Consider the following 278886-nt stretch of genomic DNA (forward strand, 5'->3'; position numbering starts at 1 on the left):
CTGGCGTGCACAATCAAGTAAGATCAAATAGAACAAGTTGTCCTACAACTTTAGGCTGTGCACGCCATACGCGCAAGAAGAAGATAGATGCTGCTGCATCCGCTGAGTTTCTCCAGCACTTTGGTCTACCTGTCTAATTGCTTCTTAAACATTGCGCTAGTCTCTGCCTCAACTACCTCCCACGACAGCTCGTTCCATACACACACCACCCTTTGTGTGAAACAAAGAATTTCAGGCTTTGTATTTATTGCAAAAAAAATTGAGTATTATGTCTAAACATCGTGAGGTGTGATGAAATGTAGGATAGTTCAAGAGACCGTATTGAGAAATATTTTTATCATTTGTTTTATATTAGTTATACGGCTCCTCACAATTTGTTTCTGCTATCCTAGTAATGGAACATTCTTTTTATCTGTTGAATGTGGTTAACTGTGAAAAGCTGGTTTATAAGTTACTTGTTATTTGTCTGTAGAAGGGTCTCAACCCAAAACGTCAATCCATGTTCTCCAGAGATGCTACCTGACCTGGCCTTTTGGATGTGTAGGAGCCATTTATATTTAGGCTGGGTACTGTTGGCATATTATATTATTTTTTCTAGATATTTCTAGCAGTATTATTTTGGACACTTGGAGGCGGTCATTTGATGCATTGAGGGGGGGTAACATAGGGGCTTGGGGGACAGGGAGTGATTCAGACCAGGCACAGGAGGCAGAGAGTACACAGTTCTCACCAGATTGGGGAAAACAGAAAGCTCCAACTTGATGAAAATAAGGAGAACCTGGTATGTTCATCTCTTTGTTTGTACAACTACTTCAATAAAGAACCAATTAAACTGGAAATAACGACTGGAAGATCTGGTCTGCGTAAACCAGCAACTGTTGTAATCTCAATAAAAATCTCAATGTTCCCATAAATATGCTCTATGGAATTAAGTCAGTTTCCTTTATGCCTGCAAGGTATCTAACATGAACATCAACCTGTCAATATGGTGTAGAAGTCAAGAAACAAAACGACAAGGAAATTTGCACAGGGAAGTGTTTATTGATCTTTAACACAATCTTCCCAACGCTAGCATTTCCTCTTGTGTAGGAAGGAACTGCAGATGTTGGTATATACCAAAGATAGACACAAAGTGCTGGAGTAACTCAACAGGTCAGGCAGCATCTCTGGAGTAAAAGAATGGGTGATATTTTGGGTCGGAATTTTTCACACCCAGCCCGAAGAAGGGTTCCGACCCGAAACATCACCCATCCTTTTTCTCCAGAGATGCTGCCTGACCCGCCAAGTTACTCCAGCATTTTGTGTCTAGCATTTCCTGTTGTCTAGTTTAGCAACCATGGGCGGCGTGGTTGTGCAGTAGTAGAGTTACTGCATTACAGTGCCAAAGACTAGGTTCAATCCTGACTATGGATGCTTGTCTGTACGGAGTTTGTATGTTCTCCCTGTCACTACATGAGTTTTCTCCGGAATCTCCAGTTCGCTCCCACATTCCAAAGACATACAGGTTTGTAGGTTAATTGATTTGGTATAATGGTAAATTGTCCCTTGTGTGTATAGCATAGTGTTAGTGTGCGTGGATCGCTGGTCAGTGCAGACTCAGTGGACCGAAGGGCCTGTTTCCACGCTGTATATCTCTAAACTAAACTAAACTAAATCCCAACTTAAAGCAACATTTGGAGTTTGTCCAATAATAACTGTATGACTCATTAGTAGGGTGGACTATGAGGTTCTCACCAATCATTCAGCAACTGTCCAACTTGTGTATGGAACAAGCTGCCAGAGGAGCTAGTTCAGACACGGATAATACCAACATTGAAGAACCATTTAGACATGTCATGGATAGGGCAGGTTTGGAAGGATATGGGCCAAATGCAGGCAGGTGGGACTAGTGTAGGTGGGACGGTGTGGGCAAGTTGGGCTGAAGGGCCTGTTTCTCCGCTGTATCACTCTATGACTCTATGGCTCTACCCATCTAAACATTGGTTTGAATGATTATAAAGAAGAAAATAAAGGGGAAGGATCATTCAACCCATTCACAAGCCGTGCTTCCCCGCTTCTATTTATATGCCAGGCTGGCTTGCACAGTTAGCACCCATGGCATGAATACTACAGACATATGTTCAGTGATGAGTTTGTAAACTGGTGGCTGGTTGGCTCTTAGGGCAACCTTAAGAGAGCTGGGATTTCACTTTGGAATCGACCGACATCGAGTAGGTTGGTGATGTCCTTCAGTGCCTTCTCAGTACTTCATTGACATTGATGGGACCAGATATTGGGAGGAGGGTACATTGTGTGGGGGGTTGGGAGGGGGTGATGAGGGGAGTTGAAACCAAAGATTCATTTCATTGAAACAGTTCAAAAGTAAAGTATAATTGATATTGAAACAGTTGAAAGGCATCGCGACATTGCAAGGAAAGGGAAATAGAGACTTTAAAGATTTGGGTCAGGCAGTATAAACTGAGTTGGTCTCGGCATCATGGACCACACAGACATTGTGGGCTGAAGGGCCTTTTCTTATGCTATACTGTTCTAAGTATGTTTTAAGTATTTCTATGGTCCATTTTACACTTGTAATATCAGCATATCAGGCAGCTGAACCACCCTACCAACAACCAGAGAGCAGTCGTGAACTATTATCTACCTCATTGGAGACTCTCAGACAATCTTTGTTTGGACTGGACTTTATCTTGCACCAAACATTACACGCATTATTCCATTTATCATGTACCTGTACAAGGTGGATGGCCCGATTGTAATCATGTATTGTATTTCCGCTGATAGGTGAGTTCGCAACGAAAGCTTTTCACTGTACCTCAGTAAACGTGACAATAGGCTAAACTGAACAAAACTAAACAACTAAACTAAACTAAACTAAACTAAGCCAAACTAAACTAAACTGCTTTATGCAGGAGATAGGGATGAATGGGTGCATACAGGAATATCTTTCTCTATATTGTACTATCCTTCACAAAGTTGGTTTCAATAGGCAAGATCAAGCTGACAATGCCCCTCCACATTGCACACCATCCTGACCCGAAAATATATTGTTAATCCCTCATTGTTGCCTTGGCGAAACACTGGAATTCCCTGCATAACGTGACTGTGGGAATATCTTTACGATAAGGACAGGGAAGCTCACAACTATTCCCTCAATTGCAATTAAGGATGAACAACAAATGCTGGACTTATCAATGATGCCGAGATCCCCCAAAATTAATAAATAAAAATAAGAGCCAGAAGATCCACAAAGAACTGCCAGCAAGCATGTGGGTGCATTAAGCCTATGCAAGGAGGCCTCTGAATATTTTGGAGGTTGGATGAGGGCCCAGAGAGTTAGGGGCATTTGGTAACAGTTGTACTGTGTATGTGGGAAGGAACTGTAGATGCTGATTTACTCCAAAGATAGACACAAAGTGCTGGAGTAACTCAGCGGGTCAGGTTGCATCTCTGGAGAAAAAGGATTGGTGATGTTTTGGGTTGGGACCCTTCTTCAGACCTAGATATGCCAGATCGGCTAACTTCCATTGTAAAGGTAAATGAGAGTTAATAATCTGCTTTTATTTTATTCACACGTTAATTTTGTTTTTAAGCAAACTAATTGTGCTGTTTTATTAGTTCTACGATTTTGAAATTATTTGGATTTTTCAATAGTTTCCACATGTCTAATTATGGCAGATATTTGGAACAGTGAAAAGGCATTTCAGAGAACAAGCTTTCAGAAGGCCCTGAGTTTGGCTCCAGTTTACACAACCTAAGGCCTATTTGCCATTTGCAATCTTTCCTGTTTTGCACAAGGTCCACAGTGGTGTGGCCTTAACGTTGTCGGGTGCATTGTGGCTATAAAACATTGATACTGCTACTGAACTAGCATGAAGAGCACATTACCAGAAGGCCCAGCCAAGGTCCACAACGTCCCATCTTATTGACTTTTTTATAGTTTTAATTTTAGTTTAGAGATACAGTGCAGAAACAGGTCTTCATCCCACCCAGTCCATTACACACGAGGGACAATTTACAATTCTTACCAAAACCAATTAATCCACAAACCTGTATGTCTTTGGAATGTGGGACGAAACTGGAGCAGCTGGAGAAAGCCCAGGCAGTCATGGGGAGAATGTACAAACTTTGCACAGACAACTCCCGTTGTCAGGATGGAACCCGGGTCACTGGTGCTGTAAGGCAGCAACTCTACCGCTGTGCCACTCTGCTAGCCTCAATGGCATATCCAACTATTCAGTTCAATGGCTCCAAACTGCAGAAGGCAGCTACCACACACACACACATTAGTGCATTTAATGGAAGCTGACTTTCTAGCCCCCAACTGTTTCTTCTTCTTTTAAATTAACTTGATGCAAAGCTTTTGCAAAAGCTATTTAAGAAATCTGAGAAGGTGATTGGAAAAATGCTTTCAAAAATGCTGATTCTTTTCCATGCATTTCAGAAACATGTTTGAAAGTGTTCCTCCAACACTTGATGTACACTGGAGTTTTCTCTATTTGGAGTTCAGAGGGAGAAAACACATACAGTCATTGAGCACAGAAGCCCTTTGACCCATGCCGACCAAGTTGCCCCATCTAAGCTAGTCACATTTACCTTGGTTTGGCCCATATCCCTTTAAACGTTTCCTATCCATGTACTTACATAGAAACATAGAAAATAGGTGCAGGAGTAGGCCATTCGGCCCATCGAGCCAGCACCACCATTCAATATGATCATGGCTGATCATCCAAAATCAGTATGTTTAAGAAGGAACTGCAGATGCTGGAAAATCGAAGGTAGACAAAAATGCTGGAGAAACTCAGCGGGTGAGGCAGCATCTATGGAGCGAAGGAAATAGGCAACATTTCGGGTCGAGACCATTCTTCAGACTGAAGACTGATTGTAGGTCTGAAGAAGGGTCTCGACCCGAAACGTTGCCTATTTCCTTCTCTCTATAGATGCTGCCTCACCTGCTGAGTTTCTCCAGCATTTTTGTCTACCATCCAAAATCAGTACCTTGTTCCCGCTTTTTCCCCATATCCCTTGATTCCATTAGCCCTGAGAGGTATATCTAACTCGCTCTTGAAAACTTGTCCGAGTATCTTTTAAGTGCTGTTATAGAACCTGTCCAGTCCATCACAAGCTCAGACCCCCTCTCTAGTCCTGGCAACATCCTCGTAAATCTTCTCCGTACCCTTTCCAGCTTGACAACATCTTTCCGATAACATGGTGAACAAAACTGAACACAATACTCTGAATGCAGTCTCATCAACGTCTTATACAACTGCAACATGACCTCCCAACTTCTGTACTCATCCTCGCCATCACTGCTTCCTCGCCACCAATCCATCCCCTCCAGCAGCCACCTCTCTGCTTCCATGCGCCAACACCATCATGTCCTGTTACCAGAGCCATCCGTGGAACTTTAGGGTGCTTTCAGAAGGCACAAGAGGTGAGTTCACCCGTTGTTCACAGCCGTCATTCCCCTTCACCCTCTTTATAATGAGGCAAGGCATTCACACACTTTTATAAGTTAACTTAACTAAATTTTATAATTTCCTGATCATTTCTAATAGCCATCGCAATCATATTGGCAATGTCTCTCAGTGGAAAAACTACACAGTGATATCATTTAATGCAAATATATTTAAGTTCAAGAAATAAATAAATAAAATAGCGTTCTACTTCCCTGTAAACATACACCACCATATATAAAGGATTATTTCACTAGAGCTATTCCAAATGTTCAAGAAATATATATTTTTAAGATTGCTTATTTATTTGTCAAAATTTATGAATGCAAGTTTTAATAATATTTTCATTTTCATTTTCCAAACAATAATGCTCAATATCATGTCCCGTTTATTGCAGTACAAACCTAGATATCGACAGCTGGATTGGATGTAATATTCTATCTCATTTAAGGTCATATATTTACTTTTCACAAGGGGTTGCAACATTTTTTTTTAGATAAATACAATGTGACTTTCCACTATTCTTTCATGTAGCTACAGCAAACTTTTAACATCAGTATCCACATGGGCCAACTTCCTTCAAATAGGAATGGATGGTTGTTTGTGGAGGGTGCTACTAGGAATTGTCGCTAGATAACCTATATGATGATGACATTGTGTTTTATATTCATTAATTTGAATAGTTCAGGGCACAATACCAAAGGAATGCAAAGAAAAGAATATCTTAGATACACAAAAATGCTGGAGAAACTCAGCGGGTGCAGCTGCATCTATGGAGCGAAGGAAATAGGCAACGTTTCGGGCCGAAACCCTTCTTCAGACTGATGGGGTGGAATATCATAAAGAATATCTTCGCAAGAGAGTGGTGACATTTTTTAGGCCACTCCTTAATCTTTCATTTGCAAAGAGTTGAAATTGCCAATGTCTAGTTCAGTTTAGCATGGAAACAGGCCCTTCGGCCCACCGAGTCCATGCCGACCATCGATTACCCGTTCCATGTTATCCCACTTTTGCACCCACTCCCTACACACAAGGGGTAATTTGCGGAAGCCAATTCACCAAGAAACCCACACATCTTTGGGATGTGGGAGGAAACCAGGGTATCAGGAGGAAACCCATGCAGTCACTGGGAGAATGTGTACACTCTACAAAGGCAGCATCTGAGGTAAGGTATTTTGCACCATGAGGCAGTAGCTCTACCAGCTGCGCCACTATGCAAATGGAAAATTGGAAAAATCCAATTTACAAATGGAAAATTCCAATTTCTATCCATAAACATTTTGGTGACAAAACTGATAATGCTTCACACACAACGGATTACACTTTACCCTTGCACAGAGAGAGAGAAGACAAGCAAGTTAACATATTTCAAACTCAGGAGACTGAATAAATTCATAAATTCGTAAGTCATAGGAGCAGGCGTAGGCCATTCGGCCCATCGAGTCTACTCCACCATTCAATCATGGCTGATCTATCTTTGCCTTTCAACCCCATTCTCCTGCCTTCTCCCCATAACCCTTGACACCTTGACCAATCAAGTATCTGTCAATCTCTGCCTTAAAAATACCCAATGACCTGTCCTCCGCGTCCGTCCCACTGCATATATACAGTTCTTTAATCAAGAGCCACAATTGTTATTTGCTCTTATTTTCAGTAGCTCTGTTCATGCCAACTGAATAATATAGATTATTACTGTGACTGGTCTCAGGGGCCGCCCCTTCCAACATCTGAAGTCTGCCCTTGTGATTTGTCACATGGCACGTACCAAAGGGCAGGGCAAATTCAGGGTGTTGGCCATGTAATTTTAATCAAGATCATTAATGAATTTTTGAATTTTCAGTTTCTACCAATTTAATATGGCACCGCACTTGAATTTCGGAATGTTCTTATCCGTCGAGAACAAAGAGGGACCCGGTATGGGAGGGAAGGACCAAGACCAAAAAGGGACCCGGCTTTGGGGGGTGGAGAGGGTTGCCGAGAGAACAAAGATGGACCATTGGGGACTACAATGAGTACTTTGTAACTTTGTCAGTGCCCTGTACATAGCGACTCTTTGCATACCTTGTGTATGGTACACAAAACAAAGAATTTCACTGTGACATGTCACATGCGGTGATAAAGGACTAATCAATCAATCAATCAATCAATAAACACAAACACCCCCTTCCAGAACAGCAAGATATATTTCTGATGTTCAAGTCAACCAGGAAACATGAAGAGTGTAACAAAGGCCTGTCACTCAAAAAATAGTTCCACTCAAAAAATATTCTCCTAAGACCATCAAACAAATGCAGTTAATATATTTATTCTGCCAATAGACCAGTATGATGAATTAAAAATAACGATAAATGACATTAATTATTTTAGATTAAAAATAATCAAAGTACGGCTCACCATAAATTATAAATCAATAGTTCTTGAAAAACGTGTTGTGCTCGCATAACCTTGCTCAGACCTCGATGCAGACTGTAAACTTAGTTTACTTATTATGAGTGGGTTTATGGCCTTGCTAATCTATTATCCAGCGTACCAGGTTCTTTTTGCGGCATCGCAAATTATATACAGTGCTTCCATGATGTTCTGAGGTAATAAATGGTAATAAGTCGGCAGGTACGAGTATCACATGGACAAGATCATTGGTGTTTAAATGTCAAACATGTAAGTTATTTTTGAGAATAGGCATGTTGCTGTGCTGCCTATTACTTAGAAGGGGATTTCTACCTTATTAAACATTTTTTCACAACATTTTCAGACAACCCACTTACTTTACAATGCAGGAGCCTGTTTTGCGATCCCAATGCTTTTGATTATAAATTTTGCTACTTCATACTTCATCATGTTTTACAAGTTGCTAAGCAAGAAAACGACATGATTGGCAACTGGTAGGTTTGCACATCTCTTGAACCTGCACCTCCTCCAACTTCATCAATTGCATCCGCTGCTCTAGGTGTCAGCTGATCTACATCGGTGAGACCAAGCGTAGGCTTGGCGATCGCTTCGCCAAACACCTCCGCTCGGTCCGCAATAACCAACCTGATCTCACGGTGGCTCAGCACTGCAACTCCCCCTCCCATTCCGAATCCGACCTTTCTGTCCTGGGCCTCCTCCATGGCCAAAGTGAGCACCACCGGAAATTGGAGGAGCAGCACCTCATATTTCACTTGGGCAGTTTATACCCCAGTGGCATGAACTTTGACCTCCAATTTCCGGTAGCCCTTATTGTCTCCTCCCCTTCTCAGCTCTCCCTCAGCCCTCTAACTCCTCCTCGTCCTTTCTTCTCCCACCTCCCCTCCTCCCCCCCAAACATTACATCAGCCAGAAGAAGGGTTTCGGCCCAAAACGTTGACTATTCCCTTCGCTCCATAGATGCTGCCGCACCTGCTGAGTTTCTCCAGCACTTTTGTCTACCTTCGATTTTCCAGCATCTGCAGTTCCTTCTTAAACATTTTGTCTTCTCCTCAAGGTATGCCTAATTTGAGACCCAGACTGATGAGAAGCATCTGAACAATTTAGAATATTCAAGGTAAAGTGACCAAATAATTAAAGAAAGTCCAACGTGTTACAAACAAAATGTGTTTGATTAAAGAGTTCTATATCATTATTTAGTAGCACAATCGGGAACCAACGTGGAAACTGTTGTTAGAAGTCAAACAGCCAGACCTGTATAAAACGAGATTTTAACATCTGTTACCTGCACTTTGAAATCTAACTGATGGATTTTCATTGATAACTGATCTGACACAGTTCAGTTGACAAGTCTAGTGTTATCTCTGAAAACACTAGAAATTGCCGATCTTACCACGTGATGTGCGGCACCGTGGGCAGCGGTAGAGTTGCTGCCTTACAGCACCAGAGATCCAGGTTCAATCCTGACTATGGGTGCTGTCTGTATGGAGTTTGTACATTCTCCCCTTGACCACGTGGGTTTTCTCTGGGTGCTCTGGTTTAATCCCACACTCCAAAGACGTACAGGTTTGTAGGTTAATTGCCTTCAGTCTTCTTCATTCATGTCCATCTTCCATGTTTTAAATGTTGACATCGCTGTCATCGTCCTTCCTGAAAAGAACGCAAGCTTCCGGCGACAATCAGTGGGAGCCATCACTTGTTGCAATAGATGATGGTGGTAGCAGAATTAGTTCAGGATACTTCCAGTTTCCAGCCCTGGATGCTTCTGCTATGGGGCCATTGCCTTCGGAAAGAATTGTAAATTGTCCATGGTGTGCAGGATTGTGTTAGTGAACGGGTTTCACTGGTCCGTGTGGACTCAGTGGGCTGAAGGGAAGGAGTCTGAAGAAGGGTCTCGACCCGAAACGTCACCCATTCCTTCTCTCCAGCGATGCTGCCTGTCCCGCTGAGTTACTCTAGCATTTTGTGTCTGGTTGAAGGGCTTGTTTCACCACTGTATCTCTAACCTAATCTAAAGTAAACATCCTATGGTCAGTTGCAGAGTGAACAAACAAATTGAAATTCTGAAAGGAGAGTTGGGGAGATGGTGTTCCTGATGGTGACATCCTTCTGGAGGATGATCCATCGCACGTGCATGCTGGTGAGATCCTCATAGCTTCTTCTCTTCTCTGAGAGACTCCTTGGAGATCAATGGATGGGCACTTGTAGTGCTGCCAGAAGAAGTAGTTGGGGCCGGTCCTATCGCAACGTTTAAGAAACATTTAGACAGGTCCATGGATAGGATAGGTTTAGAGGTATATAGGGCAAAGGCAGGGTGAGACTAATGTAGATGGGACATGTTGGTTGGTGTGGGCAAGTTGGGCCAAAGGGCATGTTTCCACGCTGTAAGACTCTGAGTCTATCCATGAATCTATCAGACCATAAGCTGTTATCTGGGTGGAAGGTTTGCAACGTGCTCCGGTTTGTTCCCACATCCCAACGATGTGCAGATTTTACGTTAATTGGCTTCTGTAAATTGTCCTGAGTGTCTAAGATAGAACTAGTGTATGGGTGATTGCGGGTCGGTGTGGATGCGGTGGGCTGAAGGGTCTGTTTCCATGCTGTATCAACTAAACTAAACTAAGTGACTCCATCAACTTCGCTATCCTCAATGAAGGTAGAACTGATTTGGGGAACTGAGGCAAGGTGAAAGCTGGGTGTAATAGATTAGTTTAGTTTAGCTTAGAGATACAGCATGGAAACAGGCCCTTTGTCCCACCGAGTTCACGCCGGCCAGCGATCCCCGCACATTCACGCTATGATACACACCAGGGACAATTACACATACACCAAGCCAATTAACCTACAAACCTGTACGTCTTTGGTGTATGGGGGGAAACCGAAGATCTCGGAGAAAACCCATGCGGTCACGGGGAGAACATACAAACTCCGTACAGACAGCACCCTTAGTCGGGATCGAAGCCGGGTCTCCAGCGCTGCAAACACTGTAAGGCAGCAACTCTACCGCTGCGCCACCGTGCCGCCCGGCATAATCTGTGCATAATCCATCCTGACCTATTCTTGAAGTCCCGTCTTGAACCCCTACCAACTGGAATCACTTGGCTCACCCACGCCAACCAATATGTGGAAGTCCACAACCGCCACCTTCATCCATGTCGTAAATTCTATTCCCCATCCACCAACTCCATTGCTTTCCCTTGCAAATTACTGCAACTGAGCAGACTACTTGCAAACAAAAGACGGCAAGCTTGGGGTGTTATGTTTCAAACTTCACATCCTTGCCAAACTGTGCCTGAGCCTCTGCTCGTCTCCACTGAAACCCTCAATGACCTGGTTACCTTTGCCTTGAAATATCCTGCTGGGTTCTCCCTGGTTACTGAGTCCAACCAAAACTCTGCTGCTGATGTCTTGACTCACAACATTCCATTTCGTCATTATCACTGAACTTTGTTGATCTAAATTAGCTCCCATTTAAACAACACCTTGATTTTACAATTCTCATCCATATTTTCGTCCATCCAGTTTTTTGCAAGGCTTGCCTCTCCTATTTTTTTACCGATACAGAACGAAAATAGGCCCTTTGGCCATCGAATCCACACCGACCATCGATCACCCTTTCACACATTAATTCTATGTTATCCCACTTTCTCGTCCACTCCCTACAGACTAGGGACAATTTTACGGAGACCAATTAACACACAAACTGACATGACTTTGGGATGAGGGAAGAAACTGGAGCACCTGCAGAAAACCAATGCAGTCACTGAAAGAACGGGAAAACTCCACACAGGCAGCATCTGAAGTCAGGATTGAACCCGGGTCTCCGGCGCTGTGAGGCAGCAGCTTTACCAGCTGTGCCACTGTGCCACCCACTGTGCCTTCTTATCTTTGTAATTTCCTGTAGTCCAATAACCCTCTAACTACATTCATCCAATTCTTCTTCTTCTTCTTCTTGCGTATGGCATGCTCAGCCTAAAGTTGTTGGTCAAATTGTTCTATTTGATCTTGTTTGTGCACGTCTGGTTGATTGCATTAGTCGAAACAGGGTGGACCACGTGAAGGTTGCAATCTCCCACCCCATATAATGCCTCAATTGTAACTCTTTTCGCCGACTGGTTAGCATGCAACAAAAGCTTTTCACTGTACCTCGATACACGTGACAACAAACTAAATTCAAACTCAAAATCAACCCGGCTGTGGTGTTGAAGATAAGTGGCTGAGACCTAATTACATCCCTACCCAAGATATCCCAGTATAGGTAAAGCACCTGTATCTGCTTAACTATGTTGGCATTTGACAGCCGTGTCCTGTTCAGAATCTGCTGATCAAATTCAACACTACAACCATCGTGTCAATCGACTTTCAATCAATAGCAAAGTGTGATAAGGATTGAAGATTGCTCTGAGCAGTGAAATTAATGAAACAACTCAATGAAACCCATTATCCAGATCAGCAAAGGTAAATCTGCAGAAAATAAATATTGCTTCCCCCCAAAGAACAGTTATTACAGTGGGGTCTGCATCTCCAAAGAAAAGTTTTTTTTAAATGAAATGCAAAAGTCATAAGGGTTGATACTTGTTTCCAATTTCCCCACAAAATCTTTCCATCATTAATATCCAAAATATAATTCCCCTTTCCTGAATGATTTCTTGAGAGAAACCTGTTTAGAAAATACTTAGAATACTTTAGCTAGGTCTACGTTCTCGGTGGTGTTGGGCCTGTTAACTCAAACTCAAAATCAACCCGGGATAAGTGGTCGAGACCTAATTACATCCCTACCCAAGATACCCCAGTATAGGTAAAGCACCTGTATCTGCCTAACTATGTTGACATTTGCCATGTCCTGTTCAGAAACTGCTGATCAAATTCAATACCACAACCACCACATCAATCAATTTTAATCAACAACAAAGTGTGATAAGGATTGAAGTAAAGATCGCTCTGAGCTCTAAGGTTTTGCCTGCATGTTTTGTCCCTTCAGGAAAGAAAGGAGTCAAGGGAAGAGCGTTCACGTTGCGGCCCTGTTTCCACCAATCTTCCCACCACCACGCACAAGAAGCACAAGAAGCAACAAGACAAACAGGTGCAGAGAAGTGTAGCTCTGGCTGAACAACTTCTAATCTTGTGTGTCGACTCGATAAGAAGAAGGATAGAAAAGTAAATCATTGGTCAAAGGTGGCATTTTCAAACTATAAGGAAAGGCCAGTTTCCATTGCCTGTTAATATTTTATCAACACTTGGTTCTCGCATTGTATTCTGTAATGAGGAAGCATAGTTTAATGGAAAAGAAAAATTATCTTAAAGCTATGGCCAAGAAACGTGAAGATAGATCACCTGGTTGGAATGGAAACTTAGGGCTTGGTGATTTATTTGGTTACGGTGCAATTGATGATGTTTATGTTGTTACATGAAGATGCATCAAACTATCTCTCCTGTTTTTATTTCATGAACGAAACAAAATGTTTTTGAACTCCCAGGCTGACAATAATTCTTTGCTTGTTACTTAAACAATCATCATTTTTAATTGCACAAAATTGTTTAATATATCCCAATGCAACCGAATGTCAAATGAAAACTTCAGTGCAATATTTCACCTAGGGAAGCTGACTATTTGAGTCAAGGATTGTAAATTTTGCTTGAGGTTTAGAGATGACATTTATTGATTACATATTTCGGGGGAATGTTGGTTTATTTGGTTAAGGTGCAATTGATGATTTTTATGTCGATACATGAAGATGCATCAATCTCTCCTATTTTTATCTCATGAACGAAACAATATGATTTGAAATTCTTAGCCATTGCATAGAATCAGTTCCCCCTTTGAAAACAATTAAGATTTTTATGAAGTTGGTGTCAATTTTATTGGGGTAAGATACAGCAAACAGTGGATCTGCCTTTCAAAATTCCCTCCACCGATCTTCCTTTTCATTGAAGTCAATGGTGACAGAGGAAATCATACTTTAAAAGGTTTGTTCCCATTAAGAACCTTAGAACATCATACTATGCTGAAATATTCATATACAGGTCCACCACCGATTTTACAGTAACTGGTGGTCCGGCACATTTTTTAATCCGGACAAAATTACAAGAGCGCACTTGAAATCCCCCCCGGAGGTCCCCCCGAAATTGTGCCGCCTAGGCCGGGTGAGGCGGCCGATCTCGACCTCATCGGGACTTCCGCAGCCAGTCAGCGGGTTGAATTTGCCCCCTGTGGCCGAGGCTCTGGAACTCCGGCCCAGCCGAAACCGGCGGATCAGTTCCCATAGCCGACTTCCACGGCCGATCGGCGGGTCGAAACTGCCCCCTGCGGCCGGGGCTCTGGAACTCCAGCCTGGCCGGAGCCCGCCGATGCGTTCCTATAGCCGGCTTCCGAGGCTGACTTTGCCGGCCGCCGGTATCTCGGCCGCTCGGTGGCCTCGGCGGACCATTGCATTCCAGTAACGTTCGACTCCTGTTGGAGGCCGTGGCGTCTCTTGGTCCGGCAAAACAGATAATCCAGAAAGGCTTTGGAACCAAGGATGCCGGAAAACCAGTGGCGGCCTGTAGTTATTTTTGGCTCTGTATTTGAGGTTCTATCCTGAGATCTAATTTTTCTACTTCGAAATATCTAGTTGTGGTGGAAGTCTCAAGCTTCTATATGGATTCCACCCAATTTTCTGAGTGTTTCCAGCAACCCTTGTTTAAGTGCCCAGATTTCATTCCCTGGGATTGATCACAGCAAGTTTAGTGGGGCTGACTCTGTGAATCCCGCCCTCTGTCCAACACTGATCATGGCCAACAGTCTCAGCAAGGTTCCCAGCCGTGCTTTTGGAGTGACGTTTTGCCGAAAATCATAAGGGGCTAAAGACAACAATGTTTTTCATTATATTACAATACATGTGGCAATAATAAACAAAATACCAATACCAATGCCAGTTCTTTGTGACTCTGAAGCCAACTTCTGGCAGGTCTGGAGAAAGCAAACAATAGTTGAATGTTGTTAAACTCACATCATGCTAGTCCAATTGAGATCAGCTTACCTGAAATAATTTTTGTTATGGCTAGTTTGATTCCTGGGAGGTTGAACGGAGGGAGAAAGCATACAGTTAATGGCAAGACCCTTCACAACATTGAAGGGTGGAGGAATCTTCAAATCCAAGTTCATAGCTCACTAAAGGTGGCAGCACAAGTAGTTAGGGTGGTAAAAGTTGGATAGACTTAGATTGTTGTCCATGGAACGCTGAAGGTTGAGGGGAGACTTGATAGATTTATATACAATTCTGAGAGATATAGATAGGGTAGACAGTCAGACCTTGGAAATGTCCAACACTAGAAGGCATGAAGAACACTAAAAAACCAAGATGAGGGGGGAAAGTTTAATGGAGATGTGCCGGGCAAGTTTTTTATATAGAGGGTGGTGGAGGCAGATAAAATGGTGGCATTTAAGAGGTTTTTGGATAGGCATATGCAAGTGCAGAGAATGGCGGGATATGGATTATGTGCAGGCAGACAAGATCAGTTCAGCTAGGCATCATATTCAGCACAAACATTGTGGGGCAAGGGGGGCTATTCCTGTGCTGTGCTGTACTGTTCTGTTTTAAGACTCATTTAACCAGCAAGCAATAGAACTGCTATATATCTTATGATGGCAATTATTTTTTTCACATTTCTATTAATAAATGACTTGGGTGAAAAAAAAACACCCAAATAATGATGGATACATGTAATATTTGAAGGCATTCTGGAACAAACTTTGCAAGTGATGATAGTGTTGCTGGGGGTATTTGATAAGATACTGCTGCAATGCACACCCAAATTACAAGAGATAGAGTTTAGACAGTAAAGTCGCTGCTGAGGGGATAAATAGAAGAGGAGAAGGTGGTGAATCTAGAATTCATTGCCACAGACAGACGTGGAGGCCAAGTCAATGGATATTTTTAAGGTGCGGATTGACAGATTATTGATTAGTACGGGTATCAGGGGTTATGGGGAGAAGGCAGGAGAATGGGGTTGAGAGGGAAAGATAGATCAGCCATGATTGAATGATGGAGTAGATTTGATGGGCCGAATGGGCTAATTCTGTTCCCATAACTTAAGGACATGAACGTATTATTTATATTAGTTAACTAGGAAAGAATCATATGTCACTTAGATTGTAATATTTTGTTGCTTCACATTGAAGATTGCATAGGAGTACGTAAAATAATAACATCTACTTGTGTATGTGAATCTGCTCTGAAACTGCCCATTGCCTCCATGTATTTTGGCAGCTCAGTGTCAAAAATGGCATCTCATTGCTATTCATGGGATTTTACAACACATAAAAAATATTGCCACACTTGCCTACAAATACCAAATATCATTTCAGTTCAAGTAATTTTAGCTTGTGTAAATGTTCTGAAGTATTCAGTTGAGACTGCGCTGTACCATAGCAAGTTTTAAAAGAAAATCTCTTTAACAATAGAATCCCAATGTAACTGGACCAAGGGGTCCAGAAGGGAGATTATAAAGAGGGATGGCTCCTCCATTGGAAAAGGGATTTACTACAGTAAAATGTGAAGACCGTGGAATCCTGTATATTAAACTATGCACTGGAATTCTATTGGGAACACCGTCTGTGTGGAGATAGCACGTTCTCCCTGTGACCGCGTGGGATTTCTCCGGGTGCTCCAGTTTCCTCCCTAATTCCAAAGACATGCAGGTTTGTAGGTTAATTGGTTTCTGTAAATTATCCTTGGTGTGTATAAAATAGAACTAGTGTACAGATGATCGCTGGCCAGCACGGACTCGGTGGGCCAAAGGGCCTGTTTCCAAGCTGTGCCTCTAAACTTTAAACTAAACTGGTCATTGTGGTATTTCTCCTCAAATCTGTATGTAGGATTTACAAATATTTAGTTTATACTTGTAAAGAAATTATCCCCCGAAGTGTGAAAAGCAGCATTCAGCAATAAAGGCAGAGATGTATACTATGATGAGTCTGAAGAAAGGTCCCAAGCCAGAATATCACTTGTCCATGTTCTCCAGATATGCTGCCTGACACGCTGAGGTACATAGAAAGATAGAAAATAGGTGCAGGAGTAGGCCATTCAGCCCTTCGAGCCAGCACCACCATTCAATATGATCGTGGCTGATCATCCAAAATCAGTACCCCGTTCCTGCTTTTACCCCATATCCCTTGACTCAGTTAGCCATAACAGCTATATCTAACTCTCTCTTGAAGACATCTAGTGAGTTGCCCTCCACTGCCTTCTGGTGACAGAGAGTTCCGCAGATGCACAACTCTCTGGATGAAAGTTTTTCCTCAAGTCAGACCTTCATGGCTGCCTCGCCAACAGTCCGTCTCATCTTTTTCCTTCTTTGCTGTTTTAGTGTAATGTATGTTTTAGTGTTCTTTAGCTTGTTTTATGTGGGGGGAACTTTTTTAAATCCTTTACCTCAACGGAGATGCAATTTTTTCCGTATCGTATCTCCGTCCGCACTGCGTGGCGTTGGCAGCCTCTGCTGGGGACCAACTTTGGGAGCTCCAACCATGGGAGCCTGCGGACTTGACATCATGGAGCTAGCGATCCCTGGTTGGAGACTTACTTTAGGAGCCCCAAGCCTCAGGAACTTTGACTGCCCCAACGCGGGTGCTTCAATCACCCCAACGTGGGGGCTTCGATCACCGCTTGCGGGAGCTTCGATCGCCCCGACTGCGAATGGTTCGACCACCCCGACCGCGGGAGAATAAAGAGGAAAGAAGATTAGACTTTATTGCCTTCCATCACAGTGAGGAATGTGGGGAATCCACAGTGGTGGATGTTTATGTAAACTACTTTTATGTAGTTGTGAATCTTGTTGCTTTTTTTAGTATGGCTGTATGGTAAATCGAATATCGCCGTACCTTAATTACCTTAATAAAAAACCTTTGAACCTAAAATGGCCCACCCCTTATTCTTAAACTGTGACTGCTGGTTTTGGACTCCTCCAACATATGCTAAAAGTCTGTGTAAATGTTCTCCGGTTTGTTTTATGTGGGGGGAGGGGGAGGGGGACACACGTTTTTTCAGTTTCTTACCTTGCCGAAGATGCTATTATTTTCTGGATCGCATCTCCGGTCGCTCTGCAGCCTACCATCGATGGAGCTGGAGGCCTCCTCGGACTGATTTGAACCCCACCACGGGGTGTGGACTTAATATCGGAGTCGATCCCTTGCCTGGGATCATTCCAACAGCGGTTTGTGGACATACCATCAAGAGTTCTCAGTCTCGGGAGAGGTTAGTCGGGAGCTCCAACGACGCAGAGGTTCAACCAGCCCCAATGCAGTCAGGGGCCTCGATCCCGCCGTTGACGGGACGATCTTCACTCCCGTAGCCGGCGGCGTTTGGACCCTCCGCATCAGGGTGATCAGCTCCTGCATCGCCCGGTGCGGGGGAGCTGACATTCCCCCCGATGCAGGAGCTGATTGCCCCGATGCGGAGGGCCCAAACGCTGTCAGCTACGGGAGTCAAGATCGTCCCGTCAACGGAGGGCTCGAGGCCCCTGACTGCAGGGGAACAAAGAAGGGAAGAGATTTTAACTTTTTTTTCGCCTTCCAACACAGTGAGGAATGTGGAGGAGTCACTGTGGTGGATGATTATGTTTAAATATTTTTTTTGTGTTCCAATGCTTTTTATTTGTATGACTGACTGAAATTAAATTCCTCGTATGTTGCGAACCTTACTTGGCTAATAAAGTATTATTGTGATTGTGATTTTTCCTGCATCTAGCCTGTCCAATCCCTTATATGTTTCTATAAGATACCCTCTCATCCTTCTAAATTCCAGTGAGTATAAGCCCAGTCGATCTATTCTTTGTCTACTCCAGCACTTTGTGTCTGTCTTTGTAAACCAGCATCTGCCGGTCCTTGTTTCCACAGAGATCTATCTATACGCCTGGTTGGCAGGCACAGGCTTGGCTCTGTCATTTTGGTGGGGTGCAAACAGGGTACAAAGCGTTCCCACCAAAAGTAGCCTGAAACTATTGGCTGAGTCAGGTCCAGCAGTTCATAACTTGTCCCTCACCTGCAGAATGATGAATAGTATTGGACAGTTTCCATCAAAATAGAAGAAAAAAACAGAAACGCAAGGAACCGCAGATGCTGGAATCTTGAGCAAACCACAAAGTACTGGAGGAACTCAGTGGGTCAGGCAGCATCCGTGGAGGGAATGCACAGGCAACGATTTTGGGTTGGGACCCTTCTCCAGCCGCCTTTGCCCGTCCATTCACTCAACAGATGCTGCCTGACCCGCTGAGATCTTCTAGTACTTTGTGCTTTGCCCAAGAAAAAAATGCTGAAGCTTTTTTGGTGTTAGAAAGGAAAGTGCTTCACAATAGAAAATGCCCATTGCTGGATAATCCATGTACTACTGCAGACCTTGCACTTAACACTCCAATAGCACAATGATGTGTTCAGCAGTGGCGAGCCACTATATAGCATAAGGACACGAAAGAAGAAGAACACAAAAATCTGGGACATGATAGATAAAGTGTCCTGTTTCATTGGGACAAGGAGAAGATTAAATATATGAATTGAAACCAACAGCGTTTTCTTCTGGGGGAGGAATCTGACGCTGCGGAAATTCATCCACAATTTGTGGCAGAGGCTGAAACAATGACAACACTCAGCATTAGACATGGCAGCAATCTGCTAACAGGACAGGAAAACATGATAAAAGTCACAAACAATCTAATGGAGGAGTAGATCAGTGGGCTGTGCAACATCCATGGGTGGAAAGGAACATTCAATGTTTTGGGTCGAATCCCCACATCAGGAGTTATTTGAGCTATTCCCACTCAGGGAGGACATGTGCTATTAGGTTCTAATGACTGAATGGCCTGGGCTCTTGTTCATAAATACATGTTATACAAGCAGAATACAGCCATTCGACCCATCAAGTCTCCACCATTCAATCATGGCTGTTCTAGCTTTCCCTCTCAACCCCATTCTCCGCCTGCTCACCATAACCCCCAAACATCTGTATTAATCAAGAATCTGTGAATCTCTGCCTTAAAAATATCCATTGACATGGCCTACACTGCCTTCAGCGGCAATGAATTACAAAGATTCACCACCATCTGACTAAAGAAAATCTCCTTGTTCGTCCTTTTATTCTGAGGATATGGCCTCAGATTCTCGACTCTCACATTCTCGACCCTCCAGAATCCACTCTATCCAGACATTTCACTATTCAGTAAGTTTCAACAAGGTTCCCCATCATCTTGTGATAATATCAATATATTCTCTTCAGTCTCCATTAATCTTTACCATTTGTTTTCCTCATATTTAACTCATATTCTGCAGGTAACTTCAATCTTCTATGTTACACGGTTGATTTTTACATCACGTTAGTAATTCGAATCCTTTGTTACTTGTACTTACTTGTCACTCGACTTAATTCATGAGGGTGTTAATGCCCAGTTTTTAATAACTGATGGTGTTATTGGTGTGATACATATACATTTGCACTGTCGGTGGTTTATAAGATATGAATCTGAGGGCTGTACAGTGGAAACTCTTTTGGTAAAATATGAAACCAAAACTTAATTTGATCTGTTTGGTGGTTGCAAACATTGGCATACAATTATTTTGGTACATTTCACAGGAATGATAAAGTTACATGTAAGTTATTTAGTTTAGGTTAGTTTATTTTCACGTGTAACGAGGTACAGTGAAAAGCTTTTTGTTGCGTACGAACCAGTCAGGGGAAAGACTGTACAAGATTACAATCGAGCCATCCACAGTCTACAGGTACTGTACATGACGACTGAAGAGAGTATAAGAGAGTATATTTAATTGTCATTTGGACCCCTGGAGGTCCAAATGAAATGCCGTTTCTGCAGCCATACATTATACACAAATAGACCCCAGACACAACATAATTACATTTTACATAAACATCCATCACATAGCTGTGATGGAAGGCCAAATAAACTTATCTCTCCACTGCACTCTCTCCCCCCCGATGTCAGAGTCAAAGTCAAAGCCCCCGGCTGGCGATGGCGATTGTCCCGCGGCCATTAAAGCCACGCCGGGTGGTGCGAGGTCGCACACCGGGTCTTGATGTTGGAGGCCCCGGCATGCGCTCGCAAAGTCCCGCATTCCAAGCCGCGCGGGGCAGTGGTGCTAAGCCCCACTCCAGGAGCTCTTCGACCCCGCAACTCGGGCGGGAGAAGTCGCCGTTGCAGGAGCCCCGAAAAGCGGTCTCCCCCCAGGGATCCGCGGGCTCCCGGTGCCGCCGTCCACAGACCCGCAGCAGCAGCCTCCAACTCAGCAGCAGCAGCGGCGGCAGCAGCAGCAGCAGCAGCGGCAGCGGCAACGCTCCTCCACCCGCTCCGGTCTCGGCCAGCTCCGCGACGGTGAGGTGAGTCGGCACCTGAGTCCCCGGCTTCTTCCTGTTGGAGGCCGCTCCTCGTTGCGGCCCCAACGACAGCTGAGACCCGACGAGAAAAGGTCGGGTCTCCAGTGCAGGGAGAGATTCAAAAGTTTCCCCCCCCCTCCCACCCCACCCCCACCCCCCCCACACACACACCCCAACATAAAATAACAAAAACTACATGAAAACACAGACAAAAAATAATAAAAACGCGAACATGCTGCAGAGGCCGCTGCTGACCAGAGTCGCGCCGCCTACCGGAGGGTCTCGACATGAAGAAGGGTCTCGACATGAAACGTCGCCCATTCCTTTTCTCCAGAGATGCTGCCTCACCCACTGAGTTACTCCAGCATTTTGTGTCAACGTTCGCTTGGTGTATCCTTTTTAGAGATACAGGGCAAATCAGGCACTTTGGCCCACCGAGTCCACGCCGACCAACGATCCCCGTAAACTAGCAATATCCTACACACACTATGAAACAATTTTCAATTTTGCCAAGCCAATTAGTCTACAAACCTGTACATCTTTGGAGTGTGGGAGAAAACCAGAACACCCGGAGTAAACCCATGCAGGTCACGGGGAGAACGTACAAAACTCAGCATAGACAGCACCTGTAGTCAGGATCGAACCCGGGTCTCTGGCACTGTAAGGCAGCCACTCTACCACTGCGCCACCGTGCCGCCCCTAGAACTTTCCTTGCAGAAAAATGACAGCAGAGTAAAATGTGTTGACTCCTATGACATAGCAGCCAAACAAGGTGATGACGGAATCAATGATCATGATGAGTTTAAAAGAAAAATGCTTCTTAAATAGTTGAATATTGAAAATATTGAAATGTCCTTTTAAATCAATAGGATTAAACCAACAAATAATATGTAAAGACACAAGGTTAATAAAAGAGAAAAAGTAGCTGGTGTATCGGCCCTTGCACCTGCACGGAGCCATCTTTTGTCTCAATGCCTCCCCACCATACTTCATTTAGCCTGGGTCCTTTCAGCTTTCAAAATGTTTGGAATCACAACCTTGACTTACGCAGCAATGAAATATCCATAATCCTCAGTCTTGACAGAGAATGTCAAGATTAAAAACTCTGTGAGTTAAATCATTTCTCTTCTCAGTCCTAAATTGCCAACCATGCATCGTGATACTATTAGCCCAAGCCCTCGACACAGGAGCAGTTGAAACAACCTCTCTGTACCTGCCCTGTCAAGTCTTCTGTGGAGGTAATTAAAAGGACAACGAGGTTAGTGATGTGTTTATTGGGGAGAGAGGTGTTAGCTATTTTAAAATGGTCTACATTATCCAAAGATATAGGGCTATTTACTAGGCCAATGTACAAGGCAACAACGAGCAGCCAGCAACTTCTTTCTCATTCATTTTAGTTTTTGTTTTAGAGATACACCGTAGAAAGAGGTCTTCGGCCCTGATCGTCGATCACCCATTCACACAAGCTCTATGTTATCCCACTTTCTCATCAACTCCCAATGCACGGGCAATTTACAGAAGCCAATTAATCTACAAACCGACACGTCTTTGGGATGTGGGAGGAAACGCACACGGTCATAGGCAAGATATGCAAACTGTACAGAACAGCACCCAAGGTCAGGATCGAACCTGGAACTCTGGCCACCAACTGTGCCACTGAACCGCCCGCTTTCTTTCTCATTCTCATCACTTTCACAAAGCTTTTAACCGATCATCAAGTGGGTGCTACATTTTAGACAGCATCTGTGTCACGATTTATATTGTAGTCCGATCTAGCAATTGTTACAAAAGTTTGAGTTTTAAAAATGTGTAAAATATTTGTCAACCCTCAGAGGGTTTTCACTCAGGGTACACAAAAATGCTGGAGAAACTCAGCGGGTGCAGCAGCATCTATGGAACGAAGGAAATAGGCAACGTTACGGGCCGAAATCCTTCTTCAGACTCAGAGGGTGGTGGGTATATGGAACAAGCTGCCAGAGCAGAAGTAGCTGAAATAGGTACCATAACAGCTTTTAAAAGATACTTGGACAAGTACATGGATAGGAAAGATTTTGACGAGGATGGGTCGAATGTGGACAAATGGGACTAGCTTAGATGGGGCATCTTGGTTGTCATTGACAAGTTGTGCCAAAGAGCCTGGTTCCGTGCTCTATGACTCTCCGCCACCAGGAATTGGACAGTATCTAGTGGTGCCACCAGGTGGAGCTGATACTAACTATATCAATGGGAGGATTCAGACGGTTGATATTTTGTCCATCTGAGCCTCTGCAGCTCGTTCTCTCAGACCATCATTGCTTTGCACTCAGGTATTCAGAACTCCATCACACACATGTATCTAAGTGCTTATGTATAGTGATACTTGTACTGAACTGTATACAAAAATGAAAGTCACTGTACCTCGGTACATGTTACACAGAGTACCATACCATACAATGATATCTTCTGGAAATATATTATGCTCACTGGTCATCAATGTGCATTTTCCTCATTTCAAGGTTGCATCTATTTGTTACACTATCGTGACATTATCTTGGATGCCACAGCACCAGTTATTAGGACTAGGCAGCCCACTATCAGAATCCTTCTCCGTAAGGCAGCTTTCCTCTGCATCACCAACCCAGCTTACAATCCTCCTTCACGTTTCAATATCCTTCACTGGACTGTAGACTGACTTCTGACCAAAGTATTGCAACAGTTCATAGTTTGCAACAAATCACAGAAAAATGAGAAGTGATCTCATTGCAATGTACAAAGTGGTGCAGATCAACGGATGAGGTTCAGAGCGTAGATTTCATTGCTTTACCTTTTGATAATGATACCAGAGTGCAAAAACCTTTGGATTGAAAGATAGACCATGGAAACAGACACTTCAGTCCATGCTGACCAACGATCACTTGTTCACACTAGATCTATGTTATCTTACTTTTGCATCCATTCCCTGCACACTATGGGCAATTTTGAGAAGGCCAATTAAGCGACAAACTCACACGTCTATAAGAAGTGAGAGGAAACGGGGCACTTGGAAGAAACTCACACGATCATAAGGAAAATGTGCAAATTTCACACAGATAGCACCCGAGGTCAGGATCAAACCCACGTCTGGTGCTGTGAGGCAACATTCTACCAGTTGCATTACTGTGCCACCCGACGTGTATTTTTGAGGACTACAGATTTTCAGATGAACCAGGGGGTATTGACAACACCTACAGTATATTACTACACGAGCACCGTTTTTGAAACCTAATATAGAAACATAGAAACATAGAAAATAGGTGCAGGAGTAGGCCATTCGGCCCTTCGAGCGTGCACCGCCATTCAATATGATCATGGCTGATCATCCAACTCAGGATCCCGTACCTGCCTTCTCTCCATACCCCCTGATCCCTTTAGCCACAAGGGCCACATCTAACTCCCTCTTAAATATAGCCAATGAACTGGCCTCACCACTCTCTGTGTAAAAAATGATTTTCTCATCTCGGTCCTAAAAGACTTCCCTCTTATCCTTAAACTGTGACCCCTAGTTCTGGACTTCCCCAACATCGGGAATAATCTTCCTGCATATAGCCTGTCCAACCCATTAAGAATTTTGTAAGTTTCTATAAGATCCCCCGTCAATCTTCTAGATATTCAACAACTGCAAATGTATTCACTCGTTAAATGTGCAGTTAGATGTCACAATACTCAAAGGTTTGCAATGACTGCTGTCCAATGAAACAATATGAGAATTAGAAGCAAGATAGTTCCTTTTGACCCGAAGTGCTTTATTCATTGTTCATCAAAACCATGCATGCTCAATGTTACTTCTCCTCTATTCCCTTAATAATCAGGAAATGTGCATTTGTAGATGCTTTGTGGAAGATATCCAAGCCTTCATGGAACACAAGAGGATTGACACTTCACAGAGTGGTGCAGCGGTAGAGTTGCTGCCTTACAGCGCCATAGACCCGGGTTCGATCCTGACTATGGGTGCTGTCGGCACGGAGTTAGTACGTTCTCCTTGCGACCATGTGTTCCGGTTTCCTCCCACATTCCAAAGACATACAGGGTACAAGTCTGTAAGTTTGATCGTCTTTGGTGGGGTCAAGGGAAGAGCGTTCACGTCGCGGCCCTGTTTCCACCAATCTTTCCATCACCATGCACAAGAAGCACAAGAAGCGACAAGATAGACACCATTGTATGCAGGTGCTGAGAAGTGTGTTCAGCTCTGGCTGAACAACTAATCTTGTATGTGGACTCGATAAGAAGAAGATTGGCTTTGGTAAAATTATTTCCTAGTTTGTGTAGGATAGTTCAAGTGTGCAGGGATCACTGGTTGACGTGGACTTGGTGGACCAAAGGGCTTGTTTCCACGTTATATCTCTAAACTAAATAAACTAAACTAAATTTCAATTGTGGTCATTTTTTTTCATGCTTGAGTGTGATTAGCAAGAACAATCACAGGATGTATTTTTGCAGTCTCAGGTGAATTGATCAATCTGGATTTGCAATCTGTTCTCCTTAGCAAATGCTATGGCTCCAATCAGATACGATGGCAGAATACAGCATCTTAAAGATAGACACAAATTGCTGGAGTAACTCAGCGGGACAGGCAGCATCTCAGGAGAGAAGGAATAGGTGACGTTTTGGGTCGAGACCCATCTTCAGACTGAGAGTCAGGGTACAGGGAAACAATAGGTATATAAAGGTTCAGAACACAGCAGAGAGGGCACCAATGTCCCAAGGAAGGTGGAGCCCACAATGATCCTTTGTTGGCTGTGGAAGACGTGATAATGAAGGGATACAAACAGTGAAACTAGCAAGACGACTAGGGTAGCGGAGGGATCCATTGTTGGCTGTGAAAGAGATGATAATGAAGGGATTCAAACAGTGACCCGGCAACTTAACCCAGGTCGTAGAGTCATAGAGCGATGCAATGTGGAAGCAGGCCCTTCAGCCCATCTTGCCCACACCGGCCAACATGTCCCAGCCACACTAGTCCCACCTGTCAGCGTTTGGCCCGTATCCCTCCATACCTGTCCTGTCCATGAACTTGTCTAATTGTTTCTTAAATGTCGGGATAGTCCCTGCCTCAACTACATCCTCTGGCAGCTTGTTCCATACACCCACCACCCTTTGTTTGAAAAGGTTACCCCTCTGATTCCTATTAAATCTCTTCCCCTTCACCTTAAACCTATTTCCTCTGGTCCTCTATTCCCCTACTCCGGGCAAGAGACTCTGCAGCTACCCGATCTGTTCCTCTCATGATTCCGATCTATTCCTCTCAGGTTACCTGGTTGTGCTATTTTGTCAACATTGCAGCTTGCTTTTGGTTCCTTAAAACTGCACAAGGGTTAAAAAATAACTTCATGGAAATAATTCTCCTTCAGCACAAATTCAGTTGGTCTCCAGACCGTTTGCTTGAGAGAGGAGCCAATTCATTTAGTTCAAAGATAGCCAGATTATCTTCCTGTTGGTAAATATTTATAATTCAAAGTTCATTTCATTTTCATTCTTGCAGCTTGATATATTTTTTTCAATATATTTTTTCTCAGCCTGGACTTTTGAAATAAGAAGATTTCACGTGGAATCTCCACACAATAGCAGACTTTTAGTTTAGTGAGGAAACAGGCCCTTCGGCCCATCAAGTCTTCGTCGACCTGCAATCACCCCGCACACTGGCGCCATCCCACTCATTAGGAACAATTTACAATCCTTACCAAAGCCAATGAACCTACAAACCTGTATGTCTTTGGAGTGTGGGAGGAAACCGGAGCACCCTGGGAAAGCCCACGTGATCATGGGGAGAATGTACACACTCCGTACAGACAAAACTCATAGTCAGAATCAAACCCGGGTGTCTGGAACTGTAAGGAAACGACTCTACTGCTGCACTTCCCTGCTGCCCTTAAAGTAAGTGAGAGGTAACATCCATAGTTAGTAATATGGAGATTACACAACCTTTTGCATTAAAATTACACATAATTCATTGCTACCATTCACAGCTATGAACACTTCTACATCCATTAATCAGACATCTCTCTGCTACCATTTTTGATCAATCACAAGCCACACTTCACTTGTCCCGTCTTGTTCACTTACATTCCCTAATCTTTTTCTAACCCTCTTCACACTGCTCTTGTTCTAAAATACAGCTTCAAGTCTCCAAGGGTAGTTTTGCTGCTGAACCACACGTCCTCTTCCACTGCTGATGGTGTCTTCCACAGTTGGTCAAAATGGTTGAGGCTCAACTACTTTTTGAAGTATCCTAGTGCTTTGACAGCTAAAAATAGCATCCCCTTCACCAGTACTGAGGTCAGGGCTGCCATGGCTTTCTCATGAAACTCAAGGATCTGTATTGTCCAGAAAATAGAGTCATGGAAACATCGTCTATCCATTCCTTCCGCAGATGCTGCCTGACCTGCTGAGTTCCTCTAGCACTTGGTGTTTTTCTCAAGTTTAGAATATCTGCAGTTCCTTGAGTCTCTCTCGGTCATTCCCCAGCTCTGGTGCCATACACTCGACTGAGCTCAATAGAATGCACATATATAACGTGCAGTTTCTTGTTAAAGAACATATTTTAATTTATTTTTCTAGCCCGTTGAATTTGTTTGCCCTTCTCACTGAGTTCTTGCTGAGGTGTAGTCCCATGGCCTGTCTTTGGCACCATGGCATTTGTTCAATTACCCATTTTTCCTTTGTACGAGTAGGCAGTTAATGTCTGCAGTATTTCACTGGGCAAGCAATGACTGTCAAGTCCAATTGTTTTCTCATCCAGTTTACACACAGGCATTCATGATCCAGCAAAGTCCATTGGAATCAGTGAAAAACAGTCAGGGACAAGAACAGGGAGTCGTTTATCTTTGGCCTTTCTTCACCAGGCAATCTATCGCGCTCCGGCTAGATCAAGTTATTCAGCATTTGATAAAGGTTAGACCTGCGGCAAACATAGCTCAGTTGTTAAGTTCACATCCATTAGACTGGCCTCATGTTTAGTTTACAATTTCTGGTAGCTAGTTAGTTAAATACGAAAATGGGGTTTATCAACACAGGCGTCTAACCCATTGTAGCCACTGACTTTAACTCACCATTACCTTCAACCTTTATTCAGGGTCTCCCACCACTTCCACAACCACATTTCAATGCATGTTTTCTCCGAGAATATGCTGCTAAGTACATTAGTACGTGGTTCCTGCTCACACTGGGCTACCAAAGACAACTGCACCTTCTGCCACTTGCCCAAGTTCCAGGACGTTCATCCCCCGACCTTGTCACCTACCTGTGTTTAAGAAGGAACTGCAGATGCTGGAAAATCGAAGGTACTCAAAAATGCTGGAGAAACTCAAGCGGGTGCAGCAGCATCTATGGAACGAAGGAAATAGGCAACGTTTCGGGCCGAAACGTTGCCTATTTCCTTCGCTCCATGGATGCTGCTGCACCCGCTGAGTTTCTCCAGCATTTTTGTGTACCTTGTCACCTACCTATCTGACTCCCAAGGTCTTCCTTAGACTACACACACACCTTCATTGTGCTCTAGTGCACCTTTTATCCCATACAGACATCCATGTAGACAGACACAAACTACACTCCAACCTTTTCCTTCTTAACCTCATTCTTGCATATTCAGATGTCTCTCCATGCCTGAAGGAAATGATGTTAGGTTGATGTTAGGTTAGCCTTGTTAGCATGCAGGAATAGAAGACGAGTCGATTGTATTTTTAAGGTTTCCAGTTTAGCCAGCCTTGCTCCTCCATCTCCAGTTTCACTTTGATTTGAAAGGGTAGCGTGGGGTATATATTTGAGAAGGTACACAATTTTATAGGATATGGAGAAGGATAATGATGCATTCAAGCCCTGATTTCCAAAGGCTCCACAGAGGGGCACTGCTGCACTGTGGATGATCAAGTTGGATAAGGAAGCTTGCACATTGTGAGCAAAGACACAAAGCATTCCATAACAAAGTGGTTTATGTAAGTTTAAGATTGCAGAGGGTGCAAACTGGGAGCCGAGAGGCTGACCTGAAAATCATTGGAATAGTCGAGCTTGAGGTAACAAAATTAGGGTATCAGCTGCAGATAGCTACAAATAACTTGTGCCTGGGGTGGAATAAGGCAATGTTGTGATGTTGAAAGCCTTTGGAGAGGATATGAGTTCAGATGCTTCGCACAGGGGCAAAAATCAGGATCAAGGCTACGAACATCGGAATCAGCCAGGGAGAAATCTGGAGTTTGTGATAGTGATCTAAGAAAAGGACTTGGCTTCCCAATATTTGTCTACTTTCATGCATGTAACATCAATGATACAATGATGATCCAATAACAGCTTATTGTCACATGTACAGTGACATTATTTGTTTTGCATATAATTCAGTAAAATCATACAGCAGACCTCAGATAGGCAGTACACAAAGAGTCTCCATGTTACTGTACGCAGTGGTAGAGTTGGTGCCTTACAGAACTAAAGACCTGGATTTGATCCTGACCACGGGCGCCGTCTGTACGGAGTTTGTACTTTCTCCTCGTGACTGCGTGGGTTTTCCCCGTGTGCATCGGTTTCCTCCCACACTCCAAAAACGCACAGGTTTGTAGGTTAATTGACTTCGGTAAAAATTGCAAATTCTCCCTAGTGTGTAGGATAGTGCTGGTGTATGGGCATCGCTGGTCAGTGCCGACTGGGTGAGCCAAAGGGCCTATTTCTGCGCTGTATCTCTAAACTAAATTAAAATAAACTCTCTAGCTTTAACAAAGGCATCAATTTTCTCCTGAAACCGTTACACACCATTTCCATCCTCCCTCAGGTCCAAATAGATTTTCTTTCTTCACAAAGATGCATTAATTCTTCTGGAGCTTGACATTATTCCCATGAAGTTTCCTGGATGTCTTTTCAATTATTCAGATATTGTACTCCTCGGTAGCAGTTGCGATTAAAAACGTCGTCCTAGTTCCATAGGCACTGTTGAATTTATTTTAGCAACTTGTTAATTATGACCTGAACTCCTTCATACCATGAGGCAACATGGTAAATATATAAAGCTCTTACTGACAGGTCATTGTCAGATACTGTTGGTTCTATTTTTCCACATTTAATTATGTATAAGCATTGGACAGATCCAACTTGATGAAGTCTTTGACCCCTGTCTGCGCAGCACACATATCCTGTGACAAGAACAATAGATTTTGTTCATCGTTCACAGCTCAGCTGTGAGTTATTCTGTGATCCTCACAAAGCTATACAATTTTGTCTGCTTCAAGGATTTTAAAGCCCACTCATTCTGTGTAGCTTTGACCAACACTCCATGGAGTTCATGTTTGTTTAACTCTTCCTCCGCTAAAGCCTCTCTGGGCTTGTACTAGATTGCCTTGGTGTCAGGCTTAATGTGTATATTGGCCTTGTGTCCCTTAATTCATGCATATGAGTCTTTGAACAGCTCTGTATACCTGCTGTAGAAGCTTACAATACAATATAATAATACTTTATTAGCCAAGTATGTTTTGCAACATACGAGGAATTTAATTTGCCAAGTCAGTCATACAAATAAAAAGCAACAGAACACACAAAATACAGTTTAACATAAACATCCACCACAGTGACTCCTCCACATTCCTCACTGTGATGGAAGGCAAAATAAAGTTCAATCTCTTCCCTTCTTTGTTTTCCCGCGGTCGGAGACCTCGAGCCTTCCGTTGACGGGACGATCTTGACTCCCATAGCTGATGGTTGGGCCCTCTGCATCGGGGGGATCTCAGCTTCCCCGCGCCGGCGATCGGACCCCGGGTCAGGGCTGGTCAAACCTTTTGCGTGGACAATATTGTGAAGCTCAAGCACTTAATACATTCTTCCGATCAATCTTTTCCCAATATTGTCAGTCTGTTTGCATAGTCAGGTACAATGACGTTTGGACTCTTATGAGAAACTGCACCTCACATTTGCCTTGGAGTTTTCAATGGCATTTAGGAGTATGTCTTCAAACTTGCATCCTTTTTCCCAATGATGTGTTTTATTTACTGTACATTTCATATTTTTAATTGGATGTAAATTCCATCACCCTGTTAGTGTGAGATTTAATTTCTATTCCTGAATTGTCAGTCCAGGTGTCAATCACTTGTCCAACCAACACATACTTAAAAATATAACATCCTCATTGTCTTGACCAGGCCTTTAACCCACCAACAATGGAGCACAGCATCCAGGAAGTCACCGAGAACCAAGTCATAGGGTCATCTAGTCATACAGTGTGGAAACAGGACCTTCAGCCCAACATGCCCACACTGACCAACATGTCCCATCTACACTAGTCCCACTTGCCAGCGTTTGGCCCATATCCCTCTTAAACTGTCCTATCCATGTACCTGTCTAATTGCATCTTAAACATCCTTGCCTCAAGCACCTCATCCTCCCATACACCCACAATCTTTATGTGAAAAAGTTACCCCTTAGATTCCTATTACTCTCCCCCCCCCCCCCCCCCCCCCCCCCCCCCCCCCCACACCTTACACCTTAAACCTTTGCCCTCTGGTTCTTGATTCTCCTACTCTGGGCAAGAGACTCTGTGCGTCTAACTATTCTACTCCTTGGTCTTTCTTTGTGTCAGGAATGTACGGAAACCAGTGAAAACACCAGAGTGCAGTAGTGTCTCTTGCATCATTGCCCATGCCCAGTCAAACAACTCCTGTCCAGTGTCAGAACCCCACATAAGGCTCACCATTCGTCTCAGAACCAGTGGAAGTATATCATTTTTGATGCTGAGAGACAGTCTCAAGATTTTCAGAACTTTTGTGTTACTTTGGCTTCTGTACGTTTTCACGTTGACGATGCCTTCGACCATTGACTTTGGTGTACTAGCTAAATATCGTAACATTTTTTAACATCATTAAAGTTCTGAAGAGAGCACATTTTAGCTGAAAATCACAGTCAATCTGGTCTTGTCATCCCACAAATAAATGGATTAATAGCTAGGAATGATCTGTGTGGTCTCTTTCACCTGTCCTGTTTACCCAAGTGAGAAACATTTTTCAGTTGTCTTCTTTAGTTTCTCCCAGTATTTGCTCAGTAGTTTATTTGCTTGCACTGGGGAATGTAGGAACAAAGTATCCAGCTATAAATTTCAGGCTGCATCATAGTTTGAAGGACCACCTTATCGTTGCCTGCTTATCCATCTTTGCATGTTAATGTGTCGTTCAATGCCAAACTGGAACAAAGAAGAAATGGTTCGACATCACTCTGACTCGCAGCAGCAGTTGTCAGATATTCAGAGGCTGTGTGTATACTTGTGGATTGATGAAGGCACCTATCCAAATTTAACGTTCAATGCTCTTACCGCTTTGATCCAAAGGAAAGTTGGTTCAAATAGAAATCAGTGACAAAATTAACATTAAAGCCAAAGTAGGCATTATTTATTCAAGTGAATGAAGCAAATGTTATTTTACTTGTCTCAATTTTACACTAATCATGTTCAGATGAATGTTGAGAAGAAGTTAACTGTAGACACAAAGAAATGCACAGCTTTATCCAGGTTTGTATGGGGAATACATCTTCATTAATCCAGCTTTCCTGATAATATGAAGAAAAGCACATATGAGTTCATGGTTGTGTCTGGTGGTCATAGTTTTCAGCAATCAACAAACAGGTCTTAAGGCTCCAAGACATATGGAGTGGGTTTAACCTGAGTTAACAAAAGACTTTCCTCATATAGACAATAGACAATAGGTGCAGGAGTAGGCCATTCGGCCCTTCGAGCCAGCACCGCCATTTAATATGATCATGGCTGATCATTCCCAATCAGTACTCCGTTCCTGTCTTCTCCCCATATCCCCTGACTCTGCTATTTTTAAGAGCCCTATCTAGCTCTCTCTTGAAAGCATCCAGAGAACCTGCCTCCACTGCCCTCTGAGGCCGAGAATTCGACAGACTCACCACTCTCTGTGAGAAAAAAGTGTTTCCTCGTCTCCGTTCTAAATGGCTTACTCCTTATTCTTAAACTGTGGCCCCTGGTTCTGGACTCCCCCAACATCGGGAACATGTTTCCTGCCTCTAGCGTGTCCAAACCCTTAACAATCTTATATGTTTCAATGAGAACCCCTCTCATCCCTCTAAACTCCAGAGTGTACAAGCCCGGCCGCTCCATTCTCTCAGCATATGACAGTCCCGCCATCCCAGGAATTAACCTCGTAAACCTACGCTGCACTCCTTCAATAGCAAGATTGTCCTTCCTCAAATTAGGGGACCAAAACTGCACACAATACTCCAGGTGTGGTCTCACTAGGGCTCTGTACAACTGCAGAAGGACCTCTTTGCTCTTATATTTGACTCCTCTTGTTATAAAGGCCAACATGCCATTCGCTTTCTTCACTGCCTGCTGTACCTGCATGCTTACTTTCATGGACTGATGAACAAGGACCCCCAAGACTGATGAACAAGGACCTCCTGGCTGTTTGTGACCTGAATGTCCCATTCCTGTTACTGAATGAGATCAATAAATTCACATTTTCATGTATTGTGCGCTGTTATATATTTGCCATAATAAAAAGATGGCCTGAATTTTGCTGAGCTCGACCTACTATCTGCCCAGTGTTGCCCCGTACCCGACCTACTCAAACTGGACTAGTGCCCAGGAGTCAAACATTGGTTTTCCTGTCTTTTAATGCTGACAATGTGTTTAAATATGACCATTCCTATATTTAAAATATTAAAAAATAAATAATATTTAAAGCATTAGACAAAAATATAATTAAAAAAGAAGCTAGTTTACTTCCTTCCTTTATTTCCCACTGTCTTAAGTCCCCAATGGTGCGATGCTACCAATTATGCATATGAATGAACTAGCGTAAATCTCAGCAAATGGAAATCTGCTGCTCGACTCCATGGGCAGCCCAGTGGCAGACAGCATTGAAACACATGCCACAACCTAATAGCAAATATGTTTGGGAGTTCCATGTTCGTGCAAGGAAGTTCTGGACTTGTTGACATTCACTGTAATGACAGGCGAATAATTCTAACATTGCTATGTTATAGCCTTGGTGCAGCTATCAGAACTGTCTGAATTCAATCCTGACCTCCATGTGCTGTCGATGTTTGCATGTTCTTTCCCTGATTGTATGGTTTACCTTCAAATGGTCTAATATTCTATTATATCCCAAAAACATTTGGGCATGTTGGTTAAATGGTCAGGCAGCATCTCTGGAGAAAAGGGATAGGTAGCGTTTCAGGTCAGAACCCTTCTTGAGACTGAAAGTTAGAGAATGCCAGAACAAAACAGGGCTGGTAACAGATGATCTCAGGAAGGGTCATGTCCATAATAGCCCATTGTTGGCTGGGGAAGATGAGCTAACGGAGATACAAGGATCTTTGTACTTGGACAGCTATTCCCTTTCTCCAGAGTCACCTGACCCGCTGAGTTACTCCAGCATTTTATGTCTATCTTCTGCATAAACCAGCATCTGCAGTTCCTTCGCACAGATTAAATGATCACTGTAAATTTCCCCTCGCATACATGATTGGTAGAATCAAGGGGTATCGATGGGAAGAATAAAATGGGAACACGATGTTACTGCAAATGATGCTTGATATTCATGATGACCATTGACAGACAAGCCTGTGCTCGTGATGTGTGGTTCAATAACAAAATTCATTAAAACATTGCTTTTTTTCTAAATTTTTGAAGTGTCAACACTTCGGTAGTCAACAGTAAGTGCAGAGTTTGGCGTTTTGATGACAAAGATTGGCACTCGAACTTCTGCATCTGTGAACATACACTGCACAAAACTCATTTTATCTAGTATGTCAACCATCAGTTTGTAAAATACTGCTAATAAGCTTTTCAAGTCACTAAAATAAGGAAACAGATATTAGGAGGTGCTCAGTCATCAGACTTTCATGGACTTTGTACTGCATTTTGTTAATTTCTTTCCATATAACGTATTTTACACGCATTGAAGAATTTAGGCATAGAATAACAACTGATACAGGTTCAGAAAAGAAATCTAAAATCACCAGCATGATTAACATCATAGAAACATAGAAATTAGGTGCAGAAGTAGGCCATTCGGCCCTTCGAGCCAGCACCACCATTCAATATGATCATGGCTGATCATCCAACTCAGTATCCCGTACCTGCCTTCTCTCCATACCCTCTGATCCCTTTAGCCACAAGGGCCACATCTAACTCCCTCTTAAATATAGCCAATGAACTGGCCTCAACTACCCTCTGTGGCAGAGAGTTCCAGAGATTCACCACTCTCTGTGTGAAAAAAGTTTTTCTCATCTCGGTTTTAAAGGATTTCCCCCTTATCCTTAAGCTGTGACCCCTTGTCCTGGACCTCCCCAACATCGGGAACAATCTTCCTGCATCTAGCCTGTCCAATCCCTTAAGAATTTTGTAAGTTTCTATAAGATCCCCTCTCAATCTCCTAAATTCTAGAGAGTACAAACCAAGTCTATCCAGTCTTTCTTCATAAGACAGTCCTGACATCCCAGGAATCAGTCTGGTGAACCTTCTCTGCACTCCCTCTATGGCAATAATGTCCTTCCTCAGATTTGGTGACCAAAACTGTACGCAATACTCCAGGTGTGGTCTCACCAAGACCCTGTACAACTGCAGTAGAACCTCCCTGCTCCTATACTCAAATCCTTTTGCTATGAAAGCTAACATACCATTTGCTTTCTTCACTGCCTGCTGCACCTGCATGCCTACTTTCAATGACTGGTGTACCATGACACCCAGGTCTCGCTGCATCTCCCCTTTTCCTAATCGGCCACCATTTAGATAATAGTTTGCTTTCCTGCTTTCCTGTTTTTGCCACCAAAATGGATGATCTCACATTTATCCACATTATACTGCAGTCAGCATGTTAGAAACATAGAAACATCGAAAATAGGTGCAAGAGTAGGCCATTCAGCCCTTCGAGCCACCACCGCCATTCAATATGATCATGGCTGATCATCCAAAATCAGTACCCCGTTTCAGCTTTTTCCCCATATACCTTGATTCCTTTAGCCCTAAGAGCTAAATCTAACTCTCTCTTGAAAACATCCAGTGAATTGGCTTCCACTGCCTTCTGTGCAGAGAATTCCACCGATTCACAACTCTCTGGGTGAAAAAGTGTTTCCTCATCCCAGTCCTAAACGGCCTACCCCTTATTCTTAAACTGTGACCCCTTGTTCTGGACTTCCCCAACATCGGGAACATTTTTCATGCATCTACCCTGTCCAATCCTCGAATATTTTTTTATGTTTCTATAAGATCCCCTCCCATCCTTCTAAATTCCAGTGAATACCAGCCCAGTTGACCCATTCTTTCACCACATGTCAGTCCCGCCATTCTGGGAATTAACCTGGTGAACCTACGCTGCACTTCCCCAATAGCAATAATGTCCTTCCTCAAATTAGGAGACCAAAATTGTACACAATATTCTATTATTGATAATGTTCCCATTATTGATAATTCTGATCAATGTTCATCAATAATCTTTTACAATGACTTCATTGATCAGCACAACTTCATACAGTCTAAATCAATGCATCCTTTATTTGACCTTCAATGGAAGAGTGACAATTTTACCTTGTGCCTTTGCAGTGCAGAGAAAAAACTGCAATTTAGCTGGTATCAACAACACTAGAGACGAGAAAGGTTAAATTGGGGCCCTATTGCGCACTGTTCTGTTGCCCATGTACCTATAACCAAAGGTGGATTTTTGATACCTAAGCGCTCAGGGTAGAAGATTGGCAGAGAACATTGTTTTTAATTTAATGTATTTTGCAAGCATGACCTGTTTCACCCATTGAGTCTCATTGTTTCTTTTCCTGTCAAACACACTTAGTTTCTGGTCTGTTTTTGCAATCATATGGTATTTTAAAGGTAGACAAAAATGCTGAAGAAACTCAGCAGGTGAGGCAGCATCTTTGGGGCAAAGGAAATATGCAACATTTCGGGCCGAAACCCTTCTTCAATCTGAAGAAGGGTTTTGGCCCGAAACGTTGCCTATTTCCTTCGCCCCATAGATGCTGCCTCACCCACTGAGTTTCTTCAGCATTTTTGTCTACCTTCAATTTTCCAGCATCTGCAATTCCTTCTTAAACCATGGTATATTAAAATTCAGGTTGCATAATCTCGTCACTTTTCCATCTACTTTGTGTTCTCTCTGCAATAATGTTAGCAATGTAAGGCATGGGTTTTGATGTTTACCTAAACCTTCTGAAATACATTTATCAATGGTCAAATTACACATATCCTCAAAGGGAAACAACTGACAATGTAGTGGGTTAGGGGGAGAATAGGGTTAGGAGAGATAGAACAGCCATGATTGAATGGCGGAGCAGACTTGATGGACTGAATGGCCTAATTCTGCTCCTATCACATGCTTATGACAGAACAATAAATTGGCAAATTTCAGCGACAAATGTACGATCTCCCTTATTACAGATACTAATGTTGGGTAGAGCATCAAAATATTTAGTATTTCATTACCGAATCTCAGATAATAATGGAAAAAATATCAACCTCGAATGGGTAATTTAGATGTTACTCATGTGTGATGAAAAGAAAAAGACTTCTGTACTTACGCCTCGGCTTTGAATATTGCTAGGCGGATTTTATCGTCATCAGCACCTGATGGTTCCTTTGCAAAATCCTTCACTCCAAGAGTTTTCAAAGCTGAAATTAATCAAAACAAAGAGTTAGTGCTGACCATCAAAGTTTAACAGTGCAAATCTGACACACTGGACATGACAACCATACCTTCCGTGTACTGAACCAAAGTGATATGTCCTTTTTTTGTAGTATCCAAAATACCAAACACAGCATCCAAATTGGACTCATCAAATAAACAAGGATAATTTTTTTTAATCGTTTTGGCAACCTTCAATTGCTCCAGCTGTTCAATTAAAAACTCCAAAGGCTTAGCTGCGAAAATAAAATCATATTAAACAAACAGTAAGAAATGCAGTTTAATCAAAGATGTTATTCCATTTCCTCAAATTGATTAAAAAGGATATATATATTAAAAAGTATTTATGAGAACCAGAGTTATTGTGGCCTTGTCAAACATAAGGGTTAGCACTACACGCTACGAATCCCAGTTGTGGAGACACTGGTATCGTTGTCTCGTTGTAGGACATTGATCATTCTTTTAATCTGGGTTTTTAACTTATGTATTGTGTTTTAAAAAATATATAATTTATGATGCTTTTATGTGATATACTAAGATTTTATATGTACTTGATGATATTTTTTTTATGCAATGCATAGTTTAATGTAATGTTGCCTCTTGTCTGGACCTCGAGTCCGTAATAAAGTTTATATTATTATTAGATCACAAATTTTAATGGGGGGGGGGGGGAGAGGTGAAGGGGGGGGGGAGGGGAGGGGGAGGAAGGGGGGGGGGGGGGGGAAGGGGGAGGGGGAGGAAGGGGGAGGAGGGGGGAGGGGGAGGTGGGGGGGGGAGAGGTGAAGGGGAGAGGGGGGGGGGTGGGGGGGGGGGGGGGGAGGGGGGGAGGGGAGGGGGGGTGGGGGGGGGGGAGGGGAGAGGTGAAGGGGGGAGGGGGGAGGAGGGGGGAGAGGGGGGGGGGGGGGGGAGGGGGGGAAGGGGGGTGCTGAGCTGGTTATTGCCGGCACCACTCGGCCCCAGGGGGGTGCTGGCACGTACCGGGCCGGTAGGGTAGAGCAACATGCTGGTGAGGCTGTCGATCAGCTCCAGGATCTGATGCTCCGCCAGGTATTCCAGCGCCTCCTGCTCCTGGGGAGACGCCATGCCGCCGTCGCCTGGCAACCCGCCGGAAGCGGGGGGAAGGACTCAGTGACGCTACTTCCGCTGACTGCGGCGCCTCTCGCGGGAGACTCGGCTCCTCCACTCCACTCGGGGACGCTCGGCTCCACTCGGGGACGCTCGGCTCCACTCGGGGACGCTCGGCTCCACTCGGGGACGCTCGGGGACGGTATTCGGCTCCACTCGGGGACGCTCGGCTCCACTCGGCGACGCTCGGGGACGCTCGGCTCCACTCGGGGACGCTCGGCTCCACTCGGCGCCTCCACTCCACTCGGGGACGCTCGGGGACGCTCGGCTCCACTCGGGGACGCTCGGCTCCACTCGGGGACGCTCGGGGACGCTCGGCTCCACTCGGGGACGCTCGGCTCCGTTCGACTCGGGTCCACTCGGCAGAGGTTGACGCCAGGCGCTTGCTGAGCCCTGGATCAGAACCGGCGGGCGACGCCAGGTACCACGCACGGTCACTGTAATTAATGGTCGCCCGTGGCTAGTGGGTTAATGCCCGTGGCTAGTGCGTTAATGCCCGTGGCTAGTGGGTTAATGCCCGTGGCTAGTGGGTTGATGCCCGTGGCTAGTGGGTTGATGCCCGTGGCTAGTGGGTTGATGCCCGTGGCTAGTGGGTTGATGCCCGTGGCTAGTGGGTTGAGGCCCGTGGCTAGTGGTTAATGCCCGTGGCTAGTGGGTTAATGCCCGTGGCTAGTGGGTTAATGCCCGTGGCTAGTGGGTTAATGCCCGTGGCTAGTGGGTTAATGCCCGTGGCTAGTGGGTTAATGCCCGTGGCTAGTGGGTTAATGCCCGTGGCTAGTGGGTTAATGCCCGTGGCTAGTGGGTTGATGCCCGTGGCTAGTGGGTTGATGCCCGTGGCCATGCCCGTGGCTAGTGGGTTAATGCCCGTGGCTAGTGGGTTGATGCCCGTGGCTAGTGGGTTGATGCCCGTGGCTAGTGGGTTGATGCCCGTGGCTAGTGGGTTAATGCCCGCGGCTAGTGGGTTGATGCCCGTGGCTAGTGGGTTAATGCCCGTGGCTAGTGCGTTGATGCCCGTGGCTAGTGGGTTCATCCCCGCAGCCACTAGGTTAATGCCTGCGTGGTACTAAAGACAACAACACAAAGTGCCGGAGTAACGCCGCAGAGGACATGGACGGGTGACAAATGGTACCAAGGATATTTCCACCACCCGGCCTTCACTGGGATGTTAAATGCTACAAATAATTGGAGGATTAAACCACAGCCGCCTGTCACTGCCTATTTGTGAGCAGTATTCACAATACAAATGTAGCCTTAAGCATCGCGTTTTCGGAAATATTGTAAATGAGCGTTTTTCCCTCTACATCAAAATATTTATCATTAGTTTAAGACTCTTTCTTCATTAACACAAAACATTTCCTGGGAATATTTCAGTTGTGAGCTGTGTGGGAAGGAACTGCAGATGCTGGTTTACACCAAAGATAGACACAAACGCTGGGCTAATTCAGCGGATCAGGCCGCATCTATGGAGAAAATGAGACCCTCGACACGAAACGTTACCTGTTCATTTTCTCCTGAGATGCTCCCTGATCATTCTGATACTTCAGCATTTTGTGTCTTATCTTCAATTTAAGTTGTGTGCGGAGTGCGCCACCCCGTGGCTTAACTCGGGGATCAGTTGCCCAAAGGTCAGCGATGGCTGATGGAATAAACATTTACAGAAAGGGACTTTGGCACTTGAATTTAATAAAAATAGCAGGCAGTGAGAAGGACAGAGTATTTAACAGGAAACAACTGTTAACAAGTATTTAACAAATCAGAAAAAAAAACAAGCTTATTTTTTCATTCCTTTATTCAGTTTGACACATAATAGAACTTTATAGTCATGATGGAACAAGAAACTGTAGATGTCGGTTTATAATAAAGATGCATTACTGGAGTAACTCGTCAGGCAGCAGCTCCGCTGAGTTGCTCCAGAACTTTGTTTTTTTTTAAAGAGTTGTACAGCATAGAAAAAGCTCTTTGTCCCACAGTGTCTGTACTGACCATCATACCTATCTACAGTGCCCTCCATAGATAGTTTGGGCCAAAGACTCATCATTTATATATTTGCCTAAGAATTATGTTTAAGAAAGAACTGCAGATGCTGGTAAAATCATAGGTAGACACAAAATGCCGGAGAAACTCTATGGAAAGAAGGAATTGGCGACGTTTCTCGATCCGAAACGTGGCTAATTCCTTCTCTCCATTGATGCTGCCTCACCCGCTGAGTTTCTCCAGCATTTTGAGTCTACTTACCATTTATTTATTTGCCTCTGTACTCCACAATTTGAGATTTGTAATAGAAAAAAAATCACATGTGGTTAAAGTGCATTGTCAGATTTTATTAATGGGTAGTTTTATACATTTTGGTTCCACCATGTGGAAATTACAGCTGTGTTTATACATAGCCCCTCCCCCACCCCATATAACAGCCTTTATTAAAATCTGACAATGTGCATTTTAACCACATGTGATTTTTTTTCCTATTACATATCTCAAATTATGGAGTACAGAGGCAAATAAATAAATTTGGGGTCTTTGTCCAAAACATGATGGAGGGCACTGTATACTTTCTCACATGCCTGCAATAATTCCTCTATGCATTGTTCATTCAAGTATTTGACAACTTATCCCTTAAAAGTTATTGTTCCAACACTACCACATCCTCTAGCAGCTCATTCCAGACCAACTTGTCTTTGTGTGATAAACTTCTATTACGGATAAATAATTGTATTTCATAGCATTTTCAGAAATATTTGTTTAAAAAAAGGCCTAACAAATGTTAAAAGTTATAATTTTAAAAATTCTCAGGTGAAAGACCATATCATTCAATAAAGTCTGACAAGATAGCTTCAATCAAAAATGGCAGCCTGTGAATTCAGAAACTGCAGCAGTATGATTTATTTAATCATTCTCAATATTGCTTTGATGAGTAATATGTGTACTATGTAACTGTATAACTTGTTGAAATGTCTTATTTTCTGGATGCTGATCGATTCTTGTGGTGATACAGAAACACTATAGAAAATTAACAAACAAAATAAACTATAGATAGAAATAGTTCAACATGCTGGAAATATATACATACCCCTGGGTTTGTTGGGTAGGAAATACAAAATCCTGGAATAGCCAACCTGTCAGCACTTTCACCAGGAGTGGATTAGGAAAAGATGTTTCCACTGGTGGGAGAGTCTGGGACCAGAGGTCATAGCCTCTGAATTAAAGGGTGCTCTTTTAGAAAGGAGGTGAGAAGGAACTTCTTTAGTCAGCGGGTAGTTAATCTGCGGAACTCATTGCTGTGGAGGCCAAGGCAGTGGATGTTTTTAAGGCAGTGATAGACAAATTCTTGATTAGAACTGGTGTTAAGGGTTCCTGGGAGAAGGCAAAATGGGGATAGATAGATAGATAGATAGATAGATAGATAGATAGATAGATAGATAGATAGATAGATAGATAGATAGATAGATAATAGATAGATAGATAGATAGATAGATAGATAGATAGATAGATAATAGATAGATAGATAGATAGATAGATAGATAGATAGATAGATAGATAGATAGATAGATAGATAGATAGATAGATAGATAGATAGATAGATAGATAGATAGATAGATAGATAGATAGATAGATAGATAGCCTTTATTGTCATTCAGACCGAAGTCTGAACGAAATTGCAGCAGTCATACATATAATACAATAAAAACAACAATAAACACATATTAACATCCACCACAGTGAGTCCACCCAGCATCTCCTCACTGTGATGGAGGCAAAAGTCTTATGTCTGCAGTCTCTGATTGAATGGCGGAGTGGACTTGATGGACCGAATGGCCTAATTCTACTCCTATAACTTGGGACAAGGGGTGGATCTCTTTTGCTGTCTCAAGGCCTGATACAAATGAATGTCACATTTCACGGATATAGGAATGATGTAAAAGTAAACCTCTTGGAAAACTGGAAAAACTGTTGAAATATACTCCACTAGATCTTACCTATTAACTGTGGCGGGGGACGGGGGGGTAGGGGGGTACAGTACATGAGTATATAACGCAGTGTAGGATTGAACTGCAAATGCTGGTTTACACCGAAGGAAGACACAAGCTGGAGTAACTCAGTGCGTCAGGCAGCATCTCTGGAGAAAAGGAATAGGTGACGTTTCGTGTCGAGACCCTTCTTCAGACTGAGAGTCAGGGGAAAGGGAAACGAGATGTGGACGGTGATGTTGAGAGATATAGAACAAATGAATGAAAGAAATGCAAAAAGGTAATGATGATAAAGGAAACAGGCCATTGCTAGCCGTGGGCTCGGTGAAAACGAGTTACAGACAATGAGACTCCCTGTTTCTTTTTGTCACTTTTATTCCAAAAAAAGCCTCATCTTTCAGCTCGGATAGTAATCAGCCACAACATTCACTTGTCTTGGCCTCTTTGCGGATTCCAAAATTTCGATCTGAATTATTGGAAATTAAATCTGCAATTTACAATTGTGTTTGGTGAACGGTTTACAGTGAATAAAGTCAACATGTGGATCTATTGTGTGCCTCAGTAAGTGGGCAGCTTGCCACGGAGACACAATGTTGATGGGTCATTGCAGAAGCAACATGATTTCCATGACCTACATCGTGCTTTGTGGCAATGATTTGGTTGGTAAAGCTACCTCGTTCAACCTCTCCGCAAGTTGCCAAGTGGGGTTCCTTTAAACCTTCTCCGCAGTCTCTTGAAGCGTCTCCAACGGTATGGCAATCTTGAGATCCAATGACAGTTTTATTGCCTTCATTGTCTTTCGTCTCCGGCTTTTGTTCAAAGTTTGTATAGTCCTTTTTGAGAGCATCATTAATATTCACTAAACACACCAAGTGTTGAAAGGTGTTTCTAATTACTGTACCAGAAAGCTACAAGCTTAAATCTAAAGGTTCCCAACCCTTCAGTTGATGGCGAGAACGTTTGATAAATATTTAAAGGGTGGCCTGGTAATTTATAACTATCATTAAATAAGCCCATTCTTTATAAATTCCTTCATATTACAGTGGCAACTAAAAGCAAACTTCACCCCGATCACAATTAAATTGTCTCCAGACCACATGTTGACTGCTATTCATCCGCGGACTTACCCGTTTTGACTTTCCACAGCCCTTTTCCAACTAGGATTTGATTTTAAAATGTAACCAACCCCTTGCAAATGATCCGTATCCCTTCATATTCACGTGTCTTTCTAAAAGCCCCTGAAACCATCACTGTTACAGGCAGCAGTGTTCCAGGTACTTACCAAAAACATGCCTTGCACATCTTTAATCTTTACCCCTCTCATCTTAAAACTATGCCCAGATTTTCTCCGGGTGCTCCAGTTCCCTCCCACACTCCAAAGACGAGCAGGTTTGTAAGTTTTGGTTAAATAAAAAAAAGTGTGTAAGATAGTGTTAGTGTATGGGGTGATCGCTGGTCGGCGCGGACTCGACGGGCTGAATGGCCTGTTTCCACGCTGCATCTCTAAGGACTAAAATAAACTTTTTTCAATAACGTCGAAACAGTTTTGTTCAGAATTTCTTCAGATTTCCAAGTGTTCGGAGCTTATTGTATCTCATCACCTTGCGTTGGGGGGGGGGGGGGGGGGGGCCACAGATGTAAATGCTGCACACGAGTGCAAGTAAGAAGGAAGTGCAAATGCTGTTTTACACCGATGATAGACACAAAATACTGGAGAAATTCAACTGGTCCGGCAGGATCTCTGGAGAAAAAAAAATAGGTGACGTTTCGGGTCGAGACTCTTCTTCAGGCTGAGAGTCAGGGAGGGGGAAACTAGAGGTATGGGAAGGTACAGGACAAAGCAGAGCCTGCATCGATGACTCGGGAAAGGTGGAGCCCACAATGGTCTAATGGGGACGAGGTAATAACGAAGGAATACAAATGGTGAAATTAGCAACAGGACTAAAGTGGGGGAAAGAGTGCACTAGTCTGTGTTGCTGCCTCAGCGCCAGGGTTGCAGGGTGGGTCCTGACCGTGGCCATCGTGTGGCGTTCACAGTGGGCTGGTGAGTTAGTGGGCTACGTAAATTGCCCTATAATGCAGATTAATGGGGAAAAGATTCAGATGGGACATGGGACATAGTACAGGGACATAGAGGGAAATAATGGGACTGGTGAGACTGGCGTCTGTGGTGTGGCCACCTCACGTTTCCTTATCTACCCGACACCCCAAGAGAACAGAAAATGGTAAAATAAAAATGACACAACAGGACACATATGCAGCGTGAAAAGAGGCCCTTCGGCCCAACTCGCCCCCCATTACCCTCAGCTCTGCAATCTTTTGCAACACTTCACAATTGTGTTTAAGTATACTGGATAATTACAATTCGATTCAGGGGAAGTGTTCATTAGATTTTGGGGTCCAAGAGATCGTGATATTGTGTGATAATTTCACCATATGATATCCACTAACTTGGATCTCTGGATTCCATCCGAAGACATGAAGTATGCTACTTATTTAAACCTATTTCCTTGTGATGTAGAAATGACTGCTCTAGGTACTTTATTTTTTCTTCACCATCATGGTCTAGTTTACTCAGTTTAATTAAATGAATATATATTTATTGTTGCTGCATCTAATGTGCCGGTAAAATTGCAACAAGGAAGAATCCCATTGTTCAGGTTCATAGCCTGTGCAGATGACCAATAATTCCCCATCCCTTTTCTCCAGAGATGCTGCCTGTCCCGCTGAATTACTCGAGCTTTGTGTCTATGACCAATAAACATTCCTGACTCGTTCACATCTACTTGGTTTAACATGTCCATATATTATTTTACTTTGCAATGAGCACGACCCTGTAGAAAATCAGTTCTAAAAATGCATTTTATTCTCTTGTGGTTTGATTCATTCTCAAAATATGTTTTGTGAGTGAATTAAAGAAATATCGCACACAATGGTATTCTAGCTGAATTTGGGTTTTGGGATGGAGAGCATATGGCAAGGTTCCCATGTGATTCTCAGTGTGTTCGACAAAACCAAGGGATGATTATTGTTCATTAATGCATATTGTAGCATCCCTGGGCTCCAAACTGCTTTTCTGCTACTTTAAGGGTGATGGGGAATTCATAATCTATTAATGTGTGGCATATAGTCATAGAGTGATATGATGTGGATACAGGCCCTTCGGCCCAACTGCCCCACACGTCCCAGCTACACTAATCCCACCTGCCTGCATTTGAACCATATCCCTCCAAACTTGTCTTAACCGTTTACCTGTCTAATTGTTTCTTAAACGTTGGAATAGTCCGTCTCAACTACCTCCTTTGGCAGCTTGTTCCATACACCCGCCACCCTTTGTGTGAAAGGGTATATGGAACATTTATACTTGGTTAACTTCTAAAGATAACTGACATGCAACTAACGTCTGGCCTTCCAAACTTGCGCAGGGAAAGTGTTCAAAGTTAGATTGAAGATGTTAAATTATACATTAAAAAAAGGAAAGATGGATTTGATGATGCCAAATACTAAATTATCCTCATATCTGAAATGTGGTTTTTGTATGGATATCAGTTCCAAAATTTCTTCTTGAACTTACATTTGTGAAAGGGCTCCGTCCTTGATCTGGAAACATCACTGTGCTCCGTCACCTGGGTGATCTCCTTCAGCCAGTGGACTCTGTAGATTTCCTTTCACCATCTTGGCTTATTAAAATAGATCAACAGAAGGGAGTCGGCACGATGGCATCAACAAGTTATCTACAAGGAAAGTGTAATCCAGTTTGCAAACTGAAACAACAATGCTGCGTTGAGCAGCACCTCGGGAATTGGCTCAAGCACAGGACTATTGATATAAAGTTCACAAATGAAATATGAATATCTGTTACCCATCAGCCTCACTCAAATCCAGAAGGAAGGTGTATCTTAATTCTGGACATTTTCAATGCAAGCCACATAAGCTGGAGAAAAAGGTCACATCTATGAACATGGTTCCCAGATTTAATGTTTGTCTGTCTCTCTCCCTATAATATATATACATATATACACACACATATATATATATATATACACATATATATATATACACACATATATATATACACACATATATATATATATATACACATATATATATATATATATATACACACATATATATATATATATATATATACACATACATACATATATATACATACATATATATACACATACATATACACACACACATATATATGTGTATATATATATATATATATACATATATATATATGTGTGTGTGTATATATATATATATATATATATATATATGTATATATACACACACATACATGTGTATATTGTAGATACACACACACTTATACATACATATATATATATACAGTGCCCTACATAATGTTTGGGACAAAGACCCATCATTTATTTATTTGCCTCTGTACTCCACAATTTGGGATTTGTAATAGAAAAAAAAATCACATGTGGTTAAATTGCACGTTGTCAGATTTTAATAAATGCCATTTTTATACATTTTGGTTTCACCATGTAGAAATTACAACAGTGTTTCTACATAGTCCCCCCATTTCAGGGCACCATAATGTCTGGGACACAGCAATATCATGTAAATGAAAGTAGTCATGTTTAGTATTTTGTTGCATATCCTTTGCATGCGATGACTGCTTGAAGTCTGTGATTCATGGACATCACCAGTTGCTGGTGATGTTCTGCCAGGCCTTTATTGCAGCCATCTTTAGCTTTTGCTTGTTTTGGGGGCTAGTCTCCTCCGCTTCAGTTTTCTCTTCAGGATATAAAAGGTATGCTCAATTGGGTTAAGGTAGACAAAAATGCTGGAGAAACTCAGCGGGCGAGGCAGCATCTATGGAGCGAAAGAATAGGTGACGTTTCGGGTCGAGACCCTTCTTCAGACACCAATTGGGTTAAGATTGGGTGATTGACTTGGCCACTCAAGAATTTACCATTTTTTAGCTGAAAAACTCCTTTGTTGCTTCAGCAATATGTTTGGGATCATTGTCTTGCTATAGAATGAACCGCCAGCCAATGAGTTTTAAACAATTTGTTTGAACTTGAGCAGATAGGATGTGTCTATACACTTCAGAATTCATTATGCTACTACCATCAGCAGTTGTATCATCAATGAAGATAAGTGTGCCAGTACCTTCAGCAGCCATACATGCCCAGGCCATAACATCCCCACCACCGTGTTTTACAGATGAGGTGGTATGCTTTGGATCTTGGGCAGTTCCTTCTCTCCTCCATACTTTGCTCTTGTCATCACTCTGATATAAGTTAATCGTCGTCCCATCTGTCCACAAGACCTTTTTCCAGAACTGTGGTTGCCCTTTTAAGTACTTCTTGGCAAACTGTAACCTGGTCATCCTATTTTTGCAGCTAACCAGTGGTTTGCATCATCCAGTGTAGCTTCTGTATTTCTGTTCATGAAGTCTTCTGCGGACAGTTGTCATTGACAAATCCACACCTGACTCCTGAAGAGTGTTTCCCATCTGTTGGACAAGTGTTTGGGGATTTTTCTTTATTATAGAGAGAATTCTTCTGTCATCAGCTGTGGAGTTCTTCGTTGGCCTGCCAGTCCCTTTGAGATTAATAAGCTCACCAGTGCTCGCTTTCTTCTAAATGATGTTCAAAACTGTCGATTTTGGTAAGGCTGAGGTTTGGCTGATGTCTCTAACAGTTTTATTCTTGTTTCTCAGTCTCACAATGGCTTCTTTGACTTTCATTGGCACAACTTTGGTCCTCACGTTGATAAACAGCAATAAACGTTTCCAAAGGTGATGGAAAGACTGGCTGCTGAGAGCTCTCTTATACCTGCATGAAGGAGGCAATTAAACACACCTGAGTAATTATAAACACCTGTGAAGCCATGTGTCCCGAGCATTATGGTGCCCAGAAATGGGGGGGACTATGTATAAACACAGCTGTAATTTCTACATGGTGAAACCAACATGTATAAAAATGGCCTTTAATAAAATCTGACAATGTGCACTTTAACCACATGTGATCTTTTCTATAAAAATTCCCAAATTGTGGAGTACAGAGGCAAATAAATAAATGATGGGTCTTTGTCCCAATCATTATGGAGGGAACTGTACATTAGAGAAACATAAACAGTCAATTTGGGTATTATATATATTTAAAATCATATGGTAGGATTGAGTAAAAAAGTTATTTTATAAGCTGATACAGCTAAGAATCATTTTATTACTGCTTGTTTGGAATGACCATTAAATTATTTGAGAGAGAGAGAGAGAGAGATTCACTCTTGTATAATACAGCAAAAAGCACTGTTTATTGCAGTGGAATGCACTTGTGACCCTTCGGAGGTGACATACTGTCAAGTGAGTTAACCGCACAAATATTATACATTAAATTTTTAAAGACCTGGCCAGAAAACTTTCAAAGTGGAAATCAATATAACCTCCAACGAACGTCACTGGCACGTAATCTCCGGACACCATCATCAGGATTCTGTTTCAGCTCCATTTCCAAACCCTGGTCACTTCGGGCCAGCAATCTAAGTTTGGCATCAAACCATGCACAGCACAGCACGCATATCAACAAGGATTCAGAATAAGATGATACGATTGTCAAATGACATAAGGATGGAGACGTCTTACAATGATCTGAAGTTTCCTCTTGCTAAAGAGAGATTGTTGAAGTCCCTAGATGTCAAGGCACAACAAGCTTACGATTATTACCTGCTTTTTGTTGTGGAGCTGACAGACACAAGTTATGCTGTCAACTTGTCATAGAGTCATACAGCGTGGAAACAGGCCTTTCAGCCCAACTTGCCCACACCGGCCAACATGTCCCATCTACACTAGTCCCACCTGCCTGCATTTGGCCCATATCCCTCTAAACCTGTCCTATCCATGTACCTGACTAAATGTTTCTTAAAGGCTGCGATTGTACCTGCCTCAACCACCTCCTCCGGCAGCTCATTCCATACACCTATCACCCTTTGCCTGAAAAGATTACCCTTCAGATTCCTATTAAATCTTCCCCCCCCCCTCACCTTAAACCTATGTTCTCTAGTTCTTGATTCCCCTACTCTGGGCGAGAGACTCCCCAAAACTCGATTAGCTTTTTGGTAAGATTGAAATGAGCTATGCTCAAATTTTAATTTCAATCTTATTCCAAACTCTGTTCACTAATATGTGTAAGCCAACTAGGATTTCAATGTTGAAACATTGATCACTAACACACCTATGAACATTGATTATGAACTACTGGGAAAATTTGGGAACACACGCCTGGCTTGTGAATGAAGTGAGGCTCAACCATGGGATGTTACCTCCTGAAAATAGCATTACGACATGCGACCAACCTTAAATTTTGCATCCAAATTCCGCAACAATGAATTGAGACAAAATGAAAACAAAATGTCATCATCTTCAGTTGCTGACTTGATTTAGTTTAGTTTAGTTTGGAGATACATCATGGAAACAGACCATTCGGCACTCTGAGTCCGTGCCGAACAGCGATGCCTGTACACTAGCACTATCCTACACACTAGGGACAATTTACAATTTTTACCAAAGCCAAATAACCTACAAACCTCTACGTCTTTGGAATGTGGTAGGAAACCAGAGCACCCGGAGAAAACCCACGTGGTCACGGGGAGAACATATAAACTGCGTACAGACAGCACCCATTGTCAGGATTGAACCGGGGTCTCTGGACTGTAAGACCGCACCCTCTACTGCTGTGCCACTGTGATCTTCACTTAGCTGGCTGAGAAAACATTTTAGTCACGTGGTTTCAAAATTCAATTTTCTAACAATTGAAGGAAGTCCATGAATTGTAGTAAAGATGCAGCAGGAAAGTGTACTTCTTAGAAACATATAAATTATTTTTTTATTTACAAAGCCTGTTACAAAACGAAACAAAAAAAACATCCCTCACTAGAGAATATCTCCAACCTGGGGGTGGAACTATGGCAGTGTCATTCAGAAACAAAGTTTGTTCAATTTATACGCCATTGAATTAACTATTTACAGCTATTCTAGACACCATTCTGTTAACAATACCACAAAGATGAAGGGAGGCATGGAATGAACACAATCGTACTGCTGGAGGGTAGGTGATGGAAAATTGCACAAAGCAAATTGAAAATGTGTAGTGTATAACATTTTTTACAGGAAAAGAACAGTCACGGTATGGCACAGATGAAGATTTTTGCATGCTTTTGATATCTTCAAATGGGGAATGGGGGGGGGGGGGGGGGGGGGGTGGAATTTAAATCTGCAGTAGGAAAGCACAATGAGGCAGGTGCAAAGTTTTATCTGTGCAACAGCAGTATTAACACACCCATGACTGACCAGCATTGCAAAACCCACAGAGTTTTGTCAGAATGCCATGGGTCAACAGTGTAACAAAAAAATAAGGTGTAAATAGAAAAACTTTTTTCCCCAAGAATTCACTGAGATTCAGCAATAATATAATAATGCTGTATAAACTATTTTCTACAAATTTTTGATCAGCTTTATATACAATTGTTACATCAATACAAAAGAAGGCATACAGTAATCTGCTGTCTCTTTATGGCTGACAGGTTTATGCATTGTGTCCATGATTTGTACTGGTACAATATACAATACCAAGGCCCACAATGTGGGCAACTATTGACTCTTGTTCTAATTACCAGACCGTCCCCTTCAGTCACGGACTTCTCCTTGCATCTCACTACCCAGTAGCAGTTCCTGACAAGCACAGTCAGTTTTAAAAGGAAAGTTTGTATTTGTGACAGACTTCAGCATTATTTTTTAATATATTTATATATAAAATTATTCTAATTACTGGGAATTCACTTCCCACCCCCTGTAGTCTTATAACAACCCACAATAAATTAGAAAAAATTAAAATACTTAAAAGCTCCTAAGCTAATCATGACAAAACATTTGTGCAAAAATAACAACGGATATGTACACAATCTTCAGTCTAACAAAATGTACATAGCAAAAATTCAATCCAAATTCATTTAAAAAATATATAAACACGCAACTTTTGACATTCCTAAATTCTATTTCTGAACCTATCCTGGCCAGTTAGAGCATTAATAAAATGATAAATCATAAATTAATGAAAATTAACACTAACAATTAAAGGAACAACCTCTTAACTGCATGGATGGTGATTAGCTTAAGAAAAATAGTTCTCTGTGCTGTAACTTCATTTTAACAGTCTCTGCACACCAGCTTTAGTTTATTACACAGAACAGATTTCACTTTTACTATACCACTATTAAAACCATAAAAATCCATTCTTATTAGAGGAAAATCCATGTTTACTCTAATCCCTGCCTGTTCTTTTCTAATTGGGAAGAATCCGTCACAAAATAAGTGCACTTTTAACACTGAATAATAAGACATCATTAACACTTCCTATGCTTCTCCTTTCCACTTATCCCCTCTCGTCCCTCTGCATCTTCACTCAATACATTATCTTGCTAGAAAACTCCGCTGTTTCATTACACCTTTTAATACAAAGCTGGTGACAATCCAGTTTCTGTCATTTGCCTTTCAGCTTAAAAAGGTTCTCTCAAATATCCAACTCTTGCCAATTAGCAAAAACAAATTTTCCCTTGGCAAAGAAAAATTGCATTTGAAAAGTTGTTTGTTTGTTTTCTGGTAGCGAAAGAGTCTACACAGGAATGGAATTATAAATGCCATTGTAAAACATCAGAGCCGGTAAAACTAATCTGAGACTTTTGTTTTCTTCAATACCCCAACACAGCGAAAATCCACCATGTTGCTAAAACAACGTTTTAATGAAAGCATATATCATTTATATAAAAACTATAGGAATACAAATCAGTGTAATCACGTTGGATTCCATAAAATCTGCCAATTGTCGAGAATTTAAAAAAATTCCAGGTAAAAATATGCTTTGATACATTTTATCTTTGTGGATATGTCAGACTGATTTAGATCATGATTTATATTAATTATCTTCGAAGGGGAGGGGATAATCATGATTATCCTGGCTTTTATGGAATCCGGTGTATTGCGTTACTGGGCACCCCGAGACCACCACCAGAAGGACAAGTGATACAGGAATCTCTCTGGTCAGTAAATCACCACATCTCATTCAGCCAGCATTGCTAGAAGAATGGGGGAGGGGGGGAGGAAGGGGGGGGGGGTAAAAGGCCGCTCGGAGGTATTGGCTGAGATGGAGGCATTCTTCACGTCTTCAGAGCAGAGGTTTGTGTCTCATCAGCGCAGTCCTTTTATGCAGTCGAAGGCGAGTACCAGAGCCTCATTCAACGACTGAAGCTTTTCAAAACTACTTTCCCGCAAAAAATGGTGTTCACTGCTGGATTTTTGGCTGCAAAAAAAAAGCAAAAGTACAATTAAGACAAACAAACAAAGATGCTGGAAGTATGAGCAAAAAACAAAAGGGGAAACTCAGCTTGTCAGGCAGCATATTTGAAGGGAATGTACAGACAACATTTAGGGGATCAGGCAGCATATGTGGAGGAATGAACAGACCATGTTTTGGGTCTTGGCCTTTTTCAGGCTGAAGAAAGGTCCCGACTCAAAACTTCAACTGTCCATTCCCTCCACAGATGCTGCCTGACCGTCCACAATACAATTAAGCTGTATAAGATGAGAGCTTCTTGCATGTAGCAGTAGTAGATTTAAAATTATTAACATTTACATTAAAATTAGCTATAATGTGTTTCGTTGCCGTATCAGTAGTTAAAAAGCTAGCCCTGATTTGTAGATGATATTTAAGGATATTTTGTAGATCTGTAAAGCTTAGTGAAAGACAAGAATTTGATCTACTTTAAAGTATTTTGAGTAAGTAAATTTTGAATGAATGAATGATGCTGCAAAGAGTGCAGGAGTAATGTTTCCTCTCTCCTCATACAGAAAGTTTGGTCAGAGAAAGCGAGAGTGATAACATTAAGATGAAATAACAATTGAATTGGCATAACAGTGGGTCAAAGATCGACCAATGAGCTACATCCTCAACAGAAAACCATCTGAACCAGAACATATCAAATCTATGGCTGCCCCCAAGTAAAACAACATCCTCAGACTGTGCAGTCAAATCATAAGACTTAGCAAACATATTTATAGACAGTAGGATGAACAACGACCTTCCAAGTCAGCCAGGCTCGTATGTTCATTATCATCACTGCTACTTTGTAATTAATGGGCACAATAAATATGCTCCATGTCTGCTTCATTCCCAACTTCCCTCAATGCATTCAAAGTTACACCCTTTCAAATGAATATATCTGTGATTCATGTCAGCGTTCACCATTTCTATTGAGGCAGGGTGTAAAGAGTGGCACAATGGTGCAGTGGTAGAGTTGCCCAGAGACCCTGGTCCCATCCTGACTACAGGTGCTGTCTGTGTGGAGTTTGTACGCTCTTCCTGTGGCCGCGTGGGTTTTCTATTGGGGTGCTATGGTTTCCTCCTGCACTCCAAAGACGTACAGGTTTGTGGATTAATTGGCTTTCATAGAATTGTTACCTGTCCCTAGTGTGTGGGATTGTGCTAGTCTACAGGATGATCGCTGGTCAGAACGGACTCGGTGGGCCGAAGGGCCTGTTTCCCTGTTGTAAATCTAAAGTCTCTCTAAGTGTCAGTGTGCCATTATAGTGCACTTCATCAATTGCTGCTCTAACACATGTTTTGTTTTGCAACATGAATTATTAACACTGAACACGACTCCAGGTAGATGAATCATGCTCTCCCTATAGAAACCCATTGTTCTGGGAGAGAATGGATTGCTGGTGACAGACCAGATGGAGTTCAAACAGGAGCTTGCAATTGAACAAATTCCCAGTTGCAGCAGATTCGACCAAATCCAACATTTAAAAAAAAAAAATAATGCAGGATTAGCTGCCCTCAAATAGGTCAACCATTACAGTCCTATGGTTAGTTTCATAACTTCCAACTCTCTCATTGTCACTCTTGTTCTCTGCTGAAATGCATGACAGGCACTTGTGCAACTCTGCCTCAGAAGAGATTATTCAATTTAGGACAATAAACAGACCTCGCCAAGAGAGTAAACCTGTGTCCTCCAAATTCTGAATGCATGGTTGGGTTATTGATTCCTCGAATTTAATTCTGGGTAGTTCGTTTAAAAAAACCCCAGAAGAAATCAGAAGAAATCTGCAAAGTTATCTGCTAAAGTTTGTAACCAGGTAACTAAAAGAAAGTGACAAAGGGCATTGGGGCTAAGTTCAAAAGGAATGAATTCTTACATGTTCCAGTAATAAAATTCAGTCATTCACATATCTGGCATTCAAACCACAGAGAGCAGAGACAGCTTGGCGTCCCCGATGTTTTTGATTCAATAACTCACAGTGCATTCAGAAAGTATTCACTTTTATCACATTTTGTTACGCCACAGTCTTATTCTAAAATGGATTAAATTATTTTTCTTAAATCATCAATCTACACACAATGCCTCATAATATAAAAGCAAAAACAGGTGTTTAGAAATATTTGCAAAGTAATTAAAAAGAAATAACTGAAATATCACATTTACATAAAGTATTCAGACCCTTTGCTGTGACTCTCAAAATTGAGCTTCGGTGCATCCTGTTTCCATTGATTATCCTTGAGATGTTTCTACAACTTGATTGGAGTCCACAAGTAGTAAATTAAATTGATTGTACATGATTTGGAAAGGCACACACCTGCCTATATAAGGTCCACAGTTGATAGTGCATGTCAGAGCAAAAAAACCAAGCCATGAAGACGAAGGAATTGTCCATAGACCTCTGAGACAGGGTTGTGTCGAGACACAGATCTGGGAAAGGGTATATAAAACAATTTCTGCAGCATTGCCGGTCCTGAAGAGCACAGTGGCCTCCGTCATTCTTAAATGGAAGAACTTTGGAACTATAGAGCTGGCCGCCCGGCCAAACTGAGCAATCGGGGGAGAAGAGCATTCATCACGGAGGTGACCAAGAACCTGTTTGTCACTCTGACAGAACTCCAGAGTTCCTCTGTGCGGATGGAAGAAACTTCGAGAAGGACAACTATATCTGCAGCACTCCACCAATCAGGCCTTTATGGTACAGTGGCTAGACGGAAGCCACTCCTCAGCAAAAGGCACGACAGCCCGCTTGGAGTTTGCCAAAAGGTACCTAAACAAGATTCTCTGGTCTGATGAAACCAAGATTGAACTCTTGAATGTCACGTCTGGAGGAAACCAGGCACCGCTCATCACCTGAACAATACCATATCTATGGTGAAAAACATCCCCACAGCATGGTGGTGGCAGCATCATGCTGTGGGGATGTTTTTCAGTGGCAGGAACTGGGAGACTAGTCAGGATCGAGGTAAAGATGAACGGAGCAAAGTACAGAGAGATCCTTGATGAAATCCTGCTCCAGAGCATTCAGGACCTCAGACTGGGGCAAAGCGGGACTTTGCTAGCGCCCGCCCCGGGGCTCCGACAACAAGACCCGGAGCGTGGCCTTGCACCACCCGGCGCGGCGTTAATGGCCGCGTGACAATTGTTGTCGATAGCCGGGGGCTCTGACTTGGGCTCTGACTTTGACTCTGACATCGGGGGGAGAGGGAAGTGCAGGGGAGAGATAAGTTTTTTTTTGCCTTCCATCACAGCGAGGAGGAGATGTGCTGTGATGGATGTCTGTGTAAACTGTGTTGTGTCTTGGGTCTTTTTTATGACTGCAGAAACAACATTTCACTTGAGCCTCTATGAGGTTCAAGTGACAAATAAATTGTATTGTATTGTATTGTATTGTAGGTCCGCCTTCCAACTGGACAATGACCCACCTGGCCAATCGATCCAGATCCTACTGCAATCTTTGCCGTGAAGCATAGAAACAGGCCCTTTGGCCCCATTCATCAATACCAACCTGGATTTATAACTGAGCTAGTCCCATATGCTTGCATTTGGCTCATATATATCTGCACCTTTCCCATCTATGTACCTGTCTAAATGTTTATTAATCGTTACCATTGTCCCCGCCCCTAAAGCATTCTCAGGCAGTCACACAGCTCTTAATGTCAGATGAAAATGCAGTTATGTTGCCGGTGACAACTGCTGGAGTTCAGCGAGTGAACAGGATTTGGATTGAAACCGAAACTCTTGTTTCCTCCCAGTGACTACACGCAAAAGAGTTAATTATAAACCAATCCTGCCATCAAAAGGTCACTCAAATGAACTGCAGCTCCACAGGAGCCATGTTAAGTGATGAAAACAGCTTGTTACCTACTTGTCTGTTACCATGTGCGGAGTTGGTGGTGGTTGATGGACTGGACTGTGATAAAAGTGTACTGCCGCTTTTCCCAATCTACAGAAAAGATCAAAAGAAAATGAAGATCACATAACATGAACATTTCCAAAAGATACTACTTGGTGGCAGAAGGAAATCCAGCATCCTGAAAATATAACCATCTAGCAACATTAAATCATTCTAATCACGTGAAATTTTATCTTTTCTAAATAATTATTCAATGTTAACGATGTTAGTTTCCATTCAGCATCTTAAAAATGATTTACTTTAAATGTCAGACTTCATTGAATTGTCGTGTTAACATCTCAGATGACCTGTCTTGCGCTCAGCACATATATGTAAGCACGACAAAGGCGTGCCAGTGCCTCTATTAGAAGTTTAAAGAGCTTCAGTATATCTCTGAATACTGCAACAAACGTTTACAGATGTGCTTCAGAGGTTGCATCTTGGCCTGGCATGGCAATTTCAAGGAACGCAAGAGGCTGCAGCAGAGTGTGGTGGATACAGTCCAGTTCACACAGCCGTCCCTTCCATCAAAAGCATCTACATGTGGCATTGCCTCAAGAAGGCAGCATTTATCATCAAGGATCACCAGTATCTGGGCCATACGCTCTTCTCACTACTACCAACACAGGCAGGTGGTCCAGAACAGCTACATTTCTATGTATTAAGATGTTGAACCAACCTGCTCAAATCTATTCCTATCTCGACAAGGGGACATTATAGTCCACCTCCTGCATTACCATTGGACTGACATGTTTTTTTTCTGATTATATTTTAGCACTAATGTCTTGTTTATTGATTAGAGTCATACAGCATGGAAACAGGCCCTTCGGTCCAACTTGCCCACAATGACCAAGATGTCCCATCTACAGTAGTCCCACCTGTCTATGTTTGGCCCATATATCCCACAATATCCTATCCTATCCATGCACTTGTCTACATTTTTCTTAATTTATTTTTTAAATATTATTTTTATTTTGAGGCAGGTACTATCAAAATGTTAAAGAAACTAAAGAAACATTGCAATGTTTAAGAAACAAGGTCTTTCATTCACAAAATTGCCAAATTTTGTGAAATTTATGGACAATTAATGTATGATTGTTTCACATTTATTTATCCGAGTCTAAGATAAATCCTGACTGAGAGAAGGGTCTCGACCCAAAATGCCACCTATTCTTTCTCTCCAGAGATGCTGCGCAACCCGCTGAATTACTCCAGCATTCTGTGTCTATCTTCGGTGTAAACCAGCATCTGCAGTTCCTTCCTGCACATTGTTACTATCTTCCATTATGGGTGAATGCCAGCATTGCAGCCGTTTTAGAACAACTTAGCTGAAAGTGCAATTCATTCCGGGAGTGCAAGGACTACAAACAAGCATTGTCTGGTCCAATAATTCTTACTCCATCCAAGTCTTTCTGCAGTTTCTTGGTGTTATATGGAGTGAACTGAATAGCCTGCAGGCTGATAACAATGGGGATCTCAGGCAAAGGCCAATGCTAATGTTTGGATGTAAATATAGAAAGTCATGCTTCACAAACTTTGTACAATTCACAAGGGATGAAAAAAAGGTTATTTTGATAAAATGTCTGCATGTGGATATTTTAAAGTACATGGAAATAATGGCGTGCTTGGAGCCAATTGCAAATCTGCTTAGCAATGAAAATCAGCAGATAATGGTTTCTTGCCTTAAAATAGACCAGTGGAGTTCTGTTGTGATCTGCTGTGGCATTGTTGCCATGCAGCCAGAAGATTGCTGAGGGTTTGTAACTTCGTAAAGGGCGGCGGGTTGGAGTAGCGGTCGAGTTACTGCCCTGACAGAGCCAGAGTCCCGGGTTCGATCCTGACTACGGGTGCTAGTCTGTATGGAGTTTGCACGTTCTCCCAGTGACCTGCGTGGGTTTTCTCCGAGATCTTCGGTTTCCTCCCACACTCCAAAGACATACAGGTTTGTAGGTTAATTGGCTTGGTATAAAAAATGTAAATTGTCCCTAGTGTGCGTAGGATAGTGCTACTATGCGGAGATTGCTGGTCGGTGCGGACTCGGTGGGCCGAAGGGCCTGTACCGCACTGTATCTCTAAATTAAACTAAACATCTAAATGTCACCTAAAGATTATGATTGTAACCTATTCGATTAAAATGCTGCCAGTTTGCAAATTACCTTAAGGAATCAAATAAATATTTTATTGACCCTAATCTTCTTACAACATGCATGTGTGTGGCACCTCACTAAGAAATTAAATAAATTGTGCTGTACCATTGGTCAGGGTCAGATGCTCTCTATATGATCTATGGAAGGCACAAAGTTAGTGAGCTGAATGGTCATTCCTCAACCAATTGATATTTTTCTGCTCCCAGAATTTCAAGTGCAAGAGAAAAATAAAACACAAAATATGTTAACATTTTTTTTTTTATCGTGATGAGGCAATGCGTCTGTCTCAGTGCAGTCGCTGTTCACTTCAACTCACTGACCCCTGGCATTCTTGCACAACAACAAGCCACAGCACCAAGACAGATCTCTTCCAAAATATATGCAGCATTCTTTGAGATTGTGACCATGCCACTGCTATGATGTTTGACAAATGTAACCTCCTCCACCGCACTTCCTTTGTGGTTCCTTGGACTCCAATCATACACATTCCAGCAAAGCCAGTTTAACTCAAGCAATGCTCTTGTTTTTCTCTGCACACCGGCATTTAAATTTAGGAAGACGCACAATCCCATCCTTGATCGATACATGTTTATTCTTTCCTCTCAATAACACAAATGTATCCATGTTCTCCAGGAATGCTGCCTGACCACTGCGTTTCTCCAGCACTTTGTGTCCTACATTATCCATAGGTATGAGTTCAACCGACAGCAATCTATCTCTTTTTGTCCGCAAATTGATTTGCTAACCAATGTCATTCTTCTTAGCCTGCCATCAATGGCAGATCATGAATGAGCTGGATAAAATATTTCCTGATATATGGCAAGAAATTACATCTGAGATTTTTAATTTCCCGAGTTCACCAAACCATTTAAACATTTTTTTCCCTCAATCACGTAATGTTATTTTTACCTCATCCCCACATTTCTCCTAAATCTCGACTTTGGTCATCTCCATGCTGGCCTGCCCAGATCCTTGTTACCTTAACCCCTAACTAGTTTAAAACTCGTAATGCTGCAACCCATCCCATGCCTGCAAATCGACCCTTTCTTGCTGAATTCTCAACCCGAATCGTCATCTTTCAACGTCCTCCAGAGATGCTCCATGACCCACTGAGTTACTCCAGCACTGTTTAAACCTTGTTAATCGTCTCTGTCCAGAACTAAGACATGTTCAGAACTTTACTAAGACATAGTAAACTACAGATTGGGTGCTGCTAAGCAGGATTAGTGCAAGTTGTCATAGCTGTGGCAACATTCACCGACTCTTCATTCACCGCTTGATAAATTAGTCACAAGACAGAATACTATCTGTGTTCAGTCGTCCGTTACAGTGCATGGTGCCAGCAGTGATTATTTCAGAAAAAAACCATTAATGATATTACCGCAATCATAATCAAAGGGTTCGGGAAAGGCAGTAATGTCGTGAAAATAAATAAAAAGAGGTCTATCGGAGAGAAATAACTGAGTTTAGAAACTGGATCTGTAACATATTTCAGATTTATGGAAATGTTTGCTCTGTCAATCTACGACTGGATAAGTTGCCAATCCAATGTCCATGGTATTTTACTTCGGAGTCACGTGAGTGACTACGTGAAGGACCCCGCCAGGACGCATGCGTGTCATATCGCTTTCACGCTTGCGAAATGACAGACGGGGTGGAGCGTTCCCCCGCAGCGGTAAGTTTGAAACCGCGACCTGCAGGTAAGTGATTTACTCTGCGGTAGTGTTTGTCCCCGCGCTGTTTTTACACGGGGGGGGGGGGGAATCTGGACAAAATAGTGTCCACAAGTGCTGCGAGTGAAGCTGGCTGGGGAGGACCGCGAAGTTGCGGGAGCCAGCAGCAGCTGAAGGCACAAGGGATCAGCTGTGCCGACTTTTGGTCACGCGCCGGCCAGAACACCACGACCGGGCGGGAGACTATTCAGAATAGGGCCGTCGACTTTGACAAGTCAAAACGGCAGGAGGCGGGGTGGAACGACGTTCCCCCGTAGCGACAGTTTAAACCTGGACCTGCAGGTAAGTGAAACTGCGGTCTTTATTCTCCCCATACTGTTTCACAGGTGGGGAAACATGGAGAGCTGTTCAAACAACGGCAGGTGGCACAGGAATCACCCGTAAGGGAACAGCTGTGCCCGTCTTCGCCCCCACACCGGCCAGATTAAACACTGCGTCTGGGCGGGAAGGCAAGAAGAAAACCAAAAAGTCGAGGACTGATGAGTCCGACTTTGGGCGGCCAGAGACCGTGAGCGCTGTAGCCGGTTGGAGCGGCTTATGGAGCCGAGCTCCAACATGACAGGCTCCGGGAGATGGAGTCTAGTCACTGTGGGCACTATGTAAAACCCACAGCAGCATCTCTTGTAGGGCTGAACAGTGCATCTCCCTCATCAGAGGGGAGTACTGGGGGGTCAATTCTGGGCTGACCCTGAAGAGGGGTTTTGACGAACAAAACTACAAGTGTGCAGGGGGTGCAGGAAGGTAAAATCTACTGGTCATGGTGTCCAAATACATACAGCCAGACCACGATGGACACCACTGCAAAAATACTTGGGACCAGTATTGGAAACTGCATCTGGAAACATGTCGGAGCAGGACTTAGGAAAGCCCTGGGGCTCATAAAGGCGACAACATTAAGGATCTCCTACAGCCAAAGACAGCACCCTTATGCACCCACCAGCAGAACAAGAGAAGCTGGTGAAAGCTCAATGGCCGGGCATACAGGACAGCGGTCTTTTAGACCATAGCCCAAACCGGCCTTTCTGGAAGATGCGCAAACCCCCAACCCAAAAACAAACCCAGACACCAGCGCCTCAACCTCCACGAAGACCACACAGAAGAAGCAAACTTCTACTGGTAACAATGGAGGTAGGTGGGTCTGGTCCCTTACAAATTATAAGAAGAGTGGATAATACACACATTGGTGGGAGATTACACTCTTTTGGATACATGGTGTATATTAACTACAGACACTTATATCCTAAGCAGTATCCAGGGATATACCATTGAATTGTGCAAAAGGGGTAATGGGTAAACCCAACACGATTGGCTGGATTACATATATTCAGTACAAAATGGGAACTGGTAACTGCTAAAGGACTGATTTCCAAAGGCTACTCCATGGCTAGCATCGACCTAAAAGATGCTTACTATTTAGTGCCTACACGGAATGATCACAAACGTTATTTAAAAAAATTCAACTGGATGAAACAGCTCTGGCAGTATAGAGCTCTACCAAATACATAATCATATGATCATACTAATTGTGGGCATAACTTTGGAGTTGGCCTAACTAGCTGTAACAGCCACCATACAATTGGGTGAAAACTGGGGTTATCATCATAATGGATTATTTGGGGTTCACTATTGACAGCTCACATGTCGGTGACTTTACCAAAGGACAAGGCTACAGTCTTAACTGAGGCCTGCAACAACCCCACTGACATCAGTGAACCGTCTATCAGATTGGTAGCAAGTATAATTGGCATATAGTGTCTGCCTTTCCAGCCACACAATTTGGACCTTTGTATTATCAAAAATCTACAAAGGGCAAAATACAAACACTCAAAGTTAATACTGGTCATTTCGACAGACCAATAAGCCACCAATCAAAGCTTATGGAATTAAAATGGTGGAGGGATAACATTCGGCATTGTTCCAACCCTATCGTTATCAGCAAACCCTTAGTGGTGCTACAAACTGATGCCAGTGCGCTTGGTTGGGGTACTACCAATTTCCATCTCCATCTGTGGAGGTAGATGAAAGGCACAGGAGGCATCATTATCACAGACACTGGGCATAAACTACCTGGAAATGTGGGGTGCGTTCTATGGCCTAAAGTCATACTGCTCTGGGATAAATCACCAGCGTGTTAGACTACAGAGTGACAAACTGACTAATACAATTTGGTAATGGTGTATCCAGAGAAATATTGGAATATCAGCTACTTACCTACCAGGTAACCCAAAATTCAGTGACAGACATCAGGTCACGCAAATTCAATAAAATAAGACTTAATCACCAGTTACCAAACTGTTTCTTGGGAACCAGACCCTGGGACAGCAGGGACAGATGCTTTTCACTGCATTGATGGGACAATTGTTTATCTATGCATTCTCTCCTTTTCTGCATCATCAGTCGGGTATTACGAAAAATACAACAAGACTCAGCGTCTGTTAATTGGTAGTGCCGATTGGCCTACTTAACCATGGTTTCCTGTGATACTCAACATGGGTTTTAACCATGCATCACCATCCTCAAACAACCAGATTATTGGTTCATCCCGTAACAGGGGAACCCATCCATGTCAAAAACAACAAACCTATCAATTTGTTGAGTCTAAAGAAACCTCTACTGCAACTGGGACTGGCGTACCGAACATTGAACATTATCTCAGCGGGCCACTGACAGTCCACCAAAAACTATATCTGGTATACATCAGGAAATGGGAGATATATTGTCACAGAAACAACATCACCTACAGTTTGATGAACATAACGTCTGTTCTCGAATTCCTGGCAGGCCTCCATTATGATGAGGGGCTCAGTTACAGTGCCATTAACTGCGCCAGAAGTGCCCTATCAACATATCTATGGCGAGGATCAGAGCGTCATTCTGTTGGGACTCACCCCTGGTAACCAAACTTATGAGGGGAATTTTTAATATCTATCCCCCAAGAACCAGGTACTCTCTAAATGGGATATGAGTATTGCCCTAACGTTGCTAAGGAATTGGTCTCCAGCAACAGCTCTGTCCCTGCAAAGACTGACGCACAAAACAGTCATGCTGATGGCTTTGGTCACGGCACTAAGGGTACAGTCGTACATAAGTTAAGGCTGGACTATATGACTTCTTCAACAGGAATATAACGTTTCATATTACGAATTAGTCAAACAGAACAGACTGGGATCATCAGGCCTCAAAATAGAATTTAGGGATTACCCTACAGATATCGTCTCTGTATAATAAGACAATTATTGTTCTATATGGAGAACACCAAAAACTTCTGAGGCTATGAGATGGCACTACTAATCAGCCACAAACAAACCCACAAAAAAGTGTCGGTTCAAACTATTTCCAGATGGCTGAAACAGGTTTTAACAACAGCTGGGGTGGATACTAACATATTCAAATCTTATTCCACCAGGGCTGCAACTACATCGGCAGCTATGGAGTTGGATGTACCAATGAACCAAATCCTCGAGACAGCAGGATGGATCAGGGGAAAATGTTCCAACTATTCTACCACAAACCAGTAGTTAAACTGGAACTTTGTCGAGCCAATTTTAAGTTCTGTAATATAATTTCACCCCATAAATAGGGGCTATAATTTGTTGTTAACAATTTATCATGGATTTCAATGTTGGATTCATGTCTAAACATGTTAACACAATTCCTCCCACAGTCAATTAAGGCAGATGTGATGCATGGACTCGTTTCCACGGCATGAAATCACAGAGCTTTGAAATCTTCACGTAGTCATTCACGTGACTCCGAAGTAAAATAGTAAGATTAAACGAGAACTTACCAGTTCGAAGTTTGATCGTTATTTTATGAGTACGTTAAGGGAATACATGCCCTCCGCTCCCACCCTTGATCATATACTCAACTGATATTTTCTTCTCTAATCTTACTATGTTCAGTCATTACAGTTATCTGTGATTTCACACCGCTGCTTTGAAGAATGACACACACGAGTCCTGGCGGGGTTCTTCACGTATTCCCTCAACGTACTCCTCATAAAATAACGATCAAACTTCGAACTGGTAAGTTCTCGTTTTATCTTACTATTTTGGTGCAGCAATTTCTAAATCAGCTTCCAACCCGAAAGCTGACATCTGTCACAAAGATGATTAAAAATATGATTAAATTGGATCAGTAACACCTGTTGCTACTGATGAACCAGTGCACATTTTGCAAGGAGAGTGTAGAACAGGTGATCCTCAATTGTTGTGGACATATGTGGTTAACCCTTCACAAACTACTGTGCGGCACGGTGGCGCAGCAGTGGAGTTGCTGCCTTACAGCGCCAGAGACCCAGGTTCGATCCTGACTACTAGTGCTGTCTGTACGAAGTTTGTGCTTTCTCCCCGTGACCAGCGTGGGTTTTCTCCGGGTGCTCCGGTTTTCACCCCACACACCAAAGACGTACTGGTTCGTGGGCTGATTGGGTCCTACACCCACGAGGGAGAATTTTTACATTTACCAAGCCAATCAGCCTACAGCATTCAAAGTGTGGTTTCTGAGCTAAAACAGAATGACATTGAGTTTAAGGCACAGAAAGATGCAATTGAATCCCTCTTGAACTTTGCTGGTTCAGGCTTTACGCAAGTCACCACATACTCCCACTGGCACATCCTTCTATTCATTTCCCCCTGATCTAATTTTCCAGTTTCCCCCATCAGATGAATCCACACTTTTGTCTGCAACTAACCCACTCGTTGCCAAGTTTGGCATTCTAACCACTTTCTGGACAATGAGAATCTCTAACTGGCTTTATAAATGACTCTCTTGCAATAATAGGATGCAAAAATGCAGACCTCTTCACAGTGACTCTATCAAACGATGTCATCATTTTAAAAGTCCCCTCCAGGTTAACTCTCAATTTTCTAAATTACGAGGAGGTCATCTACAAATGGAAGTTATTTTGAGAAATAGCAAGACAGAGGATAGAGCACCTGATGTGTTTTCCTGCCTAGAAACAGTAATATGTAAAGGCACCCTTATATCACCTCGAAGTACCTTTCGAGAACATATGCCCAGAATCTCAACTGCATAAATGCTGGGGAGGTTTTCTAGTTTTTTACAATGGGATATAATTTTTCTGAAGTGAAATATGATAACAGATAATCCTGGGTTGTTTCACATTGTGTAGGAAACATTCCAGAGACAGACTGAAGAAGGGTCTCGACCTGAAACGTCACCCATTCCTTCTCTCCAGAGATGCTGCCTGTCCCACTGAGTTACTCCAGCATTTTGTGTCCATCTTGTTTCACATTAACCTGGTTCTTACAGTGACACAACACCTTTGTACTTCCTCTTCTTCTTCTTTTCCTTAAGCCCTTTTGCTCCTCCAGGGAGCATAAGCCATTGACAAATGTCCTCCACCTCACTCGGTTGTTGGCAGTTCTTTCGAGATCTCCCTGGTTGAGCCCACTCTCAGACATTTCTGTCTGGCCAATTTGCAATTTCTGCACAGGACGCAAAAGGTAACAATGCCCTCATCTACTCTGCCCGAGTTCCAAGCCGTGACCGGCCACCTCCCGATCCCCGCATTCATTCTGCAGATCTCCTTCTCCGCTCGTTTCAGGAATTTACGAGTACTTTTGCTGCATTTTGGGGATGGGAGGGAGGCAGACAGAATAACAACGCACTGAATCTTGATAGTCGGGAACAATCGTTATCACCCATAACAGCGAGGCTCCTTCCTGTCATATACAAACTTCATACATAGAGTGTAATATTTAGAAGAAAGAAAGTAGGGACTTGCTTTTGATGGGAACATATTAACGATGAGTATCTTTATGTGGCGACTCATTGTATACCATGGGTGTGACAACAAAGTATTCATTCATTCTCTCCCCCAACATTCGTTGGTTTAAGACCAACACCACCAAGTTCAGGAACAGCTACTTTCATAAGGTGTTTCAGTCAACCTACTCAACCTTAAAACAAGCCCACAAAGTGCTGGAGTAACTCAGCGGGTTAGGCAGCATTGCAGAACAACATGGATGGGTGACGTTTTGGGCCGGGATGAGTCTGAAGAAGGGCGAAGTCTGATCAACCCTAAGCCTATCTCGTCAACGGAACACCAGCACCCACCTCTTGCACAACTATGGAGTTGTTTTTAATAAGGAATAGGTGATGTTTTGAGTCAAAACCCTTCTTCAGACTGAGAGTCAGGGGGGAGGGGAAGCTAGAAGTATGAAAAGGTACAGAACAAATCAGAGCCGGCAATGATAACCAAGGAAAGGTGGAGCCTACAATAGTCCACTGTTGGCTGTGGAAGAGGTGATAATGAAGGGATATATGGTTGTGAACAGTGGAACTGGCAGGCCAACTTGCGTGAGGAAGGAGCGGAGAGAGAGTGGAGAGAGAGTGGAAATGCAGGGCTTACTTGAAATTAGAGAAATCAAAACATACCACTGGGTTGTCAGCTTCCCAAGTGAAATATGAGGTGGCTGGTTCTCAACAGGAAATTACAAACCAACAGCATTATTGCACTAAAATATATATTAAGCGCCTCTATGCCATTAAACCAATTTTGATCCCCAGAAATTAATGTGTCCATTGACTTTTCAAATTAAGAACGTAATGAATATTAAGGTAATATTCCTTTCCTGTAATTTTGTCTATCTTCTCCACAACTCAGTTCCAACTGGGGATTTACATATGTCCCTAACCTCCGCTGAAGATAAAGAAGCTTTCATTTTGATAACAGCTTTCATAATCTCGGCACGTCCCATTACCCAAAACCAATTAAATTAATTTAGTGTGTGGAAAGGAACTGCAGATGCTGGTTCATAACAAAGATATGCACAAATTGCTGGAGTAACCCAGTGGGACAGGCAGCATCTCTGGAGAGAAGGAATGGGTGATGTTTCAGGTCGAGACCCTTCTTCAGACTTCAGAACTTTGAAGAAGGGTCTCACCCGAAACGTCACCCATTTCTTATTTCCATAGATGCTGCCTGTCCCGCTGGGTTACTCCAGCATTTTGTGTCTAAATTCATCCAGTGTTGTCAGTGCCGCAATACAGAAATTGCAACAATTGATTGGTATACAGGTTGAACCCATGCAGAGCACAGAGATCAATGATCCAATAATCCATATTTTACCAGCAATACAGGCACTCACACCTGGAAGAATCACGCCTTGCCGAAATAACTCACTGAGTGTATTAACTCTCTCAGCGGCCTCTGGCTGCGTCCGGGGCACTTTCTGCAGCGCAGGGCCCTCTGGGCCAGCAACGCCGCCATTGCCGGCTGGTTTTGGACATATACTTGAGTGATCGTACAGTGTTGCGGAAATTACACACTACCTTGATTGCACTAGGGACTAAGTACAGAATTGTCTACTCAAATGCGAGTTGACGCAAGTCAGGATTGTGTAAGTCGGGGAGTGTCTGTACATTCAAACAAAAAACACTGACATTCCAAGATTAGAGTACGTTTACTTAAAGATGGAGAGTGTATTCATAGTTCTTACCTGGCGAGAGACAGAATTGTTTGAAGCTTCCGAGACTGAAGACATGACGTTGGCTGCACTCCGTTTGTGAACACTGTTCATACCAGGCATTTTGGTTATTTTACTGGATTTACTGTTGGAACTAGAGTTTTTCCGCTTTTTGCCTTCCGACTTGTCAAAAGTGAGCGGCAGCGAAGACATCGCATTATGTGCTACAAGTGCATGGTCCCCTGTGTGGTGCACCAAGGAGGAAACAGAGAGAGTGGGGTCAATACTGCTTACCACCATGCTCATGTGTTTAATAGAGTCCGTCGAGCTGCCAGGCAAAGTAGTCCGTCCTGAGGGATCTATTTTGGCACTGGTTCCATTGTTCGTATTGTGCACAGACATTGCGCTGTAGGAGGATGCGGCTGGAAATGAGTTCAATGCAGTGCCCAGGTTCAGTATACAGATCCTCTTGTGCGACCCTAAAAATGGCGACGTTGTTGCTGAGCTCTGTAATGTTGATGGAAATGGGGAGGAGACAGGTGGGGGCAGTTTCTTCCTCTTGTTACACGAGCCCCGATCGCTGCGGGAAGGGAGGTCCTTGACTTTGGACGATCTGCTGCCTTTCGTTTTCGGCGGTTTACTGAGCGACGGGGAAGGTACAACAGCGGGTACTGGCGACAGTAACGATGGGGCCTTGAAGGCAGAATCCTTCAAACTAAACGCAGTCGCTGCATGTGGGAAGGTGGCGTTGTATGACACGATGGGATTGGGGTCCGTGGCGGTCACAAAGCCTGCCGAGGACAGCATTGGTGCTGTCATCACGTAAGAAGGAGTAATTGCTGAGCTCGAAGGAAGATAAACCGCAGAAGGGCTGCTCAGAGGCTGAAGCACTGAAGTGGAAAAAGTTGTAGGAGATGGCATCGGGCTGTCTGCTGCAGGAGGAATTTTCCTAAAATTGTAAGAGACAAAGAACAATTATGTGAATTAGTATTTCATTGTTGGAACTAATATCTCAGTGTAATATCTATAATTACAAAAATGGCATAAAAGGGAGGAAAACTGATTGTAATTTCACTCTCCTTGTAATATAGAGTATAGCGAGTAGGAAGGAACTGCAGATGCTGGTTTACACCGGAGATAGATACAAAATGCAGTGGCAAATCAGCGGGACTAGGAGCATCTCTGGATAGAAGGAATAGGTGACGTTTCAGACTGAAGAAAGGTCTTGACCCGAAACGTCACCCATTCCTTATCTCCAGAGATGCTGCCAGTCCCACTGAGTTACTCCATCAATTTGTGTCTAGATAGAAGTTGTGAGTTCCTAATACAGTTGGGGAAGTCAAGGGTACTGTATTTGGGCAGCATGTTATAGGAAAGATATCGTTAAACTGGATAGGGCACAGAGGAGATGTACGAGGATATGGCCAGGTCTCGAGGGCCTGAGCTACAGGGAGAGGTTGAGCAGTCTAGGACTTTATCCCTTGGAGCGCAGGAGGATGAGGGGTGATCTTATAGAAGTGTACAAAATCTTGAGAGGAATAGATCGGGTAAATGCAGAGTCTCTTGCCCAAAGTAGGGGAATTGAAAACCATGGGTTTAACGTGAGGGGGGAAAGATTCATAGACAATGGGCAATAAGTGCAGGAGTAGGCCATTCAGCCCGTCGAGCCAGCACAGCCATTCAATGTGATCATGGCTGATCATCCACAATCAGTAGCCCGTTCCTGCCTTCTCTCCATATCCCTTAACTCCGCTATCCCTAAGAGCTCTATCTAACTCTCTTGAAAGCATTCAGCAAACCAGCCTCCACCGCCCTCTGAGGCAGAGAATTCCACACACTCACTACTCTCTGTGTAAAAAGGTTTCTCCTCATCTCCGTTCTAAATGGCTTCCCACTTATTCTTAAGCTATAGCCTCTGGTTCTGGTCTTCCCCAACATTGGGAACGTGTTTCCTGCCTCTAGCGTGTTCAAACCCTTAATAATCATAAATGTTTCAATAAGATCTCCTCTCATCCTTCTAAATTCCAGAGTAAACAAGCCCAGCCGCTCCTCCAATCTATCAACATATGACAGTCCAGCCATCCCGGGAATTAACCTCGTGAACCTACGCTGCACTCCCTCTATAGCAGGAACATCCTTCCTCAAGTTTGGAGACCAAAACTGCAGACAATACTCGAGGTGTGGTCTCACTAGGGCCCTGTACAACTGCAGGAGGACTTCTTTGCTCCTATACTCAACTCCTCTTGTTATGAAGATCAACATGCCATTCGTTTTCTTCACTGCCTGCTGCACCTGTATGGTTACTTTCAGTGACTGATGAACAAGGACCCCCAGATCCCGTTTAAGAGGAGCCTGAGGGGTAACGTTTTTTTACAAAGGGTGATGTGAACATGGAACGAGCTGCTGGAGGAGGTAGTTGAGGCAGTTACTTCTGCAACGTTTAAGAAGCATCTTGATAGATACGTGGATAAGAAACGTTTAGAAGGTATAATCCAAACGCAGGCAGGTGGAACTAGATAGATGGGACATTGAGGTCAAGTTCTTGGTTCTTGGTCCTCCAAAATATTCCAAATGGAATTTAAACTGGAGGTGGGCTGAAGTTAAGCTGAAGGTCCTGTTTCCATGCTGTGTGAGTCTATGAATATAGGACAGGTCTGAGGGTTTTTTTAAAAAATTGTGATTTCTTGTTATAATTTGTAACAAATTCACCAAGATCATATTTGCAACACAAGTTCCTCGTCTAGCAGATGATTTGCTGCAGTAAGAATTTCTCCACTGCAACCGAGATCTCCAAGACATTAACTGAGAATAGATAAGGTGCATCCCGGGTCATGGAGCTGACTTGGCAATCAGGAAAACATTTTTTAGCACACCAAGCCTTATTACCACTAGATTATTTGCCATCTAGCTAGCAAGTTCAATAAAAATGACACTCCGGTTGGGCTGAAGTGGAACCACATCTGTTATGTTTGGGATTTCATGCATGAAATGTGAATGTTAAGTTTTATTTAAGCACACTATTTTTCAAAACACTCAAGTTTTATCAGGGGTTAAAATATGATATCGACGTTCAAACTGTTAATCTCATAAACCAGAGGACAATGGACTCACTTCCACATCTGCGAATTTAGGTGCTTTTCGACCATTGAATTAAGTGCCAGTCGAAAACGGTTCCATCTTCGGTCAAAGACATAGAACCCTCTACCCATCAGGCGGCTCCCAAATGTGCAATACTAGAAAAGAATGCACAGCGATTATTTCGAACCGCATACACTGAGGTTAATAAAATATCCACAAATCTCGAGTGTTGAAAGGACCGAACGAGTAAAATAAACTGCATACTCCGAGTGGCCTGGGGTGGTGCCCAGAATAATGGCAATCCAGTTTCTCGGTTTCCTCTGAGCCATCCCCTTCTCCTTCGTCACTGGACATTCGGCTTGCTAAGTCTCCAATTATGGACAATGGCAATTCCAATGCTGTTGCATTGTTTGATGCAGTACCCGCATTATTTATGCTGTTGGTTGCTGAAACTCTGCTGAAAGCAAAACATAAATATGCAATTAATTTCAGAGCATGTATGTCACATTGAACTTCAGGGGAAGAAACATAGAAAATAGATGCAGGAAGAGGCCATTCGGCCCTTCGAGCCAGCACCGACAAGAACAAAGTGCATGTGGCCCCATCCATCCTTTGTCACTTGTATCCCACACTTGTAAACCTCTGTATGGTTTTCAAGCCCCATTCTTCATCTTCCCTTCTTCAACTCATCTGAACTGTTCTTACAATTCTCTGGTTCAACCACCAAGTGTATGTAGAAGTACAAATATGGTGAAAGAATTTAAAACGTGGAGGTATTTTCCTTTCAATAAAGGATAGGGGTGATTTGATGTATTGAAAGATGTGATGGAACAAAATAGGTAAAAAAACAGCCTGGAAGCCTCCAGCCTGATGATAGAATAAGGGAACAAGTAGAAGAAAATCGGAACAGGAGAAACCATTCCTATAGTGTTAGACGATTGCGGAGATATGGGGAACTGTAGAGGCTGGAATCTTGAGAAAAAGACAATCCAATTTCAAAACCTCTCAGCTCTGCAACAAGCGTTTTCCTCCTTTGCTCCCACTTTTGCAGAAAACTGTTTTATATATATCCTCATCTTTGTAATCAATAGCACACGGCAATGTTTTTGTTTTTAGTTAGGATGGAATTCTCTTCCAGATTTCCAGAAATCATTTGGTTGAAGTTCTTTATGAAAAGAAAGAATGACATTCTCCCCACAATATTTATATTATTATTTATAAACATATTATTTATAAACTTATTATTTATAATAAGTGTTCCTGCTCAGAATGCATCTCATAAGATCATAAGACATAGAAGCAGAATTAGGTATTCGGCTCGCCGAGTCTGCTCCGCCATTCGATCATGGCTGATCTATTTCCCTCCATCAACCACATTCCCCCTGCCTTCTCTCTGTAACCTTTGACGCCATTACTAATCAAGAACATGTTAATCTCCACTTTAAAAAATACCCAACTATTTGGCCTTCACAGCCGTCTGTGGCAATGAATTCCACAGATTCACCACCTTCTGATTAAAGAAATTCCTTCTCATCTCCATTCCAAAGGTACATCCTTTCATTCTGAGCATAAAACATCGACAGATTATTTACTGTAGAAATGGCCAGTTCTGATATAAATTGTTTTAAATTGTAGAATGTGATGATGTGGAGTCTGGAAGGCTGCTACCTGCCCAGGTGGAGGATGAGGTGCACCTCCTCGCGCTTACATTGGCTTTCTATTCAAGGCAAAAGCAGAAGATCCTCAGAACATCTTGATATAAGATGGCTGTGTGATGCATTACATGTTCATGGTAAGGATGAGCTAGTTGGGACCAGGGAACTGGAAATTGTCAAAGTAGCAGAGTACACCTCAGAATCCCAGTTGCTTCTACTTTTCATCCATCCCACTCTGACATATCCATCAGCAACTTTCCGCAATGATATAATAAGGCTCAAAGCAAGCTTGAGGAACAGTGCTTTATCCTCTGTTTAAGCCACAGATCCACAATATGACACCACTACAGTATAGGAGTTGAAATAAAAGGTCCCAGGTGGGAATAATGTTGCATCGATCCAGTCAAATAACTGGCACTGAAACTGCTCCATGAGTTTACTTCTGTTGTAGCTGGGCCAGCAGACTTGTGCTGATGGATTAATTAGCCCTATCATTTCCTTGACAATTCAAAATGCTGTTGTCAGAAGTATGGTCTAAAGAAGGGTCTCGATCCAAAACATCACATATTCCTTTTCTCCAGAGATGCTCCCTGACCCGCTGAGCTACTGCAGTATTTTGCACGTGTCTTCGGTAAAAACCTTGCTAAACATTCACAATGCAGCTTGAAATCTCTGGGTAAGACTTTTGAACTAGTCCATTAGCTTTCAGATAATTGCAAACAAATGCAGTCGTGGTGCGACTCACCTGGCAAGGACAGCGTTCGATGGTCTGGATTTTGCTGGCGATGTACCTTTAGTGTCCAAGCCAGTGTTTGTTAAAGATCCTGTAACCTGCTCCTGGGTGGGAAGTAACTGGCTCTGAAGTGTTTCCTTCGACACCGGAGGGTGTTCCTTGTCCTTCACCGTGTCTTTCTCCCTTGAGCGAGCTTTGTGTTCAGCGAGAAGAATGTCAAACTGTTTCCTTCGACCTGGCACCGCTCTCCGATGGTTCAGAGAATGTGTCTGCGAAGAGGCCAGAAGGAAAATTACAAACTGGAAGCCAAATACTACATCTCAGGTGAAATGATGCTTGAAATCTTAAAGGTAACTTAAAAAGGATTGCCCAAGTTGTAAATAGTATGTCTTACTGCATTGTTGATAACGATTCAAAGCATGACAAATAATTTTGCTACGATGTTCGCTGCCATTTGTTTACATGTTTAAGAATACAAAAGTGAATTACTTAACATTTAGTTTAGTTTAGGGATACAGCACGGAAACAGGCCCTTCGACCCACCAAGTCCCCGCCGACCAGCAATCCCCGCACACTTCCACTATCCCACCCACATTAGGGACAATTTACAATTATACCAAGCCAATTAACCTACAAACCTGTACGTCTTTGGAGTCTGGGCGGAAACCCGAGATCCTGGCGAAAATACATGCAGGTCATGGGGAGAACGTACAAACTCGGTACAGACAGCATCCGTAGTCAGGATTGAACCCAGGTCTCTGGAGCCAAGGCAGTAATTCTACTGGTACGCCACCGTGCCGCCCATATGGTGCTATATTATGCACTTATAACGACAGGCTACAAATTAAACTCCTTTAAAAATTCTAACACAAATAAGCCAACCAATCATTTTGAGCAAAAGAAATACCTTGCAGGTGAGTGACCTTGTACATGGCTTCTTTGTCTCAGGGTCCGTAACTCCGCAGTGTCTGTTAGGATCAAATTCCCTCTCTGTCGAAATGAAAGGAAACATTTCAATGCACTAACCACCTACCATGATAAAGTATATCAAGATTTCTCTCGTGATATCTATGGGTTTTAAAACACACACGGATCCCAGATTATGAGGCTCATTGTGGGGCATTATCGGCCTGCCCTTTCACTTGGGAGCAATTGTGTGGAAGTCTCAAGCTTCCGAACGTTTGTGAACAGAAGTACCAGTAGCTCTATGCAGAACTGCTGGCCTTCCTCAGAAATCCACACCGCTGTGTCCAAACCTTCTGAGAAAGAAAAAAACTTACAAAATAAAGGCTTTTATGGAAACATCAAAAGACATAAACCTTCAAAAAAAATGCAATATGGAGTATGCAATCTTTAAAATAGTTTTCACGCATGTCTCTTTGGTACATAATAAATGTTTTAAAAAATTCATAACCAAATTTATGTGAGCCCACTCGCCAGTTGTGTAAGCATCATGTTCTAAATTCTCAAACGAGCATAGAAATTTATAACAGGAATATGTAGCTTCAGTACACACGGACTATTGCTGCAATGCTAAGAGAGTGTAAGTCGGACGTTGGGTTGTGTTAATCATTCTCAAGAACGGCATATCACAAATCTTACTCTCTGTTCTATTTTTCCAAAGTTAAGCATTTACTGTTGTGAACTGCTGTATAAACATTTTTTTTTGATCAACTTCATGACTTCAACCTGCACGTTGGCAAGGGGAGGGTGAGCAGCCAGAGGTCGTTGTACACATTGGTAGCAATGACAAAGGGTAGAAGTAGAAATGAGATCTTGCAAGATATATATAGGTAGTTAGGCAGAAAGTTAAGAGGCAGGACTTCTAAGTCCCCCTCCTATGCATTAGGGGAAGGCAAGAATAAGTTCATAAGTGATAGGAGCAGAATTGAGCCATTCGGCCCATCATGTCTACTCTGCCATTCAATCATGGCTGATCTATCTTTCCCACTTAACCCCATTCTCCTGCCTTCTCCCCATAACCCCCGACACTCATACTAATCTTGAATAGGAGGACAGGGCAAATGAATATGGTGCAGGTCAGAAGGATTCAGTTTCTTGAACCATGAGGATCTCTTTCAAGGCAGAAGAGATCTGTGCAAGAACGATGGGTTGCACCTGAACAGGTGGGGGAAATCAATGTCCTGGCAGGAATATTTTGCTGGAGCTACTTGGGAGGGTTTAAACTATTGGGAGTGGAGCTGGGGGTTTGCTGGGAACCAAAGTGCAGGTCCTTTGCCCCACCGAGTCCACGCCGACCAGAGATCACCCCGTACACTAATACTATCCTACACTATATTAATACTTAGCGAGGAATGTCCAGCGAGATCATATGGGTGGAAGTTAGAAGTAAGGAATGAAGGGAATATCAGTATTTCAAGCACTATGTTACCTCAGCCAAGTGGGATTTGTGTATTTGCATGTCATAGTGTATGTCCACTGTGCATGCCCAGTGTGGGTGGCACAGTGGTAGAGTTTGATCCTGACCACGTGTGCTTTCGATTGGTGTTTGTATATTCTCCCCGTGACCGCGTGGGTTTTCTCCGGGTGCTCCAGTTTCCTCCCACACTCCAAAGACATACAGGTTAGTGATTTAATTGGTTTGGGTACAATTGTAAATTGCCTCTAGAGTGTAGGATAGTGCTGGTGTACGGGGACTGCTGGTCGGCACGGAGGCTGTGGGCCGAAGGGGTTGCTTCTGCGCTGTAATTCAAAATTAACTAAATAGTGGGTAATTATAAAAATGTTCTTTAAACTTGTGGGCTTCACGACTGGCTCTGTTCCTCTTCTCATCCAAAATGTAAACATTTCAAGGTGATGCCCTGATAGCTGACAATTCCGCTAAAACACTGAGGTTATTTTAAGTTAACGTACCCAAATAGCATTAGCTAACAGCACCAACTTAATGGGCAAATTAAATAGATATATCGCAAAATGCACATTAACCATGTTTAATTATTAATCCAACATTGGAAAGCTTCAGATATTTGAAAGCTTTAGGCAGCAAATTGGTGTTTATTTAACTTTCCTCAGAATGACTTTAAAAATATATCCATATCCAGCAGCATTAACTGATTTAGCACTGACTTGCAGTAAGGCAGGAAATGAAACTAGATAATTCAGGACACATTTCAAAATCATTTCCTGTTGATAGATGTTTGGATCAAACTACTACTTTTCAAAATATGGTGCCTTAAATCTGGTTTCTAAAATTTGAAGCACAGGTTATTTCAATTTAAGTTACAAAACCATTAAAAAAAATCATTTAGGGCAGATACACAGTGGCAACCTTATTGATAGTAAATGCATCTTCAATTTCAATGTAACTAAAAGCAAAAGTTATTTGATCGAAAACACCTTGAAAATGTCTGTAAAATATCTAATCTTGAGTTGATGAATTGGTTGTTTCAACAAATTCCAAATTAGAGCATTGTTGGTTCGAAAACAGCTTCACATACAGAGGATATAAACGCTGTAAGTGCTGGAAATATTTTCTTGACTGCTCTGGAATCGCTCCATCTAGGCCAAGTCATTGGGTATTTTTACGGATAAAATCAATCAAGATTTTATGATTGGTAAGGGGTGTCAGGGGTTATGGGGAGAAGGCAGGAGAATGTGGTTGAGAGGGAAAGATACATCAGCCATGATTGAATGGTGGAGTAGACTTGATGGGCCAAATGTCCTATAACTCATGAACTTATACCTGCCATGTCTATGCTGACTTTATTGCCCAAGTGCACAAATTTCATTTACCCACATCTGAACCGTGTCTTTTAAATCTGACTTCAACTCCTCCTTTAACACTGAGTTCCTGATGTTAATCACACTCTGAATTAAAACAAAACATTTCCCTCAAATTCCTCTTAAACCTCCTTTTCCTCATCTTCAAGCCAAGCCTCTTGTTTTTCTTTGGGGGGGAAGGGTTACTCTTGTAATCTTATATACCACTCAGATCATGCCTTGGCCTCCTTCACTCCACAAACCCAGCCTATCCAATCTCCTGCCATAAATGAAGTCCTTTAAACCAGGCAACATCCTGGTGAATCTCCTCTGCGCTCACTCCAGTGCAACTACATCCTTCCTATAGTATGGCAAACAAAACAGCTCACAATACTGCAAGTACATCCAACCAGTGTTTTGTAGAATTGCAACATAACGCCCAAACTTTTGTATTGTATGCTCTGGCCTATGAAGCAAGCATGCTCTATGCCTTCTTTACTACCCCATCTAACTTCAATGCCACTTCTAAGAGCCAATTGCCATTTCTTAGCACTATATTATTTAGTATCACATCGGGTGGGGCGGCAAGCCGGCAGCCTCGCCAGCAGCTGTTCGTCCTTTCGATTTTTTTTGTTTTTAGTATGTTTAAAAGTGTGTGGGGGGGTGGTGGCGGGGAATAGGGGGAAACTGTTTTTCAGTCACTTGCCTCGACGGAGATGTGACTTTTCTTTATGTCACAACTTCGTCTCCCTCGCGGGCCTAACAGCTTGGATTGGTACGGCCTCGCCTGGAGTCGGGCCCAGAACCTCAGCAGCAGGCGCAGCGCGGACTTTCCATCACGGAGCCAGGCGATCCCTTGCCGGGGATCGGCAGAAGAAGTGCTCCGATCCCAGGCCCGCGGACAATAACATCCTGAAGTCATGGTCTACGTAGCTTCTAGCCGCAGGCGCGGCGTGGACTTTCCTTCGCGGAGCCTTCGATCCCTTGCCGGGGATTGCTGCGGAAGAGCTCCGACCGCCGGCCGGTGGCCTATAACATCGTGAAGTAGGAAGCGGCTGATTCGGGACCTCCAAGCCGCGGAGTGTCCGTCCGTCCCAACGTCGGAGTTTCGAGCATCCCGACGAGAGGGCCTGTACATCAGGCCGTCTGTAGCGGCGACTGCCAAGGGTTCATGGCCCTGACCACGGATGAACAAGGAGGAGGACTGACTGAACGTTATTGCTTTCCACCACAGTGAAGAATGTTGATTCCACTGTGGTGGATGTTCATGTTGTATTCTATTGTGTATTGTGCTCTTTTTGATTGTATGGCTGCATGGTAAATCAAATTCCAACGTACCTTATGCGGTGCATGTGGCAATAAATGTGAACTTGAACTTGTGAACTTAAACTAGTGTATATATAAAACGTGCCCTTTAGTTTCCTTACTATTCAAGAATCCAACTTCAGTCTTGAATATGGCACCATACAACACAGGTTCCTGTGTGTGCCGGCCGTATATTCAATGGCTAAGCAACAGGAGGCTTACATTAAAAGGTTTCCAAGATGCACAATGGATTAAATTTCTTATCAGACTCTCAGGAGACATGTAACACCTAGTTCTGGTCAGCCCAGCCCAGCATCTATCCTGTCAAGTCCTTTAGGATCATACTCCTGATTAATATCTACCATATTCACCCAGCTGAGGAATGTGTGCTCCTCCATATTGAATGTTTGGAAAAATCAGCAATAGTAGCAAGAGCCCAGCATGTAGTGACTGGAAACAACATTTTGGCTGTGCAACAAACATAACTATGTTCTTCAGTGTGAAGTCCAACTGCAACCATTGGACTACTTTCTCCTTGATGTCCAATGACCTCAGTTTCACCATGGCATCTTGATGCCACACTCAGTCAATTCCTGTCCAGATATAGGGGACCTATTCTCATCTCATCTCCGGAGTTCAAATCTTGGAATATGCTTGGACCAATACTTTGCAGAGGTCTGGAGATGACTGGTCTTCCTGATGAAACCCAAACCATGTAATGGTGAATAGATTGTTGATGATAGCAGTCAACAACTACACCTCCAGAATAGATTGATTGGGCAGGATTAATTGGTCAAAATCTATTTTGTGCAGATTTAATCTTTTCTGTCCCCTAAGAATGCTGAAGGCTGAATCTGAACAACCATCAGTATCAGCAATGTCATGCGTGACTTCATCCAAACACATAATATTTTGATGTATACCATATCAAGCTTTCTACTGCACAGATTGTCTGTTTGGCCTGTAATTTCCTGCTCATGATTATTGTAAACAATGACAAATGCATATGTTTATAGCAGAAGAAAGCAGAAAGAAATGCTCACCAGAAAGTCTTTTGTGAGACCTGTTACTGCTTTTGGTACCATTCTGATGTTTCTTGTCTATTGCAGAAGGTACTGTTGCTTTTCCATTCAGAATCTTCTCCGGTGAGGGTGGCACAGACTTTGATGTAGTTGACGTCAAACCGGACTTAACCAAACTTGCGGAAGGTGCGGAAGATGAAGAGGCAGAAGAGGTGGTGGAGATGGTAGCAGAGGTGGAACTCATTTTAACATTGGCACCATCTGTTTTCACGAGGTTAGGGATCTTCTCAAGGCTTACAATTGGGACAGGAACACTGCGAGAATAAAAAGTCCCACAAATTAGAAATGTATTTTACTTTGTTTGTTAACCCTTTCACAGGCACAAATGGAAAGCATAATTTATACGTGAATATATTAATGCTGACTATATTTGCTGAATATTTTTGGTAGCGTGCCTGCATTGTTAAAATCAAATTTAGAGGCTCACAATGTGCGATTCTTTGAGAATGAAATGGATGCGTTCAATGTTTAATCAAAGGGGAATAAAAGCTTTTTCTAATTTGTAATGAGCAACAGAAAATATTCTGAGACAACCTCAGAAGGTCCAGAAGTTTAACTATACAAAGCTACAATCACAAGGAATAATAAATTATTTGATGCTATTAGTTTTGATTTCAAAAAGTTAATTCAATCAACAAATCGATATATTCTCTGCCTTGGTTATGTGAAAAAACATTTCAAAAACAACTGTGTAATAAAGCTGATCAGAAATGATGGCATATCCAAATTCATTGTTATGCTGAGCAGTGTGAAACAGAATGCTTTTTGCTAAAATAGCCAAATACTTATTCATTGGAGGTTAATTCCTCCCTCCCGCACACCCAAGCTACATAAAGGAGAGACGATGCAAGGCAAGAGTCTTTGGTTGGAGTTTCAATTCCTGATTTAGTCAATCTTGTAATGGCCAAGTGTCACAAGGTCTAGCTCAGCTGATATGTCTTTCGTGGTGCAACAGCTTTCTAACACTCAATGACCAAGTTACTATTGTCCACATCATTTGTGGTATAATCCCAGCATTAGTTTCTGCTATCAACGCTTAAAAACCCCCCAACAGGAATGGAAGAGAGAAAGGAAAGAACAAAATTCTTGTGGCAAAGATGAATTTTCCTAAAATATTGAAAAGAGATATTTATTTTTTAGTGCACAAGATTACTTCTTGACATAAGATTACTATCTTAGAAAGACCCTAAAATAATTTAACACCAAAACAGAATTGCAAACTGAATTAATTATATGAAATCCTGCTATGCCAAACTACGAATCAGTGATGGCATACGTAATGAAGGTTTTAATAACAGAGAGAAGGCATGTCACCTTTGACAATCCAAAAAAAAAAAAAGATATTACATTATCTGGCAGTCAGGGCATTGAAAAGGCTTGCCTGAATGTTACAAATGCAAAACGCTGGTCAATAATGTCCAATAAATAGTCAATCTGAACAGCGACTGGGGAAACAAGCAAAATAAGATCAGATTGTTGGTTGGAGGTTAAACTGACCCAACATTGGATATTAACGGTAAAGCTGCTGATGTTGGCATAGCTTACAGGAGATGATTGGGGCTTTACAAGCATCACTAAAACAACTATACACACAATAATTTTGCAAAAGATAGTGGTTGTTACTTTGCTGGATACAGACCTTCAATGACTAGAAGATCCAAACAAAACAGCAGACAAATATAGGATTACAGATCAGAAGACAAGTCCACAAAAAACACTTGCAACCCGCAACATTAAACTTTACCTCCCCTACATGGATCATTTTGTGAAAGATGACTCCAAGTTTCAGCAAGACTCTGCATTATCAAGAATCTGGGTTATCAAATAATTTCCATTCAGAAAAAAATTAAAACTGATATTGGGTCCAGGCTAAGGCTGCTAACTATTGGACACAGAAGTAATGGTTAGAATGGGTACCTAAAAGGGGAAGCGAGCTGAAGGAGACTGCAAATTTAGCACATCATATTCACCCTACACTCACACTTAAATCATATCTAGGCAAAGATCCAACCAGCTAAAAGTAGACTTAAGCAAAGAACAAGTTTTTTTTAAATGGCATTTCCCCAATCTTAGGACATCTTGGAGTGCTTTATATATATATAAATTAAGTCCCTCTGAAGTGCAAAGTAACAAGGCGGCAGCCTGTTTGTGTACCACAATGTCTCATTAATAGCAAAGGAATATCAATAGATAACCACAGTTTAGAGACACTGACTGATGAACAAACAATGGGCAACCTCTGTCATTCTAATACAAATAATGCTATTAGGCCCATCTAATTCATGCTATCTCTCAGAATAGCAATCCACTCATTCCCATTCCGTCTCGTCCCCTGGCTCTATCCGTTTATTTCCAGTGCCCATTCAATTTCTTCCTTAATGCATTCATTATGTTGCCACCAGTGAATTCTGGATTTGAAAAAGCTCTTCCTCACAACACTCTGTCTTTAGACCAAATCCTTATATCTCCCGAGTCATTGTAGCATCAGCTAAGAGAAGGGGGGTTTTTAAACCTGTTGTAAGGTTGCATGCATATATCAAACTTCCTTCATCCTTTAATGCAAGCAAAACAAGCTAATCTTATTCACTGTACCCTTATAGATTAAAATCCCTCATCCCCAAAACCAGTCTGTTGAATGAACTCGTACCGTCAAGGGTCGGCACATTCACCAAAGCGTGATGAACGGATAATATGCTCCAGTTGTAGCCTAACCAGAACTTTACACATGTTTGGCAAAACATCCCTGTTTCTGTACACTTAGTGTTACAAAGCCCACATACTTACCTCAGCATGGCTACCAACTTCAAAGATTCCTGCACGTGAAGCTTTGCATCCCTCACTGCGCAGTGTGGAACTATTAAGTCTGTCTTTCCTCTCCCCATCCCTTCTGCTTCTCCGTGTTAAATTCCACCAGACATCTGTCTGCCCAATCTGCTAGCATATCCGTGCCCTGCTGTAGTCAAATGGTATTATCTTCATTGCTTGTCACAACTACCCACGGTTAGCATCATGGGGAACTTTTGAATGTTTTTGTTTTACTCATTATTCCAACACCTATGTCATTTGTAGTAAACCAATAAAAGCAATAGTCCCCACACTCACCCTTCAGGAAGACCACTGTCTACCATTTCCCAGTCTGACAAACAGCCGCATACCATGACCTGCTGTTTTTGCATCCTTCAGCAAACTCATCCAAGCTGACACCGACCCTCTCCTATTTCATGTGACTGAAGTTTGATAATCATAATTTTGTTAAACACTTTCTGATAATTCAAACACATGATGCCCATTTCTTTACTCATTTTCTTATTTGTTCACTAAATATTTAATTGGATTAGTCAAAACTCTCCCAAGTGCCTGTAACTTTTCTCCTGATTGTCATTCCTAAAAGCTTATCCACCACTGATGCTGAACTGAGCGGCCTTTTGTGATTTACAATAGCCTCACGTCTTTTCTTGAACGTTTGTTACTCATTGATACTGTGATCTCTTCCACATTGAGGAAAGGAGGATTATGCCAAGGCTTCCTGTCATCACTAGCAGCGCTTCCCCAAGAAACCGAGGAGGCAAGCCACCAGGAGCAAATGACCCATCCATGCCTTGCACAGAAACAGTCACCAGGTTTTTAACATCCTCATTTATCTATAGCTGACACCACACGCTCTGAACAAGCGACGAGCACAAATGGTCCTGCACAGGACAACAGAAACAAGCAACACAAAAGCATTTAACATATCCTTTGATATACTAGGGTAGAGTTTGATCTTCAATACCTTGTTAGTAAATTAGCTGAACAAAACCCTATACCCTTGTATATTGGAGGAGCAAATCACCCTGCTATTATCCAAGGTTCAATTTTGACTCCATTGATTTTATTGAGGGACATGCTCTAAGTAGAGGTAATGATAGATGCAGTGGTTGGGGGGGGGGGAGATAGCAGTTTGCTCTGCAAGATTGCTATTGAGGTAGTGACTAAAAATACAGCCAATTTTACACAACAATAGAGGAGCATCATGAATTAAGATGATAAAAAAAGTCACATTTTTTAAAATATTTAATAATGCCAGGCTTTTAAGGGTTTGGACATGCTAGAGGCAGGAAACATGTTCCCGATGTTGGGGGAGTCCAGAACCAGTGGCCACAGTTTAAGAATAAGGAGAAGCCATTCAGAATGGAGATGAAGAAACACTTTTTCCACACAGAGAGTTGTGAGTCTGTGGAATTCTCTGCCTCAGAGGGTGGCGGGGGACGGTTCCCTGGATACTTTCAAGAGAGAGCTCGATAGGGCTCTTAAAGATCGCGCAGTCAAGAGATCAGGGGAGAAGGCAGGAACGGGGTACTGATTTGGGATGATCAGCCATGATCTCATTGAATGGCGGTGCTGGCTTAAAGGGCCGAATGGCCTACTCCTGCACCTATTGTCTATTGTTTGACTTATTTAGGGAGGCAAACATATCTGAAATTGCTTGGTACTTCTCTGTATAGCTTCAAACTGGCAAGTGCATACAATCAGCAGAGGGCCTTGAACAAATAGTTACAATTATATTGTGACTCCAGATAAAGTTGGCTGTGAGCAATTGGAGACTTCCTATTTTTAAATATGTTTGCTGTTAATGAAGAATTATCACAGTACATTATATATGACTGTCAGATAATTAATATTTAACACAAGCAATGCGACAGGAGATTTACTAGCTATCATAGCACAATTTTGTCAAGTTTATGGAGATACAAGGAAGTGCAGATGCTAGAATTTTGGGCAAAGCAGAAAGTGCTGGAGTAACTCAATGTGCCAGACAGCATCTGTGGAGGAAATAGATAAGTGATGTTTCAGGCCAGGAGTCTAAAGAAGGGTCCCAACCAGAACATTGCCTGTCCATTCCCTTCATAAATCATGCCTGACCCACTGAGTTAATCCAGCACTTTGTGTTCTGTCGAGTTTACAGCAGGCATGATGCATTTGATTGATACATTTTTCATGTTTTTAGTGGAGCAATAAATTAGTGCCAATGGGTAATATTGTGATAATAAGCTTATGATTAGTTTACAAACTCATTTAGTCAAGAATTGATCCATAATACCTCATCAGCAATGACTGCTGATGAAGGACAAATACAAGTCAATAAAGTTGATCCAATGTTTGGATGCCATTTTGATCCATGCAAGCTGAATAACCTACTGATTGAACTATCCTGCAGGAGGCTACAACCCTCGCATATTTCACTCTTGAACTTTCAGAAATTTAAATAAAAGTTTAACAGAATAACTGACCACTCCAAATGTCATGGAACGTTATGGTTTATAAAACTCTGTCTTCATCTGCTTTAATTATTGTCTCAAAACTGGTGCCCATCAAGAAGCCTTTACTGAAGTCATCAATTTAATATCTCAAAGCTGACTGCCAACATAATTTCTTGCCAATTTGATGCCAGTTTGGATTCCCTTGCCTAAAATCACAAAGGTGCAGAGATTAACTTCGGCTTTTTAAAAATATAATTACAAGGACACTGTCTTAAGAGTTCAATGTAAATGACTAACTAGCACTCTTTAAATGAATGAATACAGCATATGCTATGTGATAGGTGAAACCTTGAAATTGTAAACCAAATAAATTAAGTTCTTAAAATATGTTGTTCATTTGGTTTAGCAAAGGAAGCGGCAGTTTCTGGAAAAATTAAAGAACACACCGTATAAAAACAGGTTATTTAGTTCACAACATGCGCCACATAGCGTTGCTGTTATTTGTGCCTAATATCCCCAAAGCTATCGCCTGCATAAGGCAAAACTTAAATTTGTTCAATATTTTCTTCAATTTTATATTAATTATTACCTTGGGTACCATCGCGAAGAGAAAACAGAATATAACACAAAATATTAATGTTTAAATGGTATGCTTCGTGAAACTGAGCTTTGATTAGTTTGCAAGCGATAGTTTCTGTAATGTATGTTCAAAAAACATACTTCTGTGTCTTTCTGACAGTGTGATTCCAGGTTAGTCTTGGAAGGACTGGCTCTTACTGGGTAGTGTTTAATCAAACCAAGTTAACTGATATGTCAAAACGATTGAGAGAGAGGACTTTTAGGCCATTCATTTATAACAAAGGCAAGACCATACCTGAGAGGGCATCTTATTGAGGGGATCAAGACAGAATAGTTTGGTGATTAACTGAATTTAGATAATCCAGGCAAAGGTAGCAGTCTGCCCAAATACCCAGGGCATATTCTTATGTTCACCCTGAACATCACATGAAGATATCGGAAAATATGTTTTGAATTTCTAGCAGATTTTCTGATGAACAGATAAAATCGAAGCCTTTAAAAAAAAGAAATTCTTTCCTCTCATTATTTCATATTTTTAATCAGTTGATATGCAAATTAGTCCAGCCAAATTTTTAACATTACACGTTAAAAGTCCAAATTCAATTCTATCCTTCCTTCACCATAACCAGATTATTTTAATTGATCACTTTCCATAATCTTTTGTCTCTCAAAAATAATCATGAACAGGTATACCAAAGTGTTAATACAAAACAAAAATTGCACAATGATAAAACCAAGATCACAACATGACCGTTCCTTTTTAAAACTTAGTACAAGTTGTTACATCAAGATTTTAAGTTGCTATCTATGTCACCCCATCCAACAACAACCTTCTGAGATCGCTGCCTCTGCTAATTCTGATTTCTTCATCGCCCCCAATTGTCGTCTTTCTATTAACAGCTTGCCTCAGCTGTTAAGGCCTCAAGTTCTGGGAATTTCTATCTAAACATCTCTGCATTCCCGCCTCCCTTTCCTGCTATAAAATATTCCTTAAAACCCAACTAACTCGCTGATCAGGCTTCTGGTATGCTCTAATTTGTTACATGACTTGTTTTTTCTCCTGACAATGCCACTGAGGGGGACTTTAGAAATACTTTATCGTATAATAGATGCTACCAAAATACAAGCTGCTGTTGAAGAGATAGGATCTGTGTACTATTGACCAAAATTCATGTTACACATTCAAGAGCAGGAGCAGTAGGGTGCTCTGCCTCTATTAGCCCAGTGCACAGAAGACATAGGCCGTAAAATGAAACCCAGCTAAGGAACAAAGTAACTCAATATAGATCAAATAGCCAGGCTGATCCCTGCAAACAGCCAGCTGTAAAAGAAGCACTGAAGAAAGGCCCTGATGCAAAACATCATCAGTCCATTCCTTCCACAGATGCTGCCTGACTCTGCTGAGGCCCTCCAGTACTTTGTGTTTTGTTCACGGCCCCGATTATTTGCCTTTTCATCTCTGATTTGTTGACAGGATAGAAAAAACTGAAACACTGAAGCAGATGAAATATATACTGGGAGGTTTGTTAAAAATTGAGGTGCTATTGGTAGAAACCCGATAGAACAGAGAGCTTTGGATTAATTGAGGCATTTAACAAAATGTAGACATCGGAGGATGAGACCAGAGCTGCCACCACAATTGATTCACACTTGGCAATGTAGTCTTAATTAAGTTTACTCATCATATCAGGTCAGGAACAAAAGCTTTATGCTTTCCATAAATATATACAGTGAAGTGTAACTGTCTCCATGGGTAAAGTATTCCAATCCACATGATAAACTGCAATGTTCATTTCACTTTTGCCATCAGGAAGAACGTATAGGAACCTGAAAACTGTTATGTCCAGGTGCAGGAGCAGCATCTTCCCTACAACCATCAGGCTATAAAACACTACCATCTCCAAATAACCTCTGAACTACATAGACTTGGGGCATTGTTTTGCCTTTGCACTATTATTGCTTGTAATATATATATATATATATATATATATATATATATATATATATATATATATATATATATATATATATATACACACACACACATATATATATATATATTATATATATACATACACACATATATTAAATATGCACACACACACACACACACACACACATATATATATTATATGTACTATGTTTACTTATCTGTTGGGCTGCGGCAAGAAAAAATGTCATTGTTCCGTTTCAGGACATGTGACAATACAACGCTCATGGCTCTTGACTTGATGCTTAACCTTGGCTAAATCTTTGTTAATTTTCCTTTCCTTTTGCATCACTTTCTGCCAATCATACTACCATGCCCAAAGCAATTTGCTGTCTCTTCCAGCTTCCATGCTTGGGGCTGCAACCAAGTACCACTTGGAGCACCACTAATCTCATTATCTTCCCACAAGGGAGGCTGGGACACACAGTGCCAATGGTGTGGTGGGCATGAGAACATATAAGAGTGCTGTCTGTGGTTGGCAGCTGCACCTGTACCTAATGTTCACCTTCAATTATTACTCAAGCTAGTTGAAAAAAAAAAAAATCATTCTTGACTTTGTACATAATGCAACAGCCACAGATAACCAAACTAGAAAAGCACAAAAATCGTACACATCGTCATGAAATCCAGCATTGGTAAAATCACTAATTTCATTACCTAACTAATGAACCTGAGGAAACTAAATCAATTACTAATGTACACTTAAAATGCATTTAAATAATATTGCTCCTACTGTGATGCATGAAAGATAAATTGTGCTTGTTGCAATGGCTTTGAGCTTTCACTCACTAGACAGGAATAAATGCAAGCACTTACCAATTTGTACCTTGTATGTTGTCAAGAGAGTTAGCGGGTTTGAGATTAAGCAGAAATTCTATAATCTGGTGCTGAGTAATTCAACATGACAGCTATCCTCTGTTCTAGGCTGACATCTAAACTGGGTGATATTCTTTTGATCATGTGACAAAATCCATTACGTGTTTTGTTTATTTTGTAGTACATCCTCGATTCCCCAGTGAACGTAACATGCTACTAGAAACTCCTCTAGCCTTTCTTGCCAATTGTTCTGCAAGGGAAAATTACAGAATACAGAAGGGATTTATTAATGTTATTGTTAGAGTTCTGGCATTTCCATTTTGGAAAGGTGTTTAAATCTCACCACAGATAAAATATCCTCTAACTATTTCGGCTATTTAAACTAAAGGACTGGGCACAAATTAATGGCAATGCAAAGCATTTCACTAAATAATGGGCTAAAGGTTCCTTTCCTCTGGTCAAGTACAAAGCCGTATTCCCAATAAGAAATCTATGGAACAACTCTCTCCACTCTCTCAACCACAGAAGATGCACATTATATCAAGTGATACTTTCATATGGTATTAGCAGGGAAATATATCCCCCCCAACAAGTTTGCCAAAGACATGTAAATGCCATGTTCAGCACGTTTGTCATCACAGGTTGAATCATGATAATTTGGGAAGGCAGACTGGAATTTTCATTTAGGATTTCAGATAGGTAGCAGGCAGAGGCAAGTGGGCAGAGGGGGTACAATTTATATTGCCATTCCACTCACTCACTCACTCTGATGCTGAGCAACAAATTGTGGAGACAGGAAGAGCTGTATTGATAGGAGACGCAATAGTTAGAAGAAAGTGTAAACTTCACATAGACTGTACTCAAGGTCAGGATCAGACCCGGGTCTCTGGTGCTGAGAGGCAATGGCTCTACCAGCTGCACCACTATGCTGCCCTTTGATTCATAAATGCAAACATTTTTTTAATGCCTACCATCTGAAACATTTTCATTGTTTTCTTGGCCTCGTTGGGTCCTTTAGAAACCCGCACTGGCCCTGTTCAATTCTTAGTGACCACTGATAACATGAGAAGGAATAATATTAGAATTCTTAAAAATCCCATTTATTTATTCATTGTCAAAGTATGGAGCAATGGATTGGAATCCATAAAAATGTATGCAAAACTGATTTTTTTGGCATGTTAAAAACCATTTTTCACACAGAGAGTGGTGAATCTCTGGAATTCTCTGCCACTGAAGGTAGTTGAGGCCAGTTCATTAGCTATATTTAAGAGGGAGTTAGATGTGGCCCTTGTGGCTAAAGGGATCAGGGGGTATAGAGAGAAGGCAGGTACGGGATACTGAGTTGGATGATCAGCCATGATCATATTGAATGGCGGTGCAGGCTCGAAGGGCTGAATGGCCTACTCCTGCACCTAATTTCTATGTTTCTATGTTTCTACAAGGAGAGAGAAATTGCTCAATCTAGTTCTGAGAAGATTTAGCAAGACAAATTAAACATGAGTGAGCACTTTGTTAGTGTTTAATACGACTTAAAGGTAAAGACGACCAGATTGAAAGAAGGCACATTTTATGGATGAGTAGGCTGGGTATTGAGGGTTGAACATCAACAGCAAAATATTTACATACAAAACAGAGATGGGAAAATTGCACATTATCTGTTAAAATTTTCAGAATTCCATGCATTATAAAAGATCACACATGAAAAAGAGATAAATTGAAAAATAATAAGATTGTGGGTTAGGAAAAGCAGGACCAAACTATGAGTACAAAATCTCATTTTTAAAAAAAAACTGAATATAAAAAGCATGTTCTCCATCAGAAAAATAAAAATGTTACACAATGATAGAGAGGATAGTTAGTAGTAAGGTTACCACTGGATAAATCCAAGGAATCTGAAGAAAATTGGGTGGATAGAAAGGGATGATTGAAACTGGAGATCTATGATCATCGACTTAGATGTCTGCATACCTCATAAACCACTCCAGAGCATCAAAGGATAAAGCAATAGAAGGTGGGCAAACAATCGAGTTCTAAGCAGAAAGAAGGATGCAGTAAGCAGCAGTACACAAATGACCGATCCAGTTGCGAGCTCTTTGGAAATTTCAGTCAATCTGGACAGGTTGGTACCTTGGGCCAGGTGGGAGCTGGTTGGGAGGAGCTGGTAGAACATAGAACAGTACAGCAACGGGCCCTTGGACCAACGTTTGTGCCAAACACGATGTCAAGTTGAACATCTCACCTGCCTAACATGATCCATATCTCTCTATTCCCTGCACTTCCGTGTACCTATCTGAACGCTTCTTAAGCGGCACTATCAGACCTGCACACCGCCCCAGACCCCCACCACTCTCTGCATAAAAAATTTGACCCATGCATCTCCATTAAACTTTCCCCCTCTCACCTTATAGACGCAAAGAGGTCTGGGAAGATTAGCGCCAGCTTGGAGGCAAGGATCTACCGAAGATCAGAGCCAAGCACTGATGGAGGCTTAAGTATTTGAGTCAGTGAAAGATATGGTGAAAGGGAGAAGGATGTCGAGTTTGTACGTTCCCTCCGTGAACTCGTGGGTTTTCTCCAGGTGCTCCAGTTTCCTCCACACTCCAAAGGCATAGGTTAATTAGCTTTGGTAAAAAATGCCCATTGTCCCTAGTGTGGTGCTAGTGTATAGGGATCGCTGGCTGCCATGGACTTGGTGGGCCGAAGGGCCTGTTTCCGCGCTGTATCTCTAAACTAAACTAGTTCACGATCATAACATTTTCTCTGTTGTAAATCTTAACACAAATAGCCTGCAAGTTTTTATGCCGACTTGATTTAAAGAAGGGAATACCGAGAAGCATTATCTATATATATATCTAAAACTCTCGTCCCATCCGACCGCCTGCCATCCGGCGCCCTTCCTGCCTTTCGATTCGTTCCCGCCGTGCGATGTCACAATGCCCGATGCTCGCGGACGTCCAATCGTGATGCCCGACGCCCGCGGACGTCCAATCGGAATGGATCCATTTGCATGTACAGCTTCCGGCCGCGTTTCTTCCTTTGATTCCCTGCAACTCCGAAACCAGACGCAGAATCGCCGACATCTTTTCCATTTCGGTAGAGATTTCGCTTTTCTTTCTAAGTATCCGCTCCTCATTACATTTTGTCGTGTTTAAGTACACATTATCAATCAAATCCTTCACCCCCCCCCCCAACACCACCTCGATATTTCAAAAATAAACTGGCTTCTCACCCATAGAAGCAGCACCAGCCCCAGCCCCTGGTGAACGTTCCATTGTGTGATGTCACAATGCCCGATGCTCACAGATGTCCAATCGGAATGGATTCATTTACATATGCCTTTGCAGGACCCCAGCCCATGGTGAACGTTCCATTGTGTGATGTCACAATGCCCAATGCTCAAATACATTGTTGCCATAGAGAACGCTCAGCGATTATTTGAATTCTTCACTAACCGTCATTCTGACTTTGCTTGTGAAGAGAAAAGTCCTGAATTGCATTTGTCTGATGCAGGAAGATTGTTCCAGATGTTGGGGAAGTCCAGGACAAGCGGGACACAGTTTAAGGATAAAGGGGAAATCCTTTAGTACTGAGATGAGGAAAACATTTTTCACACAGATAGTGGTGAGTCGCTGGAACTCTCTGCCACAGAAGGTAGTTGAGGCCAGTTCATTGGCTATATTTAAGAGGGAGTTAGATGTGGCCCTTGTGGCTAAAGGGATCAGGGGGTATGGAGAGAAGGCAGGTACAGGATACTGATTTGGATGATCAGCCATGATCATATTGAATGGTGTTGCAGGCTAGAAGGGCCGAATGGCCTACTCCTGCTCTTAATTTCTATGTTTCTATGTTTCCCTCTCCTCACCCCTCTCCCTCTCCCTCTCCCACCCATCTCTCCCTCTCCCCCCCCCCCCCCCTTCCCCTCCCCACCCCCCCCCGCCCCCTTCCCCTACCACTCTGTCCCTCTTCCACCAGTCCCTCTACCCCTCCCTCCCCACTCTCCCTCCCACTTCTATACCCTTACCCCAACCCCTCTCCCTCCCTCACCCCTCTTTCTACCCCTCCCTGTCACACCCCTTCCCCTACCCCTCTGTCCCTCTTCCACCACTCCCGCTACCCCTTCCTCCCTCCCCACTCTTCCACTTCTCTCTCTCCCCTTCTCTCCTCCCCCTCTGCCTCTCCTCAACCATCCCCCTCTCTCCCCCTCCCCCATCCCTCTCTACCCCACCTCCTTCCCTCTCTCCCCTGCCCCCTTCCCCTCTGTCCCTCTTCCCCACCACTCCCCCTACCCCTCCCTCTCCCACTCCTCTCCCCTTGCCCCCACCCCTCTCCCTCCTCCACCCGTCTCCCCCTCCCTTCCCCTCCCCCCACCCCTTCCCCTACCCCTCTGTCCCTCTTCCACCACTCCCCCTGTCCCTCTTCCACCCACTCCTGCTACCCCTACCCCTCCCTCCCTCCCTCCCTCCCCACTCTTCCACTTCTCTCCACCCCACCCTCTTTCCCCTCTCTCTCCCCCCCCCCCCCTCTCCCCCCTCCCATCCCACTCTCCCCCTCCCTCCACACTCTTCCCCCTCTCCCTCCTCATTCCCTTACCGTGCACAGTCTCTGTCTTTAAGAAGGAAGTACAGATGCTGGAAAATCGAAGGTAGACATAAAAAAAGCTGGATAAACTCAGCGGGTGCGGCAGCATCTATGGAGCGAATTGAATGGTCAACGTTTTTGGCCGAAAACCCGGAAGAAGGGTTTCGGCCAAAAACGTTGCCCTTTTCCTTCGGTCCATAGATGCTGCTGCACCCGCTGAGTTTATGCAGCTTTTTTGTTGTTGTACAAGCCTCTCTCTCTCTCTCTCTCTCTCTCTCTCTGCCCTTCTCTCTTCTCTCGACTCATGCACGCCCGCTCCAACCCCTCCCCACTCTTCCACCTCTCTCCCCCATCCTCTCCTCCCCCTCTTCTCCCCCTGTCCCTCTCCACCCTCCTCCTCCCCTTCCTCACACAATATTTTTTGTGGGGGCGGGTCCACAGTGTGTGTGACTGTTTGTGGAGGCGGCCACGCGCTCTCCATTCAAGAAGACGCTCATCTGTTTGTGGAGGCGCGTGCTTAGTATGTGACCAAAGATCTTATAGCGGAGCTCTCCACTACAGGATCTTTGTGTGTGACGACACACGCTCCCCCCCCCACTTTGGTGCAGGATATGCGCACAGCATCTGAACGCTCAGCGATTATTTGAATTCTTCACTAACCGTCATTCTGACTTTGCTTGTGAAGAGAAAAGTCCTGAATTGCATTTGTCTGATGCAGGAAGATTGTTCCCGATGTTGGGGAAGTCCAGGACAAGCGGGACACAGTTTAAGGATAAAGGGGAAATCCTTTAGTACTGAGATGAGGAAAACATTTTTCACACAGATATTGGTGAGTCTCTGGAACTCTCTGCCACAGAAGGTAGTTGAGGCCAGTTCATTGGCTATATTTAAGAGGGAGTTAGATGTGGTCCTTGTGGCTAAAGGGATCAGGGGTTATGGAGAGAAGGCAGGTACAGGATACTGAGCTGGATGATCAGCCATGATCATATTAAATGGCGGTGCAGGCTCGAAGGGCCGAATGGCCTACTCCTGCACTTAATTTCTATGTTTTTATGTTTCCCTCTCCTCACCCCTCTCCCTCTGCCACCCATCTCTCTCTCCCCCCCACCCCCCTTCCCTTTCTACCACCACCCACCCCCCTTCCATCTCTACCACCACCCCCTTCCCCTACCCCCCTGTCCCTCTTTCACCACTCCCCCTACCCCTCCCTCCCACTCTTCCACTTCTACCCCCCTTACCCCACGCCTCTCCCACCCCCACCCATCTCTCTTCCCCTCCCTTCCACTCTCTCCCCCACCCCTTCCCCAACCCCTCTGTCTCTCTTCCACCACTCCCCCGTCCCTCTTCTACCACTCCCGCTACCCCTCTACCTCTCCCTCCCCACTCTTCAACTTCTCTCCCACTCTCTCCTCCCCCTCTCCTCACCCCTCTCCCATCCCCTTCCCTCTCTCCCCCACCCCCTTCCCCTATCCCTCTGTCCCTCTTCCATCACTCCCGCTACCCCTCTCCTCCTCCCTCCCCACTCTTCCACTTCTCTCCCCCTTCCCCTCCACTCTCCCTCCCCCACTCTTTCCCCTATTTCCCCCCACCCCTCTCCCCATCCCTCCCTCCTCCCCTTCCCCTCCCCATCCCCCAAAGCACTCTCCCCATCTCTCACCCCCTACCCTCGCTCTCCTTTCCCTCCCAAATCTATCCCATTTCCTCCTCCTCCCTCCCCTCTTCTCACACCCCCCCCCCCCCGCAAACGCCGTTGGGGAAACAGACCCAATGGGTCTGCACTTGGTCCAGTTAGTCTTGAAAGGGAACACAGCAGCAAGCAGCCAACCTTTTTTTTACGTCGTGGACATTTTTTTAACAGGGTGGAAAAAACGCTGCGGCCTACTTGAGGCCACGAGTGCGCGGAGACCACTCATGAGCACGAGGAAGAGTTACGAAGACCTCCCACGACCATGCTGCGAGTATGAGTCAAGGGCAAACTCGGCAGAGGTCGCCAATTAGGTCGTGAAAGTGGAACAGGGGCTTAGGTTTTGTGGGAACTGAAGCGTGGAATTGTGGTTAGAAAGTTTAGAACAAGGATCGGGCTGACATGAGGACAAAGCCTTGCTGGACAATGATCTGCAATGAAATTATTACTGTTTATAGAACCATTTGTTAAGATTGTGACTTTATGCCACAAAGATAGCAGAGTAATTATGGAGCACACATCTTTTATACAACAGCATAAAGCACATTTCCAATACAAGTGTGGACAAAAGTGTTTTCTTTATGTGTATTTTAAAGAAGCATGTTGACAATAAACTTTTTTAGATCCAGTAGTAAACAACAAAAGAGAGTTAGTTAAAATCCTTGTGATACATGAAGTCTCTGAGAGGGGTAGTCTTGGTTTGATATTAATTTTGAGGATGACAACTCCAGAAAGTCTGAAATCTATGCAAAGTAAACTGCGTAGTTATGAGATTTTAAGTAAGGCAGATTAGAATATGATATTTAAGGATATGATGTAATGCAAGTAAAGGAAACTAAATACCAATTTGCAATAAACATACATTTAAATAATTAGACATCCCACCGGAAAAGTAGTCCAACTGCAGCTACCAAGTTCTGACAGCTTTAAATGAATGTTTCCAACTGGGAGTATTTCAGAATTCAGTCAAGGGTTGCCATGAAATTGGCAGAAGAGAGAGAACAAACTCAGAGCGACCCATCAAGAGACAAGTTATTACTTTGTAAAAGCATCCACAACGATGTAGAAAGAGATGAATAATATTAAACAACTCATTACGGCAGAAAGACAAGATATTACATTGATGTATAGGAAATGGCAAGGTTATTAAACATACATTTTGTATCTACCTTTGTGGCAGAAGATAAGAAAAATTAGTAGGAAACCAAGGATAAAGTTAGAGTGGGGGGGGGGATAAAAAGCTATTGTTATCTGTAAATCAGAAGCACTGAGCAAAATCGAAGAGACTAAAGCTGACAAACGTCATAAACGTGATGGCCTATATTCTTGAGCTTTAAGAGAGAGTAGATCAGCTACTGGATCTGAAATTCTAAACTATCATAGGCTTCCGAATACCCATCATGATTTGAAATTATGGCAAATCAGCTGGACAAGAGCAATAGGGAACATGCTAGATTCTTATAAGGACACGGTACAGGGCACTTATACAATTATAAAATGGTTGGACGGGGTCATAAAGATTTATGGAAGAAATATTATAATTGACAAATTAGTTACAACTTGTTTGGTGTTCTGACCAGCGAGTCTTACCTTTCAAAATGCATTCAAAAAAGGTAACACATAAAATGTTTTCTTCACACAAAAATAGACTCCATAATACAGTAACACTGCTTTACTGACAGAGAACAGATTAGTCATGCATTGGGAGCCAGCAAATTACAACCTACAGCAATAAAAGTAAAAGTGATACATCCAAAATGACTAGTAATATAAATCTAGGTGGGAAAGTAAGGCAAGGAGAATGCAAATGGACTGCGACAGATGCAGAATGTTAAAGTGAATCTGGAAGAATATCACATAACAAAATATAAATGTGCAAAAGTGGTGAGCCTGTCAAGATTGGTAGAGAAAACAAAATTCTATTCTTTAAATGGCAAAAGACGCCATTCCAAAACGGTGATAAAATGTTGGTATTTTAGGGAGAACAAGATTTACAAATCACAAGGCTAGTTTGCAGGCACAGCAAGCAATTAAAACAAGTATGTTAACCTTTACAGCAAGGAATATTGGAATAACACATGTCTGACTGCAATTATATAAGGCTGCGAAGAAATTACATCTGAAGTACCGGGTACTACGCAAGATATCGTTCTCCTATATAAACACACTCATAGTTCACTTGCCTAATCCCTGAGATGCAGGAATTATCCAATTAATAGTGAATGGGTGGCCCATTTCCTGCAGGAGTTCGAAGAAGTAATTTCACTAAAACATTTTTTTTAATTTAAGGAGCTTGAAAGAGTGGGTGATGAAGGAGGGTGACTGGAATCAGATGGGCCAGGGAATCAATAAAGAGTTGGTCTTTCATGTCAAGAGTGCTTATTTATCAAATGCACTGGATATAAACTGGAACAATGATATTCTTACTTGCTGCGGCTTTTACCACAAAGGACTGTGTATATTTGGATTTCCCTACTCGGGTGTATGCTCACTCACTGAACACATTCATGGCTGATATCAATAGATATTGGATACTTAGGAAAGTAATGGACATGGGGGTAATGGGGGAAGGTGTAGTTGTGGAAAATCAGCCATAATCATAAGGAAAGGCAGAATAGAGAGGAGCTTAAAACAGTCTTGATCCAAAATGTCTCCTGCTCTTTTCCCTCCACAGATGCCGCCTGATCTGCTGGCTTCCTCCTGCAGTTTGTTTTTTGCCATGGGGTTTAAAGCCTTACCTCCAGTCCTTTTCCTTATGCTCTTAACTAAATCTCTAAATGGAAATTAACTGCACAGAGACTGAGATGGGAATGATCAAAGAAAGTGTCAAATGTAGTTTAGTGAAAATGTAATTTAGTGTAAATTGGTACATTTTTGTACATTGCATGACAAATAACTGGTATCGTAAATAAGGAGTGGTTTTAGCGGCTCGGGTTTACGAGACATTAAAGTGCGGCTTAAGTGGATACAGTCAAACAGCTAAGAGAACACTGGGTTTTATGGTAAGAGGTGCAGATGCAAAATCAATCTGCAGTTGTCCAAATCTTTACAGGATGGAGTACTTTAGTTAGTTTAGTTTAGAGACAAAGTGTGGAAACAGGCCCTTCGTCCCACCGAGTCCATGCCAACCAACAATCACCTGTACACTAATTCTATCCTGCGCACTAGGGACCATTTACAGAAACCAATTACGGTAACCTACAAACCTGCACGTCTTTGAAATGTGGAAAAAAACCGGAGCACCTGGAGAAAACCCATGCGGCCACGGAAAGAACGTGCAAATTCCGTACAGACGGCATCCGCAGTCAGGATCGAACCCGGGTCTTTGGCACCACTGTGCCGCCCTAACTGTGCTGTGCAGCATTTTGGGGTCACACTTCACAGCAAAGGTTTTAGGCCAGTAGAGGGTCTTGGGTAAATTAACCTGGATGGTGCTTTCAAAAACTTGGAAAAATTAGGGATGTTTTAATTACCAATAGAAGAAACTAGGGGAGAATTTGTTAAGTGTTTGAGAGAGTGAATGGACAAAAAGTGATAAGGTGGCAGCAAATGAGTCGCATAGAGTCAAGGGATAAAGATACAAGTCTGTACAGTATCTGGGCCAAATCATGACAAACAATATTACGATAATGTTGCAAGAATAAGGAAGCAATAAGGTTGGAAACTGACCTTGTAAACATTTAGGTATTGGGTAATGAACTGGTTCAAGGAGAGGAGACTACAGAGCCATGGGAACGAGGTGATTACATAAGATTAGAATTATTGTTCCTGTACAATACAAACACAGACTAATTAGACCGAATGTGTACGTAGTTTCTCAATATGATGATAATGCAGGTTTATTGCTTCTATGTTTTGGACCTCCAAATCTTTGTTGTGCCGCGGTGCCAAAGCATCAAGTGGAAGTCAAACAGCTCACTAGAAGTGTTGGGTGGATAGAAATAAAAAAAGTGATGGAATCGCCGATAGGCTGCTATCAATGCTTGTGAACAGCCAGTTGAAGAATGGTATAGGTGGAGACATTGGACCAGCTCACCTATCCTTCCTTATGACCGCAGCAGAAGGAGAAGCATTTTCTAGTGAGACCACAAGGGAACAAAGAGGATGATACACCTTTAAAAAATAAAGAGAAATTACGATTTTCGTCATGTAAATTGAAAGATGGAAAAATAATTTATTTTTAATTGTTTCCCCACATTGCTTCTCCCCTCATGGAAGTATCATAAATTGAAATTCCCCATCGATCTGGCTTAAAGAAGGTTGTTACAAACAGCCTCTGCATACCAAGATTTGTTAGCCCATTACTTTTTAAATATAAATGCCTAAGAGGCAGTTGTCAATGCATAAAGAAGACTCTTGATGAGTCTGTAAGAGTCACTGCATGCAAAGAACAGGTCATAAGGTCATAAGTGATAGGAGCAGAATTAGGCCAGTCGGCCCATCAAGTCTACTCCGGCATTAAAACATGGCTGATATATCTCTCCCTCCTAACCCGAATCTCCTGCCTGCTCCCCATAAACCCTGACGCCCATACTAATCAAGAATCTATCTATCCCTGCCTTAAAATTATCCATTAACTTGGCCTCCACAGCCTTCTGTGGCAAATAATTCCACAGATTCACCACTGTCTGACTAAAGAAATCCCCCCTCATGTCCTGCCTAAAGGAACATCCTTTAATTCTGAGGCTATGACCTCGACTCTCCTCCTAGTGGAAACATCCTTTCCACATCCACTCTATCCGAGCATTTCACTATTCGGTACGTTTCAATGAGGTCCTCCCCTTTCTTTTAAACTCCAGCGAGTACAGGCCCAGTGCCGTCAAACGCTCATCATAAGTTAACCCGTTCATTCCTGGGATCATTTTTGTAAAACTCCTCTGGAACCTCTCCAGACTCAGCACATCCTTCTTCAGATAAGGTGCCCAAAATTGCTCACAATACTCCAAATGATGCCTGACCAGCGCCTTATAGAGAGAGCCTCAGCATTACATCCCTGTTTTTGTATTCTAGCTCGTTTGAAATAAATGCTGGCATTGCATTTGCCTTCTTTATTACCAATTCGACTTGCAGATTAACTTTATGGGAATCCTGCACCAGCACTCCTAACTCCCAAGGTTGTCAGAGGATTGATCTAAACACTGCTGTCAAATGTTAACAAACTGATTAAACGACGAGTTGATATACTCTCTAGCTCTTCCTGATTTTACACAGGGCCTAAAATCAATCATCATTCATTCCTCAGTGGCAAATGGTAGTTAACCAATAATTATTTTATCTTCTGTAAGGCGTTCAATGGGCCGGCATGAACTTGATTCTAATTTCCAAACATTATGAGTTTTGCTTACTCTAGCTCAAACAAGGCCAGAGTAAAAAAAAAAACTGGCAAGATGAACCGACAGCATAAAGACCGCAGTGGAATCGCAAAAACAATGTTGTAAATAAGCCTGATAAGTCAGCCTTTTGCTGGAGGGGTTTGTTTGACCATGATGAGATCTTGGAAATAAATTAAATGTATTGGCCTATTCATATTCCTCATCTGCTTGTTGTTGAAACATTCTTCTTGTGTTAATTTTACCCCATATATACTGCGTTGCATTTGACAAGACCATAATGATTGCATATTAATTTTTAAAGTTGTAACCTCAGCCCAGGAATAAATCACAAAAAGGGCAGCTATTAGACTTTAGAGATACAGCGTGGGAAAAGGGCCCTTAGGCCCATTGAATCCACCCTGACCATCGATAACCCAGTAAATAGCAATAAACTAGCACTATCCAACACACCAGGGACAATTTACAATTAACAGAAGCCAATTAACCTACAAAACTGTACGTCTTTGGAGTGTGGTAGGAAACCGAAGCACCTGGAGAAAACCCACGCAATCACAAGGAAAACGCACAAATTCCATACAGAGAGCACCAGTAGTCAGGATTGAACCCGGGCCACTAGTGCTGAAGGCAGCAACTCTACCAATGCGCTACACAATTATCACTTGTTGTGTATGGTAGGTTATGTCCTCTGGCAATACCTGTGCTGCAATAAGGTTCAAATGCACAAAATTAACATAAAGACAGACCCCTCGGCCTAGTTTGCACAAACCACCAAGCATCTGTTAACATTAATCCTATTTTATTTTCCCCACCTTCCCATCAACTCCCCCAGATACTACCACTTTCCTAGGCACGAGGCACAATTAGCTGTCATCAAGTAGTCTACTAACCCACATCTTTTGGATGCAGGAGGAAGCTACAACACCTAGAGGAAACCCATTTTTTCTTTGGAAAACATTATCCTAATCCACTTTAAGATATTTGATATACCACATCGTTTTTTATACCTCAAAAGAAACACCATAATTTATGTGCTCCCCAACAACATAACAAGAATAATAAATATCAACTTTATGTCAAAACCATTCCATTGTGTTCTACCTAAACCTCGCTTATGGTCTATTGGTATGAAATAATCAAAATCTTTTCCAGATCCTTAGTGACATTCAAATTATATTGCACTTGATGGGAAGGAACATTCAAGTTTCTTCACACAAACGGCAAATGATCCAATGTCATCCTTAAACCAGGATCAAACTGGCTTTTCCACCATTCCAGTTTAAAAATTGTAAACACAATGGCTGCAATGCTGAAGTGAAACAGTCAAGGCCAAATTTCTTTGCTCTTTAGGTGGAGGCCTTCCCAAGGTGCCTGCCCAGAAGGCTAGGCAATGTACGCGTTCGGAAACCTGCCCGCAGGCTTGTAGGATGGCGGGGGCGGGACCAGGCAACCCCCCCCTCCCGAGGGATCGTCAGATACGTAACCGGGAGGAAGATGGAGACGTCGGATGTGGGGAGTGTGGGACTCCAGCACCTTTAGGTTTGGCTGCCAGAGGCGCCCCCAGGACACAAAGACAGCCAGAGGGACATACCAAACTTTGAATAATGGCGCCAAAAATGGTGGTGCCCGCATATGTAATAAATGCAAAATTTCACTGTGCAGTTACATATGTGACAAATAATAACGTTACTATTTAAAACAAGGACATTTATAAATCAGAAAAGGGGATAGGGATGAATTGCTTAGGCAAAATGGTGGCAAGTGGAAATGCAAAGTGGGGAAACAAACTTATCTGCTTTGGATGGAGGAGAAAAGCATTTATATTTAAAAAGGTTTAAGAAGGAACTGCAGATGCTGGAAAATCGAAGGTAGACAAAAATGTTGGAGAAACTCAGCAGGCGAAGCCTATTTCCTTCGCTCCATTGATGCTGCCTCAGCCGCCGAGTATCTCCAGCATTTTTGTCTACCTATATTTAAAAAGGGATGGGCTAACAAGTCTTGGTATGCAGAGAGATTTGGAGCCCCTTGTACTTTTCATAGAAAATCAATGCGCACATTCATAAAAAATCGAAATTTTAGAAAGAATCAAACATTGGTTATTATTGAAAGCAGTTCGGAATAGAATAAGGAATTCTTGCTGCAACGGCATAGAGTTTAGTGTGATTGCACCTGGAGTTGGTACGACAATGAGGGTTTCCTGGATCGATTGTTATGGTAAGTGGTTTGCCCTGCAGTTTATACCGAGTAGAATGCAACTCTGTGGAGTATTAAGGAATGAAAGACACAGAATTCCTGGAGGCTTGGTTGACATCTAACATCAAAAATTGCAACAGGGCAAGAAATCTTCCATTTAGCACTGGGATGAGAAATCTGCCATTTAGCACTGGGATGTTTCTGCCATAGGCTATTTGATGCAGAATTTACTAAATTCTACCAGCAACTTAAACACCAGCCTATTGTACCTCACATTTTAGTACTTCACTTTCTAAGTATTTTCAAACCACTGAAATACATGAGGCATTGCAACACCTAAATTGCACAGCAAATATTGTACCACAACTGTTTCTTGGTAATACAGAACTGGGAACAAAAAAATTCTCAGCAGCATAGGTGATAATCACCTTCATTTACAAGACAAATTACAAGGCCGACCAGGCAGACAATTGTTTCAGGTTTCCACAGAATTCACTGGTAGACGACAATCCTGGGGATTCTCCTGCTTCGATATCCCACAAAGATAAACAATGAAAGAATCATGGAAGCAGATCGTGACAAAAATAAATTGGAAAATAGCATCCACTTCTTGCTTAAAAAAAGTGGATTTGTACAAGGGAGCTCTTCTATAATTAAGATATTTTAATTGCAGGTGGTAGAATTAAGAAAAACTTATGACGATCTTACATTTAAGATGCATAATAATAGTCATTGTGTATGCTTTTTATAATACATTAAAAGCAAGAGGGTAACTAGGAAAGGGTAGGACTACTCAAGGATAATGAGGGAGAATTTATATTTGGAATCAGTGAATGTGGTTGAGGTACTAACAAATAGTTTGCATTTGTTCATGGAGGATAGTGAGATTAGTGTGGGGTTTACCAATATGCTAGACCATTCTGAGGTCAAGGAGGAGGTAGCATAAGAGCTCCTTAAGAGTATCCAAGTAGATAAGACCCTAGGGCCTAAACTGATAATTTCAGGTTAATGAGAAAGGCAAGAGGAAAGTCTGCTGGGTCCTTGACGCTCTTTGTACTTTCTCTAGCCTCACGCGAGGTCTCAGAAGACTGTCGAGTGGCCAATGTTGTGCCTTTATTTAAGGGAAGTAGGGATAATAAGATGGTGAGCCTTACATCAGTGGGAGGGAAGCTATTGACGAGGATTCCTAGGGATAGGATTCACCCAAATATAGAAGAGGATGGACGAAATAAGGACAGTCGTCAGTGCGGCTTCATTCGCAGCAGGTTACGTCTTACAAACTTGACTACGCTTTTTTTATAAAAGGAGGTGACAAAAGTGATTGGGGAAGATAGGTTGTTGTCTGCATGGAGTTTAAGGCACTTGATAAGGTCCTTCATTGTTGGCTGGTTCAGAAGATGAAAATGAATGGGATCCAGGATGACTTGGTCATTTGCATTCACCGGCTAATCCATAGAAGACGGAGGATAATGGAAGAAGGATGTTATTTTGGATGGAGGGCTATGATCTGTTAACACTTGGAGGTCTAAATTAAGAAGGCATGTTGCAGTTTTATAGAACTATGGTTCCACAGCATTGGAATAATGTGTGTAGTTCTGGTCACTCCATTAAAGGAAGGATGCAGGAAGGAAGTATCTGCAATGGCTCGATTGTAATCAGGTAATGTCTTTTCGCTGACTGGTTAGCACGCAACAAAAGCTTTGCACAGTACCTTGGTACACGTGACAATAAACTAAACTAAAACTAAAATGTGAAACATTATTCTCAAGTGAAGTTCTGAAGTAAAACCAGAGAAGTAAAGGAGTAGGTAATTTATTAAAGCTGCTTTCACAAATATACTAGAAATTTGGTTCTGTCATACAACATTGAGTTGCAGGCTTGTCCACAATGTAAAGAAGAACACATGTTTTCCCTCCGTTTGCTGGCATTTGAGGGAATAGGAAGCAGGCAAACCTGTTCTGGATTTCTAATCTATTTATCAACAAGCCTACTGATCACTGGCCCATTTCACCTTCTGAAAAAAATTAACCTGACGAAAACTAGAAACCTGGCACCGTCAAGTAAAAAAATGTTTCAATATATTGCACTTCCAAATTAGCAACAGGAAATCTAATTGAAAGAAAGGCATTTATGGAAAAACAGATCAACTTTCCCGTTGCAAAATAAAAAGCACTATTGTGCAATCATGTAAAGATAGTGAATTTAAACACCATTGGTCAGATTGAGGACAACTATTCACAAAGCATTTCTTTCAAAATCACCAAGATATGTGCGATTCAAAACAGATTCAAATTGCACTTATTCAGACAGCACACAAATTATTGATGATTTCAGACTGATTACATAAAATCTCTACCAAAGTACTGAAAAAATCACTATACCTTGGGTGAACAAAACTGAGAAATAGGATCCATTCTAAAAGCAATAACCAAAAAAACCATCCCGGTCATATAAACAAACTAAAGATACCCACCATGATTTATCTCTTGTTACTTTGGAAGGAAAGACTGTCTGATGCTGCTTATTATTGGAGGTATGTAGATTGTCTTTTGGTGACTTGAAAGGCTTGCAGTTGCTACCAATTGTGGTATGACTACTGCAGGCTTTGGATTTCATTGGGACGGGTGAAGTTGTCAAATTGGAGGTCGAAGAAGCTGGTGAGAGACTCGCCTTACACGAAGAACCATGTCTTCTTTCTGAAAACAGAGAGAGCAGCGATTAGACTGAACTGCTAAAAACACTTTTCATTTATATTTTCTGTAAAACTTGGCAGCATGAACAAATCAAAATATGAATGCATTGAGGTACAAAAGTGGTCGACCAAATTTTACACATTTCTTTTGAAAAAAATAACTATGGGTTGTTCTTGTACATGACCCATTACTAAATGTGCAGTTTGGTCCAATGGGTCTTAAATTATTAAAGAATGATAGTGCTGTTAACAAATGTCATTTCATTAAACGTTGCATGCATGAAAGAGCAAAATAAAACAAGTGCCGGTGTTGGAAATGTAAAAGAAAAACAAAAAATGCTGGAAATGCTCAACAAGTCAGGCAGCATCTGAGGGGAGAGAAATAGAGTTAACAGTTCAGGTTGAAGACCCTTTGTCAGAACTGGGAAGGAAGGAAAAGAAGCATATTAAGCTGTGGGGAGTGTGGGGAAAGGGTGTGTGAAATATTATGTTTGTCCTGGTATCAGCAATCAGCTGAGCAGTAAAAATCAACCTCCACCTTTGTTTAAGAGCCATGAACTATCAGCTAGTTATATCTGAAAAAGAAAAATCAGCATTTTCAAGAGGAATTTTCAGTTTCTGAGATCGAGACCACCCAGTGGGTCTTGTTTGCTTCACTTATGTAGCAAGTGTCGGCCTGGCTTTGTGGCCACAGATCTTTGCACTTTACACGTGGCAGAAACACCAATATGTTAATCCTACCAAATAATAAGATTATATGTTATCACCCACCATCATCCCCAGCCGAAGGCTCTTCCTAAATGATTCCAGATTCTGTTTCCACGAAAGATACACTTGGGATGCATTTTTCAATTAAGCTAAATTGTTAGAGATGATCACTTTCAAACCCAATTCAAGGACCCTTCAAATTTCAAATGCCTGCAGAGCTAAAAAGCAGCTTAGTTGTTCCAAACCAATCCACAATATCACTCCAAAATCTTATCAGCAACTGACAAACGTCTTACCATTGTGGAGACATCAAGGTTCCTCTCCTAATGTTTCAAATATCAAACTACAATACTTTTTCCTAAAGTTCCTTCAAACTATTCCCAGACTTTGATCTTTCTTCCAACTTTTCCCAGCACACCTTAAACTTCCTCCAATTGTTTGAAAGCCTCCCTTCAGCAGAGCTCCCCCAAGCGCTCCACAGTTCCCAAATCTGGTTATTTCTTCCAAACCCTTCTCATATTTTCCTCAGCACCAACTGCTCACCAATTAATTCCATCAAGCAGTTAGCCGTTTGGTATTTCAGTGGATTTTTGAACATTAAGGACATCAATGGCTATAGGAAACACTTTCCTGTAGATTGGTTATTTCCTACTAACCAATTGCAGTACTTGTTAGTAGTTGCTCCGCCTAATATGCGATTTATATTACCAAGAGTTTGCTTACGTAATTCAGTCTGAGTAGCTGCTAGTTACTGTAATGTCCTGCAGGCCAATGCCGTAAGTGGACTTTAATAAATATGTGTTGTATACGACACATGTGTACGACTCGACTCGTTACATGGTGTCAGAAGTGGGATACGAACCCATGCCTCCAATCGGAGATCAGACACACATCAGCGGCTTGAAACACATGGCTGTGCGCTGTCATTTTCGAGATTTATACTGAACTGATGCGCGACAAACTCGTTGGAGGTATGCTCAGTGACAAGGTGAGAGACTAATTACTTCGTAACACTGAACTGACTCTAAATTAAGCCAAATACGCCTGCCGGACTGCTGAGATAACGCCTTCTCACACTAAGTCTGTGATCTCTGGGCAGTGCTCCCAGTATTGTGTTAACCTTACAGACACCTCCAGTCGTAACAAGCGTCTGCAGCCTTCCCCTGCCTGGCTGCTTGATGTCCTAATTGTAATTATTCTCATGCTCCGGGTCGGTAGTTCTGTATTGCTTATGGTAAAATTTGCAATTTCTGCAAGAAATTCAACCACTTTGCAAAATTTTGCCGTTCCCGTGTGACTCAATCTGTCCCAAGGACGAGTTTGCACCTGTTACAACATGAGTTTGCTCATAACGAAAGCCAGGAGCTTGAGGAGCCATACCCCGCTCAGCTCTCTGCAAGTGAAGATAACAGTTCAGCCATCCACTCCCTCCTCCCTCTAACGAGCAACTTGATCCTGATGTAACCATGTTTGTGAATAACAAGCCTGTGATCGCCAAAATTGAAACCGGTGCGAAATTTAATGTCATCACGTTCTCTGAGTTTAAAAAAAAAACGCTATCAAGGGCCTCACTCAAAACCAGCGAACAACAGCCCTCTGAACAGGACCAGTTCTCAGTAGTGAAGGCTGAACACACGGCTGCTGACGAGACTTTACAATTGCTGTCCGCAGACATCCGGCGTGGTGTCCGCAGATCACCCCTCTCGTGATCCGCCCATACTTCCTGGTTCGCGACGAACTGGGCTTACAGGACGGGATTCTAGTCAAGGGCCATAAGGCAGTTGTCCCAGCCATCCTCCGGGACCAGTAATTCCACACCGTTCACAGGGGCCACCCAGGTATGGAGGCAACCTTACAACGGGCACAGAACACGTTTTACTGGCCTGGTATGACCAAGTACATACGTGACAAAACTGGTCAGCGCCATCTGCAAAAGCCTGACGCCACACCAGCAGAAGCAGCCCTTACTGCCGCACCCAGTTCCTCCTCTACCGTGGTCCATGGTAGCCACCGATATATTCGAATGGCATGGGAAACACTATCTGGTTCTTGTCGACTCTTATTCGTTTGAATTTTGACATTGATCTACTTCAAACCACATCATCTGAAGCAGTTATCCAGAAGTTGCAACGCCATTTCTCCATGCACGGTTCCCCTGCACGCCTTCTATCCGACAACGGCAGTCGGTTCACCAGCCAGTTTTTCAAAAACTTTGCACAACGATGGGATTTTCGACATATCACCAGCAGCCCTGAGTTTCCACAGTCCAACGAACTCGCTGAACGGGCCGTCCGAAGCGCAAAACAGCTAATGGAGCGTTCATACCTTGCTAAATCGGACGTCTACCTGGTCCTACTCAATTTAAGGAACATTGCCAGGGATCCCATACTGGGTTCCCCAGCCCAATGACTGATGTCTCGTGCTGCCCTGCCTGTACCCCAGCAGCTTCTGCAGCCACAGGTCCGTTCTCCGCCCGCAGTCCAGAAACAACTACAATTCAAGCGGAATGCACAAAAACGTTTTTTCGACAAGTCCAGTAGGCCACTTAAACCTCTCTCCAGTGGACAGGTTGTTCACTGCCAGACCAACAAGGGCTATGGCCGTCTGGGTCACATCCACAACCCTGCCACAGAACCGCGCCTTTACCTGGTTAGCGCGGACGGGGCCATTTACAGACGCAACCGTCAATATTTCCTTCCTGTGAAGGAACCCCGTCCTGCGACTCCGTATCCAGAGGTCTCGCGTTTTGTATACCCTCCCACTACCGGGCCGGCTGCTCCACTACCAGAGACTGTGTCCCCCGCGGCCTCTCCACGGCGTTCAGCGCCCAGCTCGCCTACTTCACCGTTAGCCAGAAGAATGCTGGGCAGAGGTGGACGGAAGGCTTGGGCTCTCAGCCTATTCCGAATCCCCACCTGCTTACCACTATGTTTTCTCCGACTTTTTCTCAGAGCCGCGCTCCCATTGTTGTTGCCGCGGCGCGCTATTGTGATCTCTGCCGGCCACGCTGGATCGGTGAGTACAGTGTTTGGTTACGCTAAAGTTATTTTTAAGAGGATTTTCCGGTCGTACAGTGTTAGTGCTAGTGTGTTAGTAGTTAGAAATGAATTTAAAATAAACGTACAAGTTAAAAAAACGCCCAGTCTCCGCGGAGTTACCACGGCGGCGACTGGACCCGGCCGTGCCATCTTGAAGAATCACGTACTTCACTGCAACAATAGCCGATAACATCGTCCCCACGGTGAGTGTTAGCATCTTTCCTCATCCAAAACCCTGGGTGGACAGGTCCATTCACATTGCCTTGAATGCTCTCACCGCTGCTTACAACTCCGACCTGGCATCCGGCAATATGGACGACTACAAAGCAGAGTCCGACAGACGGCAAAGGGCGGTGATGGATGCAAAAAGGAGGTACAGGGACAGGATGAAGTCGCAGATGGAGCAGCAGGACACCAGTCGCCTCTGGCAGATGCTACGGACTATAGCTAACTACCAGAGCAGCCCCCCCTCAACCGGAAGTGCCGGCACCTCCCTAGCTGATGACCTGAACTCTTTCTACGCACGTTTCAAGACGGGCAACATCACCCCAAGCTCGCAGTCTAAAAATAACAGGCTAGCGAGGCTGGAGGGAGGTCCACCGCTGGGGATGTGCACACATTCTCGGTGTCCAAGCACGACGTGAGGAAGGGCTCTGACGCGTGTGGACACGAGGAAAGCTGTAGGCCCAGATGGTATATCTGGGCGAGTACTAAAGTCTTGTGCTACTCAGCTTGCTCCAATGTTCACCACAATATTCAACCTCTCCCTGGACAAGTGGTCCCTGCCTGCTTCAAAAGATCCACCATTGTACCAGTGTCAAAGAATGCCTCTCCAGCTTGCTTGAATGACTACCAACCAGTGGTCCTCACCTCGGTGGTCATGAAATGCTTTGAGAGGCTGATCAAGAACCACATCTGCGCCTTCCTCCCTTGCAACATGGACCCGCTGCAGTTCGCATACCGTCCACGGATGATGCGATCTTCCACACCGCTCTCTCTGACCTTGGCAGCCAGAAGGGGGGCTATGTGCTAAAGGGATCAGGGGGTATGGAGAGAAGGCAGGTATGGGATACTGAGTTGGATGATCAGCCATGATCATATTTGAATGGCGGTGCAGGCTCGAAGGGCCGAATGGCCTACTCCTGCACCTATTTTCTATGTTTCTATGCGAGGATGCTGTTCATTGACTTCAGTTCAGCTTTCAATACCATAGTCCCCACCAGACTTATTGAGAAGCTGAGAAACTGGGGCAGAACACTCCCCTGTGTCCCTGGGTCCTGGACTTTCTCACCGCCAGGTGGTCAAGATGGGGAGACATACATCCAACCCCCTCACCCTGAACACAGGATCCCCGCAGGGTTGCGTCCTTAGCACTCTGCTGTACTCCCTTTACACACATGACTGTGTGGCCAGGTTCAGCTCCAACTCCATCATCAAGTTTGCTGATGACACTGTGATGGTGGGCCTGATCTCCGATAACGATGAGAAGGCCTACCGGGAGGAGGTGGCTGATCTGGCACTCTGGTGTCAGAACAACAGCCTCCTCTCTTGAATGTCACTAAAACTAAGGAGCTGATTGTGGACTTTAGAAGGGCACAACATCTGAGGACATACACGCCACTGGAGATAAATGGGACTACTGTGGATAGAGTGAGCTGCTTTAAATACCTGGGAGTCCACATCACAGAGGATCTGACATGGACTACACACACTGCCGCACTGGTGAGTAAAGCAAGGCAGCACCTTTACCACCTCAGGCAGCTGAGGAAATTCAGAGTCTCTCTGAGGATCCTTCAGTGCTACTCTGGGGCTGTAGAAAGCATCTTGTCCGGTAACATCTTAATCTGGTTTGGGAACAGCTCTGCCCTGGACAGGAAGGCTCTGCTGAACGCACTATGGGAACTACACTCGCCCCCATGCAAGACCTATACACCAGGTGGTGCAGATCCAGAGCCAGCAACATTATGGGGGACCCCTACCACCCCAGCAACGGTCTGTTCCAGCTGCTACGGTCAAGCAAATGCCTCTGCTGTCATGCTGTGAAAACAGAGAGGATGAGACTGAGTTTCTTCCCACAGGCCATCAAGACTGTAAACTCTTATCTCACCAGGGGCTAATTTACTGCACTAATTTACTGTTGTGTTGTGTCTTTTTAAATTGTTTTTTTTTGCTTACATGTAAATACTGATTCTGTTCTGTTGTTTTTGCACAGTCCGCAGGCATTGCCACTTTCATTTCACTGTACATCTTGTATGTGTATGTGACAAATAAAGTTGACTTGACTTGACTTGAGAAATAACTGAAATATCACATTTACATAAGCATCGGGACCTTTTACTCTGTACTTTGCTGAGGCACCTTTGGCAATGATTGCAGCCTAAAGTCTTCTTGGGTATGACGCTACAAGCTTGGCACACCTGGATTTGGGTACTTTCTCCCATTCTTCTCTGCAGATCCTCTCAAGCTCTGTCAGATTGGATGGGGAGCATCGATGCACAGTTGTGCGCAGATATAGTTGTCCTTCTGGAAGGTTCTTCCCATCTCCACAGAAGAACTCTGGAGCTCTGTCAGAGTGACCACCGGGTTCGTGATCACCTCTCTGACCAAGGCCCTTCTCCCCCGATTGCTCAGTTTGGCCGGGCGGCCAGCTCTATGAAGAGTCCTGGTGGTTCCAAAGTTCTTCCATTTAAGAATGACGGAGGCCACTGTGCTCTTCGGGACTTGCAATGCTGCAGAAATTGTTTTATACCCTTCCCCAGAACTGTGACTCAACACAATCCTGTCTCGGAGGGCTACAGACAATTCCTTCGTCTTCATAGCTTGGTTTTTGCTCTGACATGCACCGTCAACTGTGGGACCTTATACAGACAGGTGTGTGCCTTTCCAAATCATGTACAATCAATTTAATTTATCACTGGTGAACTCCAATCAAGTTGTAGAAACATTTTACAGATAATCAATGGAAACAGGATGAAGAACCTAAGCTCAATTTTGAGTGTCATAGCAAAGGGTCTGAATACTTATGTAAATGTGATATTTCAGTTATTTCTTTTTAATAACTTTGCAAAAATTTCTAAACACCTGTTTTCGAATCTTCATTCTGGGGTATTGTGGTAGATTGGTGATAACAAAAATGAATTTAATCCATTGTAAAATACCAGGGCTCAAAATTAACGGTTGCCCGGGTGCCAATGGCGACCTAAAATCCCGCCGGGCAACCTAAGAGCCTTGCCATTTTGCCCGGTTTGACAAGCAACCGGGACGCCTATTGTTCAACTCTGAGCGGGCCCCCCTCTCTATCTCTCTCTGTCACTCTCTGTTTCCGCCCGCCATCCGTATCCGTGTCCGGGCCGCCGGGTCTCTACTCTCCGCCCGCTCCTCATCCGCCGGCACGGCCGGCCGCCTTACACATGCGCACTGCGACGGCAACTGGTTGGCATCGGGCACTTTCTCCCTCCCTTTGCATTGTGGGAGATCTGGCCGCCATTGCTTTCCGGTTGCCGCCTCGCCGCGACCGCTGAAAACCAATGCACAATCATTCCCAGGAGCTGGAGTAACTCCCTGGTGTAACTCTTGCTTGGTTTCCTGGTCCTCCAAAAATATTTCAAATGGAATTTAAACTGTAATGGATGCACCACCACCAAACTACAAACTCTGAAAAATAACAGCCTATTGCACTTTATCTGTTTATTTATTGTGTATATATATGGTCTATGGTATATAGACATACTGAACTTTTATCTCCTGTTCTGCATTATGTTTATATTCTGTTGTGCTGCAGCAAGCAAGGATGTCATTGTCCTATCTGGGACACATGACAATAAAACTCTCTTGACTCAGACTTAAGCAAAAAAGGGTTCTTGGCAAAAAAGAGCTACCTTAAATTTAGTTGCGTCTGGTTGGGTAACTATGGTAGGGTGAAGACTACTCCATTTTTTAATTGTGCGGGGGAACTCCATGCAGCAGCCAGCATCTCTGGATAGAAGAAATTGGGTGACGTTTCGGATAGAGACCCTTCTTTAGATTTCCTATGGTTTTAGTGTTTTTAGTTTAATTTAAAGATACAGCATGGAAACAGGCCACACATTAGTGACGTAAGTCAAGTGTTTTATTCTCTCACGTCCCAGTTAGAACAATGAAATCCTTACTTGCAGCAGCACAACATAATATGTAAACATAGTACCCTGTAAACAATGTTATAAACGAGAAAACAAAACAGTGCATCTTATATATTACTAAAAGTCTGACCTTGACCACTTCCTGTTGTTCTGTATATTGATTTTAGAGAAAATGCTGCCACTTACGGCTGTGATCTTTGGCCATCTTACTCAGAGTCCCCCTCCGCTGCGCAGGACAAGAGGATTTTTCCCATCGATAAAAAATAAAAGAGTTAATAGTGTTTAAAAAATGTTGTGATTCTCTCTCCAGAAGGTCACGCCCTTTCCGGAGGGACTATAAAACCCAGAGGTGTTGAGTGCCTCAGTCAGTCTCTGCAAGATGGGGGAGCGAGAGGGTCACGTCTCTCAGTCTGAGCTTTGAATAACACTGATCACACCTACTAAACTGTGAGTGGTTTTACTGACCTGTCAGTGCCCTTAATGTGGTTTGAAAATATAGTTTGGAAATGCTAAACCCTTTGGTTTGGAAATGCTAAAGCTGTGTTGCCTGTTTGCGCTTTAGATTGATTTTAGAAGAAACGCTACCACGTAAGGCTGTGATTTTTGGCCATCTTACTCAGAGTCCCCCTCCGCTCATCAGGTGCCAGGGATCTTTCCCTTTGATGAAAAATAAAAGAGTTATTAGTGTTTAAAAAATGTTGAGATTCGCTCTCCTGTCAATCATGCCATGAAGGCCACGCCCCTTCTGGTGGGAGGGGGAGGGACTATAAAACCCAGAAGTGTGGCCGTGACTCAGTCTCTGCAAGATGGAGTAGGGAAAGGTCACGACTCGCTGTCTTTAGTGGCCTTGCACCTTGCTTGAAATGGTATGAAACTGCACTTGAATTTGGTGGCCAACTAAGTGGGACCCAACGTGTCCCACTTAGTCTAGTATTTATATATGAATATATAACTATATAAATATATACACACACACTTTTTCCCTCCAGGGATTAATAAAGTTCTATTGTATAGTATCGTGTGTGTAGCAAGGAACTGCAGATGTTGGTTTAAACTGAAGATAGACACAAAAGGTGGAGTAACTCAACAGGTTAGATAGAATCTCTGGACAAAAGGAAAATATTACATTTTGGGTTGGGTCTGAAAAGGGTTCCTGCATACCTTTTTGGAGAAAACCTGGAGAAAAACCCATTCGATCAAAGGGAAAGGGAGCAAACTCCATATGGACAGCACTCATATTCAGGATCAAATCCAGGCGTCTGGCAATTTTAGGCACAACTTTATGGCCAATGTACTGCTGCATAGTCTTGAACTGAATTAAAACATACAATAGCTGTAAAGTGGGACATAGCATCACTTGGAGATTTAAGACTGAAAATGCATAGTTTCTTTTTTTTGTAACCAATGTTATCAACATATAATTTTGTGTGTGTTGGAAAATAAAATATAGTGGCACAGCTGGTGGACTTGCTGCCTCACACGCCAGAGATCTGTGTTCACTTTTGTCCTCGGGCACTATCTGTGTTGAATTCTCTCTGCAAGCGTGTGGGTTTCGTCCCACATCCCAAAGACGCATTGGCTTTGTTGGTTAACTTGTCTTTGTAAAATTGCCCCTAATGTGTAGGGAGTGGGTGAGGAAAGTGGGATAACAGAAATTGTGTGAATGGGTAGACAAAAATGCTGGAGAAACTCAGCGGGTGAGGCAGCATCTATGGAGCGAAAGAAATAGGCAACGTTTCGGGTCGAGACCCTTCTTCAGACTGATGTGAGGGTGGGTGGAGGAGGGCAGGAAGAAGAAAGGAAGAGGCAGACACAGTGGGCTGAGGGAGAGCTTGGAAGCGGAGGGGAAAGCAGGGACTACCTGAAATTTGAGAAGTCAATGTTCATACCGCTGGGGTGTAAACTACCCAAACGAAATATGAGGTGCTGTTCCTCCAATTTGCGGTGGGCCTCAGTCTGGCCATGGAGGAGACCCAGGACAGAAAGGTCGGATTCGGAATGGGAGGGGGAATTGAAGTGCTAAGCCACCGGGAGATTAGGTTGGTTATTGCGAACTGAGTGCATGTGTTGTGCGAAGCGATCGCCAAGCCTGCACTTGGTCTCACCGAGGTTGATCATACACTGAATAATCCAACCAGATTTTTGTTTGGAAGTGGAAAGAAATAATAGAAATTGCATTCATTGCAACGTGTAAAAAGAGATGAGATACTGTATTATAATTTTGTTGCATGTCATTGTGGTATATATCATATCTTGATTGGTGAATATGTTTAGTTTGTGACTTTATTTGAAGCAGAAATAATATGTGAATGCTTCATTGACCATAATTCCGACTGGTAACTACGCACTTTGTCCGAGCACATTATTGCAAGCCATCTTAAATGACCATCTAAACTGTCATTTGGCAACCTAAAAAGCTGCCGAGGTTGCCCGGCTGGCAACAGGGGAAAAAAGTTGTGAAAAAAGCCCTGAATAAGGCTGTAACGTAACAAAATGGGGAAAAAGGGAAGAGGTCTGAATATTTTCTGAATGCACTGTAGCAGATTTTACAACCATCCCTCAGCTGGTTGACCACAATGGTTCTTTCATGGTCTTAATTGGAAAATTATTTTCCTTGGGTCAAATCTTTCTGCAGCCTCTCCCAACATCTATTCGATTCCAGTTTTGGTCAAGGCCCTCTTTCTCCTCCCACTGTAGACTGTCACACATTTTCTCCCAAACACCAGGAGTGTTTTTCTACATACTACATACACCTGATGATGGAAGGAATGACCATTCAGAGTGATGGAGAGGCTGGCATTCAAGCAAGTCACTTTTTATATTTGGATGTCAACTGAATCTGTGACAAAATTTCCTCATTCACCAAAGATCAGACAAGGATTTAATGACACTTCAGACCTCAGAATCTCTGTTCACAGTAATGTCCCCCTTAAAACCTCTTGATACTACCACTTAAATCTAAAATACTTCAGAATTACGATAACATAAACCATAAATTTAAACACACTTAGCTCATAGCTCAGTTGCTTTAGCAGGTCTAAGTAACACTACTCACAGTAACTTACAACCATGCTGCCTTGTAACAACAGAAACTTTGTATTGTGCACTGAAAACCTATTATTCCATAGCTACAGTGAAGTTGATGTTTAGGCTGAGCTGTCTTTTGAATATAACAAAGCCTAGCTGCTGTTAACAGGAACACAATGTGATCATTCCAAATCAATTGCTGGTGAGAGTTGTTTCCAGATGCCACAGTGCTTGAAATTGTAAAGCATCAATTGGGAAACTACCACGTCGGCAGGGCTCCCTTTTACATTCAACAGTGAAGATAGTCCATTGGAAATGGGTGGACACAGTTAAATGACTAGAGGGCCGCCATAAATGGAGCAAAAACAAAAATTGGCAGACAAATCGCTAAAGAAGTAAAACAAAGATAATTTGGAAGCAAGCTAAACAGATTACTATGAAGGAAAAAGGGACATCCAGAGCTTGTGTTCCTTAAAGAAATAAAGATTAAAATGAACCAGGAAAGGGCAGCATGGAATAAATGTCAGATACATCATTATGAATCATGCTGAATTGAGAAACTGGAGTGGGAATAGCAAAAAGCAGTCAAGCATTTGGTATGAAAGTTGAATCCACAACATTCTGATGCAAAAGGCACGAGTGATCCTAATGAGCCAGGAGGTGTTATCTTAGAGGTTTCCTGAAGACTCCTCACTAGCAAAGGATATTTATTAATTTGAAAATTCTCACGGTGATAATATTCAACGTAAAATACTAATATAATTCTTTGATACAAAACTGTTGAAGCACGAGCTTTGAATTTATTTTTATCAGTAAATGACCATAAAGGAGCTGAAATAAACTGAGAAATGGCATTTTAGATAGATATAGATATGCCATTAATTGTCACTATACATGTACAGTGAAATTGAAAGCTGCTCGTACTCAGTGCATACATATAATTTAGTACAAAAAACAAGAAACAGAAAAACAAAAAACAGAAGGGAGAAGGGAGAAGGGGTGGGGGGGGGGGATAGGTGCACAATTCTGCGGCGCTATATACATATATACAGATGGAAGTCCGGGTGTTGGGCTGTGAAGTCAGTGCATGTGTGAGTTTGAATTAAGAGTAGTTATAATTTTCGGAAAGCAACTATTTCTGAGTCTATTTGTCCTGGATTTGATGCACCTATAGCGCCTTCCAGAGGGCAGCAGGTCGAACAGTCCAAACGCAGGATGGGAGCTGTCTTTGATGTATTTGTATGCAATAAGGATGCAATGAGTCTGAAGAAGGTCCTGACCCGAAACATAGCCATATCCATTCCCTCCAGAGATGCTGCCTGACCCACTGAGATACTTAGGCAATTGCATTGTAAAGTATATAAAATATATTATGCTTCAAAGTACATTTTGGGGAGGACAGTTACATTGTCTTGTCTTCCATATATACATTTTAGATCGTCTACAGAGAGCAATGCTGATACTCCCCCATACCTAAAAGCATTTGTGGTGCATTGTCTGCAGAATAGGCAGGGGACCATATGCCTGAATAAATACAGTCCAGTTCTTTATTGTTTTTGTGTGATATAAGTTAGAACTTAAATGTAGGGTGAATGATAAGGAAATGTGCTGGATACACAAGTAGTTGTATTGTTAACAGAAAAGCTTTGGACTGCAGGAAGAAATAGATTTAGACTTTAGAGATACAGCGCTGAAACAGGCCATTCGGCCTACCGAGTCCGCGCCAACCAGCGATCCCCATACGCTAGTACTATCCTACACACTAGGGACAATTTACAATTTTACCAAAGCCAAGTAACCTACAAAACTGTACGTCTTTGGAGTGTGGGAGGAAACCGATGTACCTGGAGAAAACCCACACAGTCACAGGGAGAACAAACAAACTCTGTGCAGGCAGCACCCAATAGTCAGGATCGAACCCAGGTGTCTGGCACTGTAAGGTTGCAACTCTACTGCTGCGGCACTGTGCCGACACTAGATGGTCCAGTCAGTTGGATAAGACAACAGGCATTGGTATTTAATCCAGTGAAGTGTGGGATAATGCATTTGGAAAGCTCAACAAAGTTACCAAAGGCACAGTAAGTGGCAGGATATTGAGTGGTATGGAGGAATAAAAAGATACAATCGACTACATTTAAAGATCCTTAGAGATGGCAAGGACGTTTCGGGTTGGAACTTCAGTTCAGACCCGAAACGTCATCTATTCTTTTTCTCCAGAGATGTTGCCTGATCCGTTGAGTTACTCCAGCAATTTGTGTCTATCTGAGGTTCTGTTAAAACTGTATATAGTTCCAGTTAGACACAACTTTAATACTGCTTCCTGTCCTTGTTACTACTCTGGAGGAAAAACCAGAGAGGGCGCAGAGAAAATCTACAAATTTGGAAAAAAAGACTGGATCCATGAGGAAAGCCCAGGTAATTCTTCTTTGGAACAGAGGAGGGTGATGAGATTTAAGTAGGCTGAGTACATAATGAAGAGTTTAAATGGAGAATTTCCAAAGCTGAGGGGGTAAAAACCAGAAGACATATATTTAAACCAACTGATTCACAGAAGATGAAATTTTAAAAAGTGAAAGGCAACTAGAATTCTCTGTCTGACATGAACCCTCATCAAATTTATAAAGCACTGGAAGAGCCATAACATATATGACTGCTGGCCAAATGCTAGATAGTACTAATTAGCTGTTTTACAACCAACATGAGCAAAATGGCCGACTGGCCTTGTTGCATGTTGTAAACTTTCTGTGATTCCACGCTATTACCACAGCTGGGGATTGCTAATTGGGAGCTAATGGAGGAAAGTCTCTAATTCTCCATCAACAATTCCACTTTCCCATATACTCTGGCAAATACATCCAACACAACAATCACCCGGCATTAACTTCACTGAGCTTGCCAAGTCATATGAACGCCAAGCTTCAAACTTCCAAAACAAGCCTTTCTTGATTTCAACCATGGCAGACACTCAAGAGTAGAGGGGATGGAACGTTTCAAAGATATCTTCAAGGCAAACACGAAGAATTGCAACATTACCGCCATTCAGAGGAATGTATCACTCCATGTGGACCTGCTACAAGAACTAAAGCCCTACAGCAGTGACAGAAAATGGGAAAGCAAACATTACAGAAAGGTTTGCCGTGGACCAGATCAACTCAACAGGCCTACCCATCACATTTGGAAACAAAAGCCTATGTGGCAACAGAGCATGTTAATCCTTGATTGGCTGCATCAGCCATCTTCAAACCCGCAAGGCTGGAGCGACAACTATTTTCTAATCGATTTAATAACCTAATCAAGGGACCCTGTGTGCTGTATTTGGATCTGCTGATGATACAAAGTTAGGTGGGCAGGAAAGCAAGTTGTGAGAAAAATGCAAAGATATCTACAAAAGATGTAGATAAGTTAAGTGAATAGACAAAAATTGGGCAGACGAAGTAAAATGTGAGGAAATAAGGGGTTATCCACTTTGGTAGGAAGAATAGAAAACAATTAAAAGGAGAAAAATTAAAGGAAAATACAATATACAATATGTCATTGTACACAGAAAATTAGCAAGCAGACACAATAAGGAAGACAAATGGGATATCGATTATGATTACAAACGGGATTGAGTACAATCACAGTGAAGTATTTTCACAACTCCACAGGGCTTTGTTCAGTCCAAATCTACGGTACCAAATACAGATTGGTTAAAGACTAAAGGGCATAGCTTTAGAGTGCGAGGGACAACGTTTAAAAGGAGATGAGCATGGCACGTTTTCTTTTCACACAGAGGGTGGCAGTTGCCTAGAACATGCTGCCAAAGATGGTGGTGGAGGCACATAAAATAATACAATTTGAGAGGCTTGTGAGAGGCACCATGGATATGCAGTAAATGGAGGGATATGGATCTTGTACAGGCAGATGAGTTTAACATAGAAAATAGGTGTAGGCGTAGGCCAATCGGCCCTTTGAGCCAGCACTGTCGTTCAATATGATCATTGCTGATCACCCAAAATCAGCATCCTGCTTTCTCTCCATATCCCTTGATCATGGCATCATGTGCTGCATGGATATTGTAAGCAGAAGGGCCAGAACCCCCAGAAGATGGTCAACCTTTGGAATTCTCTAACCCAGTAAGCTTTAGTGGCTAAATCACTTGCTACATTAAAAGCCAAGATATTCATGTTTCAGTGTAAATATCTGGGGTTCTGGGAAGCAGGCAAAAAAATGATGCCAGATCTGATCAGCCAAAGCCTTCCTGAATAGCAAAGCAAGATGGAGGGGCCTACTCCAACTCCTGTGGGTGTTCTTGAAATAATCCATGAAAAACAATCGTGCTTGCCTTCAAGGAACTGCAAATAAATGATACACACACTCCAAATCAGAAGCCTGAATACAGGTCCATAGCTGTGCACTGAGTAAATATTTAGTGAGATGCCCGCAGAGTCTTGGACCTTGTGCAATGATGGACTGAATATTCCCCAGAAACACTGGAAGGTTTGTATGGGAAGGCTGACATTTACCTCCGAGTCGCTTTCAAAGGTTCACAACTCTGGGTAAACACTAAAGTCCCAAATTTCCACACAGGACTGTGAGGGTTTTCCTGACTATCTTATGTTGTTCGACTCTGTATAGAATGGGGTGGTGGTGCACAAAAGCTTGCAGTTTCCCTGCACTTATACTTCAAATCTGTCTCTTAAACCAATGCCAGCTTAGACATGGCAGAGGAACAAAGAACCCATTCATCTGAATGGCGAGAGACAGCTGTGAGGGACAAGGAATACACACTTCTGATTTAACGGTTATATTAATATATTAAGTAAGTACTTTCTATAATTTAAAAAATGTTTTATCAATTTGCACTTTAAACATTTAAGAAAATGGGATAGCATTAACTTTTAAAATATATTTTTTCCTTTTTCAAATATATTATTAACTTTTTAAATATTTCCCTTAGTTATTTTTAAACCTTTGAGACTGCAAGTGATATCCATACATACTTTTGCTCTTTAACATCTGGCTCAGCCTGGGGACCTGGCAGAACCAGTTGTCAAAGCATTTCAGTGGCGATTTACAACGGGGAAGCTCCTGAATTTCTCAGGGCCTCAACACTGAGCGTAAACCCACTCAAGGCAAGAGCGCGACTGTCAGCTGGCGGAGCTGGTCCGCAAACGGACCTTCAGTCACCCTACATCCCCCACCAGGAAGGCCTTAAAGCCCTCCGTTTCTTCCTCGACCGCAGAACCAGTCAATTTCTCCTCTACGAACACGAGCAGAGCTGGTACTCACACTCTCCCTCTGTCAGCTAGGTGACCATTGAAGCTTGGGTGGCCCACCGCTCAAGTATCTAAATGTAAATATGCAAGTCTGCTTTATGACAGACAATCCTATGCCACGGGCAGTGATGTGGAAGGAAACTCAAGGTAGATTATCTGATATACATATTATACAAATACAGAGGAAGAGATTCACATTTCACAATTGTTTGAGTGGAACTGCAAAAGTGGGCTCAATAAATAATTTATAACTCAAACAAGGAACAGTGATAAGTTGAAATCTTGCTACAATAATTTGTAAAAAAAAAATCATCTAACAGTGGGAAATTTCTGGCAGCTGCTGAGATTACAAATGCCCGGAAACCAACCCACAATGATTAGAATGTCATTGAAATGTTGTAACCAGTGGACACCCTCGTGATTTTACGGCAGTGTCATTAACACATAACAACCAGGGAGGCACTCGTGCTTTAGATAGCAAGGATCCAACAGGCAGCAATGAGTGCACGTTCTCATGCTTCATTTACAATATTGCAAATGCACCGGAAACAAAGCAAACACTTGTGGTTTGTTCATTTTGTTAGCACATACCAGGAACATGCATTCTTACAGAAACGTATTACTCTATATTAACTGTTAATAGGATTAAAAATTAAATAGGACAAATTTAAATTGGAGTACAGATGAGCAAATTATCTTGCTTACTTTTAGGATCTGCATTGGTGAAAGAATGTTTCATTTGAATGGCAGGTTTCATAAAGCATATATGGAAAACTGATTGAGGATCATCTTTCAGTTTGCTCTTGATCTACATCAATTTCCATGAATTACAATTAAAAAATTGCTATCAAAGAGTCCATGGGACTTTTTGTTGATCAAGCAGGGAATTCATTTTTTCACAAACCAATACTTGCTAGATAACAAGAGCCCCCCCCCAAAAAAAGCGAAGCTTTCCTTTACTTCTGTTCATTTGCTCATGTTCAATAATGAGATTTGTACAGGTCCACCACCGATTTTCCGGCACTCTTGGTTCCAGAGCCTTTCTGGATTCATCAACATAAGATTATAAGTGATAGAAGCAGAATTAGGCCACCTGGCCCATCAAGTCTACTCCGCCATTCAATCATGGTTGATCTATCTCTCCCTCCAAACCCCATTCTCCTGCCTTCTCCCCATAACTGCGGATTGTCCATTTTGCCGGAACAACAGGGGTCACTGCCTCCGAGAGGAGTTCCGACTGAACAGTCGCCGAGGGGCCGAGATACTGGCCCACAAAGTCGGCTATGGGAACGGATCTGCCAGAACTCCAGTGCCTCAGCCGCAGGGGGCAAATTCGACCCACCAATCGGCGGGGAAGTCCCGATGAGGTCGAGATCAGCTGGCTCATCCCGCTTTGTTGGGAGGGATTTCAAGTGCTCTCATGTAATTTTGTCTTGATTAAAGGACGACCAGTTGCTGGAAAAACAAAATCGGTGGTGGACCTGTACCAGAGCTCAAATGGATGGGGAATGAGATCAGAGTTATAAAATTAGGCTGGCAGCACAAGAACTGTGTGATCTAAAAGAAAACCAGAACAAGAAATAAAAACAGCTGATAGAAACATTTGATCTAAATTCTCAACTACTCAATTCCAACAACCACAAAGCATATTCATGCCACAGCATTCTTCGTCTGCGATCAAAAGTGTAGCTGAGTGTCACATATTAGTAAACTAAACTGTTCAAGGATGTTGGTTCCTAGTTAGTAGGTGGAAAATTATGTGCAATGTGCAAATTCACAGACAACAGCGAACAAAAGAAAATCATAAACATTCCATGACAAATTCTCTAACAATCTACACAACTATGAAGTGGGGGGGGGGGGGGGGGGGGGGGGGGGGGGGGGTGGCGATAAAAATAGGATGCGACTTATATTTGAACTCCATTTTGAAATTTAAACCAGTCTAAGAGTTGCTTTTATCGCAATACAGTGTGTGCAACACTTTTTAGAACATATTAAAATGGTGAAAGATGCTGTAGAAGAGCAAGTTTTTACTAAACATTTTCCTCATACCGAGCCAGCCATTTGGCCCTGTTGGCCTAAGTAGATTAGGCCATGTGTCAAGCGCAGGTTAATACTGTGATTTTATAGAGATTATGATACTGGCACACTGTTCAACAGAATTTAACATTTCCGGGGGACTGAAGATTTGAATCACTTTTTCTGTTCCAGGGAACTCCATTTCTTGGTGCGCTGATTTTCTATAATTATTATTGGCACAACTAGAGTCACAACATACAGTGACACATTTATATCTTGTGGAAAAGTAGTTCTTCGAATTTATATTTTTGGATCAATGGTACAAGTTAAGCACTTGGAGCCTGAAAGGCGTTAGAATCAAATGAAACCTGTATTTCCGCAGCCTAGCAGCAAGGTGCTCCCATTTTCTGTTACAGAATCTGATGGCCAGGGGTCTCTAAAGCATTCACAAGTCAATGTGCTTTGCAACACAAGCCGTACGTTATCAGGCTCAATCCTAAGCGGGTGAGGGATGTGCTAACTTCTCCAATGGCAGCAGTTAAACGGTACAAGAATGTCAGCACTCTATCCTCCAAGTCCAGACATAAAAAGAGAAGCCAGCTGGCCTCTCAAATGGCTGCAAAAGATCCCATGGTGTTATTCTAATATGATCAAGAAACTTCTCTCCTCACGGTGCTGGCCAATATTTTGCCTCAGCTAACATTTAAAGCAATTAATTTTAAACAGTAAATATTTTAGTTTAGTTTAGAGATATAGTGAGGATGCTGGGCCTTGTGCCTACCGTGTCCGCGCCGACCAGCAATCCATGAACATTTCTATTTATTTATTTATTAGTTATTTATTTCGGACATTAACACTATCCTACACACACCAGGGGCAATTTTTACATTTATACCAGGCCGATTCATCTACAAACCTGTACGTCTTTGGGGTGTGGGAGGAAAACTTGGAGAAAACCAATATGGTCACGGGGAGAACGTACAAACTCCGAACAGACAGCACCCGTGGTCGGGATCGAACCCGCGTATCCGGCGCTGTAAGCGCGGCAAGGCAGCAACTCTACCGCTGCGCCACCGTGCCGTCAAAATGTTATTACTCTTTATTCAGAGCAACCAAACTCTAACCAACTCTAAAGTTATAAAAGCACTACATATTAGCAATTACCTTTCTTTCTTTGTATAATTAAACTTAGCACCCTATTAGATTAGGCAGAAAACAAGCCAGCAATTTTTGTTCCCAATTCATAATCGGTGCTCTTATTGTGGATGTTAGTTAAGAATCCAAAGGCTTAACTGTTATGCTACCCACAGTCAAATAATAACCCGCAGCAAGTTAGTAAAGTAAAAGGAAATTGGCTTCCAAAGTAAAAGGAAATTGGAAAGCATTGGAGCCAAGGAGAAAACAGCCCAATCGTGGCACAGACTTTCAGGAAAGGTGTGGATGAAGATGAGAATTCTGGGGGGGGGGGGGGGGGGGGGGGGGATGAAATCGGGGGGGTGGAGGGTGGAGAGGGGCAGGGGGAGACATTTGACTGCCTTATATGAGGGGGTTCACTATGACACAGCAGAGAAAGGAGCAATTTTCCCCAATGTGCTTGTGTTGGTTCTTTGAAAGAGCCTTTGCAATTCGTTGGCAAAGTACCCAAGCACGTGTATTTTGAGGAAAATCAGACATAGAACAGTACAGTACAAGAGCAAGCCCTTCGGCCCACAATGTCAAACATGCCAACATATCAATGGAAGGAGCTGTCGGGAAATCAAAGGCACAGTTCATTCGCCAACTACAAGCGTGTCCCAGCAGTTAAAAGCTTATGGTTAATAATTAACAGCTCAGTGGATTAGTAAGTGCACGTTCCCAACTCATACAAGACCACAGGCAAGCATGTGCGACTCCCCTCCCACAACTAGGTAGCCAGGAATCAGGTGAATTCCCCCAGAGGGAAGGAGTGAGAGAAATTACTGAATGAGTCAGCTCGAGGCTGCTCTCACACACCACCCGGTAACTGGTTCAAGAGCAGCAGTGGCAAAGGCCTGGGAGCACATCACCTACCTTGCCCTTTTGGTCGGGGAATGGTGTGTGGCATGGGGAGACCTAAAAAGAGGGGGAGAAGAAAACAAAAATCATTAAAAATGTGAGGGTGAGGGGGGAAAAAAAGGTTTAAACACACTTTTTTGACCCACACATCTAGGCCAAAAAAGCAACTTAAAAAAAATCAAAGATGACTTGCTATTTTACGGCAATTTTATTATAGAGTAAAAATAAGCTTCATAAAACAAACGTATCCCGTTTACAGATGGCACACACAATTTCTGACATGATGAAGCAACAAAATCCTTGCTCTGTTGCAGAGCAAGATTCCCCAATCATTACTGACTCCAAGTGGTGGAGGCAATGCATCACTAGGGAAGAGCAACGAAAAAGACATAACCTAACAATAGTAACAACAATTTACCCGGTGAAGCAGGGCGGAAAGTTGACAGATCAAAGGGACTATCTGAATTCAAATTCACGTAGGACTCTCATATAGAGAAACAACTTAATTTGCAAAGTTAATTAACCCACAATCTCTATTCAGAATTGATGAAAAAGAGTGACTAAATAAATCCAGGTTTTTAATTGTCTGTATACACTAACGTATCCTCTGGGAGGTGCAAAGAGTTAGCGGACCGCCCTCCCTGCCAGGAGGGATGGCCACAATTCAAAAGCAAGACGTAGTGCCTTTCTAAGTATGTCATAAAGCACCTCAGAATCAAACTGTAATTAAGAAGCTTTGGTCTCTTTCGTGAAGTGCATGACTCAGGAGTCAAATTATACACAGCAGGCCCACTCATACCGAACAGTAATGAGATAACAACTAGATTATCTGTTTTAAATGATGGTTGAGAGGTAAATATTATGAACAAAACCGTGGTCAATTGCATGCACTTCTTCCACGATGTGCCTTAGGATCTTTCACACCTATTCGAGAAGGCAGATGAATCCCTGGTTTAACACATCAACTGAACGACAGCACCTCTGAGGGAGCAGCATTCTCTCACTAAATCACTGCACCGCCAGAACATTGGTCTGGATTATCCACTCCAATCTCTGGAGTATGATTTCATCACATGATCTTCCACCTCAGGTACAAGATTGCTATTACAGAGTCAAGGCTCCGTGCCGAAAGATGAGACAAAACACCAATCTCTGACGTCGTGGTCTTCTGCAAAAGTGTTTTTTTACTGCAAAACTCTACGAATATCACTCCCCTCTTCTCATATTTTAAACCCAGTGCCATTCCCCATCAGATTTCAGATGCAAATGGAACTCTTGAATTTGGCAGTAATGGATCAGACCCAAACATTTCACCTTGAATTGAAACAATACGCGCTGGCTTGCGCCACAACTGCTGTTTTATAGTGTGTCGTCACAGTCAAGGTGAAAAGAACACTCGTATTAATAATGTGTAGGAAGGAACTGCAAATGCTGGTTTAAACCGAAGACACAAAAAACTGGAGTAACTCAGCGGGTTGGACAGCATCTCTGGAGCAAAAGAATAGGTGACGTTTCGGGTCGAGACTTCTTCAGATTAATAAAGTGCACTTCACCATGCAAAACATTGCAATCAAACTTCATAACCAACAAAATACTTTTGCAATGTTGCAAGAGGCTCTGTTTGTGTTAAACTGAGTTATTCTGTCAATCTAAAGTCAACTTGACTCAAACACTTGTTGCTGTTAAAATCAATTATTTATTCAGCTGAGACTAGTCTCTTGAACCTTCCAACACAGAGCTGATGCTCTGAGGCGGGTCCAGAGAGGAGTAACTTTGATAGAAACTTAACAAAATACTTTTGCAATGTTGCAAGAGGTTCTGTTTGCAGAGTAATAAGTACCCAGGAAACGTGACAGGTAATATGTGAACACAGGGGGGGAGGGGGGAAATGTTTGATAGGCAGATGGTTGGACAAAGGCCAGAAATTTAAAAAAAAACAGGTGGAAGACAAAAGCGTTGAAGAGTTGTGAATCCAGAAGAAGGAATGTAGATGGGGGAAGGGGAAGAAAAAATAGCTGCGAGTCCAGGTGGGACACAGGGGAAAGGAGTGGGGGTTGTAAGGGGTTACCCAAAATTGGAGAATACAATGTTTATACCCGTTGGGTTGTAAGCCACGCAAGCGGAATACGAGGTGCTGTTCCTCTTGCCTTTTAAATATGTTGAGTCAGTCGTGATGCAGCAAACTGGTGAATAATTCCCACCATCTCAGCTCCGATCAACGGGCTGCCAATTCCAGACAGAGTATCACATATCTGGAATATTTAATGGAGGTTGCTTTAAGAAAGAGGAGGAATTTCTAAACATAGCAGTGGCTTCTAAAAGGAGCAAACTGACATAGTGGAATTGCTACTGGTCACAGTCATACAAGGTTATTATGCTCTATGGAAAGATTGTTTCATCCAAGCATCAAACTCAACTGACAACACCAAACATCACTGACACCAAAGTGTTTATTGTGGGATTCATCTTGTGGGCAACAGGAACAGAAACAGAGTCAAATGTTTCAATATATCTATAACAGTGTTTGTAATTTATTTTAAAGGAGTAACTTCTGAGAATAGGGTTTTAAAACAAAATATTTACATCTAGTTTCCCTCCTCAATAACAACAACGCCAACATTTCCTTGCAGGAACTAATAAGCCAAGAGCTTGCCAGATGAATGTGAGAGTGCTGCAGCACATCAACAGAAATGACTTAACATCACATGTCAGCTCAACTTGCAGATGTCAAGCAGGAAGAGAATAGGAATGTCTGAAGAATACCATAAGCTCCAAGTTACACACAAACCCAATGATCCCCAAATCCCCATTTGTTTTAGACGTGTGAACATCATCGATAGAAACACGGCAGAAACGAGGAACCGCAGTTGCTGGTTTACCAAGGAAAGACCAAATCCTCCTGGGGTAACTCAGCAGGTCAGGCAGCAACCCTGGAAAACACAGAAAGGTGACGTTTTGGGTCGGGACCCTTCTTCAGACTGATTGCAGAGGTGGGGAGAGAGAAAGACGGGGGGGGATCAATACAAACACTGCAGTGGATCAAAAAGCCTTTAACCTTTATTTGTGCTCAGTGGATGCCTTGATCGTATTCATGTAACCATATAACCATATAACAATTACAGCACGGAAACAGGCCATCTCGGCCCTACAAGTCCGTGCCGAACAAATTTTTTTCCCCTTAGTCCCACCTGCCTGCACTCATACCATAACCCTCCATTCCCTTCTCATCCATATGCCTATCCAATTTATTTTTAAATGATACCAATGAACCTGCCTCCACCACTTCCACTGGAAGCTCATTCCACACCGTTACCACTCTCCGAGTAAAGAAGTTCCCCCTCATGTTACCCCTAAACTTCTGTCCCTTAATTCTGAATTAAAATGTAGCCTTTCCTTTATCTGAATTGTAAACAAACATTTTTCTCTGTACCTCAGTACACCTGATAATAATAAACTAATCTATGCTTAGCAAAGCTTCACTGCCATGTCTTGGTGCAGTCAAAGACGGGCCTTTTATGTAGCTTGGATAGTGTACCTACTGCTGATGAGTAGGAGCAAAATTCTACTCATTCAGAAGAAAAGCAGAAAAAGGAAACGATGAGTTACTCTCTATTTGGTAAACTCTGCCTTATTTTCCCCCCTCTGCCAGTGTTGGTGAGCAGTTGGAGAATTGGAGTAGGGTTGATGGACGTGACATCACCGTAGAGATTGCAGGGAAAATGAAGATAGACACAGAAAGCTGGAGTAACTCAGCCGGACAGGCAGCACCCTCTGGAGAAGGTTAAGACCCTTCTTCAATCTCAAACCAAAACGTCACCTATTCATTTTCTCCAGAAATGCTGCCTGACAGGCTGTTACTCCAGCTTTTTGTGTCTACATCTTCGGTGTAAACCAGCATCTACAGTTCCTTCCTACACATTGTGGGGAAATGAGATTGATGCGTAGAATGCATCCCTTTTGTGAGAATAATAATTGTATACGAGAAAAACCTAAACATAATCGTCCAACTGGAGAATACAGTTTTCCAGTCCTATTTTCAGAATGTCGCAACCAACTCCATTTAAATGCTGATATTCTGACTCCGTAATACTAGAAAGTTTACTCCACTTCTCAAAAACACATGCTGCACCACACTTTGAAAGCAGTCTTGATGTCAGAGACAATCCAGATAAATGGTCTTTGTTTGCCAGGATATAATCTGGAAAAATGCAGCGCTGAGGGTCTGCTTCAAATGCTATTTTTTTGGAAATTTATAATTTCCTTGCTGGGGGGGGGGGGGGGGGGGGGGGGGGGGAAAAGAAACATTGCAAAGGAAAGAGTTCCAACTTCTTTAGACTTTAGAGATACAGTCTAGCCTACCGAGCCGTCGCCGACCAGCAGTCACCCCGTACACTAGCACTATCCCTGCACACTAAGGACAATTTTCAATTTTTACAGAGGCCAAATAACCTACAAACCTGTATGTCTTTGGAGTGTGGGGGAAAACCAGAGAACCCAGAGAAAGCCCACACGGTCACAGGGAAAACATGCAAACTCCGTGGAGACAGTACCCTAGTCAGGATCGCACCCGGGGTCTCTAGCGCTGTAAGGCAGCAACTCTACTGCTGCCACCGTGCCGCCCTCTGCAGCCTCAGTAACATTTGTAATAGTGTGAAAGTCACAGTATCCTAGATATAAATTATTCATTTCTAAAGGTTTCCAGTAAGTTTTCTAATTTGTGGTTCTTTTGTTGTGGGGAAGGTTAACTGTTTTGTTCACTTGACTGATAATTTAAATCTGCATGATTTTTGTGCTATTCTACCCCAAATCCCTCTCTTCCTCGCCCTCACGTGGCTCTGACACAGTGTTAGTGAGGAGGAATTTATTTTGTTAGAGGGCGGTGATTCTGTGGAATTCATTGCCACAGATGGCTATGGAGGCCAGGTCAAGGGATACTTTTTTAAGGCGGAGATTGACAGATTCTTGATTAGTAAGGGTGTCAGGGGTTACGGGGAGAAGGGAGGAGAATGGGATTGAGAGGGAAAGATAGATCAGCCATGATTGAATGGCGGAGTAGACTTGATGGGTCGCATGGCCTAATAATGCTCCTCGAACTTATGAACAGTAAGACACAGTTGGGAAAAGAGAGACAATGCTTCGAGGTTTTCTCAAAACCTCCGTAACATATTTACTGACTCTCTCTCCTCAAGGTATGCCTACTTTTCAAGGTTCTCCTCCTCTCAGTTTGAAGAATGGTCTCGACCCGAAACGTCACCTATTCCTTTTCTACAGAGATGCTGCCTGGCCTGCTGAGTTACTCCAGCATTTTGTGTCTATTTTCGGTTTATACCAGTATTCTGCAGTTCCTTCCTACATCTTTACTGACGCCTTGGTCCAAACAAAATGGAGACGGTATTTCCAGGAAGGCATGCATGACTTCACTGCCAAGATGTCAGAGGCTCCAAGGCCTTAGACAATTCATTGAAAAAGACGACTGAACAAGATCCCACTGACATCATTTAACAGGGGGCAAAGCCCAAAATACTGCAGGGGCTGGACATCTCAAAAATAAAAATAGAAAGTTCCGGAAATAGTCCATTCTAACGAAACATCGTCAACCTGAAATGTTAAACTCAGTTTCTCTCTCCATGGGATGACCACCCGAGTATTTTCATACACAAAATAGTACAGCGCTTGAACAGGCCATTTGGTCCACAATGTCTATGCCGAACAAGACGCCAAATTAAACTAATCTCCTCTACCTGCACATGATCCATATCCTCCATTCCCTGTATATCCAAGTTCAAGGTCAAGTACAAGTGAGTTTATTGTCATGTGTCCCTGATAGGACAATGACATTCTTGCTTTGCTTAGCACACAGAACATAGTAGGCATTTACTACAAAACAGATAGATTGGTACTACAAATCCGTGTACCTATCTAAAAGAAAAGAGCACGCCACAACATTCTCATTCATATTTTTCATTGCACTTGAAAGTATCTGACATTTAGAGACGATACAAAACTATTTGTTTAAGAAAGAACTGCAGATGCCGGAAAAATCGAAGGTAGACAAAAATGCTGGAGAAACTCAGCGGGTGAGGCAGCATCTATTTTGTATTTTACCAATCAAAACCAGCCCAATGGACGGAATTAATTCCTTATATCATAGATGGATATAAAAACATTTAAAAGACATTTGGACATGTACATTGGCAGTAAGGGTTTAGTGGCAAACGGGCTAACCATGGGTGAAAGGGGTCTGGGGCATCTTGGTCGGTGTGGGCAAGGTGTGTTGAAGGGCCTGTTTCCGTGCTGTATGACTCTCAGCCACTAAGTGCACATGTATCGGAGTGGTGAATCTCTGGAACTCTCTGCCACAGAGGGTAGTTGAGGCCAGTTCATTGGCTATATTTAAGAGGGAGTTAGATGTGGCCCTTGTGGCCAAGGGGATCAGAGGGTATGGAGAGAAGGCAGGTACGGGATACTGAGTTGGATGATCAGCCATGATCATATTAAATGGCGGTGCAGGCTCGAAGGGCCGAATGGCCTACTCCTGCACCTAATTTCTATGTTTCTATGTTTCTATGTATGCCAGTGCCAGAATTACTCCTGGTGAAACAGAGATCCTGTCTTTTTATTTTCTGGCCTGAAGAATCGTCCTTCAAGTACAAAATCTGGGGTGTTGTCGTAAATATTGAACCAGAACTCAAAACTGCAGTCATTTAACACGGATAGATTTGATTTAATTTCGGAGCATAGCGTTTACTAAAAAACTTTCCTCTTCCAGTAAAGGCCCTTGGAATATTGTTCAACCAGGAACACCAGTTCCAAATAGCAGATATCAAATAACGCAGTTGAGTAGGTACAAAAAGGGAACACAAAGCAAGAAATATTTATGGTTCACAAAGGCCATCAGTTGTAAAGCGAATGTAGGAGGAAATGTGGGCCAGGTATGGAGCCGGAGCTGAGGGTTGGAAACTTGGACTAAGTATGTGGATGCAGCAGGGTGCAAGAAACATCTGCATGTATCCTGGCTGCAGCGTTGCTAACTGAAGTGAGAGCAGATAGTGTTCGGGCGGCACATGTACGCAGCAGCAAAGTTGCTGCCTTACAGCGGCAGAGACCCGGATTTGATCCCGACTACAGGTGCTCTCTGCACGTTCTCTCTGTGACCGCGTGGGTTTTCTCTGGGTGTTCCGGTTTCCTCCCACACTCCAAAGACATACAGGTTTGTAGGTTAATTGGCTTTGGTAATATTTTAAATCTAGTGTGTAGGATAATTTTAGTGTACGGGTGTTCGCTGGTCGGCACGGACCCAGTGGGCCCGAAGAGCTTATTTCCGTGCTGTATCTTATAAAAGTCTAAAAGTGTAAAAGTGATAAAATGGGCAAAGATTCCAGTGCTTGAGTGTGTATGTGCCTGCGTACGTATGCCTGCATGTGCAGGATCACAATTGAGTGACCCACTGGGTAATATCTACACGAGTGCTCAACTTCAGATGTGACCATTAACACTCATGCATCAGAGCACAGTCTCCATTCATTTTGGTGTCCCTTGCCAATTGGCGAAGACCTTGCTTGTGTGGTAGCTTTACGACATTAATTCAAACCATACACTGATATCTTCACAATAGGGTCGATTGTAATCGTATATGGTGTCTTTCTGCTGACTGGATAGCAAGCGACAAAAGCTTTTCACTGTACCTCGGTACACGTGACGATAAACTAAACTGTAAACTGCAGGAAGTTCAGAACTTGGAATGTCAATGTCACAACCCCAAAAATGACTGACCTGAACTTTGGTCCACCATCTTAGCTCAGGTAGGTGGCATGAATTGAGCACAGAAACAATGGATGGAAGCACATCGCGTCACAGACCACACATGCCTACCATGTCAGCCATTTTCTGTGGCAGTTCCTAATGCACTCATTAGCCACTCTTAGAATAAGAGTGAACTGTTAAGGGCCTGTCAAACGAGCATGCAACTCCATGTGGCAAGCGCGACCTAACGCGGTCGCTTGAGCCGTACGGCCTCGCGGGGCCGGTCCCACTTCGATCGCCGGAGCTGGTCCCGATATCTCGCAGGGTTCCAAAAAACTGACCGTGTTCAAAAATTCCGCGCGGCAACGGCCTGCAGCCACCTCGACGCCGTACACACCGCCTCGACGCCGTACGTCACGCGCGAACTTCCCACGGACTTCGTTCGAACTTCATGTCACTCACTTGACCTCAGCGCGGCCACCGCTTTCTGGTTTGGTTGCGCTTGCCGCATGCAGTCGCATGCTCGTGGGACAGGCCCTTTAGGTCGCACTTGCCGCATGCAGGTCGCATGCTAGTGGGACAGGCCCTTTACTCTCAAGCACTAGTAACTGCCTAACAACAAGCATTAAATCGTAGAATACAATTCCCAAACACCAGTAGAAATTGTACATAAAAATCAGAATCTACTCCTTCAGTCACATATATAACATTCAACTGTCACCTAATTTTAAAATGGTCAGAGGTTAAGAACATAACTTGATGAAAGATTGGGGGGGAAACCCAAAGGTCAAATATAACTGTAACAAAATATAGGATTAATTTAAAGCACAGTAAAGTACAACCCCAACCATATGCTCTTCAGTGGCTTGGTTGGTGGGCTGGAATGTGGACAAGTACAGGTTTGGTTTCTGTGAGATGCCTCCCATGGTCAGACATCCTCAAGGCACACAAGTCAATTTTCAGAGACGCACAAAAAAAAATTCTAACATCCTGTTCACTCGTGACAATCACAGATCTGAAACCAAATATGTGAGCAAATTAATGTGTAATATAGGTCAATCTCTCTGGTAAGTTGGTGGGGAGGCAATCTACATTCTGTGCTAATAAAAGCAGAATATGTCTGTGCAATGACATAAGAAGCGCGAGGACATTACGGTAGTACATTCTTGTTTGTTCGTGTGCAGATCAATGTATTATAACTATGATTTCTCCGGAGGACGTGGAGGACGTGGATCGGCGACGTTTCGGGTTGGGACCCCACTTCATACATTTCATCTGTCCATGTCCTCAAAAGATGTTGCCTGACCTGCTGAGTGATGCCAGCACTTTGTGCTCTGCATAAAACTCCAGCATCTGCAGTACCTTGTGTCGACAATTTCAAGTCTTACAGACTCAATAAAATGATTTATGTAAAGCAAGTTTTTTTTAGACCAGCAACTCATTACACAACAGAAAGGATCATTTAGCTGTTAGCTGTTTGTGAAATGTTGCTATGAGATAACTGATTAGTTAATCTGCTCTTGTAGGATTTGATGAAGAGAGGTATGCTGGCTGAGGCACACACCGAATCTCTGCTCTTCCTTGAATAACAATGTGGGATAATTAATTGATACTTGAATGAGTGGAGTGGACAGTTAAGACTTTGATTTATCATTTCATCCAAAGGGAATGCCTCAGACAATGCAGCAAGCCCTCATTGAGCTGAAACAGCACCCAAGGTTGAGAGTATCCAAGCAAACAACTAAATCTCAATCCTCAAACAAACAGGTTTTTAAATATCAGTGAGAATGCTTTGTTTTGATATATCAAGTGGCATAACACAAAAGGTAGCCAGGCAACAATAATACGGAAAAATATCCAAGTGCACTGAGACTGTGTGGTTCTAGGCGCCAGAGTAAAAAACCATCCACTCTGTATTGAAAGCAATCGAGTGTAGCTACTCTAATGCACAATGAGCAATACAATATCTTGCAGGATCTTTTGTTTTCGAGAAGGGAACACTCATACAGTTGGTGTGAAGTTCTTGCTTTAATGAGAACCAAACCTGAAGCCATACCGACTGTAACTGCCAGCAGCACTTTGAGGCTTCTCTGTCTGGAAGGTTAGCACTCCAGATTTGTCATAAGCTTAAGCACCCAAACCACTACACTTCAAACCCAGAGTGGTGTGCTCCCCACTGAATATGATTTCCAGTACTAACTCATCTGTCTTGCGGCCTGCATTTGAGGGAGCAGGTCAGATCAGCTATGCACGCAGTTGGCAAATGAATTCTCACGGAATTCATTCAAATCTCCAAGAAATTGATGAGATTGTATGCAACTTCACAGATTAACTACTGGATCACCGATGGGCCAGATTTTGCACATTCTGGTTACATAGAAAATAGGTGCAGGAGGAGGCCATTCAGCCCTTCGAGCCAGCACCACCATTCATTGTGATCATGGCTGATCATCCCCAATCAATAACCCGTGCCTGCCTTCTCTCCATATCCCTTGATTCTACTAGCCCCTAGAGCTCTATCTAACCCTCTCTTAAATCCATCCAGTGATTTGGCCTCCACTGTCCTCTGTGGCAGGGAATTCCACAAATTCACAACTCTCTGGGTGAAAATGTTTTTTCTCACCTCAGTCTTAAATGGCCTCCCCTTTATTCTACATAAGCTACAACCATCTCAGGTTCTGTTATGGAATCTTTAAAATATAAAGGCTGGACAAGTTATATTTCTCCTTCCATTTTGAATCTTGCCCCACGAGGGGTTCAGAAGAACAGGTCACATCCTTTTAACAAGCGGTTGAAGAAAGGTGCCAACCCGAAACGTCACCCATCCCTTTTCTCCAGAGATGCTGGCTAATCTGCTGAGTTACTCCAGCACTTTCTGTCTATCCTGATAATAAAGATTTGACCCACCCAGACTTACAACTAACATTGAAACCACCACTGGCAAAGTAACCAGGCAACTGGAAGATGTGGTAGGAATGGAAAAAATGCAGAAGGGATTTTCCAGGATGTTTCCTGGAATGGAGGACAGTAGTTATAAGGAAGGGTTGCAAAGGCTGGGTCTATTTCCATTGGAACGTAGGAGGCTGAGTGATGACCTATAAAATGCCTATGCAATATTAACGTTCATTTATGTTAACCTCAAACTGTTTCAAAGTATCCTAGAGGCCAGCGGGACGTGATAGCAGCATTTTATGCAGAAATATAAGGTTATAAGGTCATGTGATAGGAGTAGAATTAGGTCATTTGGCTCAAGTCTACTGCGCCGTTCAATCATCATGGCTGATCTATCTCTCCCTCCTAACCCCATGCTCCTGCCTTCTCCCCATAACCTCTGACACCCGTACTAATCAAGAATCTGTCTCTGCCTTAAAAATATCCACTGAATTCCACAGATTCGCCACCCTCTGACTAAAGACATTTCTCCTCTTCTCCTTCCTGAAAGAATGTAAAGGCAAGATTATTTCAAGTGCAATGCAACTTTTAGACATATTTATCTAATGTACACACAGATTTTTCTTGTGGTTTTCCTCTGATACGGAAGTGCAGTTCCAGGCCTCTATTGATGTTCTCCCAAACGTCTGTTCCAGGGGCAATTTCAACAGAAAGTACATGTAAACCTATCCAGTATCTAAAGTGAAGGATTAAAGCTAATTAATTGAACAAGGCACCAGAAGGATGTTGTTTCTTGTGGTTCATATCTGACCAGCATTCATGTGCTCGGCAAAAGAGGATAAACATAAACAAAATGGTGTGGCCACAAAGACACACATTGCCACTTAAGCCACAAATCTTTCACCAGCAAAATAATTTATATACCAGATTATTGATATCTCAGTAAGCATTTTGTGGTTTGACAGTTGACTAGTGGTTATCAACCTTTTTTTGAATGAGAGCCAACATTTGGAAAATACGACCTTCTGGTTACTGTCATGGGGCCCATCCTTTTTAGGAATTGTAATTGTCCTGGGGGACTGCTAACGCACCGACAGCATGCCAAGTATGCTTTTTTTTTTTTAAGCATACCTCTTTTGTGATATTTCTAACAAAATCAGCTTAATTATATTTTAAAGCTTCACAAAACCCCGTAAATCTTTGCCCTCCTCAACTCTCCCGCCAACAAAGGGCTTGTGTGACCTGTCTTGGGAATCACTGTGTGGGCCTCAGCATACACGAGAAAGTGTCGATGTCTCATTACCCAGAAGGAGAGCAGTTTCAACTTGGCACCAGTCATGAGATGCGACCAAAGGGACACAAAATGCTGGAGTAACTCAGCAGGACAGACAGCATCTCTGGAGAACATGGACAAGTGACGTTTCGAGTCAAGACCTTTCTTCAGGTTGATCAGTCACATGAAATGAACAAACATTTCCATGTTAAATGCAACGTTAAAGCAAGACCCTGTGAGCTGCTCAAACTGGATGTAAAATAATACCATGATGCCATTCTAAGTTAGAATTTAAATGCAACATTTATACCACAAGCAATGCTGCAAAAAAAAAAGACCATTTAGACGCCTTCATGTTTACTGCAGCCAAATGATCTAGCAATTTTTCCCCACATTGCAATTGTGACTCTGTTGCAGTACTCTGTTGACTGTGGTACCTGTACTCTGAAACATTATGCATATGAGATTAACACTGTGCAAATCAAATTCTTCTGAAAGCACTTTTTTTCAAGTGTTGTTGGCTGGACAGGGCAACTCTCAAGTCTGCACATGCAGCAGTCTCGACTGTCTCAGAGAGAGTCGCCACCCAAACTAGCTCCCTCCCTTAATCCTGCCACACATGAGAAGAAAATATGTTTGCCGACGTGATTTTTCTCAATCTAGTTATTTGTAGAACGCAGGACAAGTAACCAACGCATGGAGATACGATACTGTAGATGCTGCAAACAGGTACAAAGAACAAGAGGCTGGAGGAAAGCAACGGGTCAGGCTGCATCTGTGATAATGAAGGGATTTTCAACATTTTGGGTTGGCCACCCCAGCATCAGGACTGGATCAGTTGTGATGCAAAGTTTCAACCTAAAACATCAACTATACCTTTACCTCCACAGACAGCACAGTAGTGCAGCGGTAGAGTGGGTTCGATCCCAACTATGGGTGCTGTCTGTACGGAGTTTGTACGTTCTCCCTGTGACTATGTGGGTTTCCTGCCACATTCCAATGAAGTGCAGGTTTGTAGGTTAATTGGCTTCTGCAAATAACCCCAAGTGTGTCAGACGCAAACTAGTCTAACATAGAACTAGTGTATCGGCGATTGTGGTCAGCACGAATGTGGATGGGCTGAAGGGCCTGTTTCCCCACTGTATCTCAAAACCAAAAAAAGTTGCAGCTGGACTCACTGAGTTCCTCCAGCAACTTGTTCTTTGCTTCAAGTCATCATGGCATGTTTGATGACTGCACTCCACATTACGTTTTCAAGTATTTTCTTATTTTTAATGGGCTGAACGATTGAAAAATAGCTAGTGCTATCACTTTTGGAAAATAATCAAAACGTACTGATGCTAATCACAAAGTATAGAAAATGAAACTGTCTCAGAAACAGAGATGCAATCTTTTTAAAATGTCATCTGTCAGCAAACACAGCTAAACAATGATGACTGAAGTAAGAACACAACAAGGGCAAAGATAATGGAAAGAGAGACAACTGAGTACATTGAAAACAAAAACTCTTTTTAAACCAGTGCTAAAATATTCTGAGCAACGTTAAACCAATACGGTATTCATACAGTTATTTCAGATGAAATATTAAAGTAAGGTCCCATCACTTCTTTAGAGATGTAATACAAGACATTATTCAGAGTAGGGAATTCTAATGAAACATTGACTAAGACTCTCTCAACCAATTGCATGGAAACAGATGAGAATTTAGCATTTATCTTAGCGGCCTGTCCCCACTTGGGCGTCATTTGCACATCACGCAGGTGGCGCACAAAGATTTTGTGCATCACAAAATCCTGGGGCGCCGTGTGCAACCGTGCGTCACTTCCTACGCCACCACGCGCGCGTAATGCACGCCATGCGCGCATCACAACGCTCGCGTCGTGTGTCGTGATGCGTAAATGATGTTGCATAAATGACGCGCAAATGACGCCCAAGTGGGACAGGCCCTTTACTGAAGTCTGTTGTTTGGATTTGTTGTGTTCAGAAGAGCCGCCATGTATCCACAATGCATAACACTTAAATTATTAAGGTGCTATAACATAAGCACAAAGGGGTGTCCTGAGTTGTAGACTTTAGAGATACAGCACGGAAATTGGTCCTTTGGCCCACCGAGTCCACGCTGTCCAGTGATCACATGCACCAGCACTATCCCACACACTGGGGACTATTTTACCGATCTATTTTAACAATGTTAGTTATTTCCAGTCCCTGTGGGATATTAAGCAGGGAAATAATTTGGACTTCCAATCTGGATTCACTGGAACCTCCAACATAACATTGGATAGAAAATTGGTTCGAAAGCAAAGAGTAGGAGTGAATGGGTCCTTTTCAGAATGGCAGGCAGTGGCGAGTGGAATGCCACAAGGCTCGGTGTTGGGGCCGCAACTGTTTACCATATATATTAATGATTTGGAAGAGGGCATTAGGAGCAACACTAGCAGGTTTACAGATGACACAAAACTCGGTGGCAGTGTGAGCTGTGAAGAGGATGTTAGGAGGTTGCAGGGTGACCTGGACAGGTTGAGTGAGTAGGCAGAGGCGTGGCAGATGCAGTATAATATAGATAAATGTGAGGTTATCCACTTTGGCGGCAAAAACAAGGGGGCAGATTATTATCTCAATGGGGTTAGGTTAGGTAAGGAGGAGGTGCAGCGAGACCTGGGCGTCGTTGTACACCAATCACTGAAAGTTGGCTTACAGGTGCAGCAGGCAGTAAAGAAAGCTAATGGAATGTTGCCCTTCATAACAAGAAGATTTCAGTATAGGAGTAAAGAGGTTCTTCTGCAGTATAGGGCTCTGGCGAGACCACATCTGGAATATTGTGTACAGTTTTGGTCTCCTAATTTGAGGAAGGACATCCTTGTGATTGAGGCAGTGCAACATAGGTTCACGAGATTGATCCCTGGGATGGCGGGACTGTTATACGAGGAAAGATTGAAAAGACTAGGCTTATAATCACTGGAGTTTAGAAGGATGAGGGGGTATCTTATAGAAACATATAAAATTATAAAAGGACTGGGCAAACTACATGCAGGAAAAATGTTCCCAATGTTGGGCGAGTCCAGAACCAGGGCCACAGTCTTAGAATAAAGGGAAGGTCATTTAAGACTGAGGTGAGAAAAAACGTTTTCACCCAGAGAGTTGTAAATTTATGGAATTCCCTGCCACAGAGGGCAGTGGAGGCCAAATCAGTGGATGGATTTAAGAGAGAGTTAGATAGAGCTCCAGGAGCTAGTGGAGTCAAGGGATATGGGGAGAAGGCAGGCACGGATTATTGATAGGGGACAATCAGCCATGATCACAATGAATGGCAGTGGTGGCTCGAAGGGCCGAATTGCCTCCTCCTGCACCTATTTTCTATGTTTCTATAGCAAAACCAAATAACGCTTTTGTTTTGAGCTGTCTCAATTCAAAATTTTAAGGAGCAAAATGCAGCATTTTCAAATGCAGCATTTTTTTTTCTAAAGTCAGCGACCCCTACAGCAGGGGGTACACGGAATCTAAGGAGCACAATCCTTCGGCTCGTACAAGCAGTAACATGTGAAAGTCTGTCAACAAATCACCATCTTTATACATGCCAATAGGGTGCAGTTCTCCACTGCTGCCCAAGCATGGACAGTCATTTGTTAGGCTAAAAAAAACAAAATATGAAGGCCTCACAGTCAAGACTCAGCATTAAAGTGGCCATTCAGACTGAAACATTCAGACTAATCCAATCATCACCGATTTACAGCATGGATGATCAATAATACTACATTCAGTAGTTCATCTGAGTAACATACAAAATTGCAAAGCTGCGTAATGATTGTTGAGAGTTAAAAACTCATGATACCTCAGAGCAAAACCAGGCATTTTGCTACCAGACTGAACAGTAACTACGAGCTTTGCTTCTGGAATGAAAGAAAGGAAGAGGTAAGCTGGTTAAACTACTTTTTCCATTGAAATGACATGCTGTGAAAGCAGGTAGGAATGTGTTTCAATGTCTCTAGGAGATGTTTCCACACATTTGCTAAGCAGGTCACAAAAAGAAGCGCTTAGGCCACCCACACTGGGCTGTTGTCAACACTGGAAAGTAATGAGCTGATCCGAAAAGTCATCCATTCCCTCTCTCCAGAGATGCTGCCTGCCCCGCTGAGTTACTCCAGCATTTTGTTTCTACCTTCGATTTAAACCAGCATCTGCAGTTCTTTCCTATACATCAAGGAATATGTGTCATGACGCCCTGAGGCTACACTCTACCTTTCCCTGGTTGCATTTTTTGTTCCAAAGTGTCCCCAAAGCACAACCTTCTGCTGGAAGGTGGTCTCCCCACACTGCAGTGTGATCCAGTGCAAACTGAAAGGATGTCTCTGCCAGCCAGTGAGAAGTCTGTCCCAATCTCAGTCATAGAGACATACAGCTTGGAAACCTGCTTTTTGGCCCAACTCCCCCACGCCGACCAACATGGCCCATCAACACTCTTCGCACCTGCCTGTGTTTGTCCCAAATCCCACTAAACCTGTCCAATCCATGTACCTGTCTGTGTTTCTTAAATGTTGCGATAGTACCCTCCTCATCTGGCAGCTCGTTCCATACACCCACCACCTTTTATGTAAAAAAGCTACCCCTCAGGTTCCGATTATATCTCCCCCCAGGTTAAACCTATGCCCCCTGGTTCCCGATTCCCCCACTCTGGGCATAAGACTGTGCATTTACCCAATCTATTCCTCTCATGGAATTATGTCAAGGGTTATGGGGAGAAGGCAGGAGAATGAGGTTGCGAGGGAAAGATAGATCAACCATGATTGAATAGCGGAGTAGACTTAATGGGCCGAATAGTCTAATTCTGTACCTATAACTTATTAACATGAAATTATGATTTTGTACACTTCTACAAGATCACCACATCCTCCTGCAAATCATCAGCTGTCAGTTACCTTCCGTTACACAAGTCTGGTTAAAGAAATAATGTTAAAATGTCCAACATTTAATGGACTAAACCTAATTCTAATATCAAACAACAATTAGAAACCATCAAATAAATAATGAACAAAACACAAAGCGCTGGAGGAACTCAGTGGGTCAGACGGCTTTTCTGGATGACATGAATTGGTGAACATGGAAACTGGAGAAGAGGTGGGGGTGGGACAAAGCCTGCCAAGTGATAGCAAGAAACAGCAGATGCTGGTTTAAACTGAAGATCGACACAAAGCTGGAGTGACTCAGCGGGACATGCAGCATCTCTGGAGAGAAGGAATGTGTGACGTTTCGGGTCTCGACCCGTCTTCAGACAGGTCTCGACCCGAAACGTCACACAATCCTTCTGAGTTACTCCAGCGTTTTGTGTCTACCTGTCAAGTAATAGGTGGATCAGGTGAGAGGGGTTTAAAAACGGACTCCTTTACCTTCATCCTAGCTGTAAAAATAACAGGATAGTATCAGGGGAGATTTCAGCTACCTTTATGTTGATTGGATTACCCATAGTGCTAAGAGCTTGGGGGGGGGGGGGGGAATGTATCCAAGAGAGCTTCTTTAATCACGATATAGAGGGTCCTGCACAAGAGGGTGAAAGCATGGGGGGGACATTGGGACTGATGACCATAATGCTATTAATTTGTAAATGATTATGGAGAATAGGGCAGGCCCGCAGGTTAAGGTCCTAACTTTGTTCAAGGTCAATTGACAGGATTGACGAGGCATTAGATGGGAGCTTGCAAAGGTCGATTAGGAAAGTCTGTCTGCAAGTAAGGGGACAACTGGAAGGCCTGCAAAGTGAGATAGCAAGAGTACAGGAGCAGCATGTTCCTGTTAAGGAGAAGGGCCCCACGTCAGTGGTTGGGAAGTTTAGTTTGGTTTCGAGATACAGCGCGAAAACTGACCCTTCAGAGCACAAAGTCCACGCTGACCACCAATCCCTGTGCACTAGCACTATCCTACACTGGGGACAATTTACAATTTTTACCAAAGCCAATTAACCTACAAACCTGCACGGCTTTGGAGCGTGGGAGGAAACAGGAGGTCCAGGAGATCACGAGGGAAACATACAAACTCTGTACAGACACCACCCGAAGTCAGGATTGAACCCGGGTCTTTGGCGCTCTCAGGCAGCAACTCTACCGCTGCGCCACAGTGCAGTGCTGCACATTGTTGAAAGGGATTATTATGGACAGGATATACCAGCATTTGATTAAACACAGACTGATTTGGGATAAACAGCATGGCTTTGTGTGTGGGAAATAGTGTCTCACAAATCTTAAAGACTTTTTTTGAAGAGATTAACTAAGTGGATTGATGAGGAAAGGGCAAGGCAGTAGATGTTGTCTATATGAACTTTAGCCAGCTCTTCAACAAGGTCATGCACGGGTAGGCATGGCAAAGGAAATTGAGTGCACAAGTTGGGACATCATTAGACACAAAATGCTGGAGCAACTCAGCGGGACAAGCGGCATCTCTGGAGAGAAGGAATGGGTGACATTTCGTGTCAAGACCCTTCTTCAGACTGAGAATCATGGGAGAAGGAAACTAGAGATATGGAAGGGTACAGAGTGAATTTCACGTGTGAAAAGGACAGACCTCGGCATTGAAGGCTCTGCACTCAGCTGGCTCCGTTCCTACCTTTCCAACAGATCCCACTTCATCTCTCTCCACAACCACACCTCTGCTACAGCCACAGTCACTCAAGGCGTTCCCCAAGGCTCCGTACTCGGCCCCCTCCTCTTCATCATCTACATCCTCCCCCTTCGTCAGATACTCCGCCACTTCAACCTGGACCTCCACTGTTACGCCGATGACACCCACATCCACCTCGGCCCCAAATCCCCCCCCACCCCCCCCCCCCCCCCCCCCCCCCCCCCCCCCTCTCCCATATCAACTCCTGTTTGTCAGCTATAAAAACCTGGATGCAACATAACTTCCTCAAACTCAACAGCGATAAGACAGAATTCCTCCTCATAGGCTCCAAATCCACACTCAGCAAAATCAATAACCCCACTCTCACCATCGACGGCACCACTGTCTCCCCATCTCCCCAGGCCCGCAACCTTGGCGTGATCTTTGATTCCACCCTCTCCCTTGAGCCTCACATCCGCCATGTCATTAAAACCTCCTTCTTTCATCTCCGCAACATCGCCAAACTCAGACCCTCTCTCACACCACCCGCTGCTGAAAGACTCACCCATGCCTTCATCTCCTCCCGAATGGACTACTGCAACTCACTTCTCCTTGGCATCAGCTCCACCTACATCAACCGACTCCAACTGGTCCAGAACGCAGCCGCCCGACTCATCACCCACACCAAATCCTGGCATCACATCACTCCAGTCCTCAAACAACTTCACTGGCTTCCCATCTCCCACCGGATCACCTACAAAATCCTTATCCTCACCTACAAAGCCCTCCACCATCTGGCCCCCCCATATCTCACTGACCTCCTCTCCCCCTACCAACCCTCACGGTCCCTCAGATCCACATCAGCCGGTCTCCTCTCCATCCACAAGTCCAACCTCCGCAGTTTTGGGGACAGAGCCTTCTCCAGGGCAGCTCCCAGGCTCTGGAACTGCCTCCCCCAACTGATCCGCAATTCCGTGTCCCTCACCATCTTCCAGTCCCGCCTCAAGACCCATCTCTTCACCTCTGCCTATCCTTAGCCCCACGTCCCCCTCCCTTTTCATCTGTGCATTAATGGCCTCATATTGTGTTTTGAATTGAATTCTGTCTTTACTTTGTGTACTAGTCATGTCTCTACTATATATTTCATTCCCCTTACATGTTTTTCCTCTACCTGCTAAATTTTTGTAAGGTGTCCTTGAGACTCTTGAAAGGCGCCCATAAATAAAATATTATTATTATTATTATAGATCAAAGCAGACGATGATCAAGGAAATGTAGGATACAGCTGTACAGTACCAAAGGGATTCACCAGGATGTTACCTGAACTTGCAGGCTTGAGTAACAGGGTGTGGGACATTTTCTTTTTGGAGTGTACGAGACTGATGGGCAACATCATTAGATATTTTATTGAGGTGGAAACGGTCATGAGGGACTTGGATAAAGTGAACACTCAGTCTTTTTGCCAGGGTAAAGGATTCTAAAACTAGAGGGCAAAGGCTTAAGGCGAGAGGGGAGAGATTTGAGGGTTATCAGGGGGCATTGTTTTCACTCGGAGGGTAGTCCATCTCTCGAAAGAGCTGCCAGAGGATGCTGCAAGTTACAATTATGACTTTTAAAAGACACTTGGACATATAAATGGCGAGGAAGGCCTAAGGAAGGCAAATAGGATCAACCTAATACAAGGCAAATGGGACTAGCACTATACGGTAATTTGGCCAGCATGAACAAAGGGCCTGTTTCACTGCTGAATATCTCTATGACCAAGTCTATGTTTTCCATCCATTTCAATGGGAAACTGCAATGCAATTGGCTAGGTTCTATGTACAGGCTCCCTAGTTAAGAGTGAGTATGCCATGGAAGTTCACACTTCCCCATGGGACCCAGGTAAATCCAGTCATTAACACGGTTGTTAGAGTAGGAATCCCATGCTAATACCATCACATCAGTGGACAAGAACAAGCCTTCCCCTCACAGCAGCTAAGTATGTCTCTAACAGCTGACACGGTCATCTTTAACCCAACTCAGCTTTGCCAGCTGTCATCATCCATCAAAGACTCCATGTGCTTCTGAATGTTTCTAATTTCAAGAACTTCTCAACAATAAATCTAAAATGTAAAAATTAAACACAACTTTAAACAGCCAAAGATATTACATCAAGAGACATTTTAAAATATATAATCTACGTAATACTTGTCCGACTCGTGAACACTAAAATGCATGGACTTGTTTAGTTTAGAGATACAGTGCACAAACAGACCCTCGTCCAACCGAGTCCTCACCGACCAGCAATCTCCGCACATTAACACTATCCTACACACACTAGGGGCAATGTTTTACATTTATACCAAGCCAATTACCCTACAAACCTGTACGTCTTTAGAGTGTAGGGGGAAACTGGAGTAAACCCACACAGGTCACGGGGAGATTGTACAAATTCCGTACAGACAGCACCCATAGTCGGGATTGAACCGAAGAGCTGCAAGGCAGCAAATCTACTGCTGCGCCACCGTTCGCTGCATTGTGTTCCCTGTCGGACTTGTGCTAAGTTCAACAAGCAGGCTCCCGATTCAACAAGTTTATGCTGTGCCGTGGAATGCCATGTGGCGTTTGACACCAAGATATAACCATTAAGTCACCCGCAGGGAATGACCAGCAAGTTCAGGACAAGGGCATTCTCTATAGGGGCTCCTGAAGTGATTCACTCGCAAGGGATAAATGCTGGCAGTTCCCAGCAAATTACAGTGATTAATTCTTTTCCTATTTCTCTTTCCACAGCTAGGCCAGACATCCAGTTCTTTTTCCAGCCCTTCCAATTTGCTGAAATTCAATAGCTGCAAGATTTTGGTTTGATCATTTAATCAAGAAAAGCGACCCCTGAAATTAATATTGAACAAAATACAGAGGAAAAGAACACCAACTGGTGCTGAATACCAACTGCTGTTTCAATGAAAATCAAAGTGTTTTGGTGTATAGACAGGGGTGCAAACTGTACGAAGATTTAGAAGAATGTCTCATAAGGTATTTAAAAAAAAAGCCATGGCAGAACAGTAACAAAATAGCAACCCGAGGCAGTGAGCTGACTTGGACAGGAAGCAACACAGAATTCAAAACTTCCATAAGGCAGGAAATGAGGAAATAGTGAAAAGCAAATGGTGGGATAATGACAAGACAGTGAAAATACCAAAACTCTTCTTAACTCAGGTCTACAGGTATCAAATCATGAATTTTCCTCTCATTTCCAGCATATCAATCAACATAGGTTGCATCACTCACAACCTTCCGATTTCTGTGGAAATAAAGTACAATAAAAATCCAGTATCCGATTTTAGTGTGCTGTATTGGTCTCCAAACAGGAAAATGGATATGCCCATCTGATATTCAGTGCACATCGAACATCGATAGGAAAGGTTTCGAGGGGTATGAGCCAAGTGCAGGCGAATGGGGCCAGCTTAGAAGGAAAATCTTGGTCGGCGTGTATGGGATGGGCTGAAGGGCCTGTTTCCATGCTGTATGATTCCATGACACAACCGATAAACACAGCTAAGGCAATAAGTGTAAGAAGGAATTGCAGACGCTGGTTTAAACCAAAGATAGAAACATAGAAACATAGAAATTAGGTGCAGGAGTAGGCCATTCGGCCCTTCGAGCCTGCACCGCCATTCAATATGATCATGGCTGATCATCCAACTCAGTATCCCGTACCTGCCTTCTCTCCATACCCCCTAATCCCCTTAGCCACAAGGGCCACATCTAACTCCCTCTTAAATATAGCCAATGAACTGGCCTCAACTACTCTCTGTGGCAGAGAGTTCCAGAGATTCACCACTCTCTGTAGACACAAAAAGTTGGAGTAACTCAGCGGGGCAGGCAGCATCTCTGTAGAGAAGGAATGGGTGACATTTCAGGTCGAGACCCTTCTTCAGACGAACAATCTCGACCTGAAACGTCACCCATTCCTTCTCTCCAGAGATGCTGCCCGTCCCGCTGAGTTATTCCAGCTTTTTGCGTATCTCAGCTAAGGAAATAGTTCTGTGGTGAGAGACTGTCAGGAAGAAAAAGACCTACATTTACTTTTTCTGAACGAGAGGTGATTTGAAAAAGACAGAGCCTCAGAGGAATTCCAAAAAACTGGTACTTCTTTTAGATAATTTAGAATTGTACACTCAGGTAAAGGAGTCAGTTCTTTAACAATGAGATGAAAATAAATTTCTTCACTCAAGGAGCTGCAAGATTTTAGAATTCTCTACCTCAATGGATGCTTAGTCATTGGGTATATTCAAGGCACAGATCAAATGTTAGGAGACTAAAAGGAATGAATGGATATGTGTGTTGGGTGGCAAAGTGGAGTGAGAAAATGAATGGCAGACCAAGTCTGGGGTTATCATTCCTGGCAAATTTAACACATGTCTTCTGGGAATCGAATGGGGTCAAACATATCCCGATGAGGGTACTCTTATAGGCTGCAGTAGTCTATAACATCTTGCAGAAGAGAATTGCACTGTGCAAATCAAAATTCTTCTTCTCCAAGATAGACACAAAATGCTGGAGTAACTCAGCGGGACAGATTGCATCTCTGGAGAGAAGGAAAGGGTGACGTTTTGGGTCGAGACCCTTCTTCAGACTGATGTCAGGGAAGTGGGAGGTACGTAGATAAGGAAATATATAGATAAGGAAGTGTAAGGTGTGAAAACAGGACAGAGAGAATGGAGATCAAGGAAAATGTAGAATAGATTATTGTTAGTTGGGAGAAGTAACAACAAAGCAAACAGAGATAAAATGTAGTCAGGGACAGTAAAACTGGTCAGAGAACTGGGAAGGGAGAGGGAAAGCAAAAGGTTACTTGAAGTTAGAGAAGTCAATGTTCATACCGCTGGGGTGTCAGCTTCCCAAGCAAAATAGGAGGTGCTGTTCCTCTAATTTGTGCTGGGCCTCACTCGGACAATGGAGGAGGCCAAGGACAGAAAATTCAGTGTTGGAATGGGAGAGGAAGTGTACAACATGGAAACAGGCCCTTCAGCCCACTGAGTCCACATCGACCAGCAATCCTGGCACATTAACACTATCTTACGCACACAGGGGACAATTTACGATTTTACCAAGCCAAATAACCTACAAACCTGTATGCCTTTGGAGTATGGGAGGAAACCGGAGCACCCGGAGAAAACCCGCGCAGGTCACGGGGAGAATGTACAAGCTCTGTGCAGACAAGCACCCCGTAGTTAGGATCGAACCCGGGTCTCTAGCGCTGTAAGGCAGCAACTCTACCGCTGCGGTACTGTGCCACCCTGAGTTCTTCGATTCTGTCATTTTCCAAGTGTTGCTTGGACAGGGCACAACTCGCGAGTCTGCACGAGCATCGCACCCAATTGTTTCAGAGAAGGGTGGCATCAAAACCAGCTCCCTCCCTTAGTCTGGCCACACATTAAAAGAAAACATGTTTGCAGATGTGACAATGCCATGCTTTTCCTCAGTCAAGTCACTCATAGCACGAGAGGGATGGAGGCATGGAGGCATGAGACTGTAGGTGCTGGAAACAGGAGTAATGAACAAGTGGGTGGAGAAGCATAGCGGGTCAGGCAGCATCTGTGATGACAAAGGGGTAGTCGGCGTTTCGAGTTAAGACTCTGCAGCAGGACTGGATCGGTTGTGGAATCACTTTGTTGACAGCTGAAATGGCAGTTGATGGCTTAACAAAGCAGAAGCTAGTGGTAGGGAAGATAAGAAAAGGGAGCAAAGTTGAGAGAAATCCAAGAAATTAAATGGTTGCTGTCGTCAGTACTGCCGATGACATCTGAGGAAACGCATGCTTCAAAAATACTGAAAGCCGAATCATTTAGAACAATAAACGAACAAGATATGGTATAAGCAGGAAAAGTGTACATAGTTTATAAAAAGAGGATGTGAAGCTTGTATTTGAATCCCACACAGAGTCCACTACCAGATTGAGACAGAGAAGTCAGCCAAGGAAAGATGGGGGAGGGAATAAATGGAAATTGAAGTCTATTAAATGTGCAAGAGCAGTCTGAGCATTAAAAAAAACATATAGCAGTCAGAGTACACAAGTAGAATTGGGATTTGGAGATATGCAAGTTGTCATATGACCTTTTGAATCTGGAGTAAGTAAGTGAAAATAAATTACCTTTAATTACCATTAAGGCTGACGAAAAAAAGGAATTTAAGAGGGGGAAAAACAAAAAATCACTAAACAGCTAAATGGAAAGTCTCAGTCTTAGTGACAAAGAAGTCCATGAGAACAGTTATTCACAGATGTAAAGATCTGGGGAAAGTGGTTTAAGAAGATGTTTGTTAGAACAATGTAATAATGGAAGTGGAAACAAGAAACTAGGGTTCTTTTTGATCACTGTGATGACTGGACATTTCTGAATAGAAGGAAGAGCACTTGTTATAGATCAAGATCGAGAGGTGGTGTGCTGGGCTCAGAGATGTAAACAAAAGAGCTACTAGGAGATGATAATATAGATTTTCTTCAAACTAGATGATCAAAAGTGGATCGACAGCAGTGGGTGGACAAAATGAGCATCTTCCGAAACATTATGAAAAATGGGTAAAGTTTGAAACTACAGTTCTAAATGAGTTGACTGAGACTTTTACCCAGAAATAAATGCCAAAGGGAAATGTGCTTGGAACTCACACTATGATGTGAAATTAATCCATTTGGTTCCACAACCCAATTTGAATTATCCTGCCCATTCCCAAATAGTTACACTGGGGGAAAAAAGGCTGTAGATTCTGTTTGTAAAAGGGTACAGTAGATTGACAAGCCTGGCTGTCCATTAATATTGGATGCCAGCATATACTGTCTATGCAACAAAAGAACAGATACACAGCTGACCCCCTTCAGTAAAATGCAAACATCGGGACTGGTCATGCAGTTGATCAGACACCCAAAATCAGTGGACAACAATGATAAAGAGAAGGAAGTATGAGCATCGATGCTGCATGAAGAAAAGATGACCAGGTCAAGTGGACTCAGTCTTGATTAGGGAGGGCTTTGAAGGTTATGGAGAGAAGGCAGGAGAATGGAGTTGAGGGGGGAAAAGTCAGATCAGCCAAGATTGAATGGCAGAGTAAACATGATGGGCTGAATGGCATAATTCTGCTCCTACACCATCCGAGGAATATTCATACATAGCAATTGTCAGCTTGCCATAGGATCTGTGACAGCAGAACAGTTTAAGAGATTTTGTAACAGCCGTGACAGTAATTATTGTATTACTGTCACTGTTGTTACAAAAGAGGCATCGTGCAAAACCTCAACAATGTTATTTGGTTATAGAATCCTAGTTATCTGCCTTGTGGTAAACTGTTAAGTTGAACCCATTTAAAGATACAGGAGGATTTGTAACTATCTGGTTGTGCACATGTGCCCCAATCATATCGATCTTGGATGATTTACATTTCAATCTTTTTCTGCACATACACATCTTGCTTTCCTATTTCTTATCACACACTGAGACAGTACTTTTCAATCTGCTCTGACACGTTCAACCATCCTACCTTAATACCTTTTCTCTGTTTAGTTTAGTTTATTGTCACATGTGCAGTGAAAAGTTTTTTGTTGCCTGCTATCTAGTTAGCGGAAAGATGATACATGATTATAATCAGACCGTCCACAGTGTACAGTTACAGGATAAATGGGAATAACGCTTGGTGCAAGATAAAGTCCAGGAAAGCCCAATTAAAGATAGTCCAAGGGTCTCCAATGAGGTGAATGGTAGCTCATGAACGCTCCCTAGTTATTCAAAGGATGGTTCAATTGCCTGACGACAGCTGGGTAGAAACTGCCTCTGAACCTGGAGGTGAGCATTCGGAAGAAAGTGAGGGAGTGGAAGCAGAAGATGGGGGGGGTGGCAAGGATTGAAGCTCTATATCTTCCCTGAGATTAAGTATGAGGATTTATTTTTTAATCATGGCCTAACAATTGCAGACCCCACAATCCTCCAGAGATTCACCACTCTCTGTGTGAAAAAAAGTTCTTCTCATCTCGGTTTTAAAGGATTTCCCCCTTATCCTTAAGCTGTGACCCCTTGTCCTGGACGTCCCTGATCTCCTCTCAATCTCCTAAATTCTAGAGAGTATAAAACAAGTCTCCAGAGTCTTTCTTCATTATTCCAGTCTCCTTGAAATAAAGGCTGCTATTCTTTTAGCCTTTAAAAACACTTTCTGTAGCTATCCATCATATTTTAATGATATGTGCTCATGGAACTTTAAGTATCTCTTGTCCTCCACTAACATGTCAATTTCTTAGATCTAATTTGTATATTGCCACATTTTACTCCAGGATGTGCAGCTCTCCTGGTGCCTTAAAAAACTCATGTATTTTGCAACTTTCTGCATCGATCTATACTTCTTAAAAATGTTCAGTCTATTGTTTATTATTGGGTTATGGTTCCGTACATTTGGGGCTTCGTTTTTTTAGAGATATAGTGTGGAAACAGGCCCTTTGGCTCACCGAGTCAACGCTAACCAACAATCACCCTGTACACTAGTTCTAGTCCTCCACACAGGGGACAATTTACAAAAGCCAATTAGCCTTCAAACCTGCGCGCATTTATAACGTGGGAGGAAACCTGAGCACACGGAAAAGCCCCCCCCGCCGTTACAGGGAGAATGTGCAAACGCCATTCAGACAGCACCCATAGTCAGGTTTGAACCTGGGGGTGTCTCTGCCGCTGTAAGGCAGCAACTCCACCGCTGAGCCACCCTTCTTGTGGTGAAGGATTTGAGGAATTTGTCTGAAGTGACTAAATCAATGATTCAAATCGTGGGAGGAGAAACATAAAGCATGCTTATGTGACAGGGGAATACAGCAGACCCTGAACAGATGAGAATGAGCAGTGCTGTGATGTAATGTGATGAAGACTGAGTCCACTGTGGACAAGTGGTTGCCCTGTTTAGGTGAAGTGATATTTTGGCAGGAAGCTCAGGATGAGCGCGAGTCGAAGAAGATTAAATGGCAAGAGCTGTGTGGCTTAGCAATACCTGTCTCACCAGTGCCTGGGCAGTTTTGACAGATGGTAGCATGAATTGTTACATTTTTATTGTATGTAGTATGGATATCAATGTTGTTTCCTTATACTGCAACTCAAATAAATTAACCTGTTTTTATAAACATTATGATTTGCATTCTCAGCATAATATAAACAGGCAATTACTTGGAAATGTTTTACAAAACATGAAAGAAAAATCACATTACTATTTGGCATCATTTAACACCTAAAAATTTCCTTACACACGCACACACACACACGGCCTAATTTACCCACACTGACCGACATGTCCAATCTTACTAGAACTACCTGCGTGCGTTTGGCCCATAGCCTGTCCTATCCATGTTCCTGCCTAAATATTTCTTAAACATTGAGATAGTAGCTGCCTCAACTACCTCCTCCGGCACTGGTTCCATACACCCACCACCCTTTGTGTATAAAAGTTACATAAGATCATAAAGAACTCCACGAAAATGAAAATTCCCTTCTGAATGCTTACTACATAAAAAGTGTAATTTTCCTTTTTTTGTATGATACTATGATGTGGATACTTAACCTGATTAAAAACATAATCAAAGAAATTACACAAAAAATATTTATTTGTTCCACTATCGACTGAAATTAACCTACAATCCTATATGCAACTATGTCATGGGAAATGTTATAATTCTTATTGTCAGCCAAAAATTGATCAACATGGGCAAGAATAGGATAATGGTTGCTTATGCCCATTTCTAAATTTTATGCACCTTTGGTACTTTTGTATTGCCTTCTGATTCATTATATTTTCTATGAAAAGATTAAGCAGCAGTTTACCTCCAACTAATCTTGACTGTCATTTTTATTTCTATGAAGAACAGTCAATGTGTCGAAGTAATCTTTCCATTAACTCTCCCTCGCCACATTAAACTTTATTGCTGATTGTATGTTGCATTAAGAGGGTTGGCAACCTCTAAACTCTGCATCAAAACATATCGTGATGCCAACTGTGCTAAAAATTTAAACGTGAGCAAAAAAAAAAAGAACTATTTTCATAGATAAGGTAATATTTTTGTTTTAAATCGGTGACGAGCACTGAGGCCTGGGAACAGGAGTTCCTGCCTGCTACATCGGAGGCCGTTAAGGCGTCTAATAACTGGGCCATTCAACTGGAGTCCAAACAAGTCACTCAATTATGTTGCATTCTGAACTGTGCATACCGCCTACTTGTTGAATCCACCCATTGCAAGGAAATGCCGACATCATCACTTTCACGCTGTTCCTACGTTCTTGTTTTTACTCCACATCACAAAGCAAAGGGGGGGGGGGGGGGGGGGATGGGAAAGGGAAGGGGAAGGGGGCTGGAACCCAAGAAAGATATTCGATAACAAGGAGGGGGGGTATAAGAGAGAGGCAGAGACATAGATAAATGACTGCATGCACCGTCGACATTCCTTGTAGGTTTAATCGACATTAAACTACATTGTGCGAGCACGCACGCACACAACACAATAACAAAGGTGCCACGGAATGGAAACAGCAATCCGACTGCACGGTGCACGGCTAATAAGGCCAGAGCAGATCTGCACAAGAACCTACTGTAGAAGCAGCAATCCACGCACTGAGGACTGGGGCAGCAGCCTAATCTGATGACACAGTAACTGTAAACATGCTGGACTTCTGAGAACTTGGAGCACTTCACATTGCCATGGAGACTGCAAGCAAAATCCTGCCGCAAACCTTTCGGTTGAAAAAAAAAAGCCAGGGCCCGCGGGGTGGAAGGGGGCGGTGGTGCTGCAACGTCGCGTCGCCTTTAGCCGAAGTGATGATAACCCAAGACAGGAAATGTCAGAACTGAGCCTGTGCAAAATGGTCGGTTTGACAGGCACTGGTGAAACAGCGCGCACACACACACACGCGAAAAAAAAAGTTTCAGGTCCTGCCAATAGGACATAGTGAGTTCAGAGCAAAAACTTGAGCCGCTGCCAAGATCAACAAGCTCAGAATCCTGTGTAGCGTTTCCCCCCTTGTTTACCAACCTCTGGGTCACAAGAGCACACACAAGCAGCAGATGAAGTCTCCGCAGAGCGACCGTCTCGGTCAAATGGGTTTGGGCTTTTTTTTTTTTATAAACAGCTGGGAGCGCCAGGAAGCCCGAACCATCAGTCACCAGAAACGACCACAGGCCTGAAGCAATTCTTCCCCCACCTCCTCGCTTGCAAATCGAACGCACGTTGCCAGCAAAAATAAAATGACATTTAAGAAGAGAGAAAAAAGAGAACAAAAGCCAACATAATTTGTTACCGGATCTGGTTTCACTTTACCAGCAACAGAAGGAAAGTTCCCAACAAAACCAGAAACGGAGGGGGCTGTTAATGAAATGTTTTGAAAAAGCAAGCCAGTAGTCTTACAGTAATGCTTTGAAATGCAACTAACATCAATTCATTTACTGTAATGTTAAGGGTCAAAGTTTACCAAATAAATGACAGATTTATTTTTTTAAAATGCATGGCTTAGATAAATTTAGTGTGCTTGTGGCATAATAATGTTCAACAGGTAGAATTTAACCTGTTTTTTTTTAAAGATGACATTTGATGATAATAAGTCAATGTTCATCTGTCAGCAGTGCCCTCCTCAGACAGGCAATTAATCTTATTGGTTACATATATTTGCATATGTTTCAGAGTTCTCCAGCTTACTGTGCCAAACACGGCCTGTCTTACAGCATTCCAGTCTCCCACCACTTCTTACCCAATGCTGTCGATGAAAACGGTCAACAATCAAAACTAGTCCGAGTGTTATTAATCCCTTTCGCACAGGCCTACGGAAACTGATTTTGCACAAGAAACACAAGGATTCCAGGACATTATCCAAGCCTTTTCTCTCCCCCACTGTTTAGTTTTCTCCTCGCCGCTGACAAAATGCTTGGCAGAGTACAGTGTGCAGGTCACGTGCGTAGCAGGCACAACCATTACGCTCGACTCACTTAAAATAGCCTTCAGCTAAAGTGCCTGCACCTTGTAAATGCTTCCTCTCTGGAATGGCAACAATTGATCACGGTCATCTACGGCTCAGTGGTAGCGCGCATGCTTCTGATTCATCTGCCACCTCAGATACTCGTGCACCAAACACAGGCCAAAACTCCAGTGTGATGAGGGAGTGATGCGCTGCTGCTCCCGGGCATTGCATTTAGCATGAGACCATAAACTGGCATGTCCTGGCAGGTTGGCAGTAAAAAAAACAAAAAACCTCTTGACATTATTTCAAAGAAGGGCAAGGCAAGGCAAGTCACCCTCCTCTCAATGTATCTGTCTATTAAAATACCCAAAACAATTTACGAGGATGTTGCCAGGACTCGAGGGTCTGAGCTATTCGGAGAGGTTGAGTAGGCTGGGACTCTATATTTTGGAACGCAGGAGAATGAGGGGTGATCTTGTAGAGGTGTACAAAATCATGAGAGGAATAGATCGGGTCTCTTGCCCAGAGTAGGGGAATCGAGGACATAGGTTTAAGGTGATCGGGAAAAGATTTAATAGGAATCTGAGGAGTAACTTTTTCATGCTGGGTATATGGAATGAGCTGCAAGAGGAGGTAGTTAAGGCTGCGCCTATCGTAATATTTACGAAACACTTGGTCAGGTACATGTATAGGACAGGTTTGGAGGGATATGGGCCAAACGCAAGTAGATGGGACTAGTGTAGATGGGACAAGTTGGGCCGAATGGCCTGTTTCCACGCTGTATCACTACGACTTTAAATTATCTAGCCATTCTTAGGGTTTGACTGTATGCAAATTGGTGACTCTGCTTCTCACATCATGTCAGTGCTGGGTAGGACACCAGTGTTTAACAAAATTTAACAAATAAATTGTTGTAGTCAGCAGACTTCTGGACCACTGACTCACAGATATCATATGCCAACATGACAGCTGGGGGATTTAAATGCAAATAATTTTTACATCTGGAATTTCAGCAAAAGAACGGAGTCTCAATAAAAGGTAAGCACAAAGGTAAGGTGCAGGAGCAGGCCATTCGGCCCTTTGAGCCTGCACTGCTACTAAATATGATCACGGCTGATCATCCAAAATCAATTCCTGCTTTCTCCCCATATCCCTTGATTACTAGCCCTAAGTGCTATATCCAACTCCTAATGCGACTTGACTACAAAAAGAGATGGGCTACACATCACAACCCTCTGTATAAAGAAGGGTCTCGACCCGAAATGTCACCCATTCCTTCTCCCCAGAGATGCTGCCTGTCCTGCTGAGTTACTCCAGCTTTTTGTGTCTATCCTCTGTATAGTGTTTGCTTCTCTTTATCCAATATCCACTGAATCTTATATCTCTATTTCCTCACATTAGAACCTCCAATCTCTGAAAACAGCTGATTTATAATATTTTATTTGTATTCATTTTAAAGAACTGAATAGTTATCAAGTAACTATTCAGTCCAAGGAAAACTGCCAAGAGATATAATTAATGATTAGACTTAGACGGATTAAAAAAAATGTCACTTTATGGTACAGCGTTAACCTTTTATAAAGCATCAAGGTTATGATACGGTAGAAGCTGCTCCTATTAATTGGCAGGCTGGAATTGTGTTGTATAATTTATGTAATATTCACAAAAAGATAAGATAAGTAATTGGAATACAATATCCTCTGTGACAAATCATTACTGAGATAATGTCTATCTGTTACTTTGAATGGGATTTTGCTAAAGGTATGAAAAAGGAACACTACAGTACACCATGAGTAAACAGGAAAGTGGACTTAGACTAGACGGCTCATGTGAGAAAAACATTGGCACATTGAATGACCTATTTTAATGCTGGAACATTCTATAGTGCATGACTTTTAGGAGAGCAAGGGAAAAACCACAGACAAACATAAGAAAAAATTAAAGTTGATGCCAAGTTCTGTTCAATTAGACCTGGATAGACATAGTCAAGTATTCTTCTGAGGGTTTTCACAGATTGAAGCATGTCAACTCAGAGTCGTGAATTAGTTTGAGGCTGTTTGAGAAGCAGTTAATATTTTAACACTTGCTAATCAGATGGACCTGCTCCAGTTGCAATGATGTGTGTACTACGTCACAGTTTGCAGTTAAGATTTATTTCCTCCGCTACCTCTGAAACCTCATCTTGTCCGACGCGTCACACCCTTAAATTCTCTTTGGAGATGCAAGGAACTGCAGATGTTCGAATCTTGAGTGCTGGATTAACTTAGTGGGTCAGGCGGCATCTCTGGAGGCAATAGACAGGTGACATTTTGGGTTGAATCCTTCTTCAGATCGGGAGAACTTCTTCAAAGTAAGCATACTTTGAGGAGATTGCACAGTGGAGCAATAAAATGGAGAAACAAGGAATTGCAGATGCTGGAATCTTGAGTAAAACAGACTGCTGGAGTAACTCAACAGGTCAGATAGCATCTCTGGACCAGTTTGAAGAAGTGTTCTGACCTGAAATATCACCCGCCCATTCCCTCCAGAGATGTTGCTTGACCTGCAGAGTTATTCCAGGACTTGGCACTTCACTTAAATTCACTTTTTTAGTTTGTCAAACCTGAAATATATGCAGCATATTTATCTTTATTTTTCCTTGTTAAAATATCACCTTACGACCCATGGGTCTTGTGTTTTTAACCAATGCCTAACATTTATTCCATTGAAATTCAATTGCACTGCACAGCTGGAAATAATGTTCTAATTCCTTCTATGTGAATACTTGGCTAATAAACTTACTTACTTACTAATCCCAAGACCAACAGCCCACCTATGAAAATCATGGCCTTCAATTCCAGAAGACATCAAGAGGCTCCTGTGCACCAACCTATTTTCCAGGTGCATATTTGTCTCAAATTAGTCGTTCCAAAGCCATGTCATGCTCTCTCTCACCTCCCGCCATGAATTCGCAATTTTACAACCCTGCCAGCTTTTCAATATAGACACAAAATGCTGGAGTAAGGCAGCATCTCTGGAGAAAAGGAACAGGTGACGTTTTGGGTCAAGACCCTTCTTCAGACTGAGGGACAGGAGAGAGGGAGACACAGAGATAATGGAAGGGTATGGTATGAAAACGCAACATCAAAGGGGACAAAGCTCAAGGAAAACGTAGATCGTAGTTAGCTAGGGAAAGCTGACAACGAAGCATACAAAGATAAAATTTAATCAGGAGGACAATCAGACTGGTTGGAGAACTAGGATTGGGGAGGGATAGCTAGAGAGTGTGGAAGCAAGGGGTAATTCATACCGCTGGGTTGTAAACTGCCCAAACGAAATACGAGGTGCTGTCTTCACTCTCAGTCTGAAGAGAGTCATGACCAGAAATGTCACCCATTCCTTCTATCAAGAGATGCTGCCTGTCCCACTGAATGACTCCAGCATTTTGTGTCTATCTTTGTTGTAAAGCAACATCTGCAGTTCCTTCCAACGCCTTTCAATATAGTGTGGGAGAGTTCTCCCTTCCACAGACAGTGAAAAATATAGACAGTGAGAGTCAGACTGGAGAGAGAAAGAGAGAGAGAGAGAGAGAGAAAGAGAGAGAGAGAGAGAGAGAGAGAGAGAGAGAGAGAGAGAGAGACAGAGAGAGAGAGAGAGAGAGAGAGAGAGACAGAGAGAGAGAGAGAGAGAGAGAGAGAGAGAGAGAGAGAGAGAGAGAGAGAGAGAGAGAGAGAGAGAGAGAGAGAGAGAGAAGAGAGAGAGAGAGAGAGAGAGAGAGAGAGAGAGAGAGAGAGAGAGAGAGAGAGAGAGAGAGAGAGAGAGAGAGAGAGAGAGAGAGAGAGAGAGAGAGAGAGAGAGAGAGAGAGAGAGAGAGAGAGAGAGAGAGAGAGAGACAGAGAGAGAGACAGAGAGAGAGAGAGAGAGAGACAGAGAGAGAGACATATCCCTTTACCTCAGCAAACTTCAGTTCAATGCCAAAATTAACTCCCAATTGCAAATACAGTTACAATCTGTAATTCATCATTGTGTAGTTTATCCTGCGATTCATCAGCAATAGTCATAAACGACACACTTTTCAAAGATTTCTTTTAAATTACATCCTCCTTCATCAGCAGATTTTTTCTTATAATTGAAATGATTATAGTCGTAGAGAGATACAGCAGAGAAACAGGCCCTTCAGCCCCATTGAGTCTACACTATCCACACCTAACACCCTCATGTTCATTACCCCTTCATTAATCCCTTGTTTATTCTCCAACATTCTCACCAACTCCCTCCAGATTCTACCACTCACTGACGCCAGTGGCCAATTAACCTGCACGCCTTTGGGACATGGGAGGTAACCAGAACACCTGGAGGAAACCCATACCATCAAGGGGAGAACATGCACACTCCACCAGAGATCAGGATTGAACCCGGAGCTCTGGCACTGCAAGGCAGCAGCTTCCAGCACACCAGCTGTGCCACTGTGCCATTTAGTAAAATTGAGCTTGATAAGTTTATCAATAAAATCTATCAACTGCAACAATTGAAGCGTTGTTAAAGGTAAAGGATTGTTCCTACAGGAAAGTGCTAGTTCTACCGAGGACTAGGTGGGGAAGCCATCGAGAACAAAGAGGGACCATCGGGACTCATGAGTACTTTTGTACCTTTGTCCGCGCCAGATATGTGGCAACTCTGCGTGCTTGGTGGATTGTATGCAAAAACAAAGAATTTCACTGTAACTCGGTACACGTGACAATAAAGTATCCTTGAATCAGTGTATTGCAGGATGCAAACACCAGGACAATTGCATGTATGTGAAATTGTAAATACATCATAAATAGTATATGAAGTATTTGCAGTTTCACTGGAAATGCAGATTGGAGGTAATCGTTCTATGATGATTCTAAACAACAGTTTTGAAGTTTTGTGTAGGAAGGAACTGCAGATGCTGGTTTATACCTAAGACAGGCACAAAATGCTGGAGTAACACAAAGTCACAGTCAGCATCCCTGGATAGAAGGAATGGGTGACATTTTGGGTCGAGGCCCTTCTTTGGTCTCGACCCAAAACGTCACCGATTCCTTCTATCCAGAGATGCTGCCTGTCCCGCTGTTACTCCAGCATTTTGCGTCCAGCTTTGAAGTTTTATTGTGCATCTCGATGCTACTATGTGCCACATCAAAAAACATTTAAACCACAAACCCAATTACTAAATAGGATGGGGGTACTTAGAGCACTTGGAACGCAGCTCCAAATATTCAACCCGTGTCCTCTGTGTGTATTATTTGTCATAAGCAGAGTGGGCTAGGCTCACAGTGATGTCAAGTGCCATACAAGTCTCGAGTGCCATCTCTTGCACACAATTTTATCACCCACAGAACACTGAACAGGTGAATCAAACTGAGCTGGATGTTGAGGGCGGCTTTGGAGTTAGTTAAAATGTCCTTCCCCTCTCTGGGCAGTTACCAGGGAAACCGAAGCCTTCTCCCTTCTCAAGTTGAATTCTATCTTTGCCTTTCATTATCAATTATTTAATCCACCCCTCCAACCCCTGCCAATATCCTGGTGCTTCCTTAGACCTCTCCACAAATCAGTGGTCTTCTTTGATTATAGTATAGTGAGGCAGATGCCATTTAAACCAAAACTGTAGAGGTGTGATGTTGATAATCTTTTTTGCGAAGGACTTGTTTTGATAGTTTGGATAGTCATGCTACACAGTTGCCAGGTTTCCAATATTATCCTTGGAGCAGGCTCCTGTACTTTGGGCAGCTATTTACACAAATTATCAGCCTGGAACTTTAATGCTTAATCAAGAGGCACAACGAGAGAAGTGAGCTCGGCCTGATGCAGGATAGGTGATTCCACGGTTTCCATTACCACTGCCTCTGCCATCACATTCTCCTGCTGAGATGTCAATTTTCATTCGACATATGGCTCAGACTGGATTACTGGGAAGTCCACTCATTAGGGGAGAGATGATCACCCTTTAGATCCTTTCTTCACTTTAAATGGTCTCAAAGTAGATAATCAAAATGTTCTCCACACCATGACTTTTCTCAATGGTATCATGTTGGTTTTCTCCCCAAAACAGATTACCACAGTTTAACTGCAATCCGACCTCGTCTAATCCCAGTCTCCCTTCAAATATCCCTCATGGTCTATTTCCATTCTCCCTTTAATATCTCTAATCACACACTCTCTGCAACACTGTCAAGGCTACTGCTTAGCACTCCTGAACCCTGTACACTTCACTGGGACTTTGATCCACCTGGATCTACCCGGGGGGGTTTCCCAATCCGCTCAAAGATCCCGGTTACAAAAAGATAATTGAAAGATATGCACATTACAAAAAAGAACAATAAGCATCATCAAGTTGGATGTCTTGAACATACCAAATTATTATTCTCAAAGTCACATACACTGAAGTTCACCGATCTGGTTAAATTTAAGACTGCACAAATCATGTACAAAGCAAGAAATCATTTACTTCCGGGAGATATACAAAAACTGTTTATGGAAAGACAGGGCGGGTATAATTTGAGTGGGGAACTTAATTTTGAAAAAATCAATGTCAGAACATGTCTTAAAAGTATGTGCATAGCAATCTGCAGGGTGAATTTGTGGAATGGTTTGGAACAGGAGATAAAACTTAGCACAAGCATAATTCAGTTTAAAAAGATGTACAAAAACACTTTTTTAAAAGGATATTGGAATGAGGATAGGTGATTTTGAGTGGGATATTTGTTATACTGATTGTATTGGGAAGAGTGATTATAGGGTGATGGGTTAACAATATGACTAAGAGATACTGTATAGTACAGGAGGGTTTTTTCTCTTTTTATTTTTTTTCTCTTTTTTTGTATGGCTTTGCAAATATTTCATTAGTGTATAAATGTAAATAATTTGGTGTACATATAGAAATAGGTGTTTATAGCTGCTAAATTTGTATAAGATAATTATAAGCAGTTAAATAAGGGGTGGGAATTAATAAGCTTTGGCTTCTTCCTGCTCCTTTTCGGACATATACGATTCATTTATTTATAAAGTTTTAATGACACTTTATAAATATTCTTGTTTTGGTTTTTCTTTTATTTTTGTATGCCGTTTCATACTTGCTTTTTATTTTTTAGTCTGTTCAAAATAAAGGATTTATTATTATTATTATTATTATTATTATTAAGATGGCAACCCCAGGAAAACAAAGGTGGCTGAGAGCAGATTGGAGTTTTACCTCCCTGCCCTCAAAGGTCAGGTCTACAAGGTCAGCTGCAGGAGGCGCCCCCAGGGCACGAAGACTGATGGCCGTGTGAAGGGAGAGACTGTGGTTGGTGGAGGGATGGTGTCCGGATGGAGGCATTGAAGGTGTGGGCTACTGAAGGCCCAATGCAGCCTGGGGCTCGACTGGATCGGGCACCGCTCCAAGTGGCCGAGTGCGAGGATTGGATGCGACCAGCAGCGGCTAGGAAAGGTGGAGCAGTAGTGGAGGGTACCAACACCTCACTTGGCCAGGCAGTTCCTGCAACAGCACCAGGACAAAGGGCCTCTATGGCCAAGTTAAGAACTCTATATTAATAACAATTTAGACTTGAATCTTGAAAAATGGCCTTGAAACATGGTGACTCTTATATAGTCTCAGTGAAATATTCCTATACACTTGTACTTAACTAAGATTGTATTTATGTACAGTAATACTTTTAATGAACTGTATGCCAAAATGGAATTTCATTGAACTTCTGTACATGTCACAATAAAGTGCCAGTGAACCATTGCCTCATCACGTAGAACTGAAGGGAAGTTAGTCCAGGGACTTTGCAGGACTAACAGCGTTCTGTAGTCATGCTGCACAGGACTTGTATTCGTGAAGGTCAGGACTGACCTGATGATGTCAGGAAAGGTGGTTACCTGATCCTGATGATGACCCTTCCAAACGAAGATAGACACAAAAAGCTGGAGTAACACAGCGGGTCAGGCAGCATCTCTGGAGAAAAGGAATGTGACGATTTGGGTCGAGACCCTTCTTCAGACTGCCACCATCTGCAGACAACCAGCATCTGCAGTTCCTTCCGACATTTCATCCGGTCCTTCCAAACTTCAGGCTGATTGAATATGCTGAAGGAAAGGTTATTAACCCAAAAACTTTTAAACTATTTCTCTGTCCCCAGATGCAGCCTGATCTGCTGAGTATTTCAGCATTCTCTGTTTTCATTTCAGCTTTCCAGCATTTGCAGCATTGTGTTTTAGGAATAAAAAGGTATTCCACAAGATTGGAGACACCGACTGAGTTTTAAGAATTGAATTTCTCAAATACACCCATGCAGATGGGAAGGGACGGTTTAAAAAAAAAACTTACAGGCTTTATAAAAGAGTTCTGACCGCAGGTCAGTCTTGCAACTGAACCCAAATTGGTTTTAACTAAGTGGAGCAACCAGCCGAACTAATGTATTGGATTACATTACAGCATTGCAAAGCCACAATTATGCAGATGAAACATTAGAACGAAGTTGAAATGGAGTACTATTTGAGCTAATATAATATCAGAGCCAGAGTAAGCGAGGAATTCAACACATGCATACAAAGGCAGTAAAAGGTTAAATACACTATGGGTTGTTTTGTCATGATCATCTTATATAGTTAATTATTACTACTCTTTCTTGCCAGCATGGGTGGTGTAACAAGAAACTTTAATAGGTTACAAATAAAAAAATCTGTGTTCTCCTCAACGAACTGTGAGAGGCTTGGAGAACCACACCCAAGGAACTGTGACTGATGGGTTCCAAGGAGTAAAGATGTCCTCTCTGTCATCATTTTATAGATGAAGCAAAATAAATTGCCTTTCAATAAAAAACCTTTTAACACTATTACCACATTAATATCTACAAAATACCTCTCAAGTTCCAGTTACGGAAATCATGTACACCCTCGCTGCTCCCTTCTGGGCTTTTTGTGATGCAATTTTCCCTCATGTTCTTACAGAAACACGTTATGCAGTGTGTAGAATAAGTGAGGATAAGGAGGAGGGTGGGCGGGTCCAAGCATAGAAAGTACAGATAGTGTGTGAAATTGGACTACAGATCTCAATGTCACAGCCCAAAAAACATGTTATATCAAAATGCTAGACCAAACCAAATAAACATGAGAAAGAAAGCCTTAGTATCCACAAAGCTGGTACTTTTCCAGTGTTTTTAAAACGGAAGATCCTTTTCTCTTTCTTTGAACTAAGTATCTGATTTCATTTGTAGCCTCGTTGTTCATTTGCAAAAGGGTGAATTCTGCCCGACTGCCTGCCCAGATTCCAACGTAGTTCCCTGGCAGCATCCCACATGTGGAATTCCTCAGGTCAATCACAAAATCACGATACTTATGAATACTAGCTGCCGTTTAATTTATGGCGTCTGTGCCAGTGAAAAAGTTAACCAACTTAATCCCACCTTCCAGCGCTCTGTGTATGGTCCAGCAGCTCACAGCATTTCAAATACTCTACCAGATTCATGTGGTGTTTAAATGTGGCACTGGGTCTCTGCCTCTGCAAGTTTGTCAGGGGATGAGTACAAGGCCTCTATCACAGTTTGAGTGGAATAAATATCTCCATTCTAATCCCTCCACCATGTCCTCCAGTGTACGATCACAGGGTTAAGAAAAATACATCTTTCCTATCTGCTCTATAGTATTATGATACACATTAGTTCATAAGTAATAGGAGCAGAATTAGGCCATTCGCCCATCATTCGGCCCACTCTGCCATTCAATCATGGCTGATCTATAACACCCTCCTAATCCCATTCTCCTGCATTCTCCCCGTGAGCCCCGACAGCCGTACTAATCAATTACATCGACAGCCTCTTTTGTTAAAAAAAACAACATTATTTTGTTACAGCTATCATCATAGCTTCCAGTTATTAGTCCAGGCAACATCACCTGCAGCCACTCCTAATAAAGCACTGGCTAATAAAGAAAAGTATGCCATATGCCAAGTTAATCACCTTATTAATGTGTCCTTCTAACATCAAGGACCTGTGGATGCATACTCCAAGAACTGATGTTCTTCCATATTATCCACTACCCTACCATTTACTCGATATTCCATTTCGCAACACTCACTACCTTACATGACTTTAGATTACATTTTTCATTTTCTGTCCAATTGATTTGACCATCTGTACCTTCCTGTGATCCAAAAGCCTCTTCCTTGCTTTTACCTGCATGGTCAGTTTTCTATCGTCAGCAAACTTAGGGGCGGCACGGTGGCACAGCGGTAGATTTGCTGTCTTACAGCAACAGAGACCCGGGTTCAATCCGGACTGCGGGTGCTGTCTGCAAGGAATTTGTACGTTCTCCCCGTGATCACGTGGGTTTTTCCTGGGTGCTCCGGTTCCCCCCCCCCCACCACTCCACAGGTACAGGTCTGTAGGTTAATTGGCTTAGTTTAAAAATTGTAAATTGTCCCTAGTGCATGGGATAGTGCTAGTGTACGGGGCGATCGCTGGTCGGCACGGGCTCAGTGGGCCAAAGGGTCTGTTTCTGCTGTATCTCTAAACCAAACCTATTCTGAACTAAACGAGTTTACCATGCCCCTTATTTCCAGGTCCAACTCATTAACATATATGCCAAAGCAACAACATATATTATAAACTTTCAAAAATACTGAGCATTTAAAAAAAAAAGAATATATCCAGGAGAGAATCCAAGGGACAAGCTTCTTTCGTAAACATTAGGAATAAAAATATGCCATTTCATCTCCTCAAGTTTACTCTGCCATTCAATTTGCTCATGACAGATTTATACCTCAACTCTATTACTTTACCTCTGCTCCATAACCTTTAATGATCTGGATTAACAGAAACTTATCAATCTCAGTCTTGAAAGAACTTGTAGTTCCAGCACCAAATTGCTTGTAGAAAAGAGATTTCGAAACTTCGACCAGCTTTCATATGGAAAAGGACTACGAGTACTAAAAGTTAAACAGGCTGTCATGATTAAACCAAAAATAACTTATCGTAAAAAGACTTCATGTTCAATTCATGCTTAAACATATCCTTTAAAAAACCTCTGGAATAAATTGGCACTGCCACATGTAGCTTTCATCATTTTAGTTGGAATGACCACATGAAAAACAGATTTTTCTAGGTACAAAAAGGACATCAAAAGGAGGTTGTGATTCTGTTATCCCATTATGTCAGGTGTGTGACGTGTTCTTCAATGCCAAAATCAAATTATAAGTGTTTTGGAACTTTCCTCATACCAATGAATAACACCATGAGGAAGTGGAATTCCCTGTAAAACTGGAAATTGATGCTGCATTGCTCATGGTACATCTGTAATCATCTTACAACAAACACAATTACATTGTAGAAAGCTGTCGGTTTATACCGAGTCAAAGAAAAACCTTCCTGAATGGTCCAAGTTGTTTCAAACAGGCTATCCGGACGGACTTTTGTTGGATAATATGTGGCAGACTCACACGGAAATGAGTATTTGTTTCAAATTTGCAAACTCTGGGTACCCAGTGCGATTTTTACTGATTAATTTGTTTGGCCTAGTACCAGTACAGACAAGAATAAAATGTGAAATGGAGGTTTCTACAGGTCTTCCTTAAGATACCAGAAATGCATTTGCACTCGGCCTTAGTAAAAAAAAATTGAACCAACCAGCAGATGCAGACAAAGCAGCAACCCGAGTGAAATTCATACCTGATGAACTGAAAACGCCCGACCTTTTCAGGCGACAACAAATGGAAGTGTAGATTATAGGAAACACTTTGTGGACAGAGTTAAACAGAAACAGCATTTCTGCCCTCCAGGTCAGCAGATGGTGCAGTATATTAGGTCAAGCATTTTCTGCACATTTGGAACTATCTTGTCGTGTTAACAATCTGAAAGCACAGCACCATCTGCAGGGCTGGAGCAAGGAAGCAGAAACAAATCTCAATCTTGCAACTTCAACAGTTTTTAAAAGGGCAATGTTATTCAGCCCCGAGCACCCGAGCACTAAGAACAAGAACCATGTTCAGTTGCCACTGAAAGGCTTCTACACAAACACGCAGACTTCACTACAAACGGACTTCTGAACAGCTTGTTTATTTAGTTAACTTTTTATATACAAAATAACTTAATATTTTGTTCATATTTTCCAGTTTCTATATGTAGGTACATTGTTACGATGCTGTTCAAAGTTACTTACTTTCTTCGTTACTACATATTTCCACTCATTCTCCTTCATGCCAAACATACACTTAAGTTATGTCTCAACTGATACCATTGGTTCACCATATTATTTAATATATTAAGGCTTCTTCATCAAATGGACACAAGACTGTTAATCAAAACTACATGAAGTATCTGTTTAATATAATAGGACCTGGTCACCAAGATTGACACCAGACTGAGAAAAAACATGATTCAACATTCAATCCTTTATAATCAACATCAATATTTATGTTAACTGGGAAGTTTATTACTTTCAGGTTAAACATACCTGAAGACCAATTCAAACAGTTACTGAAGGATGATATAAAAAGCTGGAGCAATTAGGCGGGTATTTTCTCCTGACCCGCTGAGTTAATCCAACTGTGTCTATCTTTGGTGTAAACGAGCATCAGCATTTCCTTCCTACACAATTACTGAAAGATATGTTGCACAAATCCCATTTTTTTCTCCCTCATGCAGCCAACGACAACACCTCAACTGCATTTAACCAACTCAAGAGGAGTTCAACAGCAGTTTGCATTTACAACGACAAGGCTTTGTCTCGGAATAAATGGGCATAAAATCAGTGTCACAATCTACCAAATACATTGTCCTGGGATGCAGAAACTACCACACAATACACCCGTGTTCAGTTCCAAGCTCCTTGTGGGCAAGGGCATGAATGTTTTGACATTGGCATAGCAGAGATTTTAACCAGCATGATTCTAAGGGGCAAGGCCTTCTGTGACATGAAGAGACTAGAAAATCCGACTAGAACATTCTCCCAGGAATGAAATAAACAAGGAAGAGCTGACGAGGCGTTTAAAATCGTGAAGAATTTGAATAGGAAAAATGGGAAAAGAGTTCCCATGGTGACATGATCGATAATCAGAAGGCATAGATTTAATGTGGAAGAAGGAACTGCAGATGCTGGTTTAAACTGAAGATAGACACAAAACGCTGAAGTAACTCAGTGGGTCAGGTAGCATCGCTGGAATGGGTGACGTTTCGGGTTGAGACCCTTCTTCAGGCATAGATTTAAGGTAACTAGTTAAAGATTCAAAACCAAGATTTGGACTAACCTATTTATGCAATGAATACACTTATTTGAAAGGGTGGTAGAAACTGGAAAAGCAAACTGGATAAATATTTGAATGAGATATATGATATGACTGGTTTATATAATAACAATTCAATTCTACAATTTCTCTCTTTGATTAGGTTTGTGGTCATAAGCCCAAATTAAAATTTCTAACAATATTCCTATTCCAGCATAGCAATATGGAGCTCGGAATTCCACTTTGGTATTTTAATGGTGTTAAGACAACACAGTGCTGTTCAAAGTTACTTATTTTCTTCATTACTATATATTCTGTTGAAAGAAGATCGATATCTTCCGTTGCAAGGTTCACAGAACAGCATTGTTGCATTTCAGCATGATGCATGCTGCTGATGCATTGAAAGTTCCCGCAGCTGCTGACAGTTACCGAAGCAGGTGCATGATTTAAAAGGACATGATACACAATACAGCAACATTCCTCCAGTTTTAGGGGAGTGTTGCCTTTGAATGGATGTTGTAATGATCAAAGGGTGTAAAGAGTGCTCCCTGGCTGTCGAGGAGAACTAGATGGACGAGCGAGGAACAATAATAAAAGGTCAAAATAGTCTAAAGTGCCCTGACCGAAAATGTCACCAATCCATGTTCTCCTGCCTGACCCGCTGAGTTACTCAGAGACCTTTTGGTAATAAAAGGTCATTGACCTGACACACTAACTCTCTCCACAGATGCTACCAGAGGTGCTAAGTACTTCCAACCTTTTAATCTATGGTTGTTTTAGATTTCCAGCATCTGCAGGTTTTTGCCTCTGGATTACTAGAGCTCACAGGAGGCACTGAGACACTTCAAGGCTACAGATATTCCAGGCAGGACACTTCCATGGATCTCTCTGTAAGATCATGAGTGTTGAATACCTGCACTTTGGAGAAGCAAATATGTGAGAGCACTCTACCAGTTCCTGCGGATTGAAGAGGAAATTGATTATCTTCTGCCTTTGAGAGCGAGTGTCCTCTCTAATGCAATCTGAGATGTGGCAGAGATCAGTAGCCGAAGTTTCCAAGATGGCACTAAAACCAGGCGACTATTTGCGTGTTAGCCAAAGGAGATTTACAATCAGATATTACAATCGCACTACACTTTTAAATCTCTACTCCTACAGCTGTACACAGCGAATGGCTCGATTGTAATCATGTATTGTCTTTCCGCTGGCTGGTTAGCATCGTAATACCCCGGTACACGTGACAATAAACAAAACTAAACTGGAAAGAACGAAAGGCTAGGAAGCTGACAGTGCCCACAAACCTGATCTGCATGGGCATGGCAGACAATGCACGTTTGTGGAGGTCAGAAATATGAATAAATGAAAGAAACCTTTGAGTATTGACCCTTTATATTGCACGATTCCAGGGAAAACAGGGTTAGTAAATAAAGCCTGGCTGTACTGTGATTAAATAAGAACTGTTTTCTTTTACATAAACCAAGTTTAAAATCTCACTGCAGTTATACTTTGCTTATTGCACGGCTGTTGACATTGTATGGGGGAGTTTTTCCATCAGAAAAAGGTGCCAAGGCAAAGGAAGCTTCACTGGAAATTTATAGTTGAAATTCCCACTGAGCAAATTCTACTCCATGCTCACCTCTCTGTTCAACAGTTTTTTTTTTTGGAGCTGCATGAAAGGATATCTGGGCCCACCCAGTATATAACAGTAGCCCCAAGGTTCCTCTCACCATTGGTGAGGTCATGGGGTTTCTGTCCTCACCAACAAACCATTTGCTGATCAAAGCACAATTTCTCTTGAATGGTTGCTGCTCTACCCTGAGATTCCACAAGATCAGTTTCGCTTGTGACAGTCTCGGTTGTGCTGGATTTCCCTTCGATTCTTGCACACACAAGCAATTGTAGGACGGAACGGCAGATGCTGGTTTAAACCAAAGATAGACACAAAAAGCTGGAGTAACTCAGCAAGACAGGCAGCATCTCTGGAGAGAAGGAATGGGTGACGTTTCGGGTCGAGACCCTTCTTATCTACACGCTGCATGAACGGGATTCTTGGTACCTGGTCTACAACCAGCAACCTGACTAAAGTCCAGTCGGAATCTTAATCCATTTAAGAAAGAAAGGGAGTAAAATTCTCAATACATTTTACAACAGTGACACAATGTTTGTTTTTCTTACCAGGAGCTCCATCTGCAGGAGTTACAACATACTGCAAGTTTTGTTCAACTCAATCATAAGCCAAGAAACTAACCAGAGTTGGGAAAAAGAACATTTAGATTGAGACAAAAACCATACTGTGCAATGATATGCATTATTATATCATGGCATTTTCTCCCTTTTTAGGATTCCTTGTGCAGACTGAAACAAATGGTAGACACAAAGTGCTGGAGTAACTAGGCAGCATCTCTCCCTGCAGAGTATGAGGATGGGTCCTGACCTGAAATATCATCTTTTTTTTCCCCCAGAGATGCTGCCTGACCTGCTGAGTTACTCCAGCACGTTGTGTCTACCTTTGGTATAAACCAGTAACTGCAGTTCCTTGTGTCTGCATTTAGAAAAAATGATAAATGCGAATAATTGAAAAGCAACAATTGTTGACAATCTAAAATAGAAGCAGAAAATGTTGGACGTGCACAGCAGGGAGAGAATATCTGTAGAGTAAAGATTGTAGAGTTAACATTTCAGGTCAACATTAACTCAAGTTCTCTCTCCAGATATTTGATAATGAACTGGGTCTGGACAAGCCTGGCCAGACATGAAGTTTATTTGTATTTATTCCAAAGTAGATGAATCAGCAATTGGAGTGGAAAGTAGTATGATATCTGCTGGCGATAATAATAATATAGATGATTTTTAGATTGTTAGTTAAGGGCTCAAGTTATGACATTTATGCTGGTTAAGATACATAGGCAGTAAGAAGTTTAGTTTAACTTAGTCTAGAGATGCAACATGGAAACAGGCCCTCCGGCCCACCGAGTCCACATTGACCATCGATCACCTGTTCTCACGAGTTCTATGTTATCCCACTTTCAAATCCACTCCGTACTCACAAGGGGTCAACTTACAGAGGCTAAATTAACTTACAAACCCGCACATCACTGGGATTTGGGAGGAAACCGGGCCACAGGGAGAACGTGCAAACTCCACACAGTCAGTGCCACAGGTCAGGTTCAAACCAAGTCTCAAGCGCTGTGAGGTATCAGCTCTACCAGCTGCGTCACTGTGCAACTAGATTACATGCAATAAGATCTTTGGCAACTAGAACAAAGTAAAGGAAGGAGGGAGAAAAAAAATGGAAGAGACCAGATAGATCTTTGAACTAGCTGCTGCATACTGAACAGGCCAAATGGCCTTCTCCTGCACTGAACCATTATACAGTCAATGAAAGCAAAGCTTCACACTGAACCACTTTATCAATTACAGAGTAGAGACACAGCTTATTTTAGAATAGAATGCACAGTAATGTTTCGGAAATATCAAACAATTTAATCCCACGCTTTATTAATAAGTTTTATGTTTCAGTTTTACTTTGAATTCGTGTATCCGTGTTCCAAAAGGAATTGGTTCTAAAACATTTGTAACACTATAATTACTCTTTCTCATGAATGATGACACCTCAACTGGGATGAAGGATAATTACAGGAGGACAATTACTGTGTATGTGAAGTCATGAGTGCAGAATTACTGCCAGAAAATACAGATTTTGTAAAATAATAAATAGATGGCACAAATAATTCCACGTAATTCATGGCATTAGATTTTAGATGTTAAAGCTCAAACCTCCCGAAAATTTAGCAAGTGATCGCATCTGAGAAGGGTGGCACAATCTGGAAGAAAACCACTTGTGCCGGAGCAATGGGCAATGGTTGGTAAGACTATACGAGAGTCCACCTGACCAAACTGCAGTTCCCACCAATGGAAACCCAAATAACAAAGGTGTAGAGGATGAAAGCACCCATGTGCCATTCCATGACATAAAGACACACTATTTTTTCCGTTAATGCTCTGCCCAAGGCCTCGTCATATTTCATAAATAATTAATAGCATTCATTTTGAGAGGACTAGAATCCAAAAGCAAGGATGGAATGCTGAGACTTTATAAGGCGTTGGTCAGACCACATCTGGAATACGGTGAGCAGTTTTGGGCCCCATATCCGAGGACGAATGTGCCGGCGTTGGAGATGGTCCAGAGGAGGTTTGCAAAAATGATCCCGGGGATGATTGGGTTGGGTTAAAGTACGAGGAGCGTTTGACAGCTCCGGGTCTGTAATCGCTGGAGTTTTTAGAGGGATGAGTGGGGTCTCATTGAAACCTACCGAACAACGAGAGGCCGAGATAGAGTGGTGCTAAGAGGATATTTCCATTAAGATCAGAGGGCACAGCCTCAGAATAAAAGGATGTACCTTTAGACAGGAGATGAGGAGGAGGAGTTTCTTTAGCCAGACGGTGGTGAATCTGTAGAATTCATTACCACACCAGACGGCCAAGACATTGGGTATTGCTAAAGCAGTGATTAATAGGTTCTTGTAATCGTGGCAAGTCACGGCCCAGCCCAACGGCATGCCTGGCCTGCCCGTCATGGAACCTAAGATGAGCCGCGCAGCAGCAGTAAGCTTCCAGGATGCTCCGCGGAGCCGAACGGGTGGGCCGCCGAGAACGATGAGGGATCCCGCGCCGCCGAGACGTCCTGGCGGGAGGGTCACCATGAACGGAGAGGGACAAAAAATTTCATTGTACCTAGGTACACGTAACAATAACATATCATTGAATCAAATCATTGATTGGGAAGGGCATCAATGGTTATGGGGAGAGGGAAAAATAGATCAGCCATGATCAAATGGTGGATGAGATTTGATGGGTCGAATGGCCTAATTCTGCTCCAATGATCTATGAATATGATCTATTATGAACAAGACTTCATCTAACAGCAAAATGATGGCGTGTAGGACCAAAGAGGTCCTTCTGCAGTTGTACAGAGCCCAAGTGAGACCACACCTGGGGTATTGTGTGCAGTTTTCGGTCTCCAAATTTGAGGAAGGACATTCTTGCTATTGAGGAAGGGCAGCATAGGTTCACAAGGTTAATTCCCGGGAATGTCGGGACTGTCATATGCTGAGAGAATGGAGCGGCTGGGCTTGTATACTCTGGAATTTAGAAGAATGAGAGGGAATCTTATTGAAACATATAAGATTATTAAGGGTTTGGACACGTTAGAGGCAGGAAACATGTTCCCGATGGTGGGAGAGTCCAGAACCAGGGGCCACAGTTTAAGAATAAGGGGTACGCTATTTAGAACGGATATGAGGAAACACTTTTTCACACAGAGTTGTGAGTCTGTGGAACTCTCTGCCTCAGAGGGTGGTGGAGGCCAGTTCTCTGGATACTTTCAAGAGAGCTAGATAGGGTTCTTAAAGATAGCAGGATATGGGAGAAGGCAGGAACGGGGTACTGATTGTGGTTGATCAGCCATGATCGCATTGAATGGCGGTGCTGGCTCGAAGGGCCGAATGGCCTCCTCCTGCACCTATTGTCTATCTCAACGTTTCAGGTTGTATCTGTGGAGGGAAATTGACAGATGACATTTCAGGTCGCGGCTTTCTTCAAAGAGAGCAGTTTGTGTATTTGCTCAAGATTCCAGACTTCGTAAAGAAATGTGTGGAGGACTGCATCCCTACAAAAACCTTCCGAGTGTTTCCCAATCAGAAACCTGGATGAACTTTGAGATCCGCACTCTTCTGAAGTCCAGACACAGGGCATTCACGTCCGATGATACAGTGGCCTCCATGAAGTCCAGATACGACCTTGGTAAGGCCATCAAAAAGACCAAAAGGGACCTGCTCCAAAATGGAGGACGAGACAGATGTTCGGCAGCTGTGGCAGGGCCTGAATGCAATCATCTCCTACAAGGCGAAACCAGGAGGCAGCTCGAATGTCGGCGAAACATCACTCCCTGACGAGCTCAATGCGTTTTACGCACGCTTTGATAGGGAGAATACTGATGTGCCTCCCTGACCCCCCATTCACTGTGATGGCATTTCAGTTTCAGTCACAGAGGCCGATGTCAGGCAATCCTTCAGAGGGGTGAACCCCCGAAAAGCACCTGGACCTGATGGTATACCCGGTCGTGTTCTAAAAACCTGTGTGGACCAACTGGCTGGAGTTTTTACGGACATTTTCAACCTCTCACTTCTGAGGTCTGAGGTCCCCACCTGCTTTAAAAGGGCATCAATTATACCAGTGCCCAAGAAGAGTAAGGTGACGTGCCTCAATGACTATCGACCAGTGGCACTAACGACGGTGGACATGAAGTGCTTTGAGAGGTTGATCATGGAGCAAATCAACTCCTACCTCCATCATCGGCTCTGGCCTTCCTTCCATCGAGGGGATTTATCGCAGTCGCTGCCTCAAAAAGGCTGGCAGTATCATCAAAGACCCACACCATCTTGGCCACACACTCATCTCCCTGCTACCTTCAGGTGGAAGGTACAGAAGCCTGAAGACTGCAACAACCAGGTTCAGGAATAGCTACTTCCCCACAGCCATCAGGATCGGACACAACCTGGCTCAGACAAAACTCTGATTATTAATAACCCATTTTCTGTTATTTGCACTTTATCAGTTTATTTATTCATGTGTGTATATATTTATATTATGGTATATGGACACACTTATCTGTTTTGTAGTAAATGCCTACTATGTTCTGTGTGCTGTAGCAAAGCAAGAATTTCATTGTCCTATACAGGGACACATGACAATAAATTCACTTGAACTTGAACTTGAACTTGACTTGCCGTCTCTTGTGCCTTGAACAAGGCTTCGTGAAGGGTTCAAATGGATGAACAAAAAACAGCACCTTCTAGTGCTCACACGCATAGCACAATCTTCATCTCTTTTATAAAGAAGACAAAAATAAAACTCTCATTCAAATGAAACACACCTTTCTTGGAAAGAGCAATGATAAATTCAAGGTTACCTTTTACAATTCAGATACAATTAATTTTTCAATCTAAAACTAACCCTACTTAACGGTTCACCAGTGGCTAATACCTTCTAAATCACACAATCAAATCATTTAAAATATAATTTAAACTGCTCTTTAACAACAAAATTCAAATCCAATCAGGACTTGGGGGCCTATTTAAAAGCATTTACCACAAAACTGGCATTAAATATGAGAAAGTGGTTGAAGCCAGTTTGGATGATGCTAATGGTTCATGAAACACATTGATCAAGTCTACATATTACACAATTGAACTGGGTTTCAAAACTAGCTCAGAGGAAGGATATAATCACACTAAAGATTTATGAGGATATAGGGACCAGGATATGCCAAAATGAACGGAAGCACTGAACCCATGATGAAGATCTCTTATTGGGAAATTGCAGGAAGTTGTTGCTCTAGCAGTGGACTCTTTCAGTCCAAAACTGGAGTGAAGTTGAAAAATTGTTGATGGGTGCTTCTTAGATCTTTTGTGCATTTAGTATTTGTGCACACTTACTCAGGCAACCCAAGTCTCTTGATGCTTAGTTCTGCGCAAAACTGCTTGGATTTTTCCACAATCACTTAAGCCTTTGATTCTTTGTAAATATCCTGTGCCTTTAAAACCACAAACCACAACAACATAACACTGAAACCTTAACCCACACGTTCAGCCTTTCCCAGAGGAAGAAGAAAAGCCAACTTGAACAAATAAATTCTGGTACAATTTAGAAGTCGATTTTCTGGATAAACAATAAATTCCAAGCTTGAAGAATGTACTTTCCACCATAGCCCTCAAATGGGCCTGATCCAGCAGCTGATTTATATACCACATTGACTTGTGCCTTTAAGCACCACAAAGAGAATTGGAAATTTCAACCAGAGCAAACCATCTGGAAAACTACATGGCTGTAGTACTTTCCTTCCATATTAGCTACACAATTCTATAAATTCAGCACTTTTGAACACGTCCAAGGAATTTTGACCAATTGAGAAAATGCAATTTTTATATTCCTCTTCAAAAGTTTAAAGTGAATTATGCCATGTTGCCTGTTTTAAAGTCTTTCAATCAGGACTAATTAGAGTTGTAAGAGCACCTTTAATGGATGAAATATGGAAACTGGTCCATTCTGCTTCAAATTATTTTATGTAGGCAGTACTGGGAATAATCAGTCCCCATATAATATAAAGTTGTTTTGTTGGTTATTTCATTTAATTTTTAAACATGGTTGTGTGAAGATTCTATAATATCGTGAGCTTGGCAGTGTATGAAGAAGCGTTTTGCTTCACCCAGAATTTGTTTGTTGCTGGACCATTACGTCATAACAAATATCTTCCCTACATTTTTTAAATTTCAAATATGTGAGAACTATGTGAAACAAAAAAAAACCGCATTTGAGTTTCCTGCTGTAATAATCTCCTCACAATAGACTCTCCATCCTTCATGAAACCAGAATCACATTTTCTAAGCAATTAGTTTTAAGAAAAGCAACCATTACAAGCAAAACAAGCATATGGCGGCACGGTGGTAATTGCAGTAGAGCTATTGCCTTACAGCGCCAGAGATTGCGGGGGCAATCCACGGTGCTTGTCTGTACCGCGTTTGTACATTCACCCCGTGACCTGCATGAGATTTCTCCAGCATCTCTGGTTTAAGCCAGAATCCAAAGATGTACAGGTTTGTAGGTTAATTGGCTTGGTTTAATTGTAAATTGTCCCTAGTGTGTGTAGGATAGTGTTAATGTGCAGGGATCACTGGTCGGTGCGGACCTGGTGGGTCAAAGGGCTTGTTACCGCGCTGTATCTCTAAACTAAACAAAAAAAAACGCATTTGCGTTTCCTACTCTCTATCCCTCCTGAAACTAGAATCACACTTTCTAAACATTTAGTTTCATGGCAAACAACCATTTACAAGCAAATCTTTCCATTGAAATGTCCACAAAATTATATTTACTTGTAATTGGAGTTTATCAAGACAAAGGGTTGCAAACGTTCTGACAAAAGAGAAACAAACAGTTGCCTCAAAATTCCATTGCGCCCGGAAGGGTGCGTTAGAGTGATGGCAATGCTGTGGAACGATAACTGGCCTGGACATTGTCCCGCTGCATCACATTTTACTTCAGAGCAAGGCCCGAGGTCTTGTTAGTCACTAACATTGCATGTTTGAAAATGTATCAACCACTTTTTCTCTCCTGAGGGTATTCTAGCCAGAGTTGAGGACATGGCAGTGAGAGGAGTTTCATACTTACTCATCAATGGCATGGGCCAGACTTTCAGATTTTATAAATGGCTCAATGGTGTGGGTGTGGAAGGAGGGGGTGAGAGGGGATCTTACTTGAACATATAAAATTCTTAAGTGATTAGACAGGCTACAAGCAGGAAAATTTTCCCCATGTTGGGGGAGTCCAGAACCAGGGGTCACAGTTTCAGAATACGGGGTAGGCCATTTACGACTGAGATGAGGAGAAACCTTTTAACCCAGAGAGTTGTGAATCCGTGGAATCCTCTGCCACATAAGGCAGTGGAGGCCAATTCACTGGATGTTTTCAAGAGTTAGATATAGCTCTTAGGGCTAATGAAATCAAGGGATATGGGGAGAAATCAGGAACGTGGTACTGGCTAAAAGGGCTGCTTGGCGTACTCCTGCACCTATTTTCTATGATTCTAGGGAGAGGCAGCCATACTGGTTCAACAGTGAAATGAAATAAAATGCATTTTCTCCAGATTCTGATGAGAATGTCTGAAATATTAAACAAGACTATCTTTACAAATGCTGATTTACTATGTAAGATAGCCCATTCTGCTAACAGTTCTATTCTAGTGGTTTTGTCACACCATATTTAACCTGCAGTCACCCAATAATAAAACCTTTTCCCCCATCTCCAACTATAGCTAATAAATCTGTATCTCTAAACTAAATTAAATGAAAATCTTCCAAACAGTGCCATTTTTCTTTCTAAACACCTCTCAGATCATTTACTCCTCAAGTTAGCTGCAGCAATGGGAGAGATTAATCAGTAATTTGCAGATTTTTCTTGGACAATTCTGGTGATTTGCAGTCCTATTACTGTTTATCAACCACATTTACAAGATTTATTTCAAGTTTAACATATTACAGAAAGAATATTAAAGAACATAAAAAAATTCCAATAAGGATAAGATTCAATAAATTCTGTATCAATGCTGGAACTAGTACCATTTAATAAGACCAATCGCATGTAAGTACAACAATTATGAATATCTACCACTGGTTTGTAGCATCTTAAAATAAATCTACAACCTGCATGTTTCTTAAATTAAGCCAGGTTTGCCCGTGGTAACGATACAACACGTTGACATGAAGTGAATCAAACACAACCATTAAGAAAGCACAGTATCGGATAAAATTCTGTGCAGAGAAAAAAAAAATTTCCGAACTTAGTTTTGTTCTGTTTAATTTAGTTTCGAGAGACAGTGTTGAAACAGGCCCTTTGGCCCACCGAGTCTGCGCCAACCAATAATAACCCCGTACCCTAGTTCCATTCAACACACTAGGGACAATTTACAATTAACCTACCAACCTGCACGTCTTTGGGTTGTGGGAGGATACCTGAGCATCCGGGGGAAACCTACGCAGTCACAGGGAAAACATGCAAACTCCACACAGACAGCACCCGAGGTCAGGATTAAACTCGGGTCTCTGGCGCTGTGAGACAGCAGCTCTCTGCTCCTGCGCCACTGGGCCACTCTACAACAACAACTCCAACGACAATTTTCCAATCTCCACAGCACATATCCTTTTGTTCGGACTAACGGCACCAATTAAGCCCAGGTAATAAGCGATCCTGCAAAGGGGCGCAAGTTACCACAACACGGCTCTTTGAGATTTTCTTTACCAAGGATTTTAAATCATATTTTCGTCGTCCACAAATGTATTAGTCAATCTCTCAAATGGTTTTCCAAAAATATGGCCAACTCTGGCAAAGAAACCCATCCGCATCAATGGTAAATGGCCTCTCCACTTTATTAACAAAACTGATCACCCAGAAAAGATGACACTAACAACTGTTTAATGCTAAACTAAGAGCTCATGAATGATTTTTTATTTGAAAGGAAATGTACTCGCATAATTAACAAGATCTGTCGTCTTCTTAACTGTCTGAAAGAGAAATACTTCTACAGTACTCAATTTGAACTGTTCCCAAAATCCAATAAAATTACAAAATAAATCAGAGCCAAATAATCACTCTATTCCCAAAATAGACTTTAACAAGATTTCTGAGTTCCTGAAATTTGTTAATCATTTGTTAAAGCTGTACTAATCTAACATGACATGATTTTCCCCCATGATAGTACAGTAATTTAGCTATAATGGTTTTGACTATATATGTGTGAGTGTGTGTGTGTGTGTGTGTGTGTGTATTTGTGTGTGTGTGTGTGTGTGTGTGTGTGTATGTGTGTGTGTGTGTATGTGTGTGTGTATGTGTGTGTGTGTGTATATATATATATGTCAAATATATATAAAGCTATATTATATATACATATATAATATATATATATAAAGTAATTTGGCTTTATATATAATTTTTTTTTTAATTTATATGCACGCAAGCACACAAACGGATATATATAAATGAAAATTCTTCTAGAAGTTACTGATGCATGCATTGTTACTTTATTAAACCTTTGCTAGGCAAAATGACCACGACCAGAGATTTTGTGTAATATACTTTTCAAATTTGCAGGTGCATTGATGAATACCAAATAAAATTTTGATAGAAGGAGAGCAAAATATATCAGCCACCAATTGTCTATGTTGTAGTGGTATTTATTTTGTTTGAGTTTGCTAAATATTTATACTCTGCCAAAAGCATCGTCAGACCTGCTCGGTTGGAGATAGATGAGAAGTACGGGTGGATCTTTGTGAAGAATGAGCAAACAACATTTACCTTGTTGGGAAACAAATGCATTCATTGAAGTAATACACTATTGTGAGCAATTCTTCTGAGGAAGGATGTACTGGCTCTGGAGAGGGTCCAGAGGAAGTTGACAAGCATGATCCCAAGAATGAGTGGGTTAACATATGATGAGGGTTTGACGGCACTGGGCCTATACTCACTGCTTATTTTCTCATGTCATGTTATTTGCTCACTAAACACATGCTTATTTTCTGTCATAAGTAAATTCCATCCATCTGTACTTATTCACTACGTACGGAAATAAGTAGATAATTTTGGTAAAATATGCTTCATAAATTATCTATTGAGAGAATTCAGGCTGGAACTACAAAGTCTTTCAGTAAATTAATTTTCACGATTAAAATTAATGAATAAAATGGTTAATTTAAATAATGAATTAGTCTCAGCAATAATATCTCTAATGGAAACTTCAAACAAAAATCAACAGAATCAAATGCCACATTTCCAAACAGAAAAACAAAACCAGCTGCAAACAAGTCTGGGTTCTTGTTCATAATTTAGGTATCCTGCAATACCCTCAAAAACGGCCCACAAACAGTCAAAATGGGCCCCCACTGCTCCCCCACCCTCACTCTCAGCATTGGTTCTCCACAGGGCTGTGTGCCGAGTCCACTCCTCTAGGCTCCGTACACTTACAAGATTGCACTCCCATCCACTCCACAAACTCCATTAATAAATTCGCGGAGGACACCACGGTGGTCGGACTCATATCAGGAGGAGACGAGGCAGCGTACAGAGATGAGCTCCTGAAGCTGTCAGAGTGGTGGTTCTGCGAACTACCTGGCACTCAATATCCGCAAATCAAAGGAAATGGTCATCGACTACAGAAGGCACAGTGGACCCTGCCCCGCTCTGCATCAACTGTGTCGAGAGGGTTTCCACCTTCAGATTCCTGGGAACGCACATCGCGGACCTCTCTTGGTCTGCCAACACTTCAGTGGTGGTAAAAAAGACCCAGCAGCGATTGCACTTCCTGAGAGTGCTAAGGAAGAACAGTCTAGAGGAGAAGTTGCTAGTGACCTTCTACCGCTCCACCATCGAGAGTGTGCTGGCATATTATATCACGGTGTGGTATGTTGGCTGCTCAGCAGCAGACAGGAGAGCACTGCAGAGAGTAATCAAAACTGCCCAGAAAATCGTCAGCTGCCCTCTGCCTTCCCTGGTTGACATCTCCAGCTCTCAGTGCCTCTGTAGAGCCAGGAAAATAATCAAAGACCCCTCTCATCCTGGACAGTTCCTGTTCAACCTCCTGCCCTCTGGTTGGCGATACAGGTGCGTCAAAATCTCAATCTCAGACTCAAGAACAGTTTCTTTCCCTGGGCCATTAGAACTCTAAATTCCTCAACTATCCACACAACATGAGAATGCTGTCATCAATTCCACTATAAAACTCAGTTAATATTTCCTCTTTTTTAAAATCCTTTAAAGTATTTACTAAATTTACAGTGTAATATTCTCCTAGTGCAGAATAACGTATTGAATGCATTGGATGCGACTTGTCTTGTTTGGACTCGTTTTGGTTGCACTGATCAGGCGTAGCTCTCCTAATTTTGTTGTATTACTAAGTACAATGACAATAAAGGCTTATTATTAGATCCTTGCCTCATTGGAAGCAATATTTAAGATTGGCCTTGCGGTAGAGTTGCTGCCTTACAGCACCAAAGATCCGGGTTCAATCCTGACTGCGGGTGCTGTCTGCACAAATTTCGTACGTTCTCCCCGTGGCCATGTGAGTTTTCTCCGGGTGCTCCGCTTTCCTCCCACAATCCAAAGACGTACAGGTGTGTAGGTTAATTGGCTTCGGTAAAAATTGTAAATTGTCCCTAGTGTGTACGATAGTGCTGGTGTACGGGGATTTTTGGTCGGCGCGGAAAAGCGAGCCAAAGGGCATGTTACCGCGCTGTATCTCTAAACTAAAACTAAACTAAACTATAAACCTCACCTTTTAAATGTAATTTATGTTATGTTTAAGTTGGGTTTATTGTCAATGTATGTGTGATGTAGGCAGAATGAAAATCTTCTTGTAGCAGCGTTGCAGGCTCAGACAATCACACGAGAACAAATTTGACATAAATTATACACAAAAATTCTAAACAAATAAACAACCGAGCAAAAAAACAAGATTAATTAAAAAACATAATTAGAGGGCGGGAAAAAACAAGTCCCTAGTCATGCAAGCAGTGGAATTAGAGTTCTGTAGGTTGTTGAGGTAGGATTATTGTTGTTCAAGAAGGAACTGCAGATGCTGGAAAATTGAAGGTAGACAAAAATGCTGGAGAAACTCAGCGGGTGCAGTACCCGCTGAGTTTCTCCAGCATTTTTGTCTATCTTAGTGTTGTTCAGGTTGTTGTGGTGGGATTAGGTTTGTACAGGTTGGTCCAAGAATCTGACAATTGTAGTAAAGTAGCTGCTCTTGAACCTGATGGTGGGCAATTTCAGGTTTCGGTAACTGCTCGTCAATGATAGCAGTGAGAAGAAGACATGGCCCTGATAGTGGAGATCCTTGATAATAGATGGCACCTTCTTGAGGCAGTGTCTCATGTAATTGCTTCTGATGGAGGGGAGGGCTATGCCTGTGATGGACCAGGCTGAGTCCACCACTCTCCAAAGCCTGTTGCAACCCTGTGCTTTGAATTGAATACTTTATTGTCAAATGTGACAAGTCATGGTGAAATTCTTTGCTTGCATACCGAAGGTATACAAATAGTCACCCATAAAGGGCGCTTACAAGTAATAAAGTACCCCCACGCTTGGTCCCCCTTTGCTCTCTCCCCTCCCCCTCCTCACGACAGTCCTCCCCACACCACGTCCTCCATTGTTCATTGTTCTTCCCCTTCCCTCACGGTGGTCCCAGTCCCCCATTGTCCTTCCCCCTCCTGCACGGCAGTTCCCCCCTACGCCGAGTCCTCCTTTTGTTCCTTCTTCCGGCAACGGCGTCTTCACTTCCACATGCCTGATCTTGTCCGTCCGTCGGCGCCATCAACGACCAACGCAACGACCTCTCCGGCGCCTCTGTGGTGCCTACCCAGGCCCCAGCCACGGGCTCCGCAGACCCAGGGGCTGTAGGCCGCGGGCGTTGTCGACTCACGAGGCTCCACCACTGGCCCGTGAGGCTCCGGCCCGCGAGGTTCAAGCCTCGACTTCTCAGCAGCACCTCCAGAAAGCGTCTGTAGAATAGCCATGCCAGATAATGATGCAACCAGGGTACTCTCTACAGTAAATATGTTTAAGTTTATTCGAATATTTTTGATTACATCACCACTGCGGCCCAGTAGCGCAGAGAAAAGAGATGTGGGTTTTTTCCGGGTGCTCTGATTTCCTCCCACACTTCAAAGACATGATAGTTTGTTAGTCAATTGGCTTCTGTAAATTGTCCTTAGTGCATAGGACAGTGCTAGTGTACGGAGTGATCGCTGGTCGGCATCGTCTCGGTGGGCCGGAGCACGTTTCCCCGCTGTATCTCTGAATTCTAAAATCTAAATCTATATGCTGCGCCCAGGACAGGTGTTAACACCCAAGAATTTCCAGCTGCTGCCTTGCTCCGCTACTGACTCACCGATGAAAACCGGCATATGGTCTCCTTTCAGAACAACATTTATTTACTGGGCCTTGTTAACGCTGGGCGAGAGGTTGTTGTTGTGGCAAGGTGTTCTATCTCTCCCCCCTGTATCCCACTCATTACATCCGGTGATTCAGCCAAGCACAGTGGTGTCGTCAGTGAATTTGTAGGTCGTGTTGCGGCTGTGCTTTGCCACAAGGACGTGGGTGTACAGAGAATATAGTACAAAGCCAAGCACACAACCTTGAGGTGCACCTGTGATGATGGTCAGTGAGGAGGAGACGTTATCAATCCACACTGATTAAGATCTGCAGATGAGGAAGTCAAGCATCAGTTGCAACGGGACAGTTGTTGGAGCATGGCGATGAGTTTGGTGGGGATGATAGTGCTGAACGCCAAGCTGTGGTCGATGAACAGCAGCCTGACGAATATGCTCCTGTTATCCAGATGGTTCAGACCAGAGTGGAAAGCCAGCGAGGCAGCATCTGCTCTTGACCCATTATCCCTATTCCCCCTTCACCAGCTGAGCTGCATCATTTCCAGATGGTTTTCTGCATCTTCCGTTTTTCTGCCATTTCCTATTACCCAAAATAATTTGTCTTGTCAGGTACACACATTTGCCAATCTGTTTCTTTTTATGCATCTGTGGAAGTTCTACCCATCGGCTGTTATTTTTACCGCTGAATTATTATATAACTTCCTTTTCCTTAACATTTTCTTATTCCTTCCTTTGATGAAATCTGAACCTTCCCAATCTTCAATCATACTTTTTTTGACACGACCCTAAGCCTTTTTCTTTGACCTAATACTACTTTCCTCTGAAGAAGGGTCCTGATCTGAAACGGGCGGAAGGGCGCATTTCCACCCTGTATCTCTCTAAACTCTCAGTAAAAAATATTTTAATTTTATGACTGACCAGGCCAGTGAATTTCACTACACCAATTGGTCTATGTGAAAATAAATGAACTTATGAACAAGGGCAGGGAGGTTATGTTAAAAGTGTGAAAGATTAAATACTGAACAAGCACTGCTTACTGTTCTGGCCACTATACCACAGGAAAGACTGCACTGGGTGCAGAGGAGATTTGCAAACTGTCGTCATGACTGTAAAATTATAACGGAGGAAGGACTGGATAAGCTGGGTTTGTTTTCTTTAGAACAGAATACACTGCAGAGAGACTTAACCAAGAGATCAAGGTGGAGTAAATAGGAAATAGCTATCTCTCTCTCAGCTGAAAGGTCAAAAAACAAAGGAACACAGATGTAAAAGAATTGAATGCGGGATTAGCGGGGAAATTGAGGAAAGCTTTATCTAACTATGTGGTTGTGGCGGTTTGAAATTCACGGTGGAGTTAGAAATCCCTCATCACAGTCAACAGTTCTGACCTGCAAGTCTATGGACCTAGCGCTAGAAGGCGTGATTAACTTTTCCCAACTGGCTTAGGCAGCTTTCTTTTATGTTGGTATATTTTCAATGATTTCATGATTCAATAAGTGCTTAAGAAGTGATTTGAGAATACAGAAAGTAGGGAGAGAAGTAACATCCTGGATTTTACAGCTGTATTGACGATAATTCTACCCTTCCTGCTATTACACTATAAACCAACCTCCCTTCCCTCTGACTCCACCTACACTTCACATAGCCTTCTCAAGGCCACCAACATAATAATCAAGGACAAGTCTCAACCCGAACACCCCCTCTCCCATCAGTTACAAAAGGGTGAAAACGCATAGATTCAGGGACAGTTTCTTCCCAGCTGATATCAAGCAACTGAACCACCCTATCACCTACTAGAGAGCTGTCCTGACCCACCATCTATTTCATTGGAGACCCTCAGACTACCTTTAATCAGACTTTACTGTGTACTAAACATTGTTCCCTTTATCCTGTATCTGTACATTGCTGTCGGCTTGATTGTAATCATGTATAGTCTTTCCGAAGACTGGATAGCATGCAACAAAAAAGGTTCTCACTGTACCTCGGTACATGTGACAATAAACTAAACTAAAGGAGCATAGGGAACAGTTTGGTGAGCTTAAAGGGAGTGCAAGGAAAAGGTTCCCAGAGATTTTAAAGGGAACACGTAAAAGCATCAAACAGCGAGACAGATGTTGAACCCTCCTTCTATGCAATAAGAATTCTATACTTCACATCCTTTGCAAGATATGATATCATAACATTTACCTACCCAACTGCATGTTAGGCAAATATGATTGTTTGATCAGTCTACATTTTCTATCTTTTGAATGAACTTCAAAGTAAAGATTAAATACATCTTCCGCGATCCAAACTGATGTGATCCAAACAAAGTACAGTGAACAGATAATCCATATTGTATTCAATTGATTGCTTGTTAAATGACAGTTAGTGGATAAAAAAAAACATTTGTACGTCATGTGCAAAGATCTCAATTTACTTAAGCAGCAAGTAGCCTCATTTTATGCATCCCACATTAACTTTCCCACATAGAAGACCAAAACAGCTACAATTCTCTAACAAAATGTAATGACTTGCTCAATTTTGAACAAACAGATATGTCTCATTTACACAACTCCAGGGGAGATAAAGCAAGGAAAAAATAGCTCTAACTAGAATATAAAAGTAAGAATGTAACGCTGAGGTTTTATATGACATTGGTCAGGCCACATTTGGAATACTGTGAGCAGCTTTGGGTCCCATATCTAGGGGAGGATGTGATGACATTGGACAGACTTCCAGAGGAAGTTTACGAGAATGATCCTGGGAATGACTGGGTATGAGGAGCATCTGATGGCTCTGGACCTGTACTTACTGGCGTTTAGAAGGATGAGGGGGAGAATCTCTTTAAAACCTACCGACAAACAAAAGGCCCAGATAGAGTGGACGTGGAGAGGATGTTTCCTGTTGCGGGAGAACCTAGTACTGGAGGGCACCGCCTCAGAATAAAAGGATGTACTTTCGAATGGAAATGAGGAGGAATTTCTCAGAGGGTAGTAAATCTGTGGAATTCATTGCAACTGATGACACTGGAGGCCATGTCATTGGATATTATTAAAACGGCGATTGATAGGTTCTTGATTAGGAAGGGTTCCAAAGGTTACAGGGAGAAGGCAGAGAATGAGATTGAGAGGGAAAATTAGATCAGCCCTGGTCAAATGGTGGAGTGGACTTGATGGGTGCTCCTATGTCTTATGGCCTAATGGATTTCAGTTGGGAAGTTTTGGGAAATATGCGAGAATGGTCCCTATCCTTGAAGATTAATTATTTATAATTCTCCAGTACATTAAGAACGGATATGCATCTGTTCCATGACCTAAAAAAAAAGTTTTTTTACATGTTATACTGAGGAACATTACTTAATTTTCCCATTGTGCTCAGAGCCACAAATGCCTGGTTGAAAAGTGAGACATCTAGCGGCCAAAGCAATTCACCCAAAAAACAGTTGGTCAAGGTGCCAAACACAAACACAGGATCAGATTAATTGTTCAGTCATAAACAATCAAATGCACCAAACATCCTACCAGAACAAACAAGGACTCAAGAACATCATAAAGGAACAAATCAGCATGAAAATATGCTGCAAATCTCGTGATGTCTATTTACTCACCTATTTATTTTTATTTTTTTTAAACAGGCTAAATGCATTTATTTATTCAAAGCACGAGCTATACATGAAGACACTTTAAAATCAATCAAGCTCCCAGGTAAAATTGTCGGAATTTTTTTAATTAGGTAAACATCATTCATTGTTTATAACTACACTACACTTGTCAATGGGTTATTAATGGCTAATGTTTCCTTTCACATTTACAGTAAGCCTAAATGAAAATATATAAATGACGAATTATTCTTTTTGGGCAAATAAAAAGATGATATCATTCAATTTCCTTGGCAACAATAATTTGGTTTGACTGGGACCAAAGATAGAATTTTTTATTATTTTCCTTCAGTTCACAGTTGCAATATGAGCAAGAAAGTGGGAACGATATCAGTTCAAATAGACCAAAATCTCAACTCAGCTCATCATACATAGTGACTTGATTATGCTGTGAACTTCTGGCAAGATGCACCTCTGCAAAGATCATTTGCATTGAACTATTCTGTAGCTTACCGCAGTGCCCATTGAAAGCTTGTGGCTTGACTACCTGGTTGCAGTGACTGCACACAACTAGGTAAAATTCATCATGAGCTGGACAGTGGCCAAACAAGTGCATATCTGTAACAGAAAGAATCTGTGTCATTGTGCTGCAGAGCTGTACATTCCAACAATACTGAGCATGCACAGTGGAAGACACATTCAAATGGCCTTCTGATCCAAAACGTTTTGCAGAACTTTCAGTGTCTATTATGTACAATGGTAACCAAATATATAGTGGAACCACATTCGACAGATTAAAAGTCAATAGAGAATGGTCAGAGGGTAATAGACACCAAAACATAGTAAACAATGACCTTGCATTTACCAGAGGTGAAACAGAGCCATTCCCACAAGCAGTGTTGGCAATTTTGATATTGTTGGCATCCATAACACTCGTCTCTTATCTATCAGATTTTTCTTTCTATCATCGCAGATAACTTTTGGTTCATTACAATTATTAGAATCGGAATGTTTTTTTGTCTAGGACCATAGATCTTTCCATTTCAGATAATGTGACAGGAGGCAAATGGGAGTATCGTGGATGGGGCATCTTGGATGGCAAGGACATTTTGGGCCAAAGGGCCTGTTTCCATGCTGCATGACCATCCCAGCCGAAAAGGATATTACGACAAGGAAAGATAATTATATTTTTGGTATCTTCTATAATAATTTGTTCCTTTCCAAAAAAAAAAGATAACTTAGAAGTTACTTGGGAATTTGAGGTGCCTCATAAGAAAGACTTGAAACAGTAGAAGTAAATGGTTTACAAATAGCATAGAGGATGGGATTTTGGGTACTTGGCACAATGTACTGCCATTTTGAATCCAGCTGAAACTGGATGTAACAGAAATTAATTTTAACAGTCTAAATACAGTTCTCCAAGTGCAGCTTGAAGCAATAAAATTGCATTCAACAAAGATACACGTTTCAACATTCTCATTCCAATACCGCCGGAACAAAGAAGAAAGACCTAAACATTTAAATTTATGTTATGAAAAGTTTGCGGTCAAATTAATACTAATTATGTCAAATCTATTTTCTGCCTAACCTGAGCTTTACACGCATCAGCCATCTCATTGTTATGATGTTTTCCATCTCTGCTACAAGATTTTCAAATCCTCTCCCTGCTGTCTTGCAATCATAGAAGTTCGATAAAATGCTTCAAATTCTGCCACCAATGCCCTGTCCGAAACGTGGTCCACTAACCCCTCTGTTAACTTGTGAGTTTTTATCACTTCCAATGCATTAATTTTGCCCTGATTAAACTTTTCCACTGTGTAATTTATTTTTTGATTCAAATTTATCCACAAGCCCTTTCCTCAGGCATGTCTGCAGGAAATGTACCTCCCTCCCTTCCTTCTGTCCACAACTAGCCTTTGACATCTTTGGGATAAATCCATTGTGCAACAGTTCACAATTATATTGCAGAAAATGCTTCGTTAAAAAAAGTATGATAAATTAAAAGGTGGAAAAAGGGATTAAAGAGCCAACACAAAACGTAATCAAAGTTAAGGTTTATTTTCGTCACGTGTACCGAGGTGCCATGAGAAGCCTTGTTTTGCATGATATCCAAACAAATCAGATAATACTATACATCATAAATACAGTCATGTCAAACGCCAATACAATAGGTGGAACAAAGGGGAAATCAAATGATGACAGGGAACAGGCTAATTGATTAAAGGAGTTTAATGCAGGGAATTCCAGGATTCGAAACCTAGAAGAGACAGGGTCCATAACAGGTCAGAAGCAGAAAAAACGATTTTGGAGGCAAGACTTTTGTGGGGAGGTGGAGGGCAGAGAAATACAGCAGTTCATATTCAGTAGGATCCTACAGACAAGAGAGGGGAAAGCTTTTTTTTTTTTTTTTTTTTTTTTAATTGCAGCACCCATTTTTAATTTTTTTTTTTTACAAAGTAACCACCTCGCCTTTTTTTTTTAGTAGAAAATCGTCCTGACCCGAAACATCACCTGTCCTTTTTCTCCAGTGATGGGCCTAACCCACTGAGTAACTCCAGCATTTTATGCCTATCTTCACTTTAAAAAAAATAATTCTGCTTACGTCTATTTGTGTTATTGCCGGGGAAGAGCTTGTAAAGCCAAAATAGGTTCAATCTTAGTACAAATAGTGTCAAGCACGTTCTCTGACTGCGATCCAATTCACTGTCAATCCAATCTATTTGCAGTAGCATATGAGAGGGCATGCCTTATGTTTAACATTTACACAGCTGAGGTCCTTCCCCCAACCTTTCCCTGCTGAACAGCACCGCTCCTTGACAGTAAAGGCCCACAATGGGACACCAAAAACCATGGATCACTTCCCATATCCCAGAAGAGGAAGAGGCAGCAGAAACAGAGAGCAAAACTATAAATGAAAGACCTATCATACTTGACTGTAGCATTGTACACTAATCAAACTTCCAGAATAGAAGAATCTTTAACCACACAGGTACTTTAAAAAAAAACAAGAAGACTTTGTTTTCTCTCGCTGCTATGGACAAACATTAAAATTGACAAGGATTATGTCATATGTCACCATCAACCAATACTACACAATTCCCACCCTCCACCCGCACAACTCAGTTTAATTACAACAACAAAAGCTTCGAGGATTGAAAAACTAAGGATCAGCCACGTTTTTGGGTAGCACAAAAGTTATGTTTATGAAATCACTTTAATTGTCAATCTCAACCTGAGCTTTGATGAGGAGGAATTGAATTCAATTAACATACTCTCAGTAGTGACAGCTATGATATGCAATATTGTGACTGATTCCAAACAAAACATCTTGGGCATTATGTGGCTAATGAGATTTATGATTTTAAATCAGAAACCACTGGGTTTCTTTTAAACGCCAACGTCGGGTATTAGTTTAGTTTAGTGATACAGCGCAGAAACAGGCCCTTCAGCCCACCGAATCCACACCAACCAATGATCTCCCGTACATTGGCACTATCCTTCCTACTCTCTAGGGACAGTTAACAATTTTTATCAAAGCCAATTAACCTACAAACCTATATGTCTTTGTAATGTGGGAGGAAAGGGGAGCTCCCGGAGAAATCCCACGCGGACACGAGGAGAACGTACAAGCCAGCATCCGTAATCGAGATGAAACCCGGGTCTGTGGCGTTGTGAGGCAGCAGTTCTACCGCTGCGTCACGGCGACACCTGTACTTTTCCACTAATTAGAGAGGAATAAAACAAAGCAAAGCTCGAACATGCCTCTTTCACTCGATGGGGGAGAAACATGGCAGGGTATAACTATTGCATTTACAAATCATGTGATTTACATGTGCTTCACAATTAATAACAAAGACACATGACTTCAGAACATCTCATGATGTAGCCTTGTCTACTCTGGAGACCACCAAATGTAGGTTGGGTGACTGCATTCCACATTCACCATACTATGGAAATTGCATGCAGGACACCAAGCCTCCTGTTGCATAAATTCTCCACCCCTCTCCCACTCTGACCCCTCTGTCTTCAGTCTCTTCCACTGTACCAACTAAGCTCAATTAATAACATCCTTGGACACATTATAGTCATCCTGACTCAACAATGAATTCAACAATTTCAAGTCATTATCATTTCCAGCTATTGCATTTGAAACCTGCAGCAGTTTTTATTTCCTGCTTGTAAATTCCAGCATTTATCTGCTTTTCTCCTTCGAAGTTCACAGGAATATGGGCTACATGCAGGCAGGCGGAACTGGTGTAGATGGGGCAAGTTGGTTTGAAGGGCTGGTTCCATGCTGACGTTTGTCTCTCTGACATTACCAGATAATCAACAGTGACAATGTGTCTCTAACATAATGAAACATTCTAAAGTTGCTAAACTGGACTGAAGTTTGACTACATTTTCACTGAACCTAACAAAGAAATATTTAGATAATAGACACAAAATGCTGGAGTAACTCAGAGAGACAGGCAGCATCTCTGGAGAGAAGGACTGGGTGACGTTTGGGGTCGAGACCCTTATTCAGACTGAAATAAATATTCAGTCTTGCTGTGCTGCTAAATTGAATTTCTACAACTGAGGAACCTGAAGCTTTGACTGTGAAACCATAGTACCAATAGAGTCACCTCCTATGCCCCTCTCATCATGAAACAGAGGGATAACTTCTGCTTCAATGCACCATTATTCTATGGCAATCAGAAAAAATGTTTATCGAGATTCTTAGTAATTCTATACAATCCTGATTGGACTGATCCAGGAGGCTGCAGCGAATCGTTCGATCAGCTGAGAAGGTTGTTGAACCTTCCCCCATTGATGAACTGTACACTGCAAGGGCCAGGACAAGAATCTCTGACCCCTCTGAAGACTTCCCTCTGGAAGGCGACTCCGGACTGTCAAAGCCGCCACAGTCAGACATAAAAACAGCTTTTTTTCCATGAGCAGTGCCTTCGCAACAACCTAGAGCTCAATGTACTTAAGAGTCGTTTACTGTATGTCGTGTTGTTAATTCCGAGCGGAGCACCAAGACAAATTCCTTGTATGTGTATACTTGGCCAATAAATTTACTCATTCATTCATTTTAGATTATCAGGCAATTGTTTACTTTCCCTGATGTTTTCTGCACGCACAACACCACAGTCACATCTGTGGAGTCTTTTACATTCCTTGGAACCATGACCTCCAAGGACTTAAATGGGGCTCATATCTCTCTAAACCATCCTATCCAGACCTGTCTAAAAAAGTTTATTGCCAAAATGTGGTGATCAGATGAGGATCAAACAATTACCCAGAGTTGATACCCAGTAGCTATGCGAGCTCAGATGAACAAGTCATTGCCATACTGAATCTTCCACAAAGGTGAAATGTGTGGACCAGCCAATTCTATACTGGTTGCATAGAGTCTGCAACCTCACCTTCAGGTCCACCTAAAGAGATAGAAAAATCATGTGTTTGGCTAAAACAGACTCGTTGCTGGCTGAGGAGTCGAAGATGAACGCTTTATTGTGACGTTCTCCATGGCTCCATCAGTATTTGTCACCCAGGTTGGGGGAACCGAGAAATTATTAAATAATTTAGTAGAAACCAGGAACTACAGATGCTTTTAGTTTAGTTTAGATACAGTGCGGAAACAGGCCCTTCGGCCAACGAGTCCGTGCAAGCGGCCAGGAATACTAGGGACAATTTAACATTTTTATACAAGGTAAGATTGTAGTGTCTCTGACCCCCTCATCACCCTGGCCAGAAAACTCGTTTGAAGCACTTCCGAGTCTGGGGGGCGACTCCGGACTGTCAAAGCCGCCACAGTCAGACATAAAAACAGCTTTTTTCCATGAGCAGTGGCTCTACTCAATAACCAAAAATCTGTAGTCTCCGTTTGCGCTGGTATTTTATTTAATTCACATGTTTAAACTATAATGTTTTAATCTTAATGTTTGAATGTTTTATGTTTTATTGTTTTATGTTTGTTTGAAAACTGTTACTCCATCCAGCACACAGTACAATAGCGATCAAGAATAGTGCATTCACTCTGAATCTTGTTTTGACATGGAGAACTGATGCAAAATTAGCAGCAAGTATATTTGCAGACAAAAGACCGATATTGTGTGAGCTGAATTAATAATTGCCAGTTCTGAAGAAAGAAATAGCTCCGCTACAATATTATCCCTCTTCAATGCCAATGTTACAGAAGGACGACATACATTAAAAAGTTTGAGAAACATTTTGCCGTTAGCCAATGCGCAATTTCCACTGCCAAATTCTCTCCAAGATATTTATTTTCAGTGTGGTAGGAGAAGAACCTGAAGCAGGCTTAATACGCATCAATCAATGCACGTTAAAATAATAAACGACAAACTATTGTGTATGACTAAAGAATATTAATTGGAAATGAATAAGCTTGTTGACATAATAGCTGATGGCCTGCCAAAAAATCTGTCTAATGTAATTATTAACAAATAAAAGTAATACAGGTAGTTCAAAAGCCCTGATGTTTCAACATCTGGCTCACTCATGCTCAAAACATGAGCTGGGATCCAGCGTACAAGCGGGATGTGAGGACAGTGTCGGGATTTAGACCATGGGCCACATGAATAGCGAGAGCCAGGGCCAGGAGTCAGAAACACCAGGAGACAGGACCTTGTGTGTGTGCTGGGGCAGAGGTCTGAAGAGCTTGTATATTTACAATAGACAATAGGTGCAGGAGTAGGCCATTTGGCCCTTCGAGTCAGCACCGCCATTCAATGTGATCATGGCTGATCAATCAATAGTCAATAGTCAGATTTATTCGTCACATACACAATGAAGTGCAGTGAAATGCACTTGCCAGCAGCGGTACAATAAATAAAGAACACACAGTACACAATAAAAATTTAACACAAAACATCCATCACAGCATTCATCACCGTGGTGGAAGGCACAAAGTTCAGTCAGTCCTCCTCCATTTTTCCCCGTGGTCGGGACCGCAAACTTCCGCAGTCGCCGCTGCGGGCGGCCAGATGTACAGGCAAGGTAAGCCCCGAATTGGTGCTTCCCTAGCGGAGACCGCGGCTTCAAGGTGTTGTAGGCCGCGGGCCGGCGGTCGGAGCTCTTCTCCTCCGGGGTCCCCAACGAGGGATCCCAGGCTCCGCAGACCGCAGCTTCAGGATGTAACAGTCGGCGGGCCAGCGAATGGGAGCACTCCCTTCTCGCGTCCCCCGGCAAGGGCTCGGCCGCTCCGCGATGTAAAGTTCACGCTGCGCTGGCTGCTGAAGCTCCGAGCCCGGCTCCGGGAAAGGCCGCACCAATCCTTGGTGTTAGGCCGCGAGGGAGGCAACATGGAAAAAGTCACCTCTCCGTGGAGGAGGCGACCAAGAGAGGTTCCCCCCCTTATCACCCCTCACCACCCCACACACAAGACACACCGAGAGACATTAAAACAAACATTTGGACATACTAAAAAAACAAAAAATGTAGTAAATGGCTAACACGCTGCTGGCAGGGCAGCCATCTCACAGCACCCCCCACCGACCGATCCACAATCAGTACCACGTTCCTGCCTTCTCCTCATATCCCTCGACTCCGCTATCTTTAAGAGCTCTATCTAACTCCCTTTACTACTCCCTTTAAACTTTAAATAGGAATCTGAAAACTGTAACGTACAGTTTCATGCACAGCTTCTTCCCAACAAGCATCAGGTTATTGAACACAACAAACTCCAACTAAACCCCAAACTACAAACAGCCTGCGTTGCAATAAGGACGTTGGTCTCCGTGTTTGCTTTTTTACTATATTGTTTGTTTTTTTTTAATTTATTTATCTTTTTTGTTTATTTTCTTATCTATTGAGTACTGTGTTTACAAACTTGTTGTGCTGCTGCTGCGTATTGGAGTATTGTGTGCAGTTTTGGTCCCCTAATTTGAGGAAGGACATTCTTGCTATTGAGGGAGTACAGCGTAGGTTTACAAGGTTAATTCCCGGGATAGCGGGTCTGTCATATGCTGAGAGAATGGAGCGCCTGGGCTTGTACACTCTGGAGTTTAGAAGGATGAGAGGGGATCTTATTGAAACATATAGGATTGTTAAGGGTTTGGACACGCTAGAGGCAGGTAAACATGTTCCCGATGTTGGGGGAGTCCAGAACAAGGGGCCACAGTTTAAGAATAAGGGGTAAGCCATTTAGAACGGACACGAGGAAACACTTTTTCTCACAGAGAGTTGTGAGTCTGTGGAATTCTCTGCCTCAGAGGGCAGTGGAGGCCGGTTCTCTGGATACTTTCAAGAGAAAGCTAGATAGGGCTCTTAAAGATAGCGGAGTCAGGGGATATGGGGAGAAGGCAGGAACGGGGTACTGATTGGGGATGATCAGCCATGATCACATTGAATGGAGGTGCTGGCTCGAAGGGCCGAATGGCCTACTCCTGCACCTATTGTCCATTGTCTATACTGAAGATAGGCACAAAGTGCTGGAGTAACTCAGCGGGACTGGCAGCATCTCTGGAGAAAAAGGATTTGGTGACGGGTCGACCCGAAACGTCCCCCAGCCTTTTTCTCCAGAGATTCTGCCTAATGCCCCTGTCCGACTTAGGAAATCTGAACGGAAACCTCTGGAGACTTTGCGTCCCACCCAAGGTTTCCGTGCGGTTCCGGAGGTTTTTGTCAGTCTCCCTTAATGGTCGAAAGTGGTTTCCGCTTCTTCTATGTTCCGGCGATTATTTCAAAAAATTCAAAACCGGCCGCGACTAAAAATAGGTTGCCGTTTTAAAAATCGGAAATTTTTTTAGTCAAACCGCGGCTTCAAGGTGTTGTAGGCTGCCAGTTGCAATGCCAGTTGCGATGCTAGTTGAAGGTGGTTGCCGGAGTTTGCAGGTAGTGGAAGGTAAGCTCCTGCAACCTCCGGCAACCTATTTTTAGTCGCGGCCGGTTTTGAATTTTTTGAAATAATCGCCGGAACATAGAAGAAGCGGAAACCACTTTGACCATTAGGGAGACTGACAAAAACCTCTGGGAACCGCAAGGAAACCTTGGGTGGGGCGCAATGTCTCCAGAGGTTTCCGTTCAGGTTTCCTAAGTGGGACAGGGTCATTAACCCGCTGAGTTACTCGAGTAGTTTGTGTCTACTATAGTATTGAATCCTTGTAAGGTTTTCTCATTTCCCCATTTGTCCAGAGCCCAGAAATAGACACCAAATTTTCAAAAATCAAATCAAAAGAAGAAATAAAAGAACATTAAAATGTCAGATAGGCTGGAAGCTGCCGTGAGAACATGTATTAGACGGTACACCAAATCCAAGCAGCTTGTATTCGTTCACATTCCAAGTTGAACTGACAGCTCAGATATTGTTTAGTGTATCCTATTAATTTTCAGTTAACACTTAGCTAATGTTAACTTGGGCATCCTTCTGTCAAATTCAATAAAAACACATGCAGTAGGCACAAATATTCAATTCAGGAAATGGTGGAATTCAGTTGCTTTCCTTTTCTGAGCAGCGAGCACGGTGACATCTCCAATTAAACTACATCGGAGAAAGCATCAAAAGGTGAATATATTATTTTTTAGTAGGTCAGTGGAAACCCTCCAATATTTTGCTCTTATCTGAAAATGACCAGCGGTGTTAAACGCGGGTCATCACATTACGCAAGGCCTTGGCACCATCTTGCCAAATGGCCAATAAGATCCTAACCAAGAGTCAAGTCACAACCATCTCCATCCATAACAAAACAATCATCTGAATTTTATTGTTTAAGAAAGAACTGTAGATGCTGGAAAAATCGGAGGTAGACAAAAATGCTCGAGAAACTCAGCGGGTGAGGCAGCATCTATGGAGATGAATTTTATTCATTCTCAAATTCACAAAACAGACGCGAAACTTGCAAAATTCAAGAAAGAGAAAGATTAACGTTGGTGCCGGGTCCAGGTTGTTTTTCTGGTTCTCTCTTACTTGTTCACAGGAACATTCTGTGCTCACAGCAACTTGTGTTCAGGATCATCATCTACCCAAGCAATGGAGATGATGAAATTACACCGCATCAGAGACAAATGCATGAATAGACCATATGGTTCCTTATGCCTGCTCCAACATTCAAGGAGGTAATGTTGATCTTTTAACTCGGCATTACTTCATGTACTAATCTCATCCCTGTTGCAAAATCTAAAGATCTATCAGTTCCTGCCGTGAAAATATTCAGCCAACTGCATTGCCATAGAACCTGTATCCATAGCTTTGCTTGGTAGAGAATTCCAAAGATTAGCATCTCCAGATGACGAAATTTGTACCAATTTATCTAATGGAAAACAACTAATTTGAGACTCTGAGACTCTAGGCGTGCAAGATGTGAGAAAACCTCACCCTGCAATCTACCTTGTTAAGCCTCAGGGAGATATTTGCAGTGGAGCAGCAAGATGGCAACGCAAGGAACTGCAGAGGCTGGTTTACATTAAAAAGATCTGGAGTAACTCAGCGGGTCAAGCACCAACCTTCTGAATATTGTAAACGATCTTCATCAAGCACTCAATAGCGGTCCATCAACAAAGTATTTAACTTCACAATAAACTGAGTGATCGGTGCTTGTGCAAGCAAGCACACCCGAAGTCATTAGGAGCATCTAATTTCTCCAACAAAAACATGAGGTTGGGGAGGAATTTTTAGTGAGAAGGAGCCAGATTATAGTGCCCTGGCTGTATCAATGGGAATACATTTTGAGTATTGTTGAAAGGAGAGAAAACATCCATTCAAACCCCCAAGCTTAAGCATATCTCGAGGCTTTGCAAATTCATCCACCCAATTTTGACTCTACTTGCTGTCCTGCAAGTGCCTCCCTACCAGTCTTGTCCCATGCCTTTGCTTTTGTTGTCTAATATTAGTTGCACCGTTCTTCCACACCCCAGCTCTCCCACCTCTTTGCAACCTAAACTATTTTTTTTCTTTTTCTCAGTTCTGATGAAGTCCTGGACTAGAAAACTTAATTGTTTCTCTTTCCACACATATACTCTCTAACATTGTTATTTCGCAGCATTTTCTGTTTTTACCTCGGATTTCCAGTATCTGCTGAAATTTTCCCTTCAAATGGAGGATGTTGAGTTTTTTAAATATTTACTTGCTGAATCAAAGGCAATTCAAATTATCAGATTTTCACAATTATGAATTTCCACTCTGTGCTATATCTAATATTAAGTTTAACTTATTGAAAAATTAGCTCTTAATGACAATGCGCGACGACAGAACTTTATTTATCCCAGGAGGGAAATTGTTCTGCCAACAGTCATAAAACACAACACGATACATGAAACGTAATAAAAGTGATGAGTGGAAAGTTCAGGGTTGGGGATATAAACATAGAAAATAGGTGCAGGAGTAGGCCATTCGGCCCTTCGAGCCTGCACTGCCATTCAATATGATCATGGCTGATCATCCAACTCAGTATCCCATACCTGCCTTCTCTCCATACCCCCTGATCCCTTTAACCACAGGGGCCACATCTAACTCCCTCTTAAATATAGCCAATGAACTGACCTCAACTACCTTATGTGGCAGAGAATTCCACAGATTCCACAGATGTGCAAAGATTGGGGAGGGGGGAGGGGAGAGAGGGGAGGGGGGAAGTGGGACGTTGGGTCGCAGTGGCATCTGCAGTCCGTCTGTCTTTTTTTATTTTCTTGTCTCGTTGAGTGCAGTTATAGTCGGGGGTTTTTTAACTGGGTATGTGTGGGGGAGGGACTTTTAATATATTTTCCCTGTACGGAGGACCCGACCTTTTCCCTGTCGGGTCTCTGTTGTCGTTGGGGCCTAGCGCCTGTGGAGCGGCATCCAACCGGAACAACCTGGGGCTCCAGTCGCGGAACCTGCGGTCTACTCACCATCGTGGAGCTGGCCGAGTTCGGAACGGATGCTGTGGTGGCCCGACCCCGGAGATTCGGTGGACGGAGACATTGGGAGCTCGCGGGTCCCTGGTGGGAGACCGCTTTTCGGAGCTTCCGCAATGGCAACTTCTCCCGCCCGAGTTGCGGGGTTGAAATGACATCGCCCGGCACGGCTTTAATGGCCGCGTGACTTGCTAGCGCCCGCCGGGGGCTTTAACATCAAGACCCGGAGCGCGGCCTTGCATCGCCCAGCACGGCCTTAATGGCCGCAGGACTGATTTACTATCGCCCGCCGGGGGCTTTGACTTTGACATCGGGAGGAGAATGGGGAGTGCAGGGGAGAGATAAGACTTTGCCTTCCATCACAGTGAGGAGGAGATTCACTGTGATGGATGTTTGTGTAAATTATGTTGTGTCTTGGTTCTTTTTCTTGTTTGTGTGACTGCAGAAATCAAATTTCATTTGAATCTCAATGAGGTTCAAATGACAACAAATAAATTGTATCATGTATTGTATCATGAGTCAGTCCACCCCACGACAGAAGGGGGAGGGGTGTTGTACAGTTTGATAGCCTCTGGGGGAAAAGGATCTCCTATGGCATTCTGTGCTGCATATTGGTGGAACCAGTCTGTTGCTGAAGGTGCTCCCCAGGTTGCCCAGTGGGTCATGGAGGGGGTGAGCTGTATTGTCCAAGATGCTAGTTTGAGCAGCATCCACCCCTCCAAGACCACCTCCAATGACTCCAACTCCACCCCGAGGACAGGGCCAGCCTTCCTGATGAGCTTGTTAATTCTGTTGGCATCCGCGGTTTTCACCCTGCTACCCCAGCACACGACAGCGAAGAAGATGGCACTGGCCACCACCGATTGATAGAACAATCGGTGAATTATCAGGAAAGTTTAATATCCATACTCCAAATAGTTGGACATTGGTGCAGAAATCTCCAGCCCATTCAGCACATTATAAAAAGGCACAGAAATAAATACCTTGATTATTCATTCAAAGTACAAAACAATCTTAATGTTTGCCCGAACTCTGGTATTTAATTGCAAATGTAATTCTGAACAGATTTGAAGCAGCAAAGAGCTTTGTGATGACAACTCTTTGCACCAACATATCCACAAAATTGCAATGTGGACTGAATTTTTCAGTAACATGCTGTAAAGCCTTTTATGCAACACTTTTTTGCACCATTGGGTGACAGCATGATATTTCTTATTAAATTCAAGTTTTTAAAAATGCCCCATACTTCAAAACTTCCAGGATGCTCCCTACTCAGTAAATATTTGGAAACAAATGCATCTAAAATTGTACATGATGTTACTACCATATGCAATCTAATGTTGACTGTTTCAGTTCATTTAAAGAAAAAGAGATAAAAATCTAACCACTCCCGACTTGAATAAGAGACTGCATAGATTGGATCAAGTTGCACTTCAACACTGCTCTACTCTTCAGTAATCAGCACTTTTAACAGAATGAGATTCTCCTTTGTTAGAACAGAGTAAATATCAGCAGTAACAAATTCCCAAGTGAAATGGTATTGCTGAACGCTGCGAGCAAGCTTTAGGGCCCAGAGCACGAGATTTGGACAATAAAATGGATGAAGGAATGGAAAGAAGATTTGAAAGACACTGTCATGCAACAAATGAAGAATAGTGGAGTGGAGCCCGAAACGTCGCCCATTCCTTCTCTCCAGAGATGCTGCTTCACCTGCTGTGTTAATCCAGCATTTTGTGTCAGCCTAAGGGCAATATGGAGGTGTGCATGGTCCACTAATTAGGCCAAGTAGAACTAATGCTGCCAATATTGCCACACATTTTTCACAAGCACATCATGTATTGTCAGCCACATTGTGAACTGATCATATGATGCAACGTTAACCACATTGATGCTGTGGCTAACAAAACATATCAACGCCTCAAATATCTCAGAATACTAAAGAAATTGGACATGTCTCGGGATGCACAACAATTTGATTTGGCAACTGCTCTGCTCAAGTCCACAAGAAATTGCAGACCATCACACAATCCAAATCCTCCTACTCCCTCAAATTAACTCCATCTACACTTCATGCTGCCCTTAAAAAGCAGCCAACATAATCAAGGATGATTCATTCTCAGGACATTTCCTTTTCTCCCTCCTCCACATTGGGCAGAAGATGCAAAAGCTTCAAGAACAGCTTCTTTTCTGCTGCTGTCAGACTGCTGAATGGACAATAAAAAGGAACTGCAGATACTGGCTTATACCAAAGACAGACACAAAATGTTGGAATAACTCAAATGGTCAGGCAGCATCTCTCGAGAAAATGGATGTGACATTTGGGGTCAGAACCCTTCATCAAACCTGCACATTCTAGTGAATGAACCTCTCACAAGATGAGGGTGTAGTCCTGATCTCCTAACTTATTTCATTGCCGCACTTGGTTTTTTTAAACCTGCACTTTCTGTCTTTTATCTGTAACTATAACCCAATTTTCTGCACTCTGGTTATTTCCCCCTTTGCACTAACTGGTAGCTTTATTGTTCTCGTGCATGGTATGATTTGACTAGATATTTGAACAAAGTTTTTAACTATATCTCAGTATATGCAACAATAACAAATCAATACCAATTCCTACCAACACAATACTTTGGATACAAAAAAAATCAAATGGATTGTTGCACCTGCTAATAATTCCATTAGAGCCAGAAATTGGATAAAATGGTCATCTGTAGCTCTTTTTACCCTCTTTCGAGTTCATTCAAAAGAATCTTAAACCATTCAGAATGGTCAATCTTGAAAGGATTATCTGGTCTTACTCAATTACAATGTATTACGCGGATCAGTACTTATCTCATTAACCAATTAAAATATTAAGACTATGCAAAGGTATCATGTCTGTCAGTATTATTGCCAGTTATTAAGCAGTCCTTTGAAAAGTGATTGCATGCAAATGCCACCAAGTAGTCGTGTCGCATATTGCACTGATTAATTCTGTCAACACTTTACATTTTTACAGGCTAAACAAATCACTGTATCTTTAATCATATGCCATAAAACTAATTAAACCACATCTGCGATCTGCTGAACAATAAGATTTGCTCAGTGGGACATTTACTGGCAGGGGAGTGATGCTCATGATTTGCATGACCCAAGGTCACCACATAACAAGAGCATCATTTTTACTATCTCCAATCTTTGTGAACGTGTTGTTCAAATAGATTTATCTGGCTTCGGATCAACAGGATGGGGAACGAGAATGCCAATTTATCACATCAGGAAGCATGTCCTTTAAATCATGAGTCATGTAATAATACTCGAGTTGCATAGAAATGTATCATGCAACTAATTAATAAGTTGAATTAATCAATGGTAGCTGCACACAAGTACAGCTCCATCTTCAAATCATCAACATTTCAGAATTTGGCATTCCAGTACTGAACTTTTAGAACTACCCTGTACCAGATAGACACAAAATGCTGGAGTAACTCAGCAAAAAGAACTACCACTTTTTGAATGGAAGGTTAAATTCCCATCTTCACAGGCAGCAGTACTTTATCTTACACCAAACGTTATTCAAATTATTCCCTTTATCATGTATCTGTACGCTGTGGATGGCTCGATTGTAATCATATATTGTCTTTGCGCTGACTGGTTGGCACACAACAAAAGCTTTTCACTGGGCCTTGGTACACGTGACAATAAACTAAACTCAAGCAATTTTCTACATGTTCTCGCCAAACGTTATCCCTCAACCAGCACCATTTAATCTAATTATCATTAGTATTACAGCAAATCAGCGAGGTTTGTCACAGTAAACCACAACGGCTCATTCATCAGTGTATACTCTACTTAAAGTTTACTGACTCCAGCCAATTGAAGGCAACGGTGCCTATAAAAAGGTTCTTTTCCATTTTCTTGTACATCAATTCCACAGAAATTCTAAAGATCCTCCCCAACTTTGAACCCATGTGCACTTTACAGACCTAATTCTAGGAGTGGGATTAGTCGGATAGTTGTTTTTCGGTCAGCCCTCACGCAATGGGCTAAATGGTCTCCAACTGCGTCTTAAATTTTCTGTGATTGTATTATGCAAAACGCCTCATTTATATTGAAGCATGCAAATGAAGACTCGCACCAGAACATTAAATTCATATTTACAAAATGCAAAACAGAACACTCGTAAAATTAAGTGAAGCACTCATGTCCTTCCCAAACTGAATAGATATAATCAGAGGTTAAATGTTTTAACTATCGTCACTGAAACAAACAGCAAATCCAAAGGCAAGGTATTTATCCCCGAGACATAATGTTTAAATTATGCTTCAAATATTTATATAATCCATACTTCCATGTACCTAATGTTCAACTAAAGTGTTTACAAACTATATTTTCTTATGCTGTCTTAAGGGAGCTCACTTTCCATATATGCCACATTCCCGTTTATTGGAATTATGCAGAGTGCTTTTCCCCTTAACACTCACTTGACCTCTTACCAGTTTGCACTTGTTGCGCAAACTTGGGGAAACAATGCTATAAAATTGTTTGTTTCTCATGGAATTTACCCAATATCTCCCACAAAATGGACAGCAGAAAAGGATGCCATGCCGGCTCAGCTCAATTCAGTCCCTTTCCACAGCAATGTTTACGGTTCATATAAGCCTCCCCCCCACCTGACCAGCTAATTCTATCAGCATAACCTTCTTAAAGGAAGGACATCCTTGTGATTGAGGCAGCGCTGCAAAGGTTCACGACATTGATCCCTGGGATGGCGGGAATGTCATATGAGGAAAGATTGAAAAGATTAGGCTTGTATTCACTGGAGTTTAGAAGGATGAGAGGAGATCTTATAGAAACATATAAAATTATAAAAGGACTGGACAAGCTAGATGCAGGAAAAATGTTCCCAATGTTGGACGAGTCCAGAACCAGGGGCCACAGTCTTAGAATAAAGGGGAGGCCATTTAAGACTGAGGTGAGAAAAAACTTTTTCACCCATAGAGTTGTGAATTTGTGGAATTCCCTGCCACAGAGGGCAGTGGAGGCCAAATCACTGGATGGATTTAAGAGAGAGTTAGATAGAGCTCTAGGGGCTAGTGGAATCAAGGGATATAGGGAGAAGGCAGGCACGGGTTATTGATTGGGGACGATCAGCCATGATCGCAATGAATGGCGGTGCTGGATCGAAGGGCCGAATGGCCTACTCCTGCACCTATTTTCTATGTTTCTATGTTTTTTATTTTCCCCTCAGATTTAACCAAGCCTTGCCTTGAATTCTTGATTAGTAAGGGTGTCAGGGGCTATGGGTAGAAGGCAAGAGAATGGGGTTGAAAAGGAAAGATAGATCAGCCATGATTGAATGGCAGAGTAGACTTGATGGGAAGAATGGCCTAATTCTGCTGCTAGAATGTATGAAATTGTGAAGGTATGAATGCATCAATGCCACACATTGTGATTCTTCCTTGTGATACTGAATTCCATTTCTCAACCATGTTCCACTTAAAGACTTCTACTAAATACCATCTTGGACATTAGTCACTCTTTTAATACATGTACTCTAATTATAGTATCACTCAAGAAGAATCATCTTAAAAACCTTCAAACTCATTCATTATTTCTTCTATTTGAGGAGATCATGAACTTATCATCCATTTCTACCCCCTCTAATCACATACCAGCAAAGTATACATTCTCCAAGGTATCTATTGTATAATGACTGAAACAATACATTTTAATGCTTATGAATTGATTAATACATCTTCCTTGTCTTTCCCCATTGCAACCTGTTCTCAATCTCCATTGTATCAACACTACTTTGTGTAGGAACTGCAGATGCTGGTTTAAACCAAAGATTGACACAAAATGCTGGAGTCCAACCTTATGAAACCAGAGCACCTGGATAAAACCTACAGGGTCACAGGGAAAACATACAAAATCCGTACAGACAGCACCAAAGGTCAGGATCGAACTCAAGTCTCAGGCGCTGCAAGCAGCAACTCTACCACTGCACTACCGTGCCGTCCCTCAGTAATACTGAACTGAGAGCCACACCATTATTGTCACTTTAAAATTCCCGCTATCATCTTCCATTCCATCTAATCCTCCTTACCCTCTCCTCTGCATAAACTTTCCAGGCTTTTGATCGGATCGACCTAACAATCTTCTCTGCTGTTTTCAGCCTTGGTAGTATTCTACATTAGGAATTTTGACCCTTTCTTACTTTCTCAACGTAAAATTATTTGGTTAAAATGCTTCAATCTAAATTTATAAATCATGCAATTCATTATTTCACTCTATTTTCCTGTAACACTGACAGATTGGTATTTCATAAAAGCAAGTCATTTAATTGACAGCATACAATAATTTACAATAGGTTGTTGAACCAATGTTATCAAAGTTCCTCGATAGCTTTGCTCACAAAAATATGGATTCTCTTTTCAAATTTTCTTTTCCCATAATCTTGAAGCAATACACACTACACTTCCTCCTTGCATAGCACATTCCAAACAAATACTTCACCCCTGTCAAATTCCACTACACAGACATTTCAACTGTTGTTAAAATTTCAGGAATAGATTTTTCCCTTTCCTTATTAGTTTAACAATTTATTAAATTTCAGAAATATGCTCCTATTGAGAAATAAACATAGATTAAAATGAAAGTTAAAGTCTGACTAATTTGTCTTACAACAATTTATTGTAAGACAATAAACAAATAAAGACTTTAAGATTAACAATTAGGCTCCACAATTAAACTGCTGGGAACCGCCAAGCATTATTTATTACAATTTAGACAGCACGAATTCCAGTCATTATGTAAAGTAAATTTATTAATAAAAGAGATAAAATTATTTCATTTGTTTGTCACAAAGAAACGAAGATTATTCAGCTCATTTAGAAAAACTGGTGTTTATTATGATCATGTTTTTTTTAAGACTGCAGAAATTAATTGAAATATTTTAGAATGATCTTTACATAAAATTTAAATCCTAGTAGCAAAAGGTCAAATGTTCTAGTCAGTCCATTTTATTGGACTATTCAGTCCATGCTATTGTTCTATTCAGTTATTCAGAATATTGTTCTATTCAGTCCATGTTATTTGGACAACAGTCCAAAATCAATCACAAGGGTTCGATTTCTCCCATGTATCTTATTCTGTTTCAAGTCTTAACCTAATTTTCCTTTAAAATTTTAATTGTCTTTGTCCAAATCTCACCCAACCAAAAACATCCTCCAATGTTCTGTGCAAAATTATTCTCCAAACTTTTCTTGTTATAGTCAAAGATTTTTAATTGGTGACTGCTCAACACTGACTTCCAAGGCAAGTCTTTTATTCTACACTATTATTTATTTTAAGCTTAACCACTTTTCTTCCAATGAAAATACTCCTAAAACTACTTAACTTTGGTTTCCTATCTTGGCATGATCCTAGTAAACAATGGATTGAAGTGTCATGATTTTAATGTCAATCTACAATCTGATGCCTAAAACGACAGGCACTACGCTGATTGTGTACTAATCAATGGTTTGTATAAATTTTCACATTTTATGTCCCTATTTATAAAACTTGCCTTTTACCTACCTATAATTTCAAGTACCAGAATAACATTTTAAAATATTTATGCCCACCCACACACTTCACAATGCAGTTCCCATACTTGTAGAGTTTTTCCACAAATGACTAAATTACAAGTTATCCACTGTTTGTTGCCTATAACATCTTGATTAGTAAGGGCGCCAAAGGCTTCGGGAAGAAGGCAGGAGAATGGGGTTGAGGGGGAAATGTGGATCTGCCATGATCGGATGGTAGATGGCAAGACGACCAGGTAGGCTACCAGTCATTCTTAACGGAACATAGGAGACTGAGGAGGTGAGCTTAGAGGTTTAAAAATTATAAGGGGCAATAATAGTTCCAGTGCTGTACAATTCTTATCAGTACCTTTGTACCGAAGACAGAACCTACGTAAACTTTCAACACGCTCTAAGTATGCTGAAGGCCTTTGTTTGTGAATTGTTTCTCACAAAATGCCATTATCCTATAACCGTTAATTGTTGGCTGGAAATATATTTGGAAACTTAACTACATTTCTTTCACAACTTTCCCCATCTAGAACTTATAAACATTGCAACACCTCCTAACCTAACCAAATGTCACTGAATAGAACTATTCTTTCACTCTCTCAGCTGTGGAACGAAAAGGGAATATAAATGTCAAAAAGACACCATCCCCTTAACTAGCACGTTGAGGGGACGGGACCCAGCGGTCTCCCCTCCCTCCCCTCTCCCCACCCCGTCTCCCCCTACCCCCCCTCTCACCCCCTCTACCCCCTCCCCCCCTGTGTGTGTGGGGGGTGGTTAGTGTGCGTGTGAAGCCGCAGCCCCCCCCGGCAACTTCGCGTTGGGGGAACAGACCCAGCGGGTCTGCACTTGGTCTAGTAATTCATAAAAATATCAACAGATATGGAAAAATATGCCAAAATTCATACATAATATAAAAATTATTTTGGTAAAAATCAAAAGATTGCTCAAACTTAAAAATTTATGAATGGTTTTATTTTTTAATGCCACCGTTGAACTATACAATAAAAATATTTTAAAATACTGAGGACAAAGAAAATAGCTCACACATGTTTCAATTGGGTAATTTAGTGGTATGGAGTAGATATACATACATTTGCTGGTATGGTATGGAGAATTGACTCTTACAAAGAGAGAAAAAAATGACTGTGATGTGATGCCAAGGGGGTTTTGAGATTGAACATCACCTAACAATAACCTTCAGATGCACAAAGTATTAATATTTTAAAGTAACATCAATGGCATAAAATCCATTTGTTACATACCAAAGGACACAATATTTAAAAATCTGACCAGCACAAAAACTTCCTAATTAATTTTAATATTATACCCAAAGTGGAAAAATTCAGCATTAAAACCAAAAACAAATTAATCAGGTACCAGACACAACAACACCTGTGTAATTCAGCATTATTGCGATAGACAACATCAGACTCTTTTCTTTGGCAAATGCAATTTTCTAGCAGATATTGGAATTCAGCCTACCAGGAGTCAATGCCCCCCTTAATCTGTTGATACAATACATATCAGCAGGACCGGGAGCCAGAAGAACAAATCCCTGCTGATATATTTGTTACACCAGCAATTAGATGGAATTTATCTAATGTTCAGATTTCATAAAGCCTTTTGCACAGTCTCTGCATTGAAATGTGGTGTACAAAACTTCAGAATAACAAAATTCCCAAATGTAAACAAACCTGTGATGGAACAGGTTTACATCATTAAAAATGCATCTATATTAATATAGTTTCCAAAACATAAGTACCTGTCAGGATTAATTGAGATCCACAGGCTGTTGAAAATCAAACTTGACTTTGAATTATAAAAGGATAATGTGTTGTGTACAATGCCTTTGTATCCCCCATTGCCAGAGAGTAATACTGACACATACAATGAATGTAAACATTGTGCAATCAGCGTCAGAAGTATGTCATTCATTCATCCGTCCATTCATTTCAATACTTGACAGAGACTGACAGCAGGTGTAGCATCATGCAAATGTGGCGCACAACGCTGTGATGTTGCCATCCTTACCTTCTTTATTAAGCCTCATCACCTCTCTGTTCTTCCCACCCTCTTTTCCAGTGTCTTCCGATTCTGTACCTGCACATGGGCGAATGCAAACAACAGAAAAAAAAGAGATGTTAGAAAGATAGAAAGAAAAGCGAAAGTGGCAGTGATGTTCAGTCAGTGACACCTGGTTGGGGAGGAGGGTGGTTTTATTGCCAGTGTTTATGTCTTTCTCTCTTTACCTGGGCCACATGGGGTGGGGGGTAAGGACCACTCTTTCATCCTTTCTCCCTCTCTCTCTCACATACACACACACATATATATATATTTGTGTGTGGCTGTGTGCGAAAGGATGAAAGAGTGATCCTTACCATATATATATATACACACACACACATATAGAGAGAGAAAGAGAGAGATAAATAGATATAACAGCCACTGCTCTCACAATGAGAGGAGAGAGGTTGGGCAAAGGGCCCAGTCAGTGCCAGGACCAGGGACAGGGACAGGGTCAGTGCTGTATTGCCCCCAGTCTCAGCAGCCCTGGCCATCTCTCTCTCACACACACACACACATATACGCACACACAGACAGAGAGCCTGGCCGGGCCGGGCATGGAGATGGAGATGGAGGCGGAGGCCGGGGCCCGCGTCCCCTCCCCATCCCGCCGCAAACAGCTCGCCCCGGGGGAGGGAGGGGAGAGAGGGAGCAGCAGGAGGAGGCCGCTTACTGTCCGGGCACTGCACTTTGGCGGCGTCGATCCAGCAGGACCAGGGCTTGCCCAGGAACGCCTCGGGACTGGGCACTTTGCGTTCCAGGGTCGCCATTGCTCTTCCTTCTTGTTGCCGCGCCGCCCTCGCCGGCCGCTGACGTCACCTTCGGCTCTTTCCGCCATCTTCGACCGATTGGGGGAGGGGGGAGGAGGAGGAGGAGGGAGAGGGATGGAGGCTGTGGGAGGGGGATGGAGGGGGAGAGGAGGGGGGGAGAGAGGGAGGGGGAGAGGAGGGGGGAGAGAGGGAGGGGAGGACAGGGAGAGGAGGACAAGGGAGAGGGGTGGAGGCTGTGGGAGGGGGATGGAGGGGGATGGAGGAGAGTGGAGGGAGAGGGAGGGGGGAGAGGAGGGGGAGAGAGAGAGGGGAGGGGGGAGGAGGGGGGGGGAGAGGGAGGAGGGTGGGGAGGGGGGGAGGGGGGAGGAGGGGGGAGAGAGGGAGAGGGGAGGACAGGGGGAGAAGAGGAGGGAGAGGGATGGAGGGGAGGAGGAGAGGGAGGGAGAGAGAGAGGGAGGGGAGGACAGGGGGGAGGAGGGAGAGAGGGAGGGGGGAGGAGGAGGAGAGAGGGGGAGGGGAGGAGGGAGGGAGAGGGAGGGAGGAGGGAGAGGGAGGGAGAGGGAGGCTGGGGAGGGGGGATGGGAGGGGGGGAGGGGAGGGAGAGGAGAGAGAGGGGGGGGGGGGTTAGGGGGAGGGTGGACAGAGGTGGGAGGGAGAGAGGATAGGGAAAGTGGGTGATGGAGATGTGGTGGAGGATGAGGGAAGGGGAGAGAGAGGATTAGAGGGGGTGGGAAGGATTGGAATGGGAGGAGGAGGAAAGGGGCAGGAGGAAGGGCGTGAGGATTGGGAGATGAGGGAATAGAAGCAGGGAGGGTGATGGGGCTAGAGGGCGGGAAGAGCAAGGGGGACTGGAGGGGAAGAGGAGGAGTAGACGAGATGGGGAGGAGGCGCGATATGGGTGGAGGAGGTGGGGTAGAGAAGTAGAGCATGGTGGAGGGGGAAGGGCGAGAGCTTGAGGGGGGAATTGGGAAGGGGTGAGGAACAAATACTAGGAGGAAGAGAGTGAAGGAGAGGAGAGAGAGGAGGAGATGGGGTGAGGAAGAGAAGGAAAAGGATTAGTTGGGTGTGGAGGGGAGAAGGGGAGGGAGAGGAGAGGGGATGAGTAGATGGCAGATGGGGAAAGGAAAAGGATGCAGGGGAGATGGCGAGGAGGGAAGGGGAAGAGATGATGTTAGGGTGAAGTGGAAGAGGAGAGGAGGAGGAGAGCGAAGAGCAGTAGCGGGAAGAGGGCAGGAATTCAGGATAAAGGGGGCAGAGGATAGAAGGAGGAGAACCTGTGGGGTGGATGAGTGGGGCAGGCAAGGGAAGAGGTCAGGAGGGGAAGGAGCAGGGAGATAGGGGAGGGTTGGTAGGAGGACAGGGCTAAGAAGGGAGGAGGAGAGGGGGAAGGAGACGAGAGGAGAGGGGAGAACAATAGCGGGTAGAGGGGTGAGGGGGACAGGGTTGAGCGGTCGGAGGAGAGAGGAGGTGAGGGGATACCCGTAGAGTGTTGAGGGGAGAAGAGAGGGGGGTTGAGGTAGGGCGAGGAAAAGAGGGAAGAGTGAAGAGGTGAGGAGGGGGACGTTTAGGGTTGAGGGGGGATGGGGTTACGGTGAGATGGGGGGAGGAGAGAGGGGATGATGGGAGATTAGTAGAGGGGAGAGGGGCGAGGGGAGGGTAGGGCAAGGGAGTGAAGGGGTTGAGAGGGAGGCGAAGGGAGTTGGTAGGAGGTGGAGTGGGAGGGCGAGAGGTGGCCGGAGGTTTGAGGGGAATAGGGGAGGAGGAATAGGGAGAAGGAGGGTTGGGAAGAGGTGAGGGGAGATACATAGAGGGAAGAGAGGGGATGAGATGAGAGTAGGGGGGGAGAGTGAAGGAGTCAAGAGGGAGGGAGGTAGGAGGAGGTGGTGTGGGAGAGGGAGAATTGGGTGGTGGTTTGGGGGGGATCGGCGAGGCGTGGTAGGGAGGTGAGGGGGTGGGGTGGTAGTAGTACAGAGTTGAAGGGAGAGGAGGGAAGGCTTGAGGGGAGAGGAGAGGGAAGAGAATAGAGGAGATGGGAGGAGTGCAGTAGGTTTTGGAGGGTGGAAAGGGTTGAGGGGGAAGAGGACAGGGGAGAGGCGAAAGGGGGGGGGGAGAGAGCAGTAGAGGGGAGAGGGTGGAGGAGACAAGGGTGGGGCGGGAGAGTGAAGGAGTGGAGGGTGAGGAGGAGGGAGGCGGTGGGAGGGGGAGAGGTGAGGGGTGGTTTTCGGTGGGTGGGGGAGGGAAGGTAGGGAGGAGGAGAAGGTGGGATAGGAGGAGTGGGGGGTGCAGGAGAGGTTAGAGGGAGGGCGTCCACAGGGTTGAGGGAGGAGCAGAGGGAAGTGGAGAGGGGAGGTGGGGGGGGGGAGCAGCGGAAGGTTGGGGGTGAAAAGAGAGGGTCGAGGGGGGGAGTAGAAGAGGGAAGAGGGGAAGAGGAGACAGGAGCTGAGGGGCGAGCAGTAGATTGAAGAGCGGGGAGGAGGTGAGGGTAGGGCGGGAGAGTGAAGGAGTGGAGAGCGATGAGGACGGAGGGGGTAGGAGGTGAAGTGGGAGGGGGAGAGGTGAGTTCTGATTTTCGGGGAGTGCAGGAGGGATGATAGGGAGGAGGAGGTGAGTAAGGGGGAGCAGTAGTGGGCTGAGGGGAGAGGAGGACAGGGTTGAGAGGGGGGGCAGAAAGGAGAGAGGGGATAGGAGGTGAGGATAGAACAGAAGAAGGTTGAGGGGAGAGGGGAGCATGGTTGAGGGACGAGGAGATGAGGGAAGAGGGGAGGCGAGATGACGGGAGGGCAGTAGAGGGTTGAGGGAAGAAGACTGACCTGATGGGGGAGGAGGGTGGAGGTAAGGGGCGAACAGGAGAGGGTTGGAAGGGGACATGATTGAGGAGGGATGAGGCGAAGGGGTAGGAGAGAGGAGGTGAATGGCGAGCATGTAGGGGTTGAGGGGACATGAGGAGAGGGTTGAGGACGGAGAAGGCAAAGGGAGAAGGGAGGATAGGTAAACGCAGTGGGGGGTTGGGGGGAGAGGACAGAGTTGAGTGAGGAGGGAGGAGGTGAGGGGCGAGCAGTAGATGGGAGAGGGGGTAGGAGGTGAGGGTAGGGCAGGAGAGTGAATGAGCCGACGCGGAGGAGGAGGGAGGCGGTAGGAAACGGTGTAGGAGGGGGAGAGTTGAGGGGGGAGGGGGAGAGGGGGTAGAGAGGAGGGGGAGGATACGGGGGTGGAGCTGCAGAGAGTTGAGGAGGGGAGAGGACCGGGTTGGGGGGGGAGGAGGAGAGAGCAGTCGAGAGGAGAGGGAGGAGGAGCTGAGGGTAGGGCAGGAGGGTGAAGTCGAGGGAAAGGGAGACGGTAGGGAGTGGTGTGGGAGAGGGGATGGGAGGGGGGAAGGTGCGAGGCGGTTTGAGGGGAATGCAGGAAGAGCGGCGGGGAGGAGGTGTGGGTGGGATTAGGATGATAGTGGAGGGTCCCCCTCGAGTAGCGAGCAGTTGGCGTCCGGGCATGGCCAAATGACAACCCATCCAGGGCGATGGACTGAATGTTAAGTCCTATCTGGGGAAGGTGTCCTTTTCCCGAGGTGGTGGGTCGAAGGCGACTGGCAGTTGTGGCCGTGTCAACGTCCGTTCACTCGGACGTTAGAGCGACCGATTATGACACGTAAAAAGCTGCCTTGGAGAAGCATTATTTGATGTGAGAACATCATGAGCCAGGGGGCTCTGCTGCGCGTCATCCTGACTTCGATAAGAAGAAGAATGTTGTTGTTTAAGAAGGAACTGCAGATGCTGGAGAATCGAAGGTAGGCAGAAATGCTGGAGAAACTCAGCGGGTGCAGCAGCATCTATGGAGCGAAGGCGTTGCCTATTTCCTTCGCTCCATAGATGCTGCTGCACCCGCTGAGTTTCTCCAGCACTTTTGTCGACAGAATAAACTTTTTTTCCTTTAATTTGTTTTAATGCATTACTTTTTATTGCGTGCTCGAGAGGGCTCGCCGGCCGGCGTTCTCGAATTGAGTGCAAGGCATTTTTACTGATATAACAATAGCCTTCTCAACCAGGACTTGTCGACACTACTCGGACCATATACATAGGTGGGGGGGGGGGGGGGGGGGGGGGGGGGGGGGGGGGGGGGTTGGGAAGGGGATTAGGAGAAAAGGGTGGACTGCAGATGCTGGCTGACACTGAAGATAGACGCAGAATGCTGCAGTAACTCAGCGAGGTCTCTAGAAAAGAAATAGGTGACGTTTCGGGTCGAGACTAAGCTTGTATTCACAGGAATTTAGAAGAAGGATGGGGGGGGGGGGGTCTTATAGAAACATATACAATTATTAAGGGACTGGACAGCCTAGATGCAGGAAACATGTTCCCCATGTTGGGGAAGTCCAGAAACAGGGGCCACAGTCTTAGAATAAAGGGGAGGTCATTTAAGACTGAGGTGAGAACAAACATTTTCACCCACAGAGTTGTCAATTTATGGAATTCCCTGCCACAGAGGGCAGTGGAGGCCAAGTTACTGGATGGATTTAAGAGAGAGTTAGATAGAGCTCTAGGGGCTAGTGGAATCAAGGGATATGGGGAGAAGGCAGGCACGGGTTATTGATAGGGGACGATCAGCCATGATCACAATGAATCACGGTGCTGGATCGAAGGGCCGAATGGCCTCTTCCTGCACCTATTTTCTATGTTTCTAGACCCTTCAGACTGAGAATCAGACAGGAGAAAAAAGACGGAGGAGAGGGAAGGGCAGTGGGGGAGTGGTAGCGGTGGTGGGAGGAGGGGAGGGCTGGAGAAAAGATGAGGGGAAGAGTTGTTTGGAGGGGGGAGGAGGGAGGAGTTCAGGAGGAATTGGGAAGGAGGAGGAGAGGGGAGCAGGGATAAGGAGAGGAGAAGGAAAGTGGGGAGAGGTAGGGGAGAGGAGGACCGGAGGGGAGAATGGGTCTGGGAGGGGATAAGGGGGAGAAGGGAAGGGAGAGGAGGAGATGGAAGGTGGAGAGGGGAGGAGGAGAGAGGACCTGTGAACGAGGGGAGTAGGGTGGAAGAGATTCTAATTTACAATGCAGAGCAGATTTGTTTCATTCATCTGCCATTAACTAAAACAAACTGAAATTTAAAAAAAAGATAAAAAATGATGCAGTGACTCGATGGATCTGGCAGCGTTGCTGGTGAACGTGGATAGGTGACGTTTCGGGCCAAGACTCTGAAGAAGATGCTGGTTTATACCAAAGAGAGACACAAAATGCTGGAGTAACTCAGCGGGCCAGGCAGCATCACTGGAGAATGTCGATATGTAACGTTTTGGGTTACTCCAGGTCTCGACCCGAAGCGTCACCTATTCCTTTCCCCCAGAGATGCTGCCTGGCCTGCTGTTATTCCAGCACTTTGTGTCTTTCGTTGCTGTAATCCAGCTTCTGCAATTCCTTGTTATTGCATGAGAACTTTGAAAGATGTTACTGTAAACTATTCAATGCAATGTAATTCATGATCCTGAAACGAATGGAAACCTTTATTTGGTTGTAAAACCTGGCATGATAAGTTCAGGCAAAGTGTTTCAAAATGTATGTTTCTTGCTGCACGTTTGGCATGTCCAATGCAGTGTAGTCGTGTTTCATACAGCTGCCATTAACTCCAAAGATCTTTGAAATAATTTGTTGTCAAGTTCTTTACATTAAGTGATTCTCAATACTTGATCAAGAGGGAGGGGGATAAAGGAGAGGAGAGAGGGGCGAAGGAAGACAGAGGAGCAGGGAGAGGAGGAGAAGGGAAGGGAAGGGAAGGAGAGGAGGAGGGGTGAGAGTATGGGAAGAGAGGAATAGGTGGGTGGAGGAGGAAAGATGGGGGGGGGTAGAGGAGGCGAGGGGGAGAGGATAGGAAAGAGGGGGAGGAGAAGAAGTGAATGGGGAAGGAGATGGGGGGTGAGGAAAGGGGTGAAGAAGGAGAATTGATGGGGTAAGAGGTGGGGGGGTGGAGAGAAAGAGGAGATGACAGGATGGGGTGGGGAGGGCAATGGAGGCGAGGAGAAAAGGAGGAGATGGGAGTTGGGGGACTGAGAGGAGGCAGGTGAGAGAGGTGGAGAGGGGAGAAGGAGAGGCGATAAATTGAATGTGAAATTTCCAATGCATAGTTGTGTTCCATTCATCTGCCATTAACGGAAATGAACTTTGAAATAACTTGTTGCAAACCACTTTATTCTATGTGTATCATGATCCTGAATGGATTGGAAACATTTTTCTGGGTGTAAACCGGTAGCATTAAAAGTGAATACAAGGTGTATCAAAAAAGTATTCTACTTGCTGCTAACAGTCTCAGTCGGCGTTTCCAATGCAGAATTGCTTTGTTTCATACAGCCGCCATTAATTAAATATAACTTTGAAATAACTTCTTGTGGACAACTTTATTTGGCGTAGTACATGATCCGTGGGGAGGAAGAGGAGAGGAAAGGTGAGGACAGGGGAGAGCTGGGGACGGAGGAGAGACAAGGAGGTGAGAGGAGACGTGGCAGAGGGGTGGATGAGGAGAGTGAAGGGAGGGGAGGAGGAAAGGGTAGAATATGAAAGGGTAGGAGGGGAACGGGTGTAGGAGAAGATGGAGAATATTTTTTGACATTCACAATGCAGAGTTGTTGTGTTTCATGCAGCTGCCATTAACAATAGAGAACTTTGAAATAACCTGCGAACCATTTTATTTTATGTAATTCACAATCCTGAATTGGATGGAAACAATGAGTGTAAAGTGTATCTACAAGTATCCCACTTGCTGCAAACAGTCTCATTTGGCTTCTCCCAAGCAGAATAGCAATATTTAATGCAGCTGCATTAATTAAAAAGAACTTGTTGTAAACGAAGTCCTGATCCGTGTTCATGATCCCGAATTGAGGAGGGAGGAGGAGTGAGGGCCAGAGGGTGGGGGTGATGGGGGTGAGGGTGGCGAGAGTACTTTGTCAAGTTGTATCACCGCCTGATGGGACAACTGAAACGCTCAGGAAGGAACTCGATAACACATAGTGTTGGACATCACAGGTATTGACCTCTCTACCGTCGAAAGTATCTGTAGAAGGTGCTGCGTCTAAAATGCAGCTAACAGTGAATAACCTGCACCACCTTTTACCATGTTCTCATTTCGCTCCCAATATCGGGAAGAAGGTGTAGGAGTCTGAAAACCGGGATCACACGTTGCAGGAACAGCAACCACCCATCAGACTCTTGAACACAACAAAACACTAATCTTGGAGATGGACCTTGGTTGCACGTTGTTATATATTATCTGTGTGCGTGTTCTGTTTACAGACCCGTTATGCTGCTGTGGGTAAGAATTAAATCATTCGTTTGTCGGTACGTATGACAATTAAACACTGACCACCAGGAGAGAGAGAGAGGGGAGCGGGCGGGGAGTGGGGGGGGGGGGGGTAGGAGTGGGGGAGAGGAGGGACACTATAGCGGGGGCGGGGGGGGGGGGGGTAGAGGCGGGAGGATGAGATGAGAGGGGGTGAGTCGGGGAATAAACGGGAGCAGGGGTAGAATGCAGCATTCTTCATATTAAGCTTTGTTTCCTGGCAATAATGATTCCGGGATGGATCAAAGCCGGTAGAGAGTGAGGGTTCACAAATGAGGAGTTCAAAGGCGGAAGGATAGAAAGTTGAGGAGAAAGAGATGGGGGTGGGGTGGGGGTGCGGGGAGATGAGAAAACAGGTGAGAAGTGAGGTGTCCAGTGTGAGTGCTCGTAATTGAGGGGCCAAATGAAGGGAAGTAAAATTGGCGTGAATAGTGTTAGTTAGAAAGAGAGGTGTCCAAAATCAAAGGTTGAAAGTGAGATTTATAGAGCAAGGGAAGAGTGGGATGGGACATCGTGTGAGGAGAGGTATTGGTACCCTGCCACAAGGAACTGTTGGTACTGGTTGACAGACACACACACACACACACATACACACATATACACACACACGCGCGCACACACACACATATATACACACACACGCGCGCACACACACACATACACACACACACGCGCACACACACACACACATATACACACACACGCGCGCGCACACACACACACACACACACACATATATACACACACACATATACACACACACACACACACACACCCACGCACACACACACACACACACACACACACACACACACACACACACACACACACACACACACACACACACACACACACACACACACACACACACCACACACACACACACACAATGCTAGAGTAACTCGGTGGGACGTTTCAGGTCTGAAGAAGGACCCCGACCCGAGACGTCACCTATCCATGTTCTGCAGAGAAGCTGTCTGACCCGCTGTGCACTTGTGCCTATTTATGTTGGTATTCGAAGTTTGTGTATGAGAGAGAGGGGTGGGGGGGGGGGGGGGGGGGGGGCACATACGAGTGAGAGAGATCCGTGAAAGAGATTTGGTTGTCTCCGTTTGTAAGAGAGGGGTGTTTGTGTGACCTGTCTTTGAGAGAGCGGTGTGCCTGTACATACACAGTGCACTATAACAGTCGCGGGGCCGTATAGACAGGCGCCCTCCTGTCAAGGGGGCTCTGTAACCTTCCACACGGGGTTACATCAGCAGTCATACCCCGTCACGGGAAGCGAGAGGGAGCCCTTCCCTTTACACCTTATCCTAACCTCCCCATCCTATCCTTATCCCCATCCAATCCCCCATCCTACCCCTCTCCCCCCCCCCCCCCCCCCCCCCCCCATGGATAAATGTGAGGTTATCCACTTTGGTGGCAAAAATAGGAAGGCAGATTATTATCTGAATGGTGCCGTTAGGAAAAGGGGAAGTACAACAAGATCTGGGTGGCATGTTCATCAGTCACTGAAAGTAAACAGTTGTTTAAGAAGGAACTGCAGATGCTGGAAAATCGAAGATAGACAACGCTTCGGCCCGAAGCCCTTCTTCAGACTGAAGAAGGACTTTCGGGCCGAAACGTTGCCTATTTGCTTCGCTCCATAGATGCCGCCTCGCCCGCTGAGTTTCTCCAGCATTTTTGTGTTCGTTCGATTTTCCAGCATCTGCAGTTCCTTCTTAAAGATCCTATTGGCCCGGTCCACTCTCTCTCTCTCCACTGCTCCCAATGGCTGGCTGCTTCCGGGGGGGGATCGGCTCCTTGGGAGTGTCCCGGCCGGGACTGCCCGTGTCCGCCTCCCGGCTGCTCATGGGACCCAGGCTCGTGTCCAGGTGGGTCGGGTGTTCGGGAGCCCTGCGTCTGGTCGGGTTCGGGGAGTAGCTGAGCAGGTCAGACCCGGGCCTGATCCAGGTGCTTAGCAAAGAGCCTAGAGCTATGATCTTTGGAGCTCTGGGTGGGTCTGGGCCTGATCTGGGTGACCGGGATTGGTGCGGGTCTCCGAGATCGTTCAGAGCTCGACTGGGGTTGGTCCGGAACGCGGGGTCCGGGTTCGGGGGGGGGGGGGGGGGGGGGGATCCCGAGGGAATCCCCGTACGTTGCGGCGACTCGATACATTGGCGGAGTTCCAAAGGAGCTGAGCCCGGGACTGGTCTCTCCCCAACCCTCTCTCTCGCCCTCATTCCCCCTACCCCAGCATCTACCCGCCCCTCTCTCTCCCTCCCGGCCCCCCTCCTCCCCAACCTGCCTTTTCCTTCTCTCTCCACCACCCCCCCCCCCCCCCCCCCCTCCTCTCCCAACCTTGCTGCCAACACCCCTCTCTCGCCGCCGCCTCCCTCCTCCCTCACCAAAGGTAGACAAAAAGATAGAGTAATTCGGAGGGCCAGGCAGTCTCTCTGGAGCAAAGGAATAGATGATATTTCGGAGCGAGACCCTTCCGATATGAAGGGAAGTCAGGCGAATGTTGGATTTACACGGGAAAGGGGTATGATAGCGTGCGGCGGCGGCGGGGGGGGGGGGGGGGGGGGGGGGGCGGCGAGTAGGATGAGACGGGGTGGGGGTACAAAAGCGTGCGGACAACGAGGTCTTCATTTATTATTGCCACGTGCACCGACATACACGTCAAGCTTTGTTTGCGAGCTCCAACATCAAAACACTTCAGCACAAAAGTGATTGCAGCGTTAGAGCGCCACAGTTGACAGGGAAATGTAGATTTTAAAAGTGCAGCGTGATGAGTCGGGATTATCCCCTCGTTTATAAGAGCCCCGAAGATAGACACAACAAAAGCTGGAGTAACTCAGCGGGACAGGCAGCATCTCTGGAGAGAAGGAATGGGTGACGTTTCGGGTCGAGACCCTTCTTCTTCAGCGTTTGGTTGGCTGATGACAGTGGAAAGGAGTTGTTACTGAATCTGGTAGTAAATGCTGTCAAAACTTTGTACCTGCACAGTTCTGTCACCCATTCCTCTCTCCAGAGATGCTACCTGTCCCGCTGAGTTACTCCAGCATTTTGTGTCTATCTGAGTAGAATTAGGATGGATGTGGTTTTAAAGAGCATGGGGGAAAGTGGGACTGCACCGGGAGTATGGGGAGAAGGGATCTTGGAATGAAAGGGTGTGTGCAGGGAGTGGAGGGAAGGATTAGTCAGGATGGGGTATTATAGTGAAATTGTCTGCCACAGAAAACAGTGGAGGCCAATTCACTGGATGTTTTCAAGCGAGAGTTAGATTTAGCTCTTAGGAGGGAGGGGGGGGGGGGGGGGGGTTGGATAAGACAAGGTTCAATTCAGTTTAGTCTATTCTCACGTGTACAGAGGTTAATATATTATTGTGTGTGGGGTAGGGTTTGTATCAGGGGTTGTAGAATCACTTGCTTCTTTCTTGCCCCACAGACATCTTAAATTGGTTTCGAGGAGTAATGTTCTCTCCACACCAATTCACCGGGACCCAGTGGTCACTTCCAGACGTGTAGGGTGGTACCTGGCCACTCGGGGGCAATCCCAGCTACATCCCATCAGAGGAGCAGACGAGACACGCTTGAGACAAGAAGTCATTTCCACCGTTGGGTGGGACTGCCAGCGGCACAGGTTTCCCCGGGTTTCCCCGGGTTATCCCACCACTCTCTCTCTCTGTCTCTACTGACCTTGTGTGGCCGACCTGCTGTTCGCGTGCCCTGGCCATCCCCGCTGATCACCGAGACGATTATTTATCATCATTCTTGTCACCCTAAGCCTCGCTGTAATCTCCCTCGCCAGAGTATGTCAATATCTTTGTTTCGCCACTCCTTGTGCCTTTCACAGTGTGTTGTTTAAGGTGGGTGTTGGGTGCCAGGGATTTTTTTTTGTGAGACACAGTGTCGGGGCGGGGAAGGAAAGAGGGTTTGGGATGGTGAGAGTGGGGGGAGAGGGAGTGGGAGGGAGTGGGAGAGGGGGGGGGTAGGGGGAGGGTGAGGAGAGGAGAGGAGGGGGGAGGGTGAAGAGAGGAGAGCGGAGGGGGGGGAGAGTGAGGAGAGAGAGGGGGAGGAGAGGTGGGAGGAGGTGGGGGAGAGTGAGGAGAGGGGAGGGTTGAAGAGAGGAGAGGGAGGGAGGTGGTGGAGAGCAGGAGGGGGGGGGGGGGGGAGTGAGGAGAGGGGGGGGGGTGTGGGGAGGAAGAGAGAGGAGAGGGGAGAGTGAGGAGGAGGAGGAGGAGAGAGGAGTAAAGAGAGGGGAGAGGGGAGGGTGAAGAGAGAAGAGGGGCGGGGGTAGAGTGAGTGAGTGCGGAGAGAGCGGAGGGGAGGGGGGAGAGTGAGGAGAGGGTGCAGAGAGGAGAGGGGAGGGGGGAAGGGTGAGGAGAGGAGAGGGGAAGGGCGGGGAGATGACAGGCCTGATGTTCTTGCTCCGCCGAGCCCTGCGGCCGCCCTGGATGCAGCTGCTGCTGGTGTACGTGCTGGTGCTGGCGGTGCTGCTGCCGCTGATCGGACAAGGCAAGCGGCACTCGTACTACTTCCGCGCCTCGGCCCACCTAGCCGGGCTGACGGAGCAGGCCCTGGCCGACAGCCTGGAGCGGGCCGAGGAAGCCGAGAGCTACTTCCGTGAGGCCGCGGATGGAGGGGATGGAGGGGAGGACGGGGAGAAGCCGCACATGGCGGTGGTGATAGTCACCACGGTGCGGTCTCAGGGAGCCGAGTACCGCTACTACCTACAGGTAGCCGCCGCCCTGCACCGCCTGCTCCGCCGCTGCCCCTGGTGCCGGCACTACCGCCTGATGGGCTGCAACGTCCACCCGTGGCCGGCCGAGCACTGGCAGGCGGAGGGGGCGGCGTCCAGGCTGGTGCCCGTGGTCCGGCGCTTCGCAGACGGCGGGGACGGGCAGCCGCAGCCGGAGCCGGAGTCGGAGCGCTTCGAGAAGGAGAAGGCGGACTACCTCTTCTGCCTGTCCCGCGGCCTGGCCCTGCAACCCCGCTACGTGTTGGTGATGGAGGACGATGCCTTGCCTTCCCCCGACCTCTTCCCCGTGTTGCGGGACGTGTTGGAGCGGCGCCTGGCCGCCCGCGACCCGCTCTACGTGAAGCTCTACCACCCGGAGAGGCTGCAGGGTTTCCTTCATCCCGAGCCGGCCCGGATCATGGAGTGGGCCGGTCTAGGAGCGCTGGGAGGCGGTCTCCTCTTCTACCTGCACCGCCGGCTGACGGGCGGCTGGGCCTCCTCCTTGTCGTCGTCCCTGGCTTTCTGCGCCCTGGCCGCTCTGTGCATGTTGGCGGCCGAGGGCTACGGCCGCGTCTACCTGCTGGAGGCTCGCCGGGCCAGCCCGCAACTCTACGCCATGTCGCCCGCGTCTCACTGCTGTACTCCCGCCATGGCCTTCACTGCCCGCGGCGCCGCCAGGGCCCTGCGTTACCTCCGCGCCCGCCGCTGCCGCTCCGGCTTCGCCAAGGACTCGGCGCTGTACGAGGCGCTGAGGGACGAGGGGGACACGGCGTACGTGGTGGAGCCCAACCTGGTCTCACACATCGGACTCTACTCCACGCTGCGGGGGGTGATCGAGCAGCCCAGTCTGTAGGCGGGGGACTCGCCCCGGCCCCGGCCCCGGTCCTGGGTGTATGTGGCGGGGGCAGGGGAGAGGGAGATACCCCTGTGCCTGACTTTAGGAGTGTGTGATGGGGCAGGAACCAGGAGAATTGACTCTGTGATGGGCGGGAGAGAGATTCTCGTTATTCCCGGCCATGTGTTCATGTGTGACGTTACATGGAAGAGGTGACTTCGCTTTGTTTCTGACCCCAGGAGGGCGCGATGGGGCAGAGGGAGATTTCCCCCTGTGCCGCCCCGGGAGTGTGTGGCGGGCACGGGGTAGAGAGAGATTCGTTTTGTGTGTGACCCTGGGAATACGTGGCCGGACGGTGTCGAGGGAGCGACCCTCCGTGCCTGACCCCGGGAGTTTGCGACTAGCAGGAGCTTCGTTCGCCCTGTGCCTGGCCTTTGAGTGAGAAAGCTAACATTTCAATGTTAATATAACATTACATAAATCAAGGATGGATTTATTTGCGAACTTGAATGTGAAACACTGCCACTGCCTTAACTTAGGAGAACATGTAGTAGTACTGTTAAATGCCTTAATTTATAAGAATACTTAATTATGTATAAATAACTGCCTTTATTAAAAGACACGCCTGAAACCTGAACCAACTTGTTATTCTCGGCTGAGTCCGCGACTAATACCCAGCCGACCCAAAACTGACTCTAAAGTCTGTGTGTGTGAGTGGGTGGGTGAGAGAGAGAGGGCGCCAGAGGGTGTATGTGTGTGTGTGTGTAAGAGAGAGAGAGAGAGAGAGAATGGGGGTGGGGGGGGGGGGGGGATGTGTGGGAGCGAGGTAGAGGAATGTATGTGAGAGGGCGAGATCGGGTGCGTGGGAATGAGGGTGATGATAATGAGGCACGGGGGAACCTGCACAAGGGAGCGAGAAGCTTACATGAGTGTAAGGAGGGGTGTGTGGGAGAGAGAGAGAGTGTACATGACTGACGGGAGAAAGGGGGTGTGAGAGAGGGGTGTGTGTGTGGGAGGGACAGAGGGGGAGGGACGGTGCAAGAAGGAACTGCAGATGCTGGTTTAAACCGAAGATATATAGACACAAAATGCTGGAGAAACTCAGCGGGTCAGGCAGCATCCCTGGAGAGAATGAGTGGGTGACGTTTCGGGTCGAGACCCTTCTTGAGGGGTGTGTGTGTGAGGGGGGGGGGGGGGGGGGAGCGAGTTAAGGTTGAGAACGAGGGGAGTGAGCAAGAGAGGGGGGGAGTGGTATGTGATCGAGAGTAGGAGAGGGGTAGGAAATAACTGCAGATGCTGGTTTCAACAGAAGGTAGACCGAAGTGCTGGAGTAACTCAGCGGAACAGGCAGCATCCCTGGAGAGAAGGTGACGTTTCGGGTCTGAAGAAGGGTCTCGACCTGAAACGTCACCCATTCCTTCTCTTCAGAGATGCTGCCTGTCCCGCTGAGTTACTCCAGAATTTTGTGTCTACCGCAGGAGAGGGGGGGGGGGGGGGGGATGCGTGTGAGAGGGTGGAAGTGTGGGGAGGGGTCCCTCTCTCTCATCCCTCGCACACACGGCAAGGAGAGAGAGGGGACCATTTAAAAAAAATCCACAGACTGCTGACGATACTCATTTAACAGATGGCATTTACTGTCCACAAAGTTTTGGAGTTCAATATTATATCTGAGGGAGGACAGTGACTCGTGAGCAGGAAAGGGTGAATTCCAAGAGATAAATTATACCATCATTATGATTGCACATCAGAGAAAGGTACATGCATAAAATGACGAAGGGTCTCGACCTGAAACGTTACCCATTCCTCTTCAGAGATGCTGCCTGTCCCGCTGAGTTACTCCAGCATTTTGTGTCTACCTTCGATTTAAACCAAACATCTGCAATTCTTTTCAAAGCATAAAATGACTATCGTTTCTACAACTGATTGGTGAGAACCGAAAATCTGCTTGTGACCTGAACATTTTGAGACCTCACAATATTGCACAGGGCATGGAGATTTTCATAGCAAGAAAAGAACAACTTCCTATTCAACAATGCAACTAAGCGCAACAATGTCTCCCAATCTGTCATTGTTAAATACTGTATCAGCTTTAGAGAAACGGCAAAAATGTTTAAATGTAAAAATGAATCTTCAAATCATTTTTGCACTTTTTTGCCACTCTTCCATTACTGGATCCTAACGATGACCATTGTTGCACGGGGATGATGAACATGCGTAAAAAAGACACAAAGTGCTGGAGTAATTCAGCGGGTCAGGCAGCGTCTCTGGAGAACATGGATAATGGACGTTTCGGGTCCCAAACGTCGCTTATCCACAGATGCTGCCTGACCAGCTGAGTTATCCCGGCATTTTGTGCATTGCTCTGTAAACCATCATGTGCGGTTCCTTGTGTCCACATGAACTACATAACATCAGAAGATAATTCATTCCATGCTAAATCCGATCACAAGATAAATAACACATTTAAAATTTTCATCTTGAGGTAAATCCCACTACGTTTAATTCTGCATGAGAACCCTTTCAGCATTATCAATTAATCATTGTCCTCTCCATTATAACAGATCAGTGATTGTACTTTATATATAAAAGAAAGAAATAATTTGATCGAGACTATTTAACATTTGATACGTTTGTAAGACAAATACTTTCCACCTATTCATTTCTACAACCTGGTTATCGCTGGCAAAACCACCATTGTGTAGGAAGGAACTGCAGATGCTGGTTTAAACAGAAGATGGACACAAAAAAGCTTGAGCAACTCAGCGGGACGGACAGCATCTCTGGAGAGAAGGAATGGGTGATGTTTCGGGCACCTCACTACTGCTACCTGGAGAGAAGGAATTGTAGTGGCCATTTGACCTGTTTTGCATGTCATTGATGATGGCATGTGCCTTTAAATTTTAGACTGCCCGTTATATTGTGGGTGGGATTTATGACGTGTTCAGGGTGTGTTTGGAGCTTAGATGCTTGGGCAGAAGTTTAGTTTTTAATTAGTTTGGAGAGATGGGGAAGGTTAACTCTTCTACCATGCGGGGCCATGCGGGCCATATGCCAGATCTTGACAGCGTTACAGAGACACAAGGAGTTTTCTAATGTCTGGAATGTATACGGGATAGTTATCTAAACCAACATGTAGAGGAACCAACGAGAGAGCTGGCTATTTTAGACTGGGTATTGAGTAATGAGGAAGGGTTAGTTAGTAGTCTTGTTGTGCGTGGCCCCTTGGGCAAGAGTGACCATAATATGGTTGAGTTCTTCATTAGGATGGAGAGTGACATTGTTAATTCAGAAACAATGGTTTTGAACTTAAAGAAAGGTAACTTTGAGGGTATGAGACGTGAATTGGCCAAGATTGACTGGCAAGTAATTCTAAAAGGGTTGACGGTGGATATGCAATGGAAGGCATTTAAAGACTGCATGGATGAACTACAAAAATTGTTCATCCCAGTTTGGCAAAAGAATAAATCAGGGAAGGTAGTGCATCCATGGATAACAAGGGAAATCAGGGATAGTATCAAAGCAAAGGATGATGCGTACAAACTAGCCAGAAAAAGCAGCATACCGGAGGACTGGGAGAAATTCAGAGACCAGCAGAGGAGGACGAAGGGCTTAATTAGAAAAGGAAAAATGGATTATGAAAGAAAACTGGCAGTGAACATAAAATCTGACTGCAAAAGGTTTTATAGATATGTGAAAAGAAAGAGATTAGTTAAAACAAATGTAGGTCCCTTGCAGTCAGAAACAGGTGAGTTGATCATGGGGAACCAGGATATGGCGGACCAATTGAATAACTACTTTGGTTCCGTCTTCACTAAGGAAGACATAAATGATCTGCCGGAAATAGCAGGGGCCCAAGGGTCAAAGGAGGTGGAGGAATTGAGTGAAATCCAGGTTAGTCGGGAAGTGGTGTTGGGTAAATTGAATGGATTAAAGGCCGATAAATCCCCAGGGCCAGATAGGCTGCATCCCAGAGTACTTAAGGAAGTAGCTCCAGAAATAGTGGATGCATTAGTAATAATCTTTCAAAACTCCTTAGATTCTGGAGTAGTTCCAGAGGATTGGCGGGTAGCAAACGTAACCCCACTTTTTAAGAAGGGAGGGAGAGAGAAAGCGGGGAATTACAGACCAGTTAGCCTAACATCGGTAGTGGGGAAACTGCTAGAGTCAGTTATTAAAGATGGGATAGCAGCACATTTAGAAAGTGGTGAAATGATTGGACAAAGTCAGCATGGATTTACGAAAGGTAAATCATGTCTGACGAATCTTATAGAATTTTTAGAGGATGTAACTAGTAGCGTGGATAGGGGGGAACCAGTGGATGTGGTGTATCTGGACTTCCAGAAGGCTTTCGACAAGGTCCCACATAAGAGATTAGTATACAAACTTAAAGCACATGGCATTGGGGGTTCAGTATTGATGTGGATAGAGAACTGGCTGGCAAACAGGAAGCAAAGAGTAGGAGTAAACGGGTCCTTTTCACAATGGCAGGCAGTGACTAGTGGGGTACCGCAAGGCTCAGTACTGGGACCCCAGCTATTTACAATATATATTAATGATCTGGATGAGGGAATTGAAGGCAATATCTCCAAGTTTGCGGATGACACTAAGCTGGGGGGCAGTGTTAGGTGTGAGGAGGATGCTAGGAGACTGCAAAGTGACTTGGATAGGCTGGGTGAGTGGGCAAATGTTTGGCAGATGCAGTTTAATGTGGATAAATGTGAGGTAATCCATTTTGGTGGCAAAAAATGGGAAAGCAGATTATTATCTAAACGGTGGCCGATTGGGAAAGGGGGAGATGCAGCGAGACCTGGGTGTCATGGTACACCAGTCATTGAAGGTAGGCATGCAGGTGCAGCAGGCAGTAAAGAAAGCGAATGGCATGTTGGCTTTCATAGCAAGAGGATTTGAGTATAGGAGCAGGGAGGTTCTACTGCAGTTGTATAGGGTCTTGGTGAGACCACACCTGGAGTATTGCGTGCAGTTTTGGTCTCCAAATCTGAGGAAGGACATTATTGCCATAGAGGGAGTGCAGAGAAGGTTCACCAGACTGATTCCTGGGATGTCAGGACTGTCTTATGAAGAAAGACTGGATAGACTTGGTTTATACTCTCTAGAGTTTAGGAGATTGAGAGGGGATCTTATAGAAACTTACAAAATTCTTAAGGGGTTGGACAGGCTAGATGCAGGAAGATTGTTTCCGATGTTGGGGAAGTCCAGGACAAGGGGTCACAGCTTAAGGGTAAGGGGGAAATCCTTTAAAAACCGAGATGAGGAGATCTTTTTTCACACAGAGAGTGGTGAATCTCTGGAACTCTCTGCCACAGAGGGTAGTTGAGGCCAGTTCATTGGCTATATTTAAGAGGGAGTTAGATGTGGCCCTTGTGGCCAAGGGGATCAGAGGGTATGGAGAAAAGGCAGGTACGGGATACTGAGTTGGATGATCAGCCATGATCATATTAAATGGCAGTGCAGGCTCGAAGGGCCGAATGGCCTACTCCTGCACCTAATTTCTATGTTTCTATGTTTCTAACGTAATAAGCTGGAGTTCGAAGAAGATTGTGGTAACGAGTCGGAATAAGTTTGGATGTATTTTACCGCTTTCTATCAACAATAAAGCATTTATTCAACAAAAGACTGTGTTTTGAAGCCATATCTGAAGGTCTCTGTGAGTGAGCTTGCATGCGTTTAGAAGACACCCTCTTCAACCATTCTCATCCAAATGGAAACCTCTGGAGACTTTGCGCCCCACCCAAGGTTTCCGTGCGGTTCTCGGTTGCAGGTGGTTGCCGGAGGTTGCAGGTAGTGGAAGCAGGTAGGGAGACTGTCAAAAACCTCCGGGAACCGCTCGGAAAACCTTGGGTGGGGCGCAAAGTCTCTAGAGGTTTCTGTTCAGGTTTCCTAAGTGGGACAGGGGCATTAAGTAACGAGTCTGAAGAAGTTTGGATGTATTTTACCGCTTTCTATCAACAATAAAGCATTTATTCAACAAAAGACTGTGTTTTGAAGCCATATCTGAGAAGAAGCTCTGAAGGTCTCTGTGAGTGAGCTTGCATGTGTTGAGAAGACACCCCCTTCAACCATTCCCATCCAAATAGCGGCTAGGGTGCTAATTACCTGAAAGATATGAAAATCTGCCGCTACAGGAATTCCTGACCTGATCTGATTGAAAGCATGCAAAACAAAGCTGTTCACACCCAGCGCCAGAGACCCCGGGTTCGCTCCCGCCTACTGGTGCTGTCTGTGCAGAACATGTACGTTCTCCCCGTTTCTGCGCGAGTTTTCTCCAGGTGCTCTTGGTTTCCTCCCACATTGGGTTTGTAGGTTAATTGGCCTCTGTAAAATTACTCCCAGTGTGTCGAGCAGAGTCAGTGGGCTGAAGGGCCTGTTTCCACACTGTATCTCTAAACTAAACTAAACCCTGGCGAGGAAAGGAAGATGTGAAATGTGGCTGCAGGTGTTCAGAAGAATGAACGTGTAAGACTTGGCAGGGTATCTTGATTCATAAAAATGAATCCCACTGAGCTGTAGCTGCAGCTTAACTTGTCGCTGTAGCTTACCTTCCGATACAGAAAATATCTGGGTCGTAATGTTACCTCAAGGCCAGAAATTATTTTCCATCAGGCAGATCTCAGTAATAGCTGGCAGGACTGGGAAATCAAATCAAATTCCAGAGGAATTGTTAAAAGCTGAGCAGAATATAGAGTCATCATGGAGACATCGTGGACATAGAAAAGTATTGTACTCCCTTCGAATGTACAGCTCTCCATTCAATAGACAATAGACAATAGGTGCAGGAGTAGGCCATTCGGCCCTTCGAGCGAGCACTGCCATTCAATGTGATCATGGCTGATCATCCCCAATCAGTACCCCGTTCCTGCCTTTTCCTCATATCCCCTGACTCTGCTATCTTTAAGAGCCCTATCAAGTTCTCTCTTGAAAGTATCCAGAGAACCGGCCTCCACCGCCCTCTGAGGCAGAGAATTCCACAGACTCACAACTCTCTGTGAGAAAAAGTGTTTCCTCGTCTCCGTTCTAAATGGCTTACCCCTTATTCTTAAACTGTGGCCCCTGGTTCTGGACTCATCGGGAACATGTTTCCTGTCCAAACCTTAACAATCTTATATTTTTCAACATTCACTTTGCAACAGTCCCGACAAGTCTGAAGAAGGATCCTGACCTGAAACCCCAGCCATCCTTTTTTCTGCATTGTATCTGCTGCCATCTCCACCCCTGACCTGACCGACCCTTCCCGCGATGCTGGTGGAAGCAGATCATGCTTTCCGATTAGTGCCAGGACCTGCCAGGACTAGAACCTTAGGCAATGATATGGGAAGGAACTGCAGATGCTGGTTTACACCGAACAAAGACACAAAATGCTGGAGTAACTCAGCGGGACAGGCAGCATCTCTGGATAGAAGGAATGGGTGACGTTTCGGGTCTGAAGAACGATCTCGACCCGAAGCGTCACCCATTCCTTCTCTCCAGTGATGCTGCCAGTCCCGCCGAGTTACTCCAGCATTGTGTGTCTATCTTCAGTTATGCAGTTGTCATTTGCGTTCCCACGCCGAATGTCTCTGGAACTCAGCGCAAAGGTGTAGGCTCGGAGCAGCTCCATCGCTGTCCAGCGGCGCAGCGGTAGAGTTGCTGCCTCGCAGCGCCAGAGACACAGGTTCGATCCTGACTACTGGTGCTGCCAATGTGGAGTTTGTACATTCTCCCTAATACCACGTGGGTTTTCTCGGTGTGCTCCGGTTTCCTCTCACATCCCAAAGACGTGCAGCTTTGTAGGTTAGTTAGTTGGAATCTGTGAAGTGTAAATTGCCCGTAGAATGTAGGATAGAACGGGTGGTCGCTGGGCGGCACGAACTCGGTGGGCCGAATGGCCTGCCTCCACGCTGTATCTCTCAACTAAACTTAAATTAATAAGGAGATCATGTGTCTCCACTGTCCAGTCACCTATAACACGAGACGCTGGTAAATTATGGCCATCATCATTGTGACTTTCACGACCCAGGGTTCTGAGAATGTGCTAAAGGATAAAACTGATTTTAATCCTCTATTTTTCCCCCAATTAATCCCCTATTTTTATATTACCATTGAAATGAAAATAGTGAGCTGCCAACAAGCTGCCGACTCACTACCCATCAGATACCCGCTTGTTCAAGAATGATGTCTATATTCCTGATTAGACTCGCCAAACATTAGCACAGCACATAGAAACTTTGCCGTTTAAAGATCAAAGAATAAAGGATTGCAATCAATCTTTCAGATACGTCCATAGACAATGCACACAGGTCGCTGACTCTAACTGGAACTTTACCTGGCCCAGTGACTGTGAAGCCAAAACATGCAGGGACAGGTCTGTGGTCCGTTGCTGAACTAGTATCTACACAACACTGCCTTATAACATTATTCATTGAATGAGTATATTGTGTTCATTGCATGAAAGATAAAATAGCTTGATATGTATTGTGGATGTGTCGGTGATTTTGAATAGAGGCAGATGGAGAGATAGTGTTTGACAAAATGACAAAGTCAATTTGTAAAAATGTGTGTGTGTATATCTATGTTACTAAAAGTCTGATCTTGATCACTTCCTGTTGTTCTGTATATTGATTTTAGAAAAAGTGCTGCCACTTACGGCAGTGATTTTTGGTCATCTTACTCAGAGAGCCCCTCCGCTGCGCAGAGCAAGAGGGTTTTTCCCATCGATTAAAAATAAAAGAGTTATTAGTGTTTAAAAATGTTGAGATTCTCTCTCCTGAAGGCCACGCCCCTTTCCGGAGGGACTATAAAACCCAGAAGTGTTGAATGCCTCAGTCAAGATACCTCTGCAAGATGGGGTAGCGAGAGGGTCACGTCTCTCAGTCTGAGCTGTGAATAACACTGAACACATGTCTACTAAACTGTGAGTGGTTTTACTGACCTGTCAGTGCCCTTAATGTTTGAAAACATAGTTTGGAAATGTTAAAGCTGTGTTGCCTTTGGTTTGGAAATGCTAAAGCTGTGTTGCCTAATTAAAGTTGCCTTGCCTTATTAAAGTTGCCTTGCCTTATTAAAGTTGCCTTCCCTAATTAAAGTTGCCTTGCCTTCTATATAATTAAAAATCTAATCTTGACCACTTCCTGTTTGCGCTTTATATTGATTTTAGAAAAGATGCTAGTCTAGTATATATATATATTCACGTTACATAGAAAATAGGTGCAGGAGGAGACCATTCGGCCCTTCGAGCCAGCACCGTCATTCATTGTGATCATGGCTGATCGTCCTCAATCAATAACCCGTGCCTGCCTTCTCCCCATATCCCTTGACTCCACTAGCCCCTTGAGCTCTATCTAACTCTCTCTTAAATCCATCCAGTGACTTGGCCTCCACTGCCCTCTGAGGTAGGAAATTCCATAAAATCACAACTCTCTGGGTGAAAAGGTTTTTTCTCACCTCAGTCTTAAATGACCTCACCTTTATTCTAGGACTGTGGCCCCATTTCTCTCCCTCTATATATATATATATATATATATATATATGTATATATATGTGTATAACCTGAACAAGAATCTATCTCTGCCATAAATATCCACCAACTTGGCCTCTACAGCCTTCTGTGGCAAAGATTGATCCTCCTCCTCTGATGTGAGGAAACACGTTCAGAAATCATTGTTGAATGATCCAACACAAATTTGGCATTAGGTATTAGTCTGAAGAAGGGCCTCATCCTGAAAAGTCACCTATTCCTGTTCTCCGGAGATGCTGTCTGACCCGTTGAGTTACTCCAGCTTTTTGTGTCTATCTTTGGTTTAAACTGGCATCAGGAGTTCCTTCCTACACATATTAGGTTAATGTCCCTTGTTCATGACATTCTTGGCAGAGGAAATAGTTTGTGTTCCTGCATTGTCAACTCCCTTAATTACCTTACGCATGAATTAGACGGTTCATTCATCTTTTATATTCAGATAAGTTTAAATAGAATTTGCTAATTATATTGTACCTGTAATCACAATATTAATCCAGTGAATGTGACCTGCATCCACTCCAATGCCAATACAGCTTACATTGTTCTCCTTAGAAAATCAATTGTATACCCCTGTCCAGCTTTGAATGCAATGGTCAAGATAGGTTTAATTAATTTTGCATTCTACACCTCACCTCCAAGACTAACATTCAATTAGCGTTTAAAATTATGTTTTGGATCTGACTATTAGCTTATAATGATCCACAAATCTTCATGCTCACCTACAGCTTCTCACTGTTTCACAAATATAACATATTCCATATTTCTTTACCTATATATTCCTTTGCTAAGTCAGATTTGGATGACTGGATATTTATTATACTATTTTCTTGATGCCTCAATATTTCATAAAATACCAATGAAGCAGATGCTTGGTACATACCATTTGTCATGGCCTTGGGTTGTGTTCAAGAAGGGACTGCAGATGCTGGAGAATCGAAGGTAGACAAAATTGCTGGAGAAACTCAGCGGGTGCGGCAGCATCTATGGAACGAAGGAAATAGGCAACGTTTTGGGCCGAAACCCTTCTTCAGACGCGAAACCCTTCTTCAGAACCTTGGGTTGTATGTTGCTGCATGGACTGCTGGCATATTTGGCATACCACCTCTAAACTAAACTTAAACATACCCCCCTCTCATTATTTTGTAAACCTCAACCAGATTCACCCACGCCTTCTCATCTCTGAGGAAAATTAACTCTGCCTACCTAGTCTCACCTCATATCTGAAATGTTAAACTAATCTAAACTACAGTAATGACACAGAATGCTGAAGTAACACAGCGGGACAGGCAGCATCTCTGGACAGAAGGAATGGGTGACGTTTCGCGTCGAGACCCTTCTTCAGACCGAGCGGGATGCTGCCCGTCCTGCTGAGTTACTCCAGCATTTTGTGTCTATCTTCAGTGGAAACCAGCATCTGCAGTTCATTCTCATTGCTTACTAATGTTGACATTAGTATGTGAGCTATACTGGTGATAGCGTAAAAGAATATTGGTAGAGCTCTTTGGTTTAGAGAAGCTGGCAGTGAGAACCAATTTAGATTCAATCAGGAACAATTCTTGTGAAATTCATTCCCCCCCCCTCTCTCTCTCTCTCTCTCTCTCTCTGAGCTTCTATATGGAGACAACTAGAGGAGGAATCATACTGAAGATCTGATTGCATTTGGTGTTGAGATCCTAACCACGTTGCCAAAAATCACCATCATGATCTATGAATGTGAGAAAGTGTACTAGCAGTACTAAACGCAGTGGGAAAATGCGGAAAACAGTGGTAGCATACAGAGCACCAAATATGCAGTGGAAATTTACACAAATTCAACTTATTCAGGGCCATATCTGAACTATCAGCAGGGAGTCATTTGTTTCTCAGCACATGGCCTTCGGGTGTAGCCTGCTACCGTTGCAATAACAAGATGCAGCTTGTAACTCCCTCCTTGTGATTGAGGCAGTGCAGCGTAGGTTCACAAGATTGATCCCTGGGATGGCGGGACTGTCATATGAGGAAAGATTGAAAAGACTAGGCTTGTATTCACTGGAGTTTAGAAGGATGAGGGGGATCTTATAGAAACATATAAAATTATAAAGGAACTGGACAAGCTAGTGTGGAACCCAGGGTGTGGGCAGTTAGGGAGTTGCCTGGGCTTACACATGAGGTTGATTGCTGTTGTACAGATTAAAGATATACTCTGTTTACGTCGTCGTAGGAGCCTTATTACAAGCATAACCCGACAGCTAGATGCAGGAAAAAAATGTTCCCAATGGCGAGTCGAGAACCAGGGGCCACAGTCTTAGAATAAAGGGGAAGTCATTTAAGACTGAGGTGTGAACAAAGCTTTTTCACCCAGAGAGTTGTGAATTTGTGGAATTCCCTGCCCCAGAGGGCAGTAGAGGCCAAATGACTGGATGGATTTAAGAGAGAGTTAGATGGAGCTCTAGGGGCTAGTGGAATCATGGGATATGGGGAGAAGGCAGGCACGGGTTATTGATTGGGGACGATCAGTCATGATCACAATGAATGGCGGTGCTGGCTCAAAGGGCCGAATGGCCTCCTCCTGCACCTATTTTCTATGTTTCTATGTAACTGCAGCGGATTAGGGCAAAAAGAACTGTTAGTACGTGATATTCCTGGATAATGATGAGACAACTGAATTGTGAACATTTATATGCTTGGATTTTGTATTAAATATCACTTACTCTGGGTAACACTTTGGACTCCTTGGGAGTTAGAGGCTGTGGACCAGAGTGAGTCCCGGGGGTGAGAATTGAATAAACTTGTTGGGTCAAGACTGGTGTATTCGTTTTGGTATATTTACTAAACCAGATCGAGGGTAAAAGAATCCAGTTTGTCAAATGCTCCAGTTTCTATTCTTCATAAGTTCATATGTGATAGGAGCAGAATTAGGCCATTCAGCCCATCGTCTTCCCCGCCATTCAATAAATGGCTGATCTATCCCTTCCTCTCAGCCCCATTCTCCTGCCTTGTCCCCATAACCCCTGACACATTGTGAAACATACAGCTGATGGACAATGAAGTGTACAGCTTCTAAAATATTTTGTTTATCCAGTAATACTTTGCAGGGAGTGACTTTATGATAACAACCTATACCTTAGCTATGCAGTGATTCTATTTTGTTGCATGTAATCTCGAATGTGCAATATTTAAAGAGCGGTTTTAGTAACAATGGATGAATAATGTGTGATTGACGAGGTGAAGCTAACACAAAGAACTTGAGAAGTGGCCAGAGTCAATGGGAACTGACTCCCTGATGACGTGATGTGTTTCGCTAGGCTTGCCCGTTAGTTAATCTAGACCAAGTAAACTGGCCAAGGAGCCAACACAGCCCAGAGACAACTGGGCTTACTTAAGTCAGGAGCTACAGAGCGACTTTCTCTGACACAAGGTAGACGAGGTCGAGAGATCTGAGGACATTAACAATGGTCACAGTTGCGGATTCCCTTAAATTATTCCTCATTGTTAACTGCTACACGGGAGAAATACCAGGTATGTTCCTTACTGAGCTCCACAAATGCTTATTTGAACTGCCTAAATATCTTGCCCAAAAAGGTTACTTCCCCATTCAGTCACCAAATGTTAAATATATTATCAAATTGGAATCATATTCAATAATACTATATCTCTCTTCAGACAATTACTTTGCTTTGCTTTCAAAATGTTGTAGAAACTGTCTTTTCTTTACAAACACTTGTACAAAGTTAGAAGATTATTGATAAGTTAAAAAGGCACGAATATAAATATAATTTAAAGATGTAAATACTGTTGACTGCTTCATGCATTAATTATTACTAATTGGAGTGCACTTACACTTAAATAGTTATATCATGCTATTAATTTCACTAAATGTAATGACAGGGTAGTATGTAAAACCATTATGTGCTGACTGCACTTTCGAACTACTGAACAAGGCTGTACCTCATTTTTCGCTTGGGCAGCTTACTTGAGCCACTGGTACGAATATTGATTTCTCTAACTTCAAGTAACCCGTGCAACCCTCCCTCTCCGTCCCTCCCCACCCAAGTTGTTGTACTAGCTTCAAAGTTGTCTTGTTCAGTCTCATTGTATGTAACTCATTTTCATCTAGGCCACAGCTACCAATGGCCCGTCTCCTTTATCATCGTTACTTATTTGCATATCCTATCCCGCTGAGTTATTCCAGCATTTTGTGTCTACCTTCTTTCATTCACATGTTCTATATCTCTCTGTATCACCATCTGTATCTCTTGTTTCCCTTTCCCCTGACTCTCAGTCTGAAGAAGGGTCTCGACTCGAAACGTCACCTATTCCTTTCCTAGTGGGTGCTCCGGCTTCCTCCCACATCCCAAGGTTTGTGGGTTAATTGGCCTCTGTAAATTGCCGCTAGTGTGTAGAGAGGAACTGCAGATGCTGGTTTAAACCGGAGATAGACACAAAAAGCTGAAGTAACTCAACGGGTCAGGTAGCATCTCTGGAGAAAAAGGATAGGTGACTTTTCAGATTGGAACCCTTCTTCAGACTAAATTACAAATAACTTAGATAAATTTTAGTGGTACTTGGCCCATCTTTCAAAATAACAACGTAATTTTCTCATTTTCTGTGAGGTGTCCGTGGATTTATCAAAATACTACATCTACCGGCGACTGTAAAAATCAAAGAAGATACTCCTGCAGGAACTACTATCTTTAACTTTTCTGTGAATTCAACAATCGATGGGGTAGGACTGACAGCTAAAATAGCCAATAGCAATCCAGTCGACAACCTCTTTGCTGTTTCCGTGGTGATTGGTCTGCGCTTGATGGTAAGAACGTTTTTAAAAAAAAGCACCTTTACAAAAGTAAATAGCACATATTAAGTTTAGGGACACAGCACAGAAACATGCCGTTTGGCCCACCGAGTCTGTGTCAACCAGCGATTCCCACACACTTATGCCATCCTACACACACACACACACACACTAGGGACAATTTACAATTTTGCCGAAGCCAATTAATGTACAAACCTTGTACGTCTTGGAGTGTGGGAGGAAACCGGAGCACCCGGAGAAATCCCATGCATATGATGGGGAGAAGGTACAAACTCCGTACAGACAGCACCCATAGTCAGGATCAAATCCGGGTCTCTGGCGCTGTGAGGCAGCAACTCTACCGCTGTGCCACCTTGTCACCCATGTGTGTTGATAGTGAGGTGTGAAATGGTAAAAAAAAAAAAGGAATCTTCCATCCCTGAAACTGTCGTGCTTCCCCGAATAAAATGGCTGGCTAGTTCTTGAGCCATTGTTTGTTACTATGGAGCGGGGGAAGTGAGTACAATTTGTCCAGTGCTCAGGCATTGAGAAAGAGCAACTCTCTGCAATCAGACAGTGGGCAAAACGCCAGCAAATGGGGTTTAATCGTGGCAAGTGCTCGGTTATATATGAGGGTGATTTTACACTGTTTACCTGCACTTGACATTAAACAGAACTGAGAGCAAAACGATTTGGAAGGAACTCAATCCCTCTCCCTGACAACTATCAGGCCATGATCTTCACCAGTCACAACAATGGTGCGGTGTACATTCCAAAGGTGACGTTCTGCCCACATAGTCATGCTATACTAAGAAACCCTACTCCACCTGCTGAATATTGACTGCCTCTCCTCAGCACGTCTGCTGTTGACATCCTATCAATGGTACAACGGTACTTTATTTGTCAGATGTACTGAGGTGCAGTGAAATTCATTTTTGTATGAACCTGAGGTTATTCAAAACACTGCTGCCCATGTCCCTGCTTGAATCCAGTCAGATTCACCAGTTACTGGTTGGGGACTATAGTTTCCATTAGTTTACTTTAGACTTTTGAAATACAGTGCGGAAACAGGCCCTTCGGCCCACCGAGTCCGCGCTAACCAGCAATCCCCGTACACAAACACTATCCCTCACACTCATCAGGTAGGTGATAGTGATAGGAGCAGAATTCGGTCATTCAGCCCATTCAATCATGGCTGATCTATCTCTCCCTCCTAACCCCATTCTCCTGTCTTCTCCCTATAACCCTTGACACTCGTGCTAATAAAGAATCTATCTACCTCTGTCTTAAAAAATATCTAATAACTTGGCCTCCACCGCCTTCTAGGAATAGGTGGAATTTTGGGTCGAAACCTTTATTCAAACTGAGTCAGGGAGAGGGAAACTAGAAGTATGAAAAGTTGGAAAACTTTTCACATGAAAGGTATGATTTGTTCTGAACCCTTTCATACCTCTCGTTTCTCTCTCCCCTGACTCTCAGTCTGAAGAAGGGGTTTGACCTGAAACTTGGAGTGGAAGATTGCAACCTTCACGTGGTCCGCCCTGTTTCGACGAAATGCAATCAACCTGGCATGCACAATCAAATAAGGTCAAATAGAACAAGTTGTGCTAATTCGGCTGTGCACGCCATACGCAAGAAGAAGAAGCAGAAGAAGAAGACCTGAAACTTCACCTATTCCTTTTTCTTCAGAGATGTCGCCTGACCCATTGAGTTACTCCAACTTTTTGTGTCTCTCTTCCCAGTAAACTATAACTGTGACCGAGGCACTGGCCATTTACCTTCCGAGCTTTCTCTGTCACTCAGTACCACATTGTGTTTCCCAAAGGCCTGCTGACTCAATTGAAATGTTTTGCCATATTAAAAGCGCGATGCAAATGCAAATCGACATTATTATGAATATTTCAGTAAGATTTCAGCGCCAAAATGGAGAAGCCACTGACAAATGCGTTTTTCATTTGGTTGTATTTAGAAAAATAATTATAAAGCTTTGATATTTAAAACATGGGTCTGGATTATCCAGATAAATGTTGGAAGTTCTGCAGTTTGCTGCCAGTATTTCCATGTCCCGTAAGAGATAGGAGCAGAATTCATCCATTCGGCCCATCAAGTCTGCTCCACCTTTTAATCATGGCTGATCTATTTCTCCCTCTCAACCCCATTCTCCTGCCTTCTTCCCATAACCTTTGACACCCTTACTAAACAAGAACCTGTCAATCTCCGCCTTAAAATTATCAATTGACTTGACCTCCACTGCTGTCTGTGGCAATGAATTTCACAGATTCACCAGCCTCTGACTAAAGAAATTCCTTTAGGGTTGTGAATTTGTGGAATTAATTGCCACAGATGGCTGTGGAGGCCAAGTTAATGGATATTTTTACAGTGGAGATTGAGTGCCTCTTGATTAGTAAAATGGCCTTGAAATAATAGATGAACGACATTCACAGGGTAAACTCTGTAAAAGTTCATTTAATGCCACTCACTCTGAATGAGTTACACGTGATGGGAAAAAATACCTTAATTGCCTCTTTTTTCAGGTGACAGTCGTACAAGACCCAGGATTGGACTATGAAACTCAATCTAATTACGTCTTATTGATCTACGTTGAAGATGACAAGGGCAACACAGACTTTCAAACACTTACAGTTTTACTGGATGATGTCAATGAGCCCCCAAGATTCCTGGATAATCTGGCAAATGGAGGTAGGTTGAACGAAGTGCATAAAGAGCATATCCCGAGTTCACAGATGGCATCAAAGTTTCACCCGCTTTAACAAGCACGTTTTTAGAACGCAGCATGAAAGATCTAAGGGAATATTTTGAGCTGAAAAAAATGAACAGGATGCATTTATATAGCACCTTAAACTAACCCCAGGACATCCCAAAGTGTTTCAGAGCTGAAGAGGTTATGCCAGTGCTGTAATGTTGGACAATGTGGTGGCCAATTTGTATGTGACCAACTCCGCATACCAGCGATCAGCGCTGTTGACTGAGTGATAAATATTGACCAGGAACCTCAGAGGGACTTTCACTGCCATTTTGGATAGCTGACTAGTTAGTTAGTAAGTAAGTAAGTAAGTAAGTAAGTAAGTAAGTAAGTAAGTAAGTAAGTAAGTAAGTAAGTTTATTGGTCAAGTATTCACATACAAGGAATTTGCCTTGGTGCTCCACCCACAAGTAACAACATGACATACAGTGACAGTTACGATTGACTCAGAAAACATTAAACATTAATAATAATAAAACATTAATGATAAAAACACCATTGATCAAGCATGTGAACCAACAAAATACCAGATCAAAGGGAGGCTACAGATTTTTGGCTGTTGAATAGAGCAACTATTTGTGGATAAAAACTGTTTTCATGTCTGGCTGTGGCAGCTTTGACAGTCCGGAATCGCCTTCCAGAGGGAAGTGATTCAAAGAGTTTGTGGCCAGGGTGAAAAGGGTCAGAGATCTGCACTTCCTTCCTACACAAAGACCCCAATTGAATGTTGCCTTACCCCTTTATGCTGGCCATCTCCCCTCTACCCTACGAGTCCTGAATCAGGGTCCTGACCCGTAACGCCCACTACCCCCCTAGATACCGCATGACCCGCTGAATTCCTCCAGCAGTCTGTCTTTGTGCCAAATCCTGCAGCTTCTGCATCTTCTGAAAAATCCCGGTTGGTGTTAGCTGCCGTGTGCAATCAGTCGGTGGGAAGCATCCTGCAAGGATTCTGGCTTCACATTGAATAATTTACTTGTGTGCGTGTTTTGTTGGAGTTACAACTTAAATTCAATGGAACAAGACTTGCAGAGGCCAATGTTTGTTTGTACCAAACTTTATTTCCAAGGTATCACACTCTCCTCCCCAGTTCTAATCTGGTTTTCCTTCTAAATTGGTTCCTATGCTGGTCTTTCAATTGTGCAGGCAAATCAGTGGATATTTTTAAGGCAGAGATGGACAAGTGGCAGGTGGCAAGGGTTATGGGGAGAACGCAGGAAAATGGGATTAGGAGGCTGTGATCAGCCATGATTGAATGGCGGAGTAGACTCGATGGGCCGAATGGCCTAATTCTACTCCTATAACTTGTGAATTTGTTTAGTTTAGTTAATTATTGTCACATGTACGAAGGTACAGTGAAAACCTTTTGTGCGCTATCCAGTCAAAGAAAAGACTATACATACACAATTAAGCCGTCCGTCGTGTATGGATAAATAATAAATGGTATATCATTTCAATGGTATTTTATTGTCACGTGTACCATTTAAGGTGCAGTGAAACTCGATTTCCCACAGTCATACCAGAAAAAAGCAACAAGACACACAACTACATAAAAGTTAACATAAAAATCCACCACAGCGGATTCCCCACATTCCTCACTGTGATGGAAGGCAATAAAGTCTAATCTTCTTCAGTCTTTAGTGCAAGACATAACAATTAAGTCTGATTAAAAATAGGTCAAAGGTTTCCAAAGAGGGAGATGAGAGATCAGGAGCACACTCTGGTAGATGAGAATCCGTTTCTGTTGCCTCATAACAGCTGGGAAGAAACTGCCCCTGAATCTGGAGGTGAGCGTTTTCAAACTTCTGTCCCTCCTGCCTGATGGGAGGGGGGAGAAGAGGGAGTGCAACGATACAACAGACAATGACATCCAAGTAACAAGCTATTATCTGCCCTCTTGCAACATTATATCCACCCTGCCAACATGCATGATTTGCACAAAATATTTCTGATAACAGAGATATCTGAGAACAGAGAGGATTATTTTAATAGGTTCATGAAGGAAAATATTCATCCCATCTGGAGCACACCTCTATTCAACCTGCGTTCCAGAGGCGATTACCAGGAACGGCAATATACAAGTCACTGTGTTCCTGACTTTGATGCTTGCTAAAAATAGCGTTGAAATCAGGAATGCAATGGAGCTCAAATGCCAGCAGATGTGACCTTCTGCGGGACTCAGTTCTGATTCCAGGGGGTAACTTAAATGTTCCTTGCTAAAGTCTTTGAATTGATCTGAACTGAAAATGGCAGATAAATGTTTTTTTTTTAAATATCAAGTGTTTTTGAAATGTTTTAGTTAATATAGTCATTGAGTCACTTTATTTTAATTAATATTAATGTTTATAATTAATCTATATTAATTTAAGAAGTTTTAAATAATAGTCATTTAAAAAAAAAAAGCTTAAATGGCTTATAGGTCAGTACTTGCTCAGTGGTATGAATATTGATTTCTCTAACTTCAAGTAACCCCGGCATTCCCTCTCTCTCTATCCCTCCCCCACCCAAGTTGCACCAGCTTCTCCTTTTCACCCAACAAACAGCTAACAATGGCCTGCTTCCTTTATCATCGTTACTTTGTTGCATATCTTTCATTCATTGTTCTTTATCTCTCCACATCATCTTCTATGTTTCCCTTTCCCGTGAATTCAGTCTGAAGGAGGGTCTCGTGGTATCAAGTAGGTCGGGGCGTTTTTCTAGCCTGATGAAAAATATCCACGAGTAAAAAAGGTTGTGAATTAGGCCTCCCCCCCATAACCAGACTGCAGCTTTTTGTGTCTAGCCACAGTAGTGAAGCTTGGAGCTGAATTTACCCCTGTGGCCCAGCAAAAAAGTTACATCAGCGGTTGAGGCCCCTTAGGGTGCTGGGGAAAGCGAGATGCAGGTGAATCACGCGCTACCTGGCCTGAAGGCAAATCAGCACGTTCATTTAACCTGTGTTACCTTGCAGTCGTATACGTTGACTTCCTGGAGAATTTAGCCGTCGGTGCCTTGATCTATGAAGTTAAAGCGACTGATCCCGACAAAGGTGACGACGTTCTCTCAGTAAGTCCTTTCCGAAATAGGCAGATGCAAATTCCAAATGCAGAAACTTTCTTTCTCTCCCCCTGTCATTTTATTTTACACAGACTTTGAGGGTGACACGTTGGAATGTAGATTAATTACCAGCACAGAAAGGATCATTTAGGGCAGCAAGGTGGTGCAGCAGTAGCGCTGCTCTCCTACAGTTCCAGAGACCCAGGTTCAATTCTGGCTCCAGGTGCTGTCTGCGCGGAGTTTGCACATTTACACTGACCACGTAGGTTTCCTCCAGTGCTCTGGTTTCCTCCCACACAGACGTACAGGTTTGTAGGTTAATCGGCTTCAGTAAAAATTGTAAATTGTTCCAAGTGTGTAGGATACTGCCAGTGTAATGGGAAGATCGCTGTTCAACATGGACTTGATGGGCCGAATGGCCTGTTTCCCTGTCGAATCTCTAAAGTCCAAAGCCAGTAAATCTGCCACCATTTTCAGCTCAGAACATTGTAACCCCTTGTAACCCTTCCCACTCTCCACACTGCCACATTACTGGGTGGTGAATCTGTGGGATTCTTTGCCACAGAAGGCTGTGGATTATGTTTAAGGCGGAGATCGATAGATTCTTGATTAGTGCGGGTGTCAGAGTTTATGGGGAGAAGGCAGGAGAATGGGGTTAGGAGGGAAAGATAGATCAGCCATGATTGAATGGCAGAGTAGACATGATAGTCCGAATAGCCTAATTCTGTTCCTATCACATGATTATCAGTGAATTACACTATTTATATGCATGCATAACTTCTACACGCAGAAACTGGATGGAATTGTTTCCAATCCTTTGCAAACTGAATCCCCATTTCAATGTGTCAAGGCCAGCCACAAAGTGACTCATAATAACTCATCGGAGTCTAATAGCAGCATGGATCCAGGGCGTGCCCTGTACTGGGTCAAACAGACACACATATTAATTGCACAATGTAGTCCCAGCTTCTGTTTTCCAGAGCTATGGACTTTAGTGGCATCTCCTCACCATCCAATTTTATATTTTTGCAAAATCTTATGAAATAGCTTGTGTTCAATCCATGAAATAACTGAATGTAAAAAACAAAATGCTGGATTAACTCAACGGGCCAGGCAGCATGACCCACTGGGTTACTCCTCCAGCACTTAGAAACATAGAAACATAGAAAATAGGTGCAGGAGTAGGCCATTCGGCCCTTCGAGCCTGCACCGCCATTCAATATGATCATGGCTGATCATCCAACTCAGCATCCTGTACCTGCCTTCTCTCCATACCCCCTGATCCCTTTAGCCACAAGGGCCACATTTAACTCCCTCTTAAATATAGCCAATGAACTGGCCTCAACTACCTTTGAGGCCACAACTACCTGTGGCAAAGAATTCCAGAGATTCACCACTCTCTGTGTAAAAAATGATTTTTTCCTCTCGGTCCTAAAAGACTTCCCTCTTATCCTGAAACTGTGACCCCTAGTTCTGGACTTCCCCAACATCGGGAATAATCTTCCTGCATCTAGCCTGTCCAACCCCTTAAAAATTTTGGAAGTTTCTATAAGATCCCCCCTCAATCTTCCAAATTCTAGCGAGTACACTTTGTGCTTCACCTCTCCCTGTTAACCAGCATCTGCAGTTCCTTGTGCCTCCATGTAAATATATGTTTTGGTTTCATTTCAGTATTCAGTCAACTCCTCGCTGGTTATCATTAATCCTAGTGGGAAAAATGGGGCAATTCTCGCGGCAAAATCATTTGATTATGAGAAAGATTTGCACAGGTAAACGTTCCTTCTCTTTCCCGTTTTGTGTTTTTGTGTTTTGTGTTAATTAAGTTGTATTGGACAGGCTAGATAAATGTTCCCGATGTTGGGGGAGTTCAGAGCCAGGGGTCACAGTTTAAGAATAAGGGGTAGGCCATTTAGGACTAAGATGAGGAAAAACATTTTCACCCAGAGAGTTGTGAATCTGTGGAATTCTCTGCCACAGAAGGCAGTGGAGGCCAATTCACTGGATGTATCCAAGACAGAGTTAGATTTAGCTCTCGGAGCTAACGAAATCAAGGGATATGGGGGAGAAAGCAGGAACGGGGTATTGATTTTGGATGAACAGCCATGATCATATTGAATGGTGGTGCTTCCCAGTCTCGTAGGCCTCCACCTCTATCCCTGCACCTAGCAGGGCTCTGTAAGACTTTGCTTATGTTTGATTCAGACACAGATTCAATTAATTGTCATTGTCAGTGTACCAGAGACAACGAAATGCCAGCATCTCCCTGGAAGAGCGACTTAGCAAACGATTTGTAATAAGTGTAGGGTGGATCACCGATACGTTGTTGTGACAGCCGCCGGAAAGAAGCGTTCCTCGACCTGCTGGTTCGGCTGGAGAGCTGTAGCGCCTCCCGGATGGTAGTAGGGTAAACAGTCCATGGTTGGGGTGAGAGCAGTCCTTGGCGATGCTGAGCGCCCTCCGCAGGCAGCGCTTGCTTTGGACAGACTTTGCGTTATCACCATCATCGGAGACAGAGCAGTTGCCATCATACTGTTCAGTTGGTAAGGATGCTTCATTGAGGACGACACCAGTGGCACAGTGGCCTTCTACAGCGCTCAGAGACGCTGATGAGCCTTCTTGATGAGTTCGATCATTATTTCTGAGGACGACACAGTGGCACAGTGGCCTTACAGCGCCTTACTGTTCGATCCTGACTCTGGGTGCTGTCCGTACGAAGTTTGTACGTTCTCCCTGTGACCGCGTGGGTTTTCTCCGGGTGCTCCTGTTTCCTCCCACACTCCGAAGACGGACAGGTTTATAAGTTAAGTGGCTTCAGTAACATCGTAAATTGTCCCTAGTGTGTGGGACAGCGCTAGTGTACGGGTGATTGGGGGTCGGCATGGACTCGGTGGGCCGAAGGGCCTGTTTTCATGCTGTATCTCTAAAGTCTAAAGGCTTCCATAATTAAGCTTTTTGTCATCTTGCCTTCAGTGCTTTATCAAAACCTGTTTGATGACCTACTTGTGAAACTCCAGGGATGCTTTGCTATGTTAGAGGCACAATGTAACTCCAGGTTTGCTGTGTTGATGACTATCAGCGTTGTTGCCCTGTATTATGACAGCTTCAGCGTGATCGTGACAGTGAAGGATACACTGGGTCATAGCATCACAGGGATTATTGTGGTCAATTTAATTAATGCAAACGACAACTGGCCAGTTTTCAAACAGTGAGTACTCAATTATTTTTCCTTTAACTTACTGATTGCTAATATTTAGCCAAAGCCCATGTCTGAGCAAATAGAGTCATACAGTGTGGAAACAGGCTCTTCGGCCCAACTTGCCCAACATGTCCCAGCTACACTAGTCCCACCTGCCCGCGTTTGGTCCATATCCCTCTAAACACGTCCAATCCATGTACCTGTCTAATTGTTTCTTAAACATTGCCATAGTCCCTGCCTCAACTACCTCCTCCATACACCCACTGCCCTTTGTGTAAAAATGTTACCCCTCAGGTTCCTATTAAATCTTTCCCCCCTCACCTTAAACCAACGTCTTCAGGTTCTTGATTCCCCTACTCTGGGTAAGAGACTCTGTTATGGGAAAAGAAACTGTGAAACCAAAAGATCAAACGATAAATAATGAAACAAGGTCAGTGTTCACAGTTCATTGTATGTTTAAAAATGAACAAAACTAACTAACTCTGAAGGATGAGTTCTACTTAAAACATTCACCTTATTTCTAACGGTGTTATTTGGTGAATGCATCATATTTTCCCAGTTGCTGTTTTGTATTTGATTTTCCATTATTCAAAAGTGATTGTGTTAAGATGTAGGCTGTGCAGGTGTGCTTAGCGTTTAATGCTCATTTATCATCATCCAGAAGCTGTAGTAGCTTATCTTCTTGAATATGTTTTGATATGACCAAGTGGCTGACTATACTGAGGAGAATTAAGTCAGCCACACTGCTGTGACCAACCATGCTTCACCAAAGTCAGACTCGAATCAGTCTTAAAACGTGATTCGACCTGAAATGTTACCTGTCCATTCCCTCCGTAGATACTGCCTGACCCGCTGTGTTCCTCCAGCACTTTGTGTTTTCCTTCCCGAAAGGATGCTATTGAATCACGTTACACTTTATACCAGCCTGACAACAAGATAGCCGCGTTTCCTTTCCAATAAAAAAAAAACATTTCAGCGACGTGTTTGAAATCATCAGTTTGTCATGATGGGATTTGATCTCCATATCTCACATCCAACCTGGCTTTTATGTTTTGCGCATGGAAACACTGCAGATTATGTGTATGAGCTAATGTTTTTATTTTGTGGATAGACACAAGGCGCTGGAGTAACTCAGTGGGTCAGGCAGCATCTCTGGAGAAAAAGAATGGGTGGCGTTTCGGGTCAGGACCCTTCTTCGGATTCCGACCCAAGACATCACCCATCCTTTATGTCCATAGATGCTGCCTGACCCGCTGAGCACTTTGTGTCTATCTTTGGAATAAACCAGCATTTGAAGTTCCTTTTTATTACATTATACCAGATTAATCTCGATAGGTTTTAGTTTTAGTCTAAATGAGTTACTTTATTATTGTCATGTGGAATTGTAAAGTAGCCAAGACCTTCCTACATACAATATTGTTATTGTGATTTGGATACATTGATACAGCGTCAGCTAATAAGTGCGTTGGTTTTATGGGCGTGTGTATCCCAGTTGTCCTGTATTTCTGTTGCTCCAGAAATGAAACAAGATTTAATATTTTGGAAGAAATGCAACCAAATTCAGTAATTGGAAAGGTCACTGCCTACGATCTAGATGACGATAAAACATCCAGCAGCTTGATTTATTTTATGAGCTCTCCAAACCAATACTTCGCCATTAACTCAGGTACGGAAATGTCCATGCTGCATCTTGCAATTAATCAATGTGAATCACAGAAAATGTAGCACACAAGAGGAATCATTCTGCATCAGTGTCAGAGCAACGCAACCTAAGCTCACCTCCCAGCCCCCCCTCTGCATTTCTTTGAGGACGAGAGTTCTAAAGACTTAATTCATAAATGATTCGTAAGTGAGATTTGCTATCTTTATATTACATTGAAAAATCTATAACGATGACATCAAAGTGCATCAAATCAGTTTAGAGATACAATGTGGAAACAGGCCCTTCGGCCCATCGAGTCCCCGCTGACCAGCGATCCGTGTTACACTAGTACACACACTAGGGACAATTTACAACTCTTACCAAAGTCAATTAAGCTACAAACGTGGGAGGAAACCGAGCCACCTGGAGAAAACCTATGCGGTCATGGGGAGAGTGTACAAACTTGTACAGACAGCGCCCCAAGTCAGGATGGAACATGGGTCTATGGTGCTGTAAGGCAGCAACTCTACCACTGTGCCACTCATAGATTAACACATCGATTTTAACAATCCTTTACCATGCAGGTTTTGTGTGACTCAGAAATAGCTGTCAACTTCAAAAGCAAAGTAGCGTAGTATAAGAAAACTTGCATAATTCCTCATTCATTTGGAGGTCATTAATTGACAGAACTGCTTCCAAAGAGGTCACATCATTCCAAGTACAGCAGCAAGACAATAGATTAGCCCAAAAAATGAATCATGGTCAAAGCGCAAAGAATATTCAGCAAAGAAAGAGGCCAATTGCAACACCTTTTCTTTAACAGTGCTGGGTTTATACTCTACAGAACATTTCATTTGTCTCATCTCAATCTTTGAGCGTATCTTTCTATTCCTTTTTCATCTGCCTAGTTTCCTGTTATTTGAGAATATCACAGCTCTGAGCGGCACTGTGGCGCAGAGGTAGGGTTGCTGCCTTACAGCGCCAGAGACCCAGGTTCGATCCTGACTATGGGTGCTTGTCTGTACGGAGTTTGTACGTTCTCCCCATGACCACGTGGGTTTTTTCCGAGATCTTCAGTTTCCTCCCACACTCCAAAGAAGTGCAGGTTTGTAGGTTAATTGGCTTGGTATAAAATGTATAAATGTAAAAATAGGGTTGTGTAAATGTGCGGAGATCGCTGGGCGGTGCGGACCTCGTGGGTCGGAGGGCCTGTTTCCGCTCTGTATTTCTAAACTAAACTAAACCAAATCTCAAGCATTTCCACGGTAACATTTCTAACTATGGTCTGAGCTCACTAGACATTATACTATGCCCCAGGTGGTTTTATTGCAATCTATGACATTTTGCATTAGATTCCCCTCATTCATCCTCTCTAATTCATTTCACATTTGAAAGATCACAATCCAATAACGTTTAAATCCTTTCCCTAAAGAGAATACTCCCAACCTGTTTAAGCTTAGTTAAATGCTTCGCATTTCAGATTCCATCCTCAGATTGCTTTTCTTAAATTAAGTCCATTCATTCTCTTTATTCACCAAATGAAAGACATTTCTCCCTTTCATTTCCACTTTCTTAAATGGATCGATGCCTCGCTGGAATAAGGTCTCATTGGGAAAAGAAAGTCTTCATTGTCCTTTGAAATTGTGGGATTGGCCCTGGAATGAGGGAGAAGGGAACACACTCCACAAAGAATCCTTTCCCTTTCCTGCTACTGCAATGCTTTATGTTTCTTATTCCTTTTTTCAATGGTCCACTCCCAAAAATAGTTACAATTTATAAAGCAAGATGTTACTTTAAGTGTGGTTTGGTGCTTTTCTATTGCAGTTACAGGTGAGCTGATTGTATCAGCAATAATGGACCGTGATAATGGACCTTTCAGAGATGTTCCAATCCAAGAGTTTGAGGTCGGTGCCAAAGACCATCCTTCTCAAGGGCATGTAGCTTTGATGACCATCATAGTCAACATACGGGATATTAACGACAACCAACCTTTCTGTTTCCCACATAGTTACAGGTACCTTGCGCGTTCATTTCGACTTAGCTTGAGTTTTAGTTTTCGAGATACAGCGTGGAAACGCACCCTTCAGCCCCACAAGTCCACGCAGACCAATGATCACCCAAACACTGCAGATGCCGGTTTACACTGAAGATAGACACAAAATGCTGGAACAACTCACTGGGTCAGGCAGCATCTCTGGAGAAAAGGAACAGCATTTTGTGTCTATTACCCGTCCACTAGTTCTATCCTACACTCTCGGGACAATTTTACAGAAGCCGATTAATTTACAAACCTGCACGTCTTTGGGATGAGGGAGGAAGCTGGGGCACCTGGAGAAAACCCACATGGTCACAGGGAGAACGTACAAACTCTGTACAGACAGCAACCCGTAGTCAGGATCGAACTTGGTTGTCTGGCGCAGTAATGCCCCTGTCCCACTTAGGAAACCTGAACGGAAACCTCTGGAGACTTTGCACCCCACTCAAGGTTTCCGTGCGGTTCCCGGAGGTTCCAGGTGGTTGCTGGAGGTTGCAGGTAGTGGAAGCAGGTAGGGAGACTGACAAAAACCTCCGGCAACCTCCGGGAACCACACGGAAACCTTGGGTGGGGCGCAAAGTCTCCAGAGGTTTCCGTTCAGGTTTCCTGAGTAGGACAGGGACATTAGGTAGCAACTCTACCAATGCACCACTGTGCCACCCCTTGTTACTGCAAAAGTTCCACAAGATAAAAATCGATTTCATTACATGATAGGAGCTGGTCATTAATAGGGAAGACTTGCTCTGTGTGCTGCCTGTGGAAAACAAGAGTGAATCTTTAAGCTGAAGCATCTTTTTCGATAAGCGTCCATCTTTTTTTCCACTGAGGTTATTGAATGGAATGAGCAGATGGAGCAAGGCACAACAGAATTATGTTGAAAGCCAGTCTGCCAGGCATAGTATGCGTGACACACACACACACAAATATTGAAGGCCACACAAGTCAGCCTGTAACTCCCAGCAATGCGGTCACTTTATAAATGATTGCTACTGCATTGCTCTGGTCACCTGCAGGCCCACTGTGCATTCCCAATAGTGAAAAGGTAGAATATGGCGGAAAGGAAAATGACACACAGAGGGTGGTGGGTATATGGAATGAGGTGCCAGAGGAGGTCGTTGAGGAAGGGCCAAAAACAGACATTTAAAAGACATTTGGACAGGTACATGGTTTAGAGGGATATGGGCCAAACGTGGGCAGGTGGGACTGACAGAGATGGGACATGTTGGTCAGCACGGAGCAGAAAGGATTTAAACAGGTGTGCCATATTCCATTCCCAGACTGCATGTGGCACACCAATCTGCCCCTTTAAATCTAGGGTAAAGAAAAATTGCAAATGATGAATCTTTCAGTTAAAACAAAAAATGTGGGAAATGCAAAGTAAATCTTCCAGCACTGTGTCTATTTTGGTAAACCAGCATCAGCAGTTTCTTGTGCCTACTTTGCATGTACAGTCTTGTCTAATATAACCTTGTACAGTGTAATCGTGCAGTCTTTTCGCTGACTGGATAGGACTTGATAACAAGCTTTTCACTGTACCTGTGACAATAATAAACAAGACTAAATGTTGGTAGTTCCGTCCCCAAGACATCTTTCACCCAAGTTTTCAATTGATTGCTTTAGATTAACCTACCCTTGTGAGCCTGAAATTCATCATGCAATGGGAAATCCCACAGACCTTGTTCACCACACCTCAGTAATTTCTGCCCATAATTCTCTTATTACCGATTGCAGAATATAGTTTCAGTGAGAACTATTATATTCCTGAAATAGCTCATCAAAGTGAGCAATACCCAGGTTGAACTTAAATCATGGAAAGTCATAGGGATGGTAGTGATGAAGCCGAGTTTTAGTTAAAAATATAAGAAGATATTAAATTGGTTTCTGGGCTAGCTTACAGCTTATATTTAGTGTCAAGTTAGGCTTGCCTTAGGTTGTGGGTGTGTGAGATAATAAATCCTATAACATTGTCTCCCAAGTGACAGGCAGAGGAGAAGCTATAGAGATAGCTGGTTAAATCTTCACAGGGAGATGCCATAAACCAAATGACAAATGTTTATGGGGGAGGAGGTGATAGAGGAAGAGAGACATAGGTGGTCACATCTTTGTAAACAAATGACCTATGTTTATGAGGGACCAAATGACAGAGGAAGCAGCGAAGAGAGCTAGGGTGGTCTATTTGGAGATAAACAAATGGACAATGTTTTTAGTATATCTTGTACCATGTAAAAAAAAGGTTTGATGTGATGCATTCTGTGGAAACCTTTTCCTGTACCTCTGACATGATTAATGTCTGTGGAAGGTGTTAAGGGAACAAAAAAACCCTATTTAAGGCAATGTAATTCTGTTGTTCAGGGAAGGTGGCTGAGCACAGTCAAGTGTCTGTGTTGGTCACTTGACTGGAGTTCTCCCTCCCTTCCATCGGCCGATGTTAAGTAAAGTTTTGTACTGGTCTACCGAACAGTTTGTGTGGTGTCTGTTTATTAAGAAGCGAACCTGGTTTAGTTGTTATAAAAGTAACTTTTTCAGTAGCACTAGTTTAGTTTAGTTTAGTTTAGTTTTGTTTATTGTCACATGTACCGAGGTACAGCGAAAAACCTTTTTGTTGCGTGCTATCTAGGCAGCGGAAAAAGTTTAATTTAGTTTATGTGTTTGTCAACAAGTAGATAACTTATTGTTGAATATAAAGTTAGTTATTGTCCGATGGCATAAGTATGTGTATGTAGCTTGGCATTGGGTTTGGTTTTCTTGGTTGAGCGCCTCTCTTGGTGTTATAAGGGTCTCGACCCGAAACGTTGCCTATTTCCTTCGCTCCATAGATGCTGCCTCACCTGCTGAGTTTCTCCAGCATTTTTGTCTACCTGGTGTTATAACACGTACTTTGTGTTTTAACCATACTTCAACATAGTTTTGTTTAGTTCATTTATTGTCACGTGCACTGAGGTACAGTGAAAAGCTTATTTGTTGCGTGTCAGCAGAAAAACTACATGATTACAATCAAGACACTTTGAACCTTGTTTAGTATTCAGGTACCAGAAACGACTGAAAAGGATACAACAATCGTAACTATATCCTGCAAAGATAATGACGTTGATCTTGCAAACAGACAGTTCACAACTTCGCTTCAACCTGGTCTTGGGACTGGCGGGAAATTTGCTTTAAATGGGAAGAACAGCACTACGATTGTGGTAAGTGAGTTTCCCTTGACAGTGTGTCCACTGGATAAAAATCAGGTCAACCCTATCTCTCTGGAGGAAACGCGTTTAAATGAAAAACAAATATTCTGGACACAGGAAAAGCACTTCATTTTTTTTTTTGAAGCAATCGTGCAGCTTGTCGGAAGGTTCACAGCTGAACGCATCTCCCTGTGTGGTGCTGACATGGTCCAGAGGAAAGATCTTTGAACCAAGAGAGTTCACAGGATCAAGGGTGGCTCAGGAATAAGGTCTTCTATCGTTTGAGGCAGCAGAAGTCTGCAGCAGGGTGATGCCATCCGGTACGACATCCGCAGGTGCCCGCTCTAAAGAGGGCGCATGCTCCGGGTTGGCGACAAGCTGCGGCGCTGCTCCTGCCTCCGTTTGTTGTCGTTCGCCTGACTGAGGTCAGTTGACAGGGATCACCACGAAGATGTCGACAACATGAGACCCAGGAATGATAGTGTAGTGGCGGCCTCATAACTCGGGCAACCCGGGTTCCATCCTGACCTCAGCTTGGAGACATCTGAAGAAGGGTTTAGTTTAGTTAAGTTTAGAGATGCAGCACTGAAACAGGCCCTTTGGCCCACCGTCCGCACCTGTCTGCAAATGTCACCTACAAACCTGTATGTCTTTGGAGTGTGGGAGGAATCTGAAGATCTCGGAGAAAACCCATGCAGGTCACAGGGAGAACATGTAAACTCCATACAGACAGCAGCCGTAGTCTGGATCGAACTCGGTCCTCTGGCGCTGTAAGGCAGTGGCTCTTCTGCTGCGTCACTGTCTCAACACGTAACGTTCGTTTGCCAAAGATGCTGCCTGACCCACTGAGTTACTCCAGCATATTGTGTTTACCTTCCATATAATTTGGTGTTTAAATTAATCACCATTAACTGCTTCCACTGCCTACCCAAGGACTACAACTCAGTGAAATATTAAGGAAGATGTTAAGTCCTCATTTAGGCCCTCATTTTGGATTCATATATGCACATGAATTTTAGGCACAATTCCGAGCGCACTTTTATTTAATTGTTCAAATATTTTACGGCTCCCCGTTACAACCACTGCTCTCCGATCTTGCTTTGGAAGGTTACTGGGGACCTGGACTTTGAAGCTGTTACCAATCTTGAAGATGACAATGTTTACATGATGTCAGTAGTTGTCACAGACGTTGCCCCACCTCATTACCAAGGTAAGAGACTAACTCAGGAGATCACAACATTTAAAAAACATTCGGACTAGTACAAAGGTTTGGAGGAATATGGGCCAAAATGCAAGCAGATGGAACTAGTGTGGATGGGGCTTGTTGGTCGGTGTGTGGGCAATTTGGGCTAAAGGGCCTGTTTCCACCTTGTATGACTATGATGGGTCTGGGTGTCAGGGGTTCTGGGGAGAAGGCAGGAGAATGGGGTTAGGAGCGAGAGATAGATCAGCCATGATTGAATGGTGGAGTAGACTTGATGGGCCGAATGGCCTAATTCTGCTCCTAACACATGACCTTATGACCAATGACTCTATCAGAGCAATTATTCCATTTTAGGTTATTTACACGGAGGGTGGTGGGTGAAGCAGATACGATAGTGACTTTTATGAAACTTTTTGATAGAGCACATTGATATGGAGGGAATGGAAGGGTATGGGTCATGTGCAGGGAGATGAGAATAATTGATCTTACCATCATGTTTGGCACAGACATTGTGGGCCAAGGACCTGGTCTTGTGCAGTAGTGTTCTATGTTATATGGTCTATGAATTCAAAAGGCCGGTTTCTTAGACATCTTTAAATATGGGCACTTAACCTCCAAGTTTAGGCAGGATATTCCCAGGTCAGTTTATTGATTTTCAGATACTCTCTGTATATATATTCAATCTTTTCTGCAATCATTCATAATTTTTCATGGAGGTTTATATTAATTTATGCCGAGGGCCTAGAGACGTTGGGATCATTCTCAGTAGAAAAGACTGATAGAAGGTTTCATTGAATTGCTTAACATTTTGAGGAGCTTTAATATAAAGAGGGTAAAATGGGTTCAAAGGTTCAGAAAGTTCAAAGGTCTTTTATTGTCACGTGTACCAAATAAGGTATAGTGATGTTCAAATCGGTTCTACTGAATGAAGTCGATATAGCCAACATGGGGAACACTATTCCAAAGCGACAACGATTTTGAGCATGATTAGTGCTGAAAAGTCCGCGGAGAAGTTTAATGTTCATTTGCATCTTCACATCGTGCACTGACAAGTCATAGGTTGAATGCAAAATGGTGCTTAAGACATTTCTAACTCAAATGTTCTAAAGATGTGACTTTCCTCACCCAGATACAGTGACCGTCTACATCACAGTCACACCAGTAAACGAGTTTCCTCCAACCTTTGGCCAGGCATCGTATACTTTCAACATTTCAGAATTCAGTGGAAGTAAGTAAAAACATAGAGAAACCACGCATAAAAATGTTCAATTCTTCCGTTTTGGTGTAAGTTGGAGGTGAAGATACAAAATGTCTGAGGATGAAAACTAGCATTAGATAAAAAAGCAGAATATAAGGACAAACCAAATTTGAGAAAGGAGCACAAAATAGTCCCGACACAAAATGTCACCAATCCATGTTCTCCAGAGATGCTGCCAGACCTGTTAAGTTACTCCAGCACTTTGTGTCCTTTTGTATAAACCGGCATCTGCAGTTTCTTGTTTCCACAAAATAATCTTCCCTAAGCCCCTTGTTATTTTATTGGTGTTAAGACGTTTCATTCTTGTGCTATGAATGCCATGGCTGGCCGTTATTATCCTGGCCTTGATGTTGGCATTGAGCTGCCTTCTTGGCTGTGAGATTTTGTTTCTTAGGACTGTGATCCAGCAATGCTGAAGGATTGACATTCTGAGCCCAGGTCAAGATGGTGATACTGTAGATAAGTTCAAGTCTAAGAGATGGGTTGCTTTGTGCATTGCCTCTTCTAGGTGATGGGCAGGGGCTGGAGAAATAGCAGTGGTAGATCACACCTTGTAGATGATGCACTCTGTAGCCCCACCAGTCAATGTTGAAGTAAGTGAAGATAGACGCAAAGTAGAAACAAAGCATTGTAGATGCTGGTTCGTACCAAAGATAGACACAAAGTGCTGGAGTAACCCAGCGGGTCAGGCAACATCTCTGGAGAAAAAGGATGGGTGACGTTTCGGGTTGGGATCCTTTTTCACACTGAAAGTATGGGTCGGGAGGGGAGGGAGGAGGTGAGAGGTGAGAGAAGACCAGGGTCAATCAAGGTCAGCGACAAATGACCTCAGGCAGGGCCGTGCCTGGTTGGCTCGGGAAGATGTAAGGGAGTAGAACAATATGGAGAACTGTGGAGCTGGTAAAACAACTAGGAAGGAGTGAGGGGGAGGATGAAAATGATCCTTAATATGCAGAAGCATTCAAAATATTGATAGCAAAAAATATTTCATAAAATACAAATGAACATTTTATATACATTGAAAATTTACTGTAAGGTTAAATAATTTAAAATGTAACACATCGGAAATTTTATAACGTCCCATTCAAGTGAACTATTCAAGTCTATTCAGAGGCAAATCCAACTCACTGACCCTTTTCTGAGCTGGTTCCTCAGTGTAAAAGTATTGACATCCATCCACAAGTGCATATTCCACAGCTGTACTCTTGTGCAGAGGTCAACAGTAATGAATAGTGAAGGATTCACCAGCAGTAATCTGTCTGCAAGTTTGGGAATTAAATGTCTTGGAAATGCAATGCGTGGAAGGTGTAACTTGGTGCCACTTACCCAGTTGCCTGCAAAATTATAATTAAAGGAAGGTACACAAAAATGCTGGAGAAACTCAGCGGGTGCAGCAGCATCTATGGAGCGAAGGAAATAGGCAACGTTTCGTGCCAAAACCCTTCTTCAGACTGAATTAGAGGAAGGAGATGAGGGGAAATTTCTTTAGTCAGAGGGTGGTGAATCTGTGGAATTCTTTGCCACAGAAGGCTGGGGAGGCCAAGTCAATGGATATTTTCAAGGCAGAGATAGACAGATTCTTGATTAGTAAGGGTGTCAGCGGTTATGGGGAGAAGGCAGGAGAATGGGGTTATGAGAGATAGATCAGCCATGATTGAGTGGCAGAGTAGACTTGATGGGCCGAATGGCCTAATTCTACTCCTATTCCTTAGGACCACATGACTTTATGAAACAGCCAGTAAACCAGGGAGGTAATCTACAAACTAACGTGTGTTCTCCAGAGTTAAAATATAATTTGTAACTTGTTCTCATATTTAACCTCTTCTAAGTCTTGTAGCTCTCCAGCAGTCACTACTATTTTTCAGTGTGTAGGAAGGAACTGCAGATGTTGGTTTAAACCGAAGATAAGCACAAAAAGCTGCAATAACTCCGTGGGACAGGCAGCATCTCTGGAGAAAAGGAATGTGACGTTTCGGGTCGAGACCCTTCTTCAGTTTTTCAGTTCCGTTCTACTCATTTGCGTGTTGTTTCTTTCTGCACTTTTTTCCACCGTTTTTCTATACATTTTGTCTGCCATATACCAGCATCCGCAGTTCCTTTCTACACATTATTTTTCAGTGCTTTTATAATGGAGGAATGGGGGCCTAGAACTACGTATGAATTTCTGAGTGCAATGCCATTTTTATTTTTATATTCCTGTCCATAAATTGTGGAAACACAGTTGTCCTCAGAATTCAAGCATGAAATTCCTGGCGTCTTGGATGTACCCGGAGCGATGGCATTAGTTGTGCAAAGCTCTTCTGGAATATTAGTAGGTGACATTGGATCACTCCAGGCAGTCGTACCAGGCCCATGCCATGGATATCACTTTGCTTTGCACTCCTGATTAATGGGTGTCGGGGGAAGGGTGGGGCGGCACTCACATACCTCTCAAGAGAAACGGACTTCATAACTAAAGAATAGCCTGCAATACTTCTCTTCCCACTATTGTACCATTAACTCAATGCCCCGTAGACTCCTGTTTGGCATTGTGTCAAATGCTACTTTTTAATGTTCCTTTGAAGAGTCAAAAGTCAAGAGTGTTTTATTGTTAAATGTCCCAAAACGGAATAATGAAATTCATTACTTGATCCAGCACAACAGATGTGTAAACACAGTACTCTGCATAAACCCGTAGTAAACAACAAAAAAAGTTTGTTTACATATAAATGCTGGAGTAACTCAACGGAACAGGCAACATCTCAGGAGAGAAGGAATGGGTGACATTTTGGGTCGAGACCCTTCTTCAGACTGAATGGATATATCTACCTATCTACCACTTTGTTTTCTCGAAATATACATATAGATAAAAAAGTGGTTGGTAGATGGATAGATAGATAGATAGATAAATAGATAGATAGATAGATAGATAGATAGATAGATAGATAGATAGATAGATAGATAGATAGATAGATAGATAGATAGATAGATAGATAGATAGATAGATCTCCCTTGGGACATTTTATCTTATTATTTGGAAAAAAAATTCTGGAGCAGAGTATGGGTGGGTGTTAACTGATTGATGTATGTAAAATTATGAGAGATATAGATACGCTAGCCAATCAGAACCTTTGTTAAAGGGTTGAAATATACAAGACCAGAGAGACACAGCTTTAAGGTAAGGGGGGGAAGTTTAAAGGAGATGTGCGGGATAATTTTTTTTACGCAGAAAGTGGTGGGTGTCTGTAGTGAGCTACCAGGGATGGTGATAGACGCAGATACGATAGCAGTGGCGTTTAAGAGGTTTTTAGACAGACACGTGGATATGGATAAAATATGGATATGGATCACATGCAGGCAGAGGAGATTAATTGAACCTGGCAACATATTCGGCATAGACATTGTGGGGCAAAGGGCCTGTACTATTGTACCATGTGTTGTACTATTCTATGTTCGATATGTTCCCACAAACATACAATTAAAACAAAACACCTAGTAATAAGCTATCTACTGTTAACAAGTACAGTTAACAGTATTTATCTAGTTAAATACTGGATAGATAAATTATTATCTAGTAACTGACTCTCCCCTTTTCCAGCAGGGACAATAGTTGGACAAGTGTTTGCAGATGACAAAGATTTTCCACGGCTGAAACTCATTTACTCGCTTGTCGCAGGGGGAAGCACACTGGGCTACAATCAGATGTTTTGGATCAATCCAACATCAGGGGATTTGCATCTTGTGGCTCGAGCTAACTATGAGGCAACTGCTCAGTATTTGCTGACGGTGCAGGCTGTTGATGCAGATCCCGAGGATCAAAAAGCTGCTACAGTCACTGTAAGTGCTTTCTGACGCAAAAGGTTAGTCATGTTCATTGGTCACAGGAGCAGAATTAGGCCATTTGGCCCATCGAGTCTGCTCCGCCATTCAATCATGGCTGATCTCTCTTTCCCTCTCAATCCCATTCTCCTACCTTCTCCTCAAGAATCAGTCCACCTCCGCTTTAAAAATACCCAATGATTTGGCCTCCACAGCCGTCTATGGTAATTAATTCCACAGGTTCACCACCCTCTGGCTAAAGAAATTCCTCTTCATCTCTTTTTTAAAGGTATGTCATTTTATTCTGCTGTGCACTCTGGTTCTAGACTCTCTCAATAGTAGAAACATCCTCTCCATGTTCACTCTATGCAGGCCTTTCATTTGTATGGTGAGTTTGTATAAGGTCCACCCCCCCCCTCGTACTTCTAAACTCCAGCGAGTATAGGCCCAGTGCCATCAAACATTGTCATATGTTGTCCCAATTATTCCTGACATCATTCTCATACTCTAGATCCTCTAGATTCTCTCCAATGCCACCACATCCCTCTCACATATGACGGCCAAAACTGTTCACAATACTCCAGAGTCTGAAGAAACATCACTTATTCCTTCTCTCCAGTGACTCTGCCCGATCCGCTGAGTTACTCCAGCTTTTTGTGTCTATCTTCACAATACTCCAAATACTGTATGGTCTAACCAGTGCCTTATAAAGCCTCAGCGTTACATCCCTGCTTTTTAACGTTCCAATCCACTTGAAAATGAATGCTAACATTGCCTCTGCCATCTAAATGTTGAAATGAACATCAAATGGATATTGTACTCAACCACTTTGATTGAACCAGAAGGCTCGAATGTTAAACATGCTTAACAAAATAATTCAGCTTCAAAAATAAATTAAGTTTCTACCCAGTAGACTGAGTTGGCTTCTAAAATTGAAAGGCTAAATAACTCACTTGTTGATACTGACTGACTCGGTGGAGGTAATGATTAAAGAAGTTTAATGTAACAGGGGAATTTGCTTGGCATATTTACAACAGCCATTCTTGGCTCGTGGCCAGACAGCTGAAAGGTTCCAGGACCAAAATAGGGCACTTAGCTAAAACATCCCCCACAAACTCGACTCCAATTAATCTGGAGAAGAATGACATTGGCTAGTCATTTTTCACCTCTCCCTGATCTTTCCGCCTTTTTTAAAAATAAATATAATTTTCCACTTTTCCCGCACTACTGTGCTTTGCTCAATTTTAATTTTGTGGGAGAAAAATATTCCCTTACAAGAACGGACGCGTTTAAAATCTATTCCTTCAGCTTGAAAGCTCTTTGAAACATCGTTAAATATAAACTTAATAAAACCTAACTGAAAATCCCCATGCAATAGGTTCACTCAGAGTTACTACATGACTTAGCAAGCTGCACATGGTCTGTTATATCAAAAATCACAATACATTATGGACCATGTTGACTGCAGCAATTCAAGACACTCCATATCACCCCCATCTCAAGGGCGTTTAGCAACGAGCAATAAATGCCAGACATGCCAGTGATGCAAATATTCTGTAAATGTACAGGTATTTAAAAAGTCCAAGTCACACCGGCAGCTGACACCCCGCTGTCAGAAATGTTAACATTTCTGTGAAAAAAATATCAACCAACATTCAATTTAACTTAATGACAGGAGGGTAAAATTAACCCATTGTGCAAACTGCTACCAGTGTCTCGCTAGGTTTATCAAGAACCAGCGGACACAGGTTTAAGGTGAGAGGGGAAAGATTTAATAGGAAACTGAGGGGTGACTTTTTCCACAGAGAATTTGGAGGGTACATGGAATGAGCTGCAGGAGTTGAGGTAAATACGACAACAACATTTAAAAGACATTTGGACTGGTATATCGATAGGTAAGGTTTAGAGGGATATGGGCCGAACACGGGAGGTGGGACTAGTGTAGATGGGGCATCTTGGTTGGAGTCGGCATGGAAAAGCAGGAAGGAGGCCATTGCACCCTCCTTCCCCTACCTGGGTCTTGAGGTCCTAGCTGATTGGTGCCTGTCACCCTGCCTGTTTAGTAGCAGAGCCTCTTTCCATTAGTGGAAGGACGAGAGAGAGGGAGAGGGATAGGGGGATAGAGAGAGATGTGAAGAGGATTCTGAGCCTCAGTAAACCCAGAAGCCCTTGGAACCCTGGCAATTTCCTTCAATTATCTAAACTTCCTGACCACATCCTGCTCAGTGAATAAGGAATGTGAATTACATTGTTGAACGGGGTAATCCACCGAGCTGTCTCAGTAATCAGAGATTGGTGTGTTCTAGGTCACAGTGAACATTCTACCGACCAATGACGAACCGCCCGACTGTCAGCCAAAATATTACTCTCTGGCAATTCTTGGCGACACGCCTGTGGGAACGAACGTTCAAGGCTTCCAGTTATCCTGCACAGACCTTGACTCTCCCCCTCAGTCTTTCCGTTACTTCATAACTTCAGGTACATCACCACACAGCCCGATGTTGATCCTGTTTCATTGCCTTGATTTGGACACCCAGCTTCACCATGTTGTTTCCTGCTTAAATAAATCCTTGTTACTTTCTTTGAAGTTCGACACAAAATGCTGGAGTAACTCAGCGGGACAGGCAGCATCTCTGGAGAGAAGGAATGGGTGACGGAACGTCACCCATTCCTTCTCTCCAGAGATACTGCCTGTCCCGCTGAGTTACTCCAGCATTTTGTGTCTATCTTCGACTTAAAGCAGCATCTGCATTTCGAGTCGAGACCCTTCGTCAGACTAGTCAGGGGAAAGGGAAACGAGAGATATGGAACAAATGAATTAAAGATATTTTTGAAAAGTAACAATGATAAAGGAGACAGGCCATTGTTAGCTGTAGCTAGGTGAGAATAAAAGCTGGTGTGACTTGGGTGAGGGAGGGATGGAGGTAGAGGGAATGCAGGGGTTACTTGAAATGAGATAAATCAATACTCATACAACTGGTCTGTAAGCTGCCCAAGCCAAATATGAGGAGCTGTTCCTCCAATTTGCGTTCAGCCTCACTCTGACAGCGGAGGAGGCCCAGGACAGAAAGGTCAGTGTGGGAATGGGAAGGGGAATTAAAGTGTTTAGCTACTGGGACGTCACCCGTTCCTTCTCTCCAGAGATGCTGCCTGTCCCGCTGAGTTACTCCAGGGTTTTGTGTCTATCCTTGGTTTAAACCAGCATCTGCAGTTCCTTCCTACACTTTCCATATTACAAAGCTACCGTTTAAAACAATGTGTTAAATGACCTTGAGCTGCACAAACTCCTATAGCAATATCATACAGTAACTATTATTTGACTGTGAATTGCAATGACAAGGTTACTTTTTTTGTACCAGGTAACATCAACAACCACTTTAGACTATCTCCGAACGTTGGATCCAACATCACCAAGCTAATACTTGCTCTTCCATTTGATTATACACACGGTGTTGATAAAGTCACTGAATATAATCTCGTCGTTCAAATAACTGATGACAACCTTTTTGCTGGAAGTGCAGACCGCAAAGTCGTGCAGACGGGAAGTGTAATGATCAATGTCAGAATTATTATACCGACACCCAGTACTCCAGAAACAACCACCACCGTAAGTCGGTGTGAGTGGGCTGAACTAACTTTTGAGTCGCATCATGTTTTGTTGGCTTTAGTTGCGAATCACGTTCCTACTACTTATCACCTCCCTTACTCGTCATCACCTTCCCCACCGCCACCAATGGACCATTGTGGGCTCCACCTTTCCTTGATTATCGTTGCCGGCTTTGATCTTTCTTTTTGCATGTCTTTCATTCATTTGTTCTACGTATCTTTTCATATCCCTCGGTTCCCTCTCCCCTGAACAAGGATCTTGACCTGAAACGTCACCTCCTATTCCTTTTCTCCAGAGATGCTGCCTGACCCGCTGAGTTACTCCAGGTCTTGTCCATCGTCGGAATTCAAATGCTTCAATTAAGAGCAAGAACTGAGGTCAAGATAAGCCAGTCTTCAAAATTCAGCATATTTAATTACTTGCACCATGCATCTGTTTTAATTATGGTTAAAGTTAATTTTCAAGCACTTACCCCCAGAGATTTGAATCCAACCAGTTGAAGAAAACATCTACTAAGTTTATAAATGTTGTTCATAATTTTATACGTTATCGGAGTAGAATTAGGCCATTCGGCCCATCAACTCTACTCCACCATTCAATCATGGCTGATCTATCTCTCCCTCTCAACCCCAATCTCCTGCCTTCTCCCCATGACCCGACACCCGTACTAATCAAGAATCTATCAACCTCCGCCTTAAAAATACCCATTGACTTGGCCTCCGCACCATTCTGAGGCAATGAATTCCACAGATTCACCACCCTCTGACTAAGGCAATTCCTCCTCATCTCCTTTCTAAAGGTACGTCCTTTTGTTGTGAGGCTATGGTTTCTGGTCCTAGACTCTCCCACGAGTGGAGAAATCCTCTCCACATCCACTCTATCCAGACCTTTCACTATTTGATGCTGTATTTACAAATTAACATACAATGTATGATCTTTTAATTTATGACTGGAAATGAAAAAGTAAAATACATAGCTGACCGATCCTAACACTCTAAAACCATCTGAAAGTTAAAACCTTCAACATAACAATCGTGTTCATTCTTTCAAATTGATGCAGTCAATGTTACAAGTAAATTATAACTTTCCCTGTTATTAAGATGCTATTTGGGAATCTTTAGTGCTATCCGGTGACCAGCATTTATTTTGGGCAGCACAGTGGCGCAGCTGGTAGAGCCGCTGCCACACAGCGCCGGAGACAAGGGTTCAATCCCGACCTCGGGTGCTGTCTGTGTGGTGCTTGCATGTTCAGCCTGTGGGTTTCCTCCGGGTGCTCTGGTTTCCTCCCATATCCCAAAGATATGCAATTTGGTGGGTAATAGGCCTCTGTGAATCGCCGCTAATGTGTAGCGAGTTGATGAGAAAGTGTGATAACATTGAACTATTGTGAACAGTGGATGAAGGTCGGTGTGGACTCAGTGGGCTGAAGGGCCTGTTTTCAACCTGTGTTTCTAAACTAATCTACAGTCTCGTGTTGGACTTGAAAGATCCAGAAGACTTTGTCAAGTTATTTGAAAGGCCTGGATAGAGTGGATGTGGAGGGGATGTCTCCACTAGTGGGAGAGTCTAGGACCAAGGGCCATAGCCTCAGAATTAAAAGACGTTCCTTGAGGAAGGAGATGAGGAGAAAAATCTTTAGTCAGAGGGTGGTGAATCTGTGGAATTCATTGCCACAGAAGGCTGTGGAGGCCAAGTCAATGGATATGTTAAAGGTAGAGATAGATTCTTGATTAGCATGGGTGTCAGGGGTTATGGGGAGAAGGCAGGAGAATGGGGTTAGGAGGGAAAGATAGGTCAGCCATGATTGAATGGCAGAGTAGACGATGGGCCGAATGGCGTAATTCTGCTCCTATCGTGTGAACTCATAAATTTAATAACTTCTTTATTTCTGTCATTTAAGTCAAGTCAAGTCAACTTTATTTGTCACGTACACATACAAGATGTGCAGTGAAATGAAAGTGCCAATGCCTGCGGATTGTGCAAAAAAAACTACAGAACAGAATCAGTATTTCCATATTAGAAAAAAACAGCAATTTTAAAAAGACACAACACAACAGTAAATTAGCCCCTGGTGAGATAAGAGCTTACAGTCCTGATGGCCTGTGGGAAGAAACTCCGTCTCATCCTCTCTGTTTTCACAGGGCAACAGCGGAGGCGTTTGCCTGACCGTAGCAGCTGGAACAGTCCGTTGCTGGGGTGGTAGAGGTCCCCCATAATGTTGCTGGCTCTGAATTTTCTAGTTTCTGTTCCATTTGTTCACAGCCAAATATAACCTACATCAGACTATCTCAAAACACCTACGATGCAGATGCTTGGTACATACCGTTTGTCATCACCCTGGGTTGTATCTTGCTGCTTGGACTGCTGACATATTTGGCATACCATTTGGTTCAGTATATCCGCTCCTTACCAAAGTCATCAAAGATCATGAAAAAGCCTCTGTAAGTTCCATTTATCATTCAGTTCATTCCAATCACGCAAGTACCTATCAGTGCATTCTTTCATTATTAGTTTAAAAACTTATTATGTGAATGTCATTTATTTATTTATCTTTGGCTTTAACTTCCTCTGGCAGTAACCTGGTTAAACAGTTGCTGAATTATAGCGCCACTTATGAAGGCAGAATGCATGGAGAAAAAGAAGCATGCCATTAATTAACTTTAGGAGTCTTCATTTTAATCTTCTTTTCCCTTCTTGTTTCAGGGTGGATGAACAAGGTGGGTCCTTAAGCATTTTCAATCTTTTTCAATTTTAATAGAACTAATAGTTTTGTCTCAATACGATGACGCGATTGACCATATCCTTTGTTCAATGTAGAATCCAAGATGAGGAAGCAGCACAGTGTGATTGTGGTAAGTATTTTTTATTTGAAGAGTTTGGCAAGTGGATAGTCAAAAATTGCCGCTACGAATTTTCTTTTACAGCCATTTTCCTGCGAGGGACTTGCCTACTTTACAATTCCACATGACAATAATAAACCAGACTAAACCAGACTAAACCCAAAACCTATCTGGATTAAACTGGTATATAATGTAATAAAAATAAACGGCGGATGCTGGTTTAGATATCAAAGAAAGACACAAAATGCAAGAGCAACTCAATGGGTCAGGCAGTCTAAAGAGGGGAGACACAAAACGCTGGAGTAACTCAGCGGGACAGGCAGCATCTCTGGAGAGAAGGAATGGGTGACCTTTCGGATCGAGACCCTTCTTCAGACCTGAAACGTCACCTATCCATTTTCACCAGAGATGCTACCTGATCCGCTGAGTTACTCCAGCAATTTGTATCTATCATTAAAATAGCAGCCAATTTGTGAATGGCAGGGGCCTACGGACAACAATGATAGATACTTTACTTTTTACTATTGTTTGAACTTGTTGAAGAATAGACATTTGGAAAGGCCTACTTTTAAACATGGTCGCTTCACTGCCAGAGTATCTGCCAATGGAGGAATCATGTTACAAATAGAAGATAGACATCAAAATAGAAGATAGTAACTTAGCGGGCAGGCAGCATCTCTGGAGAAAAAGGAATATATGTTGTTTTGGGTCAAGACCCTTCTTTAGACGTGAAACATCATCTATCCATTAAACCATAATTCTCCAGAAATGCCACCTGATCCACTGAGTTACTCCAGCAATTTGTGTTTATCTTTAAAACAGCAGACAATTTGTGACTGGCAGGTGTCTACGGACTACAATGACTAGATACTTTATTTTTACTATTTTAATTCAATGATCAATGTTACATATGAGAAGAGAGAGAGAGCCTTGCTCTCACTTGAATAATACAGGGGATTCTCTTAAGTTCACAAGAGCAGGGAAATAAGGTCATAAGGAATAGGAGTAGAATTAAGCCATTCGGCCCATCAAGTCTACTCTGTCATTCAATGGCTGATCTACCCCTCCCTCCTAACCCCATTCTCCGGCCTTCGCCCCATAACCACTGACATCTGTACTAATCAAGAATCTATCTATCTCTGCCTTAAAAATAGGAAGCGTTCTAGTAGAGTCGGGCCGACCTGAGTCCAGGCACCAGCTCTCGGACACCTCCTCATACTTACCCCTGGACCTTGACCCCACAGACGGGCACCAGGCCATTATCTCCCAGACCATCTCTGATGTGATCACTTCCGGCTGTCTGTCCTCCACAGTGAAGTTTTGGGTCCAAAAGCCCTTCTTCAAACTGAGTCTGGGAAAAGGGAAACTAGAGGTATGAAAAGTTTGAAAACTTTCCACATGAAAAGTCTGATTTATTCCAAGCCTTTTCATACCTCTTGTTTCTCTCTCCCCTGACTCTCAGTCTGAAGCAGGGGTTCGACCTGAAACATCACCTGTTCCTTTTCTCCAGAGATACCACTTGAACCGTTGAGTTACTCCAACATTTTGTGTCTATCTTTGGTATAAACCAACATCTGCAGTTCCTTCCTACACATGTTAAAATAGAGCTTTTAAAATGTTTAGCAAACATAGACATAGAAATTAGGTGCAGGAGTAGGCCATTCGGCCCTTCGAGCCTGCACCGCCATTCAATATGATCATGGCTGATATAGCACATCTATGCATATTTATGAATTAAACGATGAATTAGAATTATACATTTGAACATTGCCCATAGCCCTTGCTGCGAATATACGTCCTAAAATGTATCTTTGGAAAATATAATCTCCCATAATTTGAATATAAAGGTCATTTTCATGACCTCCATGTTTCTGCACGATCTCTATCATCACTCAGTCACAAGCTGAGACACAAGAGATCAACAAAGAAAGTATGAAACAGAGTTATACAGCGTGGTAACAGGCCCTTCAGCCCAACTTACCCGCGCCAACCAACCCGCCCCATCAACACTAGACCCACCTGCCTGCGCTAGGCCCATGTCTAAATCTATCCTATCCATGTACATATCCAAATATTTTTTAAATGTTGATGTAGTACCTGTCTCGACTACCTCCTCCATCAGCTCGTTCCATATATCTACCTTCCTTAGTGTGAAAAAGTTGCCGCTCAGGTTTCTATGAAATCTTTCTCTTCCTCACCTTAAACCCGTGTCCTCTGTTTCTTGATTCCCCTACTCTGGGTAAAAAACTGTGAATTTCTCCTATCTATTCCTCTCATGATCTATACACCTCTATAAGATCGCCCCTCATCGCCCCAACGCCCTGTGACTCCGAATATTCTGCATTTCAGGAAATGATCAAACGCAATGCAATCTTTAACGGAGAAGCAGTTGATCCAGGTAAATAAACACCTTTAATACCTCTTCAATGGTTACGAAGGTAAGCGACCGTTGTATTTGAGGGGGCCGCGTGTTTTGTGAATCACACAGGAAAGTGGCCAAAGTTCAGATCAGCTACAATCTTCAAGTCAGCCGTGATCTTCAGCAGGCTGGAGGGACCAAATGGCCACTCATGTTCCTCTCTCTTCCATTCAATGACTGGATTATCCCATTTTAAACTTGTCCCTGACCTCCAAAGCTGTACGGCTTCGGGAATATTTTTGCTGAAAAATAATGGAAAATCCTGCAGGAAAAAATAACTTTGTAATCACGAGGTTTAAAACTTTTAGTTTAAGTTTGGTGTTAATATAGTTCAGTTTAGTTTGAGATACAGCGTGGAAACAGGCCCTTTGAACCACCAAGTCCACGACAACCACCGATCACCCTTACACTAGTTCTACCCCACACACTGCAAACCGCCACGTCTTTGGGGTGTGGGAGGAAACCCGAGCACCCGGAAAAAACCCACGCGGTCACGGGGGAGAAGGTACAAACTCCGTACAGACAGCACCCGTAGTCAGGATCGAACCTGGGTCTCTGGCGATGTAAAGCCGCAACTCTGCCGCTGCGCCACTTACCCGCTATTCTATTGACATGTATTGATATGTAACACAATTTTCTTTGAAGCCGAGGCTTCTTATCATATTATTGTACAGCTGCCAGTACAACCTCAAAAATAGCGAATTCACGACCTCTTAGAAATCTGCTGCTGCTTAATGTTCACCTCAATGTTTCAGTCACAGGTAACGTGTATCAATATAACACAAACTCTGGTGCCAGACGTTGGAAGGATACAAAGCTGCCAATGAAGGATTACGGGAATGCTGGAGATGAAACCCTTATTGTTAAGCCCAACGTCATCAAGACCAACGAGACGACTCATACAGCACAGGGCAACGTGAAGGAGGGGCATGAAGGCAAGAATACGCTGCCGAACATGCCCAGTGACCAACCTTCTGCCAAACCCCCTCCTAAACTGGGGAAACAGGTCAAAGTTGCACCACAAATACCAGCACCATCTCAAACTGAAAATTCTTTGGCTCATATTTAGGTTCAATGAGTTTAGAGTTTTGAGTTTAGAGATACAGAGTGGAGAAAGGCCTTTCGGCCCACCGTGTCCGGGCCTACCAATGATTCCCACACATTAACGTTATCCCACACAATTTACTATTTTACTGACACCAACTAACCTGCAAATCGTCAATTAATCTACAAAACGCGTACGTCTTTGGAGTGTGGGAGGAAAGTGGAACAACCGGGAGAAAACCCACGCAGGTCATGGGAGAATGTACAAACTTCGTACAGACAGCACCCGTAGTCAGGTTCGAACCCGGATCTCTGGCGCTGTTAGGCAGCAACTCTGGCGCTGAGCCACTGTCTTCAAATAAAGGACATTCTATTGATATCTCTACGTCCTGGCAATTGCTAATGCAAAGGCAACTCAGAGGGAACCACAGAAAGTAGCAATTCTTTCAATAATTTCCTGCCCCAGAACATCATTGCAGGCAAAAGGAGACACAATGTGTGTTATTCAGTGGGTCAAGCAGCAATCTACGGACAGGGGATGTTTTGGGGAAAAAGGGCCCCGACACAAAACATCACCTGTCCATGTTCTCCAGAGATGCTGCCTGACCCGCTGAGTTACACATCTTCCGCAGAGACCGCTCCCTCCGTAATTCCCTGGTCAATTCGTCCCTTCCCACCCAAACCCCTCTCCTGGCACTTTCCCTTGCAACTGCAGGAAATGCTACACTTGTCGCTTTACCTCCCCCCTTGACTCCATCCAAGGACCCAAGCAGTCTTTCCAGGTGCGGCAGAGGTTCACCTGCACCTCCCCCAACCTCATCTATTGCATCCGCTGCTCTAGGTGTCAGCTGCTCTACATCGATGAGACCAAGCGTAGGCTTGGCGATCGCTTCGCCCAACACCTCCGCTCGGTTCGCAATAACCTACCTGATCTCCCGGTGGCTCAGCACTTCAACTTCCCCTCCCATTCCCAATCCGACCTTTCTGTCCTGGGCCTCCTCCACACACACAAAAATATATCTGTAAACTGTTATTTCAAGGAAAACCACTGAGGGGTGCAGGAGTGCCAGATATTTAAATAGGCAGCACAGAACATCGCCTTTGATACAATTTGTATTTGTCCTCACTCTGACAATGGAGGAGGCCCAGGCCAGAAAGGACATAATGGGAATCACCTGAGCTCAGCCGCCTTGGCCTATATTGTCTCCCGGTTGCCAAATAACTTTAACTCCCCCTCTCATTCCCACACTGACCTTTCTGCCCTGGGCCTCCTCCACTGTCAGAAAGAGGCCAAAATCAATTTGGAGGGACATCACATTGTATTTTGCTTGGGCAGCTCACAACTCAACGGTATGAATATTGATTTCTCTAACTTCAAGTAACCCCTGCATCCCTCCCCAACCCTAGTCGTCGTACTAGTTTCACTGTTGTCCTGCTGAGTTTTACTGTTTGTATCACTCGTTATTACCTTTCCCACAGCCAACAATGGACCATTGTGGGCTCCACCTTTCCTTGATCATTGTTGCTTTATGCATATCCTACATTCATTTGTTCTACCTTTTATATCTCTCGTTTCCCTCTGCCCCGACTCTGTCTGAAGAAGGGCCCCGAGCCAAAATGTCACCTATTCCTTTTCTCCAGAACTGCTGCCTGACCCATTGAGTTACTCCAGCATTTTATGTCTACCTCTTTCTTGTTGTTATCTTGTACATCAGCTTCAATTTAATTTGGAAATTACTGCATTTTGTAACCTGTCATCTGGTGACGTACATGCGGTTTAGAATGTGCTTCACACTGTGCTCATCTGCTTCAGTACTAAGTTGTCATTACATTGGAAAGGGTGCAGAGGAGATTAACAAGGATGTTACCTGGACTTGTGGGTTTGGGTTATAAGGAATGTGTAGGAAGGAACTGCAGATACTGGTTTAAACTGAAGATAGACACAAAGTGCTGGAGTAACTCAGAAGAAGAGAGGGAATGGGTGACGTTTCGGGTCGAGACCCTTCTTCAGAGTCTGCAGAAGGGTCTCGACCCAAAACGTCACCCAATTCCTTCTCTCCAGAGATGCTGCCTGTCCCGCTGAGTTACTCCAGCTTTTTGTGTCTATTTTGAGTCATGAGCTTTGACTTTCAGACATTTGGTTGGATAAGCTTTGACTTTCAGACATTTGGGCAGGTATTTGGACAGGCAGGGCTTAGCGAGATATGGGCCAAATGCAGGTAAATGGGACTAGCCTAGAATGACAACATGGTCCAAAGTTCGACCAAAAGGGCCCGTTTCATGCTCTATGACGTGGGCTGCCTTCTGTGGGTGACTGCTATGATTATTTCCCTTTGGCAGGATAGCTCGCAAAAAAAGCTTTTCACTGTACTTCGGTTCACATGACAATAAACTAAACTAAACATGGCTGCCATGAATCTGAGTTAATGTTTCTCTTTAGACTGAGAGATCATAATTATTGCTCTTGTGTCCTGCACTTAGTGCATCCTATTGCCATTCATTTTGCCCCAGACTGGCAGCTTTATGCTGACTGATTCCGATCAACATGGTGACCACTGCTCCTAACAGACTCACATTTCACTCCCATGTTGCTCGTGTATCTTGGGTTTGCGCTGTTTTTCCTACACGCTTGTACATTTATACCCACGTCCTGTGCCAGCTGAAATCCTTTGGTATTTCCCGAAGCCGATTTCAAAGATGTAACCGAAGGTAGACACAAAAAGCTGGAGTAACTCAGTGAGTCAGACAGCATCTCTGGAGAAAAGGAATAGGTCATGTTTTGGGTCGAGACCCTTCTTCAGACTGTAACTATCTTTGTGCCTGTCCTAATGTTGGGATCTTGTGTGAACAATCAGTTAGATGGGGTGCGGCCCCTGTTAGTTTACACACTAAACTTATCTCACAGCATGTGACCCAGGAGAGCTTGAAGTTTCCATGCCGTGATGAATTCTTTAGAATAATTAAGTAAACATTGATCATTTCTCCTGATGTTTAAGAAGGAACTGCAGATGCTGGAAAATCGAAGGTACACAAAAATGCTGGAGAAACTCAGCGGGTGCAGCAGCATCTATGGAGCGAAGGAAATAGGCAACGTTTCGGGCCGAAACCCTTCTTCAGATTTTGTAATTTCTCCTGATGTTAGGCTTACATTTTCAAGGCCTTGAACTTAGCACAATCTTCAACAACTCTGGTCGATATTTTTGTTTTCTGCTGCGTGGGTCCAACTCACTGCTCTTGACTGTTCCTTCAGCCAGTCTTAAATAAATATCTGGCTCTCTTTGGTCGATAACTGATAACAATTTTTATATTACGGAGACACAAGGAAGTACAGATGTTGGAATGGTCAGCAAAACACGATATGTTGGAGGAACTTACTGGGTCATTGTCCCAAGGAATTGTCCCCTCCGCTTTCAAAACTGCTGCTGTCACACCTATCTTAAAGAAACCTGGTCTCGATCCATCTCTCTCATTAACTACCGCCCAATCTCAAACCTCCCCTTTCTTTCAAAAACCCTGGAGCGTATCGTTGCGTCACAACTTCATTCCCACCTCCTTGCGTATAACCTACTTGAACCCCTCCAATCTGGCTTTCGGCCCCTCCATAGCACAGAAACTGTTCTCCTCAAAGTCCTCAACGACCTCCTCACCTCTGCTGACACTGGTTCCCTCAACATCCTCATCCTCCTCGACCTGAGCGCAGCCTTCGATACAGTGAACCATAACATTCTGCTTACCAGACTTGGGGACCTTTGCATTGAAGGTTCTGCACTCAGCTGGCTCTGTTCCTACCTTTCCAACAGATCCCACTTCATCTCTCTCCATAACCACACCTCTGCTACAGCCACAGACACTCAAGGCGTTCCCCAAGGCTCCGTACTCGGCCTCCTCCTCTTCATCATCTACATCCTCCCCCTTGGTCAGATACTCCGCCACTTCAACCTGGACTTCCACTGTTACGGCGATGACACCCAGATCTACCTCGGCACCAAATCCCCCCACAACCCCCCCTCCCCCCCCTCTCCCATATCAACTCCTGTTTGTCAGCTATAAAAACCTGGATGCAACATAACTTCCTCAAACTCAACAGCGATAAAACAGAATTCCTCCTCATAGGCTCCAAATCCACACTCAGCAAAATCAATAACCCCACTCTCACCATCGACGGCACCACTGTCTCCCATCTCCCCATCTCCCCAGGCCCCCAACCTTGGCGTGATCTTTGATTCCACCCTCTCCCTTGAGCCTCACATCCGCCATGTCATTAAAACCTCCTTCTTTCATCTCCGCAACATCGCCAAACTCAGACCCTCTCTCACACCTCCCGCTGCTGAAAGACTCATCCATGCCTTCATCTCCTCCCGACTGGACTATTGCAACTCACATTTCCTTGGCATCAGCTCCACCTACATCAACCGACTCCAACTGGTCCAGAACGCAGCCGCCCGACTCATCACCCACACCAAATCCTGGCATCACATCACTCCAGTCCTCAAACAACTTCACTGGCTTCCCATCTCCCACCAGATCACCTACAAAATCCTGGTCCTCATCTACAAAGCCCTCCACCATCTGGCCCCCCCCATATCTCACTAACCTCCTCTCCCCCTACCAACCCTCACGGTCCCTCAGATCCACATCAGCCGGTCTCCTCTCCATCCACAAGTCCAACCTCCGCAGTTTTGGGGACAGAGCCTTCTCCAGGGCAGTTCCCAGGCTCTGGAACTCCCTCCCCCAACTGATCCGCAATTCCGTGTCCCTCACCATCTTCCAGTCCCGCCTCAAGACCCATCTCTTCACCTCTGCTATCCTTAGCCCCACGTCCCACTCCCTTCTCATCTGTGCACTAATTGCCTCATATTGTGTTTTGAATTGAATTCTGTCTTTAATTTGTGTACTAGTCATGTCTCTACTATTGATTTCATTCCGCTTACATGTTTTTCCTCTGCTTGCTAAATTTTTGTAAGGTATCCTTGAGACTCTTGAAAAGCGCCCATAATTAAAATTTATTATTATTATTATTATCACCTTGTAGAATTCTCATTTCAGAGATAGTGACTATTTTCCCTTCCGCATGTGTTACCTGACCTGCTGTGTTTTTTCAGCATTTTTTGTTTCTGTTTTAATGACAAGCAATGCCTCAGCACTTCTTCAACAAAGGCTATTGTGTTTGTGCAGGTAGAGTTTGACCTTGACTGCACAGCTTTCGATGATATACTGTTGAAAGACAAATAGGCTTTACAAAACATTGCTACAAAAGCTAGATAAAACCTACAGACAGCGTCATAACGCTGACAATGAGGGAGCCGACAGGAGACTGCAGGTGCTGGAATATTGAGCAAAGAAACTGCTGGAGGGACTTATCGGGTCAGGCAGCATTTAGACTTTCGAGATAGCCCAGAAACAGGCCCTTCGGCCCACCAAGTCCGTGCCCACCAGCGATCACCCCATACACTATCCTGCACACCATGGACAATTTACAACTTTAACAAAGCTAATTAACCTACAAGTCTTTGGTGTGCGGGAGGAAACAGGAGCACCCAGAGAAAACCTATGTGGTCACAGGGAGAACGTGCAAACACCATACAGACAGCACCCGTGGTCAGGATGAAACTCAGTCTCTGGCGCTGTAAGACAGCAACATTGCCGCTGGGCCACTGTGCCACCCTAATTTGTGGCACTTTGTATCCATTTGTGGAGGAAAATGGACAAAATGATGTGAGAGTGCTTCACCTAAAGACCAATAGCCGCTTAATTGTAAGTATTAGTACATTTTAATTATTACTAATACTGTAATCTTACGTTATAAGCAGTAGATTTTAATTTCCTTTCTGGTGTTTTAATGTTAGATGGAAGGTTTGCATACTATCCTGACAACGTGTTAGTCTGTACGGAGTTTGTACGTTCTCCCCGTGACCTACGTGGGTTTTCTCCGTAATCTTCATGGGGACGTGTTTGGCTGAAGAGCCTGTCTCTGAGCTGTGTCTCTAAACTAAACAACAGTGGGTCTTACAATAATTGTATTTATCGAGGACATGGATAGATGGGGGCTCGGTCAGACCACTCCTTCCCAGTTGATGTTCCACATTTATGGCAATGGAAAAAGACGGTCACCCTAGCCAGCCAGGCTATCTTCTCAATTAGCTAGGTAACAATGGGAAACCTATTTTCTCTCTCAGGATATTTTAGTTTGAGTTTTCGAGTTACAGAGTGGAAACAGGCCTTTCGAACCATCGTGTCCACTCTGATCATCGATCACCCATGCGCTAGTTCTGTTCTCCTGCACACTAGGGGATATTTACAGCAGGGGGTCAACCTACAAACAAGCACATCTTTGGAGTGTGGGAGGAAACCAGAGCACACAGAAAAAACCCAGGCAGTCACAGGGAGAATGTACAAACTCTGCACAGACAGCACCCATAGTTAGGATCTAACCCACGTCTCTGGTACTGTGAGGCAACATCTCTACCACTGCGTCCCCCTTCACTGGTAGTAGGGGGAGATGACTTTGCAAGTGAAGGCAACAATAGACAGGTTTGGGGCTTTACTGCATGGCAGTGTAGTAAAAAGGCCAGGAAATCTATAATGATAAAAGAGTTAATTGCGAGAGAAGAGAGGTGTTTCTATGATCTCAAACCAGACTCCAGAATAGTGTGAGCCTCCCTGATTCTGGAGGTTTAGGTATATTTTTGTCACAGGTCCTGAGGTACAATGAAAAGCGAAGTATCCTATTCAGATTAGATATACCACACAAATAGATAAAGTTCAACTGCAATTACCTAGAGTCCTAGTGAAACCATATCTGGAAGATTGTATCCACTCTTCCGTTAGGGAAACATGTATTCTCCGTCACCGATGTACAAAAATCCGTTGATTTTTGGAATGCATGTATTGTGCCACAAGGAGAGATTAAGCACGCCTATACTTGTTTGGTCTTATAAACATATACAATTCTTAAAGGATTGGACAGGCTAGATGCAGGAAAATGTTCCCCATGTTGGGGGGAGTCCAGAACCAGGAGTCTCGGTTTAAGAAGAAGGGATAGGCCATTTAGGACCAAGATAAGAACATTTTTCACCAAGAGTTGTAAATCTGTGGAATTCTCTGCCACAGAAGTCAGTGGAGGCCAACTTTCTGGATGGTTTCAAGAGAGAGTTTGATTTAGCTCTTTGGGCTAAAGGAATCAAGGGATATGGGGAAAATGTAGGAACGGGGTACTGATTTTGGATGATCAGCCATGATCATATTGAATGGAAGTGCTGGCTCAAAGGGCCGAATGGCCTACGCCTGCACCAATTTTCTATGTTTCTAAGAATGGGATATGTTCTAATTGAAACTGGAGCAATGTTTCTGCAGGTGATGGTGTCTAATACCACGAGTCAGTCTCATAAATAAGAGGTCAGCCACTGAGGATAGAGATGAGATGGAATGTCTTCACCTGGAGGGTTGTGATTCTTTTGAATTTACTTTAATCTTTACTTTAGGATACAGCATGGAAACCGACCCTTTAGCCCACCAAGTGCACGGCGACCAGCATACACTAGCACTATCCTACACACTAAGGACTATTCATAATTTTTACTAAAGCCAATTAACCTACAAACCTGCACGTCTTTGGTGTGTTTGAGGAAACTGGAGCACCCAGAGAAAACCCACGCAGTCACAGGGAGATCATACAAACCCCATACAGACAGTTCCCGTAGTCAGGGTTGAACCGGGGTCTCTGGTGCAACTGCTCTACCACCTTACAGTATGTTTTTATGCTACACTGCTGAAGTATCTTTGGAATGCTGAGCAGGTTATACAGGCCCAGCCAGCCAGTGAGTGTATTCAAGGAAAAAGTGGATAGATTTTGGGGTATTTCGAGAATAGTAGTGGTAATAGTAGTAGTAATCCTAGTAGTATAATAATAATATTTGAGGTTAGCTAAAGGAAAGTTGTGTGAGGGTAAAAGATTGTTGAATAGCATGAGAGGCTGATTGATTTTTTTTCTCCGTCATGTTTCAGTCATGCAATTAGCAATGACAGTGCACAAAATTCATGGACAGATGCTGGAAGGATAGGCTGCCAGAACAGCTTAATGGAATTCTGAAACACCTTAACTTCCGCCCAGCAATAAAACAACAAATGTCAGGAATATACAAGGCAAAGATCAAAGACATTTAGATAATAAGAATGTAATCCAGGCAGAATGTGAGGCTGGTCACAATTCGATAGAACTATATTTATCCCAGGAGGGAAATTGATCCGCCAACGGTCATAAAAACACAAAATATATGAAACATTAAAGTAAAGTGATGAGTGGAAAGGATTGGGGGTGTGCACATTGAGGGGGGGATTGGGGGGGGGGGGGGGGGGGGGGGGGGTGTCCAGTCTTAATCAGGCAGGGTGACCAGGTATAAATCTTGGAACCAGTAATGTTACCATCGGCCAAAAGCCTCTCAAATCCCATAATCAAAATGATTTAATGTAACCATGCCATTAACAGTTAATATAAATATGCCCCATGATTGACAAAACTATTGTTCCTCACTGGATTGTTGACAACAGAAAAGGGTGTTCAATTTTCCATAGACCCTAGCTTGTAAAAACCTCTCAAGAAACTTCAAAACATCTCAAAGTGAGGAGAATATTCAGATTGTAATTAATGTAGGGATCACAGTGATTCTTGGGAACAGCCTCCCCTTATTATGCATAGACGTTTCACTGTTCAATTAAACCAAGTATTTTGCTGAATCAAGACCTAGGACAAACCTCCAGTGACTCTCTGACACTTCTGCAGTCTGGCACAAACTCAAACTGTAAGGTAGACCATACTCTGTTGTTTGAAATAATATGGCATTTAACACCAATGCAACAGTGGTAGAGCTAACAGGATGTTTCAATCCCTGTAATATGTCGGCACTCTTGCTATTTGCACTGGGATTGGAGTGGTGAAAGGTAGGGTAGGTACGTCATCGGGGTCATCAGGTGGGCACCCTCCTTCTTTGACGTTTCATTGATAAGTCCACAACATCTCCAGAGGTCTCAACGGTGATACCTGGCGTCCCAGTTACACCCCCCTCAATTCCATACCCTCCTGTCTTCATCTTGCAGCCCAATTGTTCTCTCCTGTTGATCCAAATGCTGCTTTTTTCTGCTTCATTGTCAGTTACGACTCTACAGATGTTAGTTTACAAAAAAAGGACACAGTGCTGGAGTAACTCAGTGGGTCAGGTAGCACTCTAATCCATTTCACACCCAATGACATATAAAAAATGGCCACTAGCACTGGCTACACTGAAGGTCATTGACCAGACAAAGTCCTGGCAATTACTTAAGATTTGTGCTCCTGAACTAGCTGTATCCTCTTGGAAAGTTATTTCAGTACATAATAAAGATGGTTGCCTTCTAGA

At 43.4% G+C, this 278886-nt stretch overlaps 4 protein-coding genes and 1 long non-coding RNA gene across 5 annotated transcripts; 3 read left to right on the top strand and 2 right to left on the bottom strand.

The window, feature by feature from the left end:
- Positions 1 to 32558: 32558 nt before the first annotated feature.
- si:dkey-42p14.3 (EF-hand calcium-binding domain-containing protein 10) lies at positions 32559 to 38952 on the bottom strand. Its single transcript, XM_055650260.1, is given in 5 exon segments — positions 32559 to 32743; positions 37751 to 37841; positions 37926 to 38090; positions 38833 to 38842; positions 38845 to 38952. Coding segments are annotated over 5 exon segments (405 nt in total). The 5' UTR covers positions 38938 to 38952; the 3' UTR covers positions 32559 to 32697.
- A 9615-nt stretch (positions 38953 to 48567) lies between these two features.
- LOC129706202 (ataxin-7-like protein 1) lies at positions 48568 to 210411 on the bottom strand. The gene is given in 13 exon segments (XM_055650261.1): positions 48568 to 53278; positions 57163 to 57240; positions 68536 to 69451; positions 71614 to 71735; positions 71845 to 72034; positions 73981 to 74237; positions 74876 to 74958; positions 80037 to 80329; positions 104959 to 105181; positions 188612 to 188716; positions 209524 to 209592; positions 210230 to 210364; positions 210367 to 210411. Coding segments are annotated over 13 exon segments (2517 nt in total). The 5' UTR covers positions 210395 to 210411; the 3' UTR covers positions 48568 to 53260.
- An 8625-nt stretch (positions 210412 to 219036) lies between these two features.
- Positions 219037 to 221455, top strand: LOC129706545 (uncharacterized). Its single transcript, XR_008725073.1, has 2 exons — positions 219037 to 219510; positions 221066 to 221455. It is a non-coding gene; the product is annotated as an uncharacterized LOC129706545 (long non-coding RNA).
- A 508-nt stretch (positions 221456 to 221963) lies between these two features.
- On the top strand, positions 221964 to 223825 carry pgap4 (post-GPI attachment to proteins GalNAc transferase 4). Its single transcript, XM_055650262.1, has one exon. The coding sequence runs from the start codon at positions 222027 to 222029 to the stop codon at positions 223209 to 223211; it is 1185 nt and encodes a 394-aa protein (XP_055506237.1). The 5' UTR covers positions 221964 to 222026; the 3' UTR covers positions 223212 to 223825.
- Positions 223826 to 234968: 11143 nt separating this feature from the next.
- Positions 234969 to 271781, top strand: LOC129706546 (cadherin-related family member 3-like). The gene is made up of 19 exons (XM_055650909.1): positions 234969 to 236202; positions 237297 to 237493; positions 240013 to 240178; positions 243193 to 243287; positions 244950 to 245047; positions 246205 to 246483; positions 247992 to 248140; positions 249941 to 250130; positions 253171 to 253336; positions 254432 to 254534; positions 255658 to 255756; positions 259364 to 259602; positions 261891 to 262062; positions 262944 to 263191; positions 265454 to 265632; positions 265895 to 265908; positions 266009 to 266043; positions 268381 to 268429; positions 269206 to 271781. The coding sequence occupies exons 1-19, from the start codon at positions 236136 to 236138 to the stop codon at positions 269517 to 269519; spliced, it is 2859 nt and encodes a 952-aa protein (XP_055506884.1). The 5' UTR covers positions 234969 to 236135; the 3' UTR covers positions 269520 to 271781.
- Positions 271782 to 278886: the final 7105 nt, after the last annotated feature.

Source organism: Leucoraja erinacea, chromosome 19, assembly GCF_028641065.1.
Source record: "Leucoraja erinacea ecotype New England chromosome 19, Leri_hhj_1, whole genome shotgun sequence".
NCBI lineage: Eukaryota > Metazoa > Chordata > Chondrichthyes > Rajiformes > Rajidae > Leucoraja > Leucoraja erinaceus.

Excerpts from the sequence above, each read along its gene's own strand:
- pgap4 (XM_055650262.1), top strand. The coding sequence starts at position 222,027 with ATGACAGGCCTGATGTTCTTGCTCCGCCGAGCCCTGCGGCCGCCCTGG.
- LOC129706546 (XM_055650909.1), top strand. The coding sequence starts at position 236,136 with ATGGTCACAGTTGCGGATTCCCTTAAATTATTCCTCATTGTTAACTGC. Across the intron at positions 243,288-244,949 it reads AAGGTGACGACGTTCTCTCA|TATTCAGTCAACTCCTCGCT; the intron begins GTAAGTCCTTTC and ends GTTTCATTTCAG. Across the intron at positions 262,063-262,943 it reads CCGTTACTTCATAACTTCAG|GTAACATCAACAACCACTTT; the intron begins GTACATCACCAC and ends TTTTTGTACCAG.